The sequence below is a fragment of the Miniopterus schreibersii genome (genome assembly GCF_964146895.1).
Source record: "Miniopterus schreibersii genome assembly, chromosome: 10".
Lineage (NCBI taxonomy): Eukaryota > Metazoa > Chordata > Mammalia > Chiroptera > Miniopteridae > Miniopterus > Miniopterus schreibersii.
Window position 1 is genome coordinate 23,041,467 of NC_138110.1, and position 257,144 is coordinate 23,298,610.

Genomic DNA, 257,144 nt, shown 5'->3' on the forward strand with positions numbered 1-257,144 from the left:
ATTGACTGCCTGTTGACAAGCTCTTGTCTCCAGCTCTGCTTTGGGGGGGAACCCAAAGCCACAGCTCTTCTTCCTCTCTCCTTTTCTCTCCAGTCCCCAAAGGGCTTCCCCCCTTCTCTTTGCTGCTCTCTTCTCCTCTCAGTGTATATTTTCTTCCCTAGTCTACCTTGGAGACAGTGTGTCCCAGGCCGACTGAGTGTGAGGTTCCATCAGTACACCGTGCCTTGGGAGCTTTGCTCTCTGTGTCATCAAATCATCAAAGTAGAGTAGGGTGGCAGGGACGAGAGAGGGGCTAAGGAGAGGAAAGACACTTGAAGCTTCTGTTTTCAGACTAAAGGGGTATGTTCACCTGCACATATCAAAGCTCAAATGCGAACAAGAGTGTTCAACGCAGCCCTGCCAAGCGTGGCTCAGGGGTTGAGCATCGACCTAGAATCCAGGAGATCGCGGTTCGATTTCCGGTCAGGGGCGTGCTGCAGGGAGCCGATCAGTGATGATTCTCTCATCATTGATGTTTCTATTTCTCTCTCCCTCTCTTGTCCTCTCTCTGAAGTCAGTAAAGATATATTTTTAAAAAAAGAATGTTCAGCAAAGAAAGTGGTTTATTAGCTGAGGAAATGATGCCAAACCTGGAGTCATAGGTAAGCTAGTGCTAAAATATCTCGGTCCCCTGATGGCTTCCAGAGGTTGAACTATAGAGGGGGAAAATCGTTAATCATGGTGACTGAGTGAGCTGGAGTCGTGGGCTCTACTGATCGGCCGAGGCCAGGGTAGGGAGCAATTGATCACTATCAAATCCTAATGTCAGCTGTGGCATTGTTGTGTCTGTTACATGAGAGTGTGGTCTCTAGGGCCCTTCCACTTTCTTGGGTGTGAGCTGAAACACAACTGAAGTCAAAGTGTTCCCTTCCCCTCTTAGTCCTTCTGGCTGCTTGAATAACTCGAATGACCTACAGCAGATTCATAGGAGAAAATTAAGCTTTGACACCTGCACACAGGGAATTCACGTGAGCATGAAGAGCCTAAAGACAGGATGGCAAAATGAGTCTATATGTCATTCAGAATTATGGAGGGGACAGTAAGGCAATTCACAGGGAGATGAGAAGAATTATTTAGTAGATGAATGTATATTGGACCATCTTGAAACAATGGGACACAGAGAGGACTTTGGTCAAATGGGTCTTGCTAGGTTCCTCCCAGTCAATCACACCTAGGTCTTACTAAAATATAGTCATCTATGATGATAGCTCTCTTCCTGGAGCAAGTTATTTGTCTAAATTCTTTTAGGCAGTAAAGGGGAAGGTCAGAGTTTCCTCCTGGAGCCTTCTGTGCCTTGTTTTCAGTTTGAAATAATCTGCATGCCAGAGTGGCACGCCTTGGGGTGACTCATTCTGAACCCTCACACTAGTCAGGTTTGAAAGAGAGATCTATTGAAACACCGTATTCTCTGGAGGTAGGCCTGGTGCTGGCTGGAGAGACCCTTCCCATCCTGTACAACCTCCCCCCGCCAGCACCCCACCCCATCTCACCTAGGCTTATTTCCCTGGAAGCTTCTTCTCTAGCTTTCCCAGGGTGCCTCTCCCTCCAGTGATTGCAGCTTGACCTTGAGCAACCTCTCCACCCTCCATCCCCACTGAGGCAACAATAGAACTTTCTTTCCTGGGGCTTTTAGTCTCAGGTAGGAAATACCCATCAGCTGAAGGATCCCCCTTTCTGGGGCTGTCCCAGGCTGCTGTGAGGACACATTACCCTAAGTCTGGAGAATGGTAAAACATTCCCCAAACTGCCACACTCTAGGCAATGGGTGAAGAGAGGGTGGAGTAAATTCTGGATCAGTTCAGACCTTGGCAAAATTTCCAGGGTAAAAGAGGGGAGGGGAAGCAAAATATCAGGACATTAAAAAAAAAGAATCCAGAATTCATTTGTACTGGATAATAATCTAGTCCTCCTAATGCAGGCGTTCTGGGAGTCTGGGCTCCCGAGTGTCCGAGACCCACTGTGGGTTCTTGGCTTCGTACAGGAAAGAATTCAAATAAGAGCCAGCATAGAGTTTAAAGGGAAAGAGGGTTTATTGGTGAAGCAGTGAGACAGAGAGCAGGCTACTCCACAGGCAGAGCAGCCCCTCCCTAGTGAGATTACCTTTTTTTTTTGAGACTCATTGAATCGAGGGGTAGGGGATTCAATAAGAGGACTATTCAGGGTTTTTCTAGGGAAAGGGTGGAGACCTCTCAGAAGAGCTCCATCAGCCATTCTGTGACCTTTTATGGGCTTTCCATTTCCAATCATGGTGGGCACGAGGTGTCTCATTTAGTGCACAAATGTATTACAATGTGTATAATGAGGCTAGGGGTCACTGCTAGGTGAAATTAGTCACCGTGTTGGATTGAGCTGGTCTTCTGCTGGTTCTAAGCCATAAATCCATTGGGGGTTGGTCTTATATCTCCTTGATAGTCTCTGTAGCCCTTATCGGTTACAGCGGTTTCATTTATCCATATATTCTCACTCCAACCCAAGTATACAAATAACATCACTTTCTTCATATACTGTAAATCAAGTTAATTTCTATTTTCCTGCCCCACCTGGCAAGAAATTTCACATCAGTCATTTAGAAACCTCAATTCCTGTCCCCAGTCAGGACCCCCAGAACCCAAGTGCCTGAAAAGTTAGGGTGGTATCTAGTCTTCCATTCATGCAGATATGTCATTTTCCAAAGTCCAGTGGAATAAAGAGAAACTGGGCCCTGTTTTCATGCCAAATATGGGAAGCAAAAATCTTTGCCAAGGCTGGGATCCCCAAAGGCTTCCCACTGCATGATGGTTGATTGGCCACCTCCATCATGGATGACTGTGCAGTGGTGAGGGCACCCACACTTCTCTACCCTTCCAGGTCCTCATGATTTCTTCTCTCTCAAAGGTCATCTCCCCTCCTTTCCCTTTCCTCTTCTCCACAACACATATAAAACCCAGTGAGTAGATTCTTTTCAAAGGACAGGAGGCATCTTTGACCTTAGGCTCCTTCTGCTTTGCACCAAGCCCAGATCTCTGAGACAAGGAATCACCAACCTGGCAGTCTACTTGAAATAGAAGAGTGGGCAAAATACTGTGAGAAACACACAAATTAATATGTCAAACTGTCATCCTGCCACTCATCATTCTCTAGCACTTTATGGACACCTAGTTTGGAGCCAAGCACCATGCTGGCACTGGGAACACTGATGTAACCAGAGGAAGTTCTTCCAGATTCAGTGCTCAAACTGGTCTGTCCTAGTGGGAAGAAAGGTAGGAGGTCATCTAATATTAGGACTTCATGACAATATAATAGAAATATGTACCCAAAGTTATAGAAGCTGAGACAAGGAAGCTGCAAACTTGGCCTGTGCCCCAGGAAGTCCTCACTTAGGAGGAGGCCTCTGAGCCAAGACCTTGGGAATGAAGAGAATTTTGCAGCAAAAAGAAGACAAGAAAAGGCATTCTAGACAGATGTTCCAGCAGAATCGAAGGGCTAAGCCATTCTACAGGGAACAGGTGGGCCTGGAGGTGACTGCTTATTTGGGAGTGGTGAGGGTGACAGTAAGAAAGGAGTTTAGAAAAAGAACAAAATCCCTAAAGAAGGCTGTGATGGTTTATTCCCTTTTTTTCTTGCTGGGGTGGGAGTGGAAATGCAATAAATAGCCCTCTCTCTTCCTCTCCTCAAGTTTGGAACCAACTGAGAAATAAGACAGGAAATAGGTGAACATATAAATGTCAACTTTATGGTAGATAAAAGCTAGATTGGAGGACATGATGCAAATATGCAATCCTCATGGACGTCCTAATATATGTCATGGCCACTGCAGACAGACATTCACCCAGCTGCAGACAAACCAGGACAACCTCAGCCCTTCCCTCCCAAAAGTAGATGTGCTACATGATGAACGGCCCAGAATATACGCCCTCTGTAGGCAGGCAAGTCCTAAAGAGTATTGTATTAGCTCTCGAGTCCTAGAGAGTATTGTATTAGTTTGCTAGGGCTTCAGTAACAAAGTACTACAGACTGGGTGGCTTAAACAACAGAAATTTATTCTCACAGTTCTGGAAGCTAGAAGTCCAAGATCAATGTGTCAGCAGGTTTGGTTTCTTCTGTGGCCTCTCTCCTTGGCTTACAGATGGTCTCCTTCCCTCTGTTTTCAAGTGGTCATCCCTCAGTCTGTATTGTCTGTATCCTAATCTGCTCTTATAAGGATACCAATCATACCTAACAACCCCATTTTAAAAATGTTTTTATTGATTTTTTAAGAGAAAGGAGGGAGAGAAAGATAGAAATGCTGACGATGCCAGGCCAGGGTGGCTCAGTGGTTGAGCGTCAACCCATGAATCAAGAGGTCACCAGTTCGATTCCCAGTAAGGCACATGCCTTGATCCCCGGTGGGGGTGTGTAGGATGCAGCCAATTGATGTTTCTCTTTCATCGATGTTTCTGTCTCTCTATCTTTGTCCCTTCTCCTCTCTCTAAAATCAATAAAAACATATTTTAAAAAAGCATTGATGATCAGCACAACTGTTCAAAAGGCAATTTAAGTAAGAAAATTTCTGAGAGGGGCTACTGCTCTGAATGGACTCAAGTAGCTTGGTCTAAGAAGTGTATTTTTTTTAGGCCCTGGCCCATTAGAGCATTGTTCCAATATATCAGGATGATTGCAGGTTCAATCCTCGGTCAGGGCACATACAAGAATCAACCAATGAATACATAAATAAGTGGAACAACAAACTGATGTCTCTCTCTCTCTTTTTTCCCTTCCTCTCTCTCTCTTAAATCTATAAATAAAAAAATTTAAAAATTAAAAAAGAAAGAAATGTCTGATCCACAGTGGGTACTCAATTCATGTCAGCTGCATGCGTGCATACATATATGAATGAATGAGTGATTGAAGAGCCAGAAGACTGTAGACAAGAAATGTCATGTTTTCAGAAAGTGGATGAAGAGAGATTCTTCAAACAACGGAGCCAAGAACTTGGCAATAATCCCAGGCCACTGCTGGGCTTGTACTCTGGCACCTCTCCAAGGATCTTTTAAGGTCATCTCGGGAACTTTCCTCTCCTCCATCTCTATATCAAATTTGTTTCCAAGTTCTTTCCTATCTCCTTCTTTTCCATCTCCGTTGCCACATCCTGACCTAGGCCCTTATCACTTCATGCTGGTCTGGACTCATGTGTCTGGGCAGGGTTGGGAGGCAGCTAGGAGGCTATCTCAGCAGATCAGGCTGCAGTGGACACTTGTTCTGTCTCCCTTCCCCCTCCATGGCCTACGTCTTCCTCGGTATTGGCTCTCCTCTTAGGGACCCTCTACCTCCTCCTTTCAACTGGCCCCCAGCTCCTTACTCAGCCAGTCACACTCCCCACCTCTTCAGGCTTTCTCTACCACCCCACCCAAGTGTGCCCCTCCCCCTAATCCCTACCTCAGGTTTCAGTTAACCCGCTGCCCATAGAAAGAGTCTCACAAATTTATTCTCCCTGACATAGAAGTGACCCATAACAAGACTTAATGAGCTCATCCCCCAGGAATTTAATAAAGGGCAATTGCTCCAGCCAGTAGATTGAGTGTCAGCTGTGTTTGAGGGAGCATTTGGTGGAGGAAGATAACAATTTGATGCTCCACCTCTGGGACACGTTGGTGGTCTGGGACCCCTGCAACAGGCAGAGGGGTATGGAAAGCAGGGAGACATGGCAGATCCGCCTGGTGGGAGAACAGAGAAGCACAACCTCCCTCTCTGCGGAAGTTTACCAAGAGCTCATAGGAAACCCGATGCCCTCCCCGACTCAGCTTCCTGTGAATTCCCCAGGTCAGTTCCTGTGGTCACCAGCTTTAGGTGTCTCAAGATGGAGGTTGCAGAGAATAGGCCCTTTGCCCCCTCCTAAACTGGCAGACATAGGGGCGGGTACCCAGCGTGGTGGAGCTTCCCTTACAGTCCCCCTTATAGAGCAGGGAAAAGAGGATGCTTGTTTTTCCTGCTTTTGGAAGCTGGTCGTCTCTGTAGCCAAGAGCGGTGCCAGCTGTGGTCAGCATCCAGCCTGGCAGATAGGTCAGTGGGAATTCAGGGTGAGTCTTCAGCTGTCTGCACTTTTCTCTGCCTGTGCACCATCTGCCTCAACAGCACACCTTCATGGCACCCCCAGCACCGTGCCCTGTCTCTGCTCACTCCCTAAAGGACCATTCTCCCTTCTCCCAACACCAGAACACCCAGCATCTGCCTCATCCAGAGTCTCCAAAAGTTAGAGCTGGAAAGACTCCTAGATGCGACCTGGTCCAAACTTCTCCCAATTTACAGATGTGCAACTGGAGCCCAGAGAGGATAAGGGGTGTCTGTAATGTACTAGTTCTCTATACTGTATAACCAATGACCTTAATCTAGTGGATTAAAACAACACACACTTATTAGCTCAGTTTCCATGGGTTAGGAGTCTGAGCTTGGCTTAGCTGGGTCCCCTTCTTCAGGGTTCCACCAAGCTGAAATCAAGGTATTTGCTGGGGCTGCATCTCATCAGAGGCTCAAGTGGGTAAAGGTCGTCTTCCAATCTTCCTCATGTATTGGCAGAATTCATCTTCTCACAGTTGCAGGACTGAGGTCCCCATTTTCTTGCTGGTGGTCAGCTGGATGCCCTCAGCAACTATAGGCTACCCACAGTTCCTTGCCAAATAGCTCTCTCCACAGGCCCTCTCACAGCATGGCAAGTTGTTCAAAGCCAACAACTGGGAGTCTCTCACCTCAGGGAGGGAGCATTCCCCCTTTTAAATAAAAGCTTTTTCTTGGTGTGCCAACTGAGGACAATCCCCCATTAAGTAAATAAAAAATCAGTTGATTTGAAATCTTACATCTTCAAAATCTCTTCACCTTTGTCATATTCTATTAGTTAGAAGCAAATCACAGGTCCCACCCACACTCCAAGGGATGAATAACGCATGAATCCTAAGGCCACCCTAGGCTCTGTCCACCACATCTAATGTCATATAGCTAGATAGTAGCAGAGATAAGATATGGAACCTAGATTTCATATAGAAACAGGTCCCAGGGGCCAATTATATTTCAGAATTCAAAATGTTCCAGATTTGTTGTTGTTGTTGTTAACCCTCACCCGGGATTTTTTTCCCATTGATTTTTAGAGAGAGTGGAGGTGAGGGAAAGAGAAACATCAATTTGAGAGAGACACATTGATTGGTTGCCTCCCTGGTACATGCCCTCGACCAGGAATTGAAACCATGTCCCTTCAGTGTGTGCGCCGATGTTCTAACCACTGAACATATTGGCCAAGGCCAGAATGTTCCAGATTTTAGAAGACAGTCAGGTGCTTATACCATAGACTCACAATACCTGCAGTGAAGTCTGCACCACACCTGTAATCAGTGAAACATATGAGCACTTATGCCAAGCGGTTAGCTGCATGGGTGGTTCAGGTGAGGTTTTGCCACCAAATGAATTCAGGTCAGATTGGGTTTTGCCAAGTAAATTATGGAAGACCTTTGGCTTTTTAGAGCTCTGGAGGCTTCAGAAATTCCAGAAAGGGATTGTGGACATATAACTACCATTTATTGAGTTCTTGCCCTATGCCAGACTTGAGCTAAGTCTGTGTATTCTCACAACCCAGAGGAAGGAGAATATTTTTGAGATATTAACTATTTCCTTCCTCTTTACTTCTTCACATTGAAGTGGACTCTGCATTCATTGATGTGGGGTTGGGGGAGGCTGGGGAATGAAAGAGCCTGAAAGTCTCGTCGATGTGTTCCTGAAGCTGCTCAAGCCCCAGCCAGACATGGGAAGTGATGTAGGGCTTTGACAAACACTCTGGACAAGCAGAACCAACCCCCCCCCCCAAAAAAAATAACAAAATTAAAAACTGGAAATAAATCCCTCACCATAAGCTAGGGAGAGGAACTAGATGGGCTGGGGATCCTGAAAGCTCACTTGTGCTGGCAGGACCCCACAGATAAGTGCTGCACCCTGCACCTAGAGAAGCTGGAGTCTTGGGTGGCCTCTCGGTGGGAAGGGACACCCTGACTGGACACTGTTTGACTGGGGGCTGTCCTTACTGCTTTCTCAGAATGTTGTGCAAGCGATGCCTCTCTTTGTAGCCAGATCAAGCCTGTCTGTGGCCTGATGCAGAGCCAACTGTTGAATAGAGGAGGCAGCACACGGCAAATGTTCTCCTATTGTCTTCAGTGAGGACTTGAAAGGGGGTGGGGACACCTCCTTCTACAGGATCCTGGGCAGCTAACTTCCTCTGAAGTGTTTGGTTTGGGAGACCCTCTGATCTATTTCATTAAGGCCCGGTCAAGTCTCACTACATCATCCTCCATCTAAGGGACCAGAGCTTCGTGATGAATTGGTGAAGTTGCCAGGCCCCAAGTAGGAGAGTGCTTGGCTGGTATGCGCCCCCTGTTGGGGTGAATCCCACCATGTGATTTAACTCTGGCTCCAGAACCCCAGGTAAAACTTCAGGAAATGAGTCTGTCCTTTTTCTTCCCCTTTGAAAGTATTTTTATAATATGACTGCCCTCTGGTGGCTAAAATTATATATGTAAATACCCATGCCCTTCAAACACCCAAAGGAGTGATTTGGTGTCACAGGAATGAATGAGTTGCTGGATCAGATTACTGAGTTTGTTTGGGATTAGGGAGGGGGAGTGGGAGGTAATACCTCTTTTCTGTGTTTGTTGGCACAAAAACCAGACTTTAGGTAGTTAAGTGGATCTGAATCATTCTAGCTATAAAGTTCATGAGGGCTGGGAATCACCTCGTTTTGGGCCCAGTGTTTTTAATCCTAGTGCCCAGCAGAGTGTCTGGCACACAGTAAATGCTCAGAAATATTTATGGAACGAATGGATGAATTGCACACATGCCTCAGAGGGAGCAACCACAACCTCATTCATTTTTATCTTATTTTGCTGCATCTTCTTAGAAGTTTCAGATGCTGAAAGGCATTTGAAAAATTCACCACCTGTTATTTATTAGTTAAAAAAAACTCAATAAAATCAGAACAGGGTGACTTACTTGACATGATAAATAAATAAATCTGAATCCAGGCTTAAAGTTAAAGCCCCTTTACTATAAGAATTTCCACTCAACTCAGGAACACAAGATGACGTTCTTTTGGGCAGGTTATATTCTCCAAAGGTGGCCACAATGACATCTCCCATCCTACATGCTCTTCTTAGAGTGTAATCCTGACAATCCACCCACCAGGTGGGGAGTGTACGTCCCCTTCCCTTGACTCTGTGGGTGGATTTTTGTGACTGCTTCAATTGATACGATATGATGGAAGTGATACATAAAGATGCTATACATGTCTGCCTTACTCTGTTGAGATGCTCACTCTTAAAAGCCAACCACCTTGTTGGGAAAAAGCCCAAATTAGCCACCATGGAGAGACCACTCAAGAGGGGTCATGTGTTTTTTAGCAAGAGACCAATAGCCTGAGACTTTGGCCAACAGCCAACAAAAACTGTGTGACATGTGAGTGAAGACATCTGATGATTCTACCCTTCAGATATAGAATCATCTCCAGACTTTAAATTTTCCCAACTTGAGGCACCAGATAGTAAGGAGCAAAGCCATGTCGCCTGTGCCCTGTCCAGATTCCTCACCCACAGAATCTGTGATTGTTTTAGGCCAGTTTGGGGATAATTTGTTACACAACAATGACTAAAACATTTACTGTTACCGTCATTACTGTGTTGGTATTACCATAACATGATAGTACCTCTTGAGAAAATATCGGAAGTACCAAAATTGATAAGGAGGAAGTAAATTTATCATTATTTGCACCTGAAATCATTACATATCTGGAAAAGCCCAGAGAATTAACTGAAAAAGTATTTGAACAGTAAGAGAATTCAAAGAGCAGCTGGGTTCAAAATCCAGTTTCTTTCCACTTTTTAGCTTCATTAATGACCAAAGTTGTGACTCCTTTTGTCAAGATTTCTATGACATTGGCTGGTCACAATTGGAATTCTAATTTAGAGAAACCATCAGTGTTGAGAATACACACTGGTTGCATTTAGCAAATAAAAATACAAGCTGCCCAGTTAAATTTGAATTTCAGATAAACAACAAAGAAAGGTTTAGTATAACTATGTCCCATGAGCTCTCTGTGTTATGAAGAAGTCAATAAGCTGAGCCCACGCTCAAGATGAGGGGTTTAGATAAAGGATACCAGAAAGCAGGGGTCAGTGGAGGCCATCTTAGAGGCCCCCAGCCAAGCCCCCCCTTTATAATTTTTCCCGAGAAATCCATTTTATTCCAAATAGATACTGTTGCTCAGAGAGGGAGACTGGATACCTCCTCCCTTCAGGAATTTCTTCCTTGGGCAATGATTTTATTAGATGAGCCAAAGGTGTGGAGGTTTCCCTACTAGGTTTCCATCTACCTAAAGTTGACTTGAATGGACGTGTTGTTATCTGCTTCCCAAGTGAGTAATAAAAGGGGAGATGAAAAATGAATTACAGTGTTTGCACTTTATATATCCACAGTGTTGCTGAGGTCTTTTAAGCCAGTTATAAATACATGTCTAATTGATAACATGGTTGTGAAATGCCATCTGCTTCCTATAAAAGGATGTACACTGAAGTGGTAAACTTAGGACAAGGTAGGGTGGTACAGAGAAATCTGTTAAAGTATAAATGTGGGCCTCTGGGATGCATTGATTCTTTTGCTAATAACAACTAGAAAAGCTAGAAAAATGAAAAAAGAAAATTCTGTTTGAAGGCACTAGAGAGCTTCCCAGGCAGCCAGAATTCTAGGAGCCAAGATTCCAGAGAGAAGGGAAACTAGGACCTGAGCAAGGGCTTCCCCCTATGAGGAATGTGCTGAATCATAAATGTCATGGAATAGAGAAGCTGAAAAGCTGAGTGAAAACTGGTTGCCAAGAGGTAGGAATCTGAGCAAAGCTTTTGGTGGTCTCAATGGGCTGGGGAAAAAATCTGGAGTTTTGGAAAACCAAAGCAGTCAGAAATTGAGATGCCAAGATCCCAGAAAGAAAGGAAGCTCAGAGAAGTGAATGTTTGTTTGTTTGTTTTTCCTTAAGGTCAAGAGGTAGAGAACTGAGCCCTGGAATCAGCAGTCTCATAGTGACAGGGAGACAAACCTGAGAGTTCAGGGGCCACCATAATGGAGGGATTGTGTGAAGGAAGCTCAAAGGCCTAGACCTAGAAGCAAGCAAGAACAGGAAATAAAACAGGCCTCATGCTAAAACCCAGCCTTACTTCAGCTCAATCCCTGCTTATATACAAACTGCCTGCCAGATGTTAAAGAAATATCCTCTATGGAGGAAGATGATATCACAGAGTGCAGTGGTCTTCAAACTTGAACGTGCTTCTGAATCACCTGGAGGGCTTGTTAAAACACAGATTGCTGGGACCTGTCCCAGAGTTTCTGATTCAGCAAGTCAGGGTTAGGACCAAGAATTCTTTTTTTCCCCACTCTTTTTTAAAAAATTGTTTTGTGTTTGTTTGTTTTTTATTTTAGCGAGAAAGGGAGAGAGAGAAACATCGATTTGTTGTTCCACTTATTAATGCATTCACTGGTTGATTCTTATATGTGCCCTGATGGGGGATCAAACCTGCAACCTTGGTGTATTAGTATGATGCTCTAACCAACTGAGCTACCTCGCTAGGGCTAAGAATTCTCACTTTAACAAGTTCCCAGGGGATGTCAATGCCCTGTGTTCAGAGCCACTGATCTAGAAACTTTCCAATTTTTCATACTCAGTAACTAGTATCCACCAAAAAAATTACCAAAAGAATTATCATGCCAGGAGACAGAACCAAGCCAAAAAAGGGAATAGCAGCAGACCCACTGGATATAAAAATACTTGAGTTGTCAGACATGGGCTTTAAAATAGTAAAGATAATGTGTTGAAGAGAAGATGGAGAATTACACTAGAGAATTGGAAGGAATATATGTATAAAAGAACAAAATGGAAACTATAAACTGAAAAATACAATAACTGAACTTAAGAATGCAGATGTTTTAACAGCATATGAACCAGAACGAGTTTAGTGATCTGGAAGATAGATCAGTAAAAGTATCCAGACTGAAGGAGAGAAAAAAAGATGGAAAAAAGATTGAAGGAGAATAAAGGATGGAAAATAAAGAAAAGAGAATAAGAGATACATGGGATATATCAAGAAAGTCTAAGATCTAGGTAACTGGGAGTACCAGAAAGGGAGGAGGGAAATGAAGCAGCAGCAACACTTGAAGACATAATGGCCGAGCTTTCCCAAATAGGTGAAAAACACCAACCCACTCACACAAGAAGTTTTATAAACTTAATTAAGAGAAGTTCAAAGAAAAACGCACCTAGAGCCTCATAGGATTACTGAAAACCAAAGATTAAAAAGAAAACCTCAAAAACAACCACAGAAAAAAATACACATTACTTTCAAATGAATAATATTAAGATGGAGGGGTGACTTCTCAGCAGATATGATGTGTGAGGGACAGACTTTCAGGGACTACAGTTTATGGGATTATAATTAGATATGTTGATGATATTCTAATCTATAGCCCCTAAACAGGACTCAGACCACAACACTATCTTAGTCCTTAATTTCCTGGGGGAAAAGGGATACCAACTGTCTCCCAACAAGGCCCAGATTTCCTCCTCAGCATTCAAATATTTAGGCTACCACCTAACCCAAAGATCTCCCTCTCTCCCTCTAGAACAAAAGGAGACTAAATATTGCAGTTCCCCAGACACCCAGACAAAAAACAAAAACCCCCAAACAATTAAAAACCATGCTTTTCTCCAATGGACTTCCATTCAAATTGACCTCTCCCAACTTCCTTCTTGTGCCCTATAAAATAATGTTCCTCTCCTTTACTTGTGGAACTTGCCTGTGACTTTTGCTATAGCTTGCTTGTCCTAAATTGCAATTCTTTACTGTTTCTGAATAAACCCATTATTTGCTGTTAAAATAACTGACTGTTTTATTTTTAAGGTCGATGTTGTTTGGTGGCCCATACGGGGACCCAGAGAGACTCCTGATGAGCTGATGAGCAGGCAGGTGCAGCGTCCCTGTTCTGAATGGCTGGGGGAAGGGTGCATTGGGGCACCTCTCCGGTGACCATTTTGCAAATAGCCACCCAGAAGTAACATCCTCATACCCTCTGACTCAGAAATCCCACTTTTCAAAATTTCCCCTTAGGGGCCCTGGCAGGGTAGCTCAGTTGGTTACAGCATTCTAATGGATTTTAAGAGAATAATTTCTAAGTACTATTGTTATGTGAGAAAACTATCATACAAAACAAATTGTGTTAAAAACACACACAAATAAAACCATGCAGAAGATATATGCTGAAAGGAGACACAGGGACTAGTCACAGGGATCAGGGTCTGGGCAAGGTGCAGGGGAAAACTTTTGCTTTTCCTTGGTGTCATTTGGAATGTTGTACCTTTTTTCTCGATTTAAAAAAGCCTATCATAAATATTTCCCATAGTAACTTAAATACTTCTTAAAAGAATGAGTAAAAATTAGTAGGTTATATATATATTTTAAAATGACCCAACAAAAATTCTGTATAACCTCATTAAATCCAGTGGCCCGTGCTGCCTTATCTGAATAACACCTTGACCACTCAAAGTGTCCAATTTGCACCCAAAGCTCCATTCTAGCAAGAAAATTCTCATAGTTCAAAATATACTGTGTCACATAGTTACTGTTCTTTTTTTGAGATATAAAAACAATTTATTATCACCACAATGAATTTTACATTTAAGTATCAGAACCAAGGCCATTTATAGAAATATTAGGAATATTATAAAATACTTAAATCTATAAAAAGTTGTCTCAATCATAACATAGGAATTTTTAGTAATAATTCATTCTATAGTAAACATTATAAATATAATAGTCTATTGGTAATGGAATGTTACCAAGTGGACACATGAGAAGTAACATAAACTTTTGATTCTTAGGGCATCAGGTAAAAACAGAAATGCTCAGAAAAAAACACATATGCAATGGACAAACTTCTTCTTTTTTGTTAATCCTCACCTGAGAATATTTTCTCCATTGAGTTTTATAAAATTATGTTGGTCTCAGGTTTGTGATGGTTTATGATTTTTTTCATAGTTTTTTTTTTCTTTGAACATTTATTTAAAAAGCTACTTTTATCAGTTAGCTACTGCAGTTAACAACCAGTACAAAACTTTAAAAAACCTTCAAAGAACAATTATTATTTTTCATAATTCCATAGGTTGACTCTGTGGGCTTCTGGCCTGGGCTTGATTTATCTCTTAAGTCTGCTGATGACTCAGTTGTGGCCTCATTCACATATCTGGCAGTAGGCAGCCAGTTTGGTCTTAGGGTGGGGGCAGGGCTCAGCTGGAAATATTTGTCTCTGCTCCACATAGTTTTTCATCCAATAGATTTGCCTCAAAATTCCAGAGCAGTAAGAGAGGGCAAGTCCCAATGCACAAGCAGGTTTTAATTCTCTGCTTTTGTCACATTTGCTATTGTATCATGGACCAAAACAATCATAGAGCCAAGCCAGATACAAGAGATAGAGATAGAGACTCCACCTCTTGACGGGAGAGTGGCATAGTCAAGATACAAATGGGTAAGTAAGTGCACAGGGATGGGGGAATTATGGTTATTTCCATAATCAATTTACCAAGCTGCTTTACCAAAAATCCTGCAATTAAGTCAAAAGAAAAGTAACAAACTTAGAAAAATATTTGTAAGTCAAATCACAAAAGATTAATTTAGTTATTATCTAAGGAGCTTCTGTAAATTAAGAAAAAGACCAAATCTCAATACCTAAATGGCTAAAGAACATGGAGTTTCAAAAAAGGAAATATAGTACAAAATTTTTTTGTATTTTGTGTTATATTTAGCCACATATTTGTGGAAAAGGAGAGGAAGGAAATTTTGAAGGTCATTTCGATAATTTTTTTAAAAACTAACTGTTTCCTAATCACATGGTATAAAATGTTTTAAAGTACAGAAAGATACACAGTGAAAAATATCCCTTCCTTCTTCCCTGCACATTTGTCACACCCATGAAAGATTCTGCCATGTAAGAATTTTAAATATTTCAAGTATTTCAATAATTTATGGTTCTTAAATTTTTGTCATGTTTCTGACTCTATGATTATTCAAAAATCAAAACATTAAAACTCCCCCATAATTTCTTATACTTTAAAAAAAATTTTTTAAATCTCTGATCCTTTGAAGCTATCCTGACATAAAGAGTGAATATGGATTTAGCACCATGTGTTGAATTATCCATCTCTCTACCACTGATTTTAAAGGCCACCTTTTTCATAAACTGAATTCCTGCATATATGAACATTTGGAAGTAGGCAGGTGAGCTGATGGGAAAGCAAGCCCCTGGAGAGGGAAGAGTAGAAGAAACATAACTGGAGTTACAGAACCTTTCCTTCTCACTTCACTGATCTAATGGTTGACCATATGACAACTGCCACAATGTTCACCTAATAGAACTACTGAAGGACACTGAACCACCAACAATATAGAAAACCAACATTTAAGAAAATGTTTTCATTGATTTTTAGAGCAAGACAACAGGATAGGAATAGAGAGAGAGAAACATCGATCGGCTGCCTCCTGCATGCCCCCTACCGGGGATCAAGCCTGCAACCCAGGCATGTGCCCTGACCAGGAAATGAACCAGTAACCTCTTGGTTCATGGATCGATGTTCAATCACTGAGCCACACCAGCTAGTTGAAAACCAACATTTTTAATATGAAAACTATGTATTTGGGCACAAAAATGCAGTACACAGCAGAAATCACTATCCTATCAACAGTGACATTATCTCATCTAAGAACACAGAAATTAAGTTATTAAGGAATGCCAAGAGGAAACAATTCTTTAAAGTTCTATTTGATTTACTTTGTTCAGGAAGACAAAGTTTATTTGGCTCTGGTCACAGTTCCATCATGTCTAATTTCTTGGAGAGTTCAGCTTCAATAGTATCCTAAGGGAAGAAAGAAACACATGAAATACTATAAAGAAGGACATAAAACAGGTGCTCTAACTTCTGTTATTTAAAATTAGGAAAACAAAAAGGAAAAACATTAAAACAAAATTTTTAAAAATCATTATAAATATTAAATATGCTTTTAGACATTCCCTTGCTTTTACATCTCTCCCCTTATCCAACCCCAAATGTTTTCAGACTCTTGATTCTAATAAACATCTAAAGGGGGGAAAACCCTTTAGAGAGATGAATTAGTATAATGATACATAAGTAGATTTTCCTGTCCTTTACCCCTTAAACAGTGTACTTTCATAATGTCTCTCACATCACCTCTTTTCCATTCTCATTGCCACTGCTCTCATTACTTCTCATATGGCCTAACTAGGCCAAATGGTTCCTATAATTTTCTTTCTCCCTCCTCCAATCCACTATATACACTGATTCCAGAATAATCTTCCTAAATAACTGGCCTGATAAAAAAGCATAGCTTGGATCACATTTCTCTTTGGCTCAAAGAACAAAGAAACACACAGCAACTTTCAGTGGTCCCCTTACAGACTCTACCCTCTTTATTTTAAAGACCCTTTATACCATAAACCAATTGACCTTCTTCAGTCCTATCTTCTGTTGAATACTCCTAGGCAGCTGGACCTCATCACTTACCAAAGCTTGAAAAAGTCCTCTTTTTTAAGCTCTTGTGCACTGGCCAATTCCTGTTGCCTAGAATATTCTATGTCTCACACTCCCATCCCTTCTACTCAAGAAAATCTAAGCAAAAATTGAAAAGACATAAAAGACCACCATGTATTTTTTTATGGAAATATATATATATACACACATATGCCAAAAAGTGTTTAAAGATGCATGAGAATAATACACAGTGACTTTGGGACTATGGCTTAGCTCTGGGGAGGAAGGGGGAAGGCTAAAGGGAGTGTTAGCTAGATCAGCATTTATTTTATTTCTTTTTTAAAACCTAAAGAAAACAATGGAACTTACTAATTCTCGCTTTGCTTCTTCAATTTTCACCTGAGCAAGAGATGGATTCTTTTAAAGAAAAATAAAACAAGGAAAGGTTATATTACCTCAATTAGGGCTCAAGGGGGAAAAGATGCAATAATCCTTTTCAAAAGTCAAAAACCTTACAGAGTATACCCATTGAAACTCAGCCTGAACGTTAAATCCTTAAGCATGGAAGCACTATTTTCATAATCATTTAGTGACTTTGGGGAAAGCACTAAAAGAGATACTCTCTTTTTTTAATTCATAAAAATAATTACCGGCATTAAATCTAAATAGGACTCCAATTTTTTCTTCAAAGGTATAGTCTGTCGTTTTAGTTCTGCCAGTTTCTGGGGATGAAAAAAACATGGAGTCACAGAGTAATAGAGATATTCACAATGCAGCTAAATACTGCTCATTTCTGACATAAAACACAGTAAAGCATTAACATTAGGATATTTTAAATAGTGGAGCAAATAAAGAGCTTCAAAGATAAACACACAAACTCACTTCCAACTGAAACAGTCCTTATAAGATGCTTAAAATAGCCTTAGCTGGTTTTGCTCAGTGGTTAGAGCATCAGACCATGGACTGAAGGGTCCCGGGGTTTGAATCTGGCCAAGGGCACTACCTAGGTTGCAGCTCCATCCCCGGCCCCAGTCAGGGCGAGTGCAGGAAGCAACCAATCGATGTGTCTCTCTCATATCGATGTTTCTCTCTCTCTCTCTCCCTCTCTTCCCCTCCCCCTGCCTTCCACTCTCTCTGAAAAGCAATGGAAAAAATATCCTCAGGTGAGGATAAAAAAAACACAAAAACAACCACATAAAAAACCACACAAGTGGAGAAGCAATTGTGAACTGAGATTTTAAAGAAAGTTTGCCTTGGCCCGTATTGCTCAATGGGTTGAGTGTCACCCCATGCACCAAGAGGTCGCAGGTTTGATTGCTGGTCAGGGCACATGCCCTGATTTTGGGATCGATCCCCAGTAGGGGCTGTGCAGATGCTTCTCTCTCTTTGTCTTTCTCCTTCTCCCTTCCTCTCTCTCTAAAAAAAAGTCAATAAAAACATAAAAGAAAGTTAAACTGAATTAAAATAAGCTTACCTCTGAAAGTGCTACTAGTGACTGATGAGACAGAGAAGCATCCATGCCTCTGGCTGAAAGTTTCTCCTACAATGACCAAAAAAAGAGGGTTCAGTTAAGAAAACTATTTTCAATTATCATTAAATATTTTCAATATATAACCCAGCAGAGAAGCTACGAATCACAGATGAAAAACTATACATGCATCTAAACACTTTTATGCTGCATGTCAATCATTTCCACAGCCACAGATCTGTGATAAGATGGGTGCAGTGCTTCTTAAGATCCTGAGCTTCGGGGCCTGGTTGCCTGCATCCGAATCTAGATCCACTGCTAAGTAGCTATGTAACCTTGGGCAGTTAACCTATCTTCTCTGTAGTTCCCTTGTCTGTAAAAAAGTATTAGTAATACTGCCTACTTGTGAAGATGAAGGTCAGAAAGAAGTATGAAGAGATCTAACATTATCCAGTCCTTCATACATACCTCTGCAGCTCTGATTCCAAACCTAAACTCCTCTGACTTTGCTTTTAGGAAGTCCATGTTCTGAATACGATTGTCAACTTTGGCCCTTTCCATAGACAGATGCAACTCTGCCTTCTTGAGATCCCTTTAAATGTAAAATTGAAAACATTTTCTTCTCCTCAGTGAAATTATTATTAAAAAACAAAACTCTATTACTTTTTGGATTAAACTCTGGATTAGACAAGAATAAATAACATACTTGCTGGATTTTCTATCATAAAATTTATATCTCAGACTAGTTAACAGGCATTCTTCCAGGTGATCCTCCCCATGTTGCCATCTGGGATTATTCTCAAGAAATATGAAATAATTTTAAGATTAATTTATGCCAATTATTCTTGGAGAAAGTAAATCTGCTAATCAGAAAAGTGACTTAATATACCCTAAAGCCAACAGGAACTATGGAGGTCCCAAAAGGCCTCCCTCCTAAATGTGACATGACACAGTGCCTTGTATATACACAGTCAACATTTATTGAATAAATTTGCATACTGCCAAACTACTTGTGCATATACATACTCCTGATCCACAGCATCTAATGTCTGGGGTAACAGGGACCTAACAAAGGTCCAGAGCATCAAGACAAATAGAGCACTAGTAAAAAAAAAAAAAAAAAAAAAAAGCAACAAAATATAATGTACTTTAAGTTGCACTGTAGTTTATAAGTAAAAAAAAATTCACATACATTTTGAAAATTATAAAACCCAGGTTATTTGTAAAAAAGAGGGAAGAAAGGTAAGAAATTGTATGAAAAGGTGAGTCTGTACCCAACCACCCCCCAACTCAACCCAAGTAATTTTCTACTTAAAAAAACATTTTATGGCCTTGGCCAGTGTAGCTCAGTTGGTTGGGCATTGTTCCGTGCACTAAAAGGTTGTTGGTTCGATTTCCAGTAAGGGCACAAGCCCAGGCTGCAGGCTCCATCCCTAGTAGGGGGTGTGCAGGAGGCAGCCAAGCGATGTTCTGCTCTCACATTGATGTTTCTCTCTCTCTCCCCCTCTCCCTTCCTCTTAAAAAATCAACAAAAAAAAACCTTTAAAAAAACACATTTTATGGAATCCATTTCTTTTTCTTTTTGGAATCCATTTCTTAATGTGTTGTTTTAAATCATATCTATTGATTTAAAAACTAAATATGATAAAGTCCTATTATTCCTTTTTAATAAAAATTGCCCCCATTTCCAACTCAATTACTTACTCTTGTAGACATTTTTCTAATACTAAACTTGAAGTTAAATGTTTTTCAAGTTTTGCCAGTTCAAGCTTGAGTTCTTCATTTCTGGATTTGGTACGAAACAGGTCAGAGGTCAAATCATTCACTGCAGGGAGGAAACTAAAAAGAAAGAATCTGGTTACATAAATGGACATCAAGGACAATAATTACAATTATTCCTTTTTTCTAGCAACAATTTTATCTCTAGGTAGGTTCTTCCACAACCACACTGTTTCATGCCTCTATGTATTTTGTACATGCTATCCCCATTGCCTGCCAAGCCCTTCTTCAGCTGGCAAACTTTCTTGTCCTTCAAAACGCAAATAAGATTTACTCCCATCCTGGAATTCATTACCCTTTTCTCTGTGCCCTAGTTACAGCTTGTACATTCTTGTTAGGTTACAGCTGTCACACACTGTGTCATAGTTTCACATGCCCACCTCCCTTCTTTGACCATGAGCAGACTGTCCTTCAGTGAATTACTATCCTATTCATCTCTGCTTCCCCAGTGCTATGTATATGTGTGTGTGTATATATATATATATATATATACATATATATGGCATATAACCAGTATTTAGTGTCTGCTGAATTGACTTAACGTCTAGATGTCTGCTGCCATGTAACACATGTTCTTATACCTGAAACACTACTTTTGAGCACATATATAAATTCCAAGCCCTTATATTGGCAATGAAGCAGAATAGCTGTACAGTTCTCCATAAGTTACAGATATACAGTCCTAGCTAAGATATGGCCACCAGTGATACTCATGTGGACTTCGGAGTCAGACAGGGTTTGAATCTCAACCCTGCCATTTACTAGCTCAGAGAAGTTATTTAACGCCCCTCTTGAACTTCAGTTTTCTCTTAGGGTTGACAGAAGAAAAATGTCATTATACAGGTGAAATGCCTGTAACAAAGAATAAAGGTCCTTAAACTATTCTACCTAGTAGAGTAGGGACATAACCAAAATTCAGTATGTTCATCCAGATGATTTAGCCTATGACTTTTCTTATTGTATACTTATAGGGAACTGTGTAAGTGATACCTAATACTTTTCCCAATATACATGAGAATCAAGCTTTAAAAACCTAATCCTGGAAGAAAAAAACACTAAAATTTAACCAATATCAAGTTTACCTGAATTAATTATACATACTCATTAGTAATGATAAGGAGTTAATTAAATTCAGTGTTTTGGCATTTACTGTTAATTTCTTACACAGAATTACACTGAGAAACAAAAGGTCTTTTAGGTGAAGACCTTATAACATATACAGTTACCAAAATTAAAACTGTCACAAAAATTACCTAGCTACTGAGGTATCCTTTATTTCAAGGGCCACTGCACTGTCAACCAAAGCATTCAGATACCTAGAACCAATGCTAGAGAGATTGGCAGGGGAAAAGTTCACACTCTCCATGAGAAGGTCTTGAAGATGCTTGGCTGAAAAGATAAAAAGAGTTCTATGACTAAGATGTTTGTTTTATTTTAAATTTTTAACAGCTTAACTGAAATCTTTCACATATCATACAATTCACTCACCTAAAGTAAATATACCTGTAATTCAATGGTTTTTAGTATAGTTAGAGCGGCTTACCCATCAATACAATCAATTTTAGAACATTTCCATCCCCCCAAAAAGAAACCCCATATTCCTTAGTAATCATTTTCCCATTCCCCAACCCATGAAGCCCTAGCAACCACTAATATACATTTTGTCTCTGTTCATATGCCCTTTACGGACACTTCATATAAATGATATATCAGCCCTGGCCAGTGTGGAGTGTCCTCCCATACATCAAAAGGTTTTGGGTTCGATTCCCCATCAGGGCACATACCCAGGTAGTGGGTCCAATCCCTGGTCATGGTTCGACATATGGGAAGCAACTGATGGCTGCTTCTCTCTCATATAGCTGTTTCTCTTTCCTCTCTCTGCCTCTCCTTTCTTCTCTCTCTAAAAACAAACTAAAAACTTATCTATACTAAATTAATTTCGCACACTTTAGTGTTATAAAATTTGGTTACTTCTCATTATTATCTCATTCAAACACTCTGGAGTTAATCTCACCTTCTGATTCATATTCACTTGCTTTCTGTTTCAAGTCCTCCGTTACCAGGCGGACATCCCTGTCCCGGACCCTGTTTCGTTCTGAAAGGTGATGTAAAATCTCTGTGGTCCGTGGATTGACCTCATATTGTGGAATAGGATGATCTCCAAATATCTTTTTCAACCACGCAGCAACCTAAAAATTAAAAGGAAGAAAAATATTGTAAGTCTTGTTTATTGTAATGGCACAAAGCAGGTATTACAAAGAAGCTATCAGAAGCAAACGAAACGCTTTCTCTGAATATTCTGAAGTCCTACTTACTTCGCGTCTTAACTTGTCTTTAAGAAGATAGATACCAGGTGTCAGGAAATAAGTGAGAAAGCACAAGGAACAAAATTACCAGAAAACAATCCATCCTTTCCCAAAGCTACGAAAACAGCATATAGGCGAATAATTTGCATCACTCCAATCAATCATTTTAAAGCTCAATATTCAGGTGCGAAAGCATTATTATAGGTGCAAACTCTGAAAAAAGAGTTGTGCACAACACACAAGCCCCACAGAGGCTCCTAGGGTTGGGATGCAGGACAGGGAAGCAGGTGGGTGTGAAAATTTTAGTAGGAAGAATCGGTGAACGGCGAGGCCTGGCTGGAAGATGGGTTTTGGTTCACTAGCCCCACTTCAGTCGGCTGGGAGGGATTTTGTACCAGGGGGCTCCTCAGTTCCTTCTCCAGCCCAAGACTAAGCAGGGGAAGAAAGGGAAAGGCCCTTTCCAGGGCGATCCAAGCAGAAGGCGGACCAAAGAACAAGAGCGCGGGACAGAAGATGGACCCGCGGACTAGGTAAGCAGAGGTGGCGGGCGCAGGGGAACCGCCCGCGGGGAGGGCGAGACAAAGACTCGGCTTCTAGGACGCGGCGAGCCCCGGCTCCCGCCCCTTCACCTGCGCCTCTTTCTCCTCCTGCGCTTCCATAGCGCCGCTCCCGCCACTTCTCGAGCAGCTCCTCTCGGGAGAATTGCACGGCTTGCCGTGAAGGCCCCGCCCACACGCCGTTGTTCCCGCCCCCTCACGGGCCCGGGATTTCTGGGAGTTGTAGTTTTTAGTAAAGTTCGGGTAGTAGAGGTGGAATCTGACCACGGTGTTCTGGCTCTAACTAGGTGTTTCGGTTTCCTCAGGCTATAGAGACCACACTCCTGTCGAAACCTCTTGTAGTGTACTGTGTTACATTAGGAAAGGTAGACCATGTACTCAACCTTCTGTGATATGTGCTTTAATATCGAATTGTGGATCAGACTTAGCACCAAATATCTTTCTCCTAAGTCATATGCATATTTTTTTTTTCCATGATAAGAAACATTTCTATTTTAAAAATGTTGAGGTATTCAAAAAAGTTGCAATTCATCATCTAGAAATATAATAATAAATTTGCATCTTGATTTTACCTCTCCAAGGTTACCTAAATCTATTCTGAGAACCAGATCCACTTCTATTGTGTTTACATAGTCTAGTTTCTAAATCGACATAGTTGAAGGCTATATCTTGGACTGTGGTACTTTGACCAGAACAATGGTATCCCCTGTGGACCCCTCTTTGTGGCCAGCCCATTTTGAGGGGATGACATCTGTGTCTGGCCTTTTGCCCACATCACCTGGTCAGTCATATGCATATTTAAAATGATTAAACCTTTCTTTTCAAAGGATTTTATTAACAAGCTATACCATATTGTATAGCTTTCTCATTACTTTTGTTTAGGTCAACTATATCTTTGCCTACTAACCAAATTTCAGATAAATTGGTATAGCCCCTGAGTATGGGAGATGGGGGGACTTATCTTTGTCCACTCTCTTCACTACAAATTTGACAAAGTATCCCTGCACTTTTGTTTTTAAAAACCAATTTTTTGCCTGGCCAGGCGTGGCTCAGCGGTTGAGCGTCGAACTAGGATCCAGGCGATCAGGGTTCGATTCCCAGTCAGGGCACATGCCCGGGTTGCGGGCTCGATCCCCAGTTGGGAGCGTGCAGGAGGCAACTAATCAATGACTCATCATTGATGTTTCTATCTTTCTCTCTCCCTCTCCTTTCCTCTCTCTGAAATCAATAAAGATATATCAAAATAAATAAATAAAATAAAAACCAATTTTTTTTCTTATTCCTACCTATTCCTACCAAATTCCCAGAAAAAGTATTGTCATATTTACTTACTCATGGCTCACCTTGTAAAGGAAGTAGAATATTAGAGAAAGGGATTGCTGACTGTAATTTGCAAGCTATGTTTTAGATGTCCTTTTAAACCTCATACCCTGCTCCCACTTCCCCATTAAGGTTCTGAGTATAAGCCAGGATTTGTTGTATGAAGCTGAAAGGGATATCTTAGAAAGAAGTGAAGGCAATATTAATAGTCTTCACTATCACAAAGTATCCAACATCCCCTCTAAATTCTGTACATATCATAAAAATCTTAGTATCACAAAAATTCTGTGTGTGTGTGTGTGTGTGTGTGTGTTGGGGGGATCCCATTGCAATCTTACTGAGTAGGTACAGAAATTATTGTCATCATTTCTGTTTAAATCCAAATGAAAAAGCAAAGTTCCTACTGTCATGGAACTAGTTGCTGGTAGAGGAAAACTTGAGCCCTAGTCTAGTCTGGAGTGAGACTACTGATTCTGGACCATTCTTGGCAACCACTCTACTGGAACTCCCCTTTTACAATGTTAAAATAATTTCCTCTAAGTCAAAGACAGGATTCAGAAAAACTGGATTCTCCAACTTGAGTGCATTTTGGTGTGGGTTACCAACATTAAGAAATGTCCAAACCTGTAAGAATTTTTATGAGTGTATTTGAGCTAAACTGACAACAACTGCCAGGAAGCAAAATCTCAATGGATTGAGAAAATGTTCCAGAAAATGGCAGTTTTACCACTTATTTTATACTTCAGAGTCAAAGGGAAAGATGTAAGGGGGTTATATGAAATTAATTTGCGATCGATTAGGGAAGTGGGAGAAAGCAAAGGGGGAAATCTCTGGGATTGGATAAAAAGTAAAAGGAATAGACACATATTTCTTTTATACAGGTGGGTATAGGATAGTTAACAGTTAACAGGCTTGGGGGAGGGGTGGAGGAGGTCAATGGGGGGAAGGGGACATCTCTAATACTTTCAACAATAAAGATAAATTTAAATTAAAAAATTAAAAAATTAATTTAAAAAATTAGAAAAAAACCAATTAACATGCTAATGATAAGCATGAGAGGATTTGTGGTCTCTGGGCAGTTTGGAGATTGTGCCCTGAGGGGGGTCTGGAAAAGGGAATTACTGTACTTAGATCTTCCAAAGGTATATTATCTTAAATGCAAAAAGACAGAAGAGCCCTGGCTGGTGTGGCTCAGTTGGTTGAGCGTTGTCCCATGCACAGAGAGGTTGCCAGTTCCATTCAGATCAGGGCACATGGCCAGGCTGCAGCTTCATCCCCAGGAGGCAGCATGGATGCTCCGCTCTCACATCAATGTTTTTCTCTCTCTTCCTTCCTCTTTCTCCAAAATCAATAATATGTTAACATGTTTATATTAAAAAAAAAAAAAAAAAAAAGATGGTAGACATTCTCAGTTAAGGTAAAGATTGACCCTTGTCAAGGAAGCTAGCAGCCTAGGACAGGACTACCAGACATGACTCTCTTTTAGTTAAGAAATTTTAATTTCATACCATCCTCTGTGGTTACTTTTGGTCTCTGAGTTTGTAAGGCTGCCCATGCAGGCCTCCCCTGAGCTTCTCAGGTTTAGTGTGTGGCCCCTTTTTCCTCCACAGGGTGCTTGTCAAAATTTTCCACAGAGAGGGTCAGGGGTGGAACCCCATTGCTCTAAGGATCACCCCTTTTTTGCAGAAAACTGTTTAGTAGCCGTAGTCTCAGACCGGACACCACCAACCCGCCTCAGGGTCAACCTACCTGCCGGGCCCTCAGACGGGGTGTCAACAACACCTCGCACTGGGCAGGGGGATGCCACCATCACCTCCTACCACAACATGGCCAGGGAACTGCTTCATAACTGCTTCTGCTACCCACGTGGTCGCCCCGGGCAGCCACAAGGTCAACTGGAAAGACCAAAGTAAATGTGTAACCAATGCCTGGGAGGAAGCTGGCAAAGGTCTACTCATTCATTTTTTAAGTTTAAATCTAAAAATAACACTTTAAAAAAAAAAAAAAAGGTAAAACTCCCCACTTCGCAAAAGGCAGATTTATATCCGGGAGGTGAAAGTGAGGGGCGGTACTTCCGGGTCAGGTGGGCTGGCTGCCTTGACCTTCCTCGCCGCTCAGCCATTTTGTCCCAGTCAGTCCGAGGCTGCGGCTGCAGAGGAGCTACCGAGGAGCTGCAAGAATGTTGTCTGTGCGCGTCGCCGCGGCCGTGGCCCGCGCCCTCCCTCGGCGGGCCGGGCTGGTGAGCGCGGGGCACCGGCGGGAGGAAGGTGGCCCGGTGGGGGCAGCAGCGGGTTGGTGATGGTGCGCTGGCTCGGGAGCTCTTTCTGCAAGGAGGCTGAGGGGCTGTGGCAGGCGCCGCCATCTTGCATTGCTGGCAGCTCCAGCCGGGCCTTACTCGGCCGGGCTGGCGGCGGAAGGGCCTTTGTGTTCGCCATCCGTGCGGCATGGCGCAGGGTGGTGCAGGGAAAACAGTGACCTTCGTGTTCTCCAGAGATGGGGCCTCAGGAGGATTCCGGTCTTTGGTTGAGAGCGGCTCACGCGGGGCCTTGGGTGAAGGTCAGGGCTTGGGTGTTAGATGTATGAAGCCTGCTCGGACACGCGAGGCCCGGCCCCGCGGGTTCTCCGGGACTCCCTCGCTGAAGGTCAGAGTGAGCTGGGGAAGCCTGACATATGAAGGTCAGCGGGCCCCGGCATTGCACCTCTGCCCGAAGGTCAGTTCAGAGGAGAGCAAAACATGAAGCTGGTTTTCTGAATACTTCGGCGACCTGTTCGTGCTGAATACTGAGACGATTGTGAAAACACAGAGCAGGTGCAAGTATGCATTTCATGTAGCGGATACCGTGACAGCAGTGAAGCTGGCTTCTAAATTGTCCAAATCTAGCAGAAGGGTTTGCTCTGTGGTACTTCGACACGTTTTAAGATTCCGTCCTTGTGGAATTGTTAGACAGTGATTGAGAACGCAAGGAAAATAGAACATAGGCTGGAAAATGCCTGTAAAGGTCAATGTCCTTCATTACTTATCTCGAAGTTAAGAACGTAACCCTTAAATCCTATGTAAGCGTTTTTACATTTACTTATTTTCTCCGTCGTAAAAGTAGTGTCAGTTTGAAAGGTGAAATAGACTGGCCATTTTACTTCCCTAACACAACCGCTGGTAGCATATTGGGTTTCTTTTATCAAAAGGCATTGTCAACGATTTCATCCAGGTCCTATAGACACTTCAGAATGGATCGTGACCAATCACAGCATTAAAATCTGAAGGAGAAGGAGGGGTCCAGATTGATGCAGGTTTTGTTGAAGGCAGTTAAAAAAAATTGCATATGCCATATCTCTTAATTTCTAGTCAAATTCCAACATTGACAGTTTTTTGTTTGCTAGTTTTTTTAAATAGGTAATTTATTGAGATTTGCTCCTTCTAGGAAGCAGTTTATATTATTGACAATTTATAGAAATCAAATGAAATAAACCTCTAAGGTCAAAATAATAGTACCTGATGCCTTTAAAGGGAAAGATACTCTGTTAACTGTTGCTTGTACTTACAGTGTACCAGAAACTGCAAATAAGTTTTTACATATCAAAATGTATTTTCTCATCTTATTAATAGTCTTACAATTTTAAGTAAGATATTGTGAGTATAATTAATATTTTAGCAGGTAACTTGATCAAACTAGGCCAACATCCAAGCTTGCCAGTTTTATAAAGGATTTTTATAAATCAGATTAAAAAAAAATGTCTTTGTCTTAGGTCTCCAAAAATACTTTGGGATCATCCTTTATTGCCGCAAGGAATCTCCATGCCTCTAACACTTGTCTTCAGAAGACTGGTAAGTCATTATTTCTAAATCTACACCACACCTGCTACCTTATCGTTAAATGAAAAATAAGTTATATAGTTGTTGCAGGATTTTCCCCCATTTGTTAATTTTTTCTCTCAATTTTAGTTACTGCAGAACCTCAGATTCTTAACCCACAGTGTGCCATTTAGTCCTGTCTTGGTAGGTTTGCTTTTCGTAGTGAAATGAACTACAGTTGCGTATTTCTCTTTTGACGTTAGTACAGCTTCTTTGTTCTGATAATGTACCCTTGAGTGGAAACAGAATGCACATATGTCAGGTGGTGGGCATACTTTCTGATCTATGAGAGTTTTTTCCTCTTCTAAAAAATATTACAAAAAGTAGACAGTTTTTACCTCTGTGTTTTTCAGAGGCAGTAGCTGCTAATCTATGAATTTGCACATTGCAAATTCTATATAGAAGTGGGGAGGTAAGCATATGAATCAAAGAAGTAGAAAATAGAAAATATTTTAAGGATATTGCTTAATTTTATTAGCTTCTTAACTGTCTTATGAAGTTTCAGTCACTTGGTTTGTTTTCAGAGTGGTAGATGTCAAGCTTTTTTGAATAGAACTGTATGTGTTGCATTTTGGAATATAATTTGATTATTTTGATCACAATACTAGTATTTATGTTGCTAGGCAAATAGGTTTTGAAAAGAAACTGGGACCAGATTATTTTTTGTAATGGAATTGTCCTCTCTCAATAGGCACTGCTGAGATGTCCTCTATTCTTGAAGAGCGGATTCTTGGAGCCGATACCTCTGTTGACCTTGAGGAGACTGGGCGTGTCTTAAGTATTGGAGATGGTATTGCCCGAGTACATGGGCTGAGGAATGTTCAAGCAGAAGAAATGGTAGAGTTTTCTTCAGGCTTGAAGGTAAGTTATAAAATGATATTTTGCTGTTTCAGGGTTTGGAGTCTTCACTTAGTTATTCATTTAGGCTTTTAGGGTTTTTGTGGTTTCAAATAGATTGAGAAAATTAATTTAAGGGTTTTTACTCTAGAGACTTGATTTACACATAAGTTGTAGACATTAGCTCCTAAATATATACTTTAGTAAATCTTCAACCAAATTCTGAGAAGTTCAAGTTCGTCCTTTGTAAGCTGTTAAGATCATCTTATACAAAAGCGTTTGATAACTTGCATTAAATTCATTTCTGGTGGAAAGTTCAAAGTCATTGACTTTGTATTTCTAGTAAGAGTAGATCTATGATTGGTAGAGGTGAGTTACTGGTGTGACTGTCATAAGCTCTCTGATGATACAAGTTCACTTCTTTCCGTTAGGTTGAACCTAGTTGGCCAGTGGGACGAGAAGTAAAAGTAGTAGGATTCATGGGTTCTCTGAGGAAAGCAGAGCCTGATACTAGATGGACCAGGGGCAGTAGGATTATCTACTAAGTACACAGGGGAAAGGATCAACTTGGTCCTCTTGCTAGTATCTGGATATAGAAAAAGAGCCGCTTAATGTGGAAGACTAATTGTAGAGCCGAAAGTTTTATCAGTATCTGTAAAACCTTGACTAAAATTTTTTTTTAATTTATCTTTATTGTTGAAAATATTAAAAATTCAACCTCTTTTATCTTCAGTGTGTATATGTTATGCCTTTGAAAGGTTAGGCTGAAATAGATGAACTCTTGAGTCTCCTTTTAGCTTTTAAGAGTTGGTCCATTCCAATAGAACTTTCTGCAATGATAGAAATATTCTGTGCCTGTGCTGTTTAATATGTTAACTAGTATATGTATGAGACCATTGAGCATGTAAAAGATGGCTCGTGTGACTAAGGGACCAAATTTTAAGAATTTGAGTTTAAGAAGCCACATGTGGTTAGTGACTGTTATATTGAAGTCAGCGATTTTGACTAAATATTCAGTACCTCCAGTGATACTCTGATATTCCTTTGTATTTTAAGTACTTCTCCAGATCTTTCATTACTGTCCAGACAGAGTTTCTGGAATATACTTTTTGTTTTAGTCATAACATAGGGACTAAAAATCTTACCTTTTAAAAAATTTTTTTTTAGTATATCTTTATTGATTTCAGAGAGAGGAAGGGGGAGCGAGAGAGAGAGACACATCAATGATGAGAGAGTCATTGATTGGCCGCCTCCTGCATGCCCTGACTGGGGATCGAGCCTGCAACCTGTGCATGTGCCCTTACCAGGAAATGAACTGTGATCTCCTGGATCCTAGGTTGAGGCTCAACTGCTGAGCCACGCCCGGCTTGGCAAAATCTTACCATTTTGAAATATGGTTATAATGATAAGAGATGACCCAGTACTATTATATTACGAAAATTTGATCTTGATTGGGTAGCTTTTAATTAATTTCACTTTCTATTAACCTGACAAGTAGAGATTCTCAGTAGATAATTAAACTGTTTATAGAGCTTCTTACAGATCAAAAGATGCAAATCAAGTATGTCTTAAATTTTTCAGTTGTTTTTCATCACTTTATTTCATATTGATCACTCAGCTCAAACATGGTCAAAGGAAATGCAGTAGAAAAAGCTTAACATGTTCAGTTTCTTTGCTTCTATGTACTCTGAGTATATGATAAGAAGCTTGTTAGGTTGATAATGTTATTCTAAGATTAGTCAAGGGAACATGTTGCTATTTTAAAAGTCTTTAAACAATATTTATTGGTTTTTAGAGAGAGAAACATTAATTTATTGTTCCACTTATTTATGCATTTGTTGTTTGATTCCTATATATGTCCCCTGACTGGGGATCGAGCCTGCAATCTTGGCATATTGGGATGATGCTCTAACCAACTAAACTCTCTGGTCAGGCACTATTTTAAAAGTTTTAACCAAAGAAGATTATTTACTAGAAAAATACTTAGGAGTAAACCAGATCTAAAGGACAATACTGCCTTTTCCCCCCTAGCTGTTTTTCATATCATGTAGTGTTGGTGTGTGGGGAGAAGAGCCACTCGAGTTCACTGGTGGTCAATTGTCTTTTATGTAGGGTATGTCTCTGAACTTGGAACCCGACAATGTTGGTGTTGTCGTGTTTGGAAATGATAAACTGATTAAGGAAGGAGATATTGTGAAGCGAACAGGAGCCATTGTGGATGTTCCCGTTGGTGAGGAGCTGCTGGGCCGTGTAGTAGATGCCCTTGGTAATGCCATTGATGGAAAGGTAGGTTTATCATTCATTAAATGTGGTTGTAGTTTTTAACAAATATGAACACTGATTGTTCTGAGATTTCTTTTTATTGTTTAACAGGGTCCAATTGGTTCCAAGACCCGTAGGCGAGTTGGCTTGAAAGCCCCTGGGATCATTCCTCGAATCTCTGTGCGGGAACCAATGCAGACTGGCATTAAGGCTGTGGATAGCTTGGTGCCAATTGGTCGTGGTCAGCGTGAGCTGATTATTGGTGACCGACAGACTGGGTAAAGACTCAGTAGCTTGTTCAAAGTTCTAACTAAAATTGACTCTATGAAAAGATTACTTTGTAGCATTGGAATGATAGATGCTTTGGATATAATGGGGAGAAAAGAATGTGATATGTGGATTAGTCGTAGTGAAGTTTTAATTGTGAAGTTCTTTGAAATATTTAGTTAATTTGTTTACTTATGTTTGATTAATGTGTTTCTTTGATTTATGTTTTTATGTTTACTTTTGCTTTTTAAAGCAAAACATCAATTGCTATTGACACAATCATTAACCAGAAACGTTTCAATGATGGAACTGATGAAAAGAAGAAGTTATACTGTATCTATGTTGCTATTGGTCAGAAGAGATCCACTGTTGCCCAGTTGGTGAAGAGACTTACAGATGCAGGTATTTAAAAGAACTTTAGTCCCATTGCTGTTACCTGGGAGTCCTATAGCTGCCAATCTTAGAATAGTGTATACTTTTAATGAAAGCTGATTTTAATTACTCCTTAATGGACTTAACTATCAATGTAATTAATAGGTAAAAGAAAAACAGTACGTAAAAACTGGCATAAAACAACAATAAATTTTAAGCTTTTATCAATTTCTTTAAAGTAGAAGCTGTTTGATTAATCTTAGTAGGAAATCACTTAGTAGTAAAGCATTTAGATAATTTTCATTACAATAGCCTCTAATTTAAAAATAACAGTATTGACAACCGTGTAAAACTTAAAATCTATTTTCTCCTCAGATGCCATGAAGTACACCATTGTGGTTTCAGCTACTGCTTCTGATGCTGCCCCACTTCAGTACCTGGCTCCTTATTCTGGCTGTTCTATGGGAGAATATTTTAGGGATAATGGCAAACATGCTTTGATCATCTATGACGACTTATCCAAACAGGTCAAGAGATGTATTTTTAGACTCTCTTTGTATGTTTGTACTATAGTGAAAGTTGACCAAATGTAGCTTCTGTCTAATAGATGGATTTTATAACCCTTTTCTGTACTGTAGGCTGTTGCTTATCGTCAGATGTCTTTGCTGCTACGCCGACCCCCCGGTCGTGAGGCCTATCCTGGTGATGTGTTCTACCTACACTCCCGTCTGCTAGAGAGAGCAGCCAAAATGAATGATTCTTTTGGTGGTGGCTCCTTGACTGCTTTACCAGTCATAGAAACACAAGCTGGTGATGTGTCTGCTTACATTCCAACAAATGTCATTTCCATCACCGATGGACAGGTATCATTTTTATGTTTAATATAAATGTAAAAACTGAGGATGATTCCAAGGCATTGGTTGAGAATAGTGGTTATGAACTGAATTGTTAAAAGCTTTTTAATTTTTTATTACAGAAAATTTCAAATGTGTGCAAAAGTAAAGAGGATAGTATAGCAAAACACTGTATGTTTCACCTATTTATCAATTTATGATATAGAGTACTTTGTTCTTGCTTCATTTTTACCCCTGTTATTCTTCCCCCTAGATAATTTTGAGCAAATCCTAGAGCTCATATCACTTCATCTGTATATATTTTAATAAAATGTTACCTTTTTTTCATGTCATGCACATCTCCTAATCTCAGCAATGAAATATGTAGGTTGATTTTGGTTGTGAAAGAGTTGTGGGGCTATTTACCATAAGAAATCATTGCGCATTCCTCCTCAGTGTTTTTGGGCTTCAGTTTTTTAGCAGTGTCTTAGTTTTGAAATGTTGATTTCTTTAAGTTTGCTAGCATGCGTATTCTCCTTACATTGTAGATCTTCTTGGAAACAGAATTGTTCTACAAAGGCATTCGCCCTGCCATTAACGTTGGTTTGTCTGTGTCCCGTGTTGGATCTGCTGCTCAAACCAGGGCCATGAAGCAGGTAATTTGCATCACTTTGTTGAGGAGAGGTATCATTGGGTTTAAATTCAGAGTGTATTTATATAGTGCTTCTGTGTCATTGAGTTTAGTATTTTTGTATTGTAGGAGTTAACCAATTTTATATTTCAGGTGGCAGGTACCATGAAGCTGGAATTGGCTCAGTATCGTGAGGTTGCTGCTTTTGCTCAGTTCGGTTCTGATCTCGATGCTGCCACTCAACAGCTCTTGAGTCGTGGTGTGCGTCTGACTGAGCTGCTGAAGCAAGGACAGTATTGTGAGTTCTCTTTATTTAGTCAAGTTTGTACTGTGTGGGAATATCACATAGCTTCCTACAAGCTGTAATATGTGCTGTTGTTTTTAATGAGAGGTACTGCCTTTTGAATGCAGTTGATGCCCATCTTATTTAATCAAAGTACAGACAGTTCTTACCATTTAAGTGTAAATGCTACAAACTTGATAACCAGCAAAACTTACTAAATATATTTAATAATTTGGTGGAATTAAGACTTATTAGATGCTCTCCCCGCCCCACTATATTGAGTGTAGAATTTGGTGGTGTATTTTAAAGAATGTTAGTATGCATTTATCTTGTTATAATATTGCAGCAAATTATTTATACCCAAAACAGTATAAACACTGCCAGATGATAAATAGTGCATATGGAATATGCCCTAATATTATACTTTAGGGATTGCAAATGTAAGAAAAATAGTTTCCTGGGGAGGGAGGTGGGATGGAGTTTCTTACTGAGAATCTGAAAATAGGTGATAGGAAGAGACATGTTAATGGAGGAAAAAGTAAGTTTCTCTGACTTTGGTAACATGGTGTTTATTTGAATAACTTACTGTCATCCTTTTGTTTTTTTTCAGCTCCCATGGCTATTGAAGAGCAAGTGGCTGTTATTTATGCCGGTGTAAGGGGGTATCTTGATAAACTGGAGCCCAGCAAGATCACAAAGTTTGAGAATGCTTTCTTGTCTCATGTTATCAGCCAACATCAAGCCCTGTTGGGCAATATCAGGTTTGAACACAATTGATGGCCTCTTTTTTAGCAAAGCCCTGCTAAAATTCTTTTGTATTTTGTAGTTAGCCTAGGCATTGAATTTTTGTCCAGGTCAGAACTGATGATATGCTTTTATTTCCAAATAGGGCTGATGGAAAGATCTCTGAACAGTCAGATGCAAAGCTGAAAGAAATTGTAACAAACTTCTTGGCTGGATTTGAAGCTTAAACTCCTGTGGATTCACGTCAAATGCCAGTTTGGTTTTGTCATTGTTTCTTCTAGTAATCGGTTCCATTTGTAAAAGGATTACTCTCATACTCCAGATGTACAGAAATCACCTTAAAAATAAAAGTTCCATATTGCTTGGTGGTTTCCTGTAGTTTGAGTGATTCCTTTAAAACAGCTGAGATTACTGTGAGGAATTGGTAAACATTGCTTTGTAGCTTATTTTACTTGACTGTTAATCTGAGTGGGCTTAGATAATTCACAGCTAAGTTCTTCGCAAGATTCTAGAGTGCTTTGTATTTGATTACAGAGAAATTCATTAACTGGATATCGGTGGCAAAGTTCACATTTGGTAATGTTGAGGAGCCTCATTGGCTTCTCTGCATAAAAAATTACTGGAAACGAAAAGAATGGGATGTCGAAAAATTTCAAGGAAGTTTAAAAAATGCCGAGTGAAGTATGAAAGACTGGGACAAAAATTGAGAAGGGAGCCCTAGCTGGTTTTCTCAGGTTAGAGCATCAGCCCTCGAACTGAAGGGCATGTATCTCTGTTGCAGACTCCATCCCCGGCAGGGCACATGCTGGTGTGGGAGGCAACCAATTGATGTGTCTCTCACATCGATGTTTTTCTCCTCTCCCTCTCTGAAAAGCAATGAAAAAGTATCCTTCGGTGAGGATTAAACAAAAAAATTTGAGAAGGGAGAGATCAGAACAAATTGCATTGTGAACATTTATCAATATCTTACTGTATAGCTTGTTAATGTACTTTTTTTTTTTTTTTTATCCTCACCCAAGGATATTTTTTCCATTGCTTTTCAGAGAGTGGAAAGCGGGGAGGGGAGAGTTAGAAACATTGATGTGAGAGAGACATCGATTGGATGCCTCCTGCTCACACACCAACCAGGGCTGGGGATTGAACCTGCAACTGAGGTATGTGCCCTTGCAGGAATCGAACCCAGGACCCTTCAGACTGTGGGCTGACGCTCTAACCACTGAGCCAAGCCAGCTAGGGCATTAACGTACCTTTTTATAAGCATCTCTTAATTATAATTAATCAAGTTAGTCATTTTTTTATGGTTGGTATTTTTGGTCTTATTTAGGAAATCTTTATTCTATAGTGACAAAGATAACTATTTTCTACTAAGTGTTTTAAAGGTTTGCTTTTGTCATCAAAGAGATTAATTCGTGTCATATTAGAGTTCTCCAGAGAACTATGACAAAGAGAATGTATATATGTATATATAATGAGATTGTGGGGTTTGGCAAGCTCAATTGGGCAGGTTGGTAGGTTGGAGACCCAGGCAACAGTTGCGACTGGAGGCAAAATTCCTTCCTTTGTGGATCTCTTAAGGCCTTCAACTGGATGAGACCCACCCATATGAAAAATAATAAACTTTACTCAAAAGTCTACTGATAATATTAAGTGTTAGTCATGTCTAAGAAATACCTTCACAGCAATATCTAGACTAGTGTTTAACCAAAGACTGGGTACCATAGCCTAGACAAGTTGATATAAGGTTGACCATCACAATTCATCTGTAGTTACTATTTTTATGTAGAGATCAGGAATCTTTTTTCTCCCTTTTCCATATGCATATCCAATTTTTTTTAGCTCCATTTATTAAATGGCTCCTCCTCTCTTAACCTGTTCATCATGACACCTACGTTCTTTTACCATTTTTTTACTTTGTTTTTAAATATGTCTTTATTGATTTGTAGAGAAGAGAGGGAGGGAGAAGGAGAGATAGAAGCATCATTGAGAGAGAAACATCAATTGGCTGCCTCCTGCATGCCCCCTACTAGGGATCGAGCCCACAACCTGGGCATGTACCCTGACTGGGAATCAAACCAGTGACTTCGTGGTTCATGGGTTGACACTCAACCACTGAGCCACACCAGCTGGACATAGTTATTTTTTTAAAACTAGAATCCAAGCAAAATTTATGTATTATGTATACTTTGTCTATTTCATTCTCTTTAAATCTAGAATATTTCATTCGTCTTTTTATTGTTTGCCATGACAGAATTTTTTGAGGAGTCAACTAGTCCTTTTTAGGACATTCTACATTTTGAAATTGATTGGAATCTCAAATCAGATCCAATATGTCTTGTTATTCAAATTGTTCCAGGGCTGGCCATTGTGAGCTCTTTCCATTGGCTCCTGTGATCCTTTGATGGTGCCCCAGTTTTGTGTGTGTAGGTGTGCTTCTTGGATCTGCGAGACACTCTAAGTTTACCTTACGTATTTCCTGCTCCAGCCCTAGAAAGAGTCATGGTTTTGTTTTATAAGTTTTCTATGTATACTGGATATGAGTCCTTTGTAGGACAAATGTATCATAAATTTTTATTCTGTGGCTTGCCATTCACTCTTAACGGTTTTTGATTTAAAAAAAAAAAAAAAAGTACCCCCTTATACAGTAGGTTGTCTTCTGTGACAATAGATATCCAAGTTTTTCCATCCTTAAACTATTTTGACCAGAGTTGGTCTTTTTAGTCCCTTACCTCACTTTCAGGAAAATTCGGATTTTGATGGTACCCACTCTAATCCATGCTTTGATCTAGGGCAGACCTCTTCCACCACACAGCTTATCTTTGGGCACAGAAGCCTCCTTCTGAATGTTTTTCTAGTGTATTATATTCCTGCCCTGTCCTAACCCTCTGTTCCATTCCTCAGTCTACTCAGCTTCTAACCTTGGTGACAAAATCCAGCCTCTCCACTTTTTGACATTGACTTGGCAAATTTAGCAACTACTGACTCCTGCCCTCATGTTTTTGGACCACAGCCTCTGCTTGGCCAGGTTCTGGTCCTGGGGTCTCGTCTGGCTTTAGCTAGTTGGTTAGTACCCCTGCCAGGTTTACTCGTTTCCTGGGAGGGGAGGGATCTGGACAGTATATTTCAGGAACCTTAAAAATGTTTATATTCTTTGACTTGTAATTAACCATGAAGAATTTTAACAAAGATTTATATAAAAGATATTTATCATAGTAATATTTCTAAAAGCATTAGGGAAATGCTAAGAAAGTATAAGTATATTCACTTGAGAAATTATGCAAAAGTGAAAATGATGTTAAAGAGTTTCTTTTTAATTATTTGGGGTTTGTAATAAACTCACAGTAAAAATTCAGAGGCCCAAAATGGCATGAAGAGAAAAGTAGGTCTCCTTCCCTTCTATGTCCCTCAGCCCCATCCCCACCTCAGAGGGGATTTAAAATTGTGAGTTTATGTGTGTGTCCTTTCCCCTCCTCACCCAAATATATTTGATGATTGTTCCATAGCAACACACAAATAGCTTCCTCTTGTTTTTGTTAATCCTCACTCAAGGATATTTTCCTCCATTGATTTTTAAAAAGAGTAGAAGGGAGGGAACGGGAATGAGAGAGAGAGAGAGAAAAACATTCATGTGAGAGAGACCCCATTGGTTGCTCCCTGCATGCGCACTGAGACTGGGGCCAGGTACGTGCCCTGGAATGGGAATTGAACCCGCCACCCTTTGGTACGCAGGCAGACGCTCTCATCACTGAGCCAAACCTTCCAGGGTGCGTCCTTATTTTTTATACTTCGTATGATTTTATTCTCAAGATATATCACACAATAGGCTAACTCTCCCTCCAACGAGCACACCCGCTTGCCTTTCCCCTCCCCCTCCCCCTCTTCCTTTTCTTCCCCCACAGGCATGCATCTCTTAAACTCTAAGCCCTCCCACCCCCCATGAGGCTTTTAACCAGGGCAGCAATGGGCAGTTCCTCCCAGGTAAACCCCCTGAACCTGTCCCCAGGGCCGGCTCCCTTTTCTCTGACTTAAGAAAGCCAAAGCAGCACAGCCTAGGCTCATTTTCCTGCCTAGTCTCTTTCTAGGCCTGTCCTTGTTTCACTATCCCCAGCTTTAATAAACATCCTCTAAAAATAATAATTTAAAAGATCTCATAATATATTGAGGCAATTCATGGATGGACATTTCCTTGCTTCAAATATTTTCTAGAATAACCATGCTGCTATGAATAACTAACTGCATACATATTTCACTTTGCACATGGGGGAATGTATTTGGAGGGTAAATTCTTCAACATGGAAATATTGGGTCAAGAGATAGGTGCATCTTAAATTTGTATGGCATGGCCAAATTTCTCTTAACAAAGATTTTCAATTTTACATTGCAAGAGTGTTCTTTTTGGCCAGCACTCTGCTATCAAACATTTTGTTAGGAAAGATTTATTTAAGGACTTTAGAAAATACTTATGAAACATTAAGTTAAAAAAGCAAGACTCCACCTTGGCCAGTGTGGCTCAATTGGTTGGAGCGTCCTGTGCACCAAAAGGAATTGATCAACCTCTCACATCGATCAATGTTTCTCTCTCCCCCACCCCCCTAAAAATCAATGATTAAATTTTTTTTTTTTAAAAGCAAGACTCCAAATTTTATGTACAGTAAGCTTAATGATGCAAATATATATTATTGGAAGAGACTGTCAAAATATTAATGGGTTATCTTAAATGTATTGACCATTAAATTTCATTATTTCATAATTGCTGTAGTGTTATTTAACTTTGTTAGTAAAATGTCCCCAAATTGTCATAGACCCTTGAATATAGTACACATTTTACTTGTCTTTTCACTCAACACCTGTCCAGGTGACGAACTTAATAAATGTTTGAGGAATGAATAATATTTTCCAGCAGCTTCGAAAAACATTTGCAATTTGCAATCTTGCCACCAGGTGGTGGGAGAGATTTAGAATTCAGGGATCTTTGAAACCGGAGCCTTGAAAATCAAGCACAATGTACCATGAAAGCTTGTAGGACTTTCTAAGACTTAAATTATATATATATATATGTATATATATATATAAAGTTAGACAATTGGAATTATATCTAAACTATTTGTTCCAAAATCTTCAAAACTCCCAGGAAAAGTCTTGGTCCTGTCTTTGGCCCATCAGCTTCTTTCATCTCTCCAGTTTGCAGTATTTCATACCCCTCCTGCTAAGGTTTAACCTGTCTTCTTGGTGCCCCCCAAGGCCTCTGCTGCCTCCTGATGGTGCTGCCAGTCTTCCCTTCTTTCTAACCTCACTGCTTTCCAAAGAATTGAACAACCAGATGAATGGATGCAGGCCTTTGAAGTCACCCAGGGCTGGAGGCCACCTCTCCAGCCTTGTAGTGGTGGGACTGGAGATGGGATTACCAAACAACATTTTAGCTGTCCTTCAAATCATTTCACTGTGTCTGGACAGAGCTAGAACCTGCTCAAGAGGCAAACTTCTCTCTAGGCTTGGGGTTGTGCGCTCAGCCTTGGCACCCTTGACCTTCATCCTCTGTCCTTGAGTAGATCTGCCCTAAGAGTGTCTTTGGCTTTGGCTCTGTTTAGAAGGGGAGTGCTCTAACCCAGCTCTCCATCCCTTTAATACATTGTGGTCTCTGGCTACTCTTTCAGCCTCTCTGGGCTTCAGTTTTGGCTCAGGGCACAGGGCTCGGTATTGCTACAAAGCAGGGATGGGTCCCACTTGCCTTGGGACTGTTTTTATGAGGGTGTTATGAGAGTGGAGGAAGAGGAAGGGAGCTCTGGGCTCCTACTTGGAGTAGGATTGGTGGTGAGTGTGTTGGGTCTTGAGAATGGAAAAGGGTCTGGGAGGACCTGAGCTCCTGGACGCCCTTTAAGACCCCAGTGAGGGACCTAGAATCAAAGGGGGGAAGGTATGGATGACCTTTCCATGACTTTTAGACTAAAACGCTGGGTGACTTTTAGACTAAAACGCAGCGGGGCACCTGGGGAACACGGCTCGCCGAAGCATCTACACCTCTCGCGACCGCTGGCATTGTCAGTCCTCAGGCTTTACGGAGCTGACCCTCGGCCCACGCGACCACCCTCAGATCAGGCCAGGGGCTCCTCCAGCGCCTGCAGGAGCCTGGATTTCTCTGCGAGGAATTCGGTCGAGGGAGGAGGGGGCTCGTGGGCGGGAAGAGAGGCGGATTCGTGCAGGCAACTGGACCAGTTCCTTCCAATCATCCGAGGCTTCCTGAAGGTGGGGGCTTTTAGGCCTCTCTTGTTGACTGTTGCCTGACACCGCAGCAGTCTGCACACGTCGGGGTCAGGGCTCCAGGTCCCCGCGCGGCGGGAGGCGGAGCGATCGGCCGGGGCGTCGGTACTGGGCGTGGCCTAGGGCCTGGGGGCGGACCTCCCGCGGGGGCAGGGGCAGGGGCGGCGACGGTCGGGAGCCGGGCTGCGGGACCGCGGGCGGTGACAGCCAGGCCTCCCCGAGCGCCCTCGCTGCTCCGCTCTCCTGCCCACCCGCCCAAGCGCCGGCCATGACGGGCTCACTGTTCAAGGGGAACTTCTGGGTAAGTCCGTGGGGCGCGCGGGCGGGCGCCCCAGGCCCGCACCACTCCGCGACCGTTCGCCGCGCCGCGCGCCCGGGGCGCCCTGGGGACCCGGTCCTGCCGCTCAGACGCAGAACCCGAGCGGACGCCCAGCGGAGGATCCCACTCTGCCGCGGCCCAGCCCACCCCGCGTCCGCAAGTCCCCGAGTCCGGTGTCCTGTGCCGCCCGTGCCCGCGGCTGCAAGGACCCCCTCGGGCGGTGTGGCCCGAGCCCCATAGAGTTGGAGAACCGAGCCCCAAAGGGAGGGGCGGCCCGTCGGGGAGAGTTGCCGATGGCCCCAGAGGCTGCGCCGTGAGCGGATTTTGGGGAACCTGGGTTCATGGACCAGGGCTGAGCTTCGCCGGGCTGGCAGCGGCGGTCACCCCCCAGGGGATGGTCCTTTCCAGGTCCGTGGAGATGCACAGCCTGTGAGAGTCGAGTTAGCTCCCGACTTTCCCCTGCAGACCGTAGGGGGGGGGGGTCTCTTGCAGAAGCCTAGTCCGGTCAGGCAGCCCTGTTTCCTGAGCCCCTCCCATCCCCCAGGCCTCCGCCCCAGCCCAGAGCGAGGCCAACGCGTGCGAGACCCTGGGGGCGGGGGCACCCACGCTGGGTAGGACCGGCTCGAGCAGGAGGCAACAGGCCTGGCTGTCCCCCACCCTCCTCTGCCCAGCCTTCTCCCTCCTCAGGTGCCCCTTAAGGGTGTGTACCCCCCGCACTTAGAGGAATACTCTCATCCCTTCAGGGCAGGAGCAGGAGCAGGAGTCAGCACACCTCAAAGTGACCTGCAGCTGCCAAGTGGCTCCAGCGCCTTACTTGGGACCTGCTGGCCCTCCATTTTGCTTCACAGCTCCCTGTCCTCTACCTTGGGCTGCTGGGTGGAGAAATCTGGCTCTGTGGCCTCAGGGACAGTCTATATCCTGCCTTGTGAAGTCCCTTTTCCTAGGGGGCTTTTGAGGTTCTCCTGGGATACTGCCTACCTGTGGGGTGCAGGTCTGTGGAGCTACACAGAGAAGGTGAATGACCTCACATTCGCGCCGTGAGGAGTTCTGGGAATTTTTAAGGCAGAATATAGGACTTTTGGGTCCCCCAACAGGCATTGTGGGGAAAAGAAGGGCAGAGAGACCCGCCTCCCCCTCTCACTCACAAAGTGTGACACCTAGTTTTCAGATCTACACCCAGATGCCACCTCTTCAGGGAAGGAAGCCTTTCTTGATTGCACCCAGTAGGCTCTGTCACCTCTCACCTGGCACACATTTTGGTCCTTCTTAGCATTTGTTAGTTTATAGTTTTGATTTGGGGGGCCTACAAACACGTGAGCGCCTTGTGGACAGGTCCTGTGCTGGCTTTCAATGCCACCGCCCTTGCACAGGCTGACCTACAGTGGGTGCCCTGCACATAGTTGCCGAATGGTGAGTAAAGTGCATTTGTAAGGCCAACAGGGCATGTGATGGGGTAAGAGCTGAGGTCTCCATCCTCAGAGGGCTCCCAGGCCACAGTAAGGCAGCCTCCCAGCTGTTTCAGATGCATCCTTGCAGATGTGCTTAGGGGAGGGGACAGAAATTAGGTCTGGGTTGGGACTTAGAGGTTAGTTCATGGTCTGGGGGAGAGAACACTCTGGGCTAATACTTTCAAAAAGGTATCTGAGATCCCAAGAGATAGTTTTCAAAGGTTATCTTCTGTCTCTAATTTGCTATCACACTTTATGTCAAATAATAAAAACAATAATAGCTAATATTACTGTGCACAGAGCCTGTGGAAAACCTGTTCTAAATGCATACTACTCATTTAAGCCTCACAACTACCCTATGGTGGTAGCTTACTTACTATCCCATTTTACAGATGAGGAAACTGAGTGGCAGAGAGGTTAAGCAACATTCTCAAGGTCCTCAAGCTATTAAATAGTGGAATAGGATTGCATGGTCCAAATGCTTAGTGAGTGCCTCAAGGAGGTGGTGCTCAGTAAGAGTATCTTTCCCAGCGTAGCTGTCTGCATGTCTGTCTTCCATGGCAGTATCAGAGGAAGTTGGCGGGTCACCATTGGACCTTCATATGAATATATCTTTCTTCTTCAGCTCCAACCATGAGCTCTTGGAGGGGTTTCACCATCAGCTGGGTCCCCAGCACCTGCCATAGTGCCTTGTATTGGATGCTCAGGAGTCAGGCAGATGGGACAGTTAGCCAGGACTTGGGAAGAGAGGGGCAGATGGGAAACTGTTGGGGACCTCAGAGGCTGCCTGTGAGGCTTTCACACTCTCAGGGGGTAGGGAGGCAAGGCTGTTGAGGGAGTACTGAGGGGCTGGCAATAACTTTCATGAGGCAGGTTGTGATTGGAGAAGGTAGGAAACTTTGGAAACTTAAGTGGGTATCAGCTGGCTGAATTTAATTCATATTCATGGAAAAGCTTTCTCTGTATAAGAGAAATGGGGGAGCCATGGGCAGGGTAAGCCCACCACCTTGGTTAGGCGAGGGAGTGAGGCTTTGTCTTTGAATGCCTGGCCTCAAGAATGTGGAGGAGGAAGGGGCAGGAGGAGGGAGAGCCCAGCGGGGGCCGAGGAAGCTGGGCAGGGGCTAGAAGGGGCCTGTTCCAGGGTGGAGACCATGGGGAGGGGGAAGGGAGGACACAGGTGGGATGAGCTGCCTCAGGTAGAAGAGGTCAAAGCCATAGGACGGGGCCACCAGGAGCAGGTGAGCAGTAGGGAAGAGGAAAGAAGGGCTCGTGCACAGTGAAGTGGAGAATGAGGTGGGGATCCCAGAAATAAGGAAGTTAGGAGGAGGAACTGGTTTGTGGAGAGACAAAGAGGGGGAGGCAGATGTGATACTAGCAATATCTAACCACATGAGTAGCACTGGTGAGAACCCGGGCCAGCAGCATCTCGGAGCCCCCGCTCCCCAGCTCTCAGCCCCCAGCCCCGTGCCAGGGTTGCTGGACGTGGGGAGGGGACGATCTGGGGAAGGGACAGGGTACCAGGTGGCAGGATTTGGAAGTATTTCAGTGTTTCAACAACCAGTTCAAACGTCAGCGAGTACTCTCTGATGACTGGTGGTCAACATTCTGGGACTGGGGGATTGGTGGAGATGGCCTCAGCCCCCTGGAAAGGGTGTCCAGACGAGAGAGCATGGAATATTGCATGAAGTACAGAAGTGTCATCAGCGGAGTCTACGAGGTGGACTGGCCAGGTTCCAATCCCAGGTCTGCCCTTTATTACCTGGGCACCTTAGGCAGTTACTTCAGCTGCCCACCCACCAAGCCTCAGTTTTCCCATTTTCCCATGAATAAAAATGCAGATAATAAGTGTCTGCTCCATAGGACTGTTGAGAGGCTGAGGTCAGAGATAAGTACAGTGCCTGGCACATAAGGAGCACTTGTGATTGTCAGCTATTATTAGCACCGAGGTGACAATTAAAGGAAGTGAAGTGGTCAACAGTTACTCAATTGAGAAAGAATGAAGAGGTAAGACCCCAAAGAAGCACTCTTGGTGAATGCCTGTGTTTAGGCAGAAGGAGAGAGGGTCAAAGAAAAAGAGGCAGAGACATAGGGCTACAGCCAGGAAAGAGCCATCACAGGCCTAAGAGAACATTCCGTGGAAGTTGAGAGGACCACGGTCATCTTGGGTAGATGTTCCCGAAAAGGTATGAGTCAGCACATACTTCATAAACAATCTTATTAAAATGCTCCATGGAAATGCTTAAAGGAACCTTTTGGTGGATCTGTTTGAGAAGGGGAATACTCTATGTTCTTTAAAACTGAGTTTGCCTAACAGGAAGCACGCCTGTGTGTTGTTTCTAAGCGATGCTGTGTAATTTGTCTTGGTTAATGTGGAAGGTGCCTTGCCAGAATAAGACAGGTGGTGACCATGGCTGTGCTTTCCAAAGCTCCAGGGAAATGACTGGGCCACAGTGGAGGGAAAATCACTGTCTTTGGCATGATCAGATAAAAGTGTCTTTCTGATGTGGACATGCACGGGTGACTGGAGAGCCTCCTCCTAAGATTTAGATGTCCTCCCACCCCAGGAGAGTCCCACATTCCTCATTTGCGCTTGATGTCCAAGCTGTCCCTGTATGTTCTCTAGATTCTGTTTTGACCCAGCCTTTCTGTTCTCAAGGTGCTTGGCTCAGACCGGTGTTCTTCCCCCAACCCCCTGCAGCTGCAGAGAGCTTTGGGAAGTCTTGCGGCTGTCTGAACTTGCTGGGTGCTCCAGGGCTGTCCCTCTGCTCCAAACCTTTGACCAGTTTGGAATCTTGTCCTTCTGCAGCTTTACCAGAACTTAAGCTGGTTCTGCATCTGGCTTAGCGTGGGAGGCTTCTTCTTTTTTTTTTTTTTAAATAAAAAAGAAAACAGGTTATCACACAGACTCTTTATGCTGACCCCATGTGCTATTTTGTACGATGTTAAGGCTGTTGCTTTAATTTTTTAAAATACTCTTTCTTGGAAACTGGTTCCCCAGAAACACACCACGAGGGTTATTTTGTTTTATCTGGCCTAGTGGCAAAGTGAAAGGTAAAGTCATTGATGATTGCCCCTCTCCAATTTCTTCTCCTAGAGCTGCCAGTGGAATATAGCTTTAAAATAATTATCAAAATTGCCCCAACCGGTTTGGCTCAGTGGTTAGACTGTCAGCCTGAGGACATAAGGGTTCTTGGTTCCATTTGTGTGCAGGAGGCAAGGTGTGTCTTTTTCACGTCAATATTTCTCTCTCTCTCTCTCTCTCTCTCTCTCTCTCCCTCTCCCCCCCCTTCCACTCTCTCTGAAAAGCAATGGAAAAATATCCCCAGGTGAGGATTTAAAAATAATAATAGTAATAATATTTTTTTCTTATTTTATCTTCTTAAACATTTAAGAAGAAAGGCATAGACCTATCTTTTAAGGAAAATAAAAAATTCTTATTGCTATATATATCTTATTGAGATTGATATATATATATATATATATATATACCTGAACAACTAGAGAGGCATAGAGGGGTTTTGGCTGGGAAGAGTTAACAAACTTTTTAAAATGTCAGATAATGCAAGCACGTGCTTTAAAAATCCAAATATTTCCAAAAGGTTTATAATGAAAATCAGTGTACTCACTATTTATGTTTTCACAACATGTAAAGATTGTTTATTTCAAAACTAAGTAGTTTAGCCCTGGCCAGCAGGGCTTAATGGTTGGAGCTTCGGCCTGTGCTCCAGAGGGTCTTGGGTTTGATTCCCAGTCAAGAGCACATACCTGGGTTGCAGATCCCATCCCCACCCCCGATTGGGGCACATGTGGGAGGCACCCAGTCGACGTGTCTGTCACATCAGTGTTTCTCTCTCCCCGCCCTTTACCCCCTTCCTTCCACTCTCTCTAAAATCAATGGAAAAAACAGCCTCACTCCTTGGGTGAGAATTTAAAACAACAACAACTAAGTAGAGTCCAGGTGGGGCAAAAGTTGGTTTACAGTTGTTTGTATGGAAAAATAATACAATTAATATAATAATACAAGAGTCAACTCTGTTTTGTGTACTCACAACTGTAAACCTACTTTTGCCCCACTGTGTATTATGATTAGACCCTCATTCTGGTTTTTCCTGTACATTCTAATTGCCCATGGGAGGCAACTGATCTCTCACATTGATGTTTTTCTCTCTCTCTCTCTCCCCCTTCCTCTCTCTCTAAAATCAATATTAAAGGCAATGTTTTAAAAAAAAGGAGCTTTAAATAAGAGGAGCTGTTGGCTAGCTTCATAGAATGCCATTGTAATTTTTTTAAAATATCAAACTATTAAAAATTTCCAGCTAAATAAATGAAGATGTTTTAAGTTAAGATGTCACCAGGAATTAAAAACCCTCACATATTATGAAAATCCATGAAGATTGCAGAACCATCTGAAATCAGGCAGCAGAGATTTCAGACACTGGCATTCAGACAGCTGCTGTGAGCCTTACAACCTCCAGCAAAGCTTTGTGACCTGCCTCAGACTCCTGGGCTTGTTTCCCAGCACCCTGTGTGTAAGGAAAGCAGGAAAATCAGATTTCTCAAAGACACAGTAGACTGCTGGCTAGTTGTCGTCAGCCTGCTTTTTGGGATTTCTTTATCTTACTTTGTGCATTTGGGGCTGAAAGTTAGATAGAGATCAAGTAGATTTCCACACATCTGACAGAGGTTTGTTTGTTTTTTCGTGAGAAGAGGAAAGTTTTTTTCCAGTCAGTGCGATGCTCCTGTCTTAAACTCTTTGCACCGTTTGTTTGTGAAAGGACAGCACAAGGCAATTTAAAACCCCAATGTGCAAATCCCTAACATTCATCATTATCTATTTTTGGGAACAATCATAAAGTCTGCAAGCTCCCTGTTCAAATATGGCCGTTGACATCTATAATTTAACGTAAGTATTCATTTTAAGTAAAGTGCTCACTGTGTATAGGAATTTGTATCTCGGAGGTGCGTGATCTATCTACAAAGAAAAATTCGAAATTACTTTATTATAAAAATGCTCCTACAAGTCTTAATTTTGTGTTTTTTTAAAAATATGTTTTTATTGATTTCAGAGAGAGGAAGGGAGAGGGAGGGAGAGATAGAAACATCAGTGATGAGAGAGAGTCATTGATGGGCCACCTCCTGCATGCCCCCGACTGGGGATCGAGCCCCTAACCTGGGCATGTGCCCTGACCGGGAATCGAACTGTGATCTCCTGGTTCATGGGTCGACGCTCAACCACTGAGCCACGCCAGCCAGGATGAGTTAATTTTTGTATATGGTATTAGATAAGGATCCAATTTCATTCCTTTGCATGTAGATACCCAGTTTTCCCAGCACCATTTGTTGGAAAGACTGCTGAATGCTATCAGGTATGGGAAAATACTTCACATTGTTGACCAGGTCAGGCCAACAATCTGTTCCAGGAACCAGCGTGTAGTAGGAGGCAAAGGAGAAGTGCTGATTTATGTCAGAATGAACATTGATTACCATCAGACAGTTTCACACGTTTGCAGAAAGCAGCCTTCATTCTGGCCTGAGTTCAGCTTGCAGGACAGAGAGTGTCACGTCATGGAACAGTTTCTCCTCCACAGCACCCTTGTTCAAAATCATGTGAGGATTTACTTCTGGGCTTTCTATCCTATTCCATTGGTCTGTATGTCTGTCTTTATGCCAGTACCACACTGTTTTGATTGCTATAGCTTTGCAAGTTTTAGAATCAGGTAGTGTGAGTCCTCCAGTTTTGTTCTTTTTTCGAGATTGTTTGGCTCTTCAAGGTCCCTTGAGATTCCATGTAAATTTTAGGATGGGTTTTTCTATTTCTGTAAATTATTCACCTTTATCAGAGATGCCTTTTTTGTTTTGTTTTTAATGCTCCAGCATAACAGGTATTTTTTAAAATCCTCCCCACCCCCGTCCTCTTTTGGACACCTTTTCTTGGAGCCCTCTGCCCCCATCCCAGTCTGGACTGGTTATTTTCCAGGCCTGCTGCACAGCTGCCGTCCTGCGCTTCCCTTTAGTGCTCTCATGTGTTGGAGCTGCTGTTTTCCAGATCCTGTGTCATCTAAAGAGCTCTTAAAAACAAGTCAATGATAAAAATATCTCTCCCCTGCTTAAATTCCTCCGATGGCCTTCCTTGGAGCCTAAAGGTCTGCCCATGGCCTACCAGGCTCTGCCTGACCCAGTCTGGCCTGCCTCTCTGCACTTACCACCACCGTCCCCCGACACTACTCAGCTGCACACTCCTAAGTCAATTACCAAATAGTGAATTATTGTTTCCAGCTAACCAGGTAGCTTGCCCCTGCTGCCTGTTTCCATGGCATCCTGTTACCGTAAGACAATCCACCGTATTGTAATTACCTCTTTACCCCCCTTCCATGAGACTGTAAGCTGCATGAGGTGTGCCTGCCCTGTACAGCACTGTATGTATCGTACCTAGCACGGTGCCTGCCACTGTAGCAGACACTCAGTAAATATCAAAGTGAACAAATAAAGGAACAGCGAGACCCATATGTAGCAGTGAATGGAGGTTACTCATTCAAGTAAACACTCTGTCCTTGCACTCCCTTTAGTCCGAAGTGTCATTCCATGCTTTTAAAGAACCTGCTCCCCTGTGACATCATGGCTGGTGATCTTGTATGTGGGAAGTTGATATCATCAAGGTCGGGCTCTGGCTCCACCAGAAGGAGCCCAATACCCATGGGAGAGGCAGGAGGGGCACAGCACCCATGTAAAGAGCAAAACCCACGCACTTTGTGCTCACCATCTGGTGAGAGACCCTGTGACCAACAGAGAAAACACCACAACTGGTTGAAGAGAAGAATGTTTTTCCCCAGTCATGTGGACTTTCAGGCAGTTCAGTTCAGCAGTCTATGAAGTCGAGTACCAGCCCCGTGGTAGCTGCTATGAGTCACACAGAGAGGCACACACATCTCACCTTTCAGAGACTATTACTTACTCAAGGAGATGAATCACACATGCTATTTTTAAAATAATAGTTTTTAATATTAAGTCAACAAAATTGAGAAAATTTAAAATCTGTTATTAGTAATTTGGTACTTCCCCCATTTTTCCCCTCCATGCTTGGTCATAATAATAGTGTATATATCATTTTATATTCCACTGTTTCAATATAATAAATATACGGATGATAATAAAATACCATAAGTTTATTTTTTCTGTTGCTATTTACTTTCCTAATAACTATTTAACAAATATGATGTGATGTAACTTATTCTCTTGCAGTTTGGCATTTATGTCATTTCTGAATTTTTTTTTACAATAAATAATGTTGTGATGCACATCTTCATTCCTCTAGGGTGTTTAAAAATTGGATTCTTTAAGTATCTATTTCTGAAAACTTGTGAAACAACTTGTCACTGCCCAGCCGTTTTATGATGTTTCTCTAATGAGATCACACCCTCTTTCCACGATGATAATTTCATACCTTTCCACTCTACTCCACTTCCCTCCCAGATTCTCATTCTGTTTTGATCACCTTGCCTCCTACTCTGTTAAGAGAGACACTAGTCATCAGCTGGTGAAAGCTCATTTACATTCTATATAAATAGCGTTAGGTTTGGCCACCAGTAACAGAAAAACCCAAAACAACTGTGGCCTACGCAAGGACAATGTGTATTTCTCTCTCATGTATGTGATGTCTCCAGCGGATCATTCCAGGGCTGGCAGGACCATCCTTGGTGTCAAGATCCACACTGCTGTCTGGTTACGCCAATAGAACCTGGTTCAGTGCTTGGCAAATAATAGATTCACAGTAGTATCAGTTGAATGACTGACAAGAGCGTTTGTTAACAGAACATTTAAAAACTTTTGACATATAGAACCAAACTGATTTCCTAAGGGGGAGATATAGTCTCAGTGTCCCTAATACTATCTGAAGTTACCAGTTTCACAGCATTACTCATGGCCATTGAGGTTTTTCCCCCTTCTCATTAAATCAGCAAAAATGGGCACCTTATTAAACTTTCATTTGTGGTTGTTTTTCGTGTTTTTTTCTCATGGGTGCCAGGACCAACGATGACCAGCTGCCCAGGTACCAAATAATTATGCTTCTGAAATCTCTTGATGTCAATTCTGCACATAGAGCAATCAAGCTGCCCCATGTGTGCCACTCACGACAGAAGCCCTTTTTTAAAATTTACTTGTGTTTTTAATCCACCAGGGAGAGTGAACGTGTTTTTATTTCTTTGTTGTATTTCCTCTTTTACAAATGGTTTTGTTTCCTTTCTCAAGCCTTGCTTAAACACCTAGGTAAACTTTAAAAAATGGTAAAGATATTCTTTGTCATGGACTACCAGTATTTGAATATCTATTCTTGAATATTCGTGTGCGTATACAGCTTTTTGTGGAATTCACACGTCCTAACCTCCTGTAAATACAGTGCAGTGGTGAAGGGTGGACCGCAGGCACACAGTCTTTTGCATTGGACACACCTGGGCTGGAATCCTGGCTCTGCTCTTTCAAGCTGAGGGATGTGCCCTTGTTCAAATTACTCAACCTCCTAAGCTTAGAATCCTGGTCTGTAAAATGGTAATTATACTTAAACACATATATGTACTTTAAAAACGCTTTATACAGTCAAGTTTGTTGAGCTCATCTTTTGTGATTTCATCTATTACACATCAAGGTTTAAAAGTCCTCCTTGCACTGAAAGCTTGATAAACACTGAATTATTATTTTTCATGTTTTCCACTTTTCTGTGGTCAGAATATTACTCAATATTTAATTGTCTTTGTGTCGGAGCCCTTAGGTATTCTGACATTTGTGGAGCCAGAGATCTGTGCGGACCTCTAGCCTACGCTCCTGTTAAGGGGCAAACACACGTGTGTGACAGTAATCGGGAACAGGCTGACCTACTCTCCTCATACTAAAAGGAGTGGGTTAGCAGGGCAAGATTCTGGGGCAGGCCCAGCTAGGCGGGTGCGATGGGGGGGCAGTCCCTAAAAAGTGCTGAGATAGCACTGGGCATACAATAAGATGGGGAAGGGAGGGTATGGCATGGCATGGGGCTGGAATGAATATTTGAATAAGCTGCTTAGGGTAGGGTGACAGAGACTCCACCACTAACTGAAGGTCTTGCTTGAGTGGAAATAGTTGGGAGTTTGGCTGCTCTCTGAGGGGCAGGATTCTGGTTAACTTTTGGGCTTAGTTTTGCTGAGAGTTGGATGCAAGGTGACATGCCAAGAAGACTGTTGCCATGGTCTTTCCTCTCCACTCTTGCCCCGCAGCGCTGCATCCCTCCTCTTATTGGAAGATTACATTTTCTATTTAAAGAATAGCTGCTTGAAGTGATAGGTTCACAAGCGGCCACAAATGTCTGAAAACCCTAAAAATACCAAGGCCTAAGTTCCTTCACTGCTCCAGGCTGAGGCTGCCCAGCCTCTTGGAATCTGCTCTGAGGATATGTCCTTTGTTATCAAACTTGGGCACTCAGCTTCCTTCAGCCCCAGAGATCCAGGTTCTGACCTAGGGTATCCAAAAAGACCTAAGCTCTCCAGAATAAAAAGTATTTACTTCAGGCCTTGGTCAGCACTTCTGTGGATGGCCAGATCTGGACAGTTGAACAGTCCTGTGGGCTGTCTGTCCCCAGCTCGGCTTCCTCATCTCCCTGTCCTGTGTTAGCACCTACCTGTTTAATCAGGGTTCCCACATAATTCCTGCTCGTAAGAGTGGTTGGCCTTGATTCTGACTAGCCATGGCCCAGGACTACTGTCTTGGCCGGCAGGCCTCTCCCTGGCTGACCGAAGCTGGTACTGTCCTTTCCTGGGCAGCGTGGGCAGGGAGTCTGCCTATGAAGGACCCTGGTGCTCCTCTCAGGTGCCTTCACCTCTGACTGAAAGGGACCAGATGTGCTGCAGGTCTGGGCACCTGCCTGTGAGTCACATGGTCCCTTCTACAGAAGCAGAACTGAGAGGCACCAGGGCCAAAGGGCTCAGCCGGGTACAAGCCCAGGGCCAAAGTCCTGTGAGAAGGGTTTCAGATGGGGAAGTTGGAAGCCCTGAAAGACCAAAGGGCCCCAAAGAGACTGAGTGTACAAGACTGCAGCTATTTAGACTGAATTGGGATTGATCAGGAGAGAACAGGAAGAGGGGAGGGAGAGGTCACCAGCCAAGGGCAGTCGCAGCCCTCCTGGTCCTGGCTATGTGTCACTTGGAGTGTACATTCCATTCCACCTCAAATTATGTGAGTGACTTGCCCAAAGCCATGCAGCTAACCACTCTGGGCTTGAGCTTCCTGTTGTGCAGTGAGGATAATAATATCTGGGCAGCCCCATCCTAGCCTGTGTCCCAGATGATAAAATCAGTTACAGTTGTGTTGAGGAGGTGGAATTGGCAGTAATGCATTAGTATGAGGAAATTGTAGGTTTTATTGCAGTTAAATGAATTTTAAAAATTGAGATAATGAATGAAAATGAGGGGAAACCACTTTCAAAATTTTAAGGAATTTTTAGAACAAGAGAAGTAAAATATGTATAACTTTGAAAGTAAAGAATTAAAAGACCTTTTTTTTAGAAAAATTAATTATTCAAACAAGAACAAGTGCACATGTTCAGACAGTAGAATAAAAGTAACAGACCCAGAGGCACGTGGACCTACATGCAGGGGAAGGGCCTTGCCACCTGCCTGTGCCAAGCAGGCCAGCATTTTCGTTAGGGAGCTGCACCTGGCTAGAGGATGGGGGTTCAAGTCCAGAAAAGACCCCTACCTCACCCTTCCAGCTCCCACACATGCTGGCAACAAGACCAACCCACTCAGTGACCTCTCCTTACGGCCTGGCCTGTAAGCAGAACCACCTGTGGACACAATGGGTCATTTGTTTTTTATTTTTATTGGTACTTTTAAAAGGCAGGAATCTAACACGTGTTCATTGTACAATAGCAAAATGATTCAGATGCACATATAGCAAGAAATATATATACAACATAAAAGGCCCTCCCTTAGCACCTCAAATCCCCAGGAAAAATATAGAGTAAGTTTCTAGAGGATTTTCCAGGTGTACCTGATTCTACACACATACTTGTATAGCTTGTCTATATACGCTGTTGAAGGAGCATTTTATGATTCTGATAAGGAGCAGCAGGTTAGAAAGCCTTCTCTCCTGCAAATCGGCGCTTTTGTATTTTTTTAAAAAGCATATAAATGGCACTTATATCTGGTTTTCTAAATTATGAGTGATTTCAGTGTTCTTGTAGAAGAATCAGATAATCTGTAAATTAAAAACAAGTTTCAAGTGCCTCTCCCTTATTAATATCTTGCATTAGTGTGGTACATTTATTACAGTTGCTGCACCACTATGTATACATTATTATTAGCTAAAGCCCATACTTTACGTTAAGATTCATTCTTTGCTTTCTATGGGTTTTGATAAAGGCATAATGCCATGTATCCGCTGTTACAGTATCGTACAGAATAGTGACACTGACCTGAAAAGCCCCCTATTCATCCTTCCTTCTCTCCCCTTGAACCCCCAGCAATTGCCGCCCTTATTTTTCCTACAGTTTTGCTTTGCCTAGGATGTTATATAGTTGGAATCATACAGTATGCAGCCTTTACAGATTGACTTCTTTCATTTAGCAACATGTATTTAAGATTTTCCCATGTCTTTTCATGGAGGAATTTATTGATCTAGCTCATTTCTTCTTATTGCTGAATAATATTCCATAGTATGGATGTACCACAGTTTGTTTATCCATTCATTTGTTGAAGGACATCTTGGTTGCTTTCGATTTTGAGCAATTATGACTAAAACTGCTATAAACAATCACGTTTGTGTGGACATATATTTTCAACTCAATTTAGTTGAGATTTAGTTTTGATGAGTTATATTTATTGATCTAGCTCAGTTGAAATGTCATTTTATCTTGGATGTGTTTCACATCCAAGATGCCTGAATATCCTTTGTGCTCAAAATTCATGCAAGGTGTTTATTGGATCAAGCTGGGTAAAAATTAGAGAGTCAGAGAAGGAGACAAGGCAGTGGATTGAGGTGAACGTGTCCTAGAGAAATACTTCCTGTTTCTAAAACTTGCTTCTAAAACCTTGACATTTTAGACATGCAGAAGTCTTAAATTTGAATATAAAAACGTTCTCATTCTCACTAGTCATGGAGAGGAAGTACAGAAAACCTGAAATATACTGAACCTGGGGCTGGCCTCAGTGGATGGCAGTGGTGAATCTAAAAACAAACTAAACCTAAAGTTTAAGTTTAAATTAAACCTGGGGAAAACCCCCTCAAGGACAACATAAATGTAACAATTTTATAGAGTCAGTAGGAACAAGTAGAAACAGGAGTCGCATATTTCAGGGGGCAGGGAAGGCTGAATCACTGAGACATGGATGAGTAATTTCTGGAATAAAGAAATGGATTACTTGGTGTGATTTCTCAGAACCTGAGTTAATCAGCCCGATGTGCAAATTTGGAGATTATTGCATTTATTTGAACGTTATCAGTTGAGTAACACATTTTGCATTTATGCATTTCTATCATGTTAAGAATATAACGAGAGAGACAGAGATTTGGATCATGTTCAAGGTTAGGTGGGTAAGGCTGAACATTAGCCAACTTTCAGAACATTGGCATCTAAATCTCATGCACAGGGAAAATCATCTTTCACAAAGCTATGACCTCACCATACATAATATAATTTAATTTCTATTTAGTAAAATATGAAGTTGTTTCTAGTTTTATGGCCAGTTATATTATAGAAACCTAAACAGTGCAGAAATAGAGGTTCACACTAGCCAATGTTCAGTGTGCTTCTTTCCAGACTTCTGTCTTTGCAGTTATATACTATGTAGCTATACATTTTTCTTAACAAATATGAGCTCAGTTATTATGGACTCATCTGTGCAACTTCCTTTTTTATTTCTTTTTTTGTTTGTTAGTTTATTTTGTTCATTAGATTCCACATATAAGTGAAATCATATAGTATTTGTCTTTCTCTGACTAGCTTATTTCACTTAGCCTAATACTCTCCAGGTCCCTCCATGCTGTCACAAAAGGTAAGAGTTCCTTTTTTTTATTTTTTTTATTTTTTATGGCTGAGTAGTGATCCATTGGGTAAATGTACCACAGATTTTTAAAAAATATATATATATATTGGTTTCAGAGAGAGGAAGGGAGGGAGAGAGAGAGAGAGATAGAAATACCAATAAGTCACCATTAATCGGCTGCCTCCAGCACACCCCCGACTGGGGATCGAGCCCGCAACCTGGGCATGTGCGCTGACTGGGAATTGAACTGCGATCTCCTGGATCATAGGTCGATGCTCAACCGCTGAGCCACGCCCGGCCGGGCTACCACAGCTTTTTTATCCACTCATCTACTGATAGGCACTTGGGCCGCTTCCAAATCTTGGCTATTGTAAATAACTCTGCAATGAACATAGGGCTGCATATATTCTTTTGAATTCGTGTTTCAGGTTTTTCTGGATATATTCCCAGAAGTGGAATTGCTGGGTCATAAAGCAGTTCCATTTTTAATTTTTTGAGGAATCTCCATGCTGCTTCCCATAGCAGCTGCACCAGCCTGCATTCCCACCAACTCTGCACAAGGATTCCCCTTTCTCCACACCCTGGCCAGCACTTGTCATTTGTTGATTTGTTGATGGAGCCATTCTGACAGGTGTGAAGTGATATCTTATTGTGGTTTTAATTTGCATCTCTCTGATGATTACTGAAGTTGAACATCTTTTCATATGTCTCTTGGCCACCCATATGTCTCTTTGGAGAAGTGTCTATTCAGGTCCTTTGCCCATTTTTTAATTGGATTTTTTTTTTCGTTGCTGTTGAGTTGTAGGAGTTCTTTATAAATTTTGGATATTAACTCCTTGTCAGGTGTATCATTGGCTAAAATGTCCTTCATTCAGTGGGTTGTCTTTCCATTTTGTTGATGGTTTCCTTTGCTGTGCAAAACCTTTTTAGTTTGATGTAGTCCTGTTTCTTTATTTTTTCTTTTGTCCCCCTTTCCCAAGGAGATATATCAGAAAAAATATTGCTACAAGAAATGTCTGAGGTTTTACTGCCTATGTTTTCTTCTAGGATTTTATGGTCTTGAGTTTTAACATTTAAGTCTTTAATCAATTTTGAGTTTATTCTTGTGTATGGTATAAGAAGGTGGTCTAGTTTCATTTTTTTTTTGCAAATATCTGTTCAGTTTTCCAAACACCATTTATTGAATAGACTATCTTTACTTCATCATATGTTCTTGCCCTCTTTGTCAAATATTAATTAATCATATAGGTGTGGGTTTATTTCTGGGCCCTCTATTCTGTTTCCTTGATTTGTGTCTCTGTTTTTATGTTAGTACCATGCTGCTTTAATTAGTATGGCCTTATAATGTATTTTGATATCAGGTATCCTTCAATTTTGTTCTTCTTTCTCAAGATTGCTGTGGGTATTTGGGGTCTTTTGTGGTTCTATACAAATTTTCAGAATATTTGTTCTAGTTCTGTGAAATATGCCATTGATATCTTTTTTTTTTTTTTTTTTAATTTATTTTTATTGTTGAAAGTATGACAGATGTGCTCTGCCATTGGTATTTTGATAGGAATTGTGTTGAATCTGTAGATTGCTTTGGGTAGTATGGACATTTTAACTATGTTAATTCTTCTTATCAATTTTAGATTAACAGAAAAGTTGCAAAATAGTGCATAGAGAATTCCTATATACTCTTCGCTTAGATTCCTCAAATGTTAATGTTTTCTCTCTGTCTGTGTCTCAAGATCCCTAACTTTACATCTTCTATCTTCACATGTTCTTCACGATTTCACTATCACATTTGTAAAGTCCTTTTTTGTCATGTTGGCAAAAATATCCTCAGGTTCTGGGGATTAGGAGGTAGATGTCTTTATAGATATCTGTATATCTAGAAACATAATATATCTGATATATATGTATATACTTTAAATATTATATACACATTTATTTTAGTGAACCATTTAAAAGTAAAGTTGCAGGCATGATTTCCCTTTATCTCAAATAGTTCATTGTACATTTCCTAAATATAAGGATATTTTCTTACATAATTACATACTACAAAACTATTAGATAGAATGTAGACTCTACTTAAATCTCTTCAATAATCTCCTTTATAGTAAGAGAAGAAAGCATCTGTGATCCAGGATTCTGGGTTGCATTTAGTTGTCAAGTCTCTTCAGTCTCCTTTCATCTGAAAGAGTTCCTTAGTCTTTCACTGTGTTTATGATTCTGACATTTCTGAAGAACACAGGACAGTTATTTTGTAGAATGCCATTAATTTGAGCTTGCTTGTTTCCTTATGATTAGCCTCAGGCTGTGCATTTTGGGCAGGAATTTCACAGAAGTGATGCTGTGTTTTTCTCCATATCAGGGGGCAACATGATGTTTATTTGTCCTGTCCTAGTGGTAACTTCGATCCTTTGGTTAAGGTGGTTGTGCTAGTTTCCTGTTGCTGCTGTGACCAATGACCACAAGTTTAGTGACTTTAAATAACACAAATTTATTATCTTACAGTTCTGGAGGTCAGAAGTCTCTTGGCTAAAATCAAGGCTCTGGAAGAGAAACTCTTTTCTTGCCATTTCCGGCTTCTAGAGGCTGTTGCCATTCATTGGCTTCTGGCCCCTTCCTCCATTTTCAAGTCAGCAGCATAACATCTCCAAGTCTCTCTCTTCTTCCCCCCTCCCCCTCCCTTCCTCCCCCCCACCTCTGCACCTGTCCATCACATTTCCTACTCTGACTCTCCTGTCTCCCTCTTATAAGCAACGCTGCGATCACACTGGTTTTTACCTGGATAATCCAGGATAATCTCCCCATCACAAAATCTGTAGAATTCTTTTTGTCAAGTAGGAGACATAATTCACAGGTTCTGGGGAACAAGTGGAGGGCATATTTAGGGGCCATTTTTCACTTTAGGCCACAGTGTTAAGTGTTAGAAAACACCTAGCACTTCACACTTTTCTAACACTTAGGTGTTAGAAAACACCACAGTGGTGTTTCTAGGTGTTTTCACTCTAAAATGAATGCTTTCCTCTTTGTATTTAATAAGTAGTTTACTGGAAGATACTTTGAAGCTATGTAAACATACCCCTTTCCTCAAACCTTCATCCATTAGTTTTAACATCTATTGATGATTCTTGCCTGGATCAATTATTACTAAGATGGTTGCTAAATGGTAATTAAAGGTTTTTAACAACTTTAATGAAGAATAATTGACATCTAATAAACTGCCCAAGTTTAAAGTGTACAGTTTAATAGATTTTGACATGTGTATACCACCCATGAAACCGTCACCACAATTAAGGTAGTGAACGTGGTCATCTCCCCCAAAGTTTCCTCCTGCCCTTGGAAATCCCTCTTACCCCATCATCGTCTCCCTAGGCAACCAGTGATGTTCTTTCTGTCACAATAGATTAGCTGCATTTTCTAAAATTTATATAATTGAAGCATAGGAAGTACTTACTGTTTTTTTTCCTGGCTTCTTTCATTTATCATAAGTATTTTGAGATTTATCCATCTTGTGTGTATTAGTTTTTTTATTACTGAATAATATTCCACTTTATGGACATATCATAGTTTGTTCATTCATTGACCTGCTGATGGACATTTTTTTGGCTATTACAAATAAAGCAGTTCCCAGTTTTTGGTTATTACAAGTAAAACTGCTATGAACATTCGTGTACAGGTCTTTGTATAGTGATTTTCTAATTCCATCTACATAATTAAGTTGGCATTCTGCTGTAAAGAAGAGCTCCCCCCAACCCCACCCTTAGTAGGATTCATATTTTATTTAATGGATTATAATATGTTACCATCATTTTTTATATTGATGCTCAAATTGTCCTAGATTTGGACAGTGGGGAGTCTCTGTAACTGGATCTTATGTCCAGATCCTGTGTCTTTCTGATATATTCCCATCATTCTTTGAGCACTCCCGGTTTTCTGGCACAAGATGTTGTAGGCTTAATAGATAATTTCTCTGCTCCAGTCCTGGAATCTGCCATTTCTCCAAAGCACCCTGGTTCCTTCAGTAGAGAATTGTATTTAGAAACCAATATTTGTGCTTTAGCTGTGGTGATTGCCACTTGGATGTCATTGTTTCTAGGCCCTGCCTTCTTAACTGACAGAGTGAGGAAATAGATGTGTGCCTAATTCCATTCCAACACCACAGAGTCATTCTAATCTCCCCTCACTTGTTATATTTCCCAGTCCCTTCCAGTGATGTGCTGGTAAATGTTTAACAACTAGCTCTCCAGTGGTTTTAAAATTATAATTTGCAGCATTGGCCAATTTCCATGGTGTAAAAATTCTCTCCATGGCCAGTTTCAAACCAGCATGACATCACTGAAGAGGAGTTAGGGAGACGTGCACCGTTGGTTGTCACTTAGGAGTGACCCAGCTCTAGCACGCCACTGCTCCCTTTTCTAAGGGAAACCTTAGGAACTGACACATACATAGTAAACTATCTGTTGGTATCTCTTGTCCATTTGGGGGGGGGCCCTTTTCCATCAATTTTTTAAATATTAGGGATATGAGCCCTTTATCCAATATGTATTCATTTACTCAGTCCTAAGATACAGAGAAAGTAGTTTCAGAATAGCTAACCCATACCATTGTGGAAAACAAGCTAGAGTTTAGCATGTGTACTGCTTTCTGTCTTGGCAGAGAGTATGTAGTCAAAATATCATGTAAGCTCTCTCTCCTTTCTCCTTCAATGAATTATTTTTTAAATTTGAAATGAGATTAGGTTCATTTATTTTTATTTGTATTCCATGTTAGAGGTTCCCTCCATCTTTGCATATTTGTTTCTAGTATTTTCCATTCTGTAAAATATTAACATCATTTCAAAAGTTAGAGAAGCATCACCTTCCCCCATTCCTTCTATCCCAATTCCACTCCCTGTTGTGTTCACTCTGATCTCACCTCCCCCTTGTTAGTGACTGATTTCTTTACTTTCTGCTTTATTCTTCCTGTATGTCTTTTTGCACAAGTGAGCAGGTAAATATATTTTCTCTTCTTTCTCATATCAAAGGTAGTATACCACACAGAATGACTACAAAGTCTGAAAACATGCATATTATTTTATATTTTAGAACCGATTACTTGATTACTTCTGGGGCATGCTAGTGACAAAGATTATTCAATGAAAATGAGAAACATGAGTCACTTGGAGCAATGCTTCAAAGATGCACGTGCAGGGGGTTGGTAGGAATGCCGCATTCATGAGCCACATTCGTAGCTGTTTTGCAGAATGTACTCTACCAAGCATTGCTCATCGAGGGTAACACGCTGAACATCTATGAGGCCATTGAACATATTTTGTAATGTAGTAGCAATGAATCATTTATTATGTATATATTTGCCTGTATTTCCAGATTTCATGGCCACACTGCTATTATTCTTTTGCCCCCCCTTTTTTTTCCACTGTAAAATATAGACTGGAAATTAGTCCAGATCAGTTCTTAGAGATAGTACTCATTCCTTTTTTATAGGTGCACAGAACTCCATTGTGTGGGCATGCCATAGATTATCAACCACTCTCTTAATGTATGATCATTTAGGTTAGGTCCAAATTTTTGCAGTTACAAATAGCACTACAGTGAATAACCTGTGCAGATGTATTTTGGTTTTGTTGGTGGTGTATAATTCTTCAGGGTAAATTCCTAGAAGTGGGACAGCTGGATCAAAAGGTAAACAGATACGTGACTCTTGGATTCCCTCTCCTAAAGTTTGCACCAGTTTTCACTCTCACCAGCAATATAGGAGAGCAGCTGCTTTCCACAGTCTTGTCAGCAGAATGTGTTGTCATACTTATTAAATTTGCCATTCCAATGGGTGAGAAATAGCATCTCAATTAAGTTTTCATTTCCCTTTTTTCTTTTTTTATGAGCGAGGTTGCATATCTTTTTTTTTATATTTAAGGAACAGACACAGGGTAAATCATCTGTTCACACCTCTTGTCCATTTTTTGGGGGGGGTCCTTTTCCATCAATTTAAAGAATTTTTTAAATATTAGGGATATGAGCCCTTTAGCTGTGATTTTGCTGCAAGTGTTTGTTCTTACTTTGTCAGTTATCTTTTTATGTGTTTATTATTATTTTTGCTATGAAAAATTTTTTATTTTTAAGTGGTCAAATTTATGACTCTTTTTCTTTATCATATTTGGATTTTAAGTCATAGAGAGCCTTATTTTGAATGTTTAATTTCAGTACATGTATGATTTTATGTTTTTACATTTGGATCTCTGATCCATTTTGAATTTATTCTTGTGTATGGTGTGGGGGTTCAGATCTATTTGTATCATTTTCTGAATGGCTAACACTTGTTCCAGCACCATGTATGAAAAAGTTCATTTTTGCCCAGTGGTGTGAGATGATGCCTTTAGTATATGTTAGATTTTCATGTTTACTTGGGTTTATATCTGAACTTTATATTCTACTCCACTGGTCTGATTATTTCTGCACCAGTGCCACACTGTTTTAATTATGGAGGATTTATAATATGTTTAAATGTCTGGTAGGACTGCCCTGGCCCGTGTGGCTCAGTTGGTTGGGCTTTGTCCCGTGCACTCAAAGGTTGCCGATTCGATTCCCGGTCAAGGCATATGACCAGGTTGGGGCCAGCGATCTATGTTTTGCTCTCACATTGACGTTTCTCTCTCCCTCTCCCTTCCTCTCTCTCTAAAAAAAAAAAAAAATCATTAAAAATATTTTTAAAAATGTTTTTTATATGTTTGTTAGGGCTGCCTTTCCCTTATAACTTTGCTTTCTCATTATTTTCCTAGCCCTTTTTACATTTCTATGTTTTCCATCTGAACTTTATTTAGCTACATAAGAAATAATTTGATATTTTTATCGGGATAGCATTACATTTATAAATCAACTAAGAACTGACATTTTAATGACTTTGAGTCATCCTAGACAAGAACAAAGAATATTTTTTCGTTTGTGTTACATCATCTGCAGAGATAGTTTTATTTCTTTCACAACTCTTATGCTTCTAATCAATTTATCATCTCAAATTGCATTGGTTAATACCTCCAGCGTAAAGTAGTGGAGGTAAGGGCATTCTTGCCTTGTTCCCCACCCTACTGCAAATTCCCCTAGTGTTTTTCCTTTAAGTAAGACACTGGCCTCAGGCATAAAGCATTTATATATTAATCAATTTAAGAAAGTACCAACAATTCCTATTTTCTTGAGTTTCTTTTAAAATCTGGAATGAGTGCTGAATACTGCCAAAGGTTTTTCTGGCCTTGCATTACTTTCCTGTGGCTGCCATAACAAATTACCACAAAGTTGGTGGCTTAAAAACAAAAGAAATTTAGTCTCTTACAGTTCTGGAGGCCAAAAGTTCAAAATCGATATCACAAGAACAAAATCATGGTGTCAGCAGGGCTGTGCTCCTCCTGGAGACTCTAGGGAAGAATCTATTCTTTGTCTTTTCTAGCCTCTGGCGGCTTCTGGCATTTCTTGGCTTGTGGCCACATCACTCCGGTTTTGCCTCTGTGGTCACAAGTCTTTTATTCTTCTCTGTCAAATCTCCCTGTGCTTCCATCTTATAAGAACATTTGTGATTGCATTTAGGACTCACCTTGATAACCCAGTGTAATCTTCCCATTTCAAAATCCTTACCTTATTCATATCTGCAAAGACTCTTTTTCCTTTATAAGATAAAGTTTATGAAGTCCAGGAGTTAAGACCTGGATATCTTTGTGGTTCATTATTCAGTCTACCACAAAGGCATTTACAGAGGAAGTCATGATTTTTCTTCTTAGATTTATTAAAATGGTTTATCAGGTTAATAAATTTCCTAATGTTGAGCCAACTTTGCATTCCTGGAATAAATTACACTTAGTCACAGTTTATTCTCTTCTTAATGTGGTATTAGATTTTTTTTGCTAAGATTTTATGTAGTACTTTTTGATTAATATTCTTAAGTGATATCGGTCTCTTTCATTTCCAATAAATTTATGGACCTTAAGAATACTGTTTTTTCCCCTAAAGGTTTCGTAGAATTCCATTCTCCTGTGAAAACATCCAGTTCTGTTTTTTTCTTCTTTTTTTCTGCTCCTGATTACTTCCTCTGTTTCCTTTATGGACATTGGCCTATTTAAGCTTTCTATCTCAAATGGGGTTAATTTTGGTAAACTACATTTTCAGAATAGGCTAATCTGTCTTTCTTTCACATCTTCTAAGTTTGGAGTCGTACTTAAAAAAATCTCTTACCTCGATTAAAAATATATATACATTCTATATCTCTTTTTAAAAAAAATATGTTTTTATTGATTTTAGAGAGAGAGGAAGGGAGAAGGAGAGATAGAAACATCGATGCATCAACATCCATCAGCTGCCTCCTGCATGCCCCGCGCTGGGGATCGAGCCTGCAACCTGGGCATGTGCCCTGACCAGGAATCAAACTGGGGGCCTCTTGGTACATGAGTCGATGCTCAACCACTGAGCCACACGGACCAGGCTATATCTCTTCTTACATGTTTATGACTTCCATGTTTAGAAGTTTAATTCCTCAGAGGTATTTTAGAGTATGATGTTAGAAAGTGCTCTATGTTTAGTTTTTGGCAAAATGGAGTCATTGTCACAATAACATTTCTGGTTTCAAATTCTCCCTTTATTATATATTAAATTTCCATGTGTACATAAAGCCATTTCTGGAATGTTGTTTGTATTTTATTTACTTGATTATCAATTATCAATGTCAGTAGCATACTTTACAAATTTTTGGCTACTTTATCCTGTTTTTATATGGTAGGGTAAGTCCTCACTCATTTATCTTTTAACATTTTATGGTTATTTCTATTGCTCTACTTTTCTAGGTGGGCTTGAGAATGAACTTAAATTTTTAAAAAACGTATTAGGATTTTGATTGAAATTATTTTAGCTTCATAGATTTATTTGGGGACAATGGAATCTTTTCAACATTGGATTTTTCCATCTTGGACTAGAATATATCTTTGTATTTTTTGGTAATGTTTTGTACTTTTCTTTCAAAAAGTCTTATTACTAGGTATTTTATAGATTCTGTTGACACTGTGAATAGGATTTTATATTTTAAATTACATTTTTTAATGGTTATTTTTGACATATAAGAAAGCTATTGCTTTTAAAAATTATTTAGTTTCTAGATTTTCACTTGATATCTCTGGTTTCCTACATAGATACTTGTATCATCTAGAAATAATGACAATTTCTGATATTTTTGCCTCTGTCTGGAGTGAGAAAGTGGGAAAGATGTTACCCTGGAAGTGAAGGGAATTTACAGGTCTTTAGAACTGTGTAGAAGCCTTTTATTTTTCTTTCATTTGTTACTGTGAAAGCTTTGGTGGTGCCCTGGGACAGTTCTGGTCTTCATGTCCTTGCTAGGAGCCTGCTGCAGGGTGGAACCCTTACCAGCTGTGGCTTTGGCACAAATGTGAGAATCAGCTGCTCTGTTTCCACTCGGAGTGGGGCAGGGCACTGGCTGGGTTCCCCGTGTCCCACAGACACCCTCTTGATCCGGCATGACCGCTTCAGTTTCAATCCCTGCTGATTTGAACTTGGGGTTTTCCAGGGCTTTGTTGAGAAAGCTTGCGGAATTTCTTCTCCGTTTTATGTGGGTTGGAATACTGGCTTCCCACCTCTGTCCATCTAGCCCCACGTGCTTTTTCTATCACAGAGATTTCTACAAATCTGCCGCTTCCTCATTGGCCCTTCCCTATTTTCTGTTGCTGCGATGGATCATTTGTTATTTTAGTGGCTCCTGGGAACAGATGAGAGAGAAAAGAGAGACTTCAATTTGCCATCGTTAAGGGATGGAGGTAGAGGGAAAGACCTCACTTTATAAAAGTATATATTATAGAACAGTTAGAAAACAGAAACGTGCTAAGAAGAGAATCGTTTTCAACATTTTGATGCACATCTTTCTACTCGTTGTTTTTCCTACGTGGGGTTTTTGCATTGCACGGTTACTTTCGCAGGTTTTACTTTCGCTTATATTTTCATTCGAGTAGAGTTGCCTCTTTAGTTGACCTGCTGGCTCAACGGGAGGGACATTTAGACATGTGCAAATGTCAAGTGTGGATCCCGGTTAGACAGGGTGTCCAAGTGAGGGCTGTAGGAAGTGAGGGGCCACCTGTGGGCTTGTAGAGCAAGGCTGGAGTGGGACCCAGGGTGGCGTTTCATTCTTGCCTTCCTGATCCACAACCATTGTAGTGAGTTTGACCTCAGGTTTAGGTAAACATGTTTGCAAACACTGCTGGCAGTTTCTATATCCCTTGCTGACGTATTTCTGACACATTTCCAGCTGCTTCCTCAGATGACAACATATTTATTTTTGAATTCTTTTTTTTTTTAAAAATATCTTTATTGATTTCAAAGAGAGGAAGGGAGAGGGAGAGAGAGATAGAAACGTCAATGATGAGAGAGTCATTCATTGATCAGCTGCCTTCTGCACACCCCTGACTGGGGTTCGAGCGCGCAACCTGGGCATGTGCCCTGACCAGGAATTGAGCTGTGATCTCCTGGATCCTAGGTCGATGCTCAACCTCTGAGCCACGGCCGGTCACGCCATACTTATTTTTGAATAGCTAACAGGCTCCATTTATTTCACTACCTTCAATGAAGACATTTACATGGTCCAAACACGTAGGGGTTTTTTGCTTATGTGGCCTGGTCTTGAAAAATTCAATTGTCTTCCTTAATCCCTTTAGTTTGTGAAGCATTTGACCACTTCAAAGCAAAGATCTCATTCAATCTTTCCAGTGATCCCTATTTTACAGTCTAGTAAATTAACACTAAGAGAGATTGAGCTATTAGCTCAAAGTCACGTAGCTCGGGCGTGGCAGAATTGGGACTCAAACCCTAGTCTGAGGTTTAAAGCCTAGGTGTGTCCCATCTTGAATTTCAGGGAAATGGACCAACAAAATGTTAGATGTGGTCCTTGTCTTCCAGTGAGAGAAGCTGTGCGGTTTAGTAATTTAAGAATACAGGCGTAAGCCTGTCTCGGAATACAGATTTTGATCCTCAGTTTCCTGTCCTATAAAGTAAAGGTAATAACAATGCCTATATGAATAGGATTGTTATAAGAATTAAACAAGATATTCCATGTGAAATGCTTGGTGTGCTGCTTGGAATACAGCAAGTGTTCAATGTATATTAGACCTAATTGTTAGTATCAATTAACAATAATTAATCCATATTTGCTGATAAGGGGAGTTTGACCCATTTGGTTTTACCTCTTTGGGTGAAAGAAGTAGGAAAGTGAGTAGGAAAAAAAGATCAAGGTTAAGAGCTTAGGGGAGGCAAGTTGACGTCCTCAGTCTTTATCCCAAGTCTATTGTTGCCATATAGCGTTTAATAAATAACAAAGATTTGGATAGTATTGTTGGTTGAGCTTTAAGTTCTTTCATTGTGGTTGGAGACAGTGATAAGGAGAATTTCTCTTCCTAGTGTCTTATTTTCTCCTGCTGTAAAGTCTGGAAATCACTCCTGTTTTACTGTGCTTTTGGAACATGCTGTGGTCCTTTAATGCAAAATGCAACACACTTATGCATCATATGCCCAGGGGTCAAACAAATGCAGCCTTTGTATGAAATGCAGAGTCAGGGCCTCCTCTCCACTCTAGTGGGGCTCTGTGCTTCCAAAAGGCATCAGTGCCAATTCGCATTTTTTTTTACTCAGACTTGGAGGTTTTACAAAGAAATGCAAACCATGGAGGGTCTTCTGTATTCTCTTCTCCCTTGCCCTTTCCTCACAATCATTCTCTCACGGCTCCATTCTGCTGTGTCCCGTAGTTCGTGTGCACGTACCCTGCTTTCTTCTTGTAGCCAGCTCCTTCTCTAGGCAGGAACCACGATTGCTCTTTTGTGTTTTGTAATTTCTGTGGCAGCATTTCTCAAATAGCATTACAGTCACTTGGAGGGAGTGTAAAAAGTGGACATTTCCCCACCCCAGGTTCAGAATCAGCAGGTCTGGGGTGAGATCTAGAGGGTCTGCATGTTTACCACACTGATTCTGGTTCTTGGAGCCCACATCTGGAAAAACTGTGTGTAACAGACATCTCGGTGGGGTGGCCCTGAGATGCAGCACAGAACCAGATGCGGGGATGCTCCGAGGCAGCACTTGCAATTCTGATGCAGGCTTTGCTGGTGCTCTTTGCTTCCCCTTTGCCTCTACCTTCTGCCCAGAGGCTATATGAAAGAGGAGCCTGGAAACAAGTTTTCAGAGGCCTCTGCAGCAAGGGATTCAGGGTTCAGGGCTGGGCATGAAGGAGCGGTCCATGTGATTTGAAAGCATGAGTGAAACCAGCCTTAAGCATTAGAGTTGGTGAGCATCCCACATAGACTTCCTCCTTCTCTGACCCCACACCCCACCTGCTTTGGACGGCCCGCTGGCGTGCTCACAAGGCTGCTTTTATTATTGCCTGGCTCACACATCTGCTGGGTGTGGAGCAGATGTGCTCACTGCTGTATCTGCTAAATTTTTTGTCCTAAAAAACCTGAGTGACTTTATGGTTAAAGTACAAATCCCTTGATTAAAACTTGAATGCTGCCTGGCCGGGCATGGCTCAGCGGTTGAGCGTTGACCTAGGATCCAGGTGACTGGGGTTCGATTCCCGGTCAGGGCATATGCCCGGGTTGTGGGCTGCAACCAATCAATGACTCTCATCATTGATGTTTCCATCTCTCTCTCCATCTCCTTTCCTCTCTGAAATCAATAAAGATATATTAAAAAACAAAACAAACAAACAAAAAACTTGAATGCTCTTTACAACTTGAGCATTTTTAACCTTACATTCTGGGTATTGGGGGTTTGCTGGGTGCTTGGATCTGCTCACCCCTTCTTTTTCATCTCCTGCCTCACTCAGGACTCCAAGACCAGGTCCATTCATGAGGCTTAGCTTCTCTTCCTTCCAGTAACAGCCTTCCTCCCATTATTCCTCTGAATCCTAATCAACTTTTTTTTGCCTTTTAATTTTTTTGAGGTCTAATTTATATAAGATGAAATACACAGATCAATGAGTTTTGAAAACTGCATACACCTGTACGATCCACACCTCTATAGAAAGATCTTAATAGGAATGTGGGTCACAAGGGTGTATGCATTTCTGTATTCCAGGAAGTTCCCAAATTGCCCTTCCCAGTACACCCTTCCTGGCTTTGGCAATAAGTGTTCTTATTTCTTTTTCCATAGAAATAAGTTCTAAAACTGCTTGCCTGTCCTGCAATTTCATATAAATGGAATCATACAGTAAATACTTTTTATGTCTGGAATCTTTCCCAGTGTAATGTTTTTGTGATTCGTTCATGTTATTTCATGTCAGTAGTTCTTTCCTTTTTATTGCTGAGTAGTATTCCATTGTATAAATAAACCACAAATTGTGTATCATTCATAAATTGTTAGGCATTTGGATTGTTTCCAGTTTTTGGCTATTGTGAATAAAACTCCTGTGAACACTCTTGTATAAGACTTTTTCCTGGGCATATGTTCTCATTTCACTAGGTAAATGCTTATAAGTAGAACTTTGGGTCCTAGGGTACATGTATGTTTAGCTTTTTGAGAAATTGCCATCTTCCAAAAATGATTGCACTATTTTGACACTCCCACAAACAATGCATGAGAGTTCTGATAGTTCAACCTCCTTGCCTATGTTCAATGTTTACTTTTTAATTTAGCTGTTCTACTAGGCATGAAGTAGATATCATTGTGACTCTAATTTGAATTTCCTTGTGATATTGAGCAACTTTTCATGAACTTTTGGCCAAAGGAATATCTTTTATGAAGTATCTTTCTATGAAGTATTTATGAAGTTCAAGTGTTATGCCCAGTTTTTATTGGGTTGCTTATAATGTATTTTTGCTATTATTTTGTTGTATTATTTAAATATTCTGGATATAAGTCTTTTGACTGACATGTATTGTGAATATTTTCTCCTGGCCTGTGGCTTGTCCTTTAATTTTCTTAATAATTTCTCTGATGAGCAGAGGCTTTTAATTTTTATAAAGTCCAATTTTTCAGTCTTTTCTGTTGGAGTTCATATTTTCGTGTCCTCTCTAAGAAATATCTCCAGTTATCAATGGTGTTTTCCTATTGGTTTCTTCTGAAAACCTTATATTTTAGTTTTATATGTGTTTTATATTTGAGTCTTTGAGCCATCTCAAAATAATTTTACGTACAGTGTGAGGAATGAGTAGAGGCTCTCTTCTCCCAAAAGTTTGCAGAGTTGTCTCAGGGCCATTTGCTGAACAGACTGTCATTTCCTCATTGAATAGCTTTGGCACCTTTGTTGAAAGTCAATTGATAAGTGAGTGAGTCTGTTTCTGGATTCCGTTCTGTTCAACTGGTCTGTCCTCAGATCAGTACCATACTGTTTTGATTATTGTAACTTCATAGAACGTTTTGAAGTCAGATGGTTTGAATTCTCCAGCTTTGTTCTTTAAAAAAAAAAAAAAAAAAAAATTGTTTTGCCTCTTCTAAGTTCTTTTTAATTCTACATAAATTTTAGGCTAACTTGCAAATTTCTTTTTTTTTTTTTTAAATATATCTTTATTGATTTCAGAGAGAGGAAAGGAGAGGGAGAGAGAGAGATAGAAACATCAATGATGAGAGAGTCATTGATCGAGCCTGCAACCCGGGCATGTGCCCTCACCGGGAATCGAACCCCGATCGCCTGGATCCCAGGTCGACGCTCAACCGCTGAGCCACGCCCAGCCGGGCTAACTTGCAAATTTCTACAGAAAAGACTTTGGGAATTTTGATGGGATAGTGTTGAATTTATAGATCCATCTGGAGAAAACTGACATTTTAATAATATTTACTCTTTCAATCCACAATCATGGTATATACCTACCTTTGTTGAGGTTCTCTTTCATTTCTTTAAGCAATGTTTTATCATTTTCATGTGTAGTCTTCTAAGTATTTATTTCTGAATATTTTATATCTCTTATGCTATTGTAAATGATGTTTAATTCCCTCTCCTCCTTGCTGGTATGTAGAAATACAGTTGATTTTTGTATATGGACCTTGTATCCTGCAACCTTGTTATATTATTTATTAGTTCTAGTAATTTTTTTTGTCAAATTCCCTAGGATTTTCTGTGTACACAATCATACTGACTGTAAATAAAGGCAGTTTTACTCTTTCCTTTCTAATAAATATGTGCCCTTTGTTTCTTTTTCTTGCTTTATTTTCTCTCTTTTTAAAAAAATGTTATTTTTGTTTAAAATATTACAGATGTCCCTTTTTCTCCCCAGTGACCCGTTCCACCCCATCCCATCCCTCTCCCCAGTCCCTCTCCCCACTATTGTCCGTGTCCTTGGGTTGTGCATATATGCATATAAATTCTTTGGTTACTCTCTCTCCCTCCACCCACCCGCCCTCCTCCATCACTCTGACACTCGTCAGTATTTTCTCTTTATTAGAAGGAAAATGTTCAGTCCTATGCCATTAAGTAGGCTGTTAACTGTAAGTTTCTTGTAGATGCCCTTTGTCAGATTGAGGACATTGATAATTTGTGTGTTTTTTCTCTCTTGATTTCTGATCAACCTGATAAGGATTTATGGATTTTATTAAACTTTTCAAAGGACTAACTTTTGGTTTCATTTATATTCTCTATCGTGCATCCGTTTTTATTTTATTATGTTCGTCTATTTTTTACTTCCTTCCTTCTCCTTACTACAGATTTATTTTGTTCTTTTTCTAGTTCCATAAAGTGGAAGCTTAGGTCATTATTTTTTTGTGTGAATCCTAACCATCTTATTTCTCCTATTTTCTGAAGACCCAGCCCATTCTCGCTTTTCTCTCTCACTCATTGTATGTTTTCTCTACATAGTCTTATTATACTCTTTTAGTCTCTGGTTTTTCTTGTGCCTACACGTTTGTTTTATGTACATGTCTTTTCCTGAATCCCTAAGTGAACAATAGGCTCCCTGACTGCAAGAACCCTATCTTCTGCTGGCTTGGTAAGCTCTTTAGTTCCTTATCTGTAGTTGATATACAATTCATAGACATTGCTCAAGCACCAGTGAGGTGGAAGCTACTGTGGGTGATAGAGGTTAGGTATAATTCCGCTATTCTTTAAGAAGTTAACGAATTTTTTGGAAGATGTGAATAATAATATATAGTAAGAGCTGAATGAAATGACTAGGCATTAAACACTCAAGGCATTCAGAAAAAGGAGAGGAGACTATAGGGCGAATTATTTGAGGAAGACTTCAGAGAGGAAATGGAGTTTGAACTGCCTCTGAAGCAGAGGTTGGATTTAAGTGAAGAGAAGGAGACGCCATTCCTACTGTGGGAAGAGCATGTGAAAAGGTCCTAAGGTAGAAATGTACACGGTCTGCTTGGAAAACAAGAAAGAGACCAGTGAGGGGAAAGCTGGAAAAGAGAAGTAAAATATAATATGTAGAGGGCCCTGATGACCAAGTCGAGGATACTGGGGTTTTGTGTTTGGCTCACTCACTTCTGATGGCAGATCTGTGATGCTATCTTGGTGCTCATGCGGTATTCTTTCCTACTTGGCCCATGCTCTCTGAGTAATATAGGAAGGAGTTTCCAGGTCAAATCCTCCACAGCTTTGAATTTGGCCCTAGGCACTCTTTGTTTTCTCTTGGGGATTTCCTTTCCTGCTTGCCTCTGTAACCCAGTCAGTCCTCTGAAGCAGCAATTCTGGGTTTTTTTTAAGGCTGGCTGCCCGAAGGCCTGGTAGTTTGATTTGTTTGTAGGAAACCCTGGTCTAGCTCCACCCTCCCTGTCTAGCTTGAAGAGCCTACACACCCTTAATTTAAAACAGGGAAACCACGTTTTCCAAGCGAGTAGCATAAAACAGCGACCCGAGTATCTTTCTCTGGGAAGAGTAAAGCACTTCTGTCTAAAACCAACATTGTTTTGACCCTTTGTACCTAGTCATTCACTCAGGAGTCTTTGTTTTCATTGTTTTTGTCTAATGCACCTGGCTGGGAACACAACAGGCATTTTCATCCTACAGGATTTTACTGTAGATAAGCCGGATTTTGGGGGTATGTGTGTGGGCAGGAGTGGTCCAAGATGTCGAAGAAGCCACAGGCACTTGTAGTGGAGCTGGGACAGCAAGGCTACTCACGTGGGGGACACCGAACAGCAAATTCAGAAACAGGGTGCTCTGAGAGCCCAGAGGAGGGACCACTGGGCTACTCTGAAGGCTTCCAGAAAACTTGGAAGTGGAGGGGCTGGATTTGGATTCAGGAGAGGATAATGTAAGCATCGTCTTGGTGTTGCCACTGAGCACTGCATTTCAGGGGGCAGTCTAAAGCTTACCTGGTTGAAACAGAAGAGAGGGTATGTGGAGTGGGCGGGTAGAGAAATGAAGCTTTGGCGGAGGCCATTTTTTAGGCTTCCCAAGGCCTAAATCTATGCTCGAACAACAGCCAGCACCCATAGAATTAAGTGTATTTCTAACTTAGATTTATCTATATGACTGTAAAATTTCTTATACTTGTAATAATCCATTTGTTAATGCAGTGGGAGCTATGGCCAGTTTAGTTTCCGAATGCCACGTTGAAATCAGCCTCAGACTTTGGTCCTGCTGTGTCTCTTTGGGACCCATCTGCTCAGCCATGCCAAGTGGCAGCAAATGGAAGAGAGGAATTCTGCTGTTATCCTAGTCCTGGGCTAGACAGAGAGGTGTCTTCAGGTGTCCCCCACCCCCACCCCAGGCAGAGTCACATCTCTCTCAGCTGACTGGGAGCTGGGAAGGAATGGTCTGCCTTGGCTGGGCTGGGGGTGGGGAAGCTCAAAGCATTCCAGACACACCGAGGGACAGACTAACCAACCTTCCCGAGGGACTGAAGTCTCATCAGACAACCTATTGTAAGCATTTGGGGGTAGAAACCAAGAAGCAAACCTTACTTAGTAGGGGACACTTTAGTGGATATTTCTTGGAGTCCTGGATTTTGTTGGTTTGGGGAGCTGAGGGAACTTTGAGTTTTAAAATATACTGCATCTAGGATTAATGCTTTTGCAAGTATTAGGCAGTTTCTTCCAATCTCAGAGCACTAGTAAAATAAAAGAGAAAGAAACTGCTCATTTTAAAGTAAAAGAAAATTTATTTCTCCCAAACTGGGGCCAGTGGCCATGTGGAGCATGCTGGCTGCCGGCTCCCCTCCATGCTGCCCAATGGGAAGCCGGACCTTTTCTCTCACTCTTGGGGCCTGGTTTTGGGCTCAGGGCTGCTCGCCCTTTGCAGCAATACCCTTGACCCTCAGCAGGGCTTATTGGCTATAAAAAGGGACATTAGGGTCAGGCTCTCCTGCTTCCCTGCCCTGGGCCTGCTTTAGGACATGGATGGGGGTCCAGAGCCCCACCAGCTCCTTCATCCATGTTCCTCTCAGTCCTCTGTCACTTCCTTCCTGTTTTGTGGTCCTTCAGTTTCATAATTTCAAAAACTCTTCCACAGCTACATGCGTTCTTACTTCTTCTATTTTGTTTGTTTTGGTCAAATATGTCTTGGAGGTAACGCGTTTCAGGAACTTCCCATTGTGGGCTTCCCCCCTCTCTTCAGGCCTCGGGGCTTCTGCCTGTGCTGTTCCTGGTCTGACACCGTGTCGTTCCTTTTTCACCAGAGTCCAGACATCCTCAGCACTGTTGGCTACGACAGCATCATCCAACATCTGAACAACGGCCGCAAGAACTGCAAAGAGTTCGAAGACTTTTTAAAAGAGAGGTACATGCTGTTTTCTCTCTGAAGAGAGAGGGGAGGAAAGATGCTTCTATGTAAACAAGGAACGATTCACTGTTTCCTGGTTGTTTAACGGTTCACAAGACCCTCTGATGTAAATGGTATCCCTGTCCTAAAGATCTTAGAAACCAGTTGGAGAGATAAGATGTATGAATCAAACAGCAAACAAAATGTAATAAACCACTAGGTTGTGTGATAACTCATGACACTGAGAGGACTCAGTGGAGAGGGGGACTATGGAGGACTGGTCAAAAAAGGGGGGCTTGGGAACTTCATGGAGGAGGAGATCCTTGAGGTGGCCTTCGAGGGTGAGGTGGATTTGATAGGTGGAGAGGCATCCAGATAGCTGTGGGGGAACAGCAAGCTGGGAGATGAGAATGAGCATGATCCATGTGGTGAGCAGGGGGCAGAGCCTGGTTCAGAGACCACTGGGGGTCAGGGAGCAGTGACGAAGGTGTGGGGACAGGTCATTGCACACCAGATGGCAGCAGGGTTTGGTGGAGGTGGAGGAGACTGGCTTGTGTTAGAGGATTTTCTTTCCTTTTCTTTTTTTTAATTAAAATTTTTGTATATTGGTTTAAGAGAGCGAGAAACATCGATTTGTTGTTCCACTTTTTTATGCATTTATTGGTTGATTCTTATATGTGCCCTGACTGGGATCGAACCCGAAACCTTGGCATATTAGGATGATACTCTAACCAGCTGAGTTACTGGGCCAGGGCTTCTTTTCTTTTTTTAATGGATAAGATTTTAAAAAATAAAAATTCTATACTTAGTGGAGTGAGTTAGTTTTATGTAACTCTTGCTCATCTGGAATACTCCATTGTGATTCTGGATGGAGTTCTTTAGGGGGATTTTTGGCCTAAGATCCAGGTCATTGCTAGGCCCCAAACTAATTAACAAGTTCTGTTTGTCAGGCAGTGAGTCAGAGAGTCATAACTTGGAGATACAGACATCAAAGAGTCTTCGATCAAGTCTTTTCATTTTCTAATCAAGAGAACATTAGGCATCACCGAGCTCACACTGGTAGGCGCACTCAGGTGGTGAGGCTTCTCGCCTTGAACTGATTCAAAGGCTCAGAGAGAGCTGAACCTGGACCACTGCCCCACTGTGCATCTCAGGAGAGTGGACAGAGCGAGGTCTGTCCACTGACAGGCTCTATGGAGCTGGTCATTGTGCCTTGTCCTTTGAGGGATCAGCCTCCCTCTTCTACACAAGCTGGTTGACAGTGGGGATACCAAGTTACAGCCTTCCTTTCTCTTGATAGGCACTGGAGGTGGGCTTCCTCCTTCAACAGAGCTGACAAGGTAGCAAGCAATCGAGAGTCCCACAACTATGCAGGAAATAGAAACTGCAGAACACCCCTTGCTTTTGTGTTCCTCTTCTGGTTAGGGCTTTTATACATTTTCTCCTGGGAATGAAATAGCCTTGTGACACATCCATGAAGGAGGTGTTGGCTAATGGCTGAAGCTTCTGCTGCCCAGGCTGGACCATTCAATGGTACCCGGACACAATGGGATGGTGGTGTAAATCAGTGCTGTCCACATTTTAAAAAATGTAACCCTCAGTAAGAAATACATGTTACACTGCCACCTGGCACACACATGCAGAAAACAAAAATGTAAGAAAACATTACAACCCTATGATTTTATGCTAGTCATAACCCGCTGAATTGATTTAAGGTTTCCTAATGGGTCGTGACCTACAGTTGGAAAAACATAAGTCCAAATAGAACCCAAAAGCTAAGATCTCACTTTTCAAATGCTTCACAAGAATATATGGGAAAGAGGGAAAAATATATGCAAATTAAAATGATTAGTATTCATAGTGTATTTCTAGTATATGGCCATTTTTCTCCAGGAGTTTCATAGCAAAAGAAACCAGTCCCATGTGCCCTGGCTTTGAGGAAGAATCTGCTGCCATCAGGTCAGAGTGTCATATATGTATGTATGCCCTGAGTGTGGGGACTTGAAACCCCTGAGCACGTGCCTGCCTGGTCTTTGGGCACCCTTTTCTGGTGGCGTGCTTGCGAGAAGGAGGCTGCTGTCACTGAGGAGAGTGTATGCGTCTGGCCTCTGTCCTTTTCAGGATGATAATGCAAGTGCAGTCCTCTTCACATAAATTATCCTCTTGCCATGGTAGGTACCAGGTGCTTATGGAACTTGGGACTTGGTCTGCTGAGTTGGGGCCATAGTTTGATGTTGCTGAAACATCCTCCTTGGGTCTTGAGCATTATTTTAGTGAGCTGTCTTAAATTTCGTGCGGAACCCTGGCATATTCATATGGGCCAGAAGCAAAACATACACACAGGGACAAAGATAATAGCAGCCTGTCATATTATAATATCACAAATAATATTATTTATTATTTTGATTTCATCAAGTGTGATACACATATGTTTATAAAATTTTTATGATATGTGGCTAACCATGTCCTATATCCTAGTTTTGAGACACCCCACCCCTCCTGCTGACGTGTCACAGTCCTGCCATGGACCTCTCTGGAATTTCTGGGAGCTCAACCTTAGTTATACCCAGATGGAATGCAGTCAATCTGTTTACACTCATTTGGGGACAGACAGAACAATCACCTAAATGCAAGGTGTTGTGTCAGATCTTGCTCTGGAGCGGGCAGGAATGCTGACTTAATTGCATCTGTATGGCTGATCCCTGGGCCTATGCAACTTAACACAGGCCCTATGTTTATGATTCACCAACTCTGGGCAGAAGGGCAGGTGACTTTCTGGGAGGATGGGCTTGTTCCTCATGCAGAGACCTTCTCTATCTGCGTTTCCTGTTTCATACATTCTCACTCATTACACCACTCTCTCTATTCCAGTCAGACAGGTTTATTAGTGAGCATGCTTTGGATGTCTCTGCCTCTGCATCTTTACTCCATTATTTGACACCTGGATACCTGGAATACCCTCCTTTCTCCTCTGTGCTTGAGTAAATTCTCCCCATCCTTAAAATCCAGGTCAAATTTCCCTCTTCTTTTTTTTTTTTCTTTAAAGGAAGCATTCTACATAGCACTCCAATCTCAGGTCTTCTACTGGTTACCGGTTAAAATGAACCTATCTTATCACTCGTAGCCCAAACCCACCAATTCTCTGCCTTCTAGAGACCAGTGGGACCAGACATTACATACTGAGCTCCTGATGTGAGTAGGAAATAAGAAATAGAAAATTGACGATAGTCATACTGCAGAGAGGAGGGGTGGCTAAATGAGATTATAGTAATAGCTGTCATTTATTGAAGATGTACTTGGTACAAGCCAGCTTCCATGTATTTTGCATATATTAGGTCATTTAATTCTCACAATAACCCTGTGTGGCAAGTTTTATCATCCTTCTTTTACAACTGAAAAAACAGGTTCAGAGATGTTATATAACTTGCCTAAGGTTAACTACATAATAAGGGAAATCTGGTTTTAAACCTCGGAAAGTTGGCCCCTGGAATCTGTGCTGTTAACAACTTCAGTATGCCTAGTACAGCACCTGATACACAATAAGTGGTGGGTAAATGGTCCCCATTACTAGTTCTGTTATATTAATCTTAGAAGGTAGGGTATGCATCATCAACTCCACTTTACAGTTGAAGAATCTGAGGCTTAATGGGGGTTTAAATGACCTGCCCAAGATTACAAAAGCAGCAAGTGGTGGAGCCAGGGCGTCTTTTAACCTCATGTCTAATGACTTTTCCACTTTACTTAATGGTCTCCTATGATGTCTGGGTACATTTTCTGAAAGGGGGTTTCTCCAGGAACTTGGTGGCCAGGTCAGTGCTCTGAATCGTGTACTGCAACCCAACCCTGAGGCTAGGGAGGAAGGAAGCGTGTTTGTGGAGTTCCTTTATGTGTGGAATTGTGCACCACTTGTAGGTTAGCTGCTGTACCTATGGGCTGGGGGATCCCCAGCCCCAGTGCCTTGGGACTCTGCTCTTCCTATGAGCTCCTGTACATCCCAGGGTTCCTTTCTAGGGAGAGGTCAACCTGCCCTGGTTACAGCTCTTACTCTTGGATCCTCTATCTCTCAGGATGGGCTTAAGAATGACAGATTGCCAGGGTGGCAACGACAGATTCCCTTAGACAATAGTACCTGGTGGTCAAGTTATAGCCAAGCCATAACGTACTGTATAAGTTTCTAGGGCTGCTGTAACAAATTGCCAAAAACTGGAAATTTACTTTCTTATAGTTCTGGAGGCCAGAAGTCTAAAATCAGGATGTCTGCAGGATCGTGCTCTCACGAAGGCTCGAGGAGAGAATCTGTTCCATGTCTTTTTCTTAGTTGCTAGTGTTGCTGGCAGTCCTTGGTGTTCCTCGGTTTGCAGCTGCTAACTCCAATCTCTTCTTCTGTCCTCATGTGGCATTTTTCTCCTGTGTCTTCATATCATCTTCTTATATGGACACCAGTCATATTGAATTAAGGGTTCACCTTACCCAGGGTAAACTCAACTGATTACGTCTGCAATGACCCAATTTTCAAATGAAGTTATATTCTGAGATACTGGGGGTTAGGACTTTAACATTTTGTGTGTGGGGAGGTGGGGTGGGGAGGGTGGGATTTAATACAATTCAATTCATAACATGTACCCAATAGAATGGGCTGGAAACTGAGCCCTACAAGGGAAGTAGAGTACTGGGATGAAGCCCAGACACCCAGATCTTTTAATCCTGGCTTCCTGGCAGCCAGTGGTGATATTAATCAAGGGCCTAGATCTTTCTTTGTGTCAGTTTCCTCCTCTGTAAATTGAAGGGGTTGTAGTTGATGCTCTGTAAGATCCCCTCTGGATTTAACAACATGATTCTCCTCAAAGAATTTATAATTTGGTCAAGGTGCTATGATTGGCATGTACAGTAAAATTGGGCAAGATGTCTAAGTGTTAGGTTTTATAGCTAAAGGATTTCATCTCACACATCCACTCTAACTTTGGGGCCTGGAGCACTGAGCCGAGGATCATCCTGAGGCTGCTTTCAGGCCTGATGAAAAAGGCCAGATCTGACAGTATTTGCTATAGGTCATTGAAGGGGAAATGGCACATGGATTTTTCCTGGTCTAGGAATTTGCATGGGGGAGGGATAAAAATGAACTGGAGTTTTCAAGGAGGGCTTTGTGAAGAAAGTGTAAGCAGCTAAGTGCTTAGAGGAGTACTGTTCCTCTACTGTTTTGTATATTTTCATTATGGCCCTCATTACATGGTAGAAAACTAAAGTATTGGTTTATATCTCTCCCCCTGCCAGATTATGAGCTCCTCCAGACAGGTCTCATATTTCAGTCATCTCTATGTTTTCCTAATAGGATGCCTGGCTCATAGTGGGTATTTAGTAAATGACAAATTAATGAACAGATGACAGAGAAAATTCGCATAGATGGTAGGAGGGTGACCTAGGTAAAGGCTTACCTATTTCAGGGTGATTTTTGCAAAGTGCTAGTGATTCCTTTATTGGCTACAGGCCCCTGGACTCCATTGCTTCCCATTTGCTGGGGGGATATCCTCTCAATCTTATGTCTGTTCCGCTGATACAGTGAAGATGAGGCTGTCATTTCACCTTAATAAAGTTTCTTCTTTCTCCAAAGAGCACACCGTTGTTCTTGCTGGAACGCAGTTCTTACCAGGTCCTAGGACCTTCTGTGGGGGTCAGATGCTGCCTACGCTGTGTTCAGATTCTCGGTGCCTTAATGTAAAAAAAAGCAATTTAATAATTTCTCTTCCTGGAAACTGCAAAAGATTATTGAGAATTCTTAATGTCTATAATTCTGAAAGTATAAAATATGTGCATATTTTAAACATACACACATATATACTTTTTTTTAAAAAAAAATCTTTATTGATTTCAGAGAGAGGAAGGGAGAGAGAGAGAAACATCAATGATGAGAGGATCATTGATTGGCTTCCTCCTGCACATCCCCTACCAGAGATCGAGCCCCAAACCTGGGCATGTGCCCCGACCGGGCACTGAACCGAGATCTCCTGGATCATAGGTCGATGCTCACCTGCTGAGCCACGTCAGCCAGGCTATATATACTTTTTTAATGAAAATGGCCTTAGTGCCCTGGCCGGTTTGGCCTAGTCTTTAGAGCATCAGCCTATCAACTGAAGGGTCCTGGGTTCGATTCCCAGTCAAGGGCACGTACCTTGGTTGCAGGCTCGATTCCCAGCCCTAGTCAGGGCACATGCAGGAGGCAACTAATCGATGTGTCTCTCTCACATTGATGTTTCTCTCTGTCTCTCCCTCTCCCTTCCACTCTCTCTAGAAAATCAATGGTAAAAATATCCTCAGGTGAGGATTAACAACAACAACAACAAAAAAAAAACAAGAAAAAAGAAAGAAAAGAAAATGGCCTTAGCATCTTCTTATGTGTAAAAATATTAAATGTTCTCTGTAGAGTGTGATAAATTTTTATATAGATGCAATAGTTCCCCCTTATCTGAGCTTTTGCTTTCTGCGGTTTCAGTTACCCACAGTCAACTGCAGTCTGAAAATTTTAAATGGGAAATTCCAGAAATAAACAATTTATGTGTTTTAAATTGCAAGCTCTTCTGAGTAGAGTGAAGAAGCCTTGCACTGTCCCGCTCTGTCCTGCCTGTGATGTGAATCATCCCTTTGTCCAGAATATCCACACTGTATGTACTTCCTGCCTGTTAGCTGCTTAGTGGTCATCTTGGTTATCAGATTGACTATCCTGCTATCACAGTGCTTGTGTTCAAGTAACTCTTATTTTACTTAATAATGGCCCCAAAGCACAAAAGTAGTGATGCTGGCAATTCAGATATGCTAAAGAGAAGCCGTAAAGTGCTTCCTTTAAATGAAAAGGTATGTATGTATAGAAAACAAGCAGTATGTATAGGGTTTGGTACTCTCCGTGGTTTCAGGCATCCAGTGGGGGTCTTGGTTACAACATGGAGATGGTGGCAAAGGGCAATGGGGAGAGGGAAAAGGGGGGAGAAAGGGGTATGTTTGGTGCTTTAACAGACTCATGCCACACCAAATAATGACCAGTTGTTTTTGTGAGACTTGCTGATCGCAGAGTTTATATTCTGAAATTCCCCTCTTTAGTATATTTAGGTGTGTATTTGAATTGACTATAAATGAGGAACTCTATAGGAAGGTGAAAGGGTACTATTAGAGAAGATAGGAGGAGGAAAAATGGGTCTCAGGCGTGCATTTGTTGGAAATATCTCTTACTCCACTAAATACCTCCAAATATATATATATTTATATATACATAATCTCTTTGGATCATAGTTTTGGCATTTTCATCTGTAATGTACTAGCTTGTACTGGTCAGAGGCCATGCTTGGTTTTGCTGTAATGTTCATGCCAGGACCTTTTAGCTGGAGAAGACCACCTTAGAGATAAAGGCCACTGGTCTTTTTATAATGGCCTTTTCTCTGTTATGTAGAAGGAGTTTTGTATTTTAGAGAATGGTATTATATCTGAGCTACTCTCAAAGGTGCAGTAGGGGAGTGTCCTGTGTCTTAACTAAGAGTCAGCCCTGAGAAGGACTTATCACCCTTTTTTCTGTTCCCCTCAGGGCATCAATTGAAGAGAAATATGGCAAAGATCTGCTCAACCTCTCCAGGAAGAAACCATGTGGGCAGTCTGAGATCAAGTAGGTGTCACATTTCTTTCTGGTTCCGAAGTTGGTTTATCCTGCCAGGAGCCCCATCACTTCAGCAGACGAAGCTGGCCAGTAGGGTAAAGTCTTGGATGAAAACAATTTTTAATTGTTTTTTACCCCCTCTTATTTCTAGTTGTGAAAAATATGGAAAAATAGAAAGAAGGTTAAAATGGACTATGAAACTGCAACCCATTATTAATATTTTCCAAGTTTTCCTTGAAGTCCTTTTCTATGTATACTTTTTCATGAGTGGTTTTACATTATATATAATTTTATACTAGAAATCTGATGGAGAGCCTATACACACACACACACCTATATATACACACATAGTTTGTGATAGCTACAAGAGACTGTTTTTGCATCATGTATAGTTCTCACGATCAATGTGAGATTTCTGCACTACAATTATTTATTCTTCCATCATTCCTGGCTTCATGGCAGTCAAGTCATAGAGGAATCTATACTTAGAAAGGCTTCGTAATTGGCTTACTTCCCTTTGCTATCACCATTTTGAAATTCCTAATAATTTATAAACAAGGGGTCCCACATTTTCATTTTGCAGTGGACCTCACAAATTTTGTGGCTGGTCCTACGCATATGGAAATTTACTTAGATTCCTTCTCCAAAGCAAGCACGTTGCGGGGGGTGGGGCTGGGAGGAGCAGTTCAGACAGAACTTGGCAAGGCCTCTGCAGACCTAATCGCATTACATACTGGCCGGCACACTGCTTTGGCTGTGCTATAGACAGCTGCATAGAGGTCTGTGTCCTCGCAGAGGTCTGAATGGGGGTAGACGAGATATTGTCCTCCCTCTTCTCTTGCTTCTAAAATACATGCACCCATGCATGCAGGCACACATGCATGCATGCGCTCTGGACTCAAAGCCCTAGATTAATGAAAAGGATTTAAACATTGGGAGTTAGTTAAGTTATTAATAATTACATAAACCAAAAATTTGTTACCCACAGATATAGGACATTAGTACAAGGAGAATTTGTTTTTTAACTTAATGATGATATTTTATTTGCAATGTTGTGAATGAAAAATTTAAAAACACACTGAGCTGTGGCTGGTGTGGCTCAGTTGGTTGACCATCATCTTGTGCACCCAAAGGCTACCCGTTTGATTCCTGGTCAGGGCACAAACCCGGGTTGAAAGTTCGATCCCCAGTTGGGGTGTGTGAGTGCGGGAGGCAACCGATCAATGTTTCTCCTCTCTCTTTTTCCCTCTTCCTTCCTCTCTCTCTGAAAAAAAAAATCAATTAAAAAATATTAAAATAAAAAAATAAAAATGAAAACACACTGAAAAGTAAAAATGACAAACATAAGAAACCCATCACCTAGATTTCATAATTATCCACATTTGCCACATTTTCTTAATATAATTGTGACTTTAAATTTAAACGTGGAATCAACTATTTCTCAAAAATACTTAGTTCCTTTTAGTGATTAATCAATCATGATTAGAGATGAAACTCTAGCATTGGTCATTGTGACAGAGATGTCATTGCTTCTAGGTCCTTCCAGAGGACAGCTTTTAAAAGCAGAGTTCACATTGATATTTCCAGTTCTAATTTCACTTTACAGGGTTTTACTTAGCTTCCTTAATTTTACATTTATTTCCTCTTGAAAGAAAACCTTGGTTCCTGACAATATTAGTATAATTATTTGCTTTTAATGACAATATATATCAAAAATTTTCAAAATAATATCAATATTGCTACTAACAATAAAACTTGTGAATAGTGTTTAACCTTTCCTTGCAGTTATTTTTGATCTTAAGCTAGATTTCACTAAGAATCCTGTGTTCTAAGGTCACTTAAAAAATATATTTTCTTTTCACGATTATGTAACAAATTTTGTATTAGTTAAGTTCATTTCAGTTTATTTTAAGGATTCTTTTCTTTTCCCTGTTTGATTTAGTTCTGTTTTTTGAATATGTAAAACATTTGCATGGTCACAGATCACAACTACACAGACTTAGACAAGTTGCACTGTCATTACAGCAGAGTTTAGATCATTTCAAGGGAGATTAGTAGGTCAGTTGCCCCTCTCTCCCCAAGAAAAAGCACATTTATTTATAAAATAAATAAGCTGCTTGGGAAAATATCCAAAAACTTTTGAGGTGATGTGATGGATATTAGCCACATTCTCTCACATATATTTCTTGGGAAAGATGCTTAGCAGAATGAGTCTGATTCAAAAATGCTGTTTCTTATATTCTTACACAGTTGACTCATAACTGAGTAAATTCATAGAGAGACTCTGGCACCATTCTCTTCTGTTCCGTGATAAAAGCTCAGTTTTCCTTCTAAGAATATACACCTCAGAGAGAAACACCCAACAGGATATGAGACCTGGGAACTGCGTTGCCAAAGTTGAAGTGAAAGACTGTTTAAGTGACTTATGTCTCTGTCACCTCCAGGACGATCTTTAGGAAGGTACCCCATATGAGAGTGAGTGACTTTGCTTATCAATGGGCTAAGCCTCATCGGCCACACTGAGGGCCTCTGGCCTCTGATCGGCCTTGTAAGGGTTTAAGGCCAAAGTGCTTATTAAAAGGGTCCTGTTTGCACAGTAATGAAGAACACGAGGGAGGCAAGGAGATGGTGTGGCCAGTCTACCACCCCCAAAGTTTAGATTCCATCCCCCGATTATCATCATGTCCCCACACAGAAAGTAGCAATAATGCTAATGACAAAGTAAAGGGAGATAGGGGGCTGCTCTTTACAGTGAGTCATTTAGGGTGGGACAAAAATTTTAGTCCCTGAACAGACGATCTGAAGACAGGATTTCAACTGCATTGCTCTTGATAAGACAAGACTTGCAGTTGCATCCACTGCCATATCCATCTTTGCTTCTCACTAATTTCAGCAATAAGTCTGCTCTTCAGTGATGCTCATTTGTCCTTCTGGACTATAGTTGCATTTGCTTAGATATGGTCACATTTCTAGTGCACTGCTTTCGTTGAAAAATTGTATCATAAGATGGGTAGAGCGTATGGAGAATGTGCAGTAATGTTTTTCTGCTGGGTGTGTTTGTAAATAATTGGAAACGTTTTTGTGAGAAAAGGCAGAGTTAAATAAGAACTCTTTGTTTTGGGATAAACAGAGCAGGGGAGGGCGGCGGGGGGCGGAAGCGAGGTAGTTAAAAGGAGCCAGATGGAAAATACAAGGATTTTTATTTTGCAAAATAGCTGAACTTGTTACATACATATACACATATAGAAAATGATCCATGATCCTATGCTGTTGTGGCCAGAGGACCATGGATTCACAAAGTCCCATTTCTACTTCAGTGGCTGGCGTGAGCCCAGTGAGATCTGCTTCCATGGAGGCAGCAATGAGCAAGAAAATTTCCAGGACCAGGTCCCCTCAGAGGGAGGTTTCCTTAAGGAAGGAAGGGGGACAACTTAAGCGGTGGCCAAGTGTGCGTATAAGGGAGGAGGAGCCCTGGGCTGGCTGCAAGAGAGGAAGGGGGAGGTCGTGCTCACGGCCGCCTCCACAGAAACTGTGAGATAAACATGTATTGTTTCAAGCTGCTACATCTGTGGTAGTTTGTTATTCAGCAATAAAACACTAATACAAGGTGTTTCATATCTGTCTCTTCCATTAGACTCTAAGATCTGTCATGTACCGCTGAACCGCCAACATCTAACGCAATGCCTGACCCATCGTTTATGCCCAATAAGTGTGTGATGATTGATGATGGGTGGAAAGGGAGGTGACCAGGGGCCCCCAGTGTGAACCCTTTCTTGTTTGGCTTGTAGACATCTTTCTAATTATTATACTTTAATGAATGACTCGTATGCTTATGAAAAAGGAACCATAGCCTGGCAGGGCGTGGCTCAGTGGTTAAGCGTCGACCTAGGATCCAGGCGATCAGGGTTCGATTGCCGGTCAGGGCACATGCCCGGGTTGCGGGCTGCAGCCGATCAATGATTCTCTCATCATTGATGTTTCTATCTCTCTCTCTCCCTCTCCTCTCTCTGAAATCAATAAAGATATATTTAAAAGAAAAAAGAAAAAAGAAAGAAAGAAAAAGGAACCATAACCCCTATGGTCCCATAACTCTTTGGGGGGAATTAAGCATAAAGAATTTTGGCATCTTGCTCTACCCAGGTGGACAGAGAAGAATTTGTGATGCTTGTGCCTGGGACTGAGAGTGTAAGAAACAGGAGCTGGATTGAAGAAGTCTTGATCTTTTGCTGTTTTCTAAAGCTCGGGGGGCAAAGATGATACTAGAGGCTCTAAGTTATGGGCTGAGACAAAAGCACACAATGACATTATAATCACATTGTACAGCCAATTTCCAGAATCTGAAATTACATATGCGCTTGTTTTTTAGCACCCTGAAGCGGGCCCTTGAAGTCTTCAAGCAGCGTAAGTGACTCTTTAAAATGTATTTGCTGTCCGTGGCAAGCTCTATCTGTCATCAAAGGTGGGTTTTCACTTGAACAGTAGTCTCATATTTGGTGGGGGAAAAAATGAAAGCAACTCCTAAGGTGAGAAATAGCTCAGCAGAGTTGAAGTGAGCTGGAGAACCCCCCACACCTGCATATCAGGACATGCATTTGACTTCCTTAGAGCTGTGGTTTTCACACTTGAAGTCTAGGTTGAGGCGTTGGCACTTTGGTCTTTGAGGGATCCTGTCCAAGCCTGTTACTCAGAAACTCCCTTTAAAGCTTTCTTTTCTTCAGAATACTTGGTGCTTCCACACTGAGGATTTGGCCAAGGCATAATATGTACACCTGCTTAAAGTGTTTCTGTAGCCAGTTATGTGACTCTAGAGCTTTATAAAGGTTAGCTAAGAAAATATTCGTCTTAACTTTTCCATAGAAGATGGTCTCTTCCCTCTTTAACTCATCAATGAATACATTTCTCAAGATATGGACAGCATCTTCATGTTTCTTACATGCACTGCAAGGCCAACCATGGCGTAGCACAAGGGGACATCAGCATAAGCTGGATCTCCCAAGCATATGTGTTTGTTGTTACTTTACTTGTTTTATTTTTCCTAATGAGTAGCTTCATTTCATTAGTAAAAAATATATATTTATCCCGGCTGGGCATGGTTCAGCGGTTGAGCATTGACCTGGGATCCTGGAGATCGCAGTTCGATTCGCAGTCAGGGCACATGCCCAGGTTGTGGGCTCCATCCCCAGTGGGGGACGTGCAGGAGGCAGCCCATCAATGACTCTCTCTCATCATTGATGTTCCTATCTATCTCTCCCCCTCTCCCTTCTTCTCTCTGAAATCAATAAAGATATATTTTAAAAAATATATATGTATATATATTTATATAAAAAATTCAAATGAGACAACTAACTGTGAGGAAGATAGTAATCACCCGAGTTTTCACTTCTTACTGCTAAGCAGTTATTGGCAAATATGCTTCCAATGTTCTTATGCAACACACACAGTTATGTTTTTATCTATTCATATTATAAATAAATAGGATCACACCATGGCAGTGTGTCAGAATCTGTAGGGTGGGGCACATGTTTTTAAATTGTTTTTTAAATGAAAAATATCTATTTTTAATCATGCTAGCAATTTGGTATATATCTTTCCAGACCCATTAGTATGCATTTACAACTCTCAGTCTCTCTTTCCTTCTCTCTAATTAGAAACATACACACTTGTACAGACATACATGAGATTATACTACGCATATCTCTCTATAATTTAGCTAACAGTATATCATAGACATCTTTCCACTTCAGTTCATATGAATCTGCCTCATTATTTTATTTATTTATTTACTTTTTACTATATCTTTATTGATTTAAGAGACAGAAAGGAAGGAGGGAGGGAGGGAAGGGGAGAGAGACAGACAGACAGACAGACAGAGACAGAGACTGCCTCATTATTTTACATTAAATTTTTTTGATCCTACAAAATTTCTTCCAGAAAGGTTGTATTGATTTTTTCCCCACCAACAATGCTGTTTTTCCCCATCTTCACCAATACTACGAATTTTCATGCTTAAAAATTTTGCCAAACTGAAAGGTAAAAAATGATCTCTTTCTATGTTTTAAAATTTTGCATTTTTCAATAGTGTTAAGGCTGAATATATTTTCAAATGTTTATTGGCCATTGAGCCAATTTTTTTTACATTTCATGTTCTTTAACCAATTTTTTATATTGGAATATATATATATATATATATATATATATATATATTTCTTTTGATATGTGAAAACTTTTAATATAGTTATTTATTCTTTGTTATATAAATTGCAAATATTTTTCCAGTTTGTCATGGTATCTCCCAACCTTGTTCAAGTTATCTTGAGACACACAAATCAAAAAAATTTTTTTTTGCTATTTTGAAAATAGCTTTTTATTTTTAATTTTTTAATTTAACTTATCTTTATTGTTGAAAGTATTACAGGTGTCCCTCTTCTTTTTTAAGATCAGATCTGTTAGTCTTTCTAACTTAAAGGCCATCCTTCAATTTATTTTCATTGAACAAGTAAGATTAAAATTTTAGTTTTTCTATTCTAGAGGTAAGCTATGCTGATTGTACAGGTTTTAGAAACTAAGGGGGTGGGGAATCAACAATAATCTTTCTCTCCAGAGATAACTCTTGTTAACCAAAATTTTGCTGTATGTCTTTCTTAAAAATGCTCAGGCACATGAGATGTTGGAGATCTTTAGAAGTCACCTACTGAGAAATAGGGTTGAATTTGAAGTTGTAGTGGGTTTAGTAATATCTCTTAGCCTGCAAACTCCATGAGCTTCTCCCTGGCCCTGGACATACAGTAGGTTAGAAATAGCGATAGGAGGCTAGGCTAAAGACCTGCTAGCCTTGATCTTGGTGGCCAGGGCAATGCTAGGCACATGGACAGGCTCAATAAATGTTGGTAACCAAGTACAGATAATTAATTTGTACTTGGTTAATTAATTAACCACTTGCTCCAGTATTTTCTATATAAGTTTAAATTTTGTACAGTTGTGTGTATTTGAATTCAGACATATGTATATTTTGTTTATTGTTTTTAAAAATTCTTTTTGCAGAAGTAGACAATGTGGCACAGTGTCACATTCAGCTTGCGCAGACCCTAAGAGAAGAGGCCAGGAAGATAGAAGAATTCAGGGAAAAGCAGAAGCTACAACGGAAAAAGGTTGGGTTTGTATACATGTCAAGATGTTGCTTTTCTTGTTGCAGAATACTCCAGGCTGGCTTGTTCATTAAACTCCTTGGCTCAGCTCCCTCCCTCATGCAACCATGCTCTTCGTTTAACCTATGAGATTATTTATTGGTGAACCATGTGGAGATTCATGGTTCTGTGCCCACTTACACCCCAGGCCAGTTCTTTTTAAATTTTTGCCGAATTCAGGGGTCCAGCCTGCTTTCTTCTTTTCATATCTGCTGCCACTATTTAAACTCTGACTGGAAAGGGGAACCTCCCTCTTCAGTAGAGTCTAGCATATCCAAGCTGGCGGGCTCCTAGGCCACACTCCTCCTGGACAAGGCAGTAAGGGGAGGGTAAGAAGTGGAGGAGACTCACATTCTCCTTGGAGACCATAATGTAGTCCAATCTCCCTATTTTATAAATAGGGAAACTGAGGCCCTGGGAAATCCAAGTACTTTTTGTCTTCAAAGCAGATATACATAAGCTTTTTTCTGTTGATGGGGTTTACTCTGGCCAGCTACACGGAAGGAGACGGGAATGAGCAAGTTAATAAAACCAGCAAACATTTAGGACATTATAAGGATCAAGTGTTGCTTAGACTAGATGAGCCACTATTCTGACTCCCCTCTCTTTTATTCCTAAGACTTGTATATTCAGCTTGGCCTGGCAGCCAAGTAGGGCCTTCCCAGAATTTCTTTTTTTAATATTTGGTCTCCAAGGCTGGAACCCAGCTTCACATGGAGGACAAGCTCTTCCCTATCCCGCATCCAAAGATTTCCATTCAGATCTCCATAGGCAGCTCTGCATGGACTTTTGGGAAAACTTCCTTCATCCCGACCCTACCAATGTCATGTCTGTAGTGTGTGTGTTTGATAGACAGCCCGTTGTTAAGGGTGATGCTACTCATACCTCAGTCTCAGCAGCTTTGCCTGTGGTTCTCAGTCAGTCTGTCCTGGGTCTCCTTGGTGGCCACTTGGCATGTAGAGTGGGTGGCAGCATCTTAAGAGCCTGACTGCCTTACCTCTATTGTCATTTCCTGAGAAGCTCTTATAGCTGCGCCTCTTGCTAGGCAGGAAGGCTGGAGACGAACATTTCAGGAACACCATATCAAGCACTTTCACACAAATTCAAGCTTCGTGCACCAGTTCTGAGGGGTCCATCTGGCCCAAAGTATTTTTCAGAGCAGAAATAATATGTACATTACACCCACCTATTGGATGGTCAAACTTTTTTGACTGATTTTGCCAACCCTGCCCACCTTTCTAGAGGAATTACAAATTTTGAGAAGCAAAATGCCTTAGACAACCAAGGTCTATGCACATATGATTTCCACTAAAAGGAGAGGAGGGTCATTTCCTCACATCTTGAAGTGCCCTGGGTAACCCTAGTCATTTTGGAGAAAGTTTTGCTAATTTTGCAAGGCTTCTGAAACTTCCCCTCCTAACAAGTTACAAAGAAAATTCTCGGTGCTAGAAGACCGTGCTCTGGATTCTGTTAGGCAATAGAGCAGCTGGTGCTCAGCTCACCACTGTCATCCAAGTTCCCTATACACTTTCTGTAGTGTGTTCTCTACAGCAGGACAACGCCTTCCCAGCTTTCTGGGAAAAGTTTATTAATACATTTGTAGTTACTTGTATCACAATGAATTCTGGGTTGTTCCACTTCCACATATAGATACTTTTTTTTAAAAAAAAAAAAAAATCTAACTTTGGAGGAAACTGTGTAATTGCTAACTTCTCATTTCCACTGGTCAAACCCTACACACTTTGGTTTTTCACTTCTTGGAAATTAAGCCATTTCCACTTATCAAGGAAAGCCATCAGTTGGTTTCTTTTATCAAACTGGGGCAGGGAGGTATGTGGATAGTGGCTGGTCTGAAGTTTATGGTGTACTCACTTACACAGCTATCCAAGGGTGGTAAACAATATGGACATGGTCATCTCTGCCTCACTGAGTGTAGAGCACAGCCAGAGAGACTGACGTGACATAGTAATCATGATAAAGTGCGATGAGCCTTAAATGGTAGGGGAGATCAGGGTGCCACCTGAACATAACAGCAGGGACACCTAACCTAATCTGTGGGGCTGGGAGGCCTCCTGGAGGAAGTGACCTTGAAGCTAAAACCAGCAGAGTGAAAGGCAATATAGGTGAGGGTGGTAAGAGACGAAGCTCTTGCTCCTGGTGGCAAGAAGGGGTCCTCGGAGCTATTCTCAGGAGTCTTGATGTTTTAGGATACTGAGGCTCCTTCCCCAGCCCAGAATGCCCTAAGTCTGGCAGAGACAGCACTTGGTACGTTCTCTCTCCTCTGGTACCCATATCATTTTACCATCTCAGTTAAGAGCAGAATAATCATGGCAGAATTTTGTTCTGCCTGCGTAGAGAGCAATCTCCAAAGAAAGAAACCTCCTTGGTTATAGAGAGTGATGTTTCCAGTTTTCAGGATACAGTCCGAGTAGGGTAGACAGACACACAGATCACTAAGCAGCTATTTCCATAAATAGGGCAGGGTCATTTGGGTCATTAATACATCTCTTCTACCTTTTTCCCTCTCTCTTACTTCTCCCCACCCTATAGCAGGGATGATTGTGGTTTTGCACTACTTCGTGTTATCAATAACAAAACAATCAGATTTCCATCCGATTTGGCCTGAGCAGAAAATCTGAGTCCTAAAAGAAGCACTTCCCCAAGGAGACCTGAAAGAGAACCCTTGACTTACTGGGGCCACCATGAGTGGGGTCACCTTATAAGTGAACCATGGGCATGAGGAGACTTAAATTGAGGTGGTGTAGTAGAGCAGGACTTGTTGTCACTGAGTAGCCTTGAGCAAAGGCCACCAATGGGGTGACCTCTGGGATCCTAGGGGTTACACTTGTCAGGTGAGAGAGTAGGATTTCTGCTCTCTAGGATTCTGCCGTTGTAAAAATGCCAGGAATCCTTGAAGGCAGAGAGAGGAATGATATGAAGTGGAAAGGTGTGGCTCATAGAACTTTGTAGCCATCTGAGCGTGCTTGTAGAACTCAGGAATAAGGAGGCCTGGGTTGGGCCATAAACTATAAAATAGTCGCAGCTTCCAAGCTGGAAGAATGACAGTGTGCTGTGTATATTTGGACTAGAAAGGACTATGGAGTAGATCGGACATTGCTAACTGATCTGCTCCAGGGAGCCTGGGAAAATCAGGGGCACATAGGGGCTCATGCCTGCAATGGCAAGGGTCTCCCCACGATCATGTTGGAGCCCTGTCTGTTCTCTGTGTCCATTGTATCTTCACCATTCGCAGGTACATGGCCATTCCTGGTCCCTCCCTCTCAGCTGGGCTGGACAATGATATCTCAGTTCTCTGAGGGAGTCTTGGGGTTCCCCCAGGGGAAGTTCATGTATTCCACAAAGCTCATATTTGTATGGTAACAGATAGAAACTTAGTTTTCCCAAAGAGAAACCATATTTGAGTTTCATTTTCAGTCTTATTTTGCATTATATCATTTTGCACAAGAGCAATGTCACAGCTCATTTTGAATGATTGCATCTCTTGGTCTTCTATGCACCCATTTGCTTTTATAGAGCTACCGTAAGGATAAGGGTAGTTTAGGTACAAGAGTCAGGTTCCCGAGCTCAAATATCAACTCTGCTACTTGCTGAGTAGTACCTTTGGTAAATTAATCCACCTCAGTTTACTGTCAAGGAAGAAAATGAGAACAAAAGTATTAGGTGGTTGTGATGCATGAAAACTGCTTAGCACATAATAATGCTTGATAAAAGGGAGCTAATATTATGTCTGAGGTACATTTTTATTATTACTGCATTACTTTGACTAATAAATGTATTACTGTCCCAGCCACAGCAAAGAAATTGCTCCCAAGTGAACTCAACAGAGTAGTTTACCTTTGCTGGCTTAGATGGAGTGAAGAGCAGGAGAACAGCTTCTTTTAGCGGTCCTACAAACGTTTCTCCCCTTCATCCTGCCCAGGCTCCTTCTGGTTATGGGTGCATCATTGACGGATGCCACAGAAGTGAATGTTTATATAAGCCTCTAATTTTAACTGTGCTCACATAAGCTTACAAAAAAAGACCCCTTTTAAAATAGAAATGACACTTTAACAAAAGCTTAAAAAGCCCTTTTTTGACACCAAAGTTCCTTGATTCCAGATCTGCTGAAGAGACTATTCTAAGGTGATCAATGCCTCTCAATGGTGGCTACCCAAGTTCAAGATGGACCCCCTCCATTAACCAGCCATAGGACCTTGGGCAAATTGTTCAGCCCCTTTGCTGCAGTTTTCTCGTTTGTGAAATAGGAATAAATAGTACATCTACTTTCTGGGTCGTGTGAGGACTCAATGAGATAATTCGTCTAGAACACTTAGCCCTCAAGATAAGATGGTATTAACAATAATTTCTGTTTTTATTATTAATAATGCTTGTGTTCTCTTCACAGACAGAACTTATCATGGAAGCTATGCATAAACAAAGGAGCTCACAATTCAAGAAAACCATGGATGTGAGTTCACTTTATTGCCTTTTTCTGAAATCCTGAGCTGTGTATGAGCATATTTCTCAAATAACATTTCAATAATGTTATTTATTAGGGTAGTGATTTTTTTTTTTTAGTGATTTGGCTTTCCTTTTTTAAAAAAATATGTTTTTATTGATTTCAGAGAGAGAGGAAGGGAGGAGAGAGAAACATCAATGATGAGAGAGTCATTGATCAGCTGCCTCCTGCACGCTCTAAAACCTGGGCGTGTGCCCTGACTGGGAATCGAACCATGACCAACTGGTTCATAGGTCGACACTCAACCACCGAGCCATGCTGGCCGGGGCTGACTTTCCTTCTTTTTAAGGCCTTGGAAATATTGAGGACAAAACTAGATAGTGGGAACACAGTATTATCTTTCCAGTAACCTGGGAAAGTATAGCAAGTTAATTTAAATATTTCAGGCCAAGGCACACAAAAATATATACCATATGATCCCATTTATCTCGTTGGATTTGAGCTTCCCACCCCCCATCCCCCATGACTGTTCTGAATCTTGATTTCTTAACTAATTTTATTGAGTGACCCTTTCCTGTTTTAAGATATCTGCTAATTGTAAAAGCCTTTTCCCCCTTTAAGTAATTTATTAAAATTTTTTTTTTAACAAGGCAGAGCTAAGATAGTTTGCTAAGGACCTCACTCTAGCTTTTCATGAATCTGTTAACTCAGGATACAATGAATTCTGTTACTGCAACATCTATGACTCCATCTTTATACAGAAGTATCATGATGATATTCTATGGCTGTGACATGATATCCAGTAACCTAGTAAAAAAGAAAATGTCACCAATGTTAATGGCAATATGCAATCTGTTCTGTGTCTTTTTCTTTTTCTTTTTCTTTTTCTTTTTTTCTTTTTCTTCATTGCAAATCACCTCACAAGCAGTTGATAAATGGGGAATCATGTCAGTTTAATGCAGAAATAGTGTTGATTGACATATGATTGTCCTCAGACCTTTTATGTTTTGAACAAGCTTTTTCTCAATTAAAGAGAAATTCTTATTGAAATAGAATTTTCTTAACTATTTCCTTGCCCTACATTTAGAGTTATATAAATGTTATAATTTTGCTTCAACTGTCAAAAAAAATTTAGAAAACTCAGGAAGAGAAAGACTATTGTATTTACCCATTTTTTGCTTACTGTCTTCTCTTTTTTTTCCTTCTGATGTTGCAAGGTTTCTTCTTTTATAATTTCCTTTTGTTTAGATAACTTCCTTTAACAATTCTTCAGGATAGATCTCCTAGTGACAAATACACTGAGTTTCCCTTCATCTGAGAATGTCTTGATTTCACCTTCATTCTTAAAGGATATTCTCACTGGATATAGGATTGTGTATTGACAGCTCTTTTCTTTCAGTCCTTGAAAAATGTTGTGCCACTTCTTCATGACCTCTATAGTTTCTGCTAAGAAATTCACTGTCATTCAAATTGATTTTTCCTTTTGTTTTTAGTTTTCAGAAGTTCACCTGTGTGTCTCGTTATGAATTTGTTTGGCTTTATCTTGTTTGGGTTTGAGTAAGCTTCTTGAATATATCTTTTGCCAAATTTGGAAAAAGAATTTGAAAATTGTTTCTTTGAGTACTTTTTTGGCCAGCCCTCCTTATCTCCTAGGATTCTAAGAATGCTACTGTTAAATCTTTTTATTTATTTAAATAATGGCAAAGGTCCCTGTGTCTCTATTTTTTCCACCTATTTTGTCTTTGTTGTTCAGATTAGGTAATTTATATTGTTTTATCTTCCAGCTCACCAATACTTTCTTCTCTCCCATTCTCTTCTTAAGCCCATCATTGAGTTTTTAAAATTTCAGTTATTATATTTTTCAGTTCTAAAATTTTCATTCGGTTCTTCTATATATCTTCTATTTCTTTGCTGAGATTTCCTATTTCTTTAACAAGATACTATATTTTCATTTGCTTCAAGTGTGTTTGTAATTGCTCATTAAATATTTTTATGATGGCTGCTTTAAAATCTGTCAGATAATTCTAACATCTCTGTCATCCTGATGTTGGTATCTGTTGATGGTCTTTTTCATACACTTTGAGATCTTCCTGCCTCTTGGTATAATGAGTGATATTCAATTGATTTTGGGAATTTAGGTACTGTTAGAAGACTCTGGGTCTTATTTAAACCTTCTGTTTTAGCTGGCTTCCTTTGATATCACTCCAGCAGAAGGAGGTGAAGCACTGACTCATTATTGCTCTGTGGGAGTAAAACTCCGGGTTACCCCCTTAGTCTCTGCTGACACCACAGGGTAGATGTGGCCTTGTTACTACTGGATGGTGGTTAGTGTTCTGACTTTCCACTAGATCTCTTGTGATACCACCCCAGCAGGGAGGGGTGCACCTCATTATTACCAGGTGGGGGTAGAAATCCAGGTTCCCTACATGGTTTCCACTGGCACTGCCTTTGGGACTTTGCTACCTTCTGGTGGGAATGAAAGTCCCAGTTTCCTGTTTGGCCCTCCTTGACACCACCTGGATGTGGGAGTTGGGCACCTCATTACAGTTTGGTGATGGTGGATGTCTAGACTCTGTATTTTGCCTTTGCTGGATGTGTGGGGGTGGGGGCCACAGTTTTTTTATGTGGTGTTTGGCTGAAGCAGAATGTCTATTTTCTAAAGGTTTCTATCCTGCTAGGCTGCCCCTTTTCTGGTCTTTTGGTTAGGGAGAGCAAGGTTTGGTTGGGATTTTTGTTTGTTTGTCAGTGTCCATTGGCATTTCTTGGTTGCCTGCTTCTTTGGCATTCAGTCTGTGATATGTGAGGCAAAAGGAATACCCAGAGAACACACTTATAGGTTGCTCTTCTGAGACCAAGGCCGTTAGCCAGTCTGCCTTCTTTCTACCTTTTAGAGTCTTACGTTTCTTTTATATATAATGTCCAGGGTTTCTAATTGTACTTGTGTGGAAGGATAAGAAAAGTACATTTGCTCTCTTTCCCAGGATCCTGCATAATCCTATAAAAAAGTATTTTGTGATATGTTTTCAGAGCCATAAATATGATCATACCCCATTAATCTTATGCTAGGAATGTAAGACTCTATTTTTAGGAAATCATCAAAGACAAGAAAGACAAGGCACAAACTTGTTCATCACTTACAATGAAAATTGCAAATGATTTAGTGACCAAAAAATGGATAAAGATTAAAATAAATTTTGTAACCTTTAAAAATATGATTATGAGCACTATGTAGCAACAGAAAAAATTGCTTAATATGTCATATTAAAAAATAATGCAGAGAGAGAAAGACTGATTACTGACAACATTAACAGTTAAGACTTCTTTAGAACAAAGGAAAAAATATATTATCATATACATGGTTTGAAGACAGATGACTAGTGGGAAATATTTGTAACTTATTTAATGTACAGCCAGTTAGTGTTCCTAATATAGACTGAGCTCTTTAAAAATATTTTATTGATTGATTGATTGATTTTAGAGAGGGAGAGAACAAAGAGGGTAGAGAGAAAGAGAGAGCAAGACACATCAATTTGTTGTTCCACTTATTTATGTACTCATTGGCTGCTTCTTGTTATGTGCCCTGACTGGAAATCAAACCTGCAACCTTAGTATATTGGGACGGCACTCTAACTAACTGAGCTACCAGGCCAGGGCTAGACTGAGCTCTTAAAAACCAATTAAGCCCAGCCAGCATGGCTCAGTGGTTGAGCATTGACCTATACTCCAGGAGATCACTGTTCGATTCCCGGTCAGGACACATGCTTGGGTTGTGGGCTCGATCCCCAGTAGGGGGTGTGCAGGAAGCAGCTGATCAATGACTCTCTCATCATTAATGTTTCTCTCTCTCTCTGTCTCCCCCTCTCCCTTCCCCTCTCTGAAGTCAATAAAGACATATTAAAAAAAATTAAAATAAAGAATACTCTAGCCCGGCCGGGCGTGGCTCAGCGGTTGAGCGTCGACCTAGGATCCAGGCGATCGGGGTTCGATTCCTGGTCAGGGCACATGCCCGGGTTGTGGGTTCGATCAGTGACTCTCTCATCATTGATGTTTCTGTCTCTCTCTCTCTCTCCTTTCCTCTCTCTGAAATCAATAAAGATATATTAAAAAAAAAAAGAATAGTAGAAAAATAGGTAAAATACATCATGTAGAAAGGACATACCTACTAGTAATGACATAAATACACATAAAGCAACAACATGTTAACATTCTCTCCTCTCATATTAGAAAAGATTAAAAAATATTGTCTAAACTTAGTGTCGGTGAGAATGTGAGGAAACAGGTACTTTTGTATACTTTCGGTAAGAGTATAAGTTGGTGCCACTATTTTGTGGGGACTTCTGATGTGTATATACTGTTTTACCAAACAATTACACTTACAGAAATTTTATAATTCACACTACTCAAAATAAAATCAGAGTATATAATAAAAATGGAAAATAAGATAATGTCCGCCATAGAGTTGGTTAAGAAAATTATGCGCGTGTGTGTATTTACTACTAATAGAAGTGTCCAGCTATGGAGACCATGCTTGATGCAGAGAAATGTCTGTAGCATATTGTTACAAAAGGTAAGAACTGTGGCATGAATATCTTATGTGCTTGTAATAGTGAAAAGCTACGAACTTTTATTTCTATGAGTGTGTAGCATAGAGAGAGAATTGTAAGGCTGTTTACTGAAAGGTTAATCCCAACTGAATTGGAAGGGATGCTGAGAAATTTAGGGAAGCAGATGAAATATTTAATGAGCACAAAGCATCTCTGCAACAGAGTCTTCATTCTTAGTGAATCATTTTTTTTTAATCACGATTTTTACTTATTAGCTAAATGATTCACACCTTTGCTTTGTTTAAACAAGTTAAAACTTTGCTTCAGTAGTTGAAACAGGAAATTATTTTATTCACAACCTGTGGTTTGTGAACTGTTTTCATACTACTGGCCTACTTTTAAATGAGCTCAAACAGAATTCTTTAAATCAAAGAGGAACATTACCATCCTTAAGCAACAGAAATTATGGGATTGTTGTCACTGTCCATGTGCATTGGTGACGCATATTAGAATATTGAAGCATAATTATTATTACCACAACCAAGTGATTGCACCTAAGCTCTGAGGATTATGAATGTTGTGTAAATGTTGGACTACATATTTTATAGTTACATAGGTCTTTTGATTTTTCCCATCTGAAATGCCATCTTTTGTTCTGGTCAGTTTTTAAAGCTCATATACTTTGTTTACCAAATAGGAGTTATTGTTTCCTTAATCAGGCTGCCACTATATACATAATTTGGAAAAGGGCTAGAGAGACCTTCCAAAGATAGATAAGAAATAGCATCTGCCTTCTGAGTGGCCACATTCTAGTGGTGATCACAGTCTTGTTCAGGTTACCTCCACTTTCTTTGGCTGGGTTTGGCAGGCTAGGATGTATGCTTTTCAGGGTTATGTTCTGCTCACCTATTTTGGTCTTCTTTTCCACTAAGGCTAAAAAGAACTATGAGCAGAAATGCCGAGACAAAGATGACGCAGAGCAGGCTGTCCACAGAAGTGCCAGCCAGGTGAACCCAAAGCAACAGGAAAAGGTACCTGGAAGGGCTGACTGCCTGAAAATCTGAGATTTACTATATTAAGCTAAAGCCAAGTAATACTCTTAATTAAAAATAGACCTGCTCCCTAAGCTTCTAGCATTATCTTCCTTTAGACTATTAGGATCCTCTGAACCAGAAAAACCCTTCACATTTTTGGGATTGTGGAAGAGCTAAAGAAAGGAGGCCATGGGGGAGGGAGTGGGGTGGTAAGTGGGGCAGGAGGGTTCTGATTTTTTTTCATCTTTCTTCAAAACTGAACTCATGTATTCTTTGTAGCAGGGCTGCCTCCTGCTTGGGTGTATTATAAATTTAATTTGATAAAATCTGGATATAAGATTGCCAGCAACCAGAGGGCAGGAGTATGTCTTTAGGAAGACGTAGGGCAAGGTGCTTGATGTATATTTTCCAATAGCAGTAAGTTTAGAGGGCGAGTTGAATGATTTGCTCATGAACTAGCATTTGTCTCTTCACGGTCATTGCTTTGAGATTTGTTTTGGCTACAGAATCTTAGCCCAGCATTCTTGATCCTTGTTGTTGTTGTCTCCCCTCCTCCACCCCAGCTTTTTGTGAAACTGGCAACTTCGAAGACAGCAGCAGAGGACTCCGGTGAGGGGGCTCCCAGGGATGGGGAGGATTGTGGTGGGGTTCACGTGATCCCGAATCTGTCCAAGAAAGGTAGTTTGATACACCTTACGATGAAGAACATAGGATTATACAATAGGCTTTCAGAAGGGAAAAACAGGAAGGAAGGGAAGGAGGAAGGGAGGGAGGGAAGGGAAACTATGAGAAAGCAAATGAGGCAGCAGTTTCTGGCCACTGCCTGCTTGGTCCGGCCGCCTTACATGTAATAGCGTGGTGACCATAGGGTCATGTGGCAGCTGCTTTGTGATCAGGGGCTACAGATATTTTTGGAACATCTATTTTAAAAGCTCATTTCAGCCTTGATTAACTCTTACCTGCTATGAAAGAAACAGCCAAGTCCCGAAGCCTTGCCATCATTGAAATCTAAGACCCAAACCAGATCTTTGCAAAGGCTTTTAATTCCCAGAGTATCCTGCAGGGAATAAACCTCTCATGACCAGGTCACTTAAGAAGTCTCTAAGCCCCAAACTAAAGTAACTTGGTGCCCTTTAGGGCTCAAAGTTCTCTGCATCTCTCATTGGACAATTTTCCTGAAAATGAAAAGGGGTGGAAGCTATCAAGGTGGAATCAGACAAAGAAAACTCTGGCCGAGGTTCCTCCTCTGCTTTCACTTCTCCTTCCTTGAATCATTTCTCGCTAATTGCTTGGTTCAGTGTTTATTTCGCAAAGATAATATGAGGGTGAGAGAGGTGATTATGGCCTTCCAACCGTTCAGAGTTCCACGGAGCCTCGTGAGGTTCATTTGCCATCTGGGATGGGCCTGCGGGGGGGGGGTCTGCGAGCTGCCCTTCTCAGCATTTCTGAACCCAAGCCCCTCCCCTTCCTTGCAGACAAGGCGTACATGCTGCACATCAATATGCTGGAGAAGGTCCGAGAAGAGTGGCAGAGCGAGCACATCAAGGCCTGCGAGGTAGCTGCGAGGAAGCTGCTCCGGAGGGCGCGGATCTGCCTCCTAGAACCCAGAGTCTGCTTTTGTAGAAATCATCACTTGCTTATTATATCTCCTAATTCTGATAAAATTGCTTGAGGGCAGCTTAGAAATCAGAAATTTAAATGGAAGATGGAAGGAACTGGAATGTTTTCCCCTAAACCTCATCTTCCTGCCTCCTTCCTGCCCTGACCATGCTGTCCAACTCTGTTCAAGGTCTTCCTCTAATGTTCGGTTAGCACAGGCATGAAAGAGATGAATCAATTCATGGTTAATGAAGTAATTACCTTTGGAGAGCCTCAGATGCACTTGGTATGTGATAAGGAAAATGCAGACAGCGGGTGAGCAGGCGTTAGAATATTTTACCTTCCTTACACCTTTGATTTCACCGTTGCCTATCCGCCCTAGCCCCTTCATTTTCAGCACGTTACGTCACTTACAATTTCCCAGAGAAAATAAGACATGACCTGGAAACGTCCTCAATTTTCTGTTACCCCTCTCTACACATTTTCTTACCAGTGGTTCTCCAAGTGAGGTCCCAAGACCTGTAGCATTAGCATCACCGGGGAACTTGTTAGAGATTCCTATTCTCAGACCAACTCCAGACCTACTGAATCAGAAACTCTGGGAGTGGGCCCAGTAACCTCTGTGTTAAGAAGCCCCCCAGGTGATTCCGATGCGAATTCAAACGTGAGAACTACCGACCTGCACACTCCCCTTCCCTCCTTTGCACTCCCGGTGCAACACGAACGAGGCTGCTCCTGTCCTATCAAGACCTTATCCCTCCACCTGGGCCCAGAAGCCCATCCAGCTGCCTTTCGCCCATTGCCTTGTGCACAGCTCCCTTTAATGGGGATCGCTTCCATTGTCATTTACACAGACTCAGCTCGTTCCTGGCTTTAAAACCTAGCAGCTATCGCTTTCCATCTGCTACCCTCTCCTTTTTACAGCCAGGCTTCTTGAAGGAGCTGTCTCCACAACTTCACTGCCCCTGCCTGTCCCAGCCTGCTGTGTCTGGGGTTTGCTCCCCTGCCTCCGCTCTCTCAGGGGAACCAGTGATCCTCTTGGTGTGAGGCCCAACAGACCTTTGCAGTTTCTAATCTTATTTGACCTGTCTTTATCTGGTACTGTGGGTCACTATCCCCCTTCTAAAACACTCTTTTTTGCTCTACTTCCTTGACTTCACACTCTCATGAAAAAGCCTGGAGTAAAGCCATTTTTATAAGCTTTAAGAACATGTAAAACAATATGACATACATCTTATGGACACACGCATATTATAAAAACCTGCATGGGAATGATAAAATTTAGGATAATTGTTATTTCCGGGGAAGGAGGAAGGTGACAGAGATTGGAAAAAGCACACAGGAGCTTTAACAAAATCTGAAGGAAGTATGGCCAACATTTTTGACAAAGCTAGGTGGCTGGTACATGGGAATTCGTTATTCTCATGTACCAACTCTTGTATAGGTTTGAAATTTTACTTTATAAAAAGTTTCAAAATGTAATACTGTTGTAACGTATTTTAAAAAATACGTTAATAATATAACATTCACTGTTGAATAGAATAGCGTCCACTTGATAGAATAGCTTGACTTCCCAAAAGTTGGTATTTCTTTATATTTTAAAAACTGTTGTTCAGTCAATAACTTTTAAAAAAACCAACTTTTTATTAAGAAAAATTTCAGAATTCACAAAGATTAGAAGACAACAAGCACAGAGACCCCCATGTAGTCATCAACTAGCATCAGCAATTATGAATCTTGCCAACTGAATTCGTTCATTGGGGTGTGTGGGGGGAGAGGCAGAGTTTTGAACCTGAGGCTCTGGCTGGCTGCGTAGGTGGAGATGCCCCTTAAGCATTTGGAAATGTGAGCTGGAATTCAGGTTAGAACCTGGGCGTCTGGGTTCATCATAGCCTCTTACCTTCAGAATTATACCCCATTGTGTTTGTGTTAATACATATTAGAATCTATTTGCATTCTTTGCTGTAAGAGTTTACAAGCTTCCTTGATGGGGAGGGAGTACCCTAAATGGACAATAAGCTTGCATAATTGGGGATGACACTGTTTCTTAAGTCGTAGGCAGTCTAGACAAATGGCCCCTTTCTCTGCATATGTATTTACATGTAGTTATGTTTCCGTAGATGTTTGAAGCTCAAGAATATGAACGAATAAACTTCTTTCGGAACGCATTGTGGTTACACGTGAATCAGCTGTCGAAACAGTGTGTCACCAGCGATGATGTAAGTCAGAGGCATACATAAGAGTGGAAGGAACTACAGACATTTGTTAGTTCACTCCTCTCATTTGAGTCCCAGAGAGGTTACAGTGACTTGCTTAGGGCCACACAGTTGGTTGATAGAAGGGCCCAAATAAGCACCTTACCTGCCTGACCCCTGGTCTATTTTACCCTCATGACTTTCTCTTTAAGAAATTCAGAGCAGAAGGGCAGAGAAAGGAGACTCAAACAGTTAAATTTATGGAAGACAGAGATGTTACAGCATGAATGTGAGTCCCAGAGGGTCACTCCAGGACAGCACCAAGTACTAGCAGACTGACTGATGCCCAGGCTAATGGTTCCCAGATCTCAGGGGGACCAGAATCAAGTTATCACAACCTTCTTTGCTAAGAAATAGCTACTCTCACTTAGGTGAAACATTCACTTTAGAAGAACAATTAAACACAGAGAAAACCTGCAGGACTGAATGGAAGGACTTTTCTCCAAGTAGTTGTCTTTGTGTTTGTGTGACATTGGTCTTGGCACTTGGTATCTATTTACTTTGTGTCCCATCAGTGTTTTTTTTTTTTTTAATCCTCACCTGAGGATATTTTTTCCATTGCTTTTCAGAGAGACTGGAAGGGTGGGGGAGAAAGACACACACACACACACACACACACACACACACACACACACACACACATACCCGATGTGAGAGAGACATATCACTTGGTTCCCTTCTGCACGTGCCCTGACTACGGCTGGGGATCGAGCCTGCAACCGAGGTGCCTTGGCTAGAATCAAACCCAAGACCCTTCAGTTCATGGGCAATGCTCTAACCACTGAGCAAAACTGGCTAGGGCTGTATTTTTTTTCAATACATTTTTAAAAATTGGTTTTTGGAAGCGAGGAAAGGAGAGGTATAGGGAGATGGAAACATCCATGAGAGACATCGATCGGCTGCCTCCTGCATGCCCCTTACTGGGGATTGAGCCTGAAACCCGGGAATGTGCCCTGACCCGAATCAAACAGGGGACCTCTTGGTTCATGGGGCAACACTCAGCCCACTGAGCCACACCATCTGGGCCCATCAGTATTTTTTTAAAAATATTTTCAAAGTGAAATTTGGAAATGAGTCAGCAACACATCAAACCTCCTGTTTTAGTAAGCCACGTCACAAGTTTTATGGACATCCCTATACCATGATGTATCTTCTTTTTGTTAGATGTATGAAGAAGTTCGTAAGAGTTTAGAGATGTGCAGCATTGAGAAGGACATCGAGTACTTTGTGACTCAACGAAAAACTGGACAGACTCCACCAGGTGAATGGAGTGGCGGGGGTGGGGGCTCATTTAAGCGATTCTATTAGTCTTTCTTGTCATATGTTGTTGACGGGGCAAGACACCTGCCTCTTCATGCTTTGTTTCTTGATTCCTCTAGCACCCATCATGTATGAGAATTACTACTGCCCCCAGAAGAAAGCAGCCCCACCAGGAAAGACTACAGGGCTGAACTTAGCAAGGTAACGACCAGCTTCCTTTCACAGGAAGAAAAATACTTTTATTTTTATTTTTTTAAATATTTTAAATTGATTTTTAGAGAGAGAGGAAGGGAAAGATAGAAAAAAAACCCACATCAGTGCAAGAGTGGAATATGGACCGGCTGCCTCCTACATGTCCCCAACTGGGGATCAAGCCCGCCATCTGGATATGTGCCCTGACCGGGAATTAAACTCGCAACCTTACAGTGCATGGGATGATGCTCAGCCGGGCCAGGCCAGCCAGGGCAAAAAATGCTTTCAATAAACATTTTTAATCATTCATGTTCTAAGGCATTAGAATTGAAACATAGCTACCCCTGCATTTGCTTATGAGGTTGCTAGATTTTTGGAAATAGCAATTTTAGGACAAATTTGAAATGGATTTTACCAGTCATAGTCCAAGGAGGACAATATCATGCTTGAATGTGAATTTTATTATTCAAGCATGAGTCCTATACCTTTCTCATAGACCGTAGAGAGCAGGAGTCAGCAAACTCTGGCCCTCTGTGAGTCAAATCTGACCTGCCTGTTTTGGTAGTGCCTGTGAGTATTTTAATGGTTGAAAAAAATTGAAAGAATACTATCTTGTGATGTGAAAATTATATGAAATTCACATTTTGGTGTTTGTATATAAAGGTTTTTTTCTTTATTTTATCTTTTCCATCACCATTTATCCCCCCATACCCTCTTCCATCTCCTCCCTCCCCACTGTGTATGTAAAGTTTTTGACCACACTCATTTGTTTACATTCTGTCTGTAGCTGCTTTCGAACTAGAGTTGACTAGAGTTGCCAGGGAAGTGACTGTGGCCAGCAAAGCCTAAATCATTTACTATCTGGCTCTTTGCAGAAAAGTTCGCTGCCCCTGACATAAAAGATCTGGAGAGAAGAAAAAATTTTGTTTTATAGATAGTCACCTTGAAGTCTAAGCTGTTGAATTTTCAGTCCAGTTTTAAAAAAATAATGGGGGCCCTGACTGGTGTGGCTCAGTGGTTAGAGCATCCTCCCACACACTGAGGGATCTTGGGTTTGATTCCAGGTCAAGGGCATGTACCTGGGTTGCAGAGGATGTCTCTCTCTCACATCGACGTTTCTCTCTCCTCTCTCTCTCTCCTCACCTTACCCCCTTCCTTCCACTCTCTCTGAAAATCAATGGAAAAAATATCCTTGAGGGAGGATTAACAACAACAAAGATAATGGGTGTTTTGGGGGCTGGCATGATTATCACCAATATTTAAGAATGCCAGGCACTGTTCAGAACAGTTCATATGGCCCGGCCGGGCGTGGCTCAGCAGTTGAGCATCGACCTAGGATCCAGGCGATCGGGGTTTGATTCCCAGTGAGGGCACATGCCCGGGTCGCGGGCTCGATCCCCAGTGGGGAGCATGCAGGAGGCAGCCGATCAATGACTCTCTCATCATTGATGCTTCTATCTCTCTCTCTCCCTCTCCTTCCCTCTCTCTGAAATAAGAAAAAAATATATTTAAAAACAAACAAACAAAAACAGTTCATATGAATGAGCTCTTTTAATCCTCACATTTTCTACGCGAAGTTGCCAACACCCAAGGAGGTTAGGAAGTCTTGCCCACCCAGCTGAGACGGTCCCCCTGGTGGCCCGGTTGCGGGGCAGGGCCCTGTGCGCCTGACCGCTGTGCACCTCGCTCCTCAGCGTAACAGAATGTCTGCACCTTAGAGCCCAGTAGTCAGTGCTGCGGTCTCATGGCTTCATGGGAACTTTTCTTGACCCTCTAAAGCAGAAACCAGATCTGATTAGAGTGTAGTATGCTTGTTGTGTGATGTAGAAAATTAGGAAAGCAAGAATTTCTCTGAAAGACTTTGGTTTTCATTTCTTACAGGAGAGGACCTCTCCCGATTCCTAAAAGTTTGCCAGGTATGCCATCCAGAAAGAGCTTTGGAAATGCTTATGTCAGCTTTGCTTTAAGGTTAAGTAGCTAGACTTTTGAAATAAAGGAAAAGAAGGGAATAAATAGAATCAGATTTCTGAAAGAATAAGTCTATATTAGAATCTTACTGTAATACTATGTGTCACAGAGTGGAATTTCGCGATGCGTGTCTATTTTATAGCTATCCAAGAGAATTTAGCTCCTGGATTACCAAAAGAAACTTCTTATAAGGCAGTCTTACTTAATAGATTATTTCATCTTGGACCATAAGAGTTGAGATATAGTTTCCTTTGGATTACACAGAAATATAGCTTACAGAAGGTGTTTAGAACTGTATAACTTAATATTTTATATCTTGTGCATTGCCCATAATTGGATCTTTCACTAGTCACCGGTCTCTTTTTTTCTCTGAACTGTTACCATCCCTCTGGGAGAACTACCTTTTTTAGCGTTTTTTTGTTAGTTATATTTTTTGGGTAATGATATCCTTGTGGGCAGGCACTTTGTTTTCTCCTGTACCACTCACAATACCTAACACAGTACTGGGCACATAATAGGTACTCAACAAATATCTGTTATTTGAATAAAAGAAAGATATGCCAAACTATGTTCAAGGGAATGAGGAAAGAGACAGCTATTGATACATTTAACAGTTCAGCAAAAATTTAGTGACTGAAAAAAAACTAGTGGCTGAAATTACATCTTTGAACAATATAAGGAACTACATTATTTTATTTCTTGTTGCCTTATAATTACTTGATAATGTGGAACTTACTTTTGTCCATATTTGAAGATGACTTTACTGTGGGTACTGCTATTTAGGCATGGATAAAAAGTACAAAAACATCATAATAGGGACTTCCAGAATATTCTCTGGTTTGTAGTCATGACTAACATTTGTAGGTTTTGTTGCCAGATGTATTTTCTTCTTACAAAAGGGCAGTCACTAGAATCTTTGAGTGGAGTGACTTGATTTGAAAGGTCTAAGGTCTTAAGAAAAAATGTTGGCTTCCTGTTGCTCTGTGTTTTGTCCTTTGCAGATGACCCGGATTATTCTTTTGCTGATGACTACAGTTTTATCTACCAGTAACATCAATGGTAGGAGCCTTTAATTTTCACGTCACTGAGTTGCATTTAGACTGGTGATAGTATTTTTGAAGCCTTTGATGCTTTTAACACCACTGCAAGTGAGCAAGGCCTTGCATCAGGCTGGCATGCTGGTGGGTGTTCCTTCAGGATCACTTCTCTCTGCTGTACTTTACATCCCCAAGACAGATGATAACTTTTGAATTTAAAAATGTGTGTATCAAAAAGTATAAACACTTGTTATTTACCATAAAGCTATGGATACTATTATCACATCCCATTTTTTATCACTTGAAATACCCACTTCTTGCCATGTGTTTTCCTTTATTCATTTTGAATAAAATCTCAGTGTGGGAGCAGAGTGCTGACATGAATGGTAAATTCAACTGAAATTTCTTTGTTATTTTCTTTCAGAAAACAGAGCTTTTTCAGGCTGGTGCTTCTGTGGAGACACTCAGAGTAGCCGAATCTGTAGAGATTATGTCAATCATGAAGACTTTGAAATCAACCCTTGTTGTAAATTTTTGATGTTTTAAGTTTATGGTAGACATTTAGGTTAACTTAGCTAGTAGAGTTCTGCATTTTCTAAAAGAAGTTCACCAACTGGCCCAGACTCAAGAATGATCCTTTCCCAATCAGTTATTAAAGTTGTGAATGAATTGTGTTTTCTACTTGATCCAGAACAGTCTCTGGATTTGCAGCCTTGAGTCTTGGTGGTTGGGGAACAGGGATGGCTGGAGAGGCGACTGTGCCAGCACCCTGCCCAAGAAGCTCCTTTGGCTCTGGGGCAGTGTGCTATGGCATTTCCACAGTGACACACACTCTCAGTGGTGCAAGATTTCAAATCACCTTCTTTTTTGACTGGAAGACTCAGAGGCCATCTGATTGCACTTTCTCATTTTACACATGAGGAAATGAGACCCAGAAGTGTGAAATCAGTTTCCTTACTGTTGTCCCAGCTGGTTCTGGACAGAACTAGAACTAGAGTTCGAGCTTATCCCACATCACCGTTCTTCTAGCCTTTCCTGAGGCCGTGATGCTCATGTTGAAATTTAAGACGCCAAATGTTTTTGCTGGCATCTTTTCAATTGGGAAAATTACCAGGGTTTAAATGTCAGATTTATTTTTATGTGGCTCACTGTGTGTACTGAACTACACAGCACCATATTTAATTTAATGAAGAAGCATTTATTGTAAAATATACCATTATTATATATACTCTTAAGAAAGGCAGGTGGGAGAGAGTTAACAACAGTTAACTTGTGAGTTAATGGCCAAATCCATTTGAATTTCAAATGCTAAAAGTGCAAAAAAAAAAAAAAAAAAGTACATCCTAGAATCAATGAAATATGACCTTTTGACTCTATTACTGAAGAGAAATATAGAGTTACAAAGCCAGTCCTCAGTCCTGGGTCTTCACAGAGAATCTTGCCCTCAATAGATCCTGGAATCTTTAAAGTGTCAACCTTAACCTTTGCACAAAATTTGGGGTCTTCCTTTTGTCACCCTCAAACAGCGGGGAGATTATGTACCTTTTGCACAACATTCGAGCACTGAGAAAGCGGTTCATTTTAGTTAATGACAAGTTAAAATAGCATTGGTACTTATTCAGCATGTCATAAAATTCTGTTTCCACAAAGCAAATATTTTCCTCTCCTGCTCTGTGCAATAGCTTTCCCAGAACTATGGGCAAATTGACTGAAAGAAGATCGGTTATTTTTCCTCTTTTCATGTGAGATGCTATTGAAAGTGGCAGCTTCTTGTCATGACAGGAAACTTGCAACAGTTGGATATCTTTTTGAGAAACTGAAGTGTTCAAAGGGCCATTGACTTCCCCAAATTGAACGTCCTCAGGAAATTTTCCTTTGAACTCAGAACATTCTGTTTCTAAGTGCTTTATTTATTGCTGGCAACTCCTCAGGGATTTCACTTTTCTATTAGTGTGATTGATGTAAAAGTATTTTATGAATTGAAAATATTTTTATTTTAATTGCTCTTTCAGTTTGAGATATGTAAAATAAAGGTTCTTGGTGATTTTGGATTTATTTTGCATTTTTGTGTTAACCATATCTCTCTCCCAAGCTCTATTTGACCCTTCGGCACATTTGCTCTTGCTAGACTACAGAAGGACAAACTGCCGCTGAGGGAGCCCAAGTGGAGACTGATACCACGCCACTTCCTACTAATCCTTCAGGTGCCAGGCTCAAGTCACTTCCTCAGGGACCCCACTGCTGTATCCTTCCTCCTTCCCACATTTTTCTTGTTATTACATGATTCACACTTGAAATCAGTTGTTCAGGGTTGGGCTTCCCTCCTAGACCTTAACATCCATGACAGCAGGGCCCCCCTCCTTTTTCCAGTTGTGTCCTGAGCACCTGACACATAGTAGTAAATATGAACGACTAGTGACCTAGAAGAGAACATAGAGAAACAACTAGTTGAGAGAGAAATAATGTAAAGGGAACGAAACCAGTCAAATAAGTGTACATGTTAAATTTAGTAAATATGAGCTACTCTGCCAACTGTTGGTATCTTAATTTGGGTCCTAACAGAAGCACACCCCAAGATAAGGATTTGGGAGCAGGTACTTTTTCTGGGGGTTGATCCCAGAAAGCACCAGTATGGAAGTGGGGAAATGAGACAGGGGAGGGAAGGAAGTGGGGGGGGAAGCATGCATTATCATGGAAGTTACCACAGTGGACAACTGGAGCTTAAGCCTGTTGGGGGCTCCTGGGAGACAGTGCAGGGACATGCACTTCAGAGACCTCACCTGAGGGGAGGGGCTGGGATAGTCATTCACCAATTTCCATCAGTCATAGGTAGAGAGCTGTCCTACAGGTATTTCCTGGCATTTCTGGCCTACTTTGAACACTGGTAGAGTGGGTTCCAGCCTCAGAAGGCCTTCAGGCAGTTAGAAGTTGGGCTTGTGTATAAGAAAAGGATAGATACTGAGGGGGTGTGGGTGGGGCACTGATAGTGTTGACCCCTGCGTGGCTCAGATCCACTTGTGCCTACATGAATTTTACTCCATCCTGTCACTACTTCTTCAAGCCTCAGTTTCCAGAACACACACACCCACACCCACACACACACACACACACCCCCCAGGAAGTTTAGTAGGACAAGCTATAGTCCCTGTTGTTACAAGTGGTTATGAGTTCATAACTGATATTCATTATCTCCTTCCTCTACTACCCTGTTATGGAGTGAATTGTGTCCCTCCAAATTCATAAGTTGAAGTCCCAACCCTCAGTACTTCAGAATGCAACTGTTATTGGAAATAGGGCCTTTGAAGAGGTAATTAAGTTGAAGTAAGGCGTTTTGGTGGGACCCTCATCCAGTCTTACTGGTATCCTTATAGGAAGAGAAACCAGGGGTGCTAGTGCCCAAAGGGACGAATATGTCAAGAGGCATCAGGAGGGTGGCCATCAAGAGGGCGGCTATCTGCATGCCAAGGAGAGAGACCTCAGAGGGAACCAACCCTGCCAGCCTCTTGATCTTGAACTTCTAGCCTCCAGAACTGCAGGAAAATTAATTTAGATTATTTAAGCCACCCAGTCTGTGGTATTTTTCTATGGCAGTCCTAGCTAGCTACTCCACACACATTTTAGATTCCCTTCAGACTTGGCCAGTCTTCCTCTTGTCTAGGTTACTTGAGTGGTGGGGTAACCCAGACCCTCATCCCTAAGGGGTCTTAACCTCTGGTTATCAGGCTCTTGTCAAACACTGTTTACTGAAATTGCCAGTTTATGTTTATCACCAGACATGGCAACACCAAGTGGCATCCCAGCGAAAGTCCTGGAGTCCCAGACATCTTCCTCATAGTAATCATCTACTCCTGCTGGGATAGTTACTGCTTTCTTTGCTTGCTAGTCTACTGATGTGAGGACCCCCAAATGACCAAGCATCTAGCCATAGCTTTAGTGGAACCCTTTCTATGTCCCCTGGTAGATATATCCTCTGGCAACCACCTAAAGTCAGGTGCTCTAGTCCAGCAGAGCATAACGTTGAAACGATGGGAACACAAATTCCCCAAGTGGGTCAATGTGTGTGAGCTATGGTGACAGAGGCCATTCTTACGTCTTGGCTTCCACACCTGTGTTTTCTACTTATTGGAGTCAGAACATACAGTACCACATTGTGATCTTGCGTGCACCATATACCTCATCTTTAAGACCAGCATCCTAACCCTGCAAGGCATTCTCAAGTTGCTTCGCCTTTAAGAGGCCATTCCAATATTCTCTCAGGGCCATAGCTTCTACGTATTGTGGTGTACAGCAAACAAAGTGGAGCCATGGACATTTGTTGTACCACCTTCATCGTAAAGTGAAGCTCTTGGTGTAAGGCATGCATTCTCAACAAGGGCGATATTGTTTTCAAGGCAGTGAAGATTGGTTTTGATATGCAAAACAAATCTTACTCTTCTTATGTATGAAGCGCAGATATACAGAGAGTGCAAAAACAGGTACAGCGTATCTGCGGTATTAAAATTTCCTGGGAGTGGCAATTAGGAAAAAGTGGCTAAAAAGGCTCCTTAAGGGAATGGTAATGAAAGTTTGATAAACACTGGTCAAGGTAATGTTACATGAAATTTCATGATATATCAGACACAGTAGTAGCCTTTGGATAACGTTGCTGGCCAAGGCACTACTGGCAGAAAAGGAGAATCCATTCTTGGGATCCATCCCAAGGAGATGAATCTCTGCCCCTTGCAGAGTGGAAGGAGTTTGATGAAATCAGTTTGCCACCAAGTGGCTTGTTGGTCTCCTTGAGAGACGGTAACATATTTAGGACTCAGCTTTAGCTTCCGGGGCTAATTGGTCAGACATGCAGCGGTAGCTGCTAGATCAGGCCTGGTGAGTGGGAGCCCCTAGAATTTTCATGCCTGCCAGCACAGCTAATCTGTTCATGAGCCCACTGAGGAAGCGCTGGGGTGGTCAAGGACAGAGACTGGCTGGGCTTTACAGGATGATCATCCTAGCCCCCTGGTTGTTCTGTGCCTCCTTTGATGGATACTCTTGTGGGCACTAATGTAAGACATAAAGATTTGCACCTTTTATGCCTATTCCTTTGTTTTAAGTCTTCTAATCTTGTTCCCTGATCAGCCACTGTCCAGGAGTCTGCGAACATACGTATCTTGGGCTCCCCCTCCCTTCACACCAAGTTGAGGATCGGCCGTGTTACTTGACGCACTGCCTGATGGGAGTACTTCTCTTCACCACCGTTTTTCATAGTCAGTCTTGAGTGGGGCTGTGGTGTGGCATCAGCCCACATACAAACTAATGACAATTAACATGTAGAGCCGACCTGTCTTTGAACCAGGCCTGAGTTTGTTTGCTCTTCTCCCTCAGTTCGGTTGAAGGAAACTTCCTGTGAGGCCGCAGGTATGAGCTGAAGGAGAGGCACGAGTGCAACAAAGGAAGGTGGTGGAGGTGTCCGTGTTGCCTGTTTGTGTGATGTATTTGGCTTTCTGGCTTTCTGGGTTTGCCCCACCTGATCCAGAATGTTCTACTTTCACTGTATGGTAGATTGCTGTTGTGCTGGTTGGACTCAGCTGTCTGAAGAATGCTAAAATATTTTAGTAGCAACATTATTTCATGTTTATATTTCCTTTATAATTTTATAAAATCTATCTCTTTAAATGAAACTATGGAGGCTTTCTGGCTTTTCTTATTAGTCCCTAGTGACATGAACTTATAACATTTTCTTCAGTACACCAGCAGCAGGTGGTAACAATCAATCATGACTTCATCTCTTTCAAATGCTAGTGATGTTGAATGAGCCCTTCCCCCTGAATCTTACCCTGATTCACCACAGATCAGGCCTCTAAGAATTGTGACGCTTCAGCTCAGAATTTCTCACCATTCTACTTTCATAAACAGTGAGACCTTTGTTACCATCTTACTGGGAAGGAGTCTGATTCCAGTATCCCATCTTGATCGTTGAGTTCCTTTTCTAATACTAACTGCCTTAGTTTGGGTTACCCCAGAGACAAGGATTTGAAATCAAGTTGTTTATCTAGGAGGTGAGTCCAGCCGATAACTGTTAAAATGGGAAGTGAAAAGAGAAAGAAAAGAAGTGAAAAAATAGTTGCCACTGTGGGAAATGAGCTGACTCCCACTGGGGACTCTGGGAAATAGCACAGAACACATCTCAGTTCTTCCACCTGGTGGGTGAGGGAGCTGGGCATTTGTATTAGTTTGCTAAAGCTGCTCTAATAATGTACCACAAATTGGGTGGCTGAAATGACACTAGTTTATTGCCTCACAGTTGTGAATTCCAAAATCAAAGTGTCGGCAGGGCTGGTTCCTTCTGAGGGCTGTGAGGGAGGGATCTGCTCTGGGCCTCCTTGCCTTGTTAGATGGCAGTCTCCCTGTGTCCAACCCTCTTTTTATAAGGATATCAGCTGCACTGGATGAGAGCCCACCCTTATGACCTCATTTTGATTTGATTACCCCTGGAAAGACCTTGTTTCCAAATAAAGTCATGTTCTGAAGTACTGAGGGTTAGCATTTCAACATATAAAGTTTTGGGGTTAAAATTCAGCCTATAACTATATACCAACTCCTATCTGTCACTGGTTGGGTGTTGCCTTCAGTTCCCGGCAGTGCATTATTTCCCTGGCAGTTTCAGCCTGTCATACATGTAGCCTAAGAGAGCTCTGAGGCTCAGAGGTGCTAGTTGTTGGAATTTGGGTCTGCATACCCAGAAATAAATGCCCAGGGGATACAAGTGGGACACCAGCAGTGTCTGATGCTTTGGGGATGCAAATAACTGTTTCTGTGACCCATTTAAACTTTGTTTCCTAGTGGGTAAAATTATGAAAGGCAACATAAAAGGAAAAAGACAAGTTTTATATGTTTTTCTTCCTGTGGAAGTAAAAGTCTATTAACAGAAGAGATCCCCTCTATACAAGTCTTTAAAAAAATGAGGTTGGATATTTTTGGTTACTTTTACTGTCAGCTAATTTTCTCAAGAAACTGATATAATGTAGAAGTAACATGACTTTTTTATAATTTTAAAAAATGCGTTTAGTAATCATGAATGATGAAAGAATGCCTCATACAGAATGATGTGCAGGAAGTAATTAACTGGAATGAATGACTTCTTGGAAATCCTGTCACAGGACTTTTCACTAATGGGGAGTTGCCACCAGATGGCAACAGAGATTCTTGTAATCTGATTTAGTGAGCAAATTTAAGAAAGGTTCACCCAGCGGGCATGGCTCAGTGGTTGAGTATCTTCCTATGAATCAGGAGGTCACAGTTCGATTCCCGGTCAGGGCACATGCCTGGGGTGCTGGCTCGAACCCCAGTAGGGGGCGGGCAGGTGGCAACCGAGCAATGACCTTCATTGATGTTTCTATCTCTCCTCCTCCCTTCCTGAACTCTCTGAAATCAATAAAAACATAGATTTAAAAAATAAAGAAGGAAGGAAGGAAGGGAGGGAGGGAGGGAGGGAGGGAGGGAGGGAGGGAAGAAAGAAAGGGAAGAAAGGAAAGGAGGAAATAGGGAAGGAAGGAAGGTCCACCCAGGTCTCCTTCCTGAGTTCAGCAGCTTTCACTGAGCCCCTTATGAAAAGCACTGTTCCAGATGCTGGCTGACCTAGGAACTGTGGTCATACTACATTTTGGCATGCCATAATATACTATGTGAATTACACTCCTTTTATGAATACATGGGTTTTGTTTTTAATTGATTGGGATTTTTTCTGAGATTAAAAATTATTTTAAATTCTGAAAGTTGTAGTAAAAATTAACATAACCTATCAGAGGGGAATTTGGTAAATATTTACTAAAATTAAAAATGAAAACTTTCCAACTTTGGTCCCCCATAATGGCTCTTGCAAAGAAGGGTGCCGAGAAGAAGGGCTATTCTGCCATCACGAGGTAGTGACCAGAGACTACACCATCAACACAAGTGCATCCATGGAGTCGGTTTCAAAAGGCGTGCCCCTCAGGCACTCAGAGAGATCAGGAAATTTGCCATGAAGGAGATGGAACTCCAGACGTGCTCATTGACAGCAGGCCAGCAAAGCTGTCTGGGCCAAAGGAATAAAGAGTGTCCCATACTGTATCCGGTGCGGTTGTCCAGAATACGTAATGAAGATGAAGATTCACCAAACAAGCTCTATACTTGGTCATCTACATACCTGTCACCACTTTCAAAAATCTACAAACAATGTGGCTGAGAACTAACGGCTGATTGCTGAATAAAGTTATAAAACTGCCAAAAATAAAAATAAAAATGAGACTGTGTCTGAGTAGCAATTTCACATATAGGCATTTGCCTTATAGAAGTACACATGCACAAAGATATATAAGTATGGTCATTGTAAGCACTGTTTTTATTAGTGGAAAATTTGAAATGACATAATGACCATCAGAAGTTGATTTAAATAAAATTATGGAAGATTTAATTAAAGGAAAAATGAAGCAGAGTTATCTGTCCTTACATGGAAATATCTCCAAGATTTAAAATTAAAAGGTCACAGGTAATACATGCATAGACACTGAGTATTTCAGAGTGTAATATTTGTACATGTGTAGAAAAAGCCTGAAAGGATGAATGCTGCACTGTTAATAATAGTTAAGTCTAGGATGAGGAGTGTTAACTTTTTATTATATGTACTTCTACATTGTTTTCAGACACATTTAAGAATATTATAATTTAAAACTATTATAAAAAATAAAATAAAGCCATTATAGAAAATTTTGAAGGAAAAAATAAACCCAATACCCAACAGTCAATATTGTGACTATTATCAATAATCTTTTAAATAAAATATTTCTGATAGTCATCTTGGCCTCAGTGTATATGTATATGGTATTGTAAACATGGGTTGACCAAGCCTGGCTTCCTCTCTCAAAAGTCCATTTATATTGTACAATTACATTGGTTCAAATCCCAGCTCTACCATTTACTAGCTGCATGACCTTAGGCAAATAATTCAACCTCTCTGAGCCTTAGTCCCTGCCTATAAAATGAGAACAATAAAATGATTGACTTTGTGGTGTTGTTATGAGAATCAAATGAGTTATTATGTGAAAAGTACTCAGAACAGTTTCTGGCTAGTAGAGCTCAGGAAATGGTGTTTATTGTCATCCAGAACTCAGTAGTAGCAAAGCCCTCACTGCTAATTAGGCCAGTGATTAACCCTGCTTGCTGTCAAAGTGATTTTTTTAGAGTGACTGCAGAAAGCATTTACATATAGAAAACATATTTATCATTATTTGTTTTTTTTAAACCTTTTAAATTAATTATTTAAAAATTAATCTTCAATATATTCAAGTCATACACATTTTAAAATTTAGTTTTTCTTAAGTCTTCAAGTTATCTTTATAAATCTTAACATTCTATTTATAAATTTAATACATTTAAATAACCTCGTTTAAGGGGGAACTTTAACATTTGGTCAACTCAAATTCAACAGACCAAACTTTGTTAAACGATCAGTCCCATTTATGACTTAAGTTCCTTCAAACATTTAAACTTCAGTATAAAATATATTTTGATTTCTTCTGTTGCCTGAACTGACCAATAAACATAACTTCTTATACTATTCTACTAAGGTCTAACAAATTCAGTTTATAAATACAAAATATGTTTGCTTTCCCCCATAGGTTGTGATATATTTATTGCAATTTATCTATACACTGTGTCGCCTTCCCAACTAAGCTGTAAAGCATGGGGAGTGATGGTAGGGCCAGTTCTGTTTTGTCAAGTAGTGACTGGCACTTAGAGAACTTTGAAGGCCAAAAGGATTTGAATTGGCAGAGGCCAGAGAGTTTTCTAGACTGGAAGAAATACCAGCAAAATTTGTAGATCATATGGTGGAATAAAGATTTTGTAAATATTGGGCAGGTCTTGCCTGTGATAATTTTATATACACTTATATGTCCCCCCCCCCGGGGGTATAAAATGTGCATGTATATTCTTAGTAGCTTGATAACTTTTTTGTTGTTAAAGATTTGGGATCAAAATACATAAAACTGTATTTTACATGTTTAATTAGCTCTTCAACAAGACACTGTGCAGGTTGCATCTCTGAAGTCCTTTCCATTTCTCGTGCTATATTCCTAGATTTTTCATTCTAGGGTATGCTGTCAGTGGGGGTTCATAGTTTTGTTTTTTCTTTTTCCTCCTATACACACTATCTTACCCCACACCAGACAAAACAACTCACATTCATTCATTTGAGCCATCAAATATTAACTGAGCATCTACTATGTGCTCACCAGTTTTCTAGCGGCCCTTGGGAGGCCTCAAGGAACAAAACACAGAACACTGCCCTTGAAGATTTTATATTCCACCCGTATTGACAGACACAAACATTTAAGCAAATTATTTAGTATTTTAAGAGTAACTAAGGGCTTTGGAAAAAAGAAATTGTAGAGCTGGAAAAGGGAGATGGGGCCAAGTTTTCCACATTTGAAATTTTTCAATGAAGAAAGTGTGTAAAATCTGCTAAGAATATGTTTATGGGTCTTGTCTCATTGCTTTCTTCCTCTGCCTTCTTTGGGACAGATGTCTCTTTCCCGCCTGGGAATTTGTACAGTAATGATAATAACTACTATTTATTGACATGCCTGCCACTACCAAGCACCTTTCACGATTAGCCCATTTAACCCCCATTACACCCGAAAAGGCAAGCACCATCATTCTCTACAAAAGAGGAAACTGAAGTGTACATCTCGATGGACATCAAGGCTGTTTCTTGGAGCGCAAACTAGAGATTTAGGCTACCTGGATCTGGTTATCAAAACAAGATTGACAAGCACCTCTCGCCCGACTTCTTTCAGCCGAAGTGGTTGAGATGTGCGAGCCACCCGGGGTCCGAACTGAGTGCGGCTCAGCAGAGTCGGGAACCCTACGCGACCTGCCAGCGGAGCCATTCGTGCCCCGCCCCTCCGCTCTGCCCAATACAACCCAGTGGAATTGGCGAGCCTGGCGGAGCCTGGGGGCCGCGAGCACCCCGGCAAGGGGGCGGGGCCTGACCACAGGGGGCGGGGCCATCCTCCTCCAGCGAAAGGGAGTCCCGGAGTAGTTTGTCCTATGCTGCAGCCCGTAGAGGCTCCGAGTTGCCGCCCCTTCTCCAGGAGTGGTGGTGACTTGATCATGTGACATCCTGGGGGCGGGACTGCGCAGGTTGTGGGAAGCGCTGGGGGTTGACAAAAACAAACGGCGACGCGGATGCCTTGGGGTCTATGGCTGAGGCCTTGAGACCCACACGCCGGGCCAAGGCCAAGGCCAGCCGGACTAAAACCAAGGTGAGGATACCCCTTGTCCCCGCCCTCCCCGACCCTTCGAGGCCTTGGCGGGTGCTCTCTGGCTGCCTTTTCCTCTCTTGGGCCTCTTCGGCCAACTGTACCCATCCCCTGCGCCCTCCGCTTCTTCTGCCCACACTTCCCCATGTTGGATTCCACCACCTATTGACTCCATCCTGGTCCTCTGTTCCTCCTCCACATTCCGCTGCCAGACCTCGCCGGGCTCTTCCCTTCTTGGCTTTCCTCACCTGGGTCTGGATTCCTGCCACGAAGCAGCTTTACTCGTCCCAGCCTCATCTTTGACTCTTTCTCTTTTCTTTATAACTTGGGAACATTTTCAGTCTCCCTGGAGCCTAAAGAGGGAAGGAACCTCTCCTCCACGCGGAGAGCTTTATGGATGGCGACAAACAGAAAGTAGACTGTAGTGATCGGCCTCTTCACTCTTAAAACTCAAGGTGATGGTGGTAGTGGTGGTGGTGCTAGTTATTTCTCACTCTCCTGGTTGTTTAAGATGAAGGCACGGATGTCCAGAAGTTAAGCCACGGCGAGACTCACACCGTCGGGACGGATTAGACTGACGTGTGGTATTGGTGTGTTTTTAGGTTGATTTGTTCTTAGGTGTAGTCTGAGTTTGCATTTTGTTACTATATATTTTCTGAAATGACATTTATTTTACAGTGAACAGATTAAATGCTACCTCTGGATGGCTGAACCTAGATAATTTTGGCTTACCTGAAAAACTGAATTTACGTTAAGGAAATTATGAGGATGGTATTACAAGTACAGGAAATCTCCATGTCTACAAATGAGTGATGTTCCAGAGCAGGCGTAACTTAAAAATGAGACCAGAATCTGATTTTCTCATGAGAACAAGGCTTGAACAGGAGACTAGTGTTTCAAGGTACTATATTTAATAAGTTGTAAGTGACTTAGGTGAATCTCTTTCATTACGATGCCCTTTAAAAAGTCTCTAGTGGAGTTATGCACATTTGTGTACCCAGGTCTGTGAGGAGTTAACTGTTTGGGAAGAAAGCCATTTTGCTACCTAATTTCAGGAACATTTTAAAGAGAAATACTTTTGCATTTAATTAGGCAAGAACTATCAAAACAGAGGAGGAAGAAAAAAGCCACTGGTCAGCCTTGCATAAGGTCCCTGAACCTAGAATATAGTAGTGCTTAACGTGTAAACATCAGTCTGTAGAGAACAGAATCTTAATTAATTCTTAATCTATTTTTTTTTTCAAATAAATATTCTAAAATAGTCAGTTAAGAGGATTCTCAATTTAGAACAGTTTCTAAAATAAATTTAAAATCTTAAACTTTTAAATCCATCATGAAAAACCAATTGTTCATTTTCTTGATACATTTCAGGCAACTTTCCTACAAAAGGATATGTTAATTTATTTTTTATCTGTTAAAATTTATGAAGAATCCTTCATTCTAGAGGAATTTGGTCAAACCAGAAATCCTTGACATATACTTTATCTCACATTCCAAATATAATCAGTCACTAAGTCTTACCAATTGTATTTTTAAAATATTCTCTTGATTCTGCCCATTTCTCTCCATCCTAATTACCACTACCAACCTCCAAGGAAGTTGTGTTGTTGTTTTTTTTGCTAAGCTGGCCTCTCCAAGTTCATTCTTGCTGCCCATTCTCTAATCTAAGGCTGGATTGATATTTTAAAAAACTGATTACACTCCTCCTCAAAACCTTTCAAAAGTTTCCCATAGCCCAGAGGCTAGAGTCTGTAAAGTCCTTAGCATGGACTCAGGGCCCTCAATGATCTGGCTTCTTTTTTCTCCTCAGCCTCAGATCAGTATCATGTGCCCCCCCCCCCCCCAAATCCATCAGTACCACAGCCCTTGTAGGCCCTTGGTAATATTTGTTGGATGAAGTAATAAATATCAGTATTGAATAATATTTCCAAGGTTTGTCACTCAGAAGAATTTACTCTGGTAGATTTCCTGAGTAGTATGAGAAAACAAATGGAAAAAGTCCACAATACCTATAAGGCCCTCATACTTGTCAGTCTAGAAAATGAATTCTTTTAGAGTAAATAGATTCATTTCTTAGTGCTGGCTATGGTTTGATATTGATCATAAAGTCCTACAGTAATGAAACCTTTGCCATCTGTAGTATAATTTGGCAACTATTTACAGAGTCATAAAGTAGTTCCAAGGCTCAGTTCAGGAAGTGAGTAGTGTCATGTGTTATTGTCTTTGAATAGTTTGAGCGGCTTCTGGATTTTACCCAGCTGCTGACCTACATTCTTCATTGTTAATCATCTGGTAGATGACCTCATATTGTTAGGTTGTGGTTATCACCTGATACCTAAGAGTTAGTCCTGATATTTTCATTTAAAAAAAATCATTTTCTGCTAAATGTATCCCGCACCTCAGAAGACCCTGACTTTATTAATCTTGGTAGATTATGGGGTAAGAACAGTAGATTTTTAGATTGAATTTACTTTGTAGAAGCAGTGTATTTTATAGTTATGGAAAGTATTTTATAGTTAATTTTAAAGTCTGAATGCCAGCAATTCATTAATAGTGAGAGTATATGGTAATTGCTAAGGACAGAGTGAGATGTGGCCCAGAAAGCTGATAACAGAAAGACTTTTAACCCCTTTCCCTTGTTGCTCTTCAGCTTAGGTGATTTGTACCTCTTAGTCCCTCCCTCTTGTCAGTGGTTATAGGAGTGAAGTTGGGGGATGCTGTATATTATTATGTAGCTCCTTTCGTGCCTCCTAAGATTCATTCATTTGTTGAAGAAACACTCATTGATCACCTCCTCCTACTATGTCCCAGAAACTGTTCTAGACATTTGGGAATGATAGAGGAAAAAAGCAAAGAACCTGGCCTTAATGGAGCTTACCTTCTAGAGGGAGAAAACAAACAAAAAACCCTATAAAAATAAATAAATAATATCATGTTAGAAGATGGTGTTACAGAAAAAAGGAAAAGAACAAGAAAAGGAGTTAGGGAGTACTGGTGAGATACTAGGAAGGGTTGAAATTTTAAATAGGTTGTCAAGGTGATCCTTAGGTTTTAAATTAGGTTGTCAAGGTGACATTTACATGAAGACATGAAAGAGATGAAGGAGTTAGTTCTGTAAATATTGGGGGAGAATGTTCTAGGCAGAGGGAACAGCTGGGGTAAAACAAATTTCTAGAAGTGCCAGAGCACATAGTAAGTATAAATAGTTGTTGGATAATTCAATAATTTCTTAATTTTGTGATTCCTGTACCTATGACAGAGTTCAGCATGTAGTTAATACTCAATTTTTGAGAGTTATAGGTCATCATAACTATTGTCTCAAGAAACAGTTATTGAACACAGTGTCAAAATCAAAGGCAGATCAGATCCAAACGGGCATAAGATATCTACCTGGCCTCAATAGGATGTCCGGCAGTTCCTGGGGAGGCTAAGGGAGGCCTCAAGCTGATCTAGGTCCTTGTCACACAGCAAGAAGGAATTCAAGAGTGTGACAAAAAGATTTAGCAAAGCACAGTACACACAAGAAGTGAGAGCCAGCGACCTTGGAGAACAAGATGTACCTGATGGGGTCTGGGTGGGAGGTTTTTATTAAACGGGCAAAGTGGGAAGGATAGGCTCATCCTATGCTTCTGAAGTTGGTGGGCTCGTCCTTGTTTCTCCTCTCCAGATAGTGATTTCTTTTTGGTTCTCCCAATTATAGGAAATTGGGGAGATGGAAGCAGCAGCACAGGTGGTCAGTGAAGGTGCATCTTTGATGTTTCAGCCAAGACGTAGAAAGGGGAAGGGTAGAGCTTTAGGACTTTGTTTGCTATTTTAATTTTCCTACCTCAAAGATACTTGTGGTTTATTTTTGGGGGGTTGTGGGTACAGAACATAAAGATAAGTAACAGTATGTGGTAGCAGGTGACCAGGACTGCATGACATGTGCTTATTGCTGGAGTTCAGAGTAAAGCAAGGGTTGGTGTGGTTGAAGATTTTGCCTTGGTACTGGGTCATAACTAAGTTAACAAAGGCACTGAATGCCAGAATTAAGAATTAGTCTTTCATTAAGTGGAGAGCCAATACTGTTTTGTGTTGTTCAGAGCAGTGTTTTAGGAAGACCAATCTTATAATGATGTTTGGGATGAATTGGTGGTGGGGCAGAGGCTGGAGGCTTGAAGACACTCAGGACCCACTCCCCTATTCTGTGCTTTAGAGAAGTAAAGTGAGCCACAGGGAGGTTGCCACAGCTTATGATACTATGGCATTGGTAATAGATGATTGCATAAAATCCCCTCTTTGTATACACCAGAAGCCCTGTCCCTACCCTGGGATTTGTGAGGAGGCCTTTGCTACCTGCTCAAACAGTTGTGTGTCCTGCTGTTATTGGTGGGGTATCCTCCGTGTCCCCACCTGTTGCTGGTAGAAGTGGGATATTTGGGGTACTCTGGGAACAAGAATTTCCTGAGGTCCCCATGGGAGGATGAAGTATCGTGGAAAGCATTATTTCTGTGGAATTAAAACCCTGGGTTTCCAAGGTCTCATCTCCCTGTGTCCTGCCCCCAAAAGTTCCATTTTGTCTTCAGCAAGGCTAAGATCAAAGCCACTGCCCAGAGCCTCCTTTCCACATTGAAGCACAGTTCCATCCAGCATCTGGCTAGCTTAGCTTATGTTTTCAGCTGCAGTCCATTGTGTGGGGTTAGCTTGGCTATTGGCCATGTGGCTTCTAGGGCCACATGGCAGGCTAACAGCGTGGGTCATGGAACAGGAGAGAAACAGGAGCTCAAGCAGAACATGAGAGAATTCCTTTGTCTGGGGGATTTTACCCTTCCAAGATTTCGAGAGCTTGCAGTGTCTCCACCTCCTAGCCAATTAGCTTTGTTCCCCAGGCTAGACTGACAGACAGGCACCTTCTCTACCTCACCTGATTTCACTGCACATGCGTCCATTATCCCCTTCCCCAGTGATTTGTAGGGAATGGACTTGTGGTTCCCTGGGAAGTGTGAAACTACAGCTTCCTGGTGAAGCTGCCCAGATGACTGTGCTTGTAATGTCTGGCCTTCCCTTTGCTCTCTTTCTATTTTAATACTAGCTGGCTAGTTATGAAGGCAACACTATTACTTTATATGAAGGTAACCATTGTCCATCCTTCCCTCCCTCTGTTCTTCCCAGATCTCCTAGTCCATTCTTCCAATCATACCTCCAGCTTCTGTCTTGTTTTCTCCCACCTTCTTTCCTGGGGCAACTCTGTGTTAATTCCTTTTTGGACCTAACTTTCCTATCTGCACAGGTAGAGAGTTTTCTTTTGGTTCCACTTTTGAAACCATGAGAAGCATTGAGTTCTTCCCACAGGGGAAATAAAATTTAAAGGCTTCTGTTTTCTTCCCTAGAGGGACTAGAAGCTTTAAAAAATTCTTTAATAGATTATCTAACCACATTATCCCTTGCTGTTATGGTCACGGTTATTCCCTGCAAGGTAGATCTAATGGAAGTGGGCAGCAAGTTTGGGAGTAGCAGCTGGAGACTTCATATCGTTTAGAGAGGGGGAGAATTTGAAATGGCAAGGTCAGTCCTGCAGTGGGGAGAGAGGAAGGGTAGGCTGGAGTCAGAGTTGGGCAAGAGGGGACACAAGGAGGTTAAAAACTGCATGAGGGACAGGCTGGAGAGGAAACCGGGTGGCCTGTGGCTTGGAGGAGGTATGGTTGTTTGTTGTGCCCTCGGTCATGTGGCCCATCATGTGCTTGCTTCCAGCTGCCTGTCTTCTAGTTAGCAGTTAGCATCCCAGAGGTCTCTTAGAGTTTCAGAAAAGGGAACTAAAATTTGTTCTCCTCTATTCTCCATTCCAGTCTCTACTTGCTTTTCTTTCTCATTAAGTTCTTAAAATCTCTCATTTTTTTTTAACAGCTTTATTGAGCTGTAATTCATACACTATACAATTCACCTATTTAAAGTGTATAATTCAGTGGTTTTTAGTGTGATCACAGGGGTGTGCAACTTTCACCACAGGAACTGTCAAGCTGTTTTGCATAGTGGCTTCATCTTGTTACATTCCCTATAGCAGTGTATGAGGGTTCTAATTGCTCTGCATCCTTGCCACTACTTATTATCTGACTTTAAATGGTCATCCTAGTGGTATCTCTTTGTGGTTTTGGTTTGCATTTCTCTAATGGCTAATGATGTTGAGCATCTTGTTGTATGTGTCATTTGTTTGTATATCTTCTTTAAAGAAAAGTATTCAGTTCCTTTGCCTGTTTTTAAATTGATTTAGTTATCTCTTTATTATTGAATTCAAAGAGTTCTGTTAAAGAAATTTAACAGGTAAACTTGAAGATCTAATAGGCTTTATTAAGCGATTCCTGAATTGGGCAGCATCCCATCTAGCAATTTAGAAAGGCCCTCTGAGGAGTTGAACAAATGGAAGGTTTTATAGGCAGAAGGAGGGTGGGACTAAATTAAGAGTGGATTATTTCAGTCCTGGCTGGTATGGCTCAGTTGGTTGGAACTTTATCCCGTACACCAAAAGGTGGCGGGTTTGATTCCCAATCAGGGCATATGACTAGGCTTCAGGTTCAATCCCAGGTTGGGGTGCATGTGTGAGGCAACTGATTGATGTTTCTCTCTCTTTCCCCCCACCCCTTCCCTTCTTCTCTCTAAAATCAACTTTAAAAAGAGTGGATTATTTTAGGCAAGGACACTGTCGCTTAGGGGAAGACTGGGTTGTTGTTTTATTTTAATTGATTTTTAGAGAGGAAGGGAGAGAGAGAGAAACATCAATGTGAGAGTGAAACACCGATTGGCTGCTTCCTGCACAACCCCTACCTGGGATTGAGCCTGCAACCTGGGCATGTGCCCTGACCAGGAATTGACGGGCAACCTGTCTGCGGTATTGGACGATATCCAATCAAGTGAGCCACACTGGCCAGGGCAAGACGGGGATCTTAGGCAGATTGTCTCACTGTATTGATGAGGAAATTCCAGACTGATTGGTTTGAAATTCTACTCGTGGGGGAGATTGAAACTGCACTTAGGTTTTTTAGTCTTGGTATGGTGATATGGCTTAGCATTTTGACTATTTCTTTTTTTAAAAAAATTATTTTTTCATTCTGAATATATGCCCCTTATAAGATCACTGGTTTGTAAAATTGTTCCCCCCATTTTGTGGGGTTGGTTTTTTTTACTTTCCTCATAGTTTCATTTTCAGCACAAAATTTTAAAATTTTTATAAAGTTCAGTTTATCTACCTTTATTGTTTTTGTCACTTGTACTTTTTATATCATGTCTTAAGAAGGCTTTGCATAGCCCAAGGTCATGAAGACTTACTCCTTTGTTTTAAGAGTTTTATCTCTTACATTAGGTGTATGATCTTTTTTGAGTCAATTTTGTATATGCCAGCAGGTAGGGGTTCAGTTTCATTCTTTGGATATATGTTGTTCAGTACCATTTTTCCCCATTAAATTGTCTTGCCACTCTTGTTGAAAATCAATTGACCTTAAAAGAAAGGGCTTATTTCTGGATTCTCAGTTTTGTTCTGTTGATCTATTTGCCTACTCATGTGTTAGAACAACACTGTAGTAATATGATTGTAGTAGGTTTTAAAATTGCAAAAAAATAATAGCAAATTGTGAGTTTTCTAACTTTGTTCTTCTTTTTCAAGGTTGTTCTGTCTGTTCTGGGTCCATTGTGTTTTCTTATCAGCATGTTAATTTCTGCCAAAAAAAAAAAAGGCAGGTTAGAATGAGAAAATTTAGATTTTATATACATTTTTAAAATTCCTCATGTTGAAAGCATTGGTTACTATTATAAGTCATTTCATAGTGTAAATCTTGTTTTTAGGAAAAGAAGAAATATGAAATTCTTCAGAGGGAAGAGTCTGATGAAGTCTCCCTTCCAAAAACCTCCGGAGAGCTGGAAATCCCTATTCCAGCTTGTGAATTTAGAGGAGACCAACCGAAGGTGTTAACTGATTCCAAGCTCCAGAATGATGCCTGTGGACAAAATGAGAGTGAAATGTTTGATATACAACTCACCTCCTTAACTATAAATACTGAAGGGTCCCTGACATGTAACTCAGAGACCCTAAAAGAAGGAGAGGAGGTCGGAGCCTGTGTTGGAGGTGATGCAGCCAAGCCGAAGGTTGACCCTGGAGACAGTGTTGGAACCAAAGTAGAAACTCCCAAGAACTTTACAGAAGTAGAGGAATGTAAATTGGTACAACATGGACCTTCTGAAAGCACACTGCACTCTAGTTTTTCTTATACTCCCCAGGAAATGGAAAATGTACATGTCAGAGAAACTCAGCGTAGTAAAGAAGAGGAGCAAGCCTTGGGGCTTTCCTCAGAGGGGCTACAAAACGTTAGCTTGCAGAGTTCTTGTGGGGCCAGGGACATTTTTCAGCCACTTAGAGTGAAAAAGCTGTATCCCCAGTTGCCAGCTGAAATTGCTGAAGTGCCAGCTTTGGTGGCAGTGAAACCCGGGCTTCGCAGTGAGCGACTCTACCCGGAGCTCCCGCTGCAACCAGAAGCAGTACCATTTACTAAAGAACAGCTAAGGATCTTTGAGCCTGCTTCGTGGCTGGAGAACGTCGAATCCTGTTTGGAAGAATTTGGCAGCACGGCGTGTCAGGACAGGCATGAGTTTTATGAGCTGCTTTTGAACTATTCACGGTGCAGGAAGCAGCTGCTGCTGGCTGAGGCCGAGCTGCTTGCTCTGATGTCCGATTGCCAAAATGCTAGAAATCGACTGTGGCACTTTAAGGAGGAACAGTTGTCTGTACAGGTATTTTGACTAGTGTTCGTAGAGCTTTTCAGGAGCCTGGGGAACTGCTGTTGCTGTGATGCCGTCTAGGTGTGGAGTCTGCTCCTTATAGCCACACTGACCCTGCCTTAGCTCAGAGTAGTACAGTGCAGGAATCGTAAAGTCAGGTGCCTGCAGGGCCCATGCAGGTGACTGAAGACATGAAGCAGGCTGAGTGGGACTGTGGTCACTGAGTAAACTCATGTCTGGTCCAACAGGGGCCGCTGCTCTTGAGTCCTAGCTGGTTATTGCTGTGAGGTTGTGTTGATCCAGCATTGCCACATCTTACAATTTTCCAGATGTGAGGGATCTTGAATTGTAAATGTTGGCAACTGATCACACACACACACGCATGCACGCACGCACGCACGCACGCACACACACACAGTAGAGGCCAAGCAAGTCATGTCTCCAAGTCAGATTCAGCCCATGGACATTTTAGTTTGTGACCTTGGGCATAATGGCAAGAACATTCAATGGGCAGAGAGTATCGAGGAGAGGATGATGATTCATGGAACAAAGTTAAGAGATGAAGACACAGGGAAGGCAGTTAAGTGTGTCCCTATGGAGACCAAGGTGACCACCAGGAAAGCCATTTCATAGTGGCTTGGAAGGGATGGCAGGGAAGAGAAGGCCACTCTTGATAAGCTTGACATTGAAGGGAAGCTGGAGGAGACATCAGGGGGAAACAAGTGATTTTCCCTCACCCCTAATCCTCACTCATTGGGATACCCGTGTATCTCTGTAGATAGGAGGGAGTCTGTGGAGAGGGAAATATTTGGGGATACTGGGTTAGAATCAAGAACACAACTGGCAGTGCTGGTATTGGAAAGGAGAGAAGTTTCTTTTCAGCAGAATCACAAAGAATGATGAGGATAAGTACAGAGATATTTTGAGCTCCCTTGCAGTTGAGGGGGATATCACATTGACCTCAGTGAGTTTGTAAAGTAGAAGGTGAGATCATCAATCAATGAAGTCTTAGGGACAAGCTCTATTATTTACTTGTACCTTTCCCCACCTACTTGTTAGGTTTCTCTTCTCTGAACTTGTGATGCATTAGTGATTGGCATCATACTCAGCACTATACTCCTTGGCACCTGATTTTACACTTTATTATTCTCTATGTGGTATTGTTGCCCCCTTGCTGTGATTTATAAGCATGTTGAAGATGGTACTGAAGCCTATGCATCATATACCTGCTGCCTGATTATTTTAAGTCTAAAGAGTAACTGGCTTTATATTTTACCATTTTGTCCACTGCTAGGGTATCTGCGCAGATCAAGTGAAAGTTTCAGGCTATCATCGCTACCAAAGAGTAGAGATGAATGAAAATGCACTGGGGGAGCTAAAGAAGCTATTTGATGCCAAATCTGAGCACCTCCACCAGACCCTGGCCCTGCACTCTTACACTTCTGTGCTCTCAAGGTTGCAAGTGGAGTCTTACATCTATGCATTACTTAATAGCTCAGCTGTGTTGAGATCTTTAACAATTCATCAGCAAGGCCAAGGTGTGTAAGTAATGAAAGTGTCAGTCTTTCTGGTAGTCTGAAATGCAAAAAAAAATTGAGGGGTATAATCTGGTTGAATTGATTATGCACCTGTGTATTACAAGGTACCATTTGTGCTTGTGGTTTTACCTTGCCTCCAACACAGGATTGCTATCTGCCTTCCTAACATTTTTAGGGAGCAGTGTGAGGTCTACCTTCCCCATGGCTGTCGTCCCCTGCTTCTCTAGGAAGCCAGAAAACTCGCTCTTTATCCTTAACGTCCCTTATCATCCTAATTTATGTGCTTGTTACCAAGTCAGGTCCAAATAGGTTTTTTGATTGTAGAACTAATAATCAGAATACTTTTTCATCCTCTGTCTCTTGCACTTTATTTTTGCTTGTCCAGTTTGTTGGTCTGTTTTTATTGTATTTAATTTTCATCAGAGAATCTAATGTTGTGAAATTTTCATCTTATTTTGGGTTTTAAGAATTAAGCTTTGCTGTATTGTGTGTAAGGGATTAATTATGTTACTTGAATCATGCACTTTTTATATCTGGGAGGGATATTAGAATTGTTTAGAGTAAAAAATCCCCTCCTCCCCCCATTATTTTCATAACTAATCTAAGAGCTGGGGCTGGGCCAGAGATCTGCTGATTTTAAATAAAAAATAAATTTTAATGAAGTTAATTTTCCCTTGCTTTGAAATACTTCACAAAGTTAAATACTTTTTTGGTTTACATATTTAGTATAAATTAAAATATTTTTGATGCACCTTTCTTGGATTTTTATCTAAAGTAAATATTTCAAAGATTTCTTTTTTAAAGTGCAGATAATAAATATTTCCCCCCTCCAAACACCATTTATGTGGGATTCACTTAATTCTCTTTAATTTATAGCTTCTAAACAGGCAGAAAGCATTCCTTCTGATCTGTGTCAATTGAAGGAGTGCATTAGTGTCTTATTCATGTTCACCAGGAGAGTTAATGAAGATACTCAGTTCCATGACGACATTCTTCTCTGGCTGAGAAAGCTGGTAAGGAACTAGAAATAGACACAGTAGTTTTTCTTTCATTTCCCTGATCACTTAATTATATCTTCTTTCGTTATAGTTTTTCTCTGACAGTTTCTTTAGCTAATTCATTTAATTTGTTAGTGACATTGTCTTTGATCATGACACATAGAGTTAAATCATACTTACCTAGTGCATTATTAAACACAAAGTGCTTTTCTCTCTGATAAACTATGTTAAGTGATTTTTGGTGTCAACTTAGAAAGAAACGGAAATATGTTGAAACCTGCTAAATTTAAGACTAGATTCGTGTTTAGAATATCAGTATCTGATCTAAAAATTTTCCGTATTTCTTTTTATCATTTTATGTTTGATGTTGCACTTAGTCATACTTTAAAAAATTTTAAGGGAAAAAAGAAAGATTAGAAAAACGTAGGAAAGATGTTAGGTGTGTTACAGGGATGGTTATTTGTCTTTTGGTTATGTTTCTCTTTGTTGTTGTTTTTTAATATATCTTTATTGATTTCAGAGAGAGGAAGGAAGAGGGAGAGAGAGATAGAAACATCAATGACGAGAGAGTCATCATTGATCGGCTGCCCGCAGCCTGGGCATGTGCCCTGACTGGGAATCAAACCTTGATCTCCTGGATCCTAGGTCAATGCTCAACCACTGAGCCATGCCTGGCTGGGCTTGGTTATGTTTCTTAATGGAGCTGCCTTGGGTTCCTTTTTTTAGGTTCATACCAGAGTTCTTAAATATGGGGTTAGGTTCCAAACAACCTTATTTGGCTTTGAGAAACTTACAGACAGAGAATAGATTAAACGACTTGTCTTCTATCTGTTCACAAATGGCCAGGAATGTTAGTGATTTGTAATCTGCCACATGTAAAATGTTTGCAGAGAAACTATTGAAGATATTTTTATCATAGTACTCATAGATTCATAGGCCCCTGTGTGCCTCTGTGGTAGAAACACAATAGTAATATATCTTCTGTCAGGTTAATCTTTTGAAAGAGCACGTGTCTTTAAACGTTGGATAAGTGATTTCACTAGATCCTTAGATACATTCTTCTTTTTCAGATAGTGAAACTATATGTCATTTGTTGTTCAGGTATCAGTGTTACAAAGAGTTGGCTGTCTTGGAGATCACCTCTTCCTTCTAAACCATATTCTTCGATGCCCGGCTGGTGTCAGTAAATGGGCTGTTCCTTTCATTCAGGTATGATGACTATCCTCTGGTTTTGAGGGATATGGGAGGGGAGATTCTGTTAAACATTTTTCCTGAAGAAATTGCTTTAAAGAAAAGGCTAGTTAAAAAATATTGATATTTAAAATAAAATTCTTAAAATACACCCAGAATATATTTGTAGGAGTTTTTTTATGCTGAAAGTTCTTAGGCCACCCATAATTACAAAAGTCTGGTTTGGTAGGTTCAGTAATATTTAATTCTATAAAATTTCTGTGTGGGAATGCTCTCTACGACTTTTTTCTGTAATACTCAGCACAGCTTTCTAAATTAATCCATTTCACACCACAGTTGGTGCAGGTAAAACAGAAACTACCAGCATCTCATAGTTTATTAATACTGGCATATATCCAGTTCTGTGTGATCAACTCTCATATAATCAACTTAGGTGTGGATTATATGGCTTATAGATTTTCCTCTCTGCTGCTTGCCTTTTGGTGGTTTTGTTACTAACAGCAACCACTCAGGTGAGTAGAAGCCAAATGTATGTCAAGTTCAACTTCCTCACACTGCCTTTCCTTTAGAATTTCTGGTGTCAAGAAGTTTGAATTTTTAAAAAAAAATTAAATTTTATTTACTGATTTTAGAAAGAAAGGAAGGGGGGGAGAGAGAGAGGAAACATTGATTTGTTGTTCCACTTATTTATGCATTCATTGGTTGCTTCTTGTGTGTGCTCTGACCAGGGATCGAACCCACAACCTTGGCATAATGGGATGATGCCCTAACCAACTGAGCTATCCAGCCAGGGTGAAGTTTGACAATTTTTTAGGTAGAAGGAGGATTTTTTTTGCTTTGTTTTGTTTATCTTTAGATTAAAATAGCAGTATTGTCCTTCGACCCATACTGTTACAGGTAATTAATGTAAACTGCTCAGCTACCTCTGCTCTTTGATCACTGCTGAATCAGTGCTGCCATGTAACCCATTAGCTGTGTTCTCGCCCTTATGGGTTAGGTGCCAGTTCCATCTTTGTTTTCTTAACAGCTCCTTTTGTCAGAATTCTTGTGGATATGGATATTTGGGTTGTTGGATTATGGATATTTGGGTGGTTGGTTTTCTACAGTATGCCTTTTCCTTTTCTGATTTCAGATCAAAGTTTTGAATAACCCATCAGGGGTCTTTCATTTTATGCAGTCCCTTGCCCTGCTAATGTCTCCTGTCAAGTAAGTGTGGAAGATCTTCTTGAAGTAGAAATTGAAATGCTTCTTGCTGTCAAAGGATTGATTTCCTAAATTGTCTATATCCAAAGAACTGTCAAGCATTCCAGAATTTAACTTTGCAGATTTTCTTTGGGTTGATGCTCTTTTTCCCGAAGTGACCTATTAACTGCTTATGTATAAATTATTAACCTTTTTGGGTCCCCTTTTTAGTGGGTTTACCTTTTCTGTCTGTATGTTATTGTGAAAGGTACTGTGGAGAGAGACAAAAAAGATGACCTATTTTTTGAGAAGGACAGATTTAGTGAAAGAGGGAAAAATTCCTCTGAGATTTAAGTGCTGAATCGTGAAGTAGGATTGACGTAATGAGGAGAATAGAGAGTAGAGTGGAGTAGTCAGAGCGGCTCCAAGGAGAGGTGCTGGGCTCGAAGAGCAGGGTGGATTTCCGTAGAAGAGAAGGAGCAAAGAGCACTGCGTGGGGAATACAGAGAACAGTGAGCAGTGGCCCGAAGTACAGGTAAGGAGAGCTGTGCAGGGGATAGGCAGGAGAGGACAGCTTGGCCCCGGGTGTGGGAGATGGCAACAGAGGTGAATAGGGTAAGCTGGATTAGAAAAGGCCTTGAGATTAAGACAGAGGGCTCTAAATTTGATGTGGTCTGGCCTTTGTGGCAATTGAGGGTTTTTTGAACAAGGATAATAGTTGTATTTAAGGAAGTTAAGGCTCAACTGGAGGCAGAAGGCATGTTTCTGCTTAATTGGGTTACAGTTATGGACGTCTGGCTCTCCTGGTTCTGGAACCCAACCCAGCATCAAGAGGGCACATCCTTAACTGCGGGAGAAGGTGGAGTCTATGTCTAGGTGTCCCTGAACAGTGTTACTACCACTGGCTTTCAGTCTTGGAAAGCTTGTCTGCCTCCCAGCCTGAGTTGGTGTAATAGTAGTGGGAAAGAGAAAGGGGGAACCTAAAGGTCATCTCCCTAGGAAAGGATTAGGTAGTTGACTAAAAGAAAATGTGGAAAAGAATTGGTTTAGATATAACTCCATAGACTTCTGAGTGACAGAGAGTATTGGCAACCCTGACAGGCAGTAAAGACAGAAGGGGGAGCTCTTTTGTAAGGAGGAAAATTTGAGGTCATTGAGGCATATATGCAAGTGGATACACAGATGACAGATACCAGTGACATTTGGAACTTCAGGAATGGAGCTCCTTGAGTTGAAGAGGCAGCTCTAGAGCTACCGAGCTAGAGGTCATGGAAGAAAGTTCCTGGTTAAAGGAAGGAGTAGATGAATTTTCAGCGTCAGGCCAGAGAGGAAGGAACAGAGGGCTGAGAACCGGTTGTGGTCTCAAAGAAGAAACTTCTCTGGCTACACCTACTCACCAATCCAGCCAACACCATGTGAAAATATGGCTGGCAGGAACTCTTCCTGACTCCTCTTTCATTTCTTGGATACAAGGATAGATGTGATTTGCCTTAAAAATGTTTTTGCATTTAGATGTTTTTGGGGTTTTTTTTGCCCTAAACAAGCTTCTGCATTGCCTGCAGATTATCTTTTTTTTTTTTTCCAAAAAGCATGATTTTTAAAGTCATCTCCCTGGCAAAACTCTGTAAACCTGGTTAGAGTTAAGGTACTGTAGCAGTCCGTGTGTATTGAGGTCCCACTGTGTGCAGAAGTGGTGCTAGGTTAACCGCTCTCATCATTGCTAAATCAGAATGGTTGTGGTCTCTGCACCGAAATTAGTGAGATTTTGGTCTCCTTGAGTTTTAGTCAGTTCTTATTTTTTGTTTACTAATTTAAACCATTTGAAGCTGAGTCAATGTCTTCTTCAGGGTGAGTAGATGATCCAGAACATATGCATGTGGGCTTTCTGTGTTTGTGATTGGAGTGATTTCATTTGTCCTTTAGAAATCGAGCAGAGTTCCTGTGCCACATGAAGCCCAGTGAGGAGAAGCCATCCGCTTCGGGGCCTGCATCTGGGTCGTGGACACTAGTAGATGAAGGAGGAGAAGAGGTACTTGTCATGTCTGCAGTATTTTGGTTAATCAGTTTTGAGCTCCTCTTATGTGCCAGGCATTGTTCTAAGCACTTTCCACATACCTCATTTAATTTTCCAAGCAACCCCATGAGGCAAGTATTGTGATCCCATTTTACAGATGAGGAAACTGAGGTATAGGAGGGATGAAGGAATTTGTTCCAAACCATACAGTTATTAAATGGCAGAGCCTCTAGAGCCTGTGCTCTGATCCAGTGTGCTGTACTGCCACCCTTTTCTAGAATATCTCCTTGTTGGGCTGGGAGAATTTGGAACCTGGAAATATATACAGATTATGTAGATTTTATATTAAGATTGTATTTTTTGTAGTAACAATTTTCTGGGCTTGAGATCTCACCTACAGATGATCTGAATCTATCATAAAGAGTTGGAGCTTACCAGGGTTCTGCCTTACCTCTTACAAACTTCTTACCCAGATCCTCTAATTTGAAAGGTAGAAGATGGTTCTGTATTTTTGGTGAGAATTTAATGATCCAGTTTCTCAAGATAACCCTCATTGATTTTTCTTTCTACTATACACATGGTTAGTGTATCTGTAAGGAAATTTTTTGTCCAATTAGTTATTACTAAAGAATGGACATGACCCAGATACATATAAAATTGTACTTGCAATTTCAGGGAATTTATAGCCCATCTGTGGAACTTATGCTATAAATCTCTGTCCTGGAAGAGAAGTCCATGAAGACTCATGAGAAGTCTACACACGTACCATTGAGGCCTGTGATAATTTAGCTGCTGTAACTCTAGACTGCAGTGTGGTCCAGTCAAATCAGTTGGCATGATTTTTGCATCTTTTCCTTTAGGATGAAGACCCTGAGACCGGTTGGATTCTCCTTAACGAAGATGACTTGGTTATCCTTTTATCACAGTTTCCATTTCATGAACTCTTTCAACACCTTCTTGGGCTTAAGGCAAAAGGTAGACTAATTTCTTTAGTCACATGTAAAATGTGGTAGTGGCAAGTTCAAACACAGTAACCCAGAATCAAGTCTGACACCTTATGCAGGCTCCTGATTCAGGTTCCCCTGTGCCTGGCCATACTCTCTAGAGGTGATTACCTCACATGTTGATGAGGCTTCCTTCCTTTCTCTTGTGCTTGTAATTTCCTACTTAGTGTTTAAATACAAAAAGGGTGACTAGGAGTACATTGCCCTGCTTAAATACATTGTTTTAACTTTGTACTTTAAGTTTCCCATTTCATACTAACAGGAGCCAGAGCAATGGGGATTGCTAATTCTTTTCCATTTTGGTTTTGTTTCCTTAACTGAGGTATCTATACCTGTATCATTCAGTGTTTTTTCATAATAATTATAATTTTTTTCTTTTCTCTGATTGTAACTTCTAGGTGATTATTTACCTGAAACAACAAGACCTCAAGAGATGATGAAAATTTTTGCTTTTGCTAACTCATTAGTGGAACTTCTGGCTGTGGGCTTAGAAACCTTTAATAGAGCACGCTATAGACAGTTTGTGAAGCGGATTGGTTATATGATCAGGTAAATGTGTTGTTGGTACATTGTTTCTATTTGTTTTCACCCTGGTTAGACACAGATACTGCATAATTGGGATTATGGACACTGTTGCATTTACTTCAGGTCTTGTTTATCATAAAAGTAAAGAATTGTTTTTTTGTGTGTTTTTTTACCATCTACTAGATGGAAATTATATAAATGCTTCCTGTTAGAATATTTGGTTAATTGTCTCAAGTTTGACTGGTTTGCTTGATAATTATTCTTGGAGTCAAGATCCTCAAAGCAGCTGCTGGGTTGAACTTGGCCAGAGAAACTGAACTTGGTCAAGGAAAATGCAGGCTCTTTCTTCTTCCCTGGCTGTTTTCTTCTGTCTCCTAGCTTTTGCCTGTGGATTGCCACTGAGCTATGGGAAATCAGCAATAGCTCTTTTGTGTCATTGTTTTCATTTTCTCTTTTATTTATTCTTGTCCTAATTCCTGTTAAATATCATTTAAAGAAAATTATAAAGACTTAATCAGTGGCTACTCTTTTGATCTGGGAAAGCATATGATTTATTTGAGTAAAAAGTGGGTTTATGTTTTTATTATCAAGTATGAATAAATTTTGAGAATAGATACTGCTTTTCATGGAATTAATTTTATATCTTTTCTGCATCATCAATTTTTCTATCTGGGTCATTTCCTACAGCATATAAATATTGTTTTATTTCTCCCCCCCCAAAAAAAGAGCCCTTCAACAAACTACAAAACTTTGCCTTCCCACATTTGTTTCTAAAATAGCATTGATTTTAATTAATTTATTTTAGATGTGTATGTATCCATCAATCAATTTTATCAAGTCAGGTAAATGATTATAGATATCCTGAAAAGGCCAGGGGTCACTTTTAAGGTCTAGAGAAAACCTTCAGTATCAGGTTTTGAAAATGAGATGGTGAGAGGAGAGAGGGTTGGTGACTTGGGGAGTAATTTCTTAAAAGCTAAAAGCTTATTTACGTATTATCATAAGTCCTAGTATTCATTTTCTGATTCTGCTTGGTAAATCAGGTAAAGTTCGTCCTTGGGCTTACGTATGTGCTATAGGATTGAGTGCTTACCATGTGCCAGGACTGTGCCTTCTTATTTTATTCTTGTAATGACTCTATAGGAAAGATACTGTTATTGTTGTTGTTGTAGGGATAGTATTCACTCCTTATATTATGTCTATGTAAATATTTATAGCTGATTATTGTAGTATATTATGTTTATTCATTTTTTGTTTTACACCTGCTTACTTTCCTTTATCACAGATGCTTCTCATACCTTCCAGTTGTAGAATAATTTTCCCCAAGGCCCCTCTCTTCAGGTCATCTGTTGGCTCCAATTTTTCCCCACCACTTTTGCTGGAACTCTCCAGTCAGGGCCCCCCGCAACACACCCAAGCAGGTCTGAAGAATGAAGGTCATTGATGAACTTTGTGCTGCTAATCCAATGGCCAGTTCTAAGTCTTCAACCTGCTGTACATCTCTCACATAGTGCACTAGCAACCTTTCTCATAGTTGGTCGCTTTCTCCTTAAAATGTTTTCTTTGCTTGGTTCCAGGATGCTGCTTTCTGCCGCTTTCTCCTCCAAGTCAAGGCTGTTCACTTCCTGTGTCCTCGGTGGTGTTATTCTCACCTCCCAAGCTTCTAGTTGGCAGGCTTCAGGCTCAGTCCCTGGACCTCTTCTCCTTATCTGAACTTGCTGCTTGGGATCGCATCCATTCTCATGTCTTTAAATATCATCTAAATACTGTTACAATTCTCAGAATTATATTTCTAGCCTGTACCTCTGTCATAAGTTGTATATCTAGCTGCCAGCTCAGCACCTCCACTTGGATGACTCACAAACATTGTAATTTAATATTCCCAAAGCACACTCCTCCCACCTCTCAAACCACGCCCCCCACAGCCTTCTCAGCTTCACTCAGTGGCAACTTTATTTTTCTGGTTGCTTGGGCCAAAACACCTGGTGTCATTTTTGACTTTTCTCTTACATCCCACAACCCATCTTAACAACCAATCTCTACCTTCAAAACATTTTTAAAAAATCAAATCTAAGATGCCACCAATTCTGAAGATGTATTTTGTGTGCCACTGAGAAAGAAAAAACGCTGCCAAATTCTGGCATGCCATCCGTTTTAACATACATCCCAGTAGCAGAGATTAAAGTGTGAAAGATGTGCATACTTCTGAATCAATAAAACAAGCTATTTCCAGAGTCCAGCTTCTCACCACCTTCACTACTGCCACCCTAGTTCATTCTGAGTTACTTCTCCCCATTGTCACAGTGGCCTCCTTATTTATCTTCCTGCTTTTGCCCTTGCTTGCCCTTCCCCCGCCTCCAGCTTACTCTCACAGCAACAGTGTTCTCTGCTCATGTCACTCCTCTGCTCAGGATTTACTGCTCCCAGTCTCATTTAGAGTAAAAGCCCAAGTCTTCACAGGGACCCACAGGACCCTTCATGCTCTGGTGTTCTGTCACTTTCCTGATTTTCTCTCCAGCCAGTCCTCCTCTCACTCACTTTGCTGTAGCACACCGGCTGCCTTGCTGTTTCTCCAACATACTTGCAGCCTTCGCACTGGTTGTTTCTTCTACCCGGAAGCTCTCCCTTAGATGTCCCTATGACTTCTTCTTGTCTTTATGCTCGTGTCCCTCTTTCGTGAGGCCTTTCCTGCTCCCGTCCAACTCGCCTCCCACCAACTCCAGAGAAACTTGATTCTCTACTTATTTTTCTCAATGTCACTTACAACCACGTGACAGACTACATATTTTACTTTATTTTGTTTATTGTCTCTTTTCCCTACACTAAATGTAAGCTCCATGAGGGAAGGGTCCCCCAACCCCCAATTGAATTCCCTTCAGAACATAGAAAGTAATAAGTGTTCAATAACTATGTGTTGAATAAATTACTGCTTCAAATATAATTAAAGCTGCCGATACTGAGCACATGAATGAAGATGCTGTATTGTCTTTCTTTATACTCAGGATGACCCTTGGCTATGTGAGTGACCACTGGGCACAGTATGTGAGCCACAACCGGGGCTTGGCCCTGGAGCCCTACTCCATGGAGAAGCTACAGGTTGAATTTGATGAGCTGTTTTTGAGAGCTGTCCTCCATGTGCTGAAAGCCAAAAGGTAAGAAGCATGATAACAAGTGTTGAGAAATGGCTCCCTGGCTAGTGTGAAAGTTGGACATGAAAGTATTGACTGAAGTAGATTTCTTGTAATGTCTTAGTGTGTTTCATCTATTTCTTATCTTGGGCAAATTCATGGGCTTTAGTTCCCTTATCTGTAGTGCTAACTGAAAGGATCTCTTTCAAGTTTCTGTGAGTCTTGAAATAACCAATTCTGACAGCTGGTTTTCGCACCCCTGGACTTGTGGGCAGCCTTGAGCAGGGATGACTTCTATTTCACACCCATCTCTGGTGCTCAGTGTATGGTACACATGACTTTCTGACTTTATTGTTCAAGTTGTCTTACTGCGAGGGTTTTAAGGTACAGGTAGTCATGGGTCCTTGTCCCCTGTCTTGGCTGTATAAATGCTGTCTGTTGGTCACGTTGTCTTTGCTGCTACTTATAGCCTAGGTGACATTTGAGGCAGAGGCAGGGGCACAGCAGTACTTCTGTACCCTGAGCTTCGGCCAAGTGTAGGAGCTTGTTCTACCATAGCATTGTGCCCTCTGCTAGGAGATGAGGGCCAGCCTCCAGCCCCCCAGCTCCACTTGTAAACTGCCAGCTCTCCCCCACCTTTGTCTTTTGAGCTGTCTATACTCCTACCACAGGCCCCTTAGCCTCAGCCTCTTATATATTGTGTGTTGTGTAGTGGGTTTGAGTCTTGGTCTCCCATTTACTGTTACCTTGGTCAAGCCATTTAATAGTCATGGTCTCATTTTCTTCATTTATAAAGTGGGGATGTTGGTAATATACCACCTCTTCCATTGACCTCATGAATATGTTACAGGGATGAACTACAGTAATATGTGGAAATGCCTTTTAAACCAGAAAGGATTTTTTAAATGTTATTGGTGGTTCTTTTATGGTTTCAGATGAAGAATAGAATAACTGCTCCCTTAGAGAAAGATCAGGACTCCTTGACTAAGTTTTACTCACTTTCAGGCACGCAGGAGGTATGGGTCTAAGATAAAGAGAACTTCGGCTTAGAAATTGATCTTTAGATTACTGTGGTTATGTATCCTTCATTGTCCACAAATTTGGTGGTCTCATGACATGCCACAAAACCTGTGCAGCACTCTGTCAGGGGGTCAGTGTAGGAGCACCTGTGCACTGAAGCTGGCCTGCTGCTGGGGAAGTCCTCTCTGATCTCCTGTCACTGTACTTTTTTTTAAAATTAAATATGTTTTTATTGATTTCAGAGAGAGGACGGGAGAGATAGGAACATCAATGATGAGAGAGTCATTGATTGGCTGCCTCCTGCATGCCCCCTAATGGGGATTGAGCCCGAAACTCGGGCATATGCCCTACCCTGAATTGAATGGTGACCTCCTGGTTCACAGGTTGACGCTCAACCACTGAGCCACGCTGCCAGGCCTGTCACTGGTTCTTGTGCTCACTTAGCTGAGAAGGAAGGTTCTCATCATAGTTAATTACTAGCTTTTTTTTTTTTTTTGAAAAGAACTTTAAATTTTATTTTTCAATTACAGTTTATCTACACTCAATATTATTTTGTATTAGTTTCAGGTGTACAACAATTTACTAGCTCTCATATTCTGAGCTGTGACATTGCCTTTGTAATTCACAAATACAATAATTGTTTTAAACTTTGAAATATTGAAAACTATTGTTCTTGAGTGTAATTCATTTTAGGAAGTTTATTTTAGGGAAGAAATTATATGAGAATCAGATAGTTAAGGCCATGAAATTTAAACTTATTTGGCATTCCAATGGAAATTTCTGACAGTAGCTATCCCCCACCTAAAACAAAACAAATCAAAACCAAAATACATATAGTAAAACATAAGCCAGACTCACTGCATGTCTGCCAAAAAGGGAATTTCATAGCCTGAAATATATACTCTCTTGTGACATTACTTTTAAAGCCTCTGTAATTTCCCCTTATTTTTTTTGGATCCATTATACAAGAACATCAGGTCCCATGTGAGGTGTTATAATAATTGTTTAATGAGACAGAAGCCCAGCGCACCTGAACTTAGAGAAGTGTCTTTAACTCTTGTTCAGGAGCCTAGCTATTGCTTTTCAGGGTCTAGGGCAGCAGTGGTTTGGGCCACTAGCAGCCTGGTGGTGGCCCATAGACATGAGTTAGACATATACTATGTAACTTCTTTGTCTTTTTTTCTGAATAAGCTTTGCTTATTTTTAATTGGTCAATTTGTAGTTTTGCCCAAAATATAGCAATAGTTTTGAGAGTCTCCCTGTTTTATTTAGATTTTTTTGAGATAAAATTTCCTAGCATAAAATTTTTATAAGCATTTATTGAGTGTTGATTGTTTTTGAGATACTGGTTTAGGTACCAGATAATTTAAAAATATAAGACTAGGTTACATACTAGTTTATGCAAAGGAACAAAACCTGATTTTTGCTCTCAAAGTGTGGTGGCTAGTGTGTGTACGTATATTACAGTAACGAGGTATTTCTCACTGTGTTTAAGGAACCTTTGAGTCTGAGTCACCTGGGGTGACTAAAAAGCACAAATTCTTGGGCCCCAATTTAACCTACAAAATCAGGATCTCTGTAGGCAGGCTTTTGTAATCGGCATTCTCCACAAAGTCTGCAGGTGGATATTCTGCTGCCCATTACTGTATGAGAACCACTGGTAAAGGGAATGAAAATTCCAAAGTCAGATGTGGGTGGAATTCTGTAATAGTGCTGAGGAAGAAATCAGAGGAGGGCTTCACAAAGGAGGGACAGTGGCTTGGAGGTAGGAAGTTTTCTCCAAGCTGGTCCAGGAGTGGTCTCATTCTGAATGCAGAGAGGGCTCTGGTTGGAAATATGGGTCTGAGCTATGCTGTGGTAACCTTTAAATGCAGGGCGGAGGAGTTTGAACTTCAGTTGGTGATAAGTGAGGGGTCACTGGAGGGTTTCTGATTCCCCTTCCACCCACTACACATGTACCTGTACACTTGTTCAGGCACATACATCCACATCTATGCAGCTTCTCTGTCACTCAGGTCTTAAAAGAATTTGGTTAAAAACCCAACTCAGCCCCTTACTACCACCCTCTTTGTGCCTGAGTAGCCTCATGTGAATTGGGGATAATATCAATAATAGTACTTGCCTTGGATTTAGTGAGGATGGAATGAGGTGATATAAACATGAAGCAGCGATTACCATAGTGCCTGGCACAGACTAAGTGCTTTGGGAGTATTTCCTGTTACTGTTATCTTTCCTCAAGGTGTTTATGACAGAGACATGTTAGAAAGATTGCTGTAGTATGATTTAAGAATTTTTTTTCCTGTCAGAGCTGAAGGTTTGTCTACTTTCTCAGTGTGGTGAGGTTGACTGATAATATAAAATGCTTCCTGCTCTTTTTGAAATACACAGACTTGGCATTTGGCTGTTTATGTCTGAAATGCCTTTTGGAACACTGTCGGTCCAGATGCTCTGGAAACTCTTCTACCTCATGCACCAGGTGGAGAGCGGGAATCTGGAGAATCTCTGCGCCCTCCCACCCGCTGAGTGCAAGAAGCAGCTGCAAGGTATAGCCCTGCTGAAACTGGCAGCGTCGTCTTTTCCTGCCCGTGCGCTTGTCCTCATTGCTTCTCTTCTCTTAGAAGGGCTAAGGAATGTTTTACTTCGTGTATTCGGATGATAATTTTAAACTTCGAGAGACTGACTTGTGGTTTTTGTCTTATTAGAATATAATTCCAATTAGAAATGCTCTGGATAGTAATTTCTATGGTAAATCCAATTTGGGGATGGGAAGTGAAAGTTGGGTTGGTAAAAGCCCCATGGAGTTATTTTGAAGATACAGGAAATTTGATGTACTACTTTTGATTTCTCAAATGTGTAAACATTTGAAAAGCATTGTTGGCTTGTTGCCTTTTTACTGTGAAAAGTTCCATCAGGGGAATATATTTTCTAAACAGACTTTTTTTTTTCTTCCCTCTACAACTTGCCTTCACAGCATTTAGTGTTGTCATGCACTGTCAGCATTGGTCAATACTGCCCCCTAGTGACAAAATGTAATGTTGCTTACATGGCATCCGCTGAGAAATAGGCCAGACATACAAGGTGTGGCAAAAGTAGGTTTATAGTTGTGAGTACATGAAGCAAAGTTTATTCTTATATTCTTATTAATTATTGTATTTTCCATAAGAACAACTGTAAACCTACTTTTACCCCACCCTGTATACTGTGTGTCACATTCATCAGCATTTCAGTCATTGTTATAATTAATTTCTTGCCCTAAATTTTCATTTATAATCAGACCTCCTTTGTTTGGAAAACCATGCTTGTGCTGAGTAGTGTGCCAGTCTTAGTGGTTTTCATTAGCAGGGTTGTCATTCATTTGCCTGGCAATTACCAAGTAGCTTCAAGTTTTCCTTTGAGGATGTCTCACCTAGTGACAGTACTAGTGCTTTGCAGTTGACAAAATGACATGTCATTTAATCTTAAATAACTTTTGGAGGCAGATGAGGAAACTGAAGCTTGGGGATGTTAATTGTCATCTCTGAGGCTACATTATATTTAGAGTTGGAATTTTATCTGGTCAGCCTTCTTCTTGGTGCCTATAGAAATCCATTCTGGAACAAAGAAAGAGTTTTTTTTTTCATTTTGTTTGTTTTTTAGCAGGAAAGAAATTAAAGTTTAGCAACATGTATACCTCCAATATACATAGAAGAGACCCAGGCACACTGAGTAACTTCAAGAAAGAACTCTTGTATCTTTAAATATTTCTGAATGTCTTTTAAAATTTATATCTTCTTTCTCCCTGGAAGAGTAATTAAAGTGATATATATTTATTCTTTCCCCATTTTAATTTTCTTGATGTGAACTTGCAGACTCAGAACATTTTGTGAACTTCGAGAAGTGTCTTTCATCCATGAATAGCTCGGAAGAGATCTGCCTTCTAACTACATTTGCTCAGATGGCTCAGGCCAGAAGAACTGATGTGGATGAAGACTTCGTAAAAATTATTGTTTTGGAGATATATGAGGTTAGAGTATTAAGTTTTAGAAGTCAGCTAAAAATGTTTTTCTTTTGGATTATCTACTCATTGATTCTTTTGGAATTGTTTTAAAAAAATAAAGTGATTATTGTGTACTGTCTGCTTTTATGGGAGCAGATAATCAAAGGAACATCATTTTGCTATAAGGAATATTGAAAATACGAATCATACCCATTCCATTTCCCCCTACTGTTTCTTGACATTTGATACATGAGTCTTGGTAAGAAATAGACAATCTGACACAGCCTGACACTTGTAGTTTTTATACTGCCTGCTGTTGTCTCCGCCCTCTCCCTTCAACCCTGCCAGTAATATGGGAAGCTGGCTTTTAAGTCAGTTTAAATAAGATAATGGAAAGAATACTGAACCTGGAGTTAGAAGGCCTGGATTTAGTTTAACTCTGTGATTGATTGCCCATTTCACATCAGAAAAGATACCTTATCACTCTTGGCTTTAATTTTCCTCATATATAAAATGACAGGCTAGGATGAGATTCTCGTTTTCTTCACATTTTCACTGAGCCATCCCCTAACGGTGGAGGAGTGTGAACTTTGGGCATAAGTTCAGAATTACTAGGGACATAACCCAAAATGGTTACTAAAACTTTCATTGGAGCTTTGTGTATATATGTATATTAAAAAAGTACATTTTCAATTTAGGCTATCATTTATCTTTTTATCTTCATAAATAGTATTTCCTCCAAACTATTCAAGTAAACTCAAGTAAAATTATGTTCTAAGAAGATTCTTGGAGTTTATTATCCTCCACCCAATACTCCATTTGAGAATGGCAAACTGGATGAATTCTTTTCCAGGATCAAATACTCTGTAAAGCTGTTCTTATGCTTGTATGTCGTAACCATGCCTGAGGTTGAGTCCTGGACCCATCTGCAATTCCAGACTCTTTCCATGTTATGAAAAGACTGGGGAAAGAGATATTTTCACATACATGCTTTAGCAGTGGAACTTGGCATTCTCCAGATCCTGAAGTAATATTTGTGCTCTTGGTTAATGTTTCAAGTGTTTTGACCAGTACTCACAGTAAAAATTACATTCTATACTACATTCTGATGCTGTGTCTGCACATGTGTAAGTTCTGGCGTGAAATTAAAGCAATACTTAATTTTAAGTGGATGCACTCACATTTTTCTATTCTATTTTACTTTACTGTATTTAAAAAATAATGCCATGGGCACCAATGGATTGTCACCTGTAGTTTGGAAGACATTGTTCAAGAGGAATTGGTAAACATTGATGTTTTAGGAGTTCTTGTAGTTGGGGATCTTATTTTGTAGGAGAGAATATATATTTCCATGAAATTTATTCTGATTTTTGTCATTTTAGCGATTTCCTCAAGTTTAGAAAAGTTTTAACAGTAAAGAGACTATTTTATTGCTATTTCAGGGTCTACTTTCTGAATCCAGTACTTAAAGTCATTGTTACAGTTACTTTTCCCCTCCATTCCCTTTCCTCCCACCTTCCAGCTTCAGAGAAGACACTTTGCTCTCTGAAGTTCTGACATCTTTTTGGACATTGTATGAGCTGAGGCTGTGTCTGTCTACTTTACTGGAAAACATCTCCAAGTAAATTATGGAAATGTATTTTGACTGATAATTGGTATTAAAAGTGCCATCTCCACTCCCTCCTACTTTTAGGTATCTTATGTTACCCTGTCCACCAGAGAGACTTTTTCCAAGGTCGGTCGAGAGCTTTTAGGGGCCATCACAGCGGTTCACCCTGAGATAATTTCTGTCCTTTTGGATAGAGTGCAAGACACCATTGACCAGGTTGGAATGGTAAGAGCACGTCTTTTATTTGTTTGTTTGTTTTGACTTGTTTCCTTTTAAATCCTGGAGTAATGGAGCAATGGAAAAAATAGTAAGGCTGTTGAGAATGAGTGAGTCATGGGCACAACCAGATGAAGAGGACTTTTATTGTGCCCCAAGCTCTGGGCCATTCACATGCTTGCTTAGGATTAGCTGCTGCTTATAAAAAGCTGATTGTTCTTTTTTTAATCTCCTCAAAGTGATCTTTCTACTTCCTTCCATATCAGGTTTTTATTTAAATAATTAACTATAAAGCCTATAGTTTAACAGTTTTTATTTCATAATTTTGTTTGGCTTTCATAGTTTATATTTTATCCTTAGAAGAAACCACTCATTAAGAAACAAGGCTTTATTTATTTATTTATTTATTTAAATCCTCACTGAGGCTATTTTTTCCACTGCTTTTCAGAGAGAGAGGGAGGGAGGGAGGGAGGGAGGGAGGGAGGGAGGAGAGAGGAGAGAAACATTGATGTGAAACAGACACATTGATTGGTTGCCTCCCACATGTGCCCTGACTGGGGCTGGGGATCGAGTCTGCAACCAAGGTGCATGCCCTTGACTGGAATCGAACCTGGACCCTTTAGTCCAAGGGCCGATGCTCTAACTACTGAGCTAAACTGGCTAGGGCAAGAAACAAGGTACTATTTAAACCTGTCAAAAGCAAAAATAAAAGCAGTAGTTTAAGTTGAACAAGACACATATAGTTTATTTCTGTGTTTGTCACAATCACTTTTGTAATCTTTATGTAGTTTTTAGTAACGGCTTTATTGAAATGTAATTCTTATACCATACAATTCATCTATTTAGAATGTACAAGTCAATATTTTTTAGTATTTTTGCAGAAATGTACAACCATCACCACCGTCAACTTTAGGACAATTTTATCATCTCCAAAAGCAACCACATACCCATTAGCTGCCATACTCTATCCTTCCATTCCTTTCAGACCTAAGCAACTACTCACTAATCTCTCTATATAGATTTGACTAGTCTGCACATTTCATATAAATGAAATTATGTAATATGTGGTCTTTTGTGACTGGCATCGTTCATTAGCATGTTTTTTAGGTTCATCCATGTTGCAGCAGGTACTTCTTTCCTTTTTATGGTCAAGTAGTATTCTATTGTATGGATGTACCATTTTTAAAAAACATACACTTAAGATTTTCTTCATCATCTCTAATAAGGCTATAATGTGTGAGTTTTTCTGATGGCGGATAGTCATGTGTCATAACTTCAAGAGGAATGTTTAAAGTGACAGTGTTTTCCTGTAGGCCTCTATTTACAAAGGGCCTCCCACCTTATAGTCACTGTAGGCCTTAGGACTGATAACTATCATCACTTTATCACATTCATAAGTGGGCAGATTCCAATGAAAGATTGGTTCTGAGACTTTTTTTTCTAAATGAAGAATAAATAATATGTTATGCTTTCCTTTTTTTTTTTTTTAAATATATCTTTATTGATTTCAGAGAGAGGAAAGGAGAGGGAGGGAGAGAGATAGAAACATCAATGATGAGAGAGTCATTGATCGAGCCCGCAACCCGGGCATGTGCCCTGACCAGGAATTGAACCCCGATCTCCTGGATCCTAGGTCGATGCTCAACCGCTGAGCCACGCCCGGCCGGGCTGTTATGCTTTCCTTGGAAAAGTACATGGTACTTTTTTCTACATTAAAATTTTTTAACTTGGTCAATTATATACAACATAAAATATACCATCTTAGCCATTTTTAAGTGTATAGTTCAGTGCATTGATTCCTTTCGCTTTGTTTTGCTGCCTACCATCACCACCATCCACAGAACTCTTTCATCTTGCAAAACTGAAACTCTATACCTTTTGAACAGCAACTCCCCATTCCCTTCTCCTGCCACCATCCAGCCCTGGCAATCAACATTCTACTCCCTGTCTCTATGAGTTTGTGTACTCTGGGTACCTCACAGGTGAAATCATGCAGTATATGTCTTTTTATGACTGGCTTATTTCACTTAACATAATATTTTCAAGGTTCATGCATATTATAGCATGTGTCAGAATTTCCTTTCTTTGCAAGCCTGAATGAATTCTGTTGTATGTATATACCACATTTTGTTTATCTATTCATCTGTTGATGGACACAGGTTGCTTTTACCTTTTGGTTCTTAAGAGTAATTCTTCAATGAACATGAATGTATAAATATCTCTGAGATTCTATTTTCATTTCTTTTGGGTATGTACCCATAAGTAGAATTGTGGGATCATATGGTAGATTTCTATTTTTAATTTTTATATTTTTTATTGTTTTCCAAAGTGGCAGTATACATGGTACTTTGTATCCATTGTGTCCCACTGTGATATGATTATATTGAGATGAAAGGCCCATTATCTGCACTACAGGAACATGTTTTTGTTTGTTCGTTTTTGAGTGATCATCTAATGGAATGAATTCCAAAGGAATCTATAGTGGGTCATGCGATTCTTTCAGTTTGATTGAGCTCATGACCTTCAAGTGTTTTTCTGGGTTTGGCCATATTTGCATTTTTAATTTGGTCATGATACTTCTAGTAGTAAACTGTGCCCAGAGAGATGCTTAACTTTAATATTGGGACCATAATGTTTTTCAGAGCACATCTGTAAGATGTCTCCACTTTTTGTTTATATATGTGGTTTTTCTGTGTTCTGTGAACTTGCTGACGCTTTTGGAGAAAGCATGGATATATTTTAAATGTACTATTTAAATTCTGTTTTGTTGAGAGTCTTATTAGGATTTTTTTTTCTAATTGCTAGACCTTTAATTTCTTTTTCTTGCCTTATTGCCTTGACTATGTCCTTTATTTTACAGTATTGAGCAGAAGTAGTGAGAATATTCATTCTTCCCTTGTTCCCTCTCATAGTGGAAAGTGTTCAAAAGTAGACCATTAAATACAATATTAGTTGTAGGTTTTTCATTAATGCTGTATATTAGGCTGAGAAAGTTTCTGTTTCCAGTTTGCTGAGTTTTTTCTTGAATGGTTATTTAGTTGCGTTTTATGCATCCATTGAGATGATCTTATGATTTTTTTCCTACTTTCTGTTAATGTGGTAAATTTCATGGACTGATTTTCAAATGTTGAATCATCGTTTCCTGGAATAAACACCACTTGATCATGGTGTGTTATTCTTTTTATGTATTGCTAGATTCAACGTGATATTTTTTTGTTGAGGATTTTTACATATATATATTCATGAGGGATATTAATCTGTATTTTATTTTCTTATGTTTTTGTTAGGTATTGGTTTTAAGGTTATGTTGACAACATGAGTTGGGAAGCATTCCCTCTTCTTCTATTTTTTGAATTGCTTTGGTACCCATCATCCAGTTTCAATAATTACCAACTCTTGGTTGATGTTACTTCATCTTTAACTTTATCCATGTCTTACTCCTCCTCTGTAGCTTGTTTTGAAGCTAATAGAAATATCTTTTTAAATGCCATGGAAGAAATAATTTTTTTAAATGCTAAATCTTTTTGTAAAATGAATGACCTTCCTCTGATTTATCATGACTTTAAATTTGGGTCTTAATATGGTGGTTTTCCTAAATGGAATTATTCCAATTTACATATTGAAAAAAATTGACCTTTATAAAGTATTGCAAAATGTGCTTTTGGTGTATCATTATTTTTATTTTATTTTTCAATTAGAGTTGACATTCAGTATTATATCAGGTGTAGTGTTAGCTTTAATATTCATTTGATTTGGTTGTCCATTTCACTTCTCTAAAAATCAAACAAAACCTCTCTTCCTTTTGGAGAAAAATTTTTGCAAACAATTTAATGATGTAGTATTGTAGTAATATAGGATTGTCTCAAGTTTTGATTTTAATTATTATCATTTTCTTTTTAATCAGGTGTCTTTATACTTGTTTAAAGAGCTGCCTTTGTATCTTTGGCGACCTTCTGCCTCCGAGATAGCTGTGATTCGGGATTGGTTATTGAATTGTGACCTGACGATGGTGAAGAACAAGTTGGCCTGTGTTATTCTAGAAGGACTGAATTGGGGATTTGGTGAACAGGTATGTGTTAAACCCATTCCTTAGAGCAGCAATTTTCAACCCGTTTCATCTCATGCACACATTAATTAATAAAATTCTGTAGCACACCAAAAAATACATCTTTTGCCGATCTGACAAAAAATAGGTATAATTTTTGATTCATTCACACTGGATGGCTATTGTGCTGGCAGTTGTCATTTTTTCATTTGACAGTCTAAGGGAAAAGGGGCCAGTGACCCTGACTAAATAGTCAGGTATTGCATGTTTTAAAAATTCTTACAGCACAATGGTTGAAAATTGCTGCTCTGGAACAGGAGGTTCTCCACGCATCCATTTCAGAGAAATATTTTCTCAGAGCATTAACATTTCTGAGTCTCATTTGCAAGGTCTGCAGATTCTTTTAGCTATGTCAGAGTTTAGGATCTTCTCTTTAATTCTGTTTTGCAGAGTGAGCATCCTCTGAATGAAGATAAATTATTCCACATTGAAAGTTCTTTCCTTTTTCTTTAGACCATTTGTATCTGTTGTTTTATCTCTGGTTATTTACTGCACTTCCTGCTAATTGCATCTCCTGCCTCTTGTCCTTCTTCCTCCTGCATTTTGCCTTGCATGTCATTGTCAGATTTGTCTTCTGAAACACTGTGCATTGGTTAAGAGCCTGAGCCAGCCTACCCAGGTTCTGATATGTGCTCTTCCACCTCTTGGCTCTGTGACCCTGAGCAAGCTTCTTGTACTTTCTGGGCCTCAGTTGCTTATCTCTAAGCATCAGTATTAATAAGCTTTCTTCATAGGGTTGTTGTAAGGATTCAGTAGCTTAGGACATGGTATAACATGATAATTCTTGGCACACATTAAGTACTCAGTGGTGGTAATCTTCATTAATAATGATTTATTATTATTTTTAAGGCCTTGCTACCTATCATATGTCTCCAGAGATACCAGGTCAAGTGATTTTTGACTGTTAAACCCTTCATGTCTCTTTACCCTAGACCTTAGTAGTTGGCTCCTTGATAAAAATATTTAAACATTTTAAAGGGAAAATGGGAGAGAACTCAGCACTCTCAACTCTGCCAGCTTTTGTTCCAAGCAAGTCATTTAGTCCTCACAGTCATCATCGGTGGTTTGCATGAACATGACTCCTGTTGTACAGATGAGGACACTGAAGCCAGGGAGCTTATCCCCCAGGGTGACCTTGACCACGTGGGACTGCCCATGGGTTCATCTGTGTCTTCTCTCTCTTGGGTGCTGGTGGGTGAGCACTGCAGGGGGCTGTTCTCCACCTTCACATTCTCTGATTTGTGACCAGAACCCCCTCAGGCCTCCCTTCTCTCAGCTGTGTAAAGATTCCCCTGTCAATCTCCTTGCTCCTTTGTTAGAGTTAGAAAAGTCATCTTCTATGAGAGGGTTAAAGAATGTATTTCTTTAGGCTGCAGAGGAAGACTGGGTGGGAAATTTTTTTAAAGGCCTTTTGATGGCTTTTTTTAAAAAAACAAAAAATGTTTTTATTGATTTTAGAGAGGGAGGAAAGGAGAGGGAGAGAGAGAGAGAAACATCAATGTGAGAGAAAAGCATCGATCCTATCAAAGGACAGTCTAATGGTTCTTTAAAATAAGATTTTAATTTCTTTTCCTGTTGTCATTTTCTAATTTAGTCATTAGGGAAGGTGATTTCTGGAAAATTTAGCTTCCGCATCCAAGACTCTTTTTTACTATTCTGCCTAGTCTTGTGGTTCAAAGATATAATAAAATACACACACACACACACACACATATAGAGAGAGAGATATTACATATTTGTGATAATTTTCTCTTTAACAGGGTACCCTTCATCTGGATCAAGCAGTCCATGCTGAAGTGGCTTTAATGATTCTTGAAGCGTACCAGAAATACCTCGCACAGAAGCCATATGCTGGGCTTCTTTCTGAAAGTATGAAGCAGGTATTTCCTTCTCTTACATATTGAGAACGTACATCTTTATTATAAGTAGCCTGGGTGGATAAAGTTACAGTATTTACTCTATGGTTGGATAAAGATTTTTCTTTAAGAAATAGCCTACATATGACCATTTTAATATTGTGGAATTTGAGTTGAGCTACAGTGGTGTGCTGGAGCTGGCTTGTACTAGCTCCAGAGAACTGCTGGTGACATTTTCAGGAACTCTTCAAGCTAGGTTAACCTATTAGTAGCTTGAGATTGACCAGAGTGGGAGTTTTTTTAAACTACCAAAATTGACAATGCCATGAATGTGCTTCTCCAGCTCCAACTGGCTGTTAAACTTATATACTAGTACACCATATGTTGCATAATAACTTTTATATTGTTACTCTTTTGCCTGAGCTGACTCAGATCAAGTTCACAAAATGACTAGCAAGTAAGCAGAAGTGGTCCCTTTGAGAAATTGCTTTAATTTAGTGTCACAAACCCGAATACCAGTAAGTAGCATGTCCTCTCTGCCGAGGGTGTTGTTAATCACTAAGGAGATGGCTGGGTGAGCTTACTGATCTAATATGTATGTGACTAATGTGGTTTAAAATAAATAATTGTTTTAGGTTTCATATTTGGCCAGTATTGTTCGATATGGAGAGACACCTGAGACGTCATTTAACCAATGGGCCTGGAACTTGATCTTGAGGTTAAAACTGCACAAAAATGATTACGGAATACAGCAGAATTGCCCGCCTATTCCCCTGTCCAGCGCCGTGCCTGACATGACAGAGTCCCCCACGTTTCATCCTCTCTTGAGAGCGGTTAAAGCGGGCGTCCCCATTGGCTGTTATCTAGCCTTAGCTATGACGGCTCTGGGCCACAGGTACAGTGTTTGGGCTGAAACTCTAGGCTTGCTGAATCTTATAGTCATTGATTCTAGAATCTCACCTTTCACATCCCAAGGTCTGAGGCCTCCATCAAACCTAGTTAGGAGTAATCAGGAAATCATAAGCCTTGATTAATAACTTATCAAGGGGAGATGCCCAAATTCTTGTAAGACACATTTCTTCTAGAAAGTTACCTTGTTACATTATGAAATGTTGTTGTATGTGTCACCCAGTGTGGAATGTTTATGTCAGCAGATGTGTTCTCTTCCTCAGAACAATGATCAAATAAAAATAATTGGTCCCCTGTACAGAATTTTAAAGTGATAGTAGCCCAACTCCAGTTCCTCAGCTAAAGGGCTAAACCTGCCCAAGGGAATGAAATGCTTAATGAGGTCACATGTTTTTCTGGGATGAGCTCATAGCTGTCTCTATTTCTTCCCGTGAAGCATGTATCACACTATACTGTAGTTGTCTGCTTAATTTTATCAGAGATCTTATTGAGGTTAGGTCTTGTGTTGCCAGTAACAATGAATGAACAACTTCTTAGATGGTTAAAAATCCTTTTTTTAAAGATCATTTTCCTATGGTGTGTTCTTAATTTCTAGCCTACTCATTTTTTCTAGAAACTTCTCTGACCTATGCTTTCTGGTTCTTGCATTTCATACTCATTGTAACACCTTTTTAGCATTCTAATTTCAACATCGTCATATTCCACTTTGAGTATATTTTCAGTGGAATGCCAGTTGTCCTATCAGCTGTTAGTGTTCAGCCTTGTGCTATAAAGTAGGAGAGTTACGGAGTTGTTAAACAGCTGCCCTCAGGTTGTTGGCAGTTTAGTGTAGATGGTAGACAGAAAACAATTGGCAGTACCAAAGATATACTCATGGGCTGGATGTTATGCATAGAGCAGAGGTTTTCAACTGTGCTGCACTTTAAATCACTTTTGGAGTGATTCTAAAAATAGCCAATACAGGGAAGAAGGTGAGAATCCTGACCTAATTGGTCTGGGGGGCCAGGTCTCCAGATTAGTCTAATGTACAACGTAGATTTAGAACCACTCACTATGAGCAGGAAGACTATAAATGAAGAAGATTCATTAGAGCAGGTTACTTGCATGGAGGAGCTAAGCTTTGGAGAGGAGTCTTAATTAGAGAAGGTATCCTGGACTTAGGAGCAGAGTGGTAACTCTCACCTTCTCCAGGTGATCAGTGCCCACAGTGTTGAAGATTCAGCCCAAGGGCCACCCCTCCCACCCTGCAGCACCTGTGCATTGTAAGCAGCACATTTACTGTGCTGTAGTGTAAAAGTTTCTTTTTTCCTCTCCTTCAAGGCCAGGGCATTACCTCATTCATCTTTGTATCTCCAGAACTTGTACTTAGTAAATATTTGATTGAATGAATATGGGAAGGAGCACCAGGTGTCTGAGGGGTTAGGAGGAAAGGGGTGGGGGAGTGATGAAGAAACACTCCTGACTGAAGCTCACGTTGGTGAATGGAGGTGATCAGATAGGTCAGTAGGGCCAAGTTATGGACAAACTTGAAGGTCAGGTAAAGGGTAGAATTGATTTACTAGGAAGAGAGATATATAAACCTTTTGGAAGGCACTCTGCATTGTTTCCAGTAGCTCTGGTGTCATTCAGTTTCCTGTATTTCAGGTTCCTCATCTTTAAAGTGGAAATAATAATAGTTTTGGACTTTATGAGTCTTTAGTGACTCAGCTTAGAACAGTGTCTGGCATGTGAGTTCTTTGAATATAGTGTTCTGAACTCAATTGTTTCATGATTTCTCTAATTTTTTATATCCATTTTGGGACTATAGCTCTTTATTCATTGCTACTGCTGCAGGTCCTCTCTAAAGATAAATATTTGTTTAGTGCTAATTAGTGAATTCTGAACGGATTGAGAGTGAGGATAAAGGTTTTTCTTTGGGGCTGAACTCTAGTGTAAAAGTCCACCTTGATCATCTGGGATATATATACTAGAACTAACTTAAGGCAATTTTATGAATGGGCTTGAGGTTTGGGGTAGAGTATGCAGGGACATAAGTTGTACATGAATGTAACATCACAGACAGTTCAGAGGACAGCAGTCAAAAGAATTACCCAGAATCTTTCTCACCCTAATACAACATTATTTTTTTGGTTATTTTTGTGCAGAGAGTAAGAGCCCCTTGACTCTTAGAAGCAGCATCATTTGAGAAACAAAATAGGGTAGCAGCAAGGGCTCTGGACCAGAAATTTGCAAACCTGGGTTGCCATTTTGACCCTACACTAGAAAAGTATGTGAATTTGGGCACGATACTTCACCTTTCTCACCTATAAAATGAAAATATAGATGAACTTTTAAGTTCCTTTGTACTTCCAGAGTTTTTATTTTAATATTTCTGTGTGAAGTTTAGGTATGTAATTATGTGTTGGAGACCTAAGATAATCCTGGTAGCATGTAGGCTCGTTGGAAGAACATCATTTTATGAACTGGTGACCTTTCATGCTTATTGCCTTTTCCCCCCATAGCATTGAGAAGTTCTGTGCCGAAGGCATCCCGCTGTTGGGAGTTCTGGTCCAGTCGAGGCATTTGAAAACAGTGGTCCATGTGCTGGATAAGATTCTGCCTTTGTTCTACCCCTGCCAGTATTACCTTCTGAAAAATGAGCAGTAAGTAAAGAACAGCTCGGCAGGTACAAATGACTGTCTCTGGTTTCTGTGTGCCTCCACCATCTGTGCAGTGGTGAGCAAAGCAGGCCGGGCATTGCCCTCAGACACATAGGAAGTTATCACATCCTCAGGATATAGTTACTAGTTTTAAGGACCATGAAAGGAAACAACAAGGTGCGAATAGAGAGGTTCATGGGTTAGATGTATTTTAGATGGCGAGAGGCGTCAGGAAGTGTTCTTTAAGGAACAGACACTGCAGATGAGATGCTAGAGATGAGTAGGAGTTTGCCAGGTTAGGTGTCGGGGAATGTTTCAGGCAGAAAACCCAGCATCAGCAAAGGCCCTGAGACAGGAGGGAGCCCAGTGCGCTCAGGGAACTGAGGACACTGCCATGATTTCATTGTGGGGGCCTCCCCTGAAGTGCCCCATATGCACCTGTGTGAAGTTGACACCCAAGAAAAGGTTACAGAATGATTTTATTAACATTTCTGCTTTTGTTAGTATAAATGGGGAGTGTAGAGGGAATGCTGGAGCACTTTTGGGTATTTTTCCTCAGGTACTCTTTAATTTACAAGTGTTTGTGTGTCTTGGGTCTGTTCACTGCACTTGGTAAGTAGAATTCCTTTTAACTCACATGAAATTGGAAAACTTTATTCTTTTGAAATTTCTGAAGATTTATCAGAATCCATAAATAGAGCTTTGGTCTAAAAATGGGAACACTTTAGTATTTTTCTATTTCCTCACAAGTAATTAACCACTGGAAATTCTATTGACTTCAATTGGAAGATAAGTGTGTTGTCCTATGTGTTGGCAGGTTTTTGGCACACCTCCTTCTGTTCCTACACTTAGACAGTGGCGTCCCTCAGGGTGTCACGCAGCAGGTCACCCACAAGGTGGCACAGCATCTGACTGGAGTCAGCCATGGGGACAACGTGAAGCTTCTCAACAGCATGATCCAGGTCAGGGCCCACCTTCCCAGTCAAACATCCCTAGTGCCAGCACATCTACGTGTTGGTCATTTCAGAACACTTGGCACAGTACTTTGGCCAAGAAAGTCAGCAGATTTGGGTTTTGGAGTGGAGGTAGATATTATGTTGTTAGTGTTTTAAAAATGATAGATTGGTTATTATCTTTCACCTCACCAGAGCTGTTTCTCCATAGGCCCACATATCTGTAAGCACTCAGCCCAATGAGGTGGGCCCCATTGCTGTATTGGAGTTTTGGGTTCAGGCTCTAATAAGCCAACATCTTTGGTTCCGAGAACAACCCATCCTCTTCCTTATGGACCACTTGTGTAAGACAGCTTTTCAGCTGATGCAGGAGGACTGTGTGCAGAAATTACTCTACCAGCAACATAAGGTAAACTTGTTAGAGAATTTATCTTTCAGTCCCTGGCTAGATAGCTGCCTTTTCAGAAGCTTCCCCCAAATACGCCATTTTCATCACTACTCTGTGGCCACTGGTGTCTTATCTCAGTAACAACAGTCCGTTAGCTCGGATAAATACAAAGGATTACCCCCTCCCCCCCATTACATTTGACTGTAATATACTGCCTGGGTCTGTGGCTGCTGGTGGACTAATTAATTATTGAAACCTATGTCTTACCAGAATCTTCCATTGTAGTAAGATAATTGCTGATATTCCTGAAAAGGTCATTGATAAGGTTTTTTATAAGCCTCCTCTCTCTGCTCCACATACTCTCCCCTGTGTAGAATGCTTTGGGTTACCACTGTGACCGGGGTCTGCTCTCTTCCTTGGTGAGCTGGATCGTGGCAGGCAACATCACGCCGTCCTTCGTGGAGGGCTCGGCCACGCCTACTCAGGTAGGAAACCCTCTCAGAAGCATTTATCTCAGTGAACTTTACTACTGGTATCATCCTTGCTAGTACATTACTACTAGCCTAATGTAATTAGCATTTACTTAGCACTCACCAGGAGAGCACTTTTTCATTTCATCCTCACGGTAGCCCTCTGCTGAGGTTGCACTGTTGCTTTTTCTGTTTCACAGAGGGGTTAACTGAGGTTTGATGGCGTTAGTGGCTGGCTCAGGTTCAGACAGCTTGAGACCGGACCTGGTCTGTCTAACTGCCCAGCCTGCCCAGCCCCATGGCAGAGTGGTTAAGAGTGGACACTGGAGCCGGAGGGTTCTGCCCTTTGCTAGCACCATGCCTTGGGCAGCTTGCTTACCTCTCTGTTCTCAACTGTCAAAGGGAATGATTGAATGGACATGTAAAGTATTAGAACAGTGCTTAGCATGTAGTGCTCTCTAGGTGTTGGCTGTTATTATTGTTTTCATCATTATCACCAGCACATTATTTTCAGAATTATCACCACCGCTTAGACTTTATGTTGAATTACAGCTGTTTCATCATCACTTAAGCCAGTAGTAGCATCCTCCAATCTCCTATCAGTCTTACCTCCTGCTTATACTTCTTGTAATCTAGCTGAAGCCAACTCTTTGCCGTTACCTGCACACGTCTTTGCCTTTGCCTCTGCCTCGCTGATTATTTTACTAGGCGTGCTTTTTCCTCCAGTCTCTATGTAGAGCCTCCTCTGATCCTGCCCTCCCTCCTCTGGCTTCCCATAGCACTTTTCCCCTGATTCAGTAGTCACCACTGCTCACTTCACATTTTGCTTACTTATATATTAGTCTTGTCTCCTGATAGATGGAAAGCTTCTTAAGGGCAGAGCTTGTGTCTGGCTCTCTTTCCTGTCACCCATGCATGTAGAAACTGCCCACTAAATATTGTTGAGCAAACAAACATTCTCTTACTATAAAGGAATTTAACATTTTTAAGTGAACTATGTTATCTGAATTTATATCTGTGATATGAATATAGATAGGTATGAAAACTGTGTTAAATTTAGAAACCCTAAGTATTTGTTGATTGAGATCTATGATAGAAAAGATGTTAGTTTGTGGAATATCAGGCTGTATTTTGTTTGTCCCAGTGAGCTGCTGATTCCTCTCACCTTTACCTGCTATTATTGTAGGTCTGGTTTGCATGGACTGTCCTGAACATGGAATCCATCTTTGAAGAAGATTCTCAGCTCCGAAGAGTTGTTGAAGGGGAATTGGTTATAAACCCCTCTTTCACTCCTGACCAAGCTTTGAAGGTGCAAATAGCAGTTCTGCATTTGGGTGGGAGAACGTGGTTTATACTTTGATACTGATGGATTCACCTATAGCTTTTGAACTCTTGTGTTTTCTTTGTTGTGAATGTTTGGAAAGCACATAACCAAACCAATGCTGAAAATGGTATACTTGAAGTGTATACTTCCTTCCCAAGATTCATTTAACATTGAGAGTCACACCAATCATTGAAGGCCGTGTTCATTGCATGTATGAAGGGGATTGCTATCGTTTTAAAGCAATTTCCAGTGTGTTCCATGTGCACCGGAATCCCCTGGAGAGCTTGTTAAAAATCAGATTCTTGGACCCCCAGCTAATGAGATTCTGAGTTCGGAGTGCGACCAGGAATTTATTTTTAGAAACTTCCTAGCTGATCCTTAGGCTCACTAAAGTCTGAGAAAGATTGGAATAAGACTTTAGAATTAAAGACCTCCTCTTTTACCGTCTAATGATGCAGACTTTGCTTTGGGGTTTCAGAGCCTGTCAAGCAATTTATCATTCTTGAAAGTCCTCTTAAAAATCTAAACTTTCAAGAGATAAAATTTGACAGTAAACTTTACTTTTGGTTTTCATATCCTACTTTCTTGTACTGTAGTGTTTTGCATGCAAAGGATGTCAAGGCATGGATATGAGATTAGACAAGGTGACAAGACCCTTTTCAATTCTGGGGTCTGTGACATATTTTGACAGAAGAAAATCTACCCCTTATCTCTTGCTAACAGGGAGGTTAAAGTGTTAGTGGGTTGAAGAAGTAAGTTTTGGATCATTTAGAAAGAGCATACTTTGCAATTGTGTTCATTTTGTTGTTGCTCAAAGCCCTGCCTCTTTTGTAGAAAGCCCAGGCCCAGCTGAAGCTCCCCATTGTTCCATCTCTCCAGAGGCTGCTGATTTATCGTTGGGCCCACCAGGCTCTTGTCACACCATCTGATCACCCTCTTCTGCCGCTTGTCTGGCAGAAGTTCTTCCTCCTGTACCTTCACCGCCCAGGACCACAATACGGGTAGGTAGTCAGTGTAGTTGTCAGTCTCTGTGACTCCTTCCTGCCTTAGCACTGCTCTGCTGTACTGTGTTCTCACACTGGGGTGGGTGAGTTAGCCATCCTCTGGCTAGGAGCCTCCCTCCCTTCCTGTTTCACATTTATTGGAATAGACCTTTTTTGAGTTCAGGGTATCTTGTAGCAACTCCCTCGTTACCATCCCCCATATCCAATGTGGGGAAGACAACACCCTGGAACCTCTGGAAACACAAAGGGAGAGAAACTGCCCCAAAAGGCTGCTTGTGTGACCATCATGTGGCTCCTTTGAGGAAACTTGTGATGAGTCTAGCAGGTATGAACAAAGGCCAGGCTGTGTCTGGCAGCCCTTGGGCTGTGCCTGGGGGCGTCCAGCATTTCTACTGGATGTGAAGGAACTGGCCAGCTGGAAGTGTCCACTGTTACTGACCATTGATCTCTAGCTCCAGTTCAATTCCTAGCTCACCCTCTCACTTCCCTAACTCACTCCTTTGAAACATATATGTAAATGTTAATTCTTTGAAACTTCTACCAGATTTCAAGTTCTTCAAGAGCAGAGACTGTTTTTAGTCTCTTCTGTGCCTCTAAGTGGTGATAATATTTTGAATTTGCTTAGCATTTCATTTTTGAAAAAATTATGTTTATACACACACACACACACACACACACACACACCCCATCTGTTGGAACCTCATAACTGTTATGGTAGAAATAGTATGTATTAATTTAATGCAGTATATATACAGTTGTAGTAAATTGACTTGTTAATTGATTTTGTGTCATATAGAAAGCACATCTTGTATTGTTTTTGTTGTAATCTGTGCTTGTATATTTTAAGGTTACCCATAGATGGTTGTATGGGAAGAAGGTTTTTCCAAAGCCCTGCTCATATCAATTTGTTGAAAGACATGAAGAGGCGCCTGACTGAGGTAGCTGATTTCCATCACGCAGCAAGCAAGGCCCTCCGTGTTCCAGCAGAGGGCAGTGAAGGGCCACCAGAGAGCCAGGCTGGCACCCCTGCTTACCTGACTTCACCGGAACTGCACACGGAGCTTGTGAGGTAACACATGGTTATTTAGCCATTTACATTGTTGTTTGTTTGTAGCACAGTACTCTGCTGGGGCAGTTATTTGTGTTGTAAACTACTAGATGTTATACTCTTGTTAGATTGACATGGAGGGCAGGTTTGACTATAGGTTTACGTCTTGTAGTATTTCTCTTCTATGTTCCTTGTGGGAAATGAATCAGCAGTTTGTGTATATCTCTGTTGAGTACCTGGAGTCTTAGTGAAAGATCTTCAACCTGAGGGCGGATGTTCTTTTTTATATAAAAACAGAAACAAACCCAAACAATTGGTTGTAGCTGGCGGACAAGTGAAGCCTGCTGGGACAGTTTTCTAAAAGCAGTTAATGAGCATGGTGGGGTTCTTCAAGTAGGAGTTCATAGACCCCTTAGGGGATTTCAGGATCCACCTGGGGTGGTATCTAGTAATCTCCCCAAACTGCTTCTAAAATCAGGCACAGTATTGGCATCCCCAGAAGGTTAAAAATGTTGAAGTAGCTTGGGTCCCTATCACATTTTCTTTCATCTTTCATTTATAAGTTTGCTATGAACCAGATATTAGTCTTATAAATAAGACAGTAAAAATGGCTCTTCATAGTTAACCCTAGGTACAAAATGTCTTGGTGTGGACCCGAGTGCTTTGAGCCAGCAATGAGGCTTCAGGCTTGACCTCAGAGCCCTTGGGGCATCTCAGCCTCCAGATGATTTCTCCCCTTGTCTTACTTGCTTGAAGGAAACTGATGTTTAATCAGGCTAAGCCAATGGGAAGACTTTATCTTTGAACACTTAGACCAGTCAAGAAAGTCTTTGCTGTTCCCTTCTGCCTTTCTTAAATCCCTTTCCTTTGGTGTGTTGGTGAAGTGTCCATCTAATCAAATCAGAAGCTGGAAGAGAGATCCATACCATCCTCTTCCCTGTAAAAGCCTCAAACCCCTATCTCCAGCTCTCGTCCTTCACAGACCACCCCGCAGGTAAAGGAGGTAATTTTCCACTTCACTGAGCAAAGCCAAGTCACGCTGCCTCTGCCCAGTTCCCCACCCAGTCACTCGTGTGCTGGAGACTACACTAGTACCATTTGCTGCAAACAGCTGCTTAAAATACCAGTGATTTTGGCTAGATGCACCGTGTTCCCTTAAAAACAAAACAAAATAAAAACAAAGGAAATGTCATTAAATTTTTGAAAAAGTTTTTACTGGAAAATTGAAATTGTTTTTCTTTTTTTTTTATAGCCTGGCTTTGTTTTATTTCTTCTTATTGGGAACAGGGTGCACACATGCTGTGAGTTCTCTTTGTGACTCCATGTGGCAGGAGATGTCATTGAGCCTAAAGCTGGCAGATTCTGCCAAAGCATAAGTTGAAAATGGTTTTTACTGTTTTCTCAGAAAGACAGGAGGTATATTTATTTGAATGCTATTTAAACTTCAAAACACTGAGGCTTACTGACTAGATTGCTTAGGAAAGAACAGCTCCAAATTCAAGCCCTAGGTTTGTGATAAAATCATCTTTCCAGGATTTTTTTCTATTTACTTAACCCTACTTTTTTTTCTTTTTTTTTTCTTTATTGTTGGAAGTATTAACCCTACTTTAATAATACAGTTCACAGTGCCCTTTCTTCACACATTTTGTTGTAGCAACTATTGCGTCATATTTTATTTATCCCTAACCTGTTTCTCCCCATCCGGCTCGTGAGCTTTTTGGGAGGATGGTGGTTGCAAACATTTTCTGTATCGTGTGCTTTCTTTACTTTTATGTTGTAGTGCCATTGTTTCTAGAGATGTAAGAAACTTCACATCTGTCTGCACATCTTCTTATATTTTATATAATTATGTTTTTTTCTTTTAGGCTCTTCAACGTATATATATTATGGCTAGAAGATGAGAATTTTCAGAAGGGAGATACCTATATCCCTTCTCTACCAAAGCATTATGACACTCACAGGCTGGCCAAAGTGATGCAGAATCAGCAGGTGAAACTAGGACAGCGTCTCTTTTAGTATCTCTGACTGTAATTTGAATTGGTCACATAATCAAATAGTAAAACCAGTTGTCGATATGGAAATGGCTTGCTCAAATGGTCATTGTTTTTGTGGATTTTGTCAGTATATGAGTAATTGTATTAAAGGGATATTCCCTTTTGAATCTCTGGACCCACCGTGACCTCACTTGAAGGCTTGAAACTCAGTCTAGAACTTTGTACAATCTCATAAACATAGCCTTCCTTGGACTGTTTGTCTTCTTTCTTATTTTAAATTGTTAGAAGCTGAACACTTTTAAGCTGTCATCTCCACTCCTATAAAAAGCACGATGTAAGAATTTATTAGGATTCATACATTATATATGAAATTCATTGCATGGAATAGATAGGAGCTCACCTTTATGTTGCTTTGGAGATGACTGACTTGTAGGTGTCACAGTTTTGGTTGCCCTTCTGGAAGTACTCAATTCTAGTCTTCACATATTCTAAGCTGTTCTCTCCCTAGTACCCAGAGATGTTTGTGGTCCTTTTTTAGGCCCAACTTCTAAGTTTTCTCTAAGCTTCTATGGGGGTGTGTGTGTGTGTTTGTTTACACCTCTCTCTTATTCCAGTTCCTTTTTTCTAGGGGCTGAACTCTATTGGGCATTGACTTCAGTACTGGGATGGGATTTAGGAACCTCTAAGACTTTAATTTGGATCTTTAAACTTATCTGCTTCTATATTATATGTAGTGTTTCATCTCCAGTAGGTATCTTCGAGTCCCTCCCTCCCTCCCTCCCTCCCTCCCTCCCTCCCTCCCTCCCTCCCTCCCTCCCTCCCTCCCTCCCTCCTTTCCTTCTTCCCTCCCTCCCTATCTCTCTCTCTTTACTCCCTTCATTTCTTTCTTCTTTCCTTCTCTTCCTTCCACGAGTATTTATTTAGCGCTTTTAAGGTGTCAGGTATCAAATGCCAAAGATACAAAAAGAAACCTGACACAGTCCCTGCCTTCAAGGAGCTTACTGTCAAATGGGGGACTAAACAATTATTACATCTAATGATAAAGACTATGGGAGTAGAATGTACAGGGTGCTGTGGGAACACAGAGGAATAGCACCTGATTCAGACTGGGGCTGGGGTGATCTTCGAGTTGAGCCCTGAAGGATAAGGAGAACTGGTCAGATTGAAAGGAAAGGCATGGTGATGAGGAGAGGCAGAGAGGATGTTGCCAGCAGGAAGACCAGTACGTGCAAAGACATGGCAGGTGAGAGAGCATGGCATGTTCAGAAAGGTAGAGCTTGGGGCAGAGCAGTTGGGAACAACAGATGAAACCAAGAGAGGTGAATAGGGACAACTCTGTAAGGGCCATATGCTTTTCTAAAAAATTTGGATTTTTCCCCCTGAAGTCTGTTTGGAGAGCTATTGAAATAATGGGAGTAATTAAATAAATGAATGAGTTAAAAATATATTTAGGAAGAATTAGGATCAGTAGGATTTTTAGATACACAGTAGGATTGATGTGGTAGTAGGACTGATTAGATACACAAGTACTTCCAAATTTCCAGCTTGGGCAGCTAGAGATACTGTTTACAAAGATAGGAAATACTGGAAAAGGAAGTGCTGGAGGGGCTGCAAAGAGAGCCCTCCATCAAAGCGTGAGAGGGGAGGGGATATACAGGTATAGAATTCAGAAATGAGGCAGTGTAGGAGATGGGGGTTTAATGGTAATAGAGCATTTAGATTAAGATGAATACCTGAGGACTAGGAACATTTAAGGCACAGAAAAATAAGACTGAGAGTGTAGAACCAGAGAAATAGGAGAAATAACTAAGTGATCTTGGTGTCTTGAAATCCAGAGTGAGGTTCCATACCCATTTCTTTATACTCCATACACCAAGGCCTTATCCAAGGTTTTGTGCGTGTAGGTACTTGGTGTTTTAAAACATTAATCATAGCTCTTTTGATTCTTTGATATTTATCTTGACTCCCCAGCATCCACAGAATTAATTGCTTTGTTTTTTTTGTCTTACTTGCCATTTGATTTTATATCTTCTATTTTTGATCTGTAATTCAAGTTCAGAATTTTTCTGTCTTTTTGTGTTTTCTGAGGCATCTCTGCTTAACCTATCACTGATTCTCAGGATTCTTCTCTAATTGTTAGCCTCTGTCAGCATTTACTTGGCACAGAGGCAGACGAGGTGACACAGTGACTCCACTTAAAGGAGATGTAGTGCCTTGAACAGTTGGGTGCGTCTAGGAACCAGTCTTGTGATCAGGATGACTTTGGAGTTCCTTCTGTGAGTCTGGTATGCCCTATGCCATGGTTAGTTTGGAAATAATGATTTGGGACTTCATGGCAATGTGCTAATATGAAGCCAGGGACATTTTTAGGTTCAGAGGAATCCTTTAGAACACTTTAAAAAAAGAAAATCATGGTGCACAAAACTGAAGTCTGTAACTGATCACCTGCTATTACTATTTGAAGTAGTTTTTAGTGTTCATTGGTGGTTGGCTCTTTCTCATTAAAGTGAGTCACCATTCTAACGTATAGTGATCACCCAAGTGAAGTATGCAGTCAAAATATGCAAGACAGCTCAAAGGATTGTGGGAAGAAAATACCAGAAGTCCTGTTTCTTCTCATTTTATTTACTTATTTATTTCACCTTTTACCATGAAAAAATTCAGTCATGCAGAAAATAGAATAGTATAATGGACATGCCCTTTCTCCCCTCCCTCCCGTGTACTGTGTGTCCAGTTTCATCCGTAGTTCTCCCACACCCTCCACCATATTATCTGGGAGCTAACCCTGGAGAGCATTTGGGACGTTAAAAGGTGAGGATTGAGAGCGTGCACGCGCCTGCCCTGTTTGCAGGCACTTCCTTTGTCCCTGAATCCCTTTTGATGATGAGAGAGAAAAAGACGATTAAAAAAGAACATCACCCAATAGCGTCTACATCTGAAGAACAGTAATAGGCTATTAAAATCAAACATTTAGTGAGTGTTTCAGTTTCTCATTGCCTCATCAATGTCATAAAAGTTTTGTTTATTTATTTTTACAGTTTGTTTGAATCAGGATCTGCATTTTGTGATTGGTTCATGGCTTTTGTAAACCCATTTCATTTGAAGGTTCTCCCCATAGTCCTTTTCCCCCCTTGCAATTTTTGTTGAAGAAACTGGGTAGTTTGTCCATAGTTTCCCCACAGTCTAGATTTTGCTTACTGTGTGGTGAACTTTAATATGCTTTTCTATTGCCTAAATTTCCTATAAATTGTTAATGGGACGTAAGGTTTGATCTAATCCAGATTTAATTATTTTCACTATATTTATTTTTATCTCTGTAAAATTTCTGTTATTTACCTGTGTCTTCTAATTTCTTAGCTCAGTAATATATGTGTATAATTTATAACTATACACTTAGTGGGGCTGTTAAAATTATTTTTTCTGATCATGGTACTTAATCAAAAAAGTTTTGAGATTCTTGCTAAGATTGTTAGAGTATCAATTTTAAATGCGATTCATCCTAATGCCAGAGAACTTGGAATGGACCACTTTGTGTTCAAACTTCCTGGTTCACTTTATAGTTAAACGTATGGATTTATATGTGAATATATCTGTGAAAGTTAAAGTCCTATGGTTTCATTCTAGGATCTGTGGATGGAATATTTGAACATGGAACGCATACATCACGAGTTTCAGGAAACTGTTGGTCTGTGGACTCAGACCAAAGTTGAGTCCCATTCCACATCCTGCACTTTGTCGGTTCAGCTAGACTTCACTGATCCTTTTCTGGGTGAGTCATATGAGCATCAGCCCCTCTGAATGAATGAATGAATGAATGAATGAATGAGTGACTGACTCAGAGCCATTGAAGGTTAAGGTGTACACAGTGTATTTCTTCAGTAAGAATTGCTTTTTTAGGAGTTCATAGTTAACTTGTCTACCACTTAGTATTAGGTTAGGCTATGAGTAAAAGAAAATTCCAAAATAGTAATGGCTTAAATAAGATAGAGATTTAATTTAATTTTTCTCATGTAAAAGGAGTCTGGAAGCAGGCATTTCAGAGCAGTAGCTTCATTACCTACAAGCCTTCAAGGACCCCTGCTCCTTCTATTCGGTTGCCCCAGTGTTTTCACACATGACATCTACTTATGGTCCAAGGTCGCTTCTTAAGATTATGGTCACATTCACAGTTCACTCAGCAGGAAGAAAAATCTTTTAAGAACCTGCTTACAGACTATCCAGTTACATTGCATTGGCCCAAACTGAGACATGGTTTTACCTGAGACTGGAAAGTGATTAAGTATGTTTGTGGTTCATTTTCTCTTTGATGCTTTGAAAAGACATTTTAATTCACATCAGTGTGTAAAGTGCAGCTTTAAATTTTATTAATTTGGATTTGCAGTTTTAAAATTCAGAAGTCTTTTCTTTTATAAACTTTTTCTCTGTGTCTGGAACTTTACGATACAATACACATGGATCATGTTCCCAAAGTTTCTAAGTTTAAGTTGGTTGTTTCTCACAGTGCATTTTTCTAGAGAAACAATTTTATAACTTACCAGCTAGTTTTCTATGCCAGGTCACAAAAACTCAGTCTGGAAAGTTGATGATGTATCTTACAACAAAAATAACATAAAGCAATATTTGGGGTTATTTACTGATTTTAATTACTGAATATATGTTTAAAATGTAGGACATACAACAAAATTGTAAATTTAATTAATTGAACAAAATATAATAATATATAATGTCGTAGAGCACTGAAGTGATTCAGAGAAAGGTAAAAATATCTTCCTGTTCCAGCTCTGCCACTAACCATCTAATTAGCTGTGTGATCAGAGAAAAAGAGGAACCTCTCTTGGCTTTAGTCCACTCATCTGTAAAATGAAGGTGCTGGACAGTCTCATCTGAGGCTTTAAAATTTTTCCCTCCAACATCTTTCTCCCCACTTTTTCCTCCTGAAGTAGTAATAGTTTTTTCCCTCCAATCATAAAAGTTATATGTGTTCATTGAAAAACAATTAAACAATATGGAGAAGTCTATAGAGGAAGGTGTAAAAGTTGCCCTCAACCCAGCCATATTGAGTCTCATTTTCTATTCCTGAAAGTTTGTTAAATAAGAAGAAGAAATATGTTTGTAAATCTGGAAGCTGGTGAATACTTCTCTGTTCATGTCCTCCCATCTGTAGTGCTTTCACATTGCCTTAACACTGCCCTAGAAGGCTGATTTGTCTCTCTGCAGTAAAACTAGTAATTTATTAAGCCTTTAGCTTGTTCCAGACTCTGTCCCAGTACTTCATATGAATTGATTTAGCCCTCCCAACAACCCTGTGAGTTTCATCCTCGTTGAGCAGATAATGGCCCTGGGAGGCATAAGGGGTTAGGTAGCTTGCCCGAGTCACAAAGCTGGTAAGTGGTAGAGCCATCTTGCTCCAGGGACCCTGCTCTTCATCACTTACTATCCTGTCTCTTGTTTCTGGTGATCAGTATAGGTTACAGTTCTAAATTAAATTAAGACCTAGATTTTAAAATAATAAGCTTTAAGTTTTTTACAGATAATAGCAGGTTAGATGATGATTACATCAAATGATGGAACTTGTGGTTGTGATGGTAGAATTAATTTTAGCAGTACTTCACAGCTTATTACACACTGTGACACCAGCTTCTTTTTCTTGAATTAAATTTGTTTTGTTGGCTTCATAATTTTTTTTGGTCCAGAGTGGTGACTATAGTTAAAAATGTTCTGAATTTTTTTCCTGTCTTTTATTTTACATTTAAAATATCCTTGATTTTTTTTTTTCATGATAAATAATATTGATTTAGAAAAAGAGCCTCCAGTTTTCCTTTAAAATCATGGCCTAAAATGTTGCTTGAAAGAAACCTGAACATAATCAGGAGTCTTATCCAGTGATGAATATCCAGCTTTGTTACATTCTGTGCAGAGTGGTAGTTCTAGTGGAAAAACCCCAGCTATAAGGGATGATCCTGTACTTGACCTGTTTGGAATGTTAAATTCCATCTGTTTGGGGTGCAAACAATAGAAGTCTTCTTATGCCAAGTAAAGTGATGGCTATTAAATTTTTTAAAATTTTCCTTAACAAGTATAGAAAATTGAACGCTACATTTGGAATGGAATAAGAAATTCCTTAAGTAGTACCTTAAGTACTTGTTGACTTGACTTATTGACTTGAAACTCCCTTGACCTCTCTCGTCCCTGTTATTTTACTATTGAAAAGAGTCAGGTATGTGGCAGCTTTTCTTCATGCTCTTAGGTTCCCACCTGTGGTGTGGTATGTGTATAGTGCAGTAAAGAGAGAGGGAGTGAAGACAGGATATATTGGACACCTACTGTGTGTTCAGCTCTGTAGTAGATGTAGAAATATAAACATTTAACTTGGACCCACCAGTATGAGATAATGTGTAATCTGGTGCAAAGTTGGATGGTACAGATTTCCCTTTATTTTTCTTATGTGACACCTGATTTCTTATTTGGGCTCCATAAATCGTTTATTGAGTGAATGAATAAGTAAATGAATGAATGAATGAATGAATGACTATATGATGACATAAACATAAGTTCTTTGGGAGTTAGTGCCCATGTCTTTATTCATTTTAACTCTACTACTTTCAGCCCTCTTGTCTAAATCTTGTCCTAATTTAAGATTTTTTGCTTAGCTGTATTCCATAATGCTCAATCCTTGTTCTCCCACTCCTATGAAGTTTATCCGGGTGATTGCATTAAAAGTTTAACTGGACTACCTGCCCCATCCCCCTAATCCATTGTCTGGTGGTAGCTACCATCTTTCTCAAGCTTACTTAGAGCTTTTCACTAGATCCCTTTTGTACTAGCATAAGTCCCAACACCTCAGCGCATCATGCAAGGCTATCTAGGGTAATTTAAGATGGTGAGCTTTAACTCTTTAACTATCATTAAGATTTTTTGAGGGTAGGAATTCTATTTCATCACACCTCATGCTCCTGATCTCCCAGTTCCTGGTAGAATATTAGTAGGCTTGTAGGTGCTTCCTCAAAGGTTGTAAGAAATAAAATGATTTTATTTATTTAGGCCTTTATTTATTATGTATTCTGTAGATCTCCAGTATTTTTTATGAAGGTAATAGGCAGGGCTTTGCCCCTAATTAGTACGTTACTACCTAGTAGTGACCATTACTCAGTAAATATGACTTCATTTTCTTTCAGCTAAAAAGAGGGTTTTAAGTAACTTGCGGAAGCACGATGCTCCCCAACCTCCCCTTGTTCTGCACCCAGTGAGGCCTCCTGTGCCAGTTATTTCATCTGCTGTGCTCCTGAGTCAGAAGGACACCACCCAGCTAGTGCGCACAGACCTGAATCTGTTGCAGCAGCAGGCCAGGTAAGACAATGAGACCTCCCGGATTATGCCTCGGCGCTGCTGCCTTGGCAGCCTGTGTGATTTAGCACCTGGAAGAGCATCCTCATTGGCATTCTCGCCATGAGGGTAATTGGATGAGACTGGCCCAGACGGTTACTTTAGTTAACCAAGTTGTGACAAGTCTTTTCATATCCCTTTGAAATTATGTGGTGCTTTCATGGACTATAAATTTTTACTTGTTTCCTGTGGTGGCATTTCTGAGCTTCAGCAGTGCCAGCTAAGTGTTTCTTATGCTTCTCCTGAGGAGACCTTCTGATAATGGAAAGATAGTGTTTAAAGGGTATGAAATGAGGTTTACTTTTGTTTGCCACTGCTTTGTTCTTTCACTCTCCATAGTTTTTTAAAAATCGGCACAGGCATTGACTGAAGCACGGGAAAGCCATTTAGTGTTCTGAGTTCATGGGAGATACAGAATGATCAGCTGTTCAGGGTTTTGATTCTTGCTTGCCATCTTGTGAGAAGGAGCGTGTGTATGGTAGGTTTGTTTTATGAAGTAAAAGAGTCTATTTGGCAAATCCCTTGGGAACTAATCTCTTACTGGCTCTTTTCTCTTATTGGACCTGTTTTGGTCCAGGTATTTATTGTGTGTGCACTCAGCTCATATACATATGCATACATGAACTGGCCTGCATGACAAAGTAATAATAATTACACTTAGAACAGTATTGACATCCATGTAAACAATTACCTTTCTCCAATTAACTTCCTAGCAATTCAATTTGAGTTGCTAATACCTAAGAAATCAGTGATACTTTACAAGTAAGGTCACCCCTTTAGGATAGTTAAATTAGGATGAAATTCTCATTTGTTCTTGTATATTTAAGGGTCCACTTAAAAAGCATTACTGATATAACACAAATTCTAAATGGAGCTTTATTTATGGCTAAAAAGTTTTCCCACTTTTTCTTCATTTCTTCACTTTCTGGTGAGCATGACTGCCAGGGAGAGGATTTGGGTAAGTCTTGGCACACACACCTTTGGTCTTCTTGCTATGGGATACTTCTATCTTGCTGTGCTCTAATTCAGGCTGGGGTAACTGGTAGCCTTTAATCACTTATCATGAAACCTTTTCCAAGACTTTCTTTTACCTCTGGATGATGTTTTTCAGAACGGCTGCTCTTCGGGAATCTCAGCAGGTTGCTCTGGATAGTGAGCTGTTGGACACAATGCCCAAACAGTATGTTAATCGAGAAGAACAGATCACACTACATTTGGAGTGTAGAGGCAGTAGTGGTAAGAAATGCCAAGGAGCAGCAGTTATAACAGTTCAGGTAAGATTGCTTAAATTATTTTGAAAATTCAGGGAATTTTATTTGAGTCCCTAATAATTGGCATATCATTGAGAAAAACTGAAAGAAGTATATAGCAGGTGATCCATGTCTCAAAGCATATAACAGTTTTTAGGGGAATGAAGACACACACAGCTAATCACCTGTTCCCATAAGTGCTGATGAGTCCTATAAAACAGGTAGAAATTCAAAGAAAAGCAGATCATTGAGAAGATTTTGAGAGAGAAGCCTTAAACTGATCCTTAAAAGATTTTGATAATGATAGTTTGGACTTAGTAAGAAGGAGTGTGAAAATGGAGTGGACATGACTTCATCTAGGGGTCAGTGGCTGGCTATATCAAGTTGTTTTAGAAGTGGTGGTAGGAATCCACATTGGGAAGGTTGGAATTCACACTGGAAAGGATGATCACTTGGGAGCTCTGGCTGTGTGCTGCAGACAGTTGGTGGGGGGCACTGAAGACAAACATTGGAGGGACCTGTGGAAAGCAGATCAGCTGGGTGGAGCCTGCCAACAGGCAAATGGAGGGATGTGCAACAATATGATTACAAATTCAACTGCCTCTAGAGTCACCTTCTTGAGTTTGAAAAAATAAAATTAATTTGGATCTGTAACTTCAGAAGGACTTCAAAATGGAAGTTAAGCTTTAGCCAGCATATCATAGCACTTGCTTCATGCCAGGCACTGTCTGAACACTTTACAGATCTTATATTTATCTTTACCACAACCCTCTAAGAGAGTACTTTTATTATCTGCATTTTCCAGGTGAAGAAATAGAGGCATAGAGAGCCTGTTACACACCTAAGGTGACACAACCAGTGAGTGGCAAAGCCAGGAAGGCCTAGGCAGTCTGGTTAGAACACATGCCCCTTAATCACCATACCTCACTCTGTCCACACCTGAATTCAGGATTCCCTGAGCTGGGAAAGAAATGCTTAGACAGAGGCCTACCTGTTGCCTGACTACATTTGCACAAAAATAGCTCCTATGTTGGTTAGCTTTTAGAAACTGGGGAAGTTTTATTTTACTGACTTTTGGTTGTCTTTCAAAAATTTCATTTTTTGTGTATGCTCATCTCCATTTTAACAGTTTTAATGTATTCTTTAAAAAATGCATATTTTTGTTGATTTTAGAGAGAGAGGAAAGGAGAGGGAGAGAGAAACATCAATGTGAGAGGGAAACATCAATTGACTGCCTCCTGCATGCCCCCTCCCAAGGATTGAGCCTGCAACCTGGGCATGTGCCCTGACCGGGAATCAGTCGGCAACCTTTTAGTGCACGGGATGACACCCAGCCAGCTGAGCCACACTGGCCAGGGCTCTAATGTATTCTTCATCAATCTCCTTGAGTGACTGTTTACTCTAAAATGTCTTCTCAGAAGTAACTTTTATATTTGTATTTTTCATTACCTTTATTTCTGGCAGCGTAACATATTTGTATGAATCTAAAATTAGGAAATTCAATCCGGAATGTTATCAGTGATTAGAGAATTCATGGATTGGATCACTTTTAAAATCAGCTTCATGGGAAATGATTTTATATTTGAAATATAAATTTTAAAATTAAAATATATAAATGTGTTTTAAAATAATTTTAATGGTTCATTTATGAAGATTTCAAATTATATCATGAAAATATTTTATTGCTTGATAGAATTTTTCTGGGAGGAAACGCCCTGGAAATTTCCAGCCATCTTCAAGTGTTTGAACTATGTATAGCTTGTTTGGGGTACCCAAAAGCCAAATATATTTTATGGGAATTGAGACGTGCTTCTTCTGTGGTTGCCTCTCTAATAATTCAGTGATATTCCCTGAGGAAATGGGGTGATTTATAATAGGGTTTCTTGTGTTGTACTTTTCATATTGTGGGGTTTGTTTGCGGGACCCAGAATTGATTTATTGTCATGTGAAAAATTTGTTCATTCCTAGAAATGGAAGATGGAAAAGACCCACTGAGGGCCTCACATTATTGTGAAAACTTGCTAAAGGACTGGCTATGTCCTACTTTTAAATTTCTTTGTCTACTTAAAATGACTCAAAAGGAGGGGCTTCCACCATGCTGCTTTGTTCTATTGTCTACGACTTCTTGTAATTATGAGCTGGTAGTCATTCAATCTCTCTCAGCCCTGTCTAGGAAGAAAAGACAACTTCCAACAGTGGTGGGAACAATGAACAAAATAAGTAGACTAGGAAATAATGAACATTTGGGGAGACTGTCTGAACTTTCCTACCCTAGTTAATTTTCTTTGCCTCAGCATTAGTTTCTATGACATGGGATGGGGCTTTTAAAGTTTGGGTTATGAAGTGGATTTGGTCTTGTCTCTACATTTCCCAGTCATGTGAACCTCTGTTCTTTCTCTTGTCCTTAGTCGTTCCACTCTCCTTTATCCTCACTATCTTCCTTCCTTCTCTCAGGTTCTCTTTCTCGCTCTCTGTTTGGCTATTTCTCTCCAGGTCAGCCAAGGGCTCTGGACCTCAAAGACCCAGTCTCATTGTAGTTGGTGACATTGGGCAAAAGAGCTGACTGCACATATTCCTAATCACATTTTAAGCTATTAAACATTGGCCTGTAGCTTCAAAGATTTGAAATTTAATATTTGTATTGATTCAGTAAGTGGTTTAGTGGAAATAAATTTTTTTATCTTTCATTTCTCTAGTAGTAAAAACTAAAGTAATTATTGTTAACATTATATATTCTTGGATAGTCACTTTCCTGGCTTTTGATTCATACTAACAGCCTATTTTTTTTCTTTAAAACAAGAAGTTTTGTAAAGATTTTTACCACAACAGTGTGCATTTTATAGAAGGAAGTTATCATTATGATCATAAAAAATAGGTGTTGGTTGCATTGTCAGAGCTGTGCTGTGTAAAACTGAACAAATGACCATTGCCCTTCAGGAGCTTTTGATTTGGAATTTATGTCCGCTGATAGGGACATAGAGTCCCAATTAAATAAATTTGTGAATTAAGTGTTCACATTACTCACAGAGAAAGGATGCTTATAATCATTGTAGTGGCGGCTGAAGACTGAGTTTATATGTGCTATTGGGTTGGGAGAACAGAGGGGTTAAGGCTGTGGGGACAGATGATCAACAGAGGAGGGTCTTGGGCTTCAGGAAGGGACTCAGTGCAGTGGTAGAAGACATTGAGTCATTTTTTATGAAGATTGGGGGGTCAAAACATAAGTGACATAGGACATATCCTACAGAAGACTTTGAACCAGCAATAAACTAATTCAAGTTTGAGTCCATGAAAAAACCTGAGATTCTTGAAAATAGTTGTTTGACAATGTTTTCCCATCCCTGTCAGGTTCAACCAAGAGTTTTGAATTATATTAATTGTAATAATAATCTTTTCATCATATGCCCAGTATATATGTAATAAAATATCTGCTCTAGAAACATGTAGGGGCAAAAAAAAATCTGTTGACCACTTTAATTTTTGTTAGTTTGAAGGTATGCATAAGAATGAAGCAGTGAGCCAACAGCTCCACGGTTTGTGGAAAGATGCGAAGCAGCTGCAAGCAGAAGCCACTAAACCACCACCACTTAGTATTGTGGAGGCTGCTGTGCATGCAGAAAACTTGATTACGTGAGTTTTGAGGGCATTCTACTTTAAAATACTCTTTTGTTATTATCGGTAGTAATCATGCTCCTACACGCCCCCAGACACCCACTAATTAAATTAGCACAGGGATTGGCAAACTGGCCTTTGGATGAAATCTGTCCTGCCGCCTATTTTTTTACATAAAGTTTTATTAGAATACAACCATGCCCATCTATTAATATCTATGGTTTTTATGCTGTAAGAGCAGAATTGAGTAGTTGTAACAGTTTATGGCCTATAAAGCTTAAAATAATTATTATCTGGCCCTTTGTAAAGTAAGTTTGTAGACCCCTGAAATGTGAGATGATACAGCACATTGAAATTCAGTCATGGAGAGAGTTAGTGCTGACGTTTTATATCAGTCACATTTACCAAGGAAGTCATCATTGTCAGCTCAGATTATTGAGCACAGTTTGCAGTGGATTTGCTCAGGGGAATTAGTGCTCTTGAGTATAGTTGCCAACTTGCATTTGGCGATTGCAGTTGTCTTTTGGAGCTCCTGGCTTACTCTCGCCATCCTCTCTTTTCCCCACGCTATCTGGACATAACTTGGGAGAGGGGAGGTTTACCCTGCCTTTTACTTTAAGGTGACTCCACATTCTAGTACCAGCAATGAATCGCCAGGTAGATTGGGATGGTGCTGTGGAGGGGGGCACTGAGTCTTTCTATGGTTTGGATTGGGGGTCTGGGAAGGAGGGAGTAGAGAAGGTGAACAAGAGGTTGATGTTTCTTTTACTAGTAAAGGAACTTAAAAAGTGAGAATTAGAAGAGATTTCTTTATTCTAGGACCTTATTTGATATAAAAATCTTTATCCTCAATCTATGTCACTGTTTTGGATTTTAAAATTTAGAGAAGTCAGGGTTCCTGTTTTTAAAAATATGCATTGTATAAAAATACTGAAGTTAAATAATAAATTATGAATTACATATGAAATGTGAAAAATTTTAATAAGGGTAAGAATGTTATAGCTGATTTTTTTTCCTCCTGGAGGGCATAAAATCATTTTTATGTATTGAAAGTAAGGTGTTGGGTCAAGTTTGAAGATAACCCATGAAATATTTCTAAAGTGACATTTGTATGGGACTCTAAGCACTCTTAAGAATATTGCCTAAGAAATGTAGAGTATCAGAGAAACACTAGTGAGTTTGGATTCTCATACTGTATACCACCTCTTACCTGTTTTCCCACAGTGCCTTAGTGAATACCTACAAGCTGCAGCCTACCCCAGGGGTTCAGAAGGTTGGCATTGGCCTCTTCTTTACTGTTGTGGATTACGTCAGTGATGAGACCCAGCGTCATCCTCCCACAAGGCAGTTCTTTACTTCATGCATTGAGATTTTGGGACAGGTAACGTTAATCTGTGCTGTTAGCCTTTTTCAGGTGTAATGAGTCCCTGTAGTATTCTCATTAGATATGTGACTTCAGACTTGTTTTGTAGGTTCAGAGTCTTACCTAAGTCAGAAGCCCCTTTCAATTGTTGGCTTCTCAAGATGTGATTAGAATTGTTGGTATAGAATTTTGCTTCTCATACAAGAAATATTTAATTTTTTATACTTGAAGGCCTCTGGGGAGACATCAGATTCTATCCTATGCTGTTGGTGTTGTTACCAATAACGTCACTGAAACTCTTGATTGTTTATAAAATGCTTTCTGATTCATTATTTTATTTCATCCTCACAGTGACTTTCTATGATTGATATCATTCCCATTTTAAAGATGAGAAAACTGGGCTCTAAAAGATTAGTGACTTGCCTAAAGAATACAGTTGGTGATGCTGGAGCTGAGACCTGGATCCTGGGTCGTCTGTCTCAACATTTGAAGCTCTGCTGCCTCCCAGTTGCTATTCTTGGTCGCCATTTATTTATTTACTTGACTTACTGTTAAAATATGGATTTTAAAAAAATTTTAAATATATCCTTATTGATTTCAGAGAGAGGAAGGGAGAGGGAGAGAGAGAGAAACATCAGTGCTGAGAGAGTCATCATTGATCAGCTGCCTCCTGCAGGCTCCCGACTGGGGATCGAGCCCACAACCCAGCCATGTGCCCTGACTGGGAATCGAACCTCAGTCTCCTGGATCCTAGGTCAATGCTCAACTGCTGAGCCACGCCTGGCTGGGCTAAAATATGGATATTTAACAAGAGCAAAGGCAATGTAGCCATGTAGATTTATGAAATGTGTTGTAATAAAAAAGGCACTTGTTGGAAAATATGTAAACACTGATGAACCAAGTACTCTCACCCAAATTCAACTGATGACTACTTATTTATTAGATACTTATAAGGACGTGATGCTGAGAAAATATTAAAATAGATTAAAATTTTTTCCCCTGATTATAAAATTGATGTCTGCTTATTATAAGCAATGCAGACAGTGCAGAAAGTATAAAGAAGAAAAATTTTTCAGAATCCTAACTCTATGGAGCTAATTTTTCGGAATCCTAACTACACAGCTAACATTTTGTTGTTTGTCTTATGTATGTGTGTGTATATGTGAAAATGATGTATTATCCCTACATACAGATACATAGATGGATAGGTACATATAACACACTCAAAAACACTTGTGCTATTTTGTAACCTGTTTTTTTTCATTCAGACACATCTTTTCAGATGTTATTCTATGTTAATAAATACAGACCTATAACATGGTATTTATTTTTAATTTATTTTTTAATTTTATTTTTCAATTACAGTTGACATTTAATATTATTTTATATTAGTTTCAGGTGTACAGCATATGGGTTAGACAATTACATAATTTATGAAGTGATCCCCCTGATGATTTAGGTACCCCACCTGGCACCATATATAGTTATTACAATATTATTGACTATATTCCCTATGCTGTACTTTACATCTCCATGACTATTCTGTAACTACCAATTTATACTTCTTAATCCCTTCATTTTTTTCACCCCAACCCCCTCCCATCTGGAAACCCTCAGTTTGTTCCCTATGAGTCTTTTTTTAACAGGGTATTTAATATGTAGTGGCGTAATATAATGAATTGAGACAGTTCCCTCTGAATGGATATTTAGGTAGTTTGTTTGCTTTGCTACCATAGATCTGAGATAAATAATCTTACACATCTTTGTGAATTCGTTGGACTTTTTTCTTAGGATAATTTCTTAGAAGTATGATTACTCTGTCAAAGGGACTAGCATTTGATGTATATCGTCACACTGCCCGCCATGGAAGCTCGTGCCTACTTACACTGTCGTTGCAGGGCTTGAATTTATTCTCCATATCACGACCTATAGTAGGAATGATTGTTCTTTCTAAGTCTTGTTAATCTAATAAGGAAAGTGATACTTTGTTAATTACTTTAAGTCATATTTCTTTAAGTATTTGTTAAGTTGCATGACTTTTCATATGTTTTGGCCATTTATGTCTTTTTGGTGATTTTCTGATTATTGTCCTTTGCACATTTTCTGTTGGAGAGTTTCTTGTCTTTTGATTGCTTTTCAAAGAGCAACTCAGACTATTAACCTGCTATCTGGAATTTGTTATAAATTAATTTTTCTACTTTGTCATTTTTCTTTAATTTTATATACTTTTTGCCTTACAGAAGTTAAAATTTTTATCAATTCAAATTTCTCAACCTTGTCCTTTATTATTTCTGTGTGTGATCAGTTTATCAGAGCCTTCGAGACTCTGAGATTATTTAAATATTCACATATGTTCTAGTACTTTTCAATATTAGAACCAAGTTAAAACAATGTGAAGTTATCCTGATTATACATTAATTACATAAAGTTAGCTTTTTAAAAGTATTAAAATCTATAACCTAGAAGTTTTGTTTTCTTGACAAATGCAGGATCACTTTGGGACTTAGTAATCATGGTAGGTACATTGCAGATTTTTAATATTACCTACCTTGGAAGTGATAGGTTTACCTATGCTGATTTTTAGATCTGGTTGTTTTATATTTTCATTTAGAGAAAATTCTATTCACCTTACACATTACCCCTTAAAACTTGGTTGCTTAAATAAAAGCTGGGGAATGGAGAATTGATGACATTTTCCTCTTTTATTCTTTCAAGGTGTTCATCAGTGGTACCAAATCAGAATGTAAAAAAGTACTTGAGACCATTCTGAAGAACAGAAGACTCTGCTCTCTTTTGTCTCCTTTCTTTACTCCCAATGCTGCACCTGCGGAGTTTATACATCTGTATGAGAAAGTGGTGAAGTTTCTTAGTGAGGACAATAGTGACATGATTTTCATGCTGCTGACCAAGGTGAGATGTGATCCAATCCCTACGTTATCATTGAAATGTAGAAACTATGCTGGCTTCCCGCTCGTAGACATGGAAGGCCCTCTGGAGCGGACTGTAGGCAGACCTTAGGCTCACAGGCCCTTTTCACACTGTACATGGTCTTTAAGCAGCCCAGTGCCACAGCTGCCCTTTTGGGGTGTCGGTCGTGTTGTGCGGGACAGCCTACCTTTACTCTAAAGAAGTCCGAGCTCCCAAACCCTCCTCAGCAGCAGTTTGGGGTTGATCCTCACCGTAGTCATTTGGTGCGGACTTGTCCTTTTGCATGATCCTGAATTGATGCCTAAATTGTGTTCAATAAATGAGTTGTACTATGTCCAAGTCTCTCACATTTAGAAAAACCACATCTAAGCAAATTGCCTTTATCTTTATTCTAAGTAGAATGTTAATTAACTCAGACCAAGGCGATGAATTTACTTTACAAGTTGGGAATTTTAGAGCCTTAGCTATTTTGTCTTCAGTTGTATTTCTCTGACATCTGTGAGTCATAAAACTTGGTAATTTTTTTAGAGCTTAGGACTGATCTCAATCTGTAATGGGGAGAACATGTATAGTTTGGGAATCTTGGAAGGTGATCTCAGCACCGGGCAATCTTTGACTTTTAAACTAAATTGCACAGACTCTGCTCTACTTCAGTTAATTTTCAAGTGTCAATAAAATTGCTTCTTGTTCTTTTTCTTTTTAGTTCGATCTTAAGCAATGGTTAAACGCCACTAAACCCCCTCTGTCTGATCGTACCAGGCTTCTGGAGTCCATTCATTTGGCACTTACTGCCTGGGGCCTAGAGCCAGATGAAGACATTTTGATGCCATTTAACCTTTTTTGTAAGCACTGGACTTACCTCCTTCTCTACCAGTTCCCTGACCAGTACAGTGACATTCTCAGGCTGCTGATGCAAAGTAAGTGACTGATTAGATTGCGGGGAATAATAGGACACCATTCCATAGGTTGCATCCGAAAATATAAGGATGATACAAGTGTGCAGGAGTTTAGAGGGACTGATTTTTACCTCAAGTACTCGATGAGCAGTGCCTCAAAGGTTGCTACCTGTAAAAATGGTCATTTATTGTCCGAAATGTTAGAAAGGGGCCTGATTGGGCAAGGCAGCACTTAGCCTTTGGTGTTGGAGGCCATAGTTGTGCACCCGTCTCTCTCCCTTGACTTTCCAGGTGTCTAGAATGGGGTAAAAGTGAGCTTGATTACTCTGCTGATACAGATTTGGTGAGAAAAGGAAGCTGCTCTTTATGTGACAGTTGATTTCTCTGTAGTTCAAAACAGTGAATACATTTTAGGGATTTTCCCCCCTAATTTTTGCAAATGAATTTTAGCCCTATATAATGATAGACTGTATTTGTGTTTGCCAAGGGAAAGGGCAGTATTAAAATTTCCACATTCCCACCGCTTCTGTCCCCCTTCAGTAGTTTCCCATTGGAGTATTGGAGATTAGAGGAGAAATAAAGAATGCAGGCTTTTTTATTTTTAGAATTTCACTACACAGGAATTTTATTTCAAAAATGAGGTAGTATTTACTTTTTCATTCAGACTTTATACTGTTTATAGATGTAATGGAAAACTAAATTTTGCTTTATGCCAAATCTTTGTGTTACTTAACAAACTATTTAATGAGTAAGTTAATGATCTCATGAAGTGGACTACCTGAAGAATACTGAAGTGTGTGGCCTCATTTTCAAATCACTTCAAGCTTCCATTGTTTCCTGCAGAGGGAAGTTGCATGGCGGGTGGAGAATACTGATAGGGAAATGTATTTGTACAATTTTTGATGCATATTTGCATAGCTAATTTTTATTCTAAATTTTCAAAATTTGATCAAGTATATGTTTCCCCCCCCCAAAACCTTTTTAAGAGATTGTACACTGTTTATGTAGACAAACATAGACTTGCATATAGCAGAAAATTTCTACTTCCCAGGGAAAGTAATTCAATTAAAGGTTTAGGAATAAAGTACCACCCCTGTCAGGTTCCATGACCTCCAGCCTCCTGGTTTCCCATCCCTCCCTGGCCACCATGTCGGTTCCTGGCATTCCATTCTTTGCTCATCTGCTCTCTTCATTTGCCCTGGGTGAGCCTATTGTTTTTTCTTCTCCGTTCTAGATGTGCATGACTTCCACACTTACAGCTTGATTCTTGGCCTCTGCCCTAAGACCCAGACCACGGGCAGCAGTTGGGTACAAACCCTTTCCTGTCCCCTGGACTCCTCCTACTCAGTGTACTGCAGCTGACCCATCATCCTTCCCCTCAGACCTGCACCTATGAGCCTCTGTTGTTCTGTTTGATCCTCATGCCATCTCCGGGTGGGAAGGCCCTGAGGGGGTATTATTCCTGTTCTCTGGGATGTGAGCTTTGCAAATAGCAGACTGCTGGTTGGTAGCCCCTACTTTTGCATGCTCTCTGTGTTGCTTTAGGTTTTGCCCATTGTACGAGTGGAGTTTTAGGGCTAAATATGACACATTCTGAAGAAAGCCTAGACTGCTGTTGCATCTGCACCCAATCTCTCCTGTCCTGTCACCATTATTTGTCTCACATTATCCCACCAGGAAAATGCACCTTACACCCAGTTGGGGTCCGATTGGTAGGATTCTCCTCCCAGATTCCAGCTCAGATGGCTCCAGCTGTGCTTACTTACTCCCAGCAGGGTTATCAGTAACAGGGAAAGTCAAGTGTTCAGGTAGATAGTTCTTTCAATAGGTTCTCTTTGCTTCGGTCTCTTCACCATAGATCTTTATGAATTGTGTTGGATTTGTATTTAATATTCATTCCTTTGTAAAATTCATGTGTTCTTTGATTCAAGTTGAAAAATTTAGTTTGTTAAAGATGCTGACTTGCTGTCCTCTGTCCTTGCCCCATAAGGCTCTGCTGAGCAGCTGCTGAGTCCCGAGTGTTGGAAATCCACTCTGAGAGCCCTGGGCTGCTCTGCCCCAAACTGCCAGCAGGGGGCAGCTTCTGCCGAAAGCACCGTGCTTCAAAGCTCTCCTGATGTTCTCTTGTCAGATAAGCAGGTGTGTAGCTTTTAGTGTGTGATGTTTTTGTCTGTGCATTTCTTATCCATTTCCTTTGCTATTTAAACAATTGGAACACAATTAAAATTTGTATCTAAAAAGCTGTTTATCTTTTTTTAATTATTATTTTTTTAATTTTTGTTTAAAATATTACAGATGTCCATTTTTCTCCCCAATGACCCATTCTACCCCCTCCCATCCCCCTCCCCAGTGCCTCTCCCCCACCATTGTCTGTGTCCTTGGGTTGTGCATATATGCATGTAAATTCTTTGGTTACTCTCTCCCCCTCCACTCACCCGCCCTCCTCCATTCCTCTGACATTGGTCAGTCTGATCTATGCTTCCATGTCATTGAATCTATTCTGTTCATCAGTTTATTAAGTTCATTAGATTCTACATCTAAGCGAGATCATGTGATATTTGTCTTTCTCTGCCTGGCTTAACTTAGCATAATTTTCTCCAGGTCTATCCATACTGTCCCAAAGGGTATGAGATCCTTCTTTACAGCTGTGTAGTATTCCATGGTGTATATGTCCCACAGATTTTCTATCCATTCATCTACTGATGGTTTGTGCATTATCTTTAAGAGCCCTCACCTTTTCTTTGTCAGTTACTTGCTTCCCCCATTCCCTCTTTGTCTGGATCACCTTTCTCTCACACTGTAGTGTGATTCTTGCCCATCTGTTCAAGAGTAGCCCAGGCCTACCCCCTCCCCACCTTACCCCACCTACTTCTTAACCTTGTACCACTGGCTCCTTCAGCCAGGGTTTCAGGCAATGTCCCACAGAGCTCTCAGTTTCATACATTTTTGTGATCTGGCTCCACCTGGAAATTTATTTGTAAGAATGGTTCCTCTACTTTAGAAAAAGTTTGAAATATGATTTACTTTTCCTGTGATATATAACTTTGCAAAGTCAAAGCCTTCTATCACAGCCTACTGTAATACTCTGCTGCAAGTAGACATCCAGTGAGCAGCTTGTAACCATTCTCTTCCAGGTAATGGAGACTATACAGTGGCTCTCAAACTTTTTTTATAAGCTTCGGCTATCCACATTGGACTTTAAAAGTTTTGGGTTGTTCTCAAAATGGAGTCCTTACATGGGTGATATGAAGACATTCTTGGGCTATCTTGTGAAAAGGCTGCTTGACTCAGAAATGGCTTGCTTGGCCCAAGGCCCATCTGCTAGCAGCAAAACAGGTAATATGTTTGAGTGCAATATGGAGGTGGGTGGTTTGACTTTCCATTAGAAGAGACTTGAATAGACACATTAAGAGATTTGGATCTTTTGATAAAACTATCTGAGCGTCAAGCAGAGGAAATGGGAAAAATATAGCTTAGGTGTGAACCCATATGTGTGTCATACCTTTATTCACTTAGACAGTAGGCACTTGCTTCAGCTTGTCTCTGCCTCTCCTTTGTAGGGCGGGGTACAAAGAGATAGAGTTCAATCTCCAACTCTTCTTTCCTATTAGTTATCTTGCTAAGAAAAGGGTCCTGAATATTTAAGCATTTATCTTTGAAAAATGTATTGTTATAAAATTATCTATGACATTTTGTAATAAAAATTCAATTCAGGGAATTCCACTATAGCAAATGAAAACATACTTAGGTACATTAAACATTTTGTTTAATGTACAAACAAACATAAGTTTATATCAACATAAGTTTATGAGTATACAGATAATAAGTAGATTCTTTTATATAATGTTGTTAATGATATTGACACAGGGTACCCTTGTTTCTTGTGTCTAAAAATTTTTCTTTGTTTTAGTGCTGCGATCCCTGCATTCAGTGATCATCCAGCTCTTTAAGCCATGGATCCTGGTTTTACAGGACAATGAAAGGTACATTGTTTTTCAGATATTCAAGTTCCCTTGAAATTTATAGACTTAAGGTTCTGATGGTGTTTCACAGATTTAATTTTTTTAAGTTAAGGCCATATTTAAATTTAGAAAATGCTTCTTTATGAAAGAAACTTAAGACATTTTCTTTTGTGGAGTTGTTAGTCTAGTTGATAAGAGCTATTATCTTGATATTAATTTTGAAGCAAAACTGTACACTCGGTTTCTGTTTTCCATGGTAAAGAAGTTGAATGAATTTTGGTACTTAATTTCAAAAAAACAGATGATGCTCTCATTAATTAGGTTTAGATAACATAACACTAAAAAGATGAGACTAAATGTTATTTAATACCTTGAAGGAAATAGAAAAGGGCCTGGATCTTTGCTTCAGGATTTTGTAGTGACTATTTGCTGACCATAATGCAGGCTGCCTGTTTATTTCCAGGAAGAATTAATGGAATTTATTTTAATATTAAACTTTCTGGACCAGGTTCAGAAAATAAAATTTTCATATGAAGAGTTTTTTGTTTGGTTATTTCCCATCCATTTATTTTGGGGCATCTTTTTGTTACATGAAACTTTCTTCCCACCGCCTCTCTTCCCTTCTCCTCTCCTTCTTTCTTTTCCTTCCCTTCCTTTTTCCCCCCTTCCTTTCTTCCCACCGCCTCTCTTCCCCTCTCCTCTCCTTCTTTCTTTTCCTTCCCTTCCTTTTCCCCCGACAGTGTATTTCTAAGGCATTTGAAATTTAACCAAGATGTGCAAAGGATTAGCAAGGGTATAAATTGGATATAAAACCTTGTTAATTTTAATTGGATATAAAACACACTTCTGAAACTTAATTATGTTGGAATAAAGGTTAAGAAGGAAAGTATATAAAACTATGTGGTTGAAAATTACAAGCTATAATTCACCTCCAGGAATTTACAGCCTTGGAAGTGACCTAAATGTGTTTTAGGGCTACATAACTGTTTTCTGTGACTTGGGCAAGGCCCTAGGCTCTGGGACCTGGAGTAGTGTAATCATGGTATTTCATTTCTGAGCGCATTTCATTGATCTAAAACAGCCAACGACATTACCCCTGGCTAGAGAGTGATACTGTGGTGGCCTCAAGCATCGTGCAGCTGTTCACTGACTGCATCGGCTCATTGCATGAGGGTTTCAAAGGTAGGACGATGTTATATCTCTGATTGGTTTTCACTTTGTCCCTAAATCATTCAGTTAATCTTTTTGCCCCCGCTTTCCTACTTTATTTAATTTTGTTTTAATTAGTAGGCAGTCTTCTTTAACCAAAGGAAATCACTCATACAGTATTTTGTGTAAAGTTTGTAACCTCTTGTCTTGTTTGTGAGTATCTCAGTTTCAACAGTTACGGAAAATACGCAGTCTTTCTCTTTCAAATATTGTCAGTCCCCCTTGTTAACCTCATTCTGTCTTCTATGACTTTGACTTCTTTTTCATGGTTTTTTGTTTTTGTATTTCATTTTGGGCAAATGATGTTTCTTTTCCAATTTTCTTAGTGTCTCTAACTATAGCTATATCTAATCAACTTTTAAAAATATGTATTGAATTTCTCATTTCAATTTCTAGAAATTTTATTTATTTTTCAAATCCACCTGGATTTCTTTCATTTAAAATTCCAGTTTTTACTTCTTTAAAATGTTTAAACATGCTTCTTTCCTTTATGATCTGCTTGCAACAATTGCATTATCTGAAATTCCCTTTGTGGGGCGGCTTATGCTGCTGTTGGATGTGCCTTTGGATTCTTTATTCTTAGAGGCTTGTTTTCTGTGTATTTTGTAATTTTGTATCCTAAGCCCACCTTTAGAGAGACTATCTAGGGAGATTCTGTAAGGACTAGGATGAGGGTGCAGGCCTCCAGAGAAAGTCTGCATTTGTTGCCAATTGTAATTATGTAATTTCTTGGCTTGGGGTTTCTCACATCACACACTTATGAAATCTAAGTCCAAACTAAACTTGCAGGCAGTCCTCAGTTATCACAGTAAGGCTAAGGTAGAGAAGGTGCCCTGCCCCCGGTCTATCCTTTCAAATGAGAGTCTGTTCCTCAGAAGATCTTGCCTTCTGTCTCCTTGTGCTGTTAAAACCCAGCATAAGCAAACAGTCCCAGGGCAGTTGTGGCTTCAGTATCAGTTTACTACTCTGGTTTCCTAGTCTCTCTTTGCTTTGGCTCCTGGTGTTTTCTTCCACTGAGTGTACTACGCATTTTCAAAGATGTTAATATTTTACTTAGTGTATGGAAATATTTTATATTAGGAGGTTTATGAGGATATTAGGTCCACCCAACTCAGATTCTTGCCATAGTCACCTGTTTTCCTATATCCAGTTTCTGTTCCTGTCTATTTACTAGATTAACTTTCCCAAAATACTATTTATGTCCTATTCTTATTCAGAAACTTTTAAGTGTAATGTTATAGCTCAGCATTCAAATATGTCTGGCCAGTGCCATCTCAACATTGTGTCATGGCTTCTTAATGAAAACACTCTCTCTACTCCAGCCATGCTGCTCTGCCTGTTGTTCCCTAAAACCTTGGACCTTCCCTCTGCCCCTCAGTTGTGAGGTCACAGAACCTATTTGTGTCTGGGCTGGGACCAGCTTACTTTTGTCCTAAGGTATTACCTCCTAAGACATCTTGTACCTATGTATCCATCCTTACCTAAAACAAAACTGTCTTTATCCATATTTAACAATGCTACCCTTCACCTTATCTTAAAAGGTTAAAAACATGCATTAATGTTTCGTGCTGTAGAGTTGAGTAAGGACTGGGCATCTAGGACACAGGAATGTTAGGAATGATAATTCAACTTGTACCATGTGTGGATGCTCACTTTTTCCCAAGGTGAGTATTGAGAAACACCATCAGGTTTCTCCTTAGTGTGTGTGGCTCTCTCTCTCTGACTATGCTGCATTCCTTTGCATAGAACCAGAAAGGCTGAAACCATTTTTTTTAGGCTAAATGGCCCTTATATTGACATTAGCTCCTCAGGCACTAAAGCAATTGATTCTTGTGAGGATAATACCGAGTGGCCCAGGTCACAGAAGAGTGTGAGATTTCTTTTAGAATGATGCACCTGAATGACAGTTAACAGTCTCCTTTTACTGCACCAAGGGTTATGCTTTAGTTATTTGGAACATTTCCCTTCAAGGAATATTGGATTCCTTCAAGGTGCCAAATGAACAAAGTGCTAAATGCAAGAGACCGAATACATGCTGAGGGCCACCAACTAAGGGGATATATCTAGAAGTAGTTAGGGTTGTGGACATGTATTTGAGTTTAAAAGCCATCTATTTAGAAGTTCTGAAGGAAAACTGATCACCCCAGCTACCTCCCACATACCAGCTGTTCATTCCAGTTACCCCAGTAAGTGATTCAAGTACCATTCTTTATTATTAACCTGCCACCAGTACCCCCCCAACATGCGAAAATCTTTGAAATTGTGTAGTTATCGAGAACCTTAGGTTTTAGACTTCTAGTTCAAAATCATATTTTGTATTATTATTATTTAAAAAGATAAATCAAAAAGTCTTGAGCTGTATTTTCTTTTTCTGTTTTAGATAAGCTGTTGCCGGGTGACACAGGAGCCCTTCGGTTACACCTGATGCATTATTGTGAAGCATGTACAGCGCCCAAAATGCCCGAGTTCATCCTGTATGCTCTCCATAGTGCCTACGGGAAACTCCCGTGGAGGGACCTGCACCCCGACCAGGTGCTCATGGAGGCCTTCTTCAAAGTAAGCCCCTCCCTCTCCACAGCTGGAGAGATTGGCTTCTAGGGAGCAGCCTGTGCTCCCCTTCACTATGGACTTTAGGCATAGTTGCTGTGTGTGCCGAAGTGGGCTGTGCCTGCATTCTGTGGGCCTGCATGGTATTTGTGCAAAGCATCCTCCCGTGGAAACCCTTTATGGTGTTGGTAGATATCTGGAAAACATTTATGGGACCATTTTTAAACCCAGAGAGAGTCTGTCTACAATATGGCAGTCAGTAGACTTTAGTAATATTGTCTTGTGAGTAATAGTTTAATGACTGTGTCATGCTCTACTTGATGTTTTCTGGGTATGTGTGGTTTTCTACAATAGTATCATTACTACTTACTGGTAAACGGTATATTAAAGCAAAATGGAAATTGGTAAAAGCCATTAGTTTTTTTAAGCAGTTATGCAAGGGAATAATTAAGTTGTAGGAGAGAGAAGTGCATTGTAACACCAGTGATGCATCATAATTATATAAAGCCTCAGGTGACCTGGAAGAGTGCCACTGAGTGTGGGAAAGTCTCTGCGGTAGGAGCAATAGTTACAGAAAACAGGCACAGCAGTGTCACTCACATACCACTCGGGCAGCGCTGTTGTTCTTATTAAGTTTCCATTTTTAAAAACCGTTTATAATCTTCGCTTTATACGATTGTTTCAGTCTGTTTGTTCATGGTCATCACGTCATTTGTGTTAACTCTTAACTCAGTGTCACATTTATATTGAAACAGTTTACGTGCTTTAATTACTACAGGCCCAGTTATTTGTGACGGTTAATAAAATGTACTACAGTCTTTCAGTGCTCTAAATGGAGACTCCACCCAGAGCTGCTTCTGCCCCCTCTGTGGGTCCATCCTAGAGAAATACAGGGTTCAGAATGATTTTATAGCGAGGCTGAGTATGGGAGAGAGGCACTAAGTGGATATTCATTACCATTATGAATGTGGAAGGGAGTGCTGTAAGATGGCATTTAGGGAAGAGAGCAGCCTTAGCCGTATGACAGGCTAAACAGTAGGATGGTCTGTAAAGGGATGATGCTGTAGACTGTCTCTGTCTCTAGGAGTTTTAGTCTAGTGATAGATGACCCTGACCTGCCCAGAAACTGGGCATCCTTTAGTTCTGCGTGCCCTGTTGGCATAAGTACATTTTTTGAGGGGATTGAGGGTGAGGATAGAGAGCAGGTTATAGAGGGGGATTAAGAGTCATTCTCTAGAAGGAAAAGAATAAGCAGTTAGCATGGTGTAATGATGGTGGTCACGGGAGGATAGGAATCATCACCAAAGTCCATCGATTGTGATTTTATAAATGGAATGGAGCTTCTTAATCTTCATTTGGAGAGGAAAAGTTTATAGCTAGCCATGTTTTATTTTAAACAGACTTGAAATAGGCTTATAAGAGAACTTTGACATTGGCAATATACTTTATAATATATTTGCCACACCCCCAATCCCTAATAATTTTAAATAGGATTTAATTAAATATTATACCATCAAAAATTATAAAGACTAATGATATGGAGACATTTTTGTAACTTAACATTACACTAAAAAGGCAATTGATGTATATATACAAGTATAGTGGGTCTCAAAGTATGGTTCTAGGACCAGCAGCATCAGTACCACCTGGGAAGTTGTTAGAAATGCAGATTTCTGCACCCGCCCCAGACGTAGGAAATGAACAATTCCAGGGGTGGGAACCCACAGTCTGTGTTTTAACAGGTCCTCCAGATGGTGATTCACACTGTGCTGTGGGAACTATTGACTAGTAGATCTCAGCCTTGTCCTGTCCCAGCACATCTGAGGACTGCGATAGCCCCCCTCAGCACCAGTGACTCTGGCAGGGAGTTGCCATTTGGTTAGAGCTGGGGAAGCTCATTCCTCTCCTGCTAAGAAGTAGAAGAATAAACAGTGAGCTCCAAACAAGCTGCAAAATGGGCACATACTGTCCACGAAAGGAAGATGGTTAATTCCAAATCCCTGGGGGCAGGATTATGGGTGACTTTTATAATCTGGAAAAAATGTTATTTTTTAAAAACATAATTTAGTAAACATTGATTTATATACATTTCCAAGATAGCTTAAAGCAAAACATTGGTTTTGATTTGTTTTCTTTCAGGTGGAACGTGGAAGCCCCAAGAGCTGCTTCTTATTTTTGGGATCTGTACTCTGTGAAGTCAATTGGATCAGTGTGCTCTCTGATGCCTGGAGTCCCAGTCCCCTCCCTGAGACCCGGAGCATGGTTGTCTGCCTCCTTTTCATGATGATTTTATTAGCAAAAGAAGATCAACTGGTTGACCAATCGGTAAGTTTGGAGACCTATGATAAAGCTTGGCAAGGACCCCTGGATCCACACTCTCTATGGAGCTGTCATTTTTCAGTTGTTCTCCTGATGCCTCTATCAGTGTGACTCGTCGGCACATGGAATGTGCCTTTAACTAGGTACCTGATTTTCTTGGATAGTTTATATAATCTAACTCTAGTTTATGAAGGGAACCACACTGACACAGAATATAACAATTTTATTTTACATCGTATTAATTTCTAGTTCTAAAACCAGATCAGAAAGCCCCTTTGAAAATTAGGTTCTGAATACTTACAAATCTTAATGTGTTTTTGCTAAGACTTTGGTGGTTACTTGTATTCCTAACTTGAGTAGACATGTGTTTGATGTCTTAACTGTTCTATGCTAATCAAATAGACCATCTTAGTGGACACTTCAGAGACTAATTAGAGATACATGTTTCTGGAAAATGGGAGCTCTGGAACTAAAGAACTGTATTTCATTTTTAGGATTCGCCTCTACTTAGTCTCCTTGGGCAGACGAGCTCCCTTTCGTGGCACCTTGTGGATATTGTGTCGTATCAGAGTGTACTAGGTTATTTTAGCAGCCATTACCAGCCTGCCATCCTCCTGGCTAAGGAATCTTCTGCTGAATTAATTGTGAAGCTCCTAAAAGTGGCTGCAGGCCTTTCCATTCCTACTGACAGCCAGAAACATCTTGTAAGTTGAGTGGGTGCTTTAAAAGGCAGGGTGTTCTTCAGGGCTGGTGATAGCATGAGTGCTATGAGTGCTGTGACAGCCCATCAGAGAAAGTGGGAGGTGTCTATCATGTGTGCTCATATTTTGGCCTCTTGGATCTTTTAGTTTTATTTATCTCTTTTGGTAAGCCTTTACTTACTAGCAGTGTCACATGCTAACAAGAGGCCAAAAAGATTGTGGTTTAGTGATCAGAATGTCATTAGCAGCAGCATGGCAGGGAAGTGATGAGTTTGGTCTCCTACTCACTGCCATTCTGATCTCGGTTTTCACTTCCGAATTGGAAATAATTGCATTATTTCAAAGTGTTGTGAGGATTAAATTAGATAATGAACATAAAAGTTTTTGGAAATGTGCCTGGCAAGTAATTAGTGTGTAGTTAATGTTTTAATGTAGTAAAAAAGGAAGAGTGTTCTACCAGAATTTGGGGGAATGTAGTCTAAATGTTGCCACAGATTTGCATATCCCTAGACACAAGGCCCTTAGACAACTCTGCTGCGTGACTTCCTGCTCTCTCCTCTGCACTCCCTGCCAAAGCAGTCAGTGCAGAGCCAGGCTCCCAGGGAATACTCCGTTAACACTATTTGTGTGGGTTTGCTCAAATGATTCTTTTTTTATTGTCAGGATGCAGTTCCAAAGTGCCGAGCTTTCATTCATCAGATGGTTCAGTTCCTCAGCTCCTTGGAACAAAATGGAAAAATCACCTTAGCCATCCTAGAACAGGAAATGTCTAAGCTCTTAGATGATATCATTGTCTTTAACCCACCTGGTAAGTCACCACTGGGAGGCCATGTATTTATTTAGTGAAAGAATTCCCGTTGTCCGTTGGCACTGTGACATCAGGAAGATGGTCAAGATACAGTCATTTCTGTTTCCAGAGAAGCAGTGGCAAATGCATAAAGTGAAAAGTGACAGAACTAGGAAGAGAAATGTCAAATTTACTCACAGTGAGAGCTTTTGACACGTCTCACACTTAATTGATAGATCCAGTAGACAGAGAATCAGTAAGACTGTAGGAAGTCTGAATGGCTCAGCTGGATGTGCTGGGCATGTAGAGAGGGAGGTACCTTTTTCAAGTACACACTGTAGGTATGGAAAAAGATAATCACCCAGAGGTTACCACCAGCTCAGCAAGTCACAACATTCAGAGAATGTTAAAAGGAAAAAAGGAAAGAAAAATTAGAGAACAGTACTGGAGAAACTTTTAGAGTTGATCATGTGATTGGGCCATGAAGTTTGAATAACAGCTCACCAGGCAAAGGAAAGAAGGATGTTCTAGAAAGATCTTACAAGAATGATGGGATCAGATCTGATTTTTAAGAAAACATGTATTGGCTCTGTGGATTAATAGGAAGGGAAGAGGTGAGATCTGTTAGGAGGCTTATTGCAGTCATTTTTATTTCCATGAGTAATAACTAAAAGATAAATTAAAATTCAAATTGCTATTCAGTTGATACTCAGAGATAAGCCTTTAAAGTCCTTGCTTGATAATAAGTAGGTCTTATAGTGACTTTAAATTAGGGTTTATTTAATCTTGGGCAAGCTGGTGAATTTGTTCTGATGGGTGTGATGAGTAAGACCTCTCTGCTCCCATTGACATAAATACTGAAGCGTTGGTGTGAGAAAGCCACAGCCCTATTCCATTAAAAAATGTGTACCCAACTCAAGGAGAGCTAGAAATGGCAAAAACTATACCTGTTGAATAGTTTCTCCACACTCTCTTAGTGAAGATTATTTTTTAACGTTAAGAAGAAATCTACCTTAGTAACCGACTCATTTGCAGTTATCAAATAAAATGAATTTGCTCTTTTTCTTGTCTATTATTATCTTTCATATCTTATTTTTGTTTTTGAAAGAACTGTTTACATTACCAGTCTGTCTGTTTTTCTTATTTAAAAAAGCAAATAAATAAAAGAGCTGCTATTAGGAGTCTTTAAAAAGGTTTTCCCACCTTTTATATTTCATTTTAAACAGTAGCTGCTCTGTGTAAACCCCTCTAGAATTGATCGTGTTGGTGGAGGTACTATTTCTAATTAGTTTACCAAATGACTGCTGAGATCTATGTATTTGGTTTTCCAATGAGCCGAGTTTGGGGAATAATGGCTAACTGAGCATGAGCATGATCTTTCACACCAGCTTGCTATATCTGTTTATTAAAAGTATTGCTCAGCCATGCTGCTGTAACCAAGGGTCTGGCAGTAGTTCCTGCTTTGCTCTTATGTGCCATATCCTATCCTTAAAAGCTAAATACCATCCAGAGTCTCTTTTCTGGTCTCTGAGATCAGCCACAGAATTGTAAAATGTGCCTGAGAGCAACATAGATGGAAGCACCATTTTCTCCTGATCACAGTCACATCACCTTTCCTCCAGCCTTTCACGAGTGTGTATCTGTGTCCCCTTAGACGTAGACAGCCAGACCCGCCACATGGCCCTCAGCAGTCTCTTCATGGAAGTCCTGATGATGATGAACAACGCGACTATTCCAACGGCAGAGTTCCTCCGGGGCAGTATCCGGACCTGGATTGGGCAAAGAGTGCACGGGTTGGTGGTCCTGCCCCTTTTAACTGCGGCCTGCCAGAGCCTGGCTTCTGTCCGCCACATGGCCGAGACCACGGAAGCCTGTATCACTGCCTACTTCAAAGAAGGTAAGGAGACCATCATCTCATGCTCTCTGTAAATGTTGTCGATGCTTCAGGTATATTTTGTCTTTTTCGTAAAGATCTGCACTTAGCATGAGAACCTCTGACCCATGTCTGTTGGTGCAGTCACATTTCAGGGGAGGGAACCTCTAATTCATTTTACTGGTTTTGGAGTATCGGGTCAACCTTTTCTTGATAGACAAATTGTGTGTGTCACAGGCCCATTCATAGTCCTCAAAGAAAATGCTATAAACCAGAATCTATATAATAATGACCCACTGTACTAATTTTCACTTGTTAAAATGAATTTTCCTAGGACTCCTTTTACTGTGTGGTTTTTTTTCACGTCTTTTAAATTATTCTGAAGAGGTCACCTCCTCCCTCCCCACACACTACCACCACCACTTTCCTTGTATCTCTCTCATTCTCCATCTCTAAACTCTCACATTCTGGAAACAACCTGATCTGGTTAAGAAGAGTTACTCAGAAGAGCACTTCTCAGCTCACATCCAGGTACACATCATGGCGTGCATAGTAGGCAAGAAGGAAGGGTACTGGAGAGAGAATGCCAGCAAGCGCCTGTATTCTGCCCTTTTTTGAGCCATGACTCCCCATGGGAGGTGCTGTTCATGTCACCAGGCCACCCCACACTAATTCCCCCCAAAGAATTGAGAACCATTAGGATGACACTCCTGCTCCAAATTGTTTGTATTACTAAAATCAAAATTGTTTAATTTGTGAAACATTTTCAGGGATTTCTGTTGAGATATGAGTCAAACTAAGCATGAGTAAAAATACGACGGATAGAGTAATAATAATTTCCCTTGGAAAAGCGTACGTATTCATAATATAAATGATGTTAAAGTTAGGACTTTTAGATGACTGGGCCAGGCACTGTCTACAGGGGATTTTAATGATCATAATAAGATGAGAAATTTGATTTATGAAAATACAGTACTGAATCCTGATTTCTTAGCCCTCTCTGGTGGCTAGCCAGGGCACGGGCATTTAGCAGGATGCTTTCCAGTCTAAGCTCAAGGTGTGTTTCACTTTTGTGGCCTCTAGGGCCATGGTGGGCAATGTCTTCTTGATGTGAAGCTTAAAGTGAAGAGACTCACTAGAGTACTTCCATAATTTGAACCTGGCTTTTATCTTACTGTCTCCTCTTGGTGTTCTTTCCTAGGTTCCCTCAATCAGATTTTAGGATGGGGCCCCATTCTGGTGTCCCTTCAAGTTCCTGAGCTCACCATAGAAGAATTTCTTCAGGAGTGCCTATCCCTGGGCAGTTACTTGACTCTCTATGTCTACTTGCTACAATGTTTAAATAGCGAACAGACGCTGAGGAATGAAATGAAAGTGCTCCTCACATTAAGCAAGTGGTTGGAACAGGTGTATCCAAGGTGGGTTGGCCCTCTGGCTGCTGAGTCGGACTCACTAGGTTTAGATAACTTGCAATGTAGGGTTGACATCAGTGCTCATTTAAGTTCACAGAACCAAGTGAAACAAACAAACAAGGCTATGCAGTACAGGGACACTTTTTTTAGAAAGACTTTTATTTGCATGGGCTACTTTTCTGAGCAAGTTTTTTTTTAATGTTCTAAACAGGCATTTTGAAGCACCAACCTTTAGCTTCCTTACCAGTTCAGTAGTAGTAACAGTGTTTACCTAATAGGGTTGTTATAGGATTAAATGAAAGAACATAAAGCTCGCACACAATGTCTGACATGTGATAAATATTCAGTAAATGGTAGCTGTTACAGTCTCCTTACTTTATTAACACTGTTACCCAGTAGCCTAAGCTTTAAAAGTACTAAATGCCCCTTAAAGTTAAAACTCAAATGTGGACTTTTGGTTAAATAGGAGTAGAAGAAAATCCACTTCTAATTTCATTTTCCTCCTGGGCCTTCCTCCAGGTCTATGCAGGAAGAGGCAAAGCTGTTTTTGTGGTGGCACCAAGTCCTACAGCTGTCCCTGATTCAGACAGAACAGAATGACTCGGTCTTGACAGAATCGGTCATTCGAATTCTGCTCCTGCTTCAGAGCAGGCAGAGCCTGCTGGCCGAAGAAAGGCTCAGCTCCGGGATTCTGGGGGCAATTGGATTTGGCCGGAAATCGCCCCTGTCTAATAGGTAAGAAAGCACCTGCCACTGCTTTTCTAAGTGGGCCTCGGCATCCGCACCTACCTAGGGGTTGTGATACTTTAGGGGCCAGGTTTCCTTTAAGGACAAAGGAAAAAATGATCAAAGCCTAATTACATGTCCTCCTTCTAAAAATCATGTTTATATTTTTCCCATTTTTAAACCAATTTTGGTTTTGTGTTCAAAGAATTTTTTTTAGTAGTATCTCTTGTTGTGTTTTGACCTTGTAACCTGACCACCTGCCTTGGAGCCAGTGATGGTGTGTAGGATTAGGTTAAAATACTCCTGTCAGCTGCCTCACTGAAGGCACTCTCTCAGGGTAATCCCGGTCCCAGCAGGGACTCAGTCTGCTAACGCTGTTAAGTCAAGATGAGTTAAAATTAACTGATAAGAAGGATAAACAGTGAGAAACAGATCTAGACTTTTGTTGCTAAAAAGTCCAAAGTATGAAAGAATTTGCCGTTAGCCTCCCATTTTATCTCCTAATACGTATTTCATGCTGGTTTTGTGTAAAGCCCTTATCAGTGTTGGAAAGAGTTCTAATACCATTCTGACGTCAGCATTCCTGTGGAATAGCTCATCCTGTTGTTGCAACTTTGGGAACCACTTAATCCAAACCAGTTAACATCATGTTTCTTTGTTTATGGTAGAATTTATCAGGACTGTGTGATTCTGATTCACTTAAATTCTGGTAAAATACACATAACAAAATTTATCATGGTAACCATTTTAAAACATATGATTTAGTGTATTCACAATGTTGTTGTTGCAACCATCACCACTATTCTAGTTTCAGAATATTTTCATCGCCCCAAATGGAAATCCTATACCCATTAAGCAGTCACTCCCTATTCTCCTCTCCCGCAAGTCTCTGGCAACCACTGACTGTGTATAGCCTACTCTGGACATCTCATACACGGAATCATATAGTATCTGGCCTCTTATGTCTAGCTTCTCTCCTTTAGCATAAAATTTCAAGGCTTTTCCATATTTTAGCATGAATCAATGCTTCATTCTTTTTCATGACAGAATAATATTCCATTATATGGATTTACTCTACCACATTTTGTTTATGCATGCAGCAGTTGATAGGCATTTGGGTTTTTTTCTATCTTTTGGCTATCGTGAATAGTGCTGCTGTGAAATTTGTTTACATGTTTTTGTTAGAACACTTGTTCTCAGTTCTTTTGGGTGTATATACCCAAGAGTGGAATTGCTCTATGTTTAAGTTATTGAGGAACTAAAAACTTTTACATAGCACCTGTACCATTTTTTACATTCCCACCAGCAGTGTCGGAGAGTTCCAGTTAATTTACATCTTGCCAACACTTTCATTCATGGGTCTGAATTATGCTTAAATTGTTTGGGCAGTGATAATAGAAGGGAAGATTAAGGCTCCTTCTTGATCATATTTAAGAATTTCCTGAAGAGGTTAAAAACAGCAGTAGGTCTGGAAATGTGTTAGTCTTATTTTTAAATAGAAAATATGTTATTTGTTTGAATATGCTTATGTTAATAGTCGTTTACTTCTGACCTCTCCCTGACGCCCAAGGTTCCGAGTGGTTGCCCGAGGCATGGCGGCCTTCCTTTCAGTTCAGGTTCCTGCCGAGGATCAGATCCGTTTGAAGCCTGGCTCTGAATTATATCTCACCTTGAAAGCTCAGCAGGTCAGTAAAAACAGTTTTACAATGAACAGGCCAGTGAGGTGGTGGGGGTGGCCGCTGCGGCCTTTACAGTGACACAGCATGCCCTTAATGCACGCTCCTTATTGAAAAATAGGTACCACGTGTGCCTGCCTCAGATCTTAAATCACATTTTGTAAAGGTTCTTGCCAGGAGCACTGTTACTACCATTGTGGAAGAAGCAAGGCCATGGGCAAGCCAGTCTGGGATAGAATTTGGTTTGACGAATATGACTGTGTGCTAACCTGCCACATGCAGGGGGCTGGGGACTGGCACAGAGGAGTGGCCGCAGCTGAGAATGATGGAGGTGGGCTGAGCTGTTACTTGGAACCAAGGAGTTGGTTCCTGTTTTGTGAGTCCTGAGGTTGACCACTGTTGGCCAGTGTTGGAAAAACCTAACAGGGACAGGATGGCACCTGTGAGAAATTATAGTTTGTTCTAAAAATGTGGAAGGCCACATGGCAGTGGTCCCATTCCTGTAACTATTGTCCCCTGTCGTCAGGCTGGCCAGGTGCAGAGGTACGCAGTAGAAAAGGATGGCCTCATCTTCAGTGCTTACTCCACGCCGGGCACTGTTCTGTTTTAACTCCCTGAATGCTGATGAGTTAGCTTTAATTCATTTAATCCTCATAACCACCTTATAACATAGGAGCTTTTATTATCCTGGTTTTTGTGGATGAGGAAATGGAGACAGCAAGAGGCTAAGTAATTTGTCCCAAATCTCACAGCTGATGAGCTGGGGCTGGGATTCGGGATTCACCGGCCAGGCTGTCTTCCAGGCCCACACTTGCCGCTCTGCAGTACTGTCTCTGCATGGTAAACACACTGCCCCTTAGCTCTTCTTCTACAGTTTTGTGATGTCTCCAGCAGCCACATTCAGGAAGGTATCTTGGTTATTAAGAGCAAAGATCAAGCGGTACAAGCAGCAGGTTTTTCATCAGCATCTGTTTGTACAATGACCGAGACTTGTCACGAACTGACTAGACAATTGCTGTTTGAACCCCTGTGTCACATGTGAACCGTCACAAGTCGATAGATGAGTCTCCCGAGGGCTGGTTGTGAAATCAGTGTGATGCTTTCAGGGTGTATTTGAGGAGTCTGCTCTTCTGTGGCCACCAGGACCTGGAGCATGGCTTCTGCCTTAACTGTGGCCACCACGCCTCCCAGGTCCTGCCTCTCCACCTGCATTTCTTTACACTCAGCACCTTGCACACTTGTCATCAGGATTTTCAGACTTGGAAAAAGTCATCTTTTTATAAAATGACTACTTTTAGGCAAACTCTCACAGTAGACCACTTTGGGGGCTAAATTTAAAAAAAAAAAAGTGGGAGAGAAAGACACGTGGACACTATGGTTGGGAGTGCTTGTCCCCATTGATTCCCGTTCTTAGATTGACTATTCACACAGCAGTTAGCATGGTACCAAAATTCCTTCGGTGGTTTATTTTCAACCCTAGGATTCTGTCTTCAGCCCCCTGGTAATGTACTTCTAAGCTGCCAGGTCATTTATTATCCTCAAAAATATCTCCCTCCATGTTTACTGAGCCAAGCAAATGTCATCTTCTAGTCTATATTCCCTAGTGCAGTGGTCTCCATAAATGAGGGGGGAGGAGGGGGGACTTCACGGCTCACATTCAGGATCCTGGGGGTGGGTTTGTATAGTTGAAAAATAAAATTCCTCACACCCAAGAACCATTTTTCTGATTTTTGTTTGTTTTCTTCAAATGCATCTTTTTTCTTCTTCTCTTCTCCCTCTATGAAGGAAGGAAAAATTAAAATTATGGAATTAAAAGTGTTTTCTTTATTCCTGAAGAAAGGCATAGATACATTTTCGTCGTTTCTGTGGGCAGAAGCTGGAGGAACTCGGTCTCCACTTCATGCTTGTTGACTAATAGAGTGATCTCTTTGCTTACCCTCAGCAGCACTTGGACGCTGGTTTCTTCTGCATTTCATTCAGTTAGACAGTTTAATACAACATTATTATGTAAGAACACACCCAACAGCAAATTAAATAGGGCTCACAGGCAGCTAGTGCCTGTGATTTCCAGCTGGGGCTCCAGGAAGAGCGGCAGCCGATGATCTGGTGGGGAGGGCTCGGCTGCTGGCACTGGGGGGTGGGGGAAGGGGACAGGCAGTAAGGCCAGTGTGGCTGCAGCTGTGGCTCTCTGTGGGGAAGGGCTCGGAAGCAGCACAGGCCAGGAAGAGGGAAGGTTGTGTGTAGAAGGTGGCAAAAGCCCAGAAGCTTGGGTTGCTGGCCTCCTTTTGTGTTTGGTTAATAAGTGCCTGTTGTTGGCACTTCTAATTCCACTTCCATAGCTTCCCCAGAGGCTCATGGTTGTACCGGATGGTCACGATAGGTGTGCCACACCTGCTGGAATCCTGTTACATGCACCCAGGCGGTTAACCCTCTTGCCTTCCCTGTCTTTTAGGCTCTCAGTGCACTGGAATCCTTGACATCAAGTAAGCAGTATGTCGAATACCAGGATCAGATATCGCAAGCTGCACAGTTTATAAAGCATCCTGGCCATTGCCTCCAAGATGGGAAAAGCTTCCTGGCTCTTCTTGTTAACAGTCTCTACCCAGAAGTGCATTATTTGGACAATATACGATAGTAACACTGAGGCTCTTGGAATACCCGCTGCTATTTATGTTTACATTTGACTTTGCTGTTGCACAAGTAACTTTGCTCAGTTTCACTGTGGAGCTCAGTTCGGCCAATGAAGTAGTTGACTGAGATGTAAGTCAGAGGCACTAGGTAATTCTCTTATGCATGTGCACGTGTGTGTGTGTGTGTGTGTGTGTGTGTGTGTGTTAGATCTTAAAACTTTACATGGACTTTTCAGTTTTTATGTTCATCCAATGAGATAAACTTACTAAGTTCCACTTGGGGACAGAGCTACTCATAGTTGCCCAATATCCTAGTCATCTCAGAAGACCTCAGGACGGGGTTCTTTGTATGTCTCCACCTCTACCCTCTCTTGTTTTCTTTTCTTTTTTTTTTTAAGTGTCAAGGATCCTGTGCCAGATCTAACTACTTTGGGAATCATGTAGAACCCTTACTTTTGACCCCCATTTGTTGTTGTTTTTTAAGTAAAACAGACTGAAAATTTCTGCATTTCTCAAATGTGGGGAAATATATCAGCTTAAAAGTATTGTGTTATTTCTCTCAGAAGGGAGATAAGATGCTGAATTAAAGAAAGTCATTGTCTAAAATGTGACCACTTGATGCTGATTCTAGTGGACAGCAGAGATGGTGACCAGGGCACTTCCGTTCAGCCGAGTGTCCGCATGGAGAAGGAGCCAGCCGTGTAAACCGGGGGTGGCATGCTGGCAGTCTGTGGTGAGCCTGCTGGGCACACATGGGTTTTGGTACACATGTGGAGAATATAAACGGGGCTTGCTCTCTGCAGTTCAGAATAGGCATACATTCCCTTTCATCCTATCCCAGCCTATTCCCTCATTCACATCACTTACTTGGCCTCTGTAGACATTAAGTTTGCAACTCTTTATAGACGCTAGGTTAGATATCTGAGGGCCCTGTTGGAGAGAAAGAGCGAAGGGGAGAGAGAACTTGGTTCTCTGCTCCCTGCTTATTTCTTCACTTCATTTTGAAATGGAAATGAAGCTAGCAAACCTGTTGAAACACTGCTTCGTGGAAACTAGGTCAGGTCAGGAGACAACTGAAAATTGGCTTTTTTCCAATAGCCATGTGCCTTCTGTTGTTAACAGTTCATTCATTACCGAAGCTTGTCTGTAACAACATTGGCTTATTCTGTTGTCTTCTTGCTCTTGTCGTTTCTCCCAGGAATTAGCAGTTTGACTTCTGTCATCATAGTCATAATTCTGTTGGCTCCAAATTGATTTTGTTTGTCCACTTGCACAATGTGTATTTTTATTTTATTTTATGGGTTTTCTGTAGCCAAGGAAATTTACCTAAAAATGTCTGACCAGTCACTGAGAGCTTTACCAGGGGGTGGGGAGATAGGTTAACAGATACTTTCTGTTCAGACATCCGCCTCAGTGCTTCCCCAAACATTTGAAAGTGTATAGCTGTTCTTTAGGTGGACAGAACCATTCTGCCTCACGGACATGGTCTGATAAAGTTATCCCTGTGCAGCCTCCAGGTTTACAGGCCACACGTGTCCATCTCAGACAGGCACATCTCAGAGCTGTCCTGGTTTCTGCTTCTCTCCATTTTCAAAATCCATCCCTATGCTGCAGATAAAAAACTTTCAGAAGCTAGGGACCGTTTCGGGGCAGATTTGGCATGGAGACTCTGGGCTCGGGGTATTTTTTGTGCTTCCTTTAAAGGGGATGTAAGTACTGACATCCCGGACTGTGACACTTCTGTGCGACAGTGTGTACGCTTTAAAGAAAATTATGGTTTATCTGTTAATTTTTGAAGGTTTATAATATTTATAATGTATTTGATCTCTAAAAATTATAAAAAATAAAATCATTCTTTGATTGTAGCTGGTAAGAATCTGATTTTTGGGGCTATTGCACTCTCTTGTAAAGTTTTCAGTTGTAAGGCTGATGCAGAGTTTTGTGCCTGATGTCATCTAATTTATTTGACAGCATAACTTGACTATCAGAGATGGTTGGTCAGAGTGCTTCCCCTTTAACTCCCTCGTGCTTAACAGAAGTTTACTCAGTGCACAGGGTCTTCTGAGATGCTCTGGGCTATGAAGGTGCTTTAAAGACTCTGAGATAGTTCAGGAGGTGGCAGTGCTGCTGTAGCCTCCTGGGAGCGAAGAGACTCAGCGTGGCCTTCGGCTTTCAGGAATAACGAGCCATTACTGGCAGAAACAGTCTTAGGGCCAGTCTCGGAGACAGTCGCAGTGCTGCATGTGGATACCTGGACCAGGCAAGACTAAGGCCCATCCATGTCCAGCAGTGTTGAAGGTGACCTAGCACAGACTTCTCTCTGCACGTGGCCATCAGTGGCATCGGGTGCAGATGAGGGTATCTAGCAGCTTTCTGGTCTCGTGAAAAGCACCTCCTTTTCTCCACTCGTCTCCTCACTTGGCAGTACACAGAGGACGGTGAGCTGGGAGGCACAGAGGCTAAGGGAGGGAGGTCTTGCCTATGTGTCTGCTCTGCCTGATGGGGCCAGGACCCACCCGTCCATGTTCCCAAAGCTCCTGGGCACTCTACCTCAGCCCCTGGCATGACTCTGCTCTCACGTCTGCCTTCCCGGGGTTGTACCTGAGTCTCTGTTCTTTGAGGTTGGGGGAACCTAGTCCAGAAAATGAAATCCCAGAGCAACCTAACCTCACTTTAACCAAGTGCCAACCCCATTCCTCCCAATCAGTCACCAAAATCAGTGTGTCCACATCATACAAGGTAGAGTGTTCATGCCCTTTCTTCCTTTTGAATGAAGGTGATGCAGTTTTCCACTGGATTTTTAAAAATGAGTATATATATATTTAAATATATCTTTATCGATTTCAGAGAGAGGAAGGGAGAGGGGGAGAGAGAGAGAAACATCAATGATGAAAGAGTCATTGATTGGCTGCCTCCTACACACCCCCTGCTGGGGATTGAGCCTGAAACCTGGGCATGTGCCCTGACCGGGAATTGAACCTGTGACCTCTTGGTTCATGGGTCAGTGCTCAACCACTGAGCCACAGTGGCTGGGTGCCACTGGTTTCTTTTTTTTTTTTTAAATCCTCACCAGAGGACATTTTTCCCATTGCTTTTCAGAGAGAGTGGGAGGGAGGGAGGAGGGAGAGAGAGAAACATCAATGTGAGAGAGACAATGATTGGCTGCCTCCCGCATGCACCCTGACTGGGGCAAGGATCGGGCCCACAACTGAGGTATGTGCCCCTAACCAGAATTGAACCCGAGACACTTCAGTCCATGGGCTTACGTTCCTACCACTGAGCCAAACCAGCTAGGGCTTCACTGGATTTTTACTCCTAAAATTAATGATTTCTTCTGCAGGAAGCAGATATCATGGAAGCACAGGTTGGCAGGACATTAAAGCTCATCTAGTCTCACCTCTCACTCAGCAGGGGTCCCCAGACCCACCTCTCCGGCCTCTCCTTCACCCTTTCTTGTGGCAGATTGTTCTGCCTCTGGTGGGCAGCCCTTGAGGCCATTGTCCAACTCTGTGTAGTTCTGCTTTATATTAAGCCCAAACTGGCCACCTGGAAACATTGGTTATGGGTTCTGCTGGAGCAGGCCAGGCTGGGGCTGATCTCCTACCCCTCCTGACAGACCTCCAGACAGTGTCATACCTTATCACACCTTGACCCTACCTGCCTGCCCCCACTCAGTGCTCTTCATACTAAATGCCCAGCGCCTTTCGTTGTCCTGGTCCCCCACAATGTCTAACAGCTGCACTTCGGGAAAAGTGCTCCAAGTAGCCCAAGTTACCCTAAAGGGGCTGCACCCATGATTAGCAGGCCCAGGATTCGGATGAGGCAAATGAGGCACCCAGAGCACAAATCTGTCATTTGCCTGTGGATGCCAAGCGTGTACCTGCTTACATTCTGTGCCCTAGCCTGGTCCCTGCCCTGCGGGTTGGTCAGACTAGTGTGGGCCAAGCAGCGAAGTTCACTCTCCTGGACTCTCTGGCGACGTCTGTGCCTTGGGGTTGGTACAGTCCAGTGGTGAGTGCAAACTCCAGGCCTCAGGTTCACATCAGTTGCTGCCAAAGACTGGCCTCCTCAGCTGTCCGCACAGGTCCAACAATAAGGCACTTTGTGCTTCTCTTAAAACCCCTGACTCTTTATTTTGGACCAGCATGACAGCTGATTTTGACGTAGTGGCTGATTATTTTCTGCTCAGTTAACTTTGACTTATTAAGTAAAATGTTGGGAATAAGTGTTTTGCTTTTAAAAATAAAAGTATCCTCTGCTGTATCTTCCATGTACATCCTGGCCAAGCTGGGTGATGTTCTTGGCTTACAGCCAGCCCTGACCTTTTTCTGGTCCCTGATGATCCTCACACATTATAAAGGCATCATGTGTCCTATAGGAGCTAGAGTTGAAGTTTCCTTCAGTCTGACTGGGCTCCTGATTTCTGATGACAATAACTTGAAAAAAATGAACTGCTGACCCTACTTGGGGATAATAAAATCACTAAGCAATGTTGTTAAAATCACCTGTGTTCAACTCTTTTTACTTCCGACATGTTTAGTGTGGCCTTTAAAAACCACAATTTATTTTGGTCATTAAATGTGCAACATTCACTTCTTTACTGTTCAGCATTTAACATACTTGTACAAAGGACAAGTTTTTATATAATGAGAAACAGGAAGACATGAGAATTGGTTAAGTAAACTGCAAATAAACTACATTCAAGTTTAACTTAATGTGGTGGACATGTCTCATTTTTGGCAAGTTGGTTGGCAGGTCTTTTCATCCAGAAATCACACTAAGAAAAATTGGGAAATTAGAAAGCTTGTAAATGGGTAGAATCTATGTTCTGTAACATTTCACTACAGTGGATGAGGCCTCTGGTTTCAAAGATAATTTAAACTTTGAGGGTTTAAGAATTGGCATAGATGGGAGGCCACCTGGTGATTCCAGAGAGCTCAGGAGAGCCCTGAGGGTCCATCACATGGTTGTGACCTTGGTAGGAAGGACATGAAGCTGCACAAAGGCTCCCACTGCCTGAGTTACTGGGTGGGGGTGGGGATGTGTCTGGGAGGGCAGAGCTGCCAGGGGAGGCCAGTGTAGCTGAGCTTGGTCATGGTTCTGGAAATCACTTCAGCGTTGGAATACCAGGGAGTTCTTCCTTGGTTTTCATTTTCAATCACATTTGTCAGAAGTCCTGAATGGGCGGAGTATGGTGGGAGGGCAAAACACGTGTGATGCTGACCAGATCGCTTTCCTGCCCAGGACTTTTCCTTCACTTTAAAGTGAGGATAACTGAAGCCTTACCTGTCTCCTGGGTTTTTAGTGAGAACTACCTGAGATCACAGAGGGCAAGGGTCTTTGAGGATCACAGGGGCCCCAAAAATATAAGAGCTGTTATTGTGGGGCGGGGGGGTGGGTGGAGCTGAGCCTATGTGGCCAGGGATGGAGGGGGGACAAGTCCAGGATCCCTAACTCTTGGTTTCTAAGGTCCCTCTGGCCTGAAGGTAGACACTTGTCTCTCGTCCAGTCTGGGCGGGGGATATATGTGAAAATTCAGCCCCCTCCCCCCTGATTTGGGCACCCTTGGAACCTGCTGGGGAAACACTGGTCTGAGGGCCCAGGGTTTCAATGTTGAAACCCAGCCCCAGAGCATTGTGGGGCTGGAGCAGGTGCAATGATCAGACAGGTGAGAGCAGCCATACTAAGCAGTATAGGGAACCAGCCCTGTGCTCAGCCACTTGGGTGCCCTGACTCCCGCTACTCCCATCACTGTGGGGGCTAGAGCCTCCCACTGCAGCCTCAGCTCCAGTCACACCCCCTTCCCCCATGTTCCAGAACTTTCCACTGCTTAAACATCATGCTGTGTCTGACCTCCTGGCCTTTGCTCAGGCTGTTCCTTCTGCATAGAATGCCCTTCTTTCCTACCTTCCAACCTCCATTCTCCCCCGTTTGCATGGCTAACGTGTAACCTCTTCATGTCCCCTCCTCTAGGAAGCCTTCCCAAGATTAGGGCAGTTCTTTTTTTATGTGCCCACATAGCAACCCTAGCATACTGTTGCTCTTACATGGTTTTCCACTAGCTGTGGAGTCCTCAGAACTATTCCCAATGCACTGCCCAGCCCCTTGAGAGTGAATGGAACATGTGGCTATTTGTGGTCAATGGACTGTGATGACAAATGGGAGGCCCTCTAGAGCTTTCTCTTTTTTTTGTTAATCCTCACCTGAGGATATTTTTTTTCCATTGAGGGTCGAACTTGCAACCCAGGTATGTGCCCTTAACTGGGAACCGAACCCACGACACTTTGGTCCATGGGCCAACGCTCTAACCACTGAACCAAAATGGCCGGGGCTAGGATCCCTAAGTAAGTACAATAAGCAAAGCTCCCCTGCCAATCTGTGATGGGCGTGTAGCTTTGGTGAGAATAAACCCGAATTGTTTTCAGCCATTGTGATTTTGGGGCTGGTTTGTTACCGCAGCCTGACTGATACACATGCCTTATTCTTTTTTGTTGTTGTTAATCCCCACCCAAGGTTATTTTTTCCCCACTGATTTTTTTAGAGAGAGTGGAAGGGAGGGAGAGACACTGATGCGAGAGAGACACATTGATTGGTTGCCTCCTACATGCACCCCCGGGGCTGGGGATTGAACCAGTAATCCAGATACCTGCCCTTGAGGAGGAATCGAACCTGAGATCCTTCGGTGCGTGGGCTGATGATCTAACCACTAAGCATACTGGCCATGGCCTTGCCTTATTCATTTTTGTGTCCCCCAAACATGTGCCCTAACTCCTAGCACAAAACAGATACATAAGAAATAATTCCTATCACTGTTGTATTGTTCTTGGCTGTGAAATGCCTCAAAGACCAGGCAGAGGTTCCAAGACACAGCATCCTGTGTCCTTCACTTCCCTGGTGATACACGATTCTCCCTTGAGGTGCCCAAAAGGATTCCCATGCAACGAGGTACAAATGCCAACTCCTGGATGGATCCCCAGTTAACCATGAGCTGCCATCACTCATTTACCCTGGTGAAGGCTCTGATGAGGAAGGGAACCTCATACCCACTGCCCTGCTTATTAACTTGTAAAGATCCCTCAACATTCAGGCCATCTCCCCAGAAAAGCATGAGAGAGGACCCTGTGCTTACTCTGGGTGACCATTCTAGCTTTTGGGAAAGTTCTGAAGAAAGGAACTTTGTTCCCATTGCTTCTTCAGTCCCCTGTGAGGAGAATCTCTGTGGCCCTTTCCTCTTGCCAGCTCACCCAGGTCCCAAGCATGCCTCCTCCCCCTGTGCCTGACCCCAAGCATGGCAGGAGTTACAGTGATCAAGAAGTTCACACTGAAGTGTGAGTGTGGGAGGCAGAGCCCTGCAGTCAGCCTGGCAGTCAGCCTGGCAAATGGGGTGAAGCTGCTGGTGCTCTTGTACATCCTGGAAGGATGCAGGTCATAGAGAGGTCAGAGCTACAGCTGCTATATCCACCGGGAACCTGTAGCCCAGATGTCCCCTGAAGTTTCCCAGCCTTGATGACAGTGGGTTCCAGATGCTTTGAGATGATGGGTGTTGTTTCCTTTTCCCAGGAGTAGTAGCTCACAGCAGTGCAGGGCAGCTGATGGGGTAAGAGGTGGGCAAAGAGGGTGGGGCAATCCAGAGGAGACACCAGGCACCCGGGGACAGGGGCAGCAAGAGCCTCCTCACAGCTGATTTGCTCTTCCTGGGACCACAGCTTTGCACAGCCCCAGCCCCAAAGCCCCAGCCTCGGGCTTGCTCTCTGAAACTCTCATTCTCAGCGAGGCTGGTGTGGGTGCCACACTTATCCTAGAACTCACTGCCTGTCCCAAGGTTGCTCTGCAAGGTGAGCCTGTAACAGCCCTCACATCTGTAGACATCTTTGTTTTCCCCCAAGTCCCTTCACATCCTCAGATCTTGATAGTCCTACCAGCCAGGAGGGAAAATATTATTGTTCACGTTCAACAGTAAATGAACTGTGAGACCCAGTTCATCTGGTGAAAAAAGTGCCTCAGTCCACACAGCGAGTCAGTGACAGAGTCAGGGTGGAGTCTCAAGGCCCTATGACCAGTGTCCTGCCTGCTCTACTATGGTGTTCTAGGTAAGAAAAGGCAAGAGGACCTTTTCTGGAAGTTTCACACTGGAGCTCACACATGCACAGACATATACACTCTTTCAAAATGCTGGCCCCACTGACATAATATTACTGGGGCTCCGAGAAGATGTCCATGTAGGAGATCACCGAGCCCCTGTGAGTGGGGTCCTGACCCCCAGGTGTTTGGGGTGCCAAGGTACCTGAGAGGCAAGAAGGGTCACCCCAGCAAACCTCATATCGGCCTTTGCAACTCATGGTGCACAAGTGGATGCTTGTGGCTGAGGGGCTCCTCGTGCTGAACACATGGCCGCCGGTGGGCTCTGCTGGCCCAAATTCTCATAATTGGACTCCTGAGCCTGAGGCCTGTGGACAAGAGAAAGTTAGCTGATCACCCAGTACAGGAGGGGGGTCCCTGACTTCCCAAACCACAGCCTAGCAAGGGGCGGGAAGGAAAGATAAGGTGGGCACTGGGGCCCTGATCCAACAGGGCCTGGACACTAACTGAAGGTTGGAGGCAGGGCGGTGCATAACTTGTGGACAGGAGGGGACTACCATGGGTGACGACAGTGTCCCTGCCATAGAGCCTCTGTCGTCTTGAAGGGATCTCCTGTGTGGGTTTAAAAACCACCTCCATGCCCCTGACCTCCAGGCCTGGCTTCCTCAGCTCCAACTGCTTTCCTGGCTTCTGGGATGTCTGAATGGGCATCTCAAACCTAACTGTCGGCAGCGCTCACGTGATCCTCACCACCATCCCTCTCTTCTCTCCTCAGCTTTATCTCAGTATGTGGCACCCAGGGTTCCAGCTCCAAACCTGGGCATTCTGGCTCCCTCCCTTGCTCATGCTACCCACCCAGCCCCCTAGCCAGCCTGTCTTCCATCTGCCCATCTCCCTGCCTCCACTACTGTCACCTTCATCTGAGCAGCCATGCCACCCTCTGGGCTCAGGTCTCTTCAATGTCGAGTCCTCAGAGAGGAAGTCCTGATCTAAAGCAGCCACAGCCCAGTGGCCATCTCGCTACCCTGGAGCTCTGCTTCACTGCCTTGTCCATTTCTGTCACAGCTCTTATTTTAAGATCTAAGATGACTTTATGTTTTATTAAAACTCTCCACAGCAAAATTTGAGTTCTCTGAGGTCGGAAATTTTTGCTATATCTTTAGCATCCAAAGCATACGCACATAGTAGGTGCTCAATAAATATTTGACCAATAGTCAGCTTTCTGATTTAGGTACCTCGGTGCAGTAGTAAATTAGCAATGAAAAGGGACATTGCATAGGCATTCGAGAATGTGGGGGATGGTTGAACAGGCAGCTGGAAAGAGGGGCTTGGGCTGGCAATGTGGTTTTTCTAACCCTTGGGGCACAGGTGGAGTGGAGCTTTGGGAGCTGAGCCTGGGCTTTTCTAATGGGTCCTGGAAGACTGTGTTCCTCTTCTCCCCAACCCCAACCCAGCATCCCAGACAGACCAGCCAGGGTCTCTGAATTGAATTCTTTCTTCGTTAAGGTGAACCTTTACTTGGACAAACACTGAGAATAGAGGAGCATGGATAGGAGGGTCATCATTTCCTAGCTGTGTCCTGGGCCCCTGACCTTAAGCTCTCAGGGCCTCTAATGACATTAGTTTGCAAAGCCTTCAGCAGGGTGTCTGGCAGGATGTGTGCCTTGAGGTGGCTTTTACATGGGTCTGCCTGTCCCACAAGGCTGGTCACTACAGGAAGAAATACAGCCTTGAGGAATCACATCTAGGTGCGGAGATAATATAGACACACAGAAAAATGGCCCTTTAGCCCCGGGTCACCAGGGAGATCTGGGAGAGAGGCCAGTGTGAAGCCCGGACAGGAAATGCTGGGAGTGGGGTGGGGGTGGGGAGAGCAGGTCAGCCAGGTGGCCTGGTCTGGCTTGAGAAGGCATGGTGGACTGAAGAGTGGGGAGGCTTAACAGTCTCAGGGAGGATCCAGACCCCGGCCCTTTGCCTATCCTTTCTCCTCATGCTGCCAGTTTTGAGAAGCCTGCAGCCTTTGGCCAGTGGGGACTAGAGCCCGGTGAGTTGGGGGTGGGGTAGCTCACTTACCGTGGTGGGGTGTCCTGGGTGACTGGATCCTCTGTGTGAGAGATAGGGTGAAAGAGAAAGAGGGCGTGAATCTACATGGTAGCCTCCAGACTATAGGCCAGGCCATCCACCCCACCCCACCCCACCCCACCCCACCCCACCCCACCCCACAGTGGACAGTGGTCTGAAGGGAACCTGTAGCAAACAGTAAGCCAGCAGGGCATAGAAGTAACAGGAAAGATGAGTGGGAGTTACTGGGGGGAAGGGTGGAGCGAGGAGCTGCCCAACAGAAAAACCTGCCTTTCTGAGGACCCCAAGCACAGAGTGCTTGGTGACTTTGAAGAACCAGGGAGAGAACTGGGGTGGCCACAGCAAAGATGGAGGCCAGGCAACTATGCCAAGTTCTGGATTTTATCCTAGGAGAGTCTGAGGCTGGTGCTACTGACCTGGCTCATCTGAGTGGCTCTGGGAAGTCCCCCCTTGGGGCGCAGAAGCAAATTTCCCCTCTAGCCCAGAGAGAGCAATGTGGGGAGAACTGAAGCTCTCCGAAGACACTCTGCTAATTTACCCTTCCACACTTTTGTCATGCTGTTCCCTCTGCTGGGAATACTACTAGCTCCTTGTTTTCCCAGCTCGTGCATCTTTATAGCTTTTTATTTCATTCTCACTCTCACTCTCATTCTCACCTTGCGTAAAGCCTTCCTTCCTGGCCCCTGTCCAGACACCCACCAGAGTGATGCATACACTCTGGGCTTCCGCAGCACCCGGACTCTAGGTTACACGTCACAGATTGCCATTGTCTGCCTAATCTCAGCACCCCATTCAAGGTCGGGGAGCCATGTTTTATTCATTTCTATATTCTTAGCACCTACACAGCACTAATAGGTCCTCAAGATGCTGTTGCAACTAATGGGATGGTGCTACTGGCAAAGCCTATGTGTGGTCAGAGATCTCAGGGAGGAGTCCTTTATGAGGTGGGGGTAAAGGGGCCTCCTCCAGAGCTATATTGTCTGGTCTGTATCTCTGTGACTCTAGCCTAGAGGTAAGCTCCTTAACCTTGCTGACTGTAAGGTTCCTACCTCCTGGGCTTGATGTAGGTAGAGGAAACAGAGATGATGCATAGGCGCAAAAAGGATGTTTTGGTTGCGCCATGCCAGGTGGTCAGCCAGATGGTTTTACCTAAAAGGAGAGCCCCCGCCCGCCGCTCCCCTTGCACACACCCCGGCCCAGGTGCACCCACCTAGGCGGCGGCGGGTGGCGCAGGCGGCCAGCAGGCCGAGCAGCAGCAGCACCTTGAGGCCGAGCGCACCGAGCAGAGGGGCGATCGCCGAGGTCCGGGAGGCGCCGTGGAAACGGAACAAGAAGACGCTGGCCTCCGCGTGGCCCAGGCTGTTGGAGGCCGTGCACGTGTAGCGGCCGTCGTGGGCCAGAGCGGGGAGCTCGGCGGTCACTTGGTGGCCGTAACCCTGGCCCGGGCCCCGCACGGCGGCGGAGCGGTTGCCCAGGGCCGGGCCGGACCAGGCGAGGGCGGGCGGCGGCTCCCCTTCGGCGGTGCAGAGCGCGCGGAGGGCGTGCGCGGGGCCCGGCAGCACCGAGATGTTGACGATCCGCGGGGCGGCTGCGGGCGCAATCACGGAGGCCGGGTGGGGGAAGAGAGGGGGCGAGCCGCGGTCAGAGGGCCGGAGGGGGGCCGGGAAAGAGAAGCGGGACCTTTCTCCGTCCCCTTTAGTCGCCCAGAAAGTTAGAAGAGGTGGGAGCAACTCGTAAAGGAGGGATTGGGAACTTGGGCACCAGCTTGCCTGGGTCCCAGGACAGCAGTGGCCTTGGACAAACTATTTCCCGCTCTGTGCGTCAGTTTCTCCACGTGTGAAATGGGGATCGCTTACCTTACGGGGTTGGTGAGAAGATCTGGCAATTAATACTGGTGGGGTGCTTGGACTAGGGCCTGGCCCACAGTAAGTGCTCACTAAATGGTGGTTATTGTTGTGGTAGCACAAGGTTGGGGGCAGGCTGCTAGTGTGATTTCAGGGGCACCTCCCCCAACCAGACCACCTCACCAAGAACTAGAGTTGAGACTGATTCCCTGAATCCGTGGGCCTGTGCTAGGTAGGTGCCCACCCTGGGAAGAAACTGAAACGCACTCAGAGCCGCGAACAGCCCCCCAAGGGCACAGGAGAAGCTCTCGGGAGAGCCAGACCCTAGCCCAGAACTCCTGCCCTCCCTTCCCCCCTCATGGCTGGCAGTCCAGGACTTTTAAAGCTCTACAGGTAATTCCAAGGCACATGGAGGGTTGAGAACCACTGCTCTAGGGGTGGGGACTCTGGTTCCCCCGGCTTTATACCTCGGCGTTTAGCGAAGTGCGGCTCCCTGGGCACTTCCCCGGGGGGCGGGTGCTCCCCAGCGCGCACAGCACTCACCTCCTTGCAGCCCGTGCCATGTTTAGGGTTATTGCTCACTAACTCTTCTCTCCCCTGAACCGCGAGCTACTGTAAGAGCTTCTTTACAATGCCCATTCCCGGGCCCCAACCAGCCCTTCCTGGGGCCAGGATTCTGCATTTTGTACAAAGCCCCACGTGGCCCGTAGCCATGGCCGAGTGAGACCCCGGCTCTAGAGAAAAGAGTGTGTATTGATCCCCCTCCGATACTCGCGGCGGGCACCGAGCCCTGCACCCAGGAAGGCCCCCGGGGGGCCGGAGGCCCGGGCGGGAGGGAAAATGCCTCCTCGCCCCGCGGCCGGGCCCGCGCGCTCACCGGTCACGTGGAGCCGGACGCCGTGGCGGCTCTCGTAGCGGTCGTGGACGTCGCCGGCGAACTCGACTCGGCAGAAGTAGCGGCCCTGGTCGGCCAGGGCGAGGCGCTCGACCCGCAGCGAGAGGTCGTTGCGCCGGGGGTTGCCCAGCAGGCGGAAGCGGCCGTGCAGGCTGAGCGCCGTCTGGCACAGCTCGCTGCCCCGCGCCGCCGCGCACCGGAACACCTGCGGGCCCGCGAAGGGCTCGCCCGCGCGCCAGATGGCGGTCAGCGGCCCGTCGTAGTGGCGGTGCGGGTGCGTGAAGGTGCAGGACAGCACCGCCGCCTCGCCCGCCGCCGCGCTCACCTCGGCCGGCACCTGCATGGACCAGCGCTGCGCCGGGGCACCTGCGGGCGGCCCGCGAGCGTCAGCGTCACCCGCCCCGGCCCGCCGCGGGCCTCCATCCCCAGGACCCCGGAGGGACCCGGTGGACACCCAGGATTCAGGAGCACCCTCCCACCCCCCCACCCCGGCCTGAAAACCCCAGGACTCTAGAAGCTCACCCCCCTCTGGAAACCCCATGACTCAGGAAACACCCCTCCCCCAGGGAAAGGGGGATCTGGAAACCCACAGAATGACTGGAGAGGCACCTCCTGGCACCTTGACTCCCAGGACTGGCAGGTTCCTGGGCCCTCCCCCACTTTCCTGGGACTGTTTGCCTCTCTCTCACTGACAGGCCCAGGGACCCCATCACCTGCCCTGCTGCAGCAAAGTGCTGGGATTCTGTGGTTACAAGAGAGTCCCAAGACCTCCGAGATGGTGAGCATAATAAAAGCACTTACTGTGCACCTCTGTGTTGAGCAAGTTCCCTGTAGTATCTCTTTTAGTTCTCACAAATGATCCTGGAGGTAAACACAGTTATCACCGGTTACATGCATGTTAAGAAACTGAGGCAGAGAAAGGTGAAGCAATTGCCTGAGGTCACACAGCTAGGATGAGGCAAACCAGCATCCAAACTCAGTACTGCCTGACTCCACAGCCACACTATTGCACTAGAGGCTGGGGACCTTGGATCTCATCCGAGGAGACCAACACTCCCATTCACAGAGGGGGAATGGAGGTCTGGGAGGGGATGATATGTTTTGAAGTTAACATGTTAAGTTGGTGGATGAGATTCCTCTAGGAACCCGGTCAACCCAAGTGGGCTTCCCAAGAGGCTGGTGCCCCGACAGGGAGCTGAGAGGCCAAGTGTGGTGGGCAGTTATGCCACCTCCTTGCTCTGTGCAAGCACCTCTGTCTGGACTGTTTCCTCACCTCCTGCACTGTGAGCCTCTAAAGTATGGCCAAGCAAAGGTCCAGGGTCTTCACTCTAACCCCACTTCACAGAGGACTGGTGAGTTACTGCCTGTGTCATTGGGTCTGTGCTGCTTTGAGAGAGGGGCGAGCTGGGTGGGTGGGTGGCTGTCGGTACTGGTCCTTGGAGGATCAGGCCAGGGGTCGTGCCTCCCCAAGGAGGGAGGGCAGGATTAGCAGTTAGTGCCCAGGTGCAGTTCATGAAAAAGAATATTTAGAGGGAATAATATAGCAGCCCTTGTATTTCCAAAGGGTTTTGCAGCTTACATAGTTCTTTCATGTACTTCGTGTCACATGACCTTCAAAACGCCCAGGGGAGAAAAGCAGGGCAGATATTGTTACAGTGAGAAAATGAAGGCTGAGTCACACAGGCAAAAGGTGGAAGAAACCCAGCTTTACTGACTCCAAGTGCAATTCTCTTTGCTCTTTGGGGTAGCCTGACACATGCCCTGGCAAGAATCCTCTCAGCCCACAGCTGGCAGACCATCCTCCAAGGAGTTCATCATATCTATGAATAATCTACAGGTTAGAACATTCCTCCTGCACAGAATCCATGTTCTACACCACCCACATGACTGCCACAAGCTCTGTAGAACATTGCACATCCCCTCCCCTGGATAGGCCTTCCAGGATCCCATCATGGCTATCTGGGACCCATTAAGCCTTCTCTTTTCTGGTGGAAGTCCCAGTCCCCCAGCTGTCCCCGCTCAGTAATTCCCTGCAGTGTAGTGTCCTGACCCAGGGCTCCAGGTGTGTGCCCCAGGCCTGTTGCACCAGCTGAGTGGGGTCCGAATCCGGTTGTGTGAACTGTGCTTTGTATACAACCTCACTTTGCCCTTGTACTGAGCTTGCAATCAAATAAAACCACAAGTTCTTTTTTTCACACAATCTGCTTCTAAGCCAAATCTCTTTTCTTCCGGACAAGTGGAGTTACGCTTTTGAATCCAAATAGAGGACTTGACAGTTATCCTGAGTAAGAGCTTGTTTGCTTAGTTGTTAATAATCAAATTTGAGAAACCCTTTCTGAAGGTTTTGCTGGTTCAGTCAGTATTCCCAGCTGCAGGAAGCATCTCCTCATGCTTCAGCCCCTGCCTCAGTTTCCCTGCATTTTCTACTCTCTGTAACTTCAGCCTCCTCTGACACCCTGCATCTCACAGGCATCCCAGATTCCCCAGGTATTGTTTGCTGTTGTGCATTCATCAATTAGCAAACATTTATCGCACACATCCCCACTCAAAGCCAGGCACTGGGATAGGAGAGCGAGTTACAAAGATCAACAGAATAATTTACCAGCCTGCTGGAGCTCACAGCTCAGAAAGGGAGGTGGATCTGGGAACACATAATTACACCACTGCCTGCCAGGTGCTCTAATGAGAGACACAGTGTTCCCTTTGTCTGAATGTGGTTCCGGGCCCTTTCACTCACCAGCTCCCTCTTCACCATCCCAGGTTTCCTCTGAGTCTGCCTACAATGGGAGGCCTTTCCTGAGCCCCAAGCCTGGGTGTGACACCCCTACCCTGTGTCCCAGGGCTGGCAGAGGTACTTCCTCTGCATGGGCATTGCCTGTTCACTGTGTGTCTCGCCCAAGTACACAGAAGCTCTGGGAGGGCAAGGACCACGTGCATGTGGTCATACTTGTGTGTTACTGCCCAGCACGATGCCATGCTACATAGTAAGTAATGAAATTGCTATGACAGAGTGGAAGGGAGGGTGATCCTGCTGGCAGGAGCAGCTGGGTGTGAGGTGAGAGGAGTCGTGCAGATATTAGGCAAGCAGGGAGTGGAGGACACATGGGAGGAGACACCATTTCAGCAGAGCCTTGAGAATGGAGTGGGATGCTACTAAGCCTTGAGGTGGATTGAAGGCAGTCTTGGCGAAGGGGACAGCAGGGCAACACCGGGAAGCAGTGCCATTAGCAGAGAGGTTGCAGAGCACATGGGGAAAAGGGGGCCAGAGTTCACAGTGCTTTGGGACCTCCTTGGAATATACCTCATCTCATTTCATACGCACAACAACCCAATAGGGACTATCATTAGCTCCTTTTTAGAGAAGGGGGAATTGGGGCTCAGAAAGCGCAAGTGACTTGGCCAGGTCATCTGACTAACCGGAGGCAGACCTGAGGCTTCGCCCTCAGTGGTTCGGATTCTTACCTTGTCCCGTACACTGTGCTGCTTGAGGATGACAGCCCAGGTTGGAATCATCCTGAAGTGTGACACTGAAGGAGCAGAGAGGGCACACAGAGGCCCTCTCACCAGAGTGTTACCATCTTGGCTCCTTGCAGGGTTGGGTTGCTGGAATCTGTGTTTCCTGTTTACCTGCAGCATGGACTCCCTTTCACACAGAGACCTTTGAATGAATCCCCCCAGGGGACCCAAGGCTGGCAGGAATTGCCCAGGAACAAACGCATTTGCTTTGGCAGGAATCCAAGCTCTCAGCATCCTGTGACATTTACCATTCCCTCTGGCAGCTCACGCAAGCCTCTTGTCTCTTAGGACAGGGGAAGGAAGACACCTGAACTGGAACCACCCTTCCCTTCTTGTAGGGCCTCTAATCTCCTTTCTCAGGTCTGTCAACCTTTGGGGTCCACAGGAGGCCCACATTCTTCCCATTGTCCAAAGTACCTCCCCTCAGTGGGGGCCACGGGGCCTATTGGAAGCATTTCAGCTTTTGCACAGGCCTGGGGGACAATCTTGCTTGTGGTCATTCTTTCATCAGACTTGTATCAAGCCCCCAATCTGTGCCTGGCCCTTTTCTAGGCTCATTCACCTAGTAGGAAATGTTTGGGAAAGTTTCTTACTTAATGTCCCAGGTCTCAGGCTCCTCTGTGGCAGAAAGGGGAACATAATACCTTCCTCATAGGATTGAGGATTGAATGAAATCTCATATGTAGATCCCAGTGCCTGACACTCGGTAAAGACTCAGTGCCTGTTAGCTCCCTTCTTTCACTTAGCCCTGCAAAGGGAGTGAGACTGGAAGGGGGTAGGGTGGAGAGTGCTTACCAGTGGTGGAGGAGTGCCTCGGGCATATAACCCAGGGCGATGCAGCAGGGGGTTAAGACACTGATACCCTGACATTGCACCATTTGCAGCTCAATTTGGCATCTTAGACCATGGGAAATACAATGGCTTAGTCCTTGCCCTTAACTCACCTGATAGCTAGTCATTTATTCGTGTATTTATTCGATCAATAGCTACTCATTGAGGGTTTATTGTGTGCCAGACCTTGTCAGGGTGTTAGGAATGCAATTACATTGACAATTAGTGACCCTCCTCAGTGGTATGTTTATAGTCTGGCCATTGCTCAGCTACCCTTTGTTTTCATTTATACACAAGTCTAACAAGTTTGTTTGGTTAGCATCCCAGCCTAGGGAAATACATAGTGAAAAACTGGGAAGTGGATTCTGTTTGTAGGCCCACTGAAAGCAGCCAGAAAAGACAGCTGACATTCAGGGAGGAAGGAGCCAGTAAAAAAGGCGAAAAGATGGCTCAGGACAGAGATGCTAAAAGTACAGCACAGAAGGGACCATCTAAAGGGGTAAGGGCAGAGGGTCTTCCAGCATCGTGATGCTGCAGCAGGCTGTGTAAGAGATGCTCACTGCTGTGACCCAAGTCACCTTGGGGAGGCTCATTGCCATGAGAGGTGTGCTCCCGGGGGGAGGGGGGTCAGGAGTCCATTGGGGCTTTAGCCTTGGCCAGACCGACCCTGACTTTGTGACTTTAGGCAAGTCTCCCTAGCTCTCTGGCCTCAGTGGGCTCATTCTTGAAATAATGCCTCGACGTTTAACTAAGGTAACTTTTCAGTCTAAAAGTTTATTCTGAAAATGACATTTGGATAAAAATGTTAAGGAAGTTAAGTATTTTAGAAATATGTCTATTTAAATTAGAAGACTATTAGGTACTTAAAAATAAGCCATTAGGTATCCAAAACACTCAGCTACTGACAGATGCATCTGTGCCTTGATGTTCCCACACCGTCATTTACCAAATTCTCTATGTCACTCTGACATGGTCACTAGTGCTAAGCAGGGAAGGTCTGGGCTGCAACACTGGGTGCCAGCTCCTGGGTCATCATAATCATGTTGACTCACCCTAGACTTATTACCCCAAAGCCCCATGCATATTTTCAGAACCTGGATGGGCAGAAGGGATATCTGGGTGGATCAGAAGTAGAAACCTTAATTTTGGCTGCCACTGACCAAGAATTCTATCAGTTCTTTGGTGAGGAGGGAAGCAAAGACGTGCCCAAGAGCCCCTCTGGAGGTCATTTGCAGTGGGTTCTGTGCTATTGTGCTCATGTAACTATAGAGAAAACTGCTTGTCGGTTTCATCACAGAATGTGGGTTAGTTGTTGTCCTTGGACCACAGATAGGAAAGTGATCCGGAGGTGGTTGTGGTGGAACAATGGCCAGTGAGGGTGATTGCCCTCACAGAATGGTGCTTTAACAAGAATCAGGTCTGCTGGCTGGATTTTATGTGACATTTTTGGAGGAAACAAGTTATGGACTTGGGAGGGAGGAAGAATGATGCAAGGTGGGTAGTCAACGTGGGCCTCCAGAGGGATAGCCTGGTGGCACTCAGAGCTGGGGACCCTCCTAGGTCTGCTGTGCTGCTCCCAGGATGGCTGATGCTACATTGACAGGCAGCTAATCTGATGAGCCCAGCTATCTGTATAGGAGCTGCCCTCCTTGGGGACATCTGGGCATGTGAACAAGGGTGTTCTTAGGGAATAACTCCAATGGTAGCCTCTCAGGCATGGTGACACCTGGAGGGTCAGGAGAGGGCATTTTAGGGGTAGGGAGAGATGTTCATCTTGGCCACCAAACCTCACCAGTTAGGTGTGTGGGTTAAGCTGGGGAACATTGCCTTTCTTCCAATTCCCTCCTGACCCTCAGTTCTTTCTGAGCCTGCACGTTGTCCAGATAGGTGATCAGTAGAGAAAAGATGAGAAAGGGGTGGAGTCAGAGGGGAGAGAAGGGCCCAGAAACAGGAATTCCATCCTTCAGTGAGAACCAGACCCAGGAGGTCCCAGGGAAGGGGTGAGGTGCAGTGATATACAGGGCTCTGGTCTCCTTCGGCCCTCAGGGTTATCCTGGCTTCCCCTTTGCCTCTCTGGTCGCTTGTCTGAGCCGACTGAGATGCAGAGCTACTGTCCTGGGGCCAGTGTTCACCACGGGACACTGCTCTTCAGAGTCCTGATTCAGCCTGTCCCTGCCCGTGCTCCCCCACCCCTGCCTCCTCAGGGGTCCTGTTCTCCATCCACGCTACTGGCCAGAGTAGCCGCCAGGAGCAGAAGCATCCTGGCTCATTAAACCTTCCCATTTCCTCCTGGACCTGTGATGCAGTGTAACCTGCTCCCTGACCTTTACCTAGGTCCCTCGTAAGCACCCACAGCCTCGGTGAGTGCCGCGGTTGGTCTGGCCTTTTCAGTTTGTTTTTCTGAGCACCAAGCTTTGCCCCAGGCTCACCGCCGCTGCACACAGGTGGTGTAAAGGGCAGGCTGCACACAGAGGACTCCAGTTCACACCCAGGCTGTGACATCCCAGAAAGTCACCCGACTTCCCTGAAACAGGGACAGGGTCCTCACTTTGCAGGGTTGTGGTGAGGAGTAAAGGAGCTGCTCTTCAAAGGTCCGGCACAGACGTCCTGGAGGATGACAGCTACTATGATTGCTAACCTTGCTTATCAGAGATTGTGGACCGATTGAAGACTTTTACAAGGTCACCCAAGTGGTCAGAGCTCCCAACCACTGTTTCCCCCTCCCTACATTCCCTGGCATCTCCCACTCTCTAAGAGCAGATTTGTAGGGAGAGAGAGGGGAAAGACAAGGGCGAGTGTGTGGGGATGCCTGGGAGATGAGGGCCTGCCCAAAGCACTGGGTGCTGAGTGTGGGTGACATGGGGAGGAGGAAGGGCGTGGAAAGTGGAGGGAGTTTTCCTGGGACAGCTTCATCCCACTTCATTTTTGCCTCCAGCTTGCCCTGGCCCCCACACTCAGAGATGTGGGCAGGGATGTGACTGTGACCCCAATCTTGCAGCCCCTTGGGTTTCCACATCGCAGCCAAGCCCAGCCTGGTCCAGGGGCCTCCTGCCCAGTGTTGCAGCAGCCTGGAGGGGCTCACAGGTGACTGTCACCAGAGGGGTTTCAGAAAGTGGGACCCCACTCACCTTAGTTGCGGACCTCTGGGTTTTAGCAGGGAGGCAGCTGCCATTATGCAAACAAAAGGGTCTCCTCCCCATGTGGCTACATGTGTGGCTCAGCTTTCCGGGTGATCCTGACATTTAGCTGGAGCACTGTGCGGTTTGGTTTTGTTCTTGAACATGTGACCGCACATGCTTCCTCTAAATCTTGTGTTTAACTGACTCATAGCAGCTGACCCACAGCAGGAGGGAAAAAAAAACAAACCAAAACAAAAATACCCCCATACCTGGCTCCTCAGGAAGCTGTGTGACTTCAGTAACATTTCGCTGCCATTTACTGCACAACCCCCAAGGGCTAGGAACTATGCTGAGGGCCTTCATCCATGATCTGATTATCCGTAGGGTCCAATGAGCTGGCAGGGGCCCCACTTTATGGGGGCTCAGAAAAGTTAGAAAACCTGCCCAGGGCCACACAGCCAGTAAATAGCAGAGCCAGGATTCAAAGCCATGTCTGATGTTAACACTGAGGTCCTGAACTGCTGCTGTCCTATCTTCCCCAGGTCCTGACGGGATCACCTCATCCAGCCCCTATCTTCTATGTGAGGCCCAACCGTAAAGCACCCCAGAAAGTTGGCTGAGTTGTCAACTTGGGAGATAAAAGCCCCTTCCCCATGAGCCCCTGCCACAGGGCTCTGTGCAGGGGACAGTGGGTAGTGGTGGAGGTCCAGTCTAGGGCCACACGCACTCAGGCTCTAACCTCAGCGTCACCCTCAGTCACTCACCAAAGCTCTCTGTACCTCAGTTTTCTCATCTGTGGGAAGGGAATAGCATAGTTCTTTTCTCATAGGGTTCTGAGGATCATGTGATTATGAAAGTGCCAGAGTCCAGACCTGACTGAACTCTGCTAGAGACGAAGGAAAGGAGCCGAAAGAGTGGGAGTTTATCATCCAGTCCTGGAGACAGGACCCCACACAAAGAATGTTGATAACAGCTTAGAACATCATGATGTCAGCAATGTCACCACACAGCTCGTGACAGCAGTGGCCGTGTACCTGGAGGCACTGATGCTGAGTCCAGGGGTCACCAGAAGGACATCTCAGGCTGGGCTAGAGGAAAGACTGGGGGCCTGGACAGAGGGACTCAGAGGATGGCCTCTGTCATTTATCCCAGTTCCCTCAATGGAACCGACCATCAGCATCACTCAAGATGATGGTTGAAAATGCAGATTCCTGGGCCCTGCCACCTGATAATGTGATTCCACAGGTCTGGGGTGGAGCTGAAGTATCTACATTTTAGCAAATGCCCCTCTCTTCTGGGATTGTGATGCAGACGGTCAGTGATCAACCCTGGAGACCCCCTGTAACCAGGGACACTAACTCACTGAGCTCAATGACCCAGATGTCCTTGTTACTTAAGCCTGCCACAGAGAGTTCCCACTCACCCCTTGGAGTTCCTGCTGGGAGGTCAGGGTGCCCTCTGTCACTTGGTCTATTTCCTACATGAAATCATCCCCATCATTACCCCAAACCTCAGTGTGCCCTCCTCCCCTCTCCTCAGGGCCATGTCCGCCCATCAAGACATAAAAGACTTGGGTGGCGACAACACCCAAAATCTGTTCAGAGCCTAGACTGTCCTCCCCATACCTTCCCATTATCTCCCTGGTTCCTCACAGCAATGGGTGGGCCAGGTGTCCTTTCTACAGGTGGGGACACTGGGGCCCAGAGAAGTCAGGGGCCTGCCTTAGTCACTTGGAACCCAAGGCAAAGCCCAGACTTGGACTTCTGGCTTCTGTCACCACAGCATTCCAAAGTGCAGCTCTTCCTCCGCCCCAGGCCTGGAGGCCTGGGTAGGCCCAGCTGCATCGCGTTGGAGGAGAGAGGACTGCACCGAGGATTCTGTGAGCACCATCCTGTTCCTAGCACGGGCCAGAGAGAAAGCTGGGAAACTCACCCATCGGGAGGACGCACATCAAGCAGGCCAGGAGTCGGACGGACCCTTCCATGTCGCGAGCGCCTGGAGACCCCAGGCCAGCCCCCGCATTCAGCCGGGCCACTAGTGAGAACCCTCCTTGGCGTGGGTGCAGGGGAAGAAAGGGGTGGGCAGGGGTGGCAGTGTGCCCAGGTCTGCGCCCGTGCTGGGCTCTGCGGGTGCTGGAGGAACTGGGGAGAGGCATCCAGGCAGCCTGAGGTATGATTAGATGAGACCCGTGGGGTTTAGTCATGTGGAAAACGAAGACGGGAACCACTCGGATGATTTTTCAGAACAGGAAACAGAGAAGTGGATGGGGAAGGTGCAGGGCCCTTTCCTGTAGCCTGGCCCCTTGGAACAAAGGGCTGTGCTTCTGCCTCCCTCTCCCCTTCCTTCCCGCCCTCTTTTTTCCCTTCCCTCCCCCTTTCCCTTCCTACATTTTTAGTGTGCCAGGATGGGTTTTCTCTCCCTCCACCCTCTTCTTTTCTTCCCTTCCCCACCTCCTTTTGGAGAGGGGTTTTCACAAGATGATGAAAGAGACCGAGGGGAGGCGCATCCAAGTGCAGCTAGAAAGCTGTCAGTACTTGTAAGGAAAAGACTTCAAAGATGATCCCTTCCATGACCAGAGCGCCTTCAGAGGGCCTGGGATCCTAGAACCGCACCCCAGACTCTGATGCTCATATGAATCCCCTGGGGATCTTGTTAAAAATGCACGTTCTAACCTGGGATGTCTAAGGAGTTCCTGGTGCTGCTGTTGGTCCAGGAGCCATACTTCCAGTATGGAGAGCTAAGACCCCCACCTCCACCCACCCCCAATCCCAGAGCCGCTGGGTAGAATATCAGGTGGAAGTCAGGACGCTGGGGGAGAAGGGAAGCTCTTGGAAGCTTATCTAATGGACTTTTGTGGGACTGACAGTGGGACTCTATGGGAACTAGAGGGCTCTTTGCTCCATCTAATGGACTGCATTGGATTTTGGCCGTCGGATGGTAGGATCTCTTTTCGGCTAATGCACTGGACTCGAGTGCCCCGCACAAAGGTAACATTAACTGTCACTCTTCCTGTTCAGGTGAAATGTTGTCGGCCAAGTCCATTTTGTGCCCTACCCATCCCCTGCTCTCCCCCCTTGAAATCTCTCACTCTCTCAGGTGGGAGAGCCAGCCCCGCCCCACTCAGGAGGTTCCTGCCCCAAGGTGAGTTCTCTCTGGTGGTCTGGCCACATTGGAGAAGAGGAGAGTCAGGCCCTAGGGGTCCCAGAGCCCTCAGAGAATGAGGAAGGATCTATTCTTGGTTGGACTACTTCCCAGCTCCTGGCAGAGCAGGGTGCCAGCTTGGCTCCAACTGCCTGGAACTCCTTCCTTTTTCCTGAGCTCCATTCAACTCCAACTTGCTTATTTCTTCTAACTAGTGAACCAGGGTCATCCTTGCAGGAGATGTGGACCTATCCCATTCTTTCAAATAGCTCCATAGGATCCCACAGCATATATCTGATGTAGCATAATTAATTTAATCACTCCTTGTTAAAATAGGTGTTGAAATGACAAGCAAAGCTGCAGGAGGAATTCGCATGCATCTTTACATGCTAGTGCTTATATTTCATCAATAATCCCAAAAGTGGGATCTCTGGGTCATAGGGTATGCACATTAGGCATTTTAATTATTACGCTCAGATTATGCTCCTAAGAGTTTGCAGTTGTTGTGGTGTTTTGAATCTTATTTTATACATTACAATAAAAGGGGGAGGCTTAAGGGGGTTTCATGAAATCTATTGGTAATAGATTAGGGAGGTGGGAGGAAGCAAACGGGCTGGGACGAAGGATCTCTTGGATAGGATAAAAAGTAAAATGAATAGACATACTTCTTTTACATAGGTGGGTGCAAGATAGTTAACAGTTAACAATTAACAGGATACAAAAAGCAGTGAGGAGTTCTGTGCTCTCCAGCTCTGGTGGGAGAGTGTGCCCTGAGGGGTCTGGAAAAAGGAAATTACCCTGACATTCCAAAAATATGTTACTGTAGATGCAAAAAGGCAATAGACAGACTCAGTTAAGGTAAAGACTGACCTTTGTCAGGGAAGACACCAGCCTGGAACATGATTACCCCCTCATGACTCTCTTTTAGTTAGAAAGTTTTAATTTCAGGACATCCAGTGTGGTTACTTTTGGCCTGAGTTTGGAAGACCCGCCAGGAAGGCCTCCCCTGAGCTTGTCAGGTTTAGTATGTGGCCACTTTTTCCTCCACACTTCCCCCTTTTGGTCATAAGTCAATCCAAAGGATGCATTGGTAACCAACCTTTTGGTTGGATAATGTGGTCCCACAGTGCTAGGAAAGCTCATTCCTAGAAAGACTTCATGTTAGTGTTTGTCTTGCTGGATAATGGACCACTGGCAATGGGGCAAGAACATAACCTTGGATGGAAGTCAAGGCCAAATTTTTCTCAAAAGTGAAAAGCGGGTAGATGGGAGGCAGTCAGATCTTATGGGCCTTCATTAAGAAAAACACTCTGGATCATTTCTAACCTATAAGCTGTTATGAACCAAGTTTGGCTGTCTGTCTCACTTCTCTGTATTTTGCACCTCGTATAACAGTTATTTATAGTTTCAGGGAACACCATACACCTCTTTAGTTTTCACAATCTGACCATGAGATGGGTTCCCATTTACTATGGCCCATCTACTTCCCATTGGAAACACTCAAGTGCTGTTAATTATTAATCTGATTCCCACTCGTTGTGCAATTGGAAGCTGAACGTTAAGGTTTATCAAGGCCAAGGCTGTAAGAACACAATGGTGTAAATTACAATTACCATCTAAAAATTCCAGAGGCCAGGAGTACAGTAAAAGTTTCAAAAGTAAATTTCCTGTGCTCAGTAGCAGTTATAGAGGGACGTGTTTTTATAGCCACCTCAGCTTCCATTTGAATTAATATAGTTAGTCCTTGTTGGGTTAGGGGATGAGCATTTTCCCATAATTAGATTCTAGCATTTATACATAAAATTCCTTTCTCAGTATTTCTTTTCTACTAACCTTCAACAATTGCCTTTGTTCTTCTTAGTTTGTCTCTTTTTACTCAGAAAAAAGCGTATTAGGACAAACAACTTCCTTTTAACTTCTCTTAAAAACATACACATTCCTTTCCTTCCCTCCGCACTAACATTTCTTCTAAATTTAAAGAGAAACCATAAATAGTATTATTGATAATACAAGTTATTTTATATACCTTCAGCAATTACTAACAGACCATATATATATATACACACACACATATATATATGTATACACACACACACACACACACACATATATATACAAAAAAAAAAAAGCCCAAAGAACAAGTATAATTATTATTATGACTAACATTAGAAGACAGGTAAAGACAATCAAATAAAGTTCAACATCAATTTGTAAGTATAAGGGCCTTGTCAATGTCTTGGGAAAGCTGTCTATCTCTGGTGTCTGTGGCTTCTGATACTTGAGAAGTCTTTGATCTCTGCTGTAGGTGGAGCCAAGTGCCACTCATGGTTAAGTACCTGATAAGGTCCCTTCCAATGACGTTGGAGTCTTTAATTGATGTCTTTTATAATGGACAAAATTTCCTGGTTGTAATTTGTTGTCCTTGAAGTCTTTGTCTTTTGGGAGAACACTGTGAAATGAATTGGTTACTAATTTATCAGTCCCTATAAGTTGGTTAATAAGTTCTTGATAATAACTTTTTAGTAAGGTTGATTCATATGTCCCTTCATCTAGAAGTGTAGGGTGACCAGTGACTATTTACTGAGGAGAAAAGCTATGTGTTTACTAAAAGAAGTAGATTTCAGGTGGAGGAGCACTATAAGGAGAGCTTTTGGCCAAGGGAAATTAAAAGCTTTTGAAAATTTTCTTAGTTGAGTTTTAATTGTACCATTTGTATGTTCTGCCAACCCAGAGAAGTGGGGTGATAGGCACAATGAAAATACTGCAAAATATGCCAGTTATTACACATGGATTGTATTATTTGCCCAGTGAAATGAGTCCCTCAGTCACCGTAACTCAGAGGGAATTCCCCAATCTGGAATTAATTTTTCCCAATAATAATTTACCTGTCGTTAAGGCTGTTGCTCTCCTGCAATGGAATGCCTCAGCCCAGTGAGAAAACATACAAATCATAACTAACACACATTTGTATTCTTGAGATGGTGGCATTTGGATAAAATCCAATTACCATACCTCAAATGGATCTAAAGGAAGTGGGAATGTCCTTGGGACCCATGGCATTGTTTCCCAGGATTATATTTGGATAGACAGAACATCTGCCATTCCCTTTATGAGCTACAGTTGGAGAAGGTTTCCAGTGATATTGTTACTTCATGAAATCATCTTTTCAGGACCCCAATGTGTTAGTTCATGTACATGTTAAGTCTGGGTAATTGGGTCACTACAGATAAGACTGGTTTCTGATTGGGTCCAACCATATCTGTCTGTCTGGGTCAAAGATTCCCTGCTTTTGTTGCCATATCCTCTTGTCTTCTTCTGAAGCCATCCATTGGACTGTAAAAGAGAGCCTTTTATTGATTTAAGAGGAAGCAAGGAGCATTCTCAGGTCTGGATAATTTGGCTCTTTAACGCGGCTTGTCTGGCTGCAACATCAGCTAAAGGATTCCCCTTTGCTTTCATGGTGGCAGCTTTAGAATGTCCTGGAATTTTGATAACTGCCCATTGTTTCAATTTTGTATGACATCTAATAATTCTGCAACTTATTTTCTATTCTTTGTGGGCTGTCCTGAGAAAGTTAAGAACCCTCGCTGCTTTTATAACATTCTAGCTATGAGCTACACCAACGACATAGCTACTATCGGTGTAAATATTGATTATTTGATCTTTGGCCAATTGACAAGCCCAAGTTAGAACAATTAATTCAGCTTATTGGGCACATCTTATTCGGGTAAATAAGAACTTTCAGTTATGTTTACCATGGAAGTTATCGCATATCCAGCTTGGTAACATGCCTGATCATCTCTCAAAGATGCATCTGTAAACCAAATTAAGTCAGCATTACCAATAGGAGTTTCCTGTAACCATTCTTAGGAAGAAGGTGATCAGTAAGCAAAATGCAATTGTGAATAGCTTTATCCTGCAAGGAAGGTAGCAAAGTTGCTGGGTTAAGACTTACAAGTTCGCCCTGCCAGCCATGGCTCAGCAGCTGAGCGTTGACCTAGGATCCAGGAAATCGAAGTTTGATTCCTGGTCAGGGCACATGCCCCGGTTGCAGGCTCGACCACCAGCTGATCAATAATGACTCTCTCATCATTGATGTATCAACTCTCTCTCTTCCTCTCTCTGAAATCAATAAAGATATATTAAAACAAACAAACAGAAGACTTACATCAAGTTCAAGTAATATTAGGTAAGAAAGCAAGAGCCAGTTGACTGACAAGAGTGTTCTCCTCTGCCTGAGATTGGTGTTTCCGTCTGATTTTCTATTCTCATTTGCCCTAGATCAGCAGGGAGGAGTAGTGGAGGAGATATAGAGAAGATAAAAAGGGAAGGAAGAAGGGAGGGGGAGGGCAAGTCAGGCAAGGAAGCTCGGGAGGGAAGGGTCTCCTGGAAGAGCTGTAGGAAGGGAGGAGTTGGGGGTGGGCATTTATTAGCTTCAGAAGCCGCCTTTAGTTCTGAGACAGTCTATAAAATTTCTTATTAACTTTTTGTAGAGAAAATAATTTATCGGAGTCTCTCCCAGAAGCTTCTAATTTCCAATTAAGATGTGCTTCCCATTCAGTCAGTTTAATTTTAGAGCCAGCTTTTTCTAATTTTTCATGCAAAAATATTAATGGGGCCCGGAGGCTGGGGGCTGGGAGTTTTCAGCTATAGAGACACAATTTTTCCATGTTAATTTTAGTTTTATTTTGAGATCTGCAGAGTCCGAACAACATTTCTAGAGATACTGTGTAGTGGGTTGAAGTTTTTTGCTTATTGGTTGAGGTTCAAGGGTCTGTCACCTCCTGAGCCATCTCAACCCTCTTAGGTATGTTGGTTTCTCTCCTTGGCTGCCTAATACAGCTGGAGCACTAGGTAACCCACTGCTATGTGTGCATCTCCGATGGCCAATTATTTAATTACGCTTGAGTTGGAATTCCCTATGGGGATCCTGCATGTCATGAGGGCTACCCTCTGACACCTCCACATAGATTCTTAGTCACCTAAGAATACCCAAAATTCAAGCTGGAGGGAGTAAATCAGACTCTCATTTATCCAGCAAAAAGTTTTGTTCAGACTCTCAGTGAGCAATTCCAACTGTACAGCCAAATTAAAAACCAGTCACCCATTTTTTTTTCCGGTTCTCAGTTAACGTTTATCCTTAGCTTGTGTTATCTCAACCCTTAACATTTAGTTCTACCTTGTGGATTTTTTTTTAAACAGCTCAAATAAAGTCAGGGCCTCTTACCTTAAATCAGGGAGATCCTGCCCTGGCCAGTATGGCTCAATTGGTTGGGCATTGTCCCAATGCACTGAAAGGTTGCCAGTTCAATTCTCGGTCAGGGCACATACCCAGGTTGTGGGTTCAATCCCTGGTTGGGGTGTGTACAGGAGGGCAACTGATTGGGAGGCAACTGATTGATTTTCTCTCTCACATTGATGTTTCTCTGTATATATCCCTCTCCCTTTCTCTCTCTAAAATAATATTAATTAAAAAAAACCCAGGGAGGTCTGGAATTCCAAGTGAAACTTACCCAAGTTCACCCGATGCAAAGCAAAGAGCCAGTGGGGCACAGTGGGCCCCTGCTGGTACCTAGCACGGGTCTGGATCCATAAGGTCGTCCTGGGTGGGCTTCTTTAGAATCCTGCCACATTATGCCAAGTAAATAATGTTGTAAGAAATGTCCAAACCTCTAGAGAATTTTTATGAGTTTATTTGAGTCAAACTGACCACAATTGTCAGGAAGCAAAATCTCAACAGTTGAGAAAATGCTCCAGAAAATGGCCGTTTTGCACCTTATTTTATACATTACAATCAAAGGAGGAGGCATAAGGGTGTTACATGAAAGCCAGTGATAATAGATTAGGGAGGTGGGAGAAAGCAAAGCAGGGGAATCTCTGGGTTTGGGTAAAAAGCAAAACAAATAGACACACACTTCTTTTACATAGGTGGGTACGGGATAGTTAACGATTAACAATTAACACGATAACAATAACAGTGAGGTGTTCTCTGATCTTCTGCTCTGGTGGGAGAGTGTGCCCTGAAAGGTCTGGAAAAAGGAAATTATCCTGACATTCCAAAGGTGTGTTACTGTACATGCAAAAAGACAATAGACAGGCTCAGTTAAGGTAAAGATTGACTTTTGTCAAGAAAGACACCAGCTTAGGACAGGACTACCTGCCATAACTTGCTTTTAGTTAGAAAGTTTTAATTTCAGACCATCCTGTGTGGTTACTTTTGACCTCTGAATTTGTAAGGCCACCATGCAGGCCTTCCCAGGTTTAGTCTGTGGCCCCTTTTTCATTCACAGTGGTTTACAGTTTCTCCAGTGAGTGGGAGCAAGCTATTTAAGTCGGGTCATTTTGATGAAGCTATTTTACTGTGGCCATACAGATTTTGAAATGGTGACTGTTGATGAAAGAACAGTTGTCTCCAAAATGTAGTCATCATCAACATGGTTACACTTCCAAGGAGCATAAATGAGAAATGGTAAAATTATAAAGCAAATCAATGTAGGCAAACAAAATGCTCAGAACATTAAAAATGCCTAATTAAAATATCCTGCTACAAATATCCTGCTATCTTGGTATCTGTTGCAAGGAGATTGTCAGAAAGTTGGACAGAAAAGCAGTCAGGTAAGGGGCTGGCAAGGATGAGTCAATCCTTGGGTGGAGGGAGGTATTTTAGGATAAAGGCTAATCTATTGAAACATAAAAGCGAGAGAGAGAAACCCCCAAATACAATGGATTAAAAAAATAGAGGGTGATTTCTCTCTTTTATCAGCCCCAAGATGAGCTGTTAAGTTGGCAGGTGGCCTTGTGTCTCCTCACTCAGGATCCAGATTCCTTCATATTGTGACTCTGCCGCCCCTCTCCTCCCAGGGCATTGTTAATACCTTCATGGCTGAAGTTGGGTATCATGACTGTGGTCTTCTTTTTATTTATTTATTCATTATTACTTTTTTAAAAATCCTCACCTGAGGATATTTTTTGCATTGCTTTTCAGAGAGAGTGGGAGATAGACAGAGAGAGAAACACCGATGTGAGAGCCACATCGATTGGTTGCCTCCTGCATGGGTCCCGACCGGGGCCAGGGATCGAGCCTGCAACCGAGGCACTTGCCCCTGACTGGAATCAAACCTGAGACCCTTCAGTCTTCAGGCTGACACTCTAACCATTGAGCCAAACCAGCTAGGGCTGTGGTCCTCTTTTTAAGCCTGTAATCTGGGAACCACCATGCTCACTAGAGAAACCAAGTTTGGGAGTCAGATAGTCCTCCCAGAAATCTGTATTTTAACCAGAACTCTGGGTGATTCTGATATAAGCTTATGTATGAGAACCAGTGGATTTAATGAGTAAAAGAGGTAAGGCTTTAGAGCTTCCAGGCCAGAGGTTGGCAGGTTGAGGAGTGTCTAATATTCAATGGTAGCTATATATGTGTATGGATGCATATATAACTATAATACACATATACACATATATACACTTGTTATATATATGCATACACATATAAAAACATATATGCATATGTACATAGTAGCCGCTCAATTAAATGGTTCTTAATGTTTGTCTGTGTTATTGGATGATAGCCTGATGTTGCCTTTTCCCAGTCTCTCTGGGCTGACCCATTTGTGGCTTATAAGAAGAGTGACTGCATAATTTACTCTCCAAATGGGGACACTTTTGTCTAGGACAAATAAATGCTAACCTGTTGGGACCACCAGTACAATTGTCATAAACTGGGACTGTCCTGGGCAAAGCAGACAAGTGGTCACTCTTCTAGACACATCCTGCGCTATCAGCTTCTTGGCAGAAAGTCTCAAAGCCTTTATGGATCTACATGTGATTACTGGGGGCAGTGGAGGGAGGGGGTAGGCGCTGGTACTCCCAGTTATTGAAGGCAGAATTTTGCCCTTTCCATAGGCGTTACTTTACCTCTGTTTTCTTAGGAGCTCCTAAGAGAATTAGCATGTGTTGTGCATAGGTCTCTGAGGGTGAGCATAAGTTGATTCTGGCATCCTCATGATTGAGGACAAGTGAGCGTGGGTGAATAATCGGACACTGTGCTTTTATACTCTGTAAGTTTGTGCCCTATCCCCCTGTACAATTGTATGCAGTCACTTTGTGCGACTGCCTGGGGGAAGGTAAGGTGAGGTTGGAACATGAAACCGGGATTGTTTTGGGGGAGCTTTAGGGTCCCTCTCTGCCACCTGACACTCATAGTCTGGTTTAATCGGGTGAAAGTGGCCCCCCTCCAGCTGGCCTAAGCCAGTGGAACCAGGGTGTAAACCTTCAGAGCAGCAGTGGGTGGAAATGTAGCAGCCAGGAGAAACGGCAGCGGGACCCGGGGGAATCTCCAGTTTCAGGATTACAGGCCGACATGATTTTCTCCTTAGCCCCTGCTGATTCCCTGCCTACTCCCAGCTGGCTGATGTCCCAATTTAGGGGGCCCAGGAGCAAGGCCAGCTGCATGGTTTGTGTGACCGGGAAGAAGGGAAGGTCAACTCATGTCTCTGCCTAGAGACTTCCAGGGAGGAGGGCATTCCTGACCCAAGGACATGACAAGCTAGAGCATGGGTGTGGGTCAGTGGGGACACCAGCTGACACCGCACTTAGGCTGGGAAGAGGGACAGAAAGCTCGGGTTTCCTAAGTCATTCTGTCAGGGTCAATGGGTCATGTCCCCTTGCTAGTTTGAATGAAGGTGAGGGAGACGTTCCTTTCCACGTCTTCTTTCCATTTCCTCTTCTCTGGAAAACCCAGTTATTTTCAGCTTTCTGTGTCATTTCCCCCCTCTACCCAGAGACCACACGGGAAAGGCGGTGTGGTATCCTGGCAAGGGCACAGCTTCTGCAGTCCCAGCTTTGTCCCAAACCATAGCGTGACTTTGGGCGACTACTTATTTTCTTCATAAAATGTGGATAATAATGGCCTCTTCGTGCGGCTGCTTCGAGGACAACAGGGCGAGGCTTATAGGAGACAATGGCCAGTGCCTGGCTCCTGATAAGAATAAAACTGATCTTCAGAAAGATGTGCTATCATCTTTTTGGGTCCCACTTGTGTGGATACATTCAGATTTTGATTCTGATTTTTAAAAAAAACTAGTTTGAGTTCAAGAGTTAGATGAAAGATCATAGTGGAAAACATATTTTGGAGAGGTCAAATGATTTCGAGCACTTTAGAAACATTTGGCAAAGCTAATTAACAAACCTGTCCTCTGTTCATCAAAGCAGGCCCTCTGAGGACCTGGACAAGCGTGCATGGTTAAGTTTAGTTGTTTCGGGAAGCAACACAATGGCTTTAGACACACCATTGTGTAATTTCGACATCTCTCTCTTTTCCCCACTCCCAGCGTTTCCCAGGCCTCACCCATCCTCCTGCTCTCCCTTCTGAGCTGTTCAAGCAGCACCCTCTGAGCCCCACAGCTGTGCTTCCCCCTGGCCTTGAACTCCGAGGCTCCAGACCTCTCTTCGGTGCTCTGTGCTTCAGACATTGCGCTTCCTCAGAGAGAAGCTGCAGATCCATGACACGAGGCAGAGGGAACATAGCACATAGAATAAAATGGCATTTCAAATTGCTGGAGAGAAATTGATTCTTTAATAATGGATGCTGGCAAAACCAGCTATTCGTTTGGATAAAAGAATATAGCTAGATATCATCCTTAATAGGAATCATTTTTTCAGATGGTGCAATTACTTAAAGGTAAAAATTGAAATCATAAAAATGCTAGAAGAAAACATGGGTGACTTTTACAATGAACCATGGAGATCTTTGTAAGTCTGGGAAAATCCCTGGAAGCCATAAAAGAAAATTTTGATAAATTTGATCTCTTAAAAATTTTACTTTAAACTTGACTATTTAAAAATTTTAAATTTTTTAATGAAAAAATACTTGCAGCTAAAGTCAAAAGGCAAATGACAAAGTGAGGAAAAACATTTGTAGCACATATGATTAAAGACTTGTTTCCTCCACACATTAATAAGATGTAGGATAATTCATAGAAAATAAATAAAAATGGCTGATAAACTTACTTAATGTTAGTTAAAGAAGTGCAAATTAAATCAACAAGGAATACTACCATGTTTCCCTATCGGATTGGCTAACATTTTAAAGCTAGATTAAAACCTGTGTTGCTGATGGTAGGGCAATGGGCTGTCAGTAATACAGGGGATGTACCAACCAGTCATCCTTTTGGAGGACAATTTGACATTAATCAGTCAAGATTATGAATGTGTATATTCTCTCATCCAGCAATTCTAGTCCAAGGACTTTATTCTGTAGATGTTCTTATATAAGTTTGCAAAAATATGCATAGTAGAATCTTCCTTGCAGCACTATTTTGTTGTAGTAAACAACCTATATGACCATTAACGGGCTGGTTAGGTATTTTAGACATCTGTACGACTGGATGCTTGAATCCATTAAACGGAGTAGGCTAGACCTATAGGTGCTGATTTAGGAAGATCTCGATACATTATTGAATGGAAAAGTAAATGCAGAATACTACACAGACTAGGATCTACCTGTGTTAAAAGCAAAAAGGCTGCCAGCTTGTGTATATGTATGTAACTTCTGGAAAGATGCAGAAGGAACTATTAACGGTGTTTGCTTCTGGGGAGTTGTGATGATTTTGATGCATCGCCACAGATGTACTCCTGCCTTCCAAAGGTGGAGCCTAGTCCCTTTGTGGCTGCCTTTGCTGACCCAGTTCTAGTGAACAGAATGTGGCAAAGGTGACAGTGTGTTGCCTCCTCCCTTCTCTCCCTTATGGATCGCCGAGGAGGAAACCAGCTGCCTGGTGTGAGGACACTCAAGCATCACCAGGGCAAGATCCACGTGAAAGAACTGAGCCCTCTTGCTGACAGTCCTCGGCAACCCGAGGCTCCTGCCAATCACCCCGTGAGCAAAGCGTCTTGGAAGTGGATCCTCCAGGCTCCCTCATGCCTTCAGGTGGCTGTGGCTCTGGGTGACATTGTAGCTGCAGGTGAAAGACAAGTACCATATGATTTCACTTATATGTAGAATAGAAAGAACAAAATAAACAAGCAAACAAAATTGTAACAGACTCACAGATACGGAGAACAGACTGAGGCTGCTAGAAGGGAGTGGGGTTAGGGGACTAGATGAGAAAGTGAAGGGATTCAGAAGTACGAACTGGTACTTATGAAATAGTCACGGGGATGTAAAGCACAGCAGAGGGAACATAGTCAATAATATTGTAATAACTATGTATGGTGCCAGGTGGGTACTGAAAATATTGGGGATGAACATTTTGTAAAGTATATATATGATTGTCTAACCACTATGCTGTGTACCTGAAACTAATGCAAAATAATATTGAATGTAAACTGTAATTGAAAAATAAAATTTAAAAAAGATAGTGGGTTTTCTATCAGTTTTAGCTACCCCTCAGCACATTGACTGCAGCTTGCCCTCAGGCTAAAAGTCATAAAAAACAAGAGACTCACTTCATACTATTCCCCTTTTCCAAGTATCGCCTTCCCTCTAGAACCTGCCTGCTTTTGGTATACTCTCCAGGGCCTTCACGTAGGCTTTTTTTTTAGTTGTTATCTTTAGGAAGGTCAGGACTATAAGAGTTCACTCATCTTACCAGAAGTAGAACTCAATCCAGAAGCTGGATGCTTAACCACTGAGATGTACTGTCACTTAGTAAAATGCTGTTCTGCCCTCATCAAATGCTCTATAAAGGGTCATTGCTCTGAGAAATATCTAAAATGGTGGGTTTTCAGATACTATGCGAGGCTGGTGATGTGTTTTGGAGAATTTTTGTCAATGCTTTTCAAATTGCAATGTCAAGCCCCTTTATAGATAGGGGCTTTTTTTTCCCCTGAAGAAAAATAATGATGCTTTGGCTGGTGTGGCTCAGTGGTTGGAGCATCAACCGGTGCACCAAAGGGCCATGGGTTTGATTCCTGGTCAAGGGCATGTACCTGGGTTGCAGGTGTCATCCCTGGCCCCAGTCAGGGCACGTGCGGGAGGCAGCCAATCCATAGATGAGTCTCTCTCACATCAGGGTTTCTCTCTCTCTCCTTCTCTCCTCCTCCGCCTCCCTCCCTCCCTTCCACTCTCTCTAAAATTCAATGGAAAAAATGTCCTCGGGTGAAGATTAACAAAAAAAAGAAATAAAAAGTAATGACTATGTATGCAAACAGAAGATACTGACTCACCATGGGCTAATCCGGCCCCTCAGAGTGACTCACTGTGCCTGAAGAGACTGGGGGAAATGGCCAAGTGGGCAGGCTGTCAGCTAATGCTGGGTTCTGACATGACTAGATTTAGAGCAAATTGGTTCTGATCTGGGAGAGGCAGAAACCTGATTTCCCAGGTCATTAGGAGGCATCTTCTGTTTCCCTTTATTTATAATCAAGAGGGCATGAGATCCTAGGATGTGATTAGAAATGAGCAAATAAATGCAATGTGTATGACATCACTCAGTCACGAAGACTAGGGTTAGGGTGGAAGGTGAGGGAAGGTGCTAGGACACGTGGGGGACGGTTAGAGGCATCAGGAACTACTGGGCCCTGCGTAGTCACCCCCTTCCTCCTCCCTCCCATGGGCACTGGGGTGCTGTTGGATGTTTGGGGGTAGCTGATCTCAAAGATCAGTGCCAACAGCTTTGGTCCTCTGTGACTTAAGAGCTTTGGGGACAGTTGGGAGGGCTCCATAAAATAACCTTCCCTTTCTCCTCTATGAAACTGCGGCCATGGATGAGATGCACTTGAAGGACCCTTCTGGTTCCATGAATCTCCACCTTATCGGCATTCACCAGAGGAAGGATTATGGGAATGAAAGTCAGGACAGGAGAGGCTGGGGGCACTGGAGAGTGGACACTGGAGGGCGAGGTCCCAGAGGCCAAAGGCGTCCTCACTCTCCTGTGAACCCTTTTACCAGCTCCACCACAGAGCTGAGGGTGGGAGTGGGCAGGACCCAGAATCCCAAAGTAAGGGTGAGAGAGCTCAGCTCTCTCTGCGGAGGGCACTGCCCTCACCTCTTGGAGAGCTTGAAAACGGTTGGGTGTTAAAGTCCTTCCCAGGTGCCCATACCCGAAAAACCACCAACTGGGCTGAGCCCAGCCTGGGCTGCCAATAGCAGCCTTGGGGGGAGAAACAGTTTCTTTCTCACCACCTCTTCTCTTCTAGGGGTGGGACTCGGGGTGGATTAAAACAGTGGGAGACAGGGAGGGAGTAAAACTGAAAGGGATGGTGGAGTGTGTGTACACCACATGTCACCAGTCCCATGTTGCAGAATTTGCTCAGCTCAGCAGTGACCCCTTTCCCCAGCAGCACCAGCCCCCCACATTTGGGGAGGTCGTCTGCTTGTGGTCTCCTGTTTATTAACTGAAAAGTTTTTGCTCACCAGCACCTCCCATCAAACTTTAAAACACAGGAGAGGGATGCATTGGAGTCGATTCACTCTCTTTTTAAAAAATACCTATCTAATTCCACCCTACCCCCAACAAATTACCCTTCCTTCCAAAAAGCTACCAACATTCTCCCTTTCTAAGAGGCTTTCTCTGACCAGAGAAGTGGAGAGGGTTCTCTGAAGGTGTTTGGCCTCAGCTCAAAGCTGCTCCTGTCCGCAGCCCCGAGCTCCCTGTTCTGGGATATCAGGGTCCCCACCTGACTCCTGGATGTCCTGGCATGAGGGACGCTCCTTCCTCCAGGCAGGAAAGGCAGTGCAGGAAGGTGGAGCTCCCAGATCAGAGGGTGAGAGGGCTTCACGTTTGCCCAGAGATAGGACAGGACCCCGAACGACAATGCGCAGCTGCTCCATGAAATGTTTTACTAGCTTTTAAAAAAGTGTTCAATTTTTTCTGCTCTTTCTCCCCAGTCATTATGGTGCTGCATGGCCATTGTAGAAATTTTGGAAAATAGATAAAATGATAAAGTGATGGAAGGAAGTCGTCCATAAACTAACTACCCACTGGTAAGTTTGGCACATTTTCTTTTCATCTTTTCTTTTCACATCCAAATTTTCCTGATATAGTTGAGATCAAATAGTGTATGCTTTTTTCTATACTGCTTTAAAAACCTAACTGTGTACCAAGAGGATTTTCCTATGACATTAAAACTCTGTAAGCATCATTTTATTATTTTTATTTTAAAATTTTTTTTATGTTTCAATCTTTTTTTAATTTTTATTTTTGTTCATAATATTACAGGTGTCCCTTTTTCTCCCCATTGACCCATTCCACCCAGCCCCACGGCCCTCCCAGTCTCTCACCACACCATTGTCTGTGTCCTTGGGTTGTGCATATAGGCATATAACTTCTTTGGTTAATCTCTTCCCCTTCACCCCCCTCCCCCCATCCCTCTGAGATTCTTCAGTCTGATCCACGCTTCCATGTCATTGAATCATTGTAAGCATCATTTTAAATGGCCACATTACATCCTGTCAAACGTGTATGCCCAGCCCTGGCTGGTGTTGCTCCATGGTTAGAGCATTGGCCCACACACTGAAGGGTCACAGGTTTGATTCCCAGTCAAGGGCAGGTACCTGGGTTGCAGGTTCTATCCCCATCTATGTCTCTCTCTCCCTCCCTCCTTCCTACTCTCTCTGAAAAAAAAAAAAAAAATCAATGGAAAAAATATCCTTGGGCAAGGATTAACCAAAAGCTCCCCCAAAACAAATAAAATCTCTATAAAAAAAGGATATGCCCATCTTGCTCAACAAATGGGCCTATTTTTTTGGATCGTCAAGCTGTTTCCACTTTTAAGCTATTATAATAAATATGAAATGAACACATCAGTGCACAAGTCCATTAGGGCGGATTCCCAAGAGTGGGATGACCAGAAGGACTGGTTTCCCTTCATCCCAGGCAGGCTGAGGCTTCCCAGGCCTCCATTCCTTCTGCACCATTACGAGCTTTAGGCTCATTCTCAAGTTGGTTTCCGTATTCCACCTCATGACTTCCCCCAAGTTTGTACCAGTGGACAGTCCCGCTTGCATGTCATGGAAACACAGATTATTCTGAGAGGTCGTTTGCAAGCTGGAAAAACCCTGATGTTGCTTTGATCGCAAGGCAAGTTACACATCCTAATCCACCCAGCAGGGCCAGTCCCGGAGCCTGTCCCCAAAATAATGACAATAGTAACGATCACAAGAGAATCAACAATTTTTTAGTAAGTGCCAACTGTGTTGTGATTGTTTCGTGTGTGTGGGTAATCCCATCTTCACAGCACCCCTGAAAGACAGCCGAGTTCCCAAGTTATGGATGAAGAAACAGAGGCTTAGAGAAGATACGGAATTTGCCTGAGGGCACACAGGTAGAGAGAGGCCGGGGGAAGTGTACACCATGGTTGTTTGGTCGCTAGCACCTGTCCTCTTGCCACATGCTACAGGGTGTCCAAGAAAAGGGGAGAGAGCTTGCAGCTGAGTGCTGAGCCCGGGCTTCTCAAGGGTTTGGGAGTCAGGGGTGACCCGGGGTGGGGTTGCTTTGATTTCAGTTTTGGTTTTGGCCTCACTGCTTCGGTCCCCAGCCACTGGGATGGTGGCCAACATGTGGCTGAGGGGTGTTTGCTCAAGGCTGTGCCTCTGCAAGGACAGATCTTGCTGTAATTCCTTTTTATTTTCCGGCTTTGATATATAATTGACATATAACATTGTGTGAGTTTAAGGTATACAGTGTAGTGATTTGAGATATGTATATATTGCAGAACGATTACTACAATAAGGTTAGTTAACACATCCATCACCTCCCATAGTTATAATTTTTGTGTGTATGTGAACTTTTAAAATCTATTCTTTTAGCAACTTTCAAATATACAGTCCAGTCTGTTAACTATAGTCAACATGCTGCTCGTTATATCCCCAGGACTTATTTATCTTATAACTGAAGTTTGTACCCTGTGACCACCATCCCCATTTCCCCCGTCTCCACCTCCCACTCCTGGCAACCGCCCATCTGTTGTGTCTCTATGAGTTTGATTGTTTGTTGTTGTTTTTAGATTCCACACCTGAGATCATACAGTATTTGTCTTTGATTTATATCACTAGTATGATGCCTTTAAGTTCTATTGTGCTATAAATAGGATTTTCTTATTTTTTTTTATGGCTGAATAATATTCATCTTCCTGTCTGTCTGTCTATCGCATTTTCTTTATCCGTTCATCCATCAGTGGACACAGCAGTGTTATCTATGGTCATCATGTTGTACATCACATCCCTTGTAGTTATTTACCTTATAACTGGAAGCTTGTACCTTTGACCACCTCTCTCTAATTCCTCCCCCCCCCCATTACCTGTAGTAACTATAAATCTGATCTCTTTTTCTGAGATTTTTTTTCTTTCTATCTATCTCTCTTTTGTTAGGTTCCACATATAAGTTAGACCATACAATATCTATCTTTGTCTGGCATTTCACTTAGCGTAATGCCTCAAGAGCTATCCATGTTGTCACAAATGGTAGGATTTCCTCATTTTTATGGTCAAATAAATATTCCATTATATATAGATACCACAACTTCTTCGTCCATTCATTCATCAATGGACATTTAGGTTGTTTCCATGTCTTGGCTATTGTAACAATAATGCTGCAATGAACATGGGGGTACATATGTCTTTTTGAGTTAGTGTTTAGTTTCCTTTGGATATATTCCCAGAAGTGGAATTGCTGGATCATTTGGTAGTTCTATTTTTAATTTTCTGAGGGTCCTCCATACTGTTTTCCACAGTTTACTTCTCTTTTCTAACTTAAAATTATCAGAGAGGCCAGGCAAGACCTTATCAGGTACAGTGGTCCCTCAGTTTTCGAGTGTAATCGTTCTGGAAGACCGTCCGAGTTCTGAAACGTTAGAAAACCGAGGGATCCACAGCCAACAGCTGGGCCTCAGGATCTTGCCCTCAGCCGAAGCCATGTGGCATGTTCGACTCCCGAGACGGGTTCGAAAACCGAAGCATTTACTCTGGGTTTAAGGCGTTCATAAACTGAAATGTTCATCAAAGGAGATGTTCGAAAACCGAGGCACCGCTGTACTTTGATTTTATCAGAACAGGCCTTCCTGGCGAGACCCTCCCTCGCCCCAGCACCAGCTTGCTGACCTGGGTTGTGATGCCTCCCGGGGGCGGGGGCCCTGGCTGCGTGGGTTCGTGTGCGCTGCTGGCACGAGTGCACTTCTGCCTTTCCACCTGCCTCACGGCCACGCCGGGCCCCTCAGGTGAGTGGATTGCCCCACAGAAGTGCACTTTTATACTCTGGTGTTACTGTATTTCCATTCTTCTTGCTCAGGAGTGTTATGGTCACAGTCTTTGGGATGGAACAGATCTGGATTTCAGTGCTGTTTTTGGCACTTAATTATGTGACCCCAAATAAATTACTTAGCCTTTTGGATCTGTTACTGCTCATCTGAGGAATGCGGATAAGTTGAGCTGAAAGTGAGAGTTGGGCTTTTGTGATGGGGGTGATAATGCTCAGTCATCTCAGGAATCCCAGGGAGGAACCCCTCCCACCCCAGCATCACAAACACCACTCAGAACTCCACCCTTTCCTGTGCCCCAGAGGAGGAGGCGTTTTTCTTCCTTTTCTTCTAGAACCAGAGATAAGAGACTCTAGCTCCTTGAAACTATTCTAGGCTGAGAGGTCAGTGGCTGATAGCAGATCTTATGAGAGTGTGTTTTGTTAAGGAGTAAAGGAGAGAGAGAGAGATCTTGAGGGCCGTGAAGCCTGAAAAAGAGGTGGGGGTGAGAAAATAAAAAAGAGGACAGGGTGGGAGGCAGGCCATAGGTGTCTTAGCTTCAGATGCTCTGATGATTGCTTCATCTTTAGCTATTTCCTGGACATGTTTACTGAGCTGATGCCTTATGGCAGAAGCTCACCCAGGCCTACATTTGTGTTTGTTTATTTTTTTAAAGATTTTTAAAATTGATTTTTAGAGAGAGAGGAAGGGAGAGGGAGAGAGAGAAACATTGATGTGAGAGTAGAATACCTATTGGCTGCCTCCTGCACGTCCCCTACTGGGAATTGAGCCGGCAACATGGGCATGTGCCCTGACCAGGAATAAAACTGGCAGCCTTTCCTTGCACAGGACAACACCCAACCTACTGAGCCACACAGGCCAGGTCTACATTTGTTGTCCTGAGCTGGTTTCACTGGCCACTCTTTGTGTACAATAAGATGAATGGTTTTGAGGCAAGGAAAACAATTAGATTTCAAGGAGATGTCTCCTATCAGGATGGGCATAAAAAGGTGTGCAGTGAATCTGAGCCACAGGGTATCTATCATTTACTTGAAAGAGTCCAAGAGGGTGGGACTCTCTGGGGCCTGAGCTTCCATCCTGGGGACATGCTGGTCCTCAGAGGACTTACATGTGTGATACTGGGAGGTTGGGCTGAGCTGCTGGGAGTCACAGAGGGGCTGACAGGTGATGGATACAAATGGACAAACAGTTGCCCAGCACCTGCACCTGCCTGCTCAGCAAGGGTGAAGGCTGGCATCCCTTTCTCTAGTTTCCAATAGCCTGCGGAATGACACCAGATAGAAGGCTGGTGAGTATTGAGAGGTCCTGGGTGTAAGAATGTGATCGAATTTAGGAGGATAAGTGAGTGGGTAAGAAAAGGCACCTTCTCTGAAGACTTGGGTTGAGGACAAAAGTGGGGCAAGAGAACCCAGGAAAAGAAGCGTCGACTAGGCCAACTTCTTTCTTTATTCTGAGCAGAAGACTTTGCTGCCAAAGAGCCAGGGTAGAATTCAAGGACTGCCAATGTTCATTCACTTATCCAACAAATAAATACCCATCTGGCAGCTACTGATGTGTGTTAGGGATACAGAAGAGGCAGTCTCTGTTCTCAGGTACCTCATTTCTCATTTCTATCCCAAGCATTTGCTCACACATTCGTTCTGCCTGGCTCTCTCCCTTGTCTTTGCCTCTATTTCAGGGTTTCTCAGCTTCAACACTATTGACATTTGGGGCTGGGACATTTGTTGTGGGGCACTGTTCTGTGCATCATAGAATTTTAGCAGCATCCCTGGCCTTTACCTACTAGATACCTCCTCCCAGCTGTGACATCCCAAAATGTCTCTGGACACTGTCAGATATCTCTCAGGGGACAATGGAACCACTGTTCCATTTTGAGTTTATCCATATTTCACAACCTCACTCCAGTCCCATGTTCTCCATGAAGCTTGCACTGGCTACTTTCGCTCATGTGGGTTTCTGGTTTCTACTTTCTTTGGTCTCCTGTACCAATCATTGCTGCTGCAATGCAATTTACCATGTCACCTTCCACTCCCCTCATGTGACCTCTGTGAGAAGACAGTTCCGGAAATGGTCCTGGGGATATAGACTTCATTCAGGCACCGTGGCAGACTCATTACTCTGGGACAAGCTGCTTCCATTGTGCCAGGGAGACCCCAGTTTCCTCAATTGTCAAATCAAATATGGTATTAGATCAGAAAACTTCAACCATGTATCATGAAAGATATGAAGGAGCCAACTGGGCAGGTTTCTAGGTATCAACTCTCCTTAAAGTGAAGCAGATTTTATGTTTTAGACATTGGGTCCTGTCTAGTGTTTTGTCAAACACGACTGGATTATCGTTAAAGGCTTTTCTAATGTTTGATGAGATTTTATTTGTATTAATTGTATCTCACTTAGATGTGAACGCCTTCAATGCCTGTTACCTTAGTGATTGGCAGCCGGCTCAGTGCTGGGCTCACAGAGGTTTCAATGAACATTTGCTATTTGATCATGTTTTTATTCTAAAGCCAGAGATAATTTTGCTCTGAGGCTGGGTCCTGGCATTTGAAATCTCCCTACATTAGTTAGGAGTGTTTCATTTGCAAATGATAGAAAGCCTAATCACAATAGCTTGAACAAATAGTGGTTTTTATTTCTCACCAAGGAGCCATGTCAGGGCTGGTGTCTTAGGGACTTTCTGGGCCTCTCCCTCCTCTACGTCTCCTCACACAATGGCTGCTCCAACTCTGGGCAACACATCTGAATTCAAGTCTGGAATTGGTGCCAGCTCCCTTAGTCTCTTTTATCGGGGACAAGAACTTTCGCAGAATCTTCCCACCAAACTCCTGATCAGATCTTATTGGTCAGAACTGTATCACAAGACCACCCTAGGATGAAGGGAGCCTGGGAAAGTGAAGATTTAGCTCTCCTTCCCTCCACAGTGGAAAGAGCCAAGGGAAAGGAGGTGGAGGGCAGACACCATTCCTGTTCAGCAAAGCCTCCAGCAAAGCCTCAGGCCTGGAAGGCAGGCAGCCAGAGGGTCACAAGCAAGGCCCTGGGCCTTGACTGGCTGGCGCTTCTGCCTCAGCGGCGCAGCTCCAGTCCCTGAGCTCCCCCATAGTCCCAGCACAGCCTGGGGTGGCTGTCTGAGGGCAGGGACAATGGTTCATGGTTCCTGGAGTGAGGGTTAATCTATCTGTAGCTTAGGTTTCCCTTTTCTCTTGGTAGACTTTACAGCTGGAATTGAAGGCTCCCCAACAAGGAAGCAATTAAGTAAGTTAGACAATACTGCCTGTTTTTGAAATCCCATGGGTTTAACTAAGCTTAGAAGTACCAAATTGGGCATTAACCCAAAAAATTCTTTGATCCTGTATGCTGGCTGAAACAAGGGAAGGAAACCAATAAAAATAATCTTTTTCTTCTGTTCTTACTACTCTACTGACCCCTGCAACAGTCCCCTCAATCTGTACATCACTTTTGAATTAATTTCTGCTCCTATGTCCCTCCACTGCTCACAAATTCTGATCTTCATCTCTAGCCAGAGCCGATATCAGACTTCTGCTTCTAGCAGCAGCAGACTAGGTAACCTGGACCAACTTTCCTTATGAAAACAGCTAAGAAAATGAGAAAAGAAAAAAAAAATTCCCCCTAAAACATCAAAAAGTTAATAGGATAGCAAGGAATCAGCAAGCCCAAATCTAGAAGAGAGAAATCCAGAGAGGTGAGCTTGGCATGTGGGGTTCCTTTTGCCCAAGGGGCACTGGCTGAGATAAGAGGAGGCTGAGAAAGGAGCTGTGCTTTTGAAAATCCTAAGGGGCTAGGGGTCTAAAAGTTGGTATCTACAGCTGACTTTCTTTTTCAGAGTAGAGGCCTAGGCAAATTACTTGGCAATTAGAGTTGGGGCCCTACAGTGCTGCACTGTAGGAAGAAAGTAAACCAGAAGTAAACTGCTCTCCTGTGGAGTGCAGTCATGTGAGTGGCCTGAGTCTGAAGCTTTGATTTGGATTGAACTAATCTTGGAATGCTAGTATCCCTGGGTGCCTGGCAGAGCAAGTGAAATCCTGGCTGGAGGAAATTACTATCTTAGGTCTCAAATTATTTCTACAGATTATTTTTCAAAAATAATGCCCACCACACAATAAAAAATAACCAAGCAAGCGAGTAATGCCATCAAGCCCACCTTCAGTGGCGCATGTAGTGGGTACACCAGTTATGTCTTTGACTTCCACAGCTCCCTTTCATAAGATCTCGGCTACAGCTATGGGATCTAGTCACTGTCCCTGACTGTGCTGGGTGTTCCTGTCCCTGTTCATTTATTAATTTAGTGCCTTCTCCTGGGAGGCCCTGACCAGTCTTCATGCATTTCTGCCTCTGCCACAGTGATGTGCCCAACTAGCTACTCTGCCACCCGTCATCGCTCCTCTGGCCACCAAGATCCTAGAGCCTTAATGGACCAACTCACTCAAGATTGGATTTATTATATACTGTTTTGTAATGTGGTTTATTTGGAGGATACATTTTATTTTTCCTAGAATATAGGTTTACTGGAGGACAAGGATCATGTCTTTAATAACTTTTGTATCTTCCATTGCCTATCACAATACTTTACACAAAGAAAAAACTAAATAAGTAATTTTTAAAGAAATAGGTTACCATGGAAAGCCATTTAATATTTGTGAGTGGCTTTGTCATCTGTTAAAATGATTGAAACAATATCTACTCTAACTTCATTCATTAGATTGCTGAGAGGCTCAAATGGGCAAATAGTTATGAAAGAACTTGAATTATGTAATATGCTATAAAGAATTAGTAACAGTGATAAGCATGATGATGGAGGGAGCAATCATTGGGTATTTACAACATGAAGAACATTAAACTATCAATGATTAGAGATGAACGAGAATCCAAACTCCCCCTGGCCCTGTGTGGCTCAGTTGTTTGGGTGTTGTCCTGTGCACCAAAGGGTTGCCGGTTTGATTCTCAGTTGAGGCACATGCCCAGGTTTCGGGCTCAGTCCCCAGTGGGGGGTTGTGTGGGAGGCAGCTCTCACATCAATGCTTTTTTCTCTCTTCCCTCCCCTCTCTCTAAAAATCAATGAAAAATCTTAAAAAAAAAAAAAATAAATAAAAATTCATTAGCTGAACCCTCAGGTAGCTGACACCAGGATTCAAGTCATCCATTCACTCACCATGCAATGATGTTTACTGAGGACATACTTTATGACTTACATTGTGTCAGAAATAAAACAGTTTCTGCCCACACCTAGCTCAGTCTGGTGGGGGTCTAGATAAAAGTGGCAAGTGATATAACAGAGGTATTTATAAAGTTCTAAAAGAGCACAGAGGGGAGACACCTGACCTGAGAAGGGAGGTATTAGGAGGCCTTCCCAGAAGAGGTGACCACTAAAACAAGTCTAGAAAGACAAATAGGAGATAGGTGATGGAAGAAAAAGGCTTCAGGAAGATGGAACAGCACCTGTAAAGGCCCAGAGTTTCTAAGCGCAAGTCTCCTTAAGGAAATGTTTAGTAGTTTTATGCAGATGTGGGGACTTGGCTGTTACATGGGTGCTAGATTAGTGATGGCCTTGTGTGGCCTTATGAGCCATACTAAGAAAGATTAGTGCTCCTTTTTCCAGGGGATTCTGAGGATCATCTAGTCCAGCACTTCTCAAACTTGAGTATGAATAAGATCTCTTGGAGAGCTTGTTAAAAGACAGATTGCTGGGCCCATCGCTGAGTTTCTGATTCAGTAGGCCTGGGGGACCTGATAATTTGCATTTCTAATAAATTCCCAGGTGATGCTGATGTTGCTGACCTGGGAACCACTTTGAGAACCACTGCTCTAGTCCAACCTTTTTTTATTCTAAATGAACAAGCTGGGACTTAGAGGGGAAGTGCATTAACAAGGTCACATAGCTAAGTAAGGCAAAGTGGCCAAATGACCAGAGCCAGCACCTTCCCCTCCCCTCTCACAGAAGAGTCCCGCATTTCTGGACCTTAAATAGCCTTACTTCCCTCCCTCCCCCTTAATAACCTTACCTTATCATGTGCCACTTTTAGCTATCCATAAGGGAAAGGAATTGGTTGTCCCAACTTACGTTAAAATTCTTCTTTAAAGAAAGTCCCTAAAGAAGGTTTTGGTTTTTTTAGAGAGGAAGGGAGAGAAAGCGAGAGAGCAAGAGAGAAAGAAACATCAATGATGAGAGAGTCATTGATCGACTGCCTCCTGCACGTCCTCTACTGGAGGTTGAGCCAGCAACCCAGGCATGTGCCCTGACCAGGAATTGAACCTCGACCTCCTGGATCTTGGGTCGATGCTCAACCGCTGAGCCAAGCCAGACGGACAAAGGCTTTATTTATTTATTTATTTATTTATTTATTTATTTATTTATTTTAAAAAATATCTTTATTGATTTCAGAGAGAAGAAAGGAGAGGGAGAGAGAGAGAGAGAGAGATAGAAACGTCAATGATGAGAGAGTCATTGATCGGCTGCCTTCTGTACACCCCCGACCGGGGATTGAGCCCACAACCAGGGCATGTGCCCTGACCGGGAATCGAACCCTGATCTCCTGGATCCTAGGTCAACGCTCAACTGCTGAGCCACGCCTGGCAGGGTGGCTTTTTTAAAAATCATCACCCAAGGATATGTTTATTTATTTATTTATTTACTTATAGAAAGGAAGGGAGAGAGAGAGACAGAGAGAAACATTGATGTGAGAGAGAAACATCAATTGGTTGCCTCACATATGTGTGACTGGGGAGTGAACCCACAACCTAGGCATGTGCTCTGACTAGGAATGGAACCTGCACCCTTTTTGGTGCGTGGGACAATGCTCCTACCAACCCAGCCACCTGGCCAGGGCTATGTTTTAACCTAAGGGAGTGCATCTTTATTAGCAGATGTGTAGGCAAGCACCCGGGCAGATGGCTCCTGACACACTGGTGGGCACTGTCCAATCTCTGTCCAGAAGGACATCTTGCTGCATGTTATGGGGGCACAAAGCTGGGGCACATGCGAGTCCTATGCCCAGCAGCTCAGTGAGACAAGCCCTACACCCCAGAAGGAGAATATAAGAAAGCACTGCAGCTGTGACAAGCGCGGGCTTAGCCAAGGAGCTTAGCAGAGGGAGGTGTGGCGATCCTGGAGGACTCTGTGGGAGATCAGTAGCAGGAGGAGACAGTCCCGGCTGCAGGGTAAGCAGAGGAGGTGCGGGGGAAACTTAGGGATGTACAGGGGGTGTCAAGTAAGGTTCTTGTGGGGCAGGGGGTTAGCTAAGCCTGGGCGGTCAGTGGGACAGACTGGAATTTCTGGAATTCCGTTCTAAGCCTTTATTCTGCTTGCTAGTTTTTCATAGTTTTCTTCTGAAATATTCTAAACAAGAACTGGCTAGAATTTAAAGGGGCAGCTGCAAGCAAGGCATTTCACAGAGGTTCATGCGACTTTTGCATGCTACTCAGCAATGTTTCCGTGTTTATTTTTGATATAAAAACCCCCTCCTCCTCCTTCTAGAGAGAGAGAGAAAGGGAGAGGGAGAGAGAGAGAGAAACCTCAACCTGCTGCCCTGACCGGGAATGGAAGCGGCAACCCTTCAGCGCAATGGAAGATGCTCAGCCGAGAGCCACACGGGCCAGGGCTACAAATCTTTTCAATTACTTCTCACTGGATAACAGGGAAGGACGTGGTGTGTGTTAGCCTTCAGTTTCCCTTCCTCCAGGCATATGGCCTCACCCTGCTGAGCCTGGTGTGAGATGTGGGGCCCTGGGGTTTGAGAGGCACAGCTGGAGTGAAAGCAAACGCTCGCAGCAGCCTGACGGGCGTGGGGACCAGGGAGCAGTCGCTGGAGAGGAGGGCCTGGGAACCCGAGATGAGGCCTCCCTGGAAGAGCTGAGAATGGACACCTCGACAGCTGCAGACCAAACCCAGCTGCTGTCGCTGCCTGTGTGACCTGGCGAAGGTGTGATGTTTCTCAGCCTCAGGAGCCTTCGCCATCCGGACAACGAAACTCTAACAGGGCCTACCTCGGAGGGCTGGCGGGATTTGATTAAAGGAGATAGTGTGTCTACAGCGCCTGCACCTCAGAGACGTCGGGAGCCCTAGTCTTCCTTCCCAGCCCTCTTTCCTTCCTCCCCACTCTTCCCTGCCTCCCTCCTCCCGCCTCCAGCATGGCGGAGCGGCAGTGGGAGTGCAGGGCAGGAAGAAATGGCTGTGTCTCCTGTTCTACACCCTGCCCCCAACTTCCCCTGTACCTCTAATCATTTATCCCTAGCCCCAGTTTCCTCATGTGTGGAATGGGAAAACATCCTCATGAGGTTATTATAAGGTTCAAATGAGATCACATAGGAGCCCTGGATAAAATCTCAGTCATTTCAATGATCCCAAGTGCCTCCCATCTTTAAAATAATCACCCTCCCATCTCCATCCAGCTCCGGTTGCTGCCCTCGTTTTGAACTCTTTAGAAACTTGGCCAGTGTGGCTCAGTTGGTTGAGCATTACCTCATGCACTTAAGGGTCACCGGTTCTATCCCTGGTCAGGGCACATACCCAGGTTAAAGGTTTGATCTCTGGTTGGTGCCAACAGGAGGCAACCGATTGATGTTTCTCACATTGATGTTTCTCACTCTCCCTCTTCCTTCCTGTCTCTTGAAATTCAATTAAAAACATTTTTTAAAGAAACTATCAAAGGTTTTCCAACTCACTATCTCTACTTCCTGCCTTCCATTCTCTCCTAAATCCACAGCTCTCCAGCTTTTGCTCCCACCATGCCAAGCTCTGCCTCCCAGGGTCACCAGAATCTCATGGACGTCCTTTCAGAAGCAGAAACCACTATCAGCTCCCTTCTTAAAATCCTTTCTTCTCTTGGGTTTTGCAGCACCCACTCTCCTGGGTTTCCTCCCACCTCTTTGGCTACTGCATCTCGGCCTCTCCCCTTGCCCCCTTTCTTCTGTTGCAGTTTGAAGGCCAATTTTCTTGGGGCCTCATGTTCATCTTCTTCTTACTTCCTATGCTCTCCTGGGTCATTTTATTGGCTTGTGGTCATGCTTAACTGATTCAGTTGCCTATTTTTTTTTTTTTTTGGAAATACAATCTATTGAAATTAAAGCTCAATAAAACTCATCAGGTTGGCAAGCATATACAAACAGAATGGGGAAGTCTTGTAAAAAGCTGGCCGGTTTCGCTCAATGGTTGGAACGCTGGCCCGCAGACTGAAGAAGGGTCCCGGTTTTGATACCTTGGTTTCAGGCTCGATCCCCCACCAGGGCTTGTGTGGGAGGCAACCAGTCTATGTGTTTCTCTCACATCGATGTTTCTTTCTTTCTCCTTCCACTCTGAAGAGCAATGGAACAAATATCCTAGGGTAAGGATTAAAAAAAAAAAAAAAGCTATGGTTTAGTAAAGTTCAATTCAAATGCCCAAGGTTCGTTGATTAGGTGGGACTCTCAGGTGAGAAAAGACAGCTATACTTTGTACACTAGTTTACGCAGAAAAGGTGAGGAAACTCACAGAATCAAAAGGTGAGGAAGACACCAAGAATTAGGAATTTATGGGCACCTTGGGGACTGGAACCAGAGACTTGGACCTTCTAGAACAATCACAATCTTAACCAGGTGCCTTGCTCTCTCCTATTCTAGATGGCCTTTCCCCACATAGTGGGGAATCAGGGCCACTGACAACCTTGGACTCACATTTTCTTGTGTCACCGAGAAAGGAAGAAATTTTTGCCCACCAGCTCCAGCCAGAAGAATTGAGATTGGCAGCTGCTGCCCTGTGACCTTCCTGAACCAATCACTGTGGTAAAGTGCAGTGATTGTTCTAACTCGGCTCATGGGCCTCCCTCCGCAATCAGGGGTTCAAGGTCTGTGACCAGAAGGGTCAAGTGTGGGAGGTGGGCACAGACTGGATAAAGCTAACAGTCATTTTGCTGCCCAGCTCATACACCCCCTTCTTTCCATATACACAATTTAAAAAATGTCCCTGTTTAAGATAAAACCATATTGCTGCCTGAGCCAGTGTGGCTCAGTTGGTTGAACAGTGTCCCATGCACCGAGAAGTCGCTGGTTCAATTCCCATTCAGGGCACTGGCCCAGGTTTTGGACTCGATCCCCTGTAGGGGGCTTGCAGGAGGCAGCCTATCCGTGTTTCTCTCTACCTCTCCCTTCCTCTTTCTCCCTAAAATCAATAAAAATGTATTAAATAAAAACCACATTGCTTATACCTCCTTCCCCCTTGGAGACAAGCAGAAGTCTATTGACTATCCCACCCTGTCAGATCTGAATGTGCTCCTCATGACCTTATAAAGGATAGGTGTTCCACTCCAACACACCCAGTATATAACTGTTATGGGGGAGGGACAGGATAGCAATAAAAACTGCTATTTTAAAAAGGGGAAAGGGAACAGGAGATGACAGCCACTGGCCCAAAGGACAGCATATCTTGCTGATCAGGAACAGTGAGTAAGTGGGCAGACATGCTTGTCGACTCACTGTTGGCTGCAGGTGAGTCCACAGTTGGTCACTGTGGCTTCTCTGTGCTCTGCTTGTTGGAGTCTCCATCTAAGGTTCACCTTGGCCACACCTGAGGGGCAGGATTTTGCTGGTGGGGCTGGGACTTGAGGCTCACTCCCTCCTGACTTGGGCCCTGGTACCTGGGTTTGCTTTGCAGTTGACAATCAGAAGCTCTTATTTGTTGAGCCTACAGTGTCTTTAGCAAAAAAAACTCTCACTGATTACATTTAGGGAAGTGTTATTGACCAGTAAGTTATGATGTTAAATCTAGGCTGCATCCTTGCAGCTCTGTCTCTTAGCTCATCTCCCCAGACCTCAGCTTGATGGCTTTGTCTGGCCTTTGCCTTAAATCCAGGGACCAGAGCTGATTTGCTTCCTACTGGGCTCTTCCTTAACATTTGCCGGGCAGAGACAAGAGCACAAAGAGGTCCCTGGTCTATCCCCTTCACCCCTTCTCTTCCCACTTGCCTCTGCCCTGCAGAGTGGGGCCTCATATACCCATATGGACAACTCAGTGGGCATATCTAAGCTCTATTCATCCCCCTGACCCTGTCAACCATCTCTTAGCAAGTACCACGGGCAAAGTGGTGTGTAACCTGAAACTCAGTGTTTACTCAGAACAATGACTCAGGGAATGGGCCCTTGTGGGCCCAGGGAAGCAGGCTATGGGGTGTTTGCGCAGGGTATTCTGTGATTTTGGGTGCTTGAAGTATGGTCTAGAAAAAGGTGTTAGGCTTTAGGTGGACATATCCTTTTGTGTCCATGGCTCCTTGTTCTGTGGGGAAGGGCATGAGCCATAGGAAGGTCAGATTAGGACATTTTAAAGCATGGGGACTCAGGGTAGGGCCCTTCTTGCCCTAGTTAGAAGCCAGTACTGCCCCTGTCCCTGGACTGTTTCTCAGTAGGTGACACAGAATCATGGCCATGAATTGCTAATCTTTTTTGGCAATGAGTAAATTTTATAACAGAATGTGTTTGGGAAAGGCCTGAGACCAAACCTCTCCATTTCTCTTCATCTTCTCAGGTAGCTGCTTCTTAGTCAGGCCATTAATTTAAGTGCAGGGACAGAACTCAGCTGAGGAAGGGACCTCCAAAGGCGCATGGTGGGTCAGGTTACAGGAGAGTGACAAAAAACTGGAAACTACTGTTGAAAGTGGCAAATCCCTTTCCTCTCATCCTGCCTCCCAGTTCCTTCTGGTGCATACTGTTAGCAGAAGCCAGCCAGCAAAGGGGAAATGTGGGTTGTAGAGTCTCAGCCCCAGCATCACAAAGCAGAGTACAGAAGGGTGTGTTTGGAGCTGGGAGACAATAGCTTAAACCGCATAGGCAGGGTGCACAATTATTCAACCCCCAGGGGTCTGTTGCATTTGTTAAAGGCAGAAAAAGAATCTCAACATACATCCTGCTTTAATATAAGTCAGGAAAAGTAGCCAGAGAATGCCAATATCCTGACATTTTCCTGCCAAGCCTTTTCTAAAGCTCTAGCCATGGGAACACATGGTTTGGATCACAATATACATAAATCAGTTAATAGTTTAACCCCATATAGCAAGGACTATCAGATTCCCAACTGGGGTGGTGGGGGAGGGGGGGCTCGCTTAGTTCCCTACCCCATCTTGACTTAGCCTATTTAATGTTCTAAATATGTCACTTGCAATGTTCTGGATCAGTTTTGGTTGATGGTTGCAACAGAAACAGGTTCTGATCCATTTAAGTACCAATTGAACTTATCAGAAAGATATGGAGATCATTCACTACATGAAAGTAATAGTCACCTGGCCTTGGTGGGTGGGGTGGGGGAAGAAGCCAGGATGGCTTTGAGTGTTTTCTGCCCTTTCTCCAGATCACCTTCATCAGATTCAACTCCAGTTTCCTTCTACCCTGGGATGTCTGCTCAGATTTCATATTCCTACAGGGCAGAATCTGACTGGCTCAGTTTGGGTCAGTGGGTATCCCTTGGGCCAATCCCTGTGGCCAGGGAATTAGGGTACATTGATAGGCCAGGTTTGAGCCACTGTACCTGGGAGTAGGTATTGAGGTTGACAGCCCCAAGAGAACCCCATGATCGAGGAAGGAGCAGGTCCATAAGGAAAGAGAGGTGCTGTTACCAGAAGGTGGGAAGTAGTTTGGGGAAGTAAAAGCAACAAGCAGCCATGAGGACAGGCAAGCTAGGATTTCAAGATTATGGGAAGAGAAAGTAGCCACATTCTAAGTGGCATGAAGGAGGGAAGCTGCTTCTTAGCCCACATGGACCCATAGACTGTCCTGTTGGCAAAGGCACATACCTGATTGGACTCCTTGGTCCTCACCTCCTGGTTTCTCTCTTTACTCTGATGTGTTCAGCAGGGAATGTGTTTTGATCATGCATTGTCCTTGGTTTTCTCTTTCTGTTGTATGTCCTTCCTCCTGCTCTTTCCTCTTCTTTGCATGATCACTGCCTTAGTTCCGGATGACGGCCTTCCTTGGATTTGCCTATCAAAACTAATCTTTCTAGAATCTTTTTCCTCTAGGATCTGCTCTTGCCAACTATGAGGTGGCAAGAGACCAGATAAAGTAGTTCCACAAGGATTTTAATATCAGATCTTTATGAGTTGCTGCTGTCACAGCATAATGTTCTTTTACTGAGAATTCAAAGGAGAACTTTTAGGCTCCATGGAGGACTGCCGGTGAAGGCATATTAGGGTCTTGGTACCTCTCAGATCAGGCAGGTGTTGGCCTGATCTGGTCCAAGTGTGACTGTGTTGATCCTGATACCAGGTGTATGCATGTCCCTCATGCACCTAATGCTGAGGCCTGGGTCCTGAGAGCCCACCTTGAAACCTGGAAAGAAATAATGCTTTGTACTAAATTACAACCAGCTTTAGGCATGCAAAGTCTGTGCATTGAACTGTTTGACCAAATGCATAGTGGGGTGACATTTGTAAACTTTAACAATTGGTCTGGCAAGGATACTGAGCGATCAGATCCAGGATGCTGAAGAAGGGTCTCCTCAAGCTACTTTGGGTCTGTGTCTCAGAGCCTCTGAGGGTGCTGTGATGGGCTGCAGGTGACAGGATACAGTCCATGAGGAATGTGAAGGTCAGAGGTGGGACAAATGAGACAGGTGTAGACATTGTAGGAGGTCCCGGGAGAAGAATGGAGAAAGGCCTCCCTGTTGGGTTGGCTACTCCCATGGCTGGCCTGTGTGTGCTCTTGTTGCTCCAAGATGCGTTTGCTCTTGGGCCACTGACTCATGCCCTAGCTGCCATTGTTTTCTCTGGTCTCAGAGACTTAACTTTAGCCAGATTTCCTGGCACAGTGTCAACTTTCCTCTGTGCTTCATTTCATCCCTTTCATGTCCTTGCATGTCACTGTAATATAATTCAAAACCTTTATGGGCTAGGATCCAATGAACCCAACCCAAAGAGGAAACTGGCTTTCTCATTGTTTATTTGGAGCCATGAAGCAGAATATGTTGGACACTTGTTTTCAATGCTTCTTTGAGCCGGAAGTGAATTGAAACTCAATTATTTCCAATGGGGCCTTCCAACGTGGAGTCATTTAGAGGCTTCAAATGTTAGATCAAGAGGACTAATTAGAATATGAAGTGACCTTAAACTTTCATTGCTCCGATCCTTATCACAGGCTGTCTCACCCTTTGCTTAGGATTTTGTGAGTAAGTGGTTACAAAATCTTGTATGGAGCTGGGTTATTCTAAAGTACTCTGGGAATATTCCAGTAAGTACCCCACTAAGTGTCTTTGTGTAAAAGATCTTGGTCTAGGTCTCTGGCCTAACCTTCTTTGTGAATCTCACAACAGTCTTATTTGTCACTACGTGGCCCTACCCAGTGTGTCCTGGGCCGTAGGCACTGCGTAGCGTATGGTGGTGCTGTACGCTGCTGCAGCAGACATGCTGGTTGCCTGTCCAACAGCCGTTCATCCTGCTCTGGCTGCAGTATAGCAGAGCTCACCTGCTACAGTAGAGGTTGACAGTACTAGATGCATGCTTTCCCAGACTCCTCTGCAGCCAGAAATGGCCACATGACCCAGTTCTGCCAAAAAGACATAAATGAAACCATTCCCAGAAAGCTTCTGGGAAAGATTTTCTTCCCTGATAAAAAGAGAGTGATATGAGAAAATTGCTCTCTTACAATTTTTGTTGCCTCCTTCTTCCTGATGTGATGTCTGTAACCAAGGCAGCTATTTTGGGACCATGAGGCAACAAGCCCAAGGATGAAAGTGGAGTCTTCTGAGGATGCTGAGAGTGAGGAGGAAGATGGGAAGAGATTGCATCCTTGATGACATTGTTGAGCAGCTGCACCAAACCTGGGAAACAACTTCCTACGTTTAGGAATGAAACTATTATTGTACAGAGCTCTTTTAGGCAGGTATTTTGCTACTTACTGCCAAAAGCATCCTATTACTATGGCTGCCTGGTATTTAATATGTTCTTGTCTTCTGTTTCTTAGAAGGAAGACGTCACTGGACCTTGTCGCCTGGCTACCTCCTCCTCAGCCTTATCACCACACTATTCCATTTGCTCATTTACTTGTTAATTCACCTCACAAAGTTTTGGTGAGGGCAGAATTCATGACTATTGGGTTCACTACTGCAGTCCCAGTTCCCATTATGTAATGAATAGTCATTCAATAAATATTTGCCAATGAATGAATGAATGGGGGCTATCGAGGAGGCAGAATGCTTAGAATGTAGCTTTTGCCTAGAGGCAAGAGAATGAAGTCAAGGGTGTCATGCTGTTTCTGGCTTGTATGTGTGGCTAGAGGGTGCTACCCTTCCCCACGGGTCAACATGGTGGGGAGAGCAGAAGAGTTGAAGAAGACAGGTGTTATCCTGTGTGTAGCATGAGAAGCGACTCTTCAGTGCTCCCATCTCATTGTGTGGCACCACCATCTATCTTGTCACCCAAGCCAGAAATCAGGAAGTCATCCTGGGTACCTGAGTCTCCCTCAGCTCCCACATCAATCCATCACTAAGTACTAAGGTACCACTTACTGTCTCTCTCACCTATAAACTTCCCTCCACCCCCCTTGCCACCACTGGAGTCCAAGCCGACCACCTCTCTCCCGCACTATTGCAATGGCCATCTAATTGGTTTCCCGAATCCACTCCAGTGCCCTCTCATTCACTGTATTCCAGCCACACCAGTCTTCCCTTGCTCCTTGAAAGCACCAATCTCCCTCTTGTCTCAAGACCTTTGCTTATGAGTTTCCCTCTGCCAGGAACTCTGCTCCATCCATCCTCCACCTGCCCATCTCTGGTCCAGCCTCAGCCTAAACATCACACCCTTGGGGTTGTTTAACTATCTTTGACTATTCCCTATCCCATTCACCTTTGCAGCTTCAGAAATTTAACTTTGTTGGAAAGTTAAATGGGGTGATTGGGCTTTTGGTGACACATAGAGACAAATAAAATTTTAAAAGACTTACGTATCAAAATTAAATTATTAATTTAAATGAAAATGTAAATATTGAGGATCAGAAACTTACGAGTATGGACAAGTACATTTTTTCCCCCAGAAGGCAAATCTACACGGAAAGTCAAGTAGCTTGTGAGTACATGAGCAGACAAGGGCAATAGCTGCATGATTTAAATGATGAAATTTGCTAAACCATGTTACGCCAGCACACCCATTCCCACCACAGAGATCTCCCCTGACACCTGTTCCTGGGACACCACCCCAGTGCTGAAGACTCTCTGCTAATGCTTGCTTCCAATTCCTAAGCTTCAGTAGTTAATATGTTACCTCATCAGACTTAAGTTGTTTTAGATATGTTAATTTCTACTTGGTTAATACTTAATTCGGTTAAGGTCAGACCTGGGAGCAATTTTTTCTTTTAGATGACTTTGCATATATCTGGCTCTGATCTATTGTATGTATTTTATAGTTAAATTTTAAGAACTGTGAAAACAGACTCTTGTAGCGCTGGCCCAGGTTCCGGGTTTGATCTCCTGTCTGGGTGCGTACCGGAGGCAACCAATCAATGTTTCTCTGTCACGTTGATGTTTCTCTCTCTCCCCCTTTCCTCTCTCCTAAGAAAAGAAAGGAGATTCTTATAGGACTTATTATATTCGCTTCTTTAAAAGTCTATTATTTACTCTATTTGTTTAGATTCCTTCAGGATCTGCATTGCTGATTGTTTTAGCAAACATTGGTCTGTGGGCATGTCAATGCAAGTTCAAGTAGATTTAACTCTAAAGATGAAAGCCTTTTGGAAGGTAGTTGTTAGATAAGGGACGAGGCCAAAAACATTCATATACATAAAACTTTGTTTTGTACTCAACAACTACAAAAATATTCTTGCAAAGTTGTCTGTAAGAGACCCCTTGGAAAATCCTCATCTTCTGTGGAACTTAACCGTCTAGCTGAAGTGATTCTATGCTAATCAGGTGTCCTGGGAAACAAGCAAATTTGCACCTGGAACTCCTACAGGTGGGGTATTCAATGGCTGGAGTCCTTAGCAGAAGAGTCTCAAACCTTTTCTCTATTTTCTACCTCAGATCAAAGGGGACACTTAATGACCAGATCACTCTGGTAAATTTATTATCTTGAAACAATAAGCAGGGAGGTTTTGTTTTGACCCAGGATACCGCAACGGGCTAACACATTGTGGC

General features: G+C 42.2%; 5 protein-coding genes and 1 pseudogene across 8 annotated transcripts; 4 read left to right on the forward strand and 2 right to left on the reverse strand.

Annotated features, from left to right (window-relative positions):
• Positions 1-15,717: 15,717 nt before the first annotated feature.
• HAUS1 (HAUS augmin like complex subunit 1) lies at positions 15,718-22,871 on the reverse strand. Its single transcript, XM_081148167.1, has 9 exons — positions 22,789-22,871; positions 21,868-22,042; positions 21,107-21,242; positions 19,779-19,913; positions 18,543-18,666; positions 18,081-18,146; positions 17,257-17,328; positions 16,976-17,023; positions 15,718-15,973 (listed from the first exon to the last, which is right to left on the reverse strand). The coding sequence occupies exons 1-9, from the start codon at positions 22,816-22,818 to the stop codon at positions 15,923-15,925; spliced, it is 837 nt and encodes a 278-aa protein (XP_081004293.1). The 5' UTR covers positions 22,819-22,871; the 3' UTR covers positions 15,718-15,922.
• Positions 22,872-25,971: 3,100 nt separating this feature from the next.
• On the forward strand, positions 25,972-34,486 carry ATP5F1A (ATP synthase F1 subunit alpha). Its single transcript, XM_081148168.1, has 12 exons — positions 25,972-26,275; positions 27,781-27,859; positions 28,578-28,747; positions 30,836-31,009; positions 31,097-31,263; positions 31,506-31,654; positions 32,000-32,151; positions 32,263-32,487; positions 33,006-33,113; positions 33,242-33,386; positions 33,982-34,132; positions 34,261-34,486. The coding sequence occupies exons 1-12, from the start codon at positions 26,216-26,218 to the stop codon at positions 34,340-34,342; spliced, it is 1,662 nt and encodes a 553-aa protein (XP_081004294.1). The 5' UTR covers positions 25,972-26,215; the 3' UTR covers positions 34,343-34,486.
• A 6,024-nt stretch (positions 34,487-40,510) lies between these two features.
• Positions 40,511-109,016, forward strand: PSTPIP2 (proline-serine-threonine phosphatase interacting protein 2). The gene is made up of 15 exons (XM_081149860.1): positions 40,511-40,671; positions 73,716-73,816; positions 81,366-81,443; positions 85,801-85,835; positions 88,476-88,582; positions 93,024-93,086; positions 98,554-98,652; positions 99,219-99,264; positions 100,131-100,210; positions 102,375-102,473; positions 103,674-103,770; positions 103,889-103,970; positions 105,843-105,877; positions 106,931-106,988; positions 107,391-109,016. The coding sequence occupies exons 1-14, from the start codon at positions 40,639-40,641 to the stop codon at positions 106,978-106,980; spliced, it is 1,005 nt and encodes a 334-aa protein (XP_081005986.1). The 5' UTR covers positions 40,511-40,638; the 3' UTR covers positions 106,981-106,988; positions 107,391-109,016.
• Positions 109,017-114,811: 5,795 nt separating this feature from the next.
• On the forward strand, positions 114,812-115,180 carry LOC308562845 (large ribosomal subunit protein eL31 pseudogene; annotated as a pseudogene). The gene has a single exon. The product of its transcript is annotated as a large ribosomal subunit protein eL31 pseudogene (transcript).
• A 2,931-nt stretch (positions 115,181-118,111) lies between these two features.
• On the forward strand, positions 118,112-201,215 carry EPG5 (ectopic P-granules 5 autophagy tethering factor). The gene is made up of 44 exons (XM_081148240.1): positions 118,112-118,245; positions 126,055-126,996; positions 128,279-128,522; positions 129,399-129,535; positions 130,622-130,729; positions 131,844-131,917; positions 133,817-133,922; positions 134,768-134,882; positions 135,310-135,460; positions 138,439-138,588; positions 141,973-142,127; positions 143,433-143,587; positions 145,254-145,394; positions 149,290-149,454; positions 151,251-151,370; positions 151,982-152,241; positions 154,757-154,897; positions 155,712-155,856; positions 156,059-156,256; positions 156,610-156,720; positions 157,892-158,014; positions 158,864-159,030; positions 159,881-160,102; positions 161,947-162,070; positions 165,700-165,844; positions 169,251-169,422; positions 170,570-170,732; positions 174,196-174,338; positions 175,545-175,701; positions 178,399-178,593; positions 179,315-179,528; positions 181,498-181,646; positions 182,642-182,843; positions 183,418-183,490; positions 184,551-184,651; positions 187,059-187,234; positions 189,365-189,550; positions 190,039-190,248; positions 190,909-191,053; positions 192,687-192,929; positions 194,107-194,323; positions 194,837-195,052; positions 196,614-196,728; positions 199,172-201,215. Exons 1-44 carry the CDS (start codon positions 118,183-118,185, stop codon positions 199,352-199,354), a joined length of 7,722 nt encoding a protein of 2,573 aa, XP_081004366.1. The 5' UTR covers positions 118,112-118,182; the 3' UTR covers positions 199,355-201,215.
• A 3,576-nt stretch (positions 201,216-204,791) lies between these two features.
• SIGLEC15 (sialic acid binding Ig like lectin 15) lies at positions 204,792-221,845 on the reverse strand. 3 transcript variants are annotated; one of them, XM_081148138.1, is made up of 7 exons: positions 221,648-221,845; positions 213,051-213,110; positions 212,232-212,615; positions 210,721-211,098; positions 209,502-209,532; positions 207,665-207,796; positions 204,792-206,938 (listed from the first exon to the last, which is right to left on the reverse strand). In XM_081148138.1, exons 1-6 carry the CDS (start codon positions 221,697-221,699, stop codon positions 207,685-207,687), a joined length of 1,017 nt encoding a protein of 338 aa, XP_081004264.1. In that variant the 5' UTR covers positions 221,700-221,845; the 3' UTR covers positions 204,792-206,938; positions 207,665-207,684. The 3 variants fall into 3 exon arrangements, with proteins under 3 accessions (XP_081004264.1, XP_081004263.1, XP_081004265.1); XM_081148137.1 differs by having other exon boundaries at positions 204,792-207,796; XM_081148139.1 differs by lacking the exon at positions 221,648-221,845 and adding an exon at positions 219,725-219,799 and having other exon boundaries at positions 204,792-207,796.
• Positions 221,846-257,144: the final 35,299 nt, after the last annotated feature.

What these genes read in the sequence shown, in the direction of transcription:
- HAUS1 (XM_081148167.1), bottom strand. Translation starts at nt 22,818, where the DNA reads ATGGAAGCGCAGGAGGAGAAAGAGGCGCAG. An exon ending in AAGGATACCTCAGTAGCTAG is followed by an intron (nt 19,914 to 21,106) that starts GTAATTTTTGTG and finishes CTTTCTTTTTAG; the next exon opens with TTTCCTCCCTGCAGTGAATG. An exon ending in AAGAAGCAAAGCGAGAATTA is followed by an intron (nt 15,974 to 16,975) that starts GTAAGTTCCATT and finishes TTCTTCCCTTAG; the next exon opens with GATACTATTGAAGCTGAACT.
- ATP5F1A (XM_081148168.1), top strand. Translation starts at nt 26,216, where the DNA reads ATGTTGTCTGTGCGCGTCGCCGCGGCCGTGGCCCGCGCCCTCCCTCGG. An exon ending in CACTTGTCTTCAGAAGACTG is followed by an intron (nt 27,860 to 28,577) that starts GTAAGTCATTAT and finishes CTCTCTCAATAG; the next exon opens with GCACTGCTGAGATGTCCTCT. An exon ending in ATTGGTGACCGACAGACTGG is followed by an intron (nt 31,264 to 31,505) that starts GTAAAGACTCAG and finishes TGCTTTTTAAAG; the next exon opens with CAAAACATCAATTGCTATTG.
- PSTPIP2 (XM_081149860.1), top strand. Translation starts at nt 40,639, where the DNA reads ATGACGGGCTCACTGTTCAAGGGGAACTTCTGG. An exon ending in AGCACATCAAGGCCTGCGAG is followed by an intron (nt 100,211 to 102,374) that starts GTAGCTGCGAGG and finishes ATGTTTCCGTAG; the next exon opens with ATGTTTGAAGCTCAAGAATA. An exon ending in GATTCCTAAAAGTTTGCCAG is followed by an intron (nt 105,878 to 106,930) that starts GTATGCCATCCA and finishes TGTCCTTTGCAG; the next exon opens with ATGACCCGGATTATTCTTTT.
- EPG5 (XM_081148240.1), top strand. Translation starts at nt 118,183, where the DNA reads ATGGCTGAGGCCTTGAGACCCACACGCCGGGCCAAGGCCAAGGCCAGC. An exon ending in AGGAACAGTTGTCTGTACAG is followed by an intron (nt 126,997 to 128,278) that starts GTATTTTGACTA and finishes GTCCACTGCTAG; the next exon opens with GGTATCTGCGCAGATCAAGT. An exon ending in ATTGCATGAGGGTTTCAAAG is followed by an intron (nt 184,652 to 187,058) that starts GTAGGACGATGT and finishes TTTCTGTTTTAG; the next exon opens with ATAAGCTGTTGCCGGGTGAC.
- SIGLEC15 (XM_081148138.1), bottom strand. Translation starts at nt 221,699, where the DNA reads ATGGAAGGGTCCGTCCGACTCCTGGCCTGCTTGATGTGCGTCCTCCCG. An exon ending in CGTCCGGCTCCACGTGACCG is followed by an intron (nt 211,099 to 212,231) that starts GTGAGCGCGCGG and finishes TTGCGCCCGCAG; the next exon opens with CCGCCCCGCGGATCGTCAAC. An exon ending in ACCCAGGACACCCCACCACG is followed by an intron (nt 207,797 to 209,501) that starts GTAAGTGAGCTA and finishes TCTTGTCCACAG; the next exon opens with GCCTCAGGCTCAGGAGTCCA.